General features: G+C 36.5%; 22 protein-coding genes, 2 long non-coding RNA genes and 2 other non-coding genes across 34 annotated transcripts; 11 read left to right on the top strand and 15 right to left on the bottom strand.

Annotated features, from left to right (window-relative positions):
- The first annotated feature begins 4,667 nt into the window (after positions 1-4,667).
- On the top strand, positions 4,668-5,828 carry LOC149588711 (uncharacterized protein F54H12.2-like). Its single transcript, XM_089862088.1, has one exon. The coding sequence runs from the start codon at positions 4,668-4,670 to the stop codon at positions 5,826-5,828; it is 1,161 nt and encodes a 386-aa protein (XP_089718214.1).
- Positions 5,829-6,803: 975 nt separating this feature from the next.
- LOC149588710 (uncharacterized) lies at positions 6,804-7,904 on the bottom strand. Its single transcript, XM_089862161.1, has 3 exons — positions 7,766-7,904; positions 7,198-7,710; positions 6,804-7,130 (listed from the first exon to the last, which is right to left on the bottom strand). Exons 1-3 carry the CDS (start codon positions 7,851-7,853, stop codon positions 6,808-6,810), a joined length of 924 nt encoding a protein of 307 aa, XP_089718287.1. The 5' UTR covers positions 7,854-7,904; the 3' UTR covers positions 6,804-6,807.
- LOC149588709 (uncharacterized) lies at positions 7,875-10,537 on the bottom strand. The gene is made up of 5 exons (XM_089862160.1): positions 9,849-10,537; positions 9,651-9,792; positions 8,636-8,951; positions 8,139-8,548; positions 7,875-8,083 (listed from the first exon to the last, which is right to left on the bottom strand). The coding sequence occupies exons 1-5, from the start codon at positions 10,518-10,520 to the stop codon at positions 7,875-7,877; spliced, it is 1,749 nt and encodes a 582-aa protein (XP_089718286.1). The 5' UTR covers positions 10,521-10,537.
- Positions 10,538-13,417: 2,880 nt separating this feature from the next.
- On the bottom strand, positions 13,418-14,160 carry LOC149588708 (uncharacterized). Its single transcript, XM_089862087.1, has 2 exons — positions 14,057-14,160; positions 13,418-13,961 (listed from the first exon to the last, which is right to left on the bottom strand). Exons 1-2 carry the CDS (start codon positions 14,158-14,160, stop codon positions 13,418-13,420), a joined length of 648 nt encoding a protein of 215 aa, XP_089718213.1.
- A 22,355-nt stretch (positions 14,161-36,515) lies between these two features.
- LOC149588707 (multidrug resistance-associated protein 1-like) lies at positions 36,516-43,736 on the bottom strand. The gene is made up of 11 exons (XM_089862085.1): positions 43,692-43,736; positions 43,457-43,633; positions 43,239-43,352; positions 43,035-43,172; positions 42,831-42,968; positions 39,355-39,413; positions 38,943-39,245; positions 38,706-38,770; positions 37,909-38,198; positions 37,592-37,846; positions 36,516-36,548 (listed from the first exon to the last, which is right to left on the bottom strand). The coding sequence occupies exons 1-11, from the start codon at positions 43,734-43,736 to the stop codon at positions 36,516-36,518; spliced, it is 1,617 nt and encodes a 538-aa protein (XP_089718211.1).
- Positions 43,737-60,607: 16,871 nt separating this feature from the next.
- Positions 60,608-61,310, top strand: LOC149588706 (uncharacterized). The gene is made up of 3 exons (XR_016379891.1): positions 60,608-60,837; positions 60,909-61,026; positions 61,086-61,310. It is a non-coding gene; the product is annotated as an uncharacterized LOC149588706 (long non-coding RNA).
- A 5,046-nt stretch (positions 61,311-66,356) lies between these two features.
- LOC149588705 (uncharacterized) lies at positions 66,357-70,774 on the bottom strand. 2 transcript variants are annotated; one of them, XM_089862159.1, is made up of 3 exons: positions 70,400-70,774; positions 69,357-70,303; positions 66,357-69,217 (listed from the first exon to the last, which is right to left on the bottom strand). In XM_089862159.1, the coding sequence occupies exons 2-3, from the start codon at positions 70,158-70,160 to the stop codon at positions 67,112-67,114; spliced, it is 2,910 nt and encodes a 969-aa protein (XP_089718285.1). In that variant the 5' UTR covers positions 70,161-70,303; positions 70,400-70,774; the 3' UTR covers positions 66,357-67,111. The 2 variants fall into 2 exon arrangements, with proteins under 2 accessions (XP_089718285.1, XP_089718284.1); XM_089862158.1 differs by having other exon boundaries at positions 69,357-70,774.
- A 4,410-nt stretch (positions 70,775-75,184) lies between these two features.
- On the top strand, positions 75,185-80,227 carry LOC149588704 (uncharacterized). Its single transcript, XR_016379893.1, has 3 exons — positions 75,185-79,677; positions 79,774-79,867; positions 79,962-80,227. It is a non-coding gene; the product is annotated as an uncharacterized LOC149588704 (long non-coding RNA).
- A 17,325-nt stretch (positions 80,228-97,552) lies between these two features.
- Positions 97,553-101,576, bottom strand: LOC149588703 (uncharacterized). 3 transcript variants are annotated; one of them, XM_089862333.1, is made up of 5 exons: positions 101,198-101,576; positions 100,708-101,101; positions 100,471-100,634; positions 100,272-100,337; positions 97,553-99,912 (listed from the first exon to the last, which is right to left on the bottom strand). In XM_089862333.1, the coding sequence occupies exons 2-5, from the start codon at positions 100,982-100,984 to the stop codon at positions 97,717-97,719; spliced, it is 2,703 nt and encodes a 900-aa protein (XP_089718459.1). In that variant the 5' UTR covers positions 100,985-101,101; positions 101,198-101,576; the 3' UTR covers positions 97,553-97,716. The 3 variants fall into 3 exon arrangements, with proteins under 3 accessions (XP_089718459.1, XP_089718460.1, XP_089718461.1); XM_089862334.1 differs by having other exon boundaries at positions 101,231-101,576; XM_089862335.1 differs by having other exon boundaries at positions 98,062-98,248; positions 98,317-99,912; positions 100,708-101,576.
- Positions 101,577-101,623: 47 nt separating this feature from the next.
- On the top strand, positions 101,624-103,584 carry LOC149588702 (uncharacterized). Of its 3 annotated transcripts, XM_089862337.1 has the most exons (8): positions 101,624-101,769; positions 101,851-102,066; positions 102,222-102,343; positions 102,400-102,604; positions 102,690-102,871; positions 102,937-102,976; positions 103,058-103,159; positions 103,429-103,584. In XM_089862337.1, the coding sequence occupies exons 2-8, from the start codon at positions 101,862-101,864 to the stop codon at positions 103,527-103,529; spliced, it is 957 nt and encodes a 318-aa protein (XP_089718463.1). In that variant the 5' UTR covers positions 101,624-101,769; positions 101,851-101,861; the 3' UTR covers positions 103,530-103,584. The 3 variants fall into 3 exon arrangements, 2 of the variants coding, with proteins under 2 accessions (XP_089718463.1, XP_089718462.1); XR_016379892.1 differs by having other exon boundaries at positions 101,627-101,769; positions 102,937-103,359; XM_089862336.1 differs by having other exon boundaries at positions 101,627-101,769; positions 102,937-103,159.
- Positions 103,585-107,339: 3,755 nt separating this feature from the next.
- On the bottom strand, positions 107,340-113,652 carry LOC149588701 (uncharacterized). Its single transcript, XM_089862083.1, has 5 exons — positions 113,598-113,652; positions 113,441-113,514; positions 108,912-111,523; positions 108,615-108,869; positions 107,340-108,572 (listed from the first exon to the last, which is right to left on the bottom strand). The coding sequence occupies exons 2-5, from the start codon at positions 113,445-113,447 to the stop codon at positions 107,454-107,456; spliced, it is 3,993 nt and encodes a 1,330-aa protein (XP_089718209.1). The 5' UTR covers positions 113,448-113,514; positions 113,598-113,652; the 3' UTR covers positions 107,340-107,453.
- A 4,347-nt stretch (positions 113,653-117,999) lies between these two features.
- LOC149588700 (acetylcholinesterase-like) lies at positions 118,000-121,585 on the bottom strand. The gene is made up of 2 exons (XM_089862325.1): positions 120,811-121,585; positions 118,000-118,616 (listed from the first exon to the last, which is right to left on the bottom strand). The coding sequence occupies exons 1-2, from the start codon at positions 121,524-121,526 to the stop codon at positions 118,073-118,075; spliced, it is 1,260 nt and encodes a 419-aa protein (XP_089718451.1). The 5' UTR covers positions 121,527-121,585; the 3' UTR covers positions 118,000-118,072.
- Positions 121,526-122,813, bottom strand: LOC149588699 (cholinesterase-like). Its single transcript, XM_089862082.1, has 3 exons — positions 122,723-122,813; positions 121,598-122,200; positions 121,526-121,533 (listed from the first exon to the last, which is right to left on the bottom strand). Exons 1-3 carry the CDS (start codon positions 122,811-122,813, stop codon positions 121,526-121,528), a joined length of 702 nt encoding a protein of 233 aa, XP_089718208.1.
- A 2,124-nt stretch (positions 122,814-124,937) lies between these two features.
- LOC149588698 (uncharacterized) lies at positions 124,938-128,191 on the bottom strand. The gene is made up of 6 exons (XM_089862081.1): positions 128,187-128,191; positions 128,079-128,086; positions 127,386-128,017; positions 126,316-127,285; positions 126,169-126,240; positions 124,938-126,094 (listed from the first exon to the last, which is right to left on the bottom strand). Exons 1-6 carry the CDS (start codon positions 128,189-128,191, stop codon positions 125,985-125,987), a joined length of 1,797 nt encoding a protein of 598 aa, XP_089718207.1. The 3' UTR covers positions 124,938-125,984.
- An 86-nt stretch (positions 128,192-128,277) lies between these two features.
- On the bottom strand, positions 128,278-133,026 carry LOC149588697 (uncharacterized). The gene is made up of 5 exons (XM_089862055.1): positions 131,457-133,026; positions 131,259-131,379; positions 129,513-129,594; positions 129,312-129,437; positions 128,278-129,239 (listed from the first exon to the last, which is right to left on the bottom strand). The coding sequence occupies exons 1-5, from the start codon at positions 131,467-131,469 to the stop codon at positions 128,418-128,420; spliced, it is 1,164 nt and encodes a 387-aa protein (XP_089718181.1). The 5' UTR covers positions 131,470-133,026; the 3' UTR covers positions 128,278-128,417.
- An 11,491-nt stretch (positions 133,027-144,517) lies between these two features.
- Positions 144,518-157,737, top strand: LOC149588696 (uncharacterized). Its single transcript, XM_089862080.1, has 3 exons — positions 144,518-149,767; positions 151,767-151,889; positions 157,615-157,737. Exons 1-3 carry the CDS (start codon positions 144,518-144,520, stop codon positions 157,735-157,737), a joined length of 5,496 nt encoding a protein of 1,831 aa, XP_089718206.1.
- An 8,803-nt stretch (positions 157,738-166,540) lies between these two features.
- LOC149588695 (paired box protein Pax-1-like) lies at positions 166,541-186,168 on the top strand. 2 transcript variants are annotated; one of them, XM_089862028.1, is made up of 5 exons: positions 166,541-166,734; positions 166,806-167,208; positions 168,566-168,794; positions 181,835-182,082; positions 183,430-186,168. In XM_089862028.1, exons 3-5 carry the CDS (start codon positions 168,791-168,793, stop codon positions 184,093-184,095), a joined length of 918 nt encoding a protein of 305 aa, XP_089718154.1. In that variant the 5' UTR covers positions 166,541-166,734; positions 166,806-167,208; positions 168,566-168,790; the 3' UTR covers positions 184,096-186,168. The 2 variants fall into 2 exon arrangements, with proteins under 2 accessions (XP_089718154.1, XP_089718153.1); XM_089862027.1 differs by having other exon boundaries at positions 166,541-167,208.
- A 21,935-nt stretch (positions 186,169-208,103) lies between these two features.
- On the top strand, positions 208,104-213,515 carry LOC149588694 (uncharacterized). The gene is made up of 3 exons (XM_089862079.1): positions 208,104-209,889; positions 212,260-212,496; positions 213,298-213,515. Exons 1-3 carry the CDS (start codon positions 208,332-208,334, stop codon positions 213,513-213,515), a joined length of 2,013 nt encoding a protein of 670 aa, XP_089718205.1. The 5' UTR covers positions 208,104-208,331.
- A 1,520-nt stretch (positions 213,516-215,035) lies between these two features.
- Positions 215,036-217,425, bottom strand: LOC149588693 (von Willebrand factor-like). Its single transcript, XM_089862078.1, has 4 exons — positions 217,386-217,425; positions 216,408-216,443; positions 216,175-216,345; positions 215,036-215,382 (listed from the first exon to the last, which is right to left on the bottom strand). Exons 1-4 carry the CDS (start codon positions 217,423-217,425, stop codon positions 215,036-215,038), a joined length of 594 nt encoding a protein of 197 aa, XP_089718204.1.
- Positions 217,426-225,074: 7,649 nt separating this feature from the next.
- LOC149588692 (serine protease inhibitor swm-1-like) lies at positions 225,075-228,083 on the bottom strand. The gene is made up of 4 exons (XM_089862077.1): positions 227,809-228,083; positions 227,146-227,184; positions 226,913-227,083; positions 225,075-225,439 (listed from the first exon to the last, which is right to left on the bottom strand). The coding sequence occupies exons 1-4, from the start codon at positions 227,849-227,851 to the stop codon at positions 225,075-225,077; spliced, it is 618 nt and encodes a 205-aa protein (XP_089718203.1). The 5' UTR covers positions 227,852-228,083.
- Positions 228,084-230,060: 1,977 nt separating this feature from the next.
- On the bottom strand, positions 230,061-231,431 carry LOC149588691 (von Willebrand factor-like). The gene is made up of 5 exons (XM_089862186.1): positions 231,261-231,431; positions 231,136-231,174; positions 230,655-230,822; positions 230,421-230,579; positions 230,061-230,349 (listed from the first exon to the last, which is right to left on the bottom strand). The coding sequence occupies exons 1-5, from the start codon at positions 231,295-231,297 to the stop codon at positions 230,150-230,152; spliced, it is 603 nt and encodes a 200-aa protein (XP_089718312.1). The 5' UTR covers positions 231,298-231,431; the 3' UTR covers positions 230,061-230,149.
- A 6,177-nt stretch (positions 231,432-237,608) lies between these two features.
- Positions 237,609-240,640, top strand: LOC149588690 (uncharacterized). Of its 2 annotated transcripts, XM_089862165.1 has the most exons (3): positions 237,609-237,741; positions 237,798-238,501; positions 238,590-240,640. In XM_089862165.1, the coding sequence occupies exon 3, from the start codon at positions 239,102-239,104 to the stop codon at positions 240,149-240,151; it is 1,050 nt and encodes a 349-aa protein (XP_089718291.1). In that variant the 5' UTR covers positions 237,609-237,741; positions 237,798-238,501; positions 238,590-239,101; the 3' UTR covers positions 240,152-240,640. The 2 variants fall into 2 exon arrangements, with proteins under 2 accessions (XP_089718291.1, XP_089718292.1); XM_089862166.1 differs by having other exon boundaries at positions 237,798-240,640.
- Positions 240,641-241,970: 1,330 nt separating this feature from the next.
- TRNAV-UAC (transfer RNA valine (anticodon UAC)) lies at positions 241,971-242,043 on the top strand. Its single transcript has one exon. It is a non-coding gene; the product is annotated as a tRNA-Val (tRNA).
- Positions 242,044-246,124: 4,081 nt separating this feature from the next.
- LOC149588688 (DNA-binding protein SMUBP-2-like) lies at positions 246,125-262,396 on the top strand. 2 transcript variants are annotated; one of them, XM_089862327.1, is made up of 7 exons: positions 246,202-246,313; positions 246,378-246,574; positions 248,292-248,574; positions 251,683-252,019; positions 253,713-254,104; positions 255,101-255,347; positions 260,061-262,396. In XM_089862327.1, the coding sequence occupies exons 2-7, from the start codon at positions 246,441-246,443 to the stop codon at positions 262,307-262,309; spliced, it is 3,642 nt and encodes a 1,213-aa protein (XP_089718453.1). In that variant the 5' UTR covers positions 246,202-246,313; positions 246,378-246,440; the 3' UTR covers positions 262,310-262,396. The 2 variants fall into 2 exon arrangements, with proteins under 2 accessions (XP_089718452.1, XP_089718453.1); XM_089862326.1 differs by having other exon boundaries at positions 246,125-246,574.
- A 5,983-nt stretch (positions 262,397-268,379) lies between these two features.
- On the bottom strand, positions 268,380-270,583 carry LOC149588687 (uncharacterized). Its single transcript, XM_089862328.1, has 2 exons — positions 270,424-270,583; positions 268,380-269,619 (listed from the first exon to the last, which is right to left on the bottom strand). Exons 1-2 carry the CDS (start codon positions 270,576-270,578, stop codon positions 269,394-269,396), a joined length of 381 nt encoding a protein of 126 aa, XP_089718454.1. The 5' UTR covers positions 270,579-270,583; the 3' UTR covers positions 268,380-269,393.
- A 9,098-nt stretch (positions 270,584-279,681) lies between these two features.
- On the top strand, positions 279,682-279,754 carry TRNAV-CAC (transfer RNA valine (anticodon CAC)). The gene has a single exon. It is a non-coding gene; the product is annotated as a tRNA-Val (tRNA).
- The last annotated feature ends 7,711 nt before the right edge of the window (positions 279,755-287,465 follow it).

Genomic DNA, 287,465 nt, shown 5'->3' with positions numbered 1-287,465 from the left:
ATGTAGTATTGATCACCCCTCCCAAACCCAACACGATTGTTTGAATGGATGGGAAATGCGTGTTTCGTTGAACTTTGACACCGCGATAAGTAATCTTGATTATGTTGAAATTTATAAGATATTTACCCTAAGCACTTTTTTAAGTGACGAATTTTGTAAGTCTATGATTGGTCAAATCATATGTAATGCCAAAGAATATTTATAAATAAAAAACAACTTGATCCTTAAAAGTGATTCATTCCTTAAAATGGACTTCAGCTTACAACACCCATTTAATGGTCTCATAGCCGGGGCGACACAATCGGGAAAATCATACTTTGTAGCTAACCTTATAAAGTATAAAGATATATGTATATCACCCTCTCCAGATAGGGTAATATGGTGTTACACTGAATATCAACCGAAATTATTTAATTCGGTATTAGATCACACGCCTTCTGTAGAATTTCACGAAGGTATATTAAATGTGAATATATTAGACCCCAATATCAAGAATTTTGTTATACTTGATGATTTACTTTGTGAAATATCTAATAACAAGGATGTAACTAATTTGTTCATACGGGGCTCGCACCATAAAAACACATCTGTTTTTATTTTGATGCAAAATTTATATTACCCCGGGAAGGAAATTAGAACATTAAATTTAAACGCCCACTACTTGATAATATTCAAATCTCCTCGAGATAAATCGGCTATATTTCATTTAGCCAAACAGATTTGTCCCACTAATAGTAAATACGTCATTGACGCGTTCCATCAGGCAATTGCTAGAGATTTTGGGTATTTATGGGTGGATTTAAAGCCAACGACGTCAGATGATCATAGACTACGGACGGGACTCATACCGGGCGAAGAAGCCGCAGTCTATATTCCAAAATGAAAAGAGTGCATACGCATCAACATTTCTTAAAGTATCTGACTACTTGTAATGCGTGTCAGAGAAAATACGCTATCAAACACGCTAGTAATGACTCTATCAAGGCTATAGTGGAATGTTGTATAAATGTCCTACGCGGTAACGTGAAGTTATCAGATGACCAGAAGAAACGATTGAAGAAGCACTGTCTGATGTTACGGAAGTTATCTAAACAAAGCACTGTAGCAAAACGAAAAAAGATCCTTATTCACAAAGGTGGCTTTTTACCTCTTCTGTTTGCCCCCCTCTTATCACTTGTTAGCACTGCTGCTGGTGCGGCTATAAGCAGAGCAATTAAAAATGGCTAGAAAGATGATTTTGGTACCTGAAGAGGTTTACCGTCGATTAAACTCGCAACCCAAAGTTGAACAAAGTGAAAATTTGGATACGAAGACTGTTTTGGTAGACAACAAATTGAACCAGACGCAAAAAGTTAACATGTACAATCATTTACTAACGAGTGCAATTAACAAAAGAAAGAAGAAGAAACCTGTTAAACAACTGAAAAAGAAAGATTGGTATTCTGAAATAGCCATGACAATACCGGATTCACACCTCAAACCAGCCATTGCATTATACAAGTGGATTGATATCAACTCCAAGATTAATTGGTCTCCTAACGGGGAACTTATATACAGGGGACAACCAATCGTCGGGTCGAATATTATGGATATTTTACACGAATCCGTTAAAGGTTATAAAAGTAAACCGAAACACACTGTCGTTGGAATAAATCAGTTTTACGAAATGTTAATAAAAGAAAATGTACCAAAAACTATAGTTAGAAACAAATTCCCCTTTGGAAACTCTACGAGTGTTGTACCAAATACCTATCTCAATGTATCTAAAAGCGATTTACCGAAAATTGATTATTATCCCCCAACCCCGGATTCCCTCCATGGTAATGGTCTCCGCACTTGGATAAACTTGAAATAAAAAGAATATATATCAATATCACGTTTCATTTCTTTCACAAATTACTTACACGTTATCATGGAAGGATGTAACGATCCTTCTCCCACAGGGCTTCTAGCCTCCCTGTCCGTTTCATTTTTAAATAACCCCAAAGTTATTACGGCGCTTTTGATATTATTTCTTATTATAATTATCGAGTTATCTGATTTCGCTTATTGGTATACTCAAAAAACCTTAAACTGCACGACTAATGGATAGACTAGAAGAAATATACTTCAATGAGAAAGATCCGGGGAGCTTCGGAGGTGTACAAGGACTATATAGGGCTGCGAGAGAAAAGGGGATTAACGTTTCCTTAAATGATGTTATTGAGTTCCTACAACGTCAAGATACGTATACACTGCACAAACCCGCGAGGCACAACTTCAGAAGGAACAAGACTATTGTGTACGGTATAGATGGCAACTTGATCTGGCAGACATGCAAAACATCAAGCGTCATAATGACGGATATAGATTTCTACTGTGCTGTATTGACGTATTCAGTAAATTTGCTTTCGCCGTCGCTATTAAAGACAAGAAAGGACCTACGATGGTTGCGGCGTTTAGATCCGTTTTAGAGTCTGGTAGAAAACCCAAGATTGTTCAGTCGGATCATGGGAATGAATTTCTAAATAAAGAATTGCTAAGTGAATTGAAACGTTTGGATATCAAGTTTTTCGCCACACACTCGGAAGTGAAGTGTAGTATCGTTGAACGATTTAATCGAACCTTGAAGGAGCGAATGTACCGCTATTTTACGCAAAACGACACCCATAAATATATTGACGTTTTACCAGACTTATTGGAATCGTATAATAACAACTACCACAAATCAATTAAATGCAAACCCACTGAAGTGACAGAGGAAAATTCGAAACAAATCTGGTTAAATTTGTACGGAAAAGTAAACTTTTCGCCGCCAGTTTCATACCCCTTTGAAATTGATGATTTAGTTAGAATAAGCAAAAATAAAAGAACGTTTGAAAAAGGGTATTTGGCCAATTATACCGAAGAACTATTCAAAGTAACAGAACGGATCCCGAGAGATCCTCCCGTATATAAACTGAAGGATTTGAACTCCGAGCTCATTTCTGGTGTGTTCTACAAAGAGGAAATACAGAAAGTTGGCAAGGACCTAGAAAACTGTAAATTTAAAATTGAAAAAGTATTACGAAAACGTAAAAAACCCGACGGTACTAGGGAACTCCTCGTACGGTGGAGAGGGTACAGTTCCGAATTTGATTCCTGGGTGCAAGAAATCGACGTAAAATGAGTTTCTACATCACACTACCCTCTGATTCGTCAACGCAATATTTCAAAAGAAATACTATAAGCAAGTTCAGAACGTATCTACCAGAATCTATAACACTAGAGGGATCTCACGAGGTTGCTCTGGCTGAAATAAGCTATCCCAGAACATGGAATAATGTAAAAAAGGAGTGCATAGTTCGCATTTGGGATAAATCATTCGAAGGTGTTTCGGATGCAATGGATGAATTACCAGAGGAAGGTTCCGGCTTTGGTGAAAGCGGAGAAACAATTAAAGAAGTGAATGAAAACCGGAATATATCTATAATTATACCTCCCGGATATTACGGTTCCGTAGAGGAATTACTCGAAATATTGTCAGCCGACGATGCTGATGCTACTGAAAAAATAAAATCTAGGGTTGAGTTCTCATACAACAAACCAAATCGACGGGTGATGGTTCAGTTAAAAGGGACGAACCAACTTTATATTCCAAGCGAAATTGCCATTATATTAGGGTTCACTAGGAAACCGAGGAAGGACTTTACCGTGGTCACTTCCATGACTGCCCCATTCAGTTGCGATATGGATGCTGGAATGCACTCCTTATTCGTATACTCTGATATAATTCAGTCTCGATCAGTAGGGGACTCTGACGTCCCTCTCTTAAGAATTATAAGTATCAACGGGAAGGATGGAGACACGGTGGAAAAAGAGTTTGCTAAACCTCATTATATACCCATAGCGAAAAACAAATTCCAGACAATTGAAATAAACATTATGAGTGAAATGGGTGAACCGGTTAAGTTCGAACGTGGGAAAGTTCACGTCACTCTACATTTCAGACCCAGAAGAACTTGGCACTCGTTATAAGAACTACGTTGAATTCAATCTCCGCCCCATTTATGACGTGATTGTCAAAGTGTAAGGATGTCTCCATATAATACGGGTCACGTATCTGTTAAGGATTATGAGGACTATTATCTAAATCAAATTGGACATGGATCCATCCCAGTATATAGAGGTTTGGCCGTGCAACGTGGTTATGGCCTGGGGTCAATTATCTCCTCGGCGTTCAGATCAGCCATGACATTACTTAAAAGGGGTGCCACGTTCCTAGGTCGAAAGTTTTTGAACACTGGCGCGAAAATTGCGACGGATTATACAAGCGGTGTACCCATTAAACAATCACTGAGAACTAGGGGTAAAGAAGCGGGTAAAGAAACATTGAGAAGGGCGGCCGAAGAAGTGACCAATCTAACTGGAAACGGACGTAAAAGGAAACGCAAAGTGTCACCCATCATCAGTTCTGTTCGAACTAAGAAGAAGAGAAGGTCGTCACCTTTACACACGGATATATTTTCATAATGTCGCTCGCACACCCAAACTCTATGAACAGCGTCAGCTCGGAACTAAATGTTTTTCACGTACCCTATACCCAAACTGGGATAATAGGAAGTCAATGGGTGTAGTATAACTCTACCTCCAACGTAGATGAAAATCAGGCTATTATATTTCACGTCACCGGGAACTCCGAGTCATACATGGACTTGAAAAACACGCTCGTGCATTTACAGGTAAAAGTGGTTAAAGCGGATGGGTCTCTACCTAAAGCCGCCGTGTACGATGCGAATGGTGTTATAACTACTCAGGCGGATAAAGTTGGGCCCGAAAACCTCTTTCTCTCCAGTCTTTTTAGTGAACTACACGTAGCATTGAACGATAGATCAGTTACATCATGTCCTCAACAATACGCACACAGGAGCATGATTCAAACGCTATTGACATTCGGTGGTCCAGCGAAAAAGAGTTTTTTGATCGGGGCACTATTCTACAAAGATACGGCTGGACATTTTGACGACTTTCTCGAAAATGAAGGGTTTGAGAAACGGAGTAAATTCGCCCAAAATGGGGTTATAGACTTGATTGGTGTCGTACACGCCGATATCTGTCAACAAAATCGCTTCATCCCCAATCTGGTCGATGTGAATTTTAAATTTATCAAAAGTCCCAACGAATTCTGCTTGCATGCGGATGGAATTAAAGCCAAAGTTATATTTACCCACGCTTCGTTATTCATAAGAAGAGTTAAACTAACCCCCGAGATTATGATATCACACGCCAAAACCCTGGAATTGGCTACGATGAAATACCCCATAACACGTACGGAATGTAATACGTTTTCCATATCTCAAGGAAGTAAGATAGCAGTCAAAGACAATTTATTTAGCGGCCAACAACCGAATAAAGTTGTAATCGGATTTGTAGACCAGAACGCGTTTTTGGGCGATTATAAAATGTCGCCTTTTAATTTTAAAAATGAAGCGGTGAGTCAGATCACCTTATCCGTTGATGGGGTTAGCGTACCCCATAAACCCTTAAACCCCAACTTTAAGGATAACCTATATATGAGATCGTACGCCAATCTCTTTCTTCAAACCGGACAATGGAATATCGACGAGGGTAATTTCATTGACCGTGACGAGTTCCCCAATGGTAATGCTCTTTTTGTATTCGACTTGACCCCCGACCTGAATGGTAGTTCGACTGAAAGTTTCAACTTTATAAAGAACGGTAGTGTCCGATTGGAGTTAATATTTGCCGAAGCGCTATCGTCTACAATTAGCGTAGTTTACTATTCCGAATTCCAATCTTTGATTGAAATTGACAAAAACCGAGCCGTTTTATTCGATCAAAGCTCATAATAGACTCTCGACAACTTGAGAGAATATTAAGGCGTGACCCATACGCTAAACATCTGTTTAGGGGTATTTTTGCGGCGGATAAACTACCACTAACTGTTAAAACATTTCCATCGCTATTTATTGTGAACACTGATACGTCTAAAGGGGGAGGAGAGCATTGGACCGTTATATACATTTCGAGGAAAAAGAATACCGAATTCTTTGAAAGCTATGGAAATCCTCCCGATTTATTTAAATTTAACGATTTTGTAGAGCGAAACAGCCTAACTGTTACGTTTAATTCGCGCCAACTGCAGGGTGAATTAAGTCAAACCTGTGGCGGATATTGCGTTTACTTTTCATTGTATAGATGTAGGGGAGTTAAAATGTTTGATATAATAAAACGATTTTCTAAAAATAAAAATGTTAACGATCGTATGATTTCTGAATATATGTATAAGAATTACTCAGAATATATGTATAAGAATTACTCAATAAATTTGTCATAATTTTTCATTTTATTTTGTATTTTTATGCCCGTGGGCTAGTGTGGTAATACCATCATTTAAAATATGACGCTTATCGTCACAGGGATTGAGGCAGAGTTTATTCTGCCTCACAGTTTTTAAGATGTGCTTGTCGCTGACTATTCGGACCATCTGCGCGGTGGTCAGCTCGCGGTTGAAGAGACACTCGCGGTAGTGCGCGTGCCGGACGCGTTTCTTCACGACGCGCTTGCACACGCCCTTGCACGTCTTCTTTTCTCCCTTGGCCGACAGGATACTATACATTTTTGGCCTCAGCCCACAAAACTCCTCAATCGGAGTACCGTCCAGCTCATCTTTAAATTTGCCCAGCCTTTTCTTGTTCGCGTCACTGTGGAGAGGATGGTCACGTGGGTATCCCGAAAAGTCATACATATCCGCTTTAGCGGCGAAGTCTTCATACAGATCCCGTGTCTCAATGTGGTAGGTGAGGCTATCTGTAATTATACATCGGGTTAGTATATGGACAAGTATAATATAATCTCATAAAACATACCGGTATCGGTAAAGAGGAGTTTAGCCCTGTCACCATACTCCTTTTGAATTACGTCGTAGTGGAACTGGTACATAAGAAGTTTCGAAAGGTCCAAGATGGCAAACCCCGTGTATATTGGTCGGTTTAGGACCAGCTTCTTCTTGGTAGAGTGGATTCCAACAAGATTGTTGTTGAAAATTGTAAATTTTTCAAAGGCGGGGGAACTGGCTTTTTTAACCGCCTTCTCGGGGGTGGTGACTAGCTTGAAATCCTGACGATTTCGTAGGTTTTCCATGGTTTTGCCTGGAAAAGAGAGAGAGGAAATATTATAAGAGAGCTTAATATAATAGTGATTAATTTTACTACTCACCGAATACGGCGTTATTCATCAGTTTAAAGAGGTCCTTTTCAAAATCGTCGGTGGCCTTAGTTCTCTTCTCCGTGTTGAAGTCTATGTACGACTTTAACCAAGCCCCTTGCTCGAATTTCATTATTCGGTGAATTTTGGTGATTTTCAGTCCTTTCGATGTGTAATACTTTAGGTTCCGATAGTGCACAACATATCGCTCCTTTTTGAAGAAGTTGGGGACGAGTTTGGGTAATGACTCCTTGATGGGGATTTTAAGTGAAGTCATCTGCTCTTTTGAGTATTCGGAGAGGAATTCCGGTTTTATCCTCATTGATTCCGGGGCTAGCGGATAGCAATTGTGGGTAGTATGGAGGTTCTCGGGGTACTCCAAATCGACCTCGACTATAAATCCTTCCGGTGCGGTGTCGTGACAGTCTAAAATTTCCCGTTCAGAGTCCCGGTTGGGTTCAATCCACCGAAATTTCCTCATTGGCAAAGCGTCACACATCACAGTCCCGTAAAGGTTGTTACAATCTATTGTTAAAATTCATTAGTATAACACTAAATCACGTTAACTTGAAATACATACCGAGATAACAGATATAGCTATCCGATTTTGAGTCGTCGTATCCTTCTAGATACTTGTTGTTAGCCTTTGCAAAGCGATGGCTGATCATTGACACCCCACCCCGAATGCCCTATTCGATGAAAAGGTGCATGTCTTCGTCCAGCAATAAGTCCAAGCACACCTTGGTCATACGTAAGGCGGCATTCCAAGCAAAACCGGGTAGGGTATAGGCATGGGCTGGGTCGAGACGATAATACGTCATACACATCCGACGGAAATTTTGAAACACGTCAGCCAGAAGGAGCGTGTCTGATAACACGTACAAGTCGTGATACCCGCCTATTGGAGAAAATATGTAATTTCGTCTAATATATTTAATTAGATATATACATACCTAAATTTTGGATGTTGAATGATTTCCACACATTCTGGGCATGCGTATAATCTTCCGGGCTTAGCGGTTCATCGGTTAAATCATTGTGGAAGCAGTTGATTGGTGGTAACTGAACCTCTCTAAACCGCTCCTCCGAATCCATGTATGAATAGGGGTATACGCCCTTTCGTAGAAGTAATTTCACTTCCTCGGGTTCAAAAACTGAACTCAATAGAGGGAATTTTTGGGGTCCCCCTTTAGCTAAGTTTGAAACCAATGTTTCAAGTGACGCCGGAAGAAAACGGATGCTATCAATGAAGCGTAGATTTCCCAGCGAGGAAGAAATATACGTCTCGCTATTTGATGCAATACAATCTATTTTTGTATTTTTTATCGTCGCTATATGTTGCATAATGAGATGAGCATCATATCTGTGGATTAGAAATCAAATGGTTGGGTAAAATAATAATAATAAAAATAATATATAATATATAATATATAATAATAATGTATATTACCTGCTTAAATTGTGCATCACGACTGGGATGAATTTCGGCGCTTTTAATTTCAGATTACAACTCTGACACGCGCTTCCCCTATACGCTCCGGTGTAATGATCATGATCGCGTGTTTTGATTGATGTTTCCAGGAATACCTCTTCACACACGTAACAGCGACTCGCGGATTGGAACGAGGCCTCCTCTTCCACTGTTAGCTCCATTGGGATATTTTCCTTCAAATTTTCGGCTATTGTTTTTGACTCGTCCATGAGCATTTTCAAAAACTTCATCCCCCCGTCACGCCCTCTATACGTTTCATGTTTAACTAGTCTTCCTAAATAGAGTATTTAGTTAGATCTAGGAGGATATAGGTAGAGGGAGTCTTCGACTGCCCGTTCTTAGAGCTCAGGTTTCGGCCTCTCCGATGGGAGATTCGTGCAGGCGCACCTAGTTACATTGGTTACGCGCATCACGTGACCACGCAAATCCGATTCAAAAAAATTGCGGGTTTTTCATGCTAGCTTAGGCCTTTGAAGCAACGCCGCCTATATTACGTGTTCACTGCACATGTAGAGATATTTTTTAATTTTATCGGGCGTTAATTAGACCCTCCCACAGGCTTTAATCCACCTTAAACACTTATCTAGTAGAGTTTTTGGTGTTGGGAAAGAGTAAAAAACCGTTACCTTTACTCCAGTTTTATCTAAGAACCATAATTTACCATTAATAAAAAATAAAATAATGATAAATGTTCCGTTAAAGCACTAAAAAAATACAGCGCCTTTAACAAAAATTAAAACAAAGGAACAAACGACGCCCGATGACCTAGCGATGACGATGAGCGCGGAACTAATTGCGCGGCGAAGAATCTCCCAGAGGCCCAGAACGAGTGAAAAGGGGGGGAAACTAGGGGAAACCACGGCCGATAATCTGTAAGCGCATTTCAATGGGAAAACGGGCAGTCGAAGACTCCCTCTACCTATATCCTCCTAGGTTAGATGACTATCATATTGTTTCACAGATTTGAAATTACCAGTTGGACCAATAATGGTGTAGGAGAACCCACAAGCTATATGAAGCGCCAAAGTTGTGGTTGATGATAGCGAGGTTTCGGGAAGACACGTAGCCACCTTTGTCAACAACGATTCGAAATCCGCGACAATGGTGTATGGCACCTATAAGAGAAGCTGTTATAGAGTTTTGTCAAACTATTATTTTGTTAATAAATTACCATTTGATTCCACCCGTAATTCTTGAATTTCAGAATAGGCTCATCGTGTGGCATTATAACTCGCTGCGGGTCGTGTACGTTACATTCCCGAACGTGGTTGTTGTGGGTAGCCTCGGTGGCACTTCTTTTTAAACAATACCGACAGTAAAACGATTCATGACCGTGCTTGGTGAAACCACTAAACAGTCGACTTAGGTGACGAATTAATACAAAATGTTTTGACTGTCCATTGGATACCAATAGCAAGTCAACCTCCCTAGACTGTTGCACTTTATTTTCGCTTACATAACGCGGAAAATATCCTTTTTCATATGCGAAAATATTAATTGATAAATTGTTTTTCTCCTCGAATCGTTTCAATTTAAATGCGTCTAGTTCGAAGGGGAATTTAATACCACATAAATCGAGTTCATTCTCGTACGGTCTATAATGTGATATGCGGTTTGCGTTGATTAAAGCCGGGTGTAGTTTCGCTAAAACAGACCACAGAAAGCACTTATTATCCCGGGGGTCTTCTGGGTTAACGTTCACTGTAGCCCGTTTATTCGCAATCACACGCGGCAATTCGAAGTATGTACCTCCAACGAGGGGTAAATATTGGATGATATCATTTTGTAAATATATAATTCGATCCAACACCCAGCCGCTCCCCATAGCTTCGAAAGTGCTCATACTTTCGGCGATCTTATCTCGACTCGAGTTAATCTGCCCCGGAATAACATCCGGTGTCATCGTTACATGCATAAATCCTCGGAAGAATGGTAGAGTTTCTGCCTCAGTGGCAGTATTAGCCAACTCCCGAGTGTACCGCGCTTGTGCCACCAAGTACCATTTAATCCCCTTTTTCACGCTTAGTTTGTTTCTGAGGTAAGTTTCTAGTTTTTCCCGGTGTTTGTTTATGAACAAAACGGGGTCCGTCACACCTTCTGGGGCGGTAATTCTGGCCGAGAAAATCGCGTTATCGAGCGCGTTAATTTCCTCAATGTCCGGTTGTTGACTCCCCGGTTGTTCTACCGCGTTTTGTTCGGCCTCCCAATTCTCCATAAATTCATTTAATCCGACGTCATCTTGCGAGAGCAAAACATCTTCATCTACGCCCTCCCTACCTCCCCCATCTTGATTGTGTCTATCCTCCCACATCTTTATAAACTCATCAAGCCCTTCGATATCTTGGGTAGATAACGTCTCATCTGGCATTGGCGCATTTTCTACATATAAATTAGGAATTAATTCCTACACCAATTCAAATGTCGAGTTTTACGACTAGCGCAACTAAACCCCTGGTGTGTGCCTACACCCTGTACATCAATTTGCGGCGGGTAAGACGCTTTACAGGGGAAATCAATAAAACAAATATTTACCATTTTCAACTCTGATTCTTTTTCTTTTCTCTGGGATTGGTGTCGCTTTTCTCTTAACGGGCGAATTAGGCGGGGTGACGCGGTGAGATGGCCCGGGTTGAGGAGACGCTGGACGTGTAATATTTTCCACGACTTTATTTACGGCGGCTCCAACGTGGTTCATTTGCCGTTGATGGCGGGTTAAATTATCTTTCCGCGCATAACTCTTATTACAAACTGGACACGCAAAAGAAATATTACCATGTTTGGTCCGCATATGACGACTGAGGTTCGGCTGGTTGGTGAAGACATCGGCGCAAGTAGAGCAGGAGTACATCTTGAAATCGAATGTGACATAGCACCCATTTTCATTCCCTTTTATACAATTTTTAGGCCTACGTATATATTGTTTCACCCTTTCCCGCGATTCTCATTGGATAAAAATATTGTCAGCCTTAAACAGTGTCTTTTTCCTTGGATTTTCCGGGGTTTCCCCATCAACGTACCGAAATCCAATTGCGTCTGATTTAAGATGGTGTAATATGGAAGACCCAAAAAGAACCTTCTAGAAACAATGGAATGTTCTGGAATCGGAAAGAATATTCTAGATGGTCCGAGGTGATCGACACTTCATTGTACATCCGAATTCGACTTATATTGTAGATAGTGTAAAGTCAACAATGACGCTTTGATGTGAAGACTCCCTCGAGTCTAAGAAATTTACTCCCAAACGGTATCTTAAACTATAGTAGTAGGTACATTCGTACACGAGGGGTTTGTCGAGACGTCAAGTTGACATGTTAGGTTAAGACGCACGTGTTTTCGACTTCTAGATGGTTCGAAACGAGGGGTTGGATACATCTTATTTTATACACTATATCTTTTGAGTTATCAGTATATTTCGAACTGGTAACCGACCACCCAGCATCGGGCTTGATTTCTTCGCGGTTTTTGGGTTTTTTGGGGGAATCCCGATTGAAGCCAGTGATTCATGTGTGTTTTTAATCCTACAATTCATACTAGCTGTTTGAAGTTCTATTGTGATTTTTGAAAATCCGAGGAAGGGTTAGAGGATTTCATACTACATGATGGACCAGGGACATGGGCCATTTTCAATATTCTACTCACAACGATTTTTTCTGTCCTTGTTACAAGTCGAGTCTCATTATTTTTTTAAAAAAAAAAACTTTTAAATTAATTTAAAAATGGTTCTGGGTCACGTACCTATGGGGGACATGTCTTGGGTCTACGCACCAGAAACTCCTCCACTAATAATTGAGGAGATGGAGGAAGAATTTATGTTAGATGAGGGAGCTGATGAGGTGTTAAACTTCATCGTTGAAAACGATGATGATGCTGAGGTTGACTCCGTAAACACTTTCCCAATCATCCATCCCGGGGATATGTAAGTGCATATATTTTTTTTTATTATTATTATTATTTCTATTATTGTTGTTTAGTATCAATACTTAAGATTGTTTTAATGTGATTAGCGCTGATCTCGGCGATTTTGATGATTTTGATGGAGAAATAGTGTTAAATATAAACTGTGACGGATACCGGTAAATACATCCATATTTATACACCCCACCATTTGTAGCGCTAATTGATTTCGTTTAGCATCATGGATACCGTACGAGTTTTATTACTCCCCAGCATGGCCACCCCCTCTATCCAGACCCTCTTGGTCACCCTAGAGGACTTAATTGCGGGATATATACGCCCAAGGTGTGTATTGGAGATATAGATAATATATTGATTAATTATTAATTATTAATTATTACTAGTATTTCATTTATTTATTAATATATTTTTCTACCCCTCCGATTAGTCCGACAAGGGATGCCAATGGGGTTTACCCCACCCCGGACGGGGGATCACCATCCCCTAACTGCGATGGATATGGGTATGACACACTATCAAATATTTAATTCTAATTACATTAATTACAATATACATATATTCGCTAAAACAATTTTTTTCTCTTATTTACTATTATCAGCGTTCAAAACGCCATATTCACCTTAATGATGAGGAGGCGGGATGCCCGCAATAATGGGGGTGAGGACCACATGCTCGCCACCCAGCTCGACAGGGCGGTGATTGAGCATGTTGGGATAGCGGTCAATCGCAGTATACATGATAATTACGCAGTGTCATACCAAATTTAAAAAAAACTATGAATAAATAAAAGTAAATTAATTAAACGTTACACTTTGAATTTCATTTTTATTCGTCTCCTAAATTTGTATTTACAATTTCTTTGTGGTTATAAATCCACTCGGAAAATAATATACATTTAGATAATGCACATAAATACTTCTTATTATTTCGGACAGTTTTATGATTAAGCATACATGTAATCATCGGTCCATCATCATCGATTTCGTTAGCTTTTGGGCATCCAACTCCATTCAAGTCTATAACTTCTCGATTAATAATGTTCAGCAAAAATAAACACTTTTCCTCTCCTTTACAGAATACACGGTCGTAACCCTGAACGGCAGATATGAGGCACTCGCGGAGCTTTTCGTAGGGGGTTACCCCATAATCCCATTCCAGACCATGTAGGTTGTTTAGAATCCACCTGTTCTGACGCACAGTGTCGTATGTAAGTTCTTTTTCGCTATACGGGGGCGCGAAAGACCATGAGCCAACCCTCGGTGTTTTCTCCACGGTAGTAACGGCCACCTCCTTGGCTACTTGTTCCCGTTCAACTCCAACAATTCGCCCGGTAAGAAAATCAAAGTCAACGACCGCGGATTTCTTAAGCCTTGGCGAGGGTAAAAAAAAATCTCCCATTAACACTGATATTTACGGTTCAAACTTTAACTTTAAAAACACCAAGTCCACAAAAACTATACTTACATTGTACTTGTTGGATGGTCCTTCCTTCCTCGTCGAGCTTGAGTGAGATTGTGATGGTGGTTTAACTCAGGGCCCTGGCTATTTATACTATTTAATATGATCATCATCCTAGCTTTGACTGTACATTATTGATGTTTACGCCGTGGGTTTTTTCGGAAAGAATATTCTCGAACAATCTACAACTTTGACTGTACATTTTACGTCATGGCCTCAAACAACGTTAACCTGGGTTTTATGGGGTTCATTTTAATTTTTCTAGAATGATCTAGAATAATCGGTAGAGCTGGGTTTTTACGGGGATTCTTTATTTTCCCCCAACGTCATCTGGAGTTTCATACCCCCTTAACCATTTGATTAATACCGGGGAAATTAATGGTTCAAATTTTAATCTAATTAACATATTAAAATACTGTTTATTTCTTAAATCATAATTCACCCTATCTTCATACTCCAATGTATGTACTTCTACATCCGAGAATCGAACACGCTTCATTGACCTGTCAATCAAAAAAACACCCCTTGCAGGTGCGGGGACGAGAGGGGTGAGTCAATCAAAAAACGCCCACTTGCAGGTCTGAGAGAGGGGTGAGTCAATCAAAAAAAAAAAGGCATACGTTTTCTCACCCGCCATCTTGCAATCCTCAATCCTCAATCCTCAATCCTCAATCCTCATATCCTCAATCCTCATATCCTCCCTGCCTTCCACTGTACCTGTGCTGGGATCGGCATTTATGTACTACTGATGGGGGTGTGAATTTTGGAACTGTCAAGGTCATTAATTTTTATATGACTCTTCATAAACCTATTGAAAAAAAACTATTTAAAGGGAGGGTGATGTAGAAAATTAAGTGATTTTTCATCGATTCTTCTACTAATTACAAGACCAGTCAGCATAGCTAAACATTCAGGAAATACTTCCGAATGACTTTAAAATTCAAATTAGGTTCAGATTTAAAGGATAATTTTAAATACGGACGTCCGACCAATCGCGTAACCCCCTGCCTTTTTATAATTAGTAGAAGAATCGTTTAAAAAACCACTTGATTTACTACTTCACCCTCCCTTTAACAACCGTGGCCGTTTCTTTTTTTAATTTTTAATAAAGCAAACAATCTACCCTTTAGAGATCCAGCGTTCATGGGCTGAAGAAGTCACGCCCCGCTCACGTAAAGAAAGACTTCCTAGAGAGGAGCTCGAGATTTCTAACTGTGTTAGGAAAGGGGGAAAAATTTAACCCTCTATCCATGGAGCTAGAAGGAGTTTTTATCCCAGCAGAGACGTACGCTATACCAGCCATTGTAATTGTTCACTTCCTAGGCTAATTTAATGGACTTCTGCTGGTAATCAATTTAAAAAATTTACTTATTTCGGCTTTTCGACCACAATTTCATTCCCCGAAAACATTTTATCATTACATTAATTACTTTTGGGAGATAACGTGTCAAAATAACCTATAAAACAATAAAAAAAACTGTAATAGCGGTCTGTTTAGCCATGACAACAACCTTTTAAAAGTTACAAGCACTATATAACCCTTTCGAGACTAACAGGACCTGAGCAAACTATAGCTTATCTGCTACTACTACGACCAGGGAGAATTGATATAACTGGAGTTGAAATTTCATCATGTGCGACCTGCGGCCCTGAAACTCTCCCATAGTCCCAGTGTGTGTAGAACATAATTTTTTCGCTGTTATCTGCCAAAATCAATCATATTTTATGCCGCCTCCTCACTTGAATTTTTCATGATATATTAAGGTTTGAACGAACAAAATTCTAGATTACTATTATCACTACCATGTCCCTCTGCTAACTTGAAGCAAACTTTCCTCTCTTTTAGCTGCTCATTACCGGTGCCATTCCCATGACTTTCTGTTCGTTATAACTACTATCATGAGTTTATTTATTTCAAACCAAGATATAAAAAAATGGATTCTTTTCCTTTTGTGCTACTTAGAATTTACAAATGTATATAATGTTGTGCCGTGCCATATCAAATAGTCTCTAACCATTGTTAGAAACTAGAGAGAGAAATTGGGAAGTAGAACTGATCATGCCCTGAACTATGAGAAAGAACAATACGACGGTTGACTAAGGTACACTTGATATTACATCATTTTGCAAAACCGCGAGTAAAAATCTTACTGTCCCTATTGAATTTGGCGCCATTGGTTTTAGAATAATTAACATGTTCCACTGCGAAGCGTGCCGGTCACGAATGGGGAAGTAACGTCTTTGGGAACCTTTTAAAACGAAAAATCATACACGTACTCTCCCAAAAGTAATTAATGTAATGATAAAATGTTTTCGGGGAATGAAATTGTGGTCGAAAAGCCGAGATAAGTAAATTTTTTAAATTGATTACCAGTAAAATAATTTATTTCAACGGAAAACGGTAAGGTACGTTGTTTTTTCTTAAGCATGCATTTAAGTTTCAATTAAAAAGAAAAACTAATATCTGATCCTTCAGACAAGTGATAACCTCAGTCTTATCGATACTTTTTAGGTCTTGATTCTAATCAGGACATTTTTGATTAATATATTGTGTATTAAGTGTTTAATTTAGCATTTTAACATTGGAAATAAATAGTTTTTTTTCAAATAATTATACACTCTAAAAGCTTGAATCCTTTTTAATATATTAGAATACATTGTAACACACCTCTCGTTAAAATTTCAGGACATTTAGAGCTGTAGACCCGAAGATATATTCAGTCTTAGCACCGAACCCATCAGTTTGATTTTGAAAATAATTTTTATAAAAAAAACTATCCACTCTAGAAGCTTGAATCTTTTTTAGAATAATAAAACTCGTTGAACCACACGTCTCATAAAAATTTCAGGTCATTTCGATCAATAGAAGAGAGGATCTGGCCAAAAAACTGACCTCCTCCCATAGAACTTAATGTTAATTTTTCGGCGAGTTCGAATTTCCCGCCAAGAATCCTGAAGTTGCACTTTTTGGCCTTTTGAACGGGCTTCTGTAGCGCGAGCAGCTTGCGTCGTGACGCGCGTGATCGAGTGGGCTATGGTTTGCTTGGCCCGCTGATTTAAAATTTCTTTCGCGCCAAAATCATTCCTCTGGTTTAGTTCACAAATTCGCCGCTGCGTTTCGCATATACCGTTTTCTCTTCAGTGCTAGGAGACAATCATAGAGATACAGTGTATTTCTATATCTATGGAGACAATAGCCGCGTTTACACGAGACACTTTGAAACCGTTTTAAACCGTTATGGAATGTACAAAACAATTACGAGAAAATGCAAATATTATTTTTTAAAAGTGTTAGGCCTTTCCAGAACGGTTGAAAACGGTTCCAAAGTGTCTCGTGTAAACGCGGCTATTAATGCTGATGCACGGCGATGTTATATGGTCCAGTACTTCTAGGGAGCTGTAATATGATCCACTTCTGATATAGTGTAAACGTAACTTTTAGCTTCGTTAGATAATATGGATGATAATACTTCATCTTTCCATAAGTGTTGAAACGATTGGGTCTATGAGATAAGATACCGTAGATTGTAACCAGAATTGACCTTGTTCCGTGTACTCTTATAGGAAGTCTTAACGGCTCAGTGTGAGCCGAAAGTTAAATACACATTTAAGTGATAGATATTAGGTCCTCATTAGAATTATTGAGGATACGCAGGAAATTATTAAACGCTTTAACCTTTACAAATGACCTCGCCAATTTGAACTATGTATTTCCGGTTTTTTTCATTGGCTGGTGGACCTGTGATTGGAAGGTAAATTCGTCTCGACTCGGAGAGGTTTATTTTGGTTTCCCAACTTGTATCAATTTTTCATCTAATTTAAAGGTATTTTATACTATACGTCAGGTAAGATTATATTGCACAAAGGTTAGAAATTTTCCAAGTTGATAAGACATTTCAAGATTAAAATAGTGCGGTTAAAATCATCCAGTTAGTTCCGCACAAAGAATATTTGGTTAAACTGGTTAAAATTAGTTTAATTGGATTAAAAAATTGTGTAGTTATAGATCGTTTAGTCGAAATCGTGCAAAGATAGTTAGAAATTACTATAAAGTACATTTAGTCTTATTTGAACGCTTGATTTTCAACGTTCTGGAGGTATTTCGTGCCAAGGCTTAGCCAGTTTTTTCCTATATCAAAAGAATGTTTTACTTCAAATTTTTAAACATTGTCTAGGATCTTAACCAGTAGAATTTTGATTCCATTATGACGGATGAAGAATTTGGATTTAATTGCGCCATGTGACGTGAGTAGTTTCAATTCTATCAGGTTCATTCTTACATTTTACTTTTAGTTTTGTTTCCAATGAATTTGCATAATTTTTGTAGTGTAAAATTATTACTAAAGCTCGTTCTGCTAAGTATTCGAGTTTTTGGTAAAAACTAAATTTCTCCGATGGCAGGTAGGATATTTTATTATATGCACAGATAATATTACCATGGTCCTTCAAGCTAGATGGTCTTATTGCAAAAGTGTTAGCCACAATGGTGGGAGTTGAAAGTTTTCTTTACTAAGAATTCAAGTAGATATCTAGAATTGCTGAAAATGTTAATTATAATAATATTATAAATTTTACTGTTTGTGTTTGTTTTTAATCATTTCATTTAATGTTTTACTTTGTAATCCTCGGAAACCTCATTTTAACTAGAAATTGTCTTTAGTGTTGGTACCCTGGAAATCGCAAAGGACCTTAGTCCAGTGGCGCCGCCAGGGGGTAGGCTGGGTAGGCTACAGCCTACCCGTAAATTTCAGAGGGGCCCCAAAATTAGGTTCCCATAGTGCCATAATATTAAAATACTATTATTACAATATTTTCATCTAGGGCTACAAGGCAACTCACTTTAGACAAAGTTTCACAAGGATGATGAATCTTTTGGCATCTGATTTTTACAATATTCTACAAAATGGGAAATGGGTTAACACTTTCGTGTTAAAAGTTTTTGACTAGCCAGAAAAGTTATCTCGATTTTTTATTTTTAGCCACATCGTATGATGTACTTCTAGTTTGACCTGTCCTGTTGTCATTCTCGTAGTAGTAGTAGTGTAAAATTTCTGGTTCGTCATTGAAAGGACAGTGAATGAAAGAGGATTGTGGTGAGGTGATATTTTTAGCTCTTTTTTACATGTATGGGGATTGTAATAGTACGTACGTTTAAGAATGTCACTTAATTGTACAAGAGAGGTTAATGATTGTGAATTGTGTTTTACGTTTTCTCGATATATCTAAAGCGAAAGAAACGATTATTGGATTGCCTTGATATAATGGAAGGTGTTAAACTCTCCCTTTAAAATTTCTGTCACCCGTCGACAATATGGATTTCACGCATTCAATTCCGCTCCTCTATTCAAGGATATCGAGGTTAAATTTAAATGCAAAAGCAAGTATATACTGATGGTATATTTTTTGAATGGTCTTAAGGCGGTGTTTATCACGATCTTAGAATTTACGTGTATTTCTCCAGAAAGCGATAATAATTTTAAAAGCAAAAGGAAGTATATAGTAAAAATATGGTATATTACAATTTGAACATAAGTAAATTTATGAACGAAAGGATTACGGCCCAGGTAATTATTTTTTGGATCAGGGAAACGAGGGGCTAATCACTCAGATTTTCTGTACTTCAATTTAGGTTTAGGTATGCGTTACTGGTAATTGTTTAAGCACTTTAAAGGCTGCGCATTGTGGGGCTAAACACTCAAGTTTTCTGTTTGTGTCGCGCTATTAAAATTATAAAAGAAGGTAAATTATTGATGTACAGATTACGGGCAATCATTTTAGCACAGTTAGGGATATCGCATCGAGAAAACAATCAGTCTGATTTTCTTTACTTAAATTAAGGGTTTAATTATGCGTTACGATTAATCATTTTTGCACTGTTAAAGGGGTAATTAATCAAGTTTCCTATTTGTGTTGCACTATTATAATTATAACAGAAGTAAATGAATTGAAGTTAGGATTACTAGTAATCATTATATCACACTTAAAGTTAGCGCATCGAGGGGCTATTCACTCAAATTTTCTATTCGTTACGATGTGGCTAAAATTATGAGCCCGGACCTAGGGTCATCTTGCTTATTTCGCGCTCTTTACCTAATCTTCTTCTCTCCCGTTCCTTCTGGTCCCATAAAACTTCGAGCTCCTTTTTCCTCACCACATCGACAGTGCACAGTGACCTCATAGGGGGCTTAACTGAAAATCCCCCTCTCCCTCCGACTCCGTGTTTTTATTATTTTCGCAAACTATAGTTTATATAATAATATGTCTATCGTCTGATAATACTGAACTTTAATATATTAAACTTCTCTATATGAATAATTTGAATAAAATACTTGTTAATTTAATATTATCGACGCTGTGCAACTAATTTTTTCTCTTGAAATTTATAAGGGACCCCCAAATCTACCTAAGCCTACCTGTAAAAAATCCTGGCGGCGCCACTGGACCTTACTTCGCTAAACATGCATCTAGGACCGAATCAGTATGGAAGCTTTTTTCTAGAGGTGGTCATGTCACTTTAGGCATGTTTTATCACTCATTAATAAAAAATACCAATTTGCCTAAAATTGCTTCTATCATAAGTGAATCATATTACAGCTCGCTATAAGTACTGGACGTAGGTTATGCTTTTGTAAACAGCGTTTTCTTCCAAGACATCCAAGCCCGCCATCTATAGCTCAGTTTTACAAGTATAGTTTTCCCATTAACCCGGATCTTGAGTTAGGTTAACCTACGGAAGTTCCGGTTGATGATAATGGCTGTAAATCGGTCCAACTATCCCCGCTAAAAACCTTAAATCGGGGGAAGCTTAGCCCAGTGCTGTACTAGGGATACATTAACAATATTCTAGGATAATGAAGGCTATTTTGATAATTTGAATTCATATTAATTTCCTTTTCAAAACAAGCGTTTAAAAAATACCTATAGACCGCCAATTATTTTTTAAAATCGGAAAAATAAAGTGGACTTCTACCATTATATTCACAACCCAACACTTTCTATGGAACAACTTGTTTCCTTCCGCGCTCTTCTCTCTCAAACCCTTCCTCATTGGCTACCCGCCTACCACTTACTTCCGTTTGCTTGGCCCGCTTATGTAAAATTTCTTTCGCGCCAAAATCATTCCTCTGGTTTAGTTCACAAATTCGCCGCTGCGTTTCGCATATACCGTTTTCTCTTCAGTGCTAGGAGACAACGCTGATGCACGGCGATGTTATATCGTCCAGTACTTTTAGGGAGCTGTACTATGATCCACTTCTGCTTCTATTTAAAAAAACTATTTCTTCACAAAGTTTTACTGTTTTATCAAAAATTGCGCTATTAAATCCCTTGGCGGCCTAACTATTACGCAGAACCATGAACGAAAATTAAGGGTCTTCCGTGTGGAGCAGCATTATGCTTGGTTTTCACTGGGCGTTTTTCGTTGCGAAAAACGCTTGGAAATCGCCCAATGAAAACCCAGTCTTAAGCATCGTAAATAGATAAGGTTTGGTACAGTTGTTTTGAAAAAGTGAGAGAAGCACAACCATTTTGCCTTGCACGAGAGCTTCTTATGCAGATTTCCTCTGCTATGACCATCTAGATTAGAATACCATGATAATATATTAAAACGATAGGATATTAAACCCGGTTTTCAAATACACTTCGGATTTAGACGCGGGAGTTCCCATATCACCATACTGTGACAAACTAACGTTTGACTCTGGCTTAGAATTAAGGAACAAAGATTTTCTTAATACCCTCAAATCTTTAACGAGAAAAGAGACAAGGACTAAAGAAAAACAGCTGGACAGCGTAACCGCTTTCCTGGATCCTTACATTCTCGCGCAATTCGCTAACAGCGCTTACAAAGACGAATTTCCTCATGAAAAAGAGGAGAGTGAAACTGAAGATGAATACGGGAAACGTTTGCAACTACTTCAAGGTTGGAAACTTCTTACAACGGCAAGAAACAAGGCGTTCTTGGGAACCATTTGGGGATATTTCGGCGCTGCATTTTTACATCCAGTGCGCCGCAGAATAGTCATAGCCCATAGGGGAACCGATATCAAAAATTTCGACGCGCTAAGAGCCGATATAATGGGAATCGTTGCGAATAAGTATGTCAAACAGATGAACGCCGCTTGCACATTTACGCACAAAGTTTATGAATCCGTCCGTCTAGTCGAAAAAGAATGCAACGTCAAATTTCAAATTTATTTCACTGGACATTCATTGGGTGGATGGTTAGCCCAAGTCACGACATTTTCCCTCAAGCACCTGAAGTTGGGAGGAAATGTTTTCTTCAAAATTTCCAACCAAGATGATTTCGAGGCGACTTACCACGCACACACTGTGATTTTTGATAGCCCAGGTTGCAGAAACATGTTGTTACAAATGCAAAAAGATTTCGACGTGCGATGTTCCGGAAGAACGAGCGACGTGAATAGCCTGGACATAACAACCTATCTCTCATCACCGAATTTCGTCAACTGTTCCAATTTGCATGTTGGAAAATTGTACCGAATTTTTCCAGAAATTGACAGCGAAAATTATGTATTGTACACATTGAATTCTCATGGTCTTGAAGGAATTTTGAAAGTATTGGAAAATCCATCATCACTCGATATTACGGAAGTTGTCGATTGGCCCGAAATTCAAGTCGATTTGTGGACATCTTTAAAATTATGGAAAATTGCCAAGTCCCTTTTGGGGAAAGAATATTTCAGTTTTTTCCAATGGGCCAAAAAAATCAATAAGTACGATCCAAAACCAGAAGATATGACGATATATTTAAGAAATACCGATGCAACAGATTCGGAAAATCAAAAACTGATAACAGTTCGTTACCAAACAAAACCTTTCCGAAATAACGAATGCCAAACCAGCGTTTTCACTGATCTGGAATTCAAGTTTTTGCAGCGTTTCCAGCAATTGAAAATAATCCCGAACAGAATTTTGGACGAGAATCAAATTTCAGCTGAATTTCAAAAGAAAATAATTCGTAAATTGCAAACATTGCAACTTCAAGATGATATCGTTACCTGCGATGCCGATTCGGATATTCGTCAACTTGCGCCGTACGTTAAATGCTTGCTTACACTTTACCCTGATTTAAATAAGCAAGCCGAAGAAGCCTTAACCGATTTTGAAGTTAGGAAACAAATTTACCAAGACATAACCCGAAAATACCGAGACCAAGTCAAGAATTTAACGACATTAATGGATAAAGATTCTGAAGTTTCCTGGAATGATTTGACGGAATTTTTCCAAAGTGAATCTAACCAAGTGTGTCAAATTCAGGCTGAGTACGGAACCGATATCGCTATGGCGAAGGCCCTGACAACGATTCCAAATTCGCAAAGAGATTGTTTAATTTTAGCTTTGGAATTGCAAAGTATATTATTAACAACGGAAATATATTTCAATTTGATGGAATTTTTAAAACATGAAAAATTGGAAGAAACCATAATATTAATCGAATGCGCTGGAGAATTGCGCTCGAATCCCGAACACCCGAAATTTCTACGACGTTTGCGAGACGAAATTAGACTAAAATCTAAAGTTAAATTAGTTTTAATAACGGATGGAAATAGGCACGATTTAAATACAGATCGCGTGATAAAACATGATGGAATCACGTGGCGCGAGTTGACCAATGAAGCTCAAGAATGTCTATTCAAGAAAAACGTTATCGAGTTGCAAGGGAAAGAAAAATTGAATTTAGAACATTTTTTTCAACAAGACGACGTAAGTCAACTTGAAGTTCTGGATCCAACAACTATAGTTAAATTGATGAAAAATGAAGTCATCACTGTCGGAAAAGAGTTGGAGAGTTTGGGTGACGTCATGGATTATTACGTTTCACGAAGCTTCGTAATAAAAACTTTTATTAATGAAAAAATATTAGTAAACGTATCCTCTGAAGACTTATTAGCTGTGAGCGATCCAAATAAACCAAACACTGTTCATATAACGAACGAGGATGATTTCCGACGTTTATGGCAAGAAAATCCAACTAAAAACATTCATTGGCTAAAGTATGACGCAAATTCTAAATTATTTTGGTACAAGTCACGTGGTAAACTGGATTATTTACGTCAAAACGTTGAGAAACATGACTGTTATCAAGTTTCTGAAGAAACCTTATTAGATGAATTTAACCAAACATTGATCATTTCCGACACTCCCGGCATGGGAAAATCCACCGTGCTTTCCGTATTGGGCCAAAAAATCAAATCTAAATATCCTGCTTATTGGGTAATTAGAGTCAACTTAAACGCGTGCACAAAGGCTTTGGAATTGGCACAAATTAACAAAGTGTCCATCGAAAGTCCGAAAGAGTTGTCGAACTTTATGCTTAAATATATCTTGGCTTGCAGCGAAAACACCAGTTTGAAAACTCCATTCGAAGAAAAGTGTTTTGAATACTCGTTAACCAATTGCGGAGGATTGGTGCTAGTTTTCGATGGATTTGACGAAATTAGCCCTAGTTACGAATACACTGTTTTAAAAATGTTAGCGGCGTTGACAACAACACGTGTTGAGAAAATCATAATATCAACTAGACCATATACCAAAGAACAGTTGGAAAATTGTTCGGGCAGTTGGGCCTGTGAAATGGTGCCATTTTCCAAACAAGATCAAGAAAACTTCATAGTTAATTTTCTGCAGAAAGAAATTAATGCCTTGAAAATTTCAATTCCAGAAACGAACGGAGGTTTGAAGGAATATGCCGTAAAATCAATCGAAGCTTTATCCAAATCCATAAACGATAACGAAAGGCAACTTATGGGCGTACCATTGCAATGCAGATTGTTAGCTTCATATATGCTCCGTAGAATTTCAAAGGGGCAATACGAAATTATTAGCAAGGTTTCTTTACTGGATTTTTATGAGGATTTCGTCGAAGGTAAAATAGAAATTTACTTTCGCGAAAAATGGTGCCTTCAGGACGATAACATCAACGCAATCCTTGGGAAAAAATTTATCAAAAATGAAATACTTAAACAGCACAGGCAATACGCTCTCGAACTTTTATTGTCAAAAAGCGTAATGGAAGAATTAAATTACCCTGAACAAGAGGACGAAGAAGGAGAATTTGAGATTTTACCTTTAAAGGTGGGAGTAGTTAATAAAGTCGGAGAAAATGTGACGTTCATACATCGAACCTTCGCCGAATACTTCTTACTAGACTACCTATTACATCTTGCTAAAAATCATAAAGGAAATAGAGAGAAATTGTCAATTTTGACTCGAGAAATTATGTTAAAAGAAGAGTTTGCGGTAGTTCGAACTTTCCTCGATGTGCTCATTCGAAACTCCAATGAAACTGAGAAGATTTTACAAAGTTACGTCGAATTCTTAGCTACGAACTATCCCGAAAATCAGTCAGCGTGCTACAACACTTCGAAAGAAACCGTGTTACACGTATTAATCCGCGAAAAGAAACTTCATTTTCTCAGCGACTTGATCGACATTTTATCGAAATTCGAACCAAGTCAAGCCGAATATAATAAAAGATTGTTACCATCTTTAGTTCAGTATCGAGAAAGACTTAACGAAGAAGTTGGTCGATGGTCTTCGGACGGCTCCGCTGGATTATTTTCGCCGTTGTACTTGGCTTGCCGGTTTGGGTATACTGAAATCGTCGAAAAGCTACTCATAGCCGGAAGTGACGTCAATGCATTAGAGTCTGACAAGTGGAGTCCATTGTACGCAGCATGCAACTTCAGTCCAACGGAGATTGATGAGTATATACTTTTAAATGGTGCCGAAGTTGAAACAAGTGAGTTTTATTATTTTATTTATTTCTGCTTTTGCATAGATGCATTGGCAAAACGGACCGGTAAAAAAGAGCTTAAGAAATTACCGAAAAAAAAACCGTAAAAAGTACAAAACTGTGTATCGCTCTTGTAATTTTGCATTTTTATTTACTATAGTAAATATCATAAGAATTTCTAAAAATTAAACCAATTATAAATAAAATTTGAAAATAAAGGTAATTTTCTACTCTCTAAACTTATAAGCTCTCATGCGTTTTCGTGCCAATGCGATATCTGTCAATTCCCTAAACTGTGATATAGAGTAATGTCAGTTCTACGTATGCAAACGTCATACCCATCTATCTCTTAGCTCAGTGTCATCCCCCTACCAGGCGCGTACAGTATCCGCTCTTACAAAAGCGCACCTAGAGGGAGGGATACACCGTCTACTCCCCTCTCTACCGACACTACTCTATATAGTGAACCCAATGTCTAATATCTAATTTTAATTATCGAAATTCATAGTGCGGATATTCTGTCCCATTGAAAAGTATTAAGACTAAATTAAGTTTTCTACTCTTTGCTTACACAAATTGTTAATTTCCTGATGCATAAAGACAAAAATACTAAAATAGACACAGGGAATCTTTATGGTAGCGTCATGAAGCTTAAAAAAGAATCAAAAACGCCAAGCATCGTGAGCCCTTACCATTCTTACGCACTTTTAACGGGAAGAGAAAGATTCTCAATTTCAGCTTTATTTTCCCTGGGAAGCAGAAGAAATTCCCGAAATGTTTTGTAATCATAATTTTTATGCAGGTTGCACTTCAATGCAAACAGCCTGGACAAACCAAACCGCTGAAATAGTACAACTTTTAATCGATGCCGGTGCAGATGTTAACTGCTGTGGATCGAGGGAAGATAGAACGCCGTTACACCTGGTCTCCGAGAATGGCCACCTTAAAGTCGCAACTATTTTAATTGAAAATGGAGGTCTCGTCAATGCCTTAGACGAAAAGAACTTTACTCCATTGCATATCGCGTGCAAAAGAAACAATTTGGAGATCGTTAGATTCTTATTGGATAACGGTGCCGATTATGAAACCATCACCGGAAATGATCCTCCATCAAGTCATACTGAAACGCCAATGCACCTTGCCGCTGGTATGGGCCACATTCAAATAGTGAAATTGTTACTAGAACGCGGCGCTAATTACAAGCCGAAGGATAAAAATGACTGTACGCCAATGCACCTCGCCGCTGATCAGGGCCACGTGGAAGTCGTGAAATTGTTACTAGAACGCGACGCTAATTACGAGTTAAAGGATAAGAATGATCGAATGCCAATGCACCTCGCCGCTGAGAATGGACATGTTGAAGTCGTGAAATTGTTACTAGAACGCGGCGCTAACTACGAGTTAAAGGATAAAAATGACTGTACGCCAATGCACCTCGCCGCTGATCAGGGCCACGTTGAAGTCGTGAAATTGTTACTAGAACGCGGCGCTAATTACGAGTTAAAGGATGAATTTACGCCAATGCACCTCGCCGCTCATCAGGGCCACGTTGAAGTCGTGAAATTGTTACTAGAAAGCGGTGCTAATTACGACTTAAAGGATAAGGATGATCAAACGCCAATGCACTTCGCCGCTTTGAATGGAAAAATTGAAGTCGTGAAATTGTTACTAGAACGCGGCGCTAATTACGATTCAAAGGATAAAATTGACTGTACGCCAATGCTCCTCGCCGCTGATCTGGGCCACATTGAAGTCGTGAAATTGTTACTAGAACGCGGAGCTAATTATGAGTTAAATGATAACTATGATCAAACCCCAATGCACCTCGCCGCTCATCTGGGCCACGTGGAAGTCGTGAAAATGTTACAAGAACGCGGCGCTAATTACGATTTAAAGGATAACGATGATCAAACCCCAATGCACCTCGCCGCTGATCAGGGCCACGTTGAAGTCGTGAAATTGTTACTAGAACGCGGCGCTAATTGCGAGCCGAAGGATAAAAATGACTGTACGCCAATGCACCTCGCCGCTGATCAGGGCCACGTTGAAGTCGTGAAATTATTACTAGAACGCTGCGCTAATAACGAGTTAAAGGATAACGATGATCAAACCCCTATGCACCTCGCCGCTGATCAGGGCCACGTTGAAGTCGTGGAATTGTTAATAGAACGCGGCGCTAATTACGAGTTAAAGGATAACGATGATCAAACCCCTATGCACCTCGCCGCTGATCAGGGCCACGTTGAAGTCGTGGAATTGTTAATAGAACGCGGCGCTAATTACGATTTAAAGGATAGCGATGATCAAACCCCAATGCACCTCGCCGCTGATCAGGGCCACGTTGAAGTCGTGGAATTGTTACTAGAAGGCGGCGCTAATAACGAGTTAAAGGATAACTATGATCAAACCCCAATGCACCTCGCCGCTCATCAGGGCCACGTTGAAGTCGTGAAATTGTTACTAGAACGCGGCGCTAATTGCGAGCCGAAGGATAAAAATGACTGTACGCCAATGCACCTCGCCGCTGATCAGGGCCACGTTGAAGTCGTGAAATTATTACTAGAACGCTGCGCTAATTACGAGTTAAAGGATAACTATGATCAAACCCCAATGCACCTCGCCGCTCATCAGGGCCACGTTGAAGTCGTGAAATTGTTACAAGAACGCGGCGCTAATTACGAGTCGAAGGATGAAAAAAACTGTACGCCAATGCAACTCGCCGCTGATCAGGGCCACGTTGAAGTGGTGAAATTGTTACTAGAACGCGGAGCTAATTATGAGTTAAAGGATAACGATTATCACACCCCAATGCACCTCGCCGCTCATCAGGGCCACGTGGAAGTCGTGAAATTGTTACTAGAACACGGCGCTAATTACGATTTAAAGGATTACTATGATCAAACCCCAATGCAACTCGCCGCTGATCAGGGCCACGTTGAAGTGGTGAAATTGTTACTAGAACGCGGAGCTAATTATGAGTTGAAGGATAACGATTATCACACCCCAATGCACCTCGCCGCTCATCAGGGCCACGTGGAAGTCGTGAAATTGTTACTAGAACACGGCGCTAATTACGATTTAAAGGATTACTATGATCAAACCCCAATGCAACTCGCCGCTGATCAGGGCCACGTTGAAGTGGTGAAATTGTTACTAGAACGCGGAGCTAATTATGAGTTGAAGGATAACGATGATCAAACCCCAATGCACCTCGCCGCTGATGAGGGCCACGTGGAAGTCGTGAAATTGTTACTAGATCGCGGCGCTAATTACGATGTAAAGGATAACAATGATCAAACCCCAATGCACCTCGCCGCTCATAAGGGCCACGTTGAAGTCGTGAAATTGTTACTAGAACTCTGCGCTAATTACGAGTTAAAGGATAACTATGATCAAACCCCAATGCACCTCGCCGCTGATCAGGGCCACGTTGAAGTCGTGGAATTGTTACTAGAAAGCGGCGCTAATTACGAGTTGAAGGATAACGTTGATCAAACCCCAATGCACCTCGCCGCTGATGAGGGCCACGTAGAAGTCGTGAAATTGTTACTAGATCGCGGCGCTAATTACGATGTAAAGGATTACTATGATCAAACCCCAATGCACCTTGCCGCTCATCAGGGCCACGTTGAAGTCGTAAAATTGTTACTAGAACGCGGCGCTAATTACGATTCAAAGGATAAAAATTACTGTACGCCAATGCACCTCGCCGCTGATCAGGGTCACGTTGAAGTGGTGAAATTTTTACTGGAACACGGCGCTAATCACGAGTTAAGGAATATAGATGGTGAAACAGCAATGTTTCTTGCAGCTAAAAAAGGCCACGTTGATATCATTAAAATTTTACAAGAACAAATCGCTACCCATTTTAAGAAATTTGCATCTAAGGTGTTGATGGTTGACTAAAATAGAGTAATAAGAGTCAAAAGTTCAAACCAATTGTAATAACAAAGTTAATTATTTTGAAGCATTGCAAAAATTCTTTCCCTTCCAAATTTGAAGTGATTCTCTCGTGTTTACTCTAAAATAATTATCAACTAATTTATAGATTGCGGGTTTTTAATTTTAACTATACAGCCATTAATGTGTTGAAAACTAGCTTTGGTGCATATCCGATTATTAAAAAACGGCTTGGTTTGGACCAAGGCCGAAAAAACAAACGATATGTGTGAGGTTTATCATTTGACTGAAGTTTCAGATATTGCAATTGTTTTAGTTATTTTTATCCATTTAATCCATAATCAATATTAAATTCAATCAACTGATTTTACTGTTAATCGATCCATTCCCTCTAAATTAATTGAAAAAATTACATATCTACGCTTTTTCAAGAACAATTACATTTTCCGAAAACATTTTATCATGAAATTAATTATTTTGAAGGGAGTACGTGTTGAGGTGTCAATATTGAATATCTGAAATATTCTACTGACTTTCTAAAAAGAGCAGGTGAACTTTGACATTAATCGAAAGGAAAATGTAAATATTTAATAGTGGATGCCAAACAAGGGTGTTGCACGAATTTATACATATATACGAATTTATATATATATATCGAAATGCTACATTTCTATTGTCGCCTCTATGAAGAAAAGATTGCACTGCAATTTCCCGCTCCGTGCTTTAGAAGCTCTTGGTCATAATTCATTCTTCATTTGAAACGTCACCACCCCTTTCTACATTGTTGGCGCTTCTTGTACACCGGTTACGTATAACGTGTAATCATTTTAGTACGCATAAAGATCATTTCGGAAAACACACAAGGGCGAGGTCACCATTGGGGTATTCTCCCTCACACCAAGGGTCACCGCCAGACTGTGCCAAAGTTCACTACAGGCAAGAGGCTAGTCAACTCTCACTGCCTATAGCGGTGCTTCTAGGCAAGAGGGAGAGAGAAGACCTCAATGGTGGCATCACCCCTGTGTTTTAATTATCTGTATGTAATTTCCAAAATGGTCCACTCACTTACAAATGTACACCGATTACACTGAGTGATCGGTCCTTCAGGCGCTAGCGAGTGTCAAGCCACAACCGTAATCATTCATGTACACGAATGTTTTATAGTTTTAGGTTATTAATGTTGGCGGGCAAGAAACCACACAGGATAAACGATGTTTTGTCTTAAGAAGACGACATTAGTTTATAAATTAGTTTGAGCAAAATAAGTTATTTACGATAATTTTTTGAACATCAGTCTTCTCAGAAACTAACTACAGATTTAAACTTTTTTGTTGCAAACTTCAAAATTTGTCAAGCCAGCCTTAATTAAAACTATGTCCGTCAAGGTGCTTTCAAGTTAGTAATCATCGATACGAAATCCCTTCAAAATAATTAATTTCATGATAAAATGTTTTCGGAAAATGTAATTGTTCTTGAAAAAGCGTAGATATGTAATTTTTTCAATTAATTTAGAGGGAATGGATCGATTAACAGTAAAATCAGTTGATTGAATTTAATATTGATTATGGATTAAATGGATAAAAATAACTAAAACAATTGCAATATCTGAAACTTCAGTCAAATGATAAACCTCACACATATCGTTTGTTTTTTCGGCCTTGGTCCAAACCAAGACGTTTTTTAATAATATCTGTCACTTCAGTCTTAATGTAATTAAAATTTGAATAATTTCATTTTTGCTGTACCGTCATACATTTGGGGTTGATCTATTTCTAATTGCTTAAAGAAGTACTTAATTATCGTTAATTACATTTAACTTATATCCAATAACATTGATTTCGATAAGCATATAATGTTGTACTTTATTTATGAAAGAAGTTTAAAAACCACGGTATTTGAAATATGGATGAAAAATATTTGTTTCGTACACTGTATACACATGCAGTGTTGTCGAGATCAGACCAACAGCTTCCTTTATGTACAACCCACAATACTGCCAACGGGTGATGTCATACTAAATTATACAGGGTGTAAATAAATGTTTAGAATTCATGTTTTATTGTATGCAAGTGACGACGAGTGACAAGGTGCAAAAAGAATACTGGAGAATATGCCTGAATGCAACAAAATATTTTAAAGCACCGCTCTATACTAGCATGAGATTGGCTTCAAAACTTTCTACGACGCCAAAAACGCTATCCTCATTACAGGCTATACAGTCGCTTCTACGTTCACGATCTTGCACTACCGAAATCACGAAGGTGCTCGCACCCGAATGCTGTCGGTCTGGAGACCGTTCGGCATAAAGCACTGCCTTTAGTTGAACGTTACCGCGACCTTCACCCAAAATAAACGTGCTGTCCAATTTGTCCTGGTTAGAACAGGTTGGCATTTTGCTAGGAAACGAGACTAACTACTGTAATTCTACTACTTAGCTGCTACACTGAAAGACCCTGTATATCTAAAGAGACCGGAAGTTCCTCAAAGTTGAGTTTTCAAAGATTGCCAGCTTGAGCAGGTCATGGTGTGTATAATGGCGAAGGTCGCTTTAACGTTCGACACGTGACACCACGGTATGTTTGGTCCTCCAATGTCCTGACCCGATAGGTCCAAACAATTACCATCCTGGTTTTTCGGCTCAGTGTTGCGGTATTGCCGGTACCATTAGAAATACAAGGTCTGTAGTGTTACAATTGTAACAATACGCCTGTTAAAAAGGCACAAATACTGTAAAAACACCATTGTAATAATGGTTGGCCAATTTTTAAAAACTCCTAACCTTAAACTTTGGACAAAATGAGGAAAGAATAAAGGTTTCTTTGGGAATAACTTTGAAGAAGGGCCGAGTTGTCTGTGGAACCGAGAAAAAAGGCCGTAGTGAAAAGTTACATTTTGACACATTCCTTACCCTAAAATTTTGTATTTGGAGCCTATTAATGCATTATAGTGATAACGTAATTAATTTTAGTGTTAAATAGGAAAACATTTAGGCTGAAAGAACAACTCGCGCGCGTAGTTTAATCTTACTTTCTTATTTCAGTTAAGGGTTATCTATAGTTACCTAAAAAACCTGTTGTTTTCGATTAATTTCACGTTAAATATGGTTATTAAGTTGAAATTAACGGCTTATCTTCTTTTATTAGTGTTATTGCAGTTTATTATACGAGTTTGAATAAGAAATTCTCCTAAACTGCAAACTTTAGAGGAGTGACTGTTTGACTCTTGCGGAACAATGACTATTTTGCCCCAAAACTTTTAAATATCGCGCCTTTTCAATGGCTCTTTTTTAAAAACGGGAAAAATGCTTTTAAATGACAATTTAATTAATCGTAAGAATTAAACAGGAAAATGGAGGCTGGGTGAAAGATAAGTGTAGTTTCAATTTTAATTTGTTAGTTTAATTATAAGGTATCCATGAATTTACCCAAAACATTCGTGTTTTGGGTTAATTTCACATTAATTATACTTGATTAAGTTTAATTTAACGGCTCATCTTGTTTATCTAGTGTGGATTTAGTTTTTAATACCAGTTTCAATAAAATATTAACTTTAATTGCAATTACCCTAATATTTTAATGTATGCGCTTTTGATGTATTTTAACGATCATTATTATGATCATTAATTTGAAAGTGAAATAGGAAACTACTGTGGCTGTACGAAAAACTTGGGATGTTTTAATCTTAATTTCAGCGTGGTTCGTGAGAGTGGATTAAGCTTAAAATTTAATTGAATTTTTACCCCAATTGCAATGTTTAGTGCAGTTTAATATTTTTTCCACATATTCATTTTTTAACCCAAAACTTTTGAATTTCGCGGCAATCAATGTACTTAAAGATAGTTTAAATTAACTTAAGTGTGAAATAATGGCTTGGGTAGTTTTAATCAAAATTAAAGAGTTTATTTAAAAGTTATTTGAGCCTTTATCCAAAAAATGTATATTTTGTTTAATTTCACGTTAATTATATTAAATTGAGTTAAAATTAACGTAGGACTTGTTTTGACAGTGTACATTTAGGTTATAAAATGAGTTTATATGTATACTTCACCTTAATTGCAAATTTTAGTGGAGTTTTCGATTCTCATTTTACGCTAAAGTTTTGAATTTCGCGCCTATTAAGGTACTTTGGAGATAATTTAAATTAGCTTAGGTGTGAAAGAGAAAACATGGGGCTTTATCAACGGCTTGGGTAGATACAATCTTAATCAAGAACATCATTTAAGAGTTATGTGAGTTTTCATCCAAAAAATGTATATTTTGGTTTAATTTCACCTTAATTACAGTTAATTACGTTGAAATTAACTTGTCGTCAGTGCTCATTAAGCTTATAAAATGATTTTTAATAAATAATTCACCGTAACTCTAATGTTTAGAGGAGTTTTTGATTATTTCCAACACATTGCGTTCAATTTTTATCATATCCTGTGCTAGGTTTGTGGTAACATAAAGATTATCTATACAATATGTTTTGCGTGATGTTATTCTATAGTTTACCTTTAATGTCAGAAATAAAATCAAATACTTATACAATTCATAGCAATTTAAACCAACAAACAAACGGTAATGTGGACTGTGGAAATAGCAAACAACGTAACCCTCCGTTTCCAACGTGGTTACATTGAGAGAATCTGTGATGTGTAATATTATTTGGGAAGTAAATGAAGGTAAACAACAACATTTTGGAAAAGGCGTAAGATTTTTTGGGAAGTAAATGGAGATAAACACAAAATTTTGGAAAAGGTGTAATATTATTTGGGAAGTAAATGAAGGTAAGCAACAACATTTTGGAAAAGGCGTAATATTATTTGGGAAGTAAATGAAGATTAACACAAAATTTTGGAAAAGGTGTAATATTATTTGGGAAGTAAATGAAGATAAACAACATTTTGGAAAAGGTGCAATATTATTTGGGAAGTAGATGAAGATAAATAACAACATTTTGGAAAAGGCATAATATTGTTTAAGCAGTAAATGATGATAAACAGCAATATTTTGGAAAAGGCGTAACAAGTAAAATCCTACCGAATGGACTGAATACCAAAACCTAACCTAACCTAACCTAACCCTACCTTTAATAACTTTGAAATATGTGGTATTTTCACGATTTGTTTTTTTTTGATTTTTGGTTGTGTTTTGTAGGTTTTTTAGGTTTTATTTTTTTCTTTTGGTTTTATAGTTTTTTGGCTTTTTATATTTTTTTTGGGTTTTTTTGGCTTTTTATATTTTTTGGGCTTTTTTTGGCTTTTTATATTTTTTTAGGGTTTTTTTGGCTTTTTATGGCTTTTTATATTTTTTTGGGCTTTTTTTGGCTTTTTATAATTTTTTTGGGTTTTTTTGGCTTTTATTTTTTTTTGTTTATTTTTTACTTTTATGGGGACGGAAGGTTGTGACGGTGTTTTCAAAATTCAAATCTCTTTAGAGTTCCTTTAAAATTATTTACTCCCCTTCGCCAAAAGCATTCTCATCATTCACATCAGCCACTAAGGCTCCATCTTCAACTCTAATGAACAGCTCCTCCAAAGCCATTTCAGGAACACCAATTTCTACTAGCCCTAAACCTTCGCGACCAGGCCCGGGGTAAACTTTGGAGATGTCTTTCAAAATTGTTTTAAAAATTTCCCCAATGGGAAGCCAGTGGCACGCTTGATCTTTGCAAAACATTGTTAAATAGCAATATTCCGATAAATATTGCGCCAAAAACTTCTCATTTTTGATGGATTTAATGTTTTCCTTAGACCATCTGTTGTTTATCTCTGCCGTGTTAATGTGGGCATCGGCGTCGTGTCTATTAACAAACTCAATGGAGTGATTAACTTTTAGGTGCTCCTTAAATGGCAGAAATTTCTCGCAATTAAGATACGACGCCATACAATCAGAGACGATAATAGAGTTGTCAGCTATGTAACGCCTCATCTGGGACCATAGGACAACCCGCGATTTGTTTTTCACTTGAAAAATTAGTTTTTGCTTAGTTTCCCGACAAACCATCGTGAAAATCACGATGGTTTCTCCGGGTAACTGTCTCCCACGATTGTATTTGCGACGAGTTTTAAAAGTCTCGTCCACCTCCACGTGAAAACCCTCCCCGCCAAGCTTATTTTCGTGGTTTTCAAAATGCTGCGAAACAATTACTTCGCATACTTCACGAAGCATGCTGTAATAATCCACAGCTGTATTTGGACTACAGTCCGTAGCTCTTACCGCGCATGTTACGGGAAGACGGTTTGCCCAACAAATTCTGACCATTAAACCAAGTATTGTCTAAAATTGACAAGCTTCCGTTACACCCAATACGTTTCCTCTTTGATTTACTCTGTTTAGGGTCAGAAACGAAGGCATATGATGAACAGCGAAGTCTTAAACCCCACGGCCTAGAGTTATCAACCACAACACCCATGGATTGTCCGCAAGATGGACAAGAAACATTTTCAGGGCATTCGTTAACTAACCCAGTTACTAAAGCAAACGTTTTCCCCATCCACTCATTTTCTTCATCGAAAAACGAACCCCAATTTTTGAGTTTGATTTTATTAAAAATAGTCAGCACAGATTGATTCCACAATTCCTTTCCAAAACGATCCCTGGCTTTGACCTTTTCTTCATTCATTTTGTTATTGAAATATATAAGATATTTCCCGATGACACAAACCAAAGCGAGCTCTTAAAAGTCTGAATAAAGAATGACTAACCTTCTGGCCTAAACGCGTTTGAAAGCGCGCGCTATGGTCTACGTATGCGCAGTGTGCTCTGTTGCCTAAACACGTTTGAAAGCGCGCGCTATGGTCTACGCATGGGTAGTGTGTACAACTCAATAGATGCAGGCCGCCCGACCAACGTAAGACTAATTATTAAGAAAAAAAATTTAATTATTATTAATATTTTTTTTTTTTTTTTGAGACATATTTTCCGGAAGTCCCCGAGGTCTGATATATACTGTAAAAATAGTTTCCACTTGATACTCGGCGTTTTACGTCAGTTATGGCTGATTGGGTAACCCACAAACTATAATCTTACCATCCACTGTTGGTAGTTCATAAAATGATAACGTAACATCACAGTATAACTGATTCAATAGGATCAAAATTGTTTTAACGAATAATCTGGTCCTCTACATTACTTTTCTAGACGAAAATTCGACCTGATAACGACCTATTTCTTATTAAGGGTGCTACAGTTAATTAGAAAATACATATAAAGGTGCTCAAGCTCGGACGAAATACCAAAGACATTTGTTAGAGTCTACTGCTAAGAAATTAGGAAAATCAGCAAGAAAGCCAACATTTACAATTAGTCAACGCACAAACCTAGGACCTTCTAGTTGTCAACGAGAACGAAATGAAGAAAATAGGTTTAAGCGCGCTATAAGGTTAGGCTGACATCTGACCCAAAAGTAATTTTTTGACGTACTATCATTATTAGTTAAATTACAAAAATTAGAATTCATTAATTAAAAATCGAAACAAGTAAGTTTCCCATTTAATAAATGCTTGTTAATTTAGAAGTATTCCGAAATCTAACTTCGCTATACTTTTTCCGTATTTCCTATGACAATTTCCTTAAAAAAACGAAATTTTTTTAATGCTTTTTCTATGGGACGCTAACCCTAAAAGGTGTGACTTTTTCTTTAACATTACGGAAGGGTGTCATGTCATATCTACAAGGGCCTACCGGCCCTGTAGAATATTAGGAGTTAGTTTATTCGAGTGGTCGTAAAAAGCTCTGTAATATCTTGAGGCATTCTCTCCTTCGGGCTACATTTTCGCGAATGTGAACTTTTTGAAAAGGCTTATTATAAATCGCCTTTAACCTTTCGTTGCCGCGTTCTACTGTTATTAAATTACGCGTATAATTACGATTACGGTCTCTCGTTTGGATAACATTTACCTGCAATTCTTTGTATTTTTTTGTGCTGAGATAGTTCAGTGGAAGAAGAATGACAGTAGGTACGATGCCAGCAAAGCCTGAATATCCCAGTTCTTGATACATGAAGGAGAAACACAGTACTAATTGTACCGGGACCGACCACAAGAGTCCCAGTTGCGGCGACAGCATTTGAAATCTGTTCGTGTCGACGTACATCGTGTTCAGTATTTCGCCCATTGTCAAGTCACGCCTATCGCTGCTCGTCAAACGAAATGTCTGTTTCGACAAAACTCATTAATGAACTCCCCTTCCGCTATCACCATAACGCTCTAACTTACTTTTTTGTACAAAATGTGCATGGTGGCGGATTTGAGTCTCAGTCCTAGTTTGGTGTGAAAAATGGCGCCCCCTTCTTGCAACAAAGATTGCGCGAGACCGGACAGACCGTAATGGCAAGCGTAAAAAATCCCCTTCCATAAAGGATCTTGACTCGTCGAGTAATCAATAATGGAACTGAAAACGTCAGTAAGCGGGTTAACTCGGTTCCTAAATTTACTTAATTCATTGCCAATCTCAACCTCTGTTAGAAACAGTTTTAAGGAACATTCCGGGAGATTAAAACATTGGGCTTAACCAGGGATAGATGTAATTTTAGAAGTAGGAATGGAGAACTTCAGTCCGACTCATAGCCCAGTAAAGAGCCCCTCCCTCCAACACGTAAAGAAAAGTTTAAATTGGCTCACTTAAACTAAGTTTTGATGACGTTGCTGACGGGGACGGAGAAAAATACGTAATTCCACTTTACCTCTTACGCTATGACCCGCCTCTTTTTCCATACGCCCCCGTCCCAGGGAAGGAGTCCTGGACTTTGACGCGCTTCTAGATTACTCTGTTCTCCATTCCTGCTTCCATAATTACATTTATCCCTGCCTTAATACAGCTGACCCATAGAAAAAAACACGGGTTTTATTGGGTTTTACCCACCATAAAAACCCACTTAATAAAACCCATCAAGTGCTATGATCTTCAATTTTGATCAATTTGAATGCTAGATTAATTTCATTTTAAGGATATTTGTTGTTTCAACTTTTAGTAAGCAGTTACTTTTGAATGACAATTTCTACCATGCACGCACCTGCTACAGATAAAAAACCCTCACAGAAAAATCCCGTAAAGCCAGGTGGGCTGGTTTTTTTAACCCTGGAATAAAGAACCAATTGACAGCGACGAAAGATCTTATAAGGTTCCACACTTTAAGTGAAAACCATGTACATCTCGTTCGTTTTGTTTGAATTTAATCTTATATTCTTGATTTACCATAAATATTCACTGACGACGTTTTTTATATGGCTGAGAAAGTCAAATTGTTTACCCCGTTAAAAGGGCAGGACCGATAGACACTACGTCGGATAGGAATTGTAAAACCACTCCAAGAATCAAGCAAGGCCCGACTGTCCTCAACAATGGCCAAGTGATTGGCAAGCTTTGATATTTGGTTCCGTTTCGTTCTTCAGAATATCTTTTCATTTCCATTTCATTGCCGTCACTTTTGGTCTTAGCTTCGTGTTTCCAGTGTTTTTCAAAAAGGCGTGATACAGTCATCGCTCGCTCCGAGTCATTCAAATCGAAGACATTCGATGGCTCCAGGTTTTTCTTCCAACCTTTCCACAGGGCGCTACAATTCGTTTAAATTTTAAAATATAAACGTGAAAGTTGGAAAGTGCGCCGCGCTGTACTTGTTCAAGTAAGGGCAATATACAGTATAAGAACGGGAAGAGATTTACCTGGTAAGCCATGAATGAACCACGCCTGAGCAAAACGATGCTTCGTCTTCCCTTGATTTCTTAATGTTTAAAAATAATCATCTGTTTGTTAAGGGATTGTAATAGAAGAATTCATTTTATACAGGGTGTTTCTGATAAGTTTGCCATAAATTATAGGGTTTGTTCATTGGGTTAGACCATAAACATATCAAACCACCCGTACGCATGAATTCACAATACGACCACGGGTAATCACCATTGTGCAATAGCACCAGAGAGAGATTTGAGGTCTTACGCCACCTCGAGGGTAATCGAAGCAATTCTCTCCTTCCCAGCATCCCCCTACTACCTTTTATATCGGCAATCTAAGCAGTCGTCTGCTTCTATACTACGATCACCGCCGCCAAGTATTTCAGTTGTTAATTTAAGTTTATTAAGCGTAAATTATCTTGAATTTTTGATCAAAATAGAAAGACTAATAGAGATAAGTTTACACAATACATATGGTTTCAGATCAATATTAGAATAACCAAAGATAAAAGAGTAGGTCACCGCAAGTTTTGTATTCGCCACTTTAACGGTTAAAAGAATTCAGTGTACTCTCCCATCCGAATAAATAGATAAATAAAATTAAAATAAACATTAACTTTGCAAGCCTCCCCCTCCCCGATCCTTAAGCTTTGTCCACATTGAACTCGCGTTCGCGTGTTCGCGCCTTCGTCTATTCGCATCTTCGCAACAGATCACGAAAAACATTTGCACTTCAAAAATTGCACGCAAAAATTGTGCTTTTCCCATTTTGAGAGCCAATAAAGTTTGAGCAATCATTGCGCCATCTGCCCTTCGCCATCGACGTTGTCCAAAGAGAAAAACGAAACTAATCGCCCAGGTCTTCCTCTCGTCTGTGATTGGTGCTTTTCTCGCGAAGGCGCGAAATTCTTGGCCTAGTCGCAAGAAATTTGCATCTTCGCGAGGTGAGGACGCAAAGTAGCGAAAACCCAATGTGGACAGTATCGCGATCTTGCAAACAAGCAAGCGAAGATGCGAACTCGCAAAATGTGTCAGTCTGGACATGCCTTTAGCGAAGACGCGAACATCAAAATCACGGTTTAAAATGTTTGTTATGATTACAAGTATAAATGTAGGTAGAGCATAGTTAGAATAAGATATATACTAATCCTTGTATCTATGTCCAAGCTTCCGGTAGCATCCCTTGCGCGATTTGAAAAATGTTTCCCCTTTGTGCCATCAGGAAGACCCGTGTCGCGAGTTTTACCTAGACAATGCCTGTGGCTCAATTCCCTCCGATTCACGCTTACGGGTGGTTTGATATGCTTATGGTTAGACTGAGTGGAAACTGGAAAGTGTCCAAGAACCTTTCGGAGGTACGGCCCTCTAAACCAAGGAAATTGGCACACAAGGAGAGTAAGAAATATCAGCCTGCCCACCTTGTTTAGACAATTTCAATACCCTCTCATCTTTGAACAATTCAAATCGGCTTACCGCGAAACACATTGTTTTTATCAAGCACGTTTATCAAAACATGACAGCGCCATCCGTGAGCCTCTAGCGGAACTAATTTCAACTTTTACTCGCTTATTTGCAATCAGACCCATCGTTATGATTTTTATATCATCTATTTATTAGATTAAAAAGGACTAGAGTTTTTATTATTTAACTCGCGTATTTTATTTAACACGTTTAAAAACTTTCTTGACAGCTTGTTACGCAGATTATAGCAGCAGACGGTAATAAAAAAGCTCTTAGGGTGGCGCCACCCGTATTTGATAAAATGGTGTATCGCGAAACGTCGATCTCGAGATCTCACGTTGTGACTCGAGGTTTCATATATATATCTTCTATCTCATTGTCTTTGCACTGCCATCTAGTATTAGAGAAGGCAGTGGTCTTTGAACGTTAATGGGCCTTTATCTAGCAGACCTGTACTTTTAAAAGGTAGAAGTGCGCCTAGTCTTGCGTAGTTTAAAGAGTTTGCAGTTAATGTTTCTTTATTCGCAGCAAGTTAACATCATTATTTAGACGTATTGTTGAAAATGTCCACCTTTGGCATTAATAGATACATGTGCCTGTCTTTCGAATGAACCTTGGATTAAAAGGTGCCCGGCGTGTTTCGGATTGTTCTAAAGCCTTAAGTTATTAATAAAAACTGTCTTTGTAAACAAAAATACGCGAAAGTGTTAAAGATAATTGTAGAAAATTAATTGCTTGAAGTACAGATATTAAAATTTTCTCTTTTGTAGACGTGACTATAAAAAATCAATTTTAACCTTTCCGAGTGACGTATGTCACGGAGAGGTTCTAATTTCGACGTGTCCGTCTGTCTGTCAGTCTGTTGTTACATTCCAGGAGACCGCGTTTGCAGTTTGCAAATCGGAGCAATCGTGTTCTCAATTTCCGGACCGCGTTCGCAGTTCCCGGAAATCTGGAAAATTGTATTCCACATAATCTGGCCATTATTCTAGTACCTATCTAACAGCACCAACTTATGGGCTTTGTCTTTCCCATACAGACCCCTGTCTGTTCTGACTAGCATCTAAACTCCACCATATACTGATTTTTATCCATCCCACATGGACACCAGTCTGTACATACTGGCTTCTAAACACCACCATCTTCTGGTCTTTATCCATCCATAATAAACGTTTTAATTTTTTTCTCTCAAAAATTTAGAGTTGGGATGAGTATTCGGCTCTCTTAGAATTTTTCTTTGCAAGTCGTCCACATAACAAACTTCGCTCTGATTGTTTACCCGAACGAAAAGTACTTTGAACTGTCTACTTTTACAATACCAGCTTAAAGGAACTGTAAGGAAGGCATCGGCGGGTATTTGAAATACGTCAGAGGCACATGACCGAGGAGAGGCGTGGTTCAAAGAAGCTTAGTTCGTTTAATTTCCAAAACCACCACTTATTGGAATTGGCGCTGCAATCTCGCAAAAAAACAAGGGCTGGATGTCCAGTTCCACTCCACGAGGAGTCTTTGTATCTTGGCATCACGTGATGTCTGTGACGTATTTCAAATAATTTTTACCCACCCGCCTATGCCTTCTTTACAGTTCCTTTAAAATGCACAGAACTTTCTAACTTTACAAGTAAACTTATGCTTGATAATGGCTCGTAACATAGGTTGGAGGCTATTGAAATCGATCAAACAAGATGGGTAAGCTGATATGCCACACTCCCCTTGTGTACTAATTTCCTTGATTTAGGCGCCAATGTTTGGGAGAGCGTACCTCCGAAACTAAATTTTTAAGGTCTCATGTTCTTTGAAACTTTTCACTCAGTCTGACCCAAAGATCATATTTATGTCAAACTTAACCCAAACACCCTGCACTGCACATCTTCCTTCATTACGTGCGTGAGTTGGAAACGGATTGAGTATCTTTACTTAACTCGTTTCTTGACATACTCTTTAATCGCACAACAAACAAAGAAATATGAAGGCAAGATTCCGTTTGTAAAAATGTGGAGCATTACCATTTTGACCTCCACTGGGTACATATGTTTTCCGTATTGGGGAGAAGTGTCACCCAGTGTGTGTAATACGAGGGTAACTACTACTAAAGGGTAAATTACCGACTGAATTACCAACCCAAAATAGTCATCTTTATCGTTCTGAAATATTTCACGTTTTAATTTTGCCTTAATATTATTATAAAATGGAGAGAAAAATTCGCTTACTTGAAAATAGTATTTCATGATGGTGGATCTCAGTGTGATGGTTTGCGTTAGTGTTATTAGGAACCAAAACATAGTCAGGATTCCCGACAACACCGTGTCACCCCCGCTGCCGTAAATTACCAGGAATAACGCCAAGACCTGCAACACGCGAGTTCTATTTATTTCCTTGAATCGTTAGATATGGAGTTATTAAAAATGCCTTACGTAAGTTCCAAATTCAAGAACGACCGCTAAATTGTCAACGACTTGAAAATCGCCAGAGTATATTTGTTTACCAAATTTTAAGACGCTAATTGCGGCCAGTAACAAAACCAAGAGCTGAAAACACAAAAAAAACTAGTACCTACTCTTTAGGAACGTGCTCATCCTGGACAGTGCAACTGTTGCGGTACATCGATGATAACTGGTCAACTAAAACTTACACTTTTCATAATGCAAAGATGAGAACGACGGACGCTTCGTCGCTCGGACTTGGCGATCAACGCGAATTCCATCGGGAGGAACAACCAGAGAATCGCGCATGGCACCCAGACCAGGATGGTCTTTTGAAAACACGGAGTCAAGTCCGGATTTTCGGTGTACCATGTCAAATTGGCGTCCTGTTAAAAATAATTACATAGTTCACTATTAAATGCATATAATAATCTCTTAACATACCCAAAATGGAGATTCGCAAAAGTCATCCAAAATGGTGAAACCCATTCTTAGATGATTAACACTAAAATTTATTTAACAGGCCAGTCGCTGTGATGTTTTCCGGCAACGAACTAATCCTTTCAAAGTTTTAAACCACCGCATTTACGTTCAGACCTTGATCGAGTCTCACTCGCATAACACATGTGGTTTTCAGAACAAATTCGTCTACATCGGAGCGGATTAACAGCATTCGTCAAAATTGTTCTTTTATGAACTATACATTTTGTTGTTAATATTCGCGTGAAGATATAATAATCTTTGGATAGCTGATTAATTTATTTAATAATTTATCCTAGGCCTAGTAAAGATAATCGAATGGTTATATGAATAGAAGAATTCATTTCAATTTGACGTAAGATACAATAAGTCTTAATCTCAAATTACAAAAAAGAAAACCATGTCAAGGCTGTAAACCAATCCTTAGGCTTCGAGGAAAGTCAAAGAATTTACAATAGAACTTATTTCTTGCCCTGGTGATCCTTTGGGGCCCCCATATTTACGTTAATCCATCGGGGGCCCTTGACACGTGCCTACTGTGGATAATGGCTAATTCCTACAACATTAGGCCTCAAAATTTAATGGTTCATATTTAGAAATCATTCCATCAAGATTATTTCAATTCAGCGGTAAGTTTTCAAAAGACTTCCTTTTCGAAGCGGTTGATGATGTTATCAACTTTTTCGAATGTACTTGACAACGTTTAGAGACTGTACAGTCCTCTGTATCGAGACCTTGGTAAACGCGAGTGTTTCGCATCAAAAATAAAACTCAAGGCTTCTCGCTTTCAACGCTTTCATCTCACCTTTTCCCAAGCGTTAGTTTTTAGGGTATGGAATAAAGATAACAATTCATTTATGTTAGGTAAATGTAATATCTTTCTTCAGAATACACCCAATCTGAGATATTTTCAAAGATATATTGTGGAAGATAGAAGTTCAATTTTGATAAAGGGAAAATAGAAAAGTCACTTATTCTAGAGGGCCGGTAGGCCCTTCTAGATAAGAACCCACACCCTCCAGTAATTCTAGAGGGCCGGTAGGCCCTTCTAGATAAGAACCCACACCCTCCAGTAATGTTAAAGAAATAATTCACAAATTTTAGGCTTAGCGTCCCATAGAAAAAGCATGGGATTTTTGGTGGTCCACTCCATCGAATAACTCAGAAACTACTGCGAAGTTAAGGTTCGGAACACTATTGAATTATCAAGCAACTATTGAATGTTGAACTTCTGAAGTTTGATTAAGAACAATTAAGTCTAACTATTTTACTTTAATTAATTTATAAATCATGGTAAAACCGTTACACATATTACACTGTTTGGATAGCATTTTGTTCAGCCTCCATCGCGTTTGTGGCGCATAGGATAACGCATCTGCCTATGGAGCAGAAGATTGCAGGTTCGAGTCCTGGCAAGCTCGGCGTTCATTTTTACAGATCTTTTTTTCAACATAAATGAAATAATCCTATAAATACAATGTTTGGATAATTTTTTTGTTACGAAGTACGGGCTTGTGGCGTAATGGATAACGCGTTTGCATTCGAGGCTAAACATTGCAGGTTCGAGTCTTGGAAACCTCGTTGTCTATTTTTGATGAAGAATCTTAGTATATATAAGGGAAAATTCTTAAATAACAAGTTTTCAACGAAATGTGCGTGTGCTGGCGCGTGGTTTAGAAATAACTTTTTTTAAAACTATACAAAAAGGTCAACTAAGCTTAATTGAGTCACCAACCGCCTTTTTATATGAAATAAGTTACCACCCGCCTTTCTATGGTGTATTAATTTACCACTCCCCTGCCAAATGATTTAAAATTTTAATCTTTCCCATAAAATAATGAGAGGCCCTTGGAGTGAGCCAATATGCTCACGAACATCTTACTGGAACATCGAATTAATGACGTTTGACAAGCATATTATTATTTTTATAATAGATTAATACAAATTAATAAGGCTGAAGGAAAAGATATTATATAAAAAAGACTTGGTTTGCCCAAGCCTTAAAAACAAAACAATAAGAGTTTTTCCAGTTGTCTGAAGCGCGGATATTATTTTTTTTTTCTATTGAATTTTAAAGACAATCCGTATTTTACTACTCTTTAGAATTTAATTCAATCACCTGATTTTACTGCTAATGGATTAGTTTCCTATAAATTAATTGAAATAAAAAATTACTTATCTCAGATTTTTCAACAACAATTCCATTTTCCTGAAACATTTTATCATGCATTTATATTTTGAGGGATATCGTGTAAATTTAATCAAATTGACTCTTTTTTTTTAATTTCCGAGAATTTTCCTTTCAAAAGCTTTAAACACATCAAGTTTTTATAATGTTGTCAACTAAATAGCAACTCAACCAACACTTCTAAAATCTTCCCCACAATCACTGATATACACAGTTCAATAATTGTGACTGTGCTTTAAGAAGAAACGAACCCCTTTATCAAATATAAGAAAGGTGATAACAGCCCCCTTTTGTATTCGAAAAGACCGCATATAATACATTATGAATGAGAGTATTAATTGGAAATTAAAGTACGTTCTCCATTGAAAAGAAAAAATTTCATGATAAAATGTTTCAGGAAAATGGAATTGTTCTTGAAAAATCTGAGATAAGTAATTTTTTATTTCAATTAATTTATAGGAAACTAATCCATTAGCAGTAAAATCAGGTGATTGAATTAAATTCTAAAGAGTAGTAAAATACGGATTGTCTTTAAAATTCAATAGAAAAAAAAATAATATCCGCGCTTCAGACAACTGGAAAAACTCTTATCGTTTTGCTTTTAAGTCTTGGGCAAACCAAGTCTTTTTTATATAATAATTGACTGTGTCTGTTGAAAATTTGCGCATTTATTATTATCAGTCGCCTCCGCTTCTTGAGACATTTTCCTTTAGATATTGACTGCCGAAATGTCGACTTGGTTTGAAATAAGAATAGCTTTATCCTGTAAAATAACCCCCTATGGTTACCTTCTTGTAATATACTTCTTTGTTACGTGGGTGGCATACTGAAATATTGTTTCGTAATTCTAAGAAAGAGGAAACAACATTATCTTGTTTACATATAAAGTTTTCACTAAAGAGGGCTTTTGACGATCCCACAGCGCTGCCAGGCCGTTGGTGACTGAAAATATTGCGGAGTGAAAGGCTAGCGGTTCAGTTTGAACCAGTACTTGAGTAACTTGACTCACAGAGGGCTTGACAACATTGCACTAAAGTTTAAACTGAGATAGGGGGAGGAATTTTCCATAGCGCCAACAGTGAAAACTATCTATTGTGTAGCAACTGTGTTGGTAAAGGGCTACATTAATGCCACATTTGAAATAATAATATTTGCCTTGGTGTATTTATGCATAAGTTTAATTGATTACCTTTCTAACATTTTCAAATGCGAATATTTTAATTTCACTCTAGGATTAACATGAGCTTAATTACATAATTCCACCTTGGAGTGTTATAACTCTATGTTCTCTCCCATTCTTTTTTGTCCATATTACTTTTTTGCCTTAGAAAGGGTAATGCATGCGTGGCAAATAAAAATCCTTAAGGAAGAGGTCTGGTGATATAACATAATACCTTAAAGAGAGGGTGAAGTAGAAAATCAAGTGATTTTTTATCGATTCTTCTACTAATTATAAGACCAGTCTGCACAGTGAAACATTCTGGTAACACTTCCGAATGATTTTAAAATTCAAATTAGGTTCAGATTTAAGAATAATTTTAAAGAAGGACCTCCGACCAATCGCGTAACGCCTTGCCTTTATGTTAACAAAATTCTCGTGGCACGCTCCATGTCTCGCGCCACAATTTTATCAAATCTCGTGATAAATTTCATTCGACACTAAACGTGCCACGAGAATTTTGTTGATAAAAAGGCAGGGCGTTACGCGATTGGTCGGAGGGGCTTATTTCAAATTATCCATAAAATCTGAACCTAATTTGAATTTTAAAATCATTAGGAAGTATTTCATGAATGTTTCACTATGCACTGTAGTCTTGTAATTAGTAGAACAATTGATAAAAATCACTTGATTTTCTACTTCACCCTCCCTTTAAAGGGAAATATATACTTAACTAGCTGTTACCCGCGGCGTCGCTCGCGTGTAATAAGAACTTCCATCAAAATGATATTTACTGATGATATTTTACTGATGATTAATATTTTTGTAGTACCCTATAGCAAAGGCACTCGGTGTTACCCGTCAGCCCGTCGGGACACTTTTTATTTCTTTCACTCGGACATTATTCCATACGGAGGAGTTTTTACGTTTTTGGCCGCCATTTAAAAAGATAGCAAGCCAAAAGACATAACCCGCCGATAGGTTAAAGGAAACCAGTGTACTAAATGTTTACGAAATCGGTTGAAAAGCGCGGACTTAGTTGCATAGAGAAGATTATTTACATTTCTGGGCGCCATTTTTTAAGATGGCGGTGGATGGGAAAAATCTTTCTTAGTACGCGCCTACTACATATGAGTAACGTTCCTGCAAATTTTCAGCCTTCTATGGGCAAGCAGTTTGGTCTGGGCGTAGATTATCAGTCAGTCTGTCAGTCTATCAGTCAGTCTGTCAGTCAATCAGTCAGTCAGTCAATCAGTCAGTCAGGGCTTTGATTTTTATAGATATAGATTACTCTTAAAAACGAGGAGTACTGTGCCGCCATTGGTTTAGGGGCGTCTGCTAACCCGACCCTCTTACCCTACGGATTTGATTGAATTCTCACAGGCTGAGAGAATAAAGGGTATGGTATTGGTAAGATGTCGGCGCAGTAGTCCTAGTTTTAAAGACTAATTAAATGCAAATTATTTGGAATTTCTTTTAATATTTTTCCTTTTATATTTATAATGTTACGTTAGCTGAACTTTTCCTTTAACATAATTAATATATATATATATATATATATAATATTGAATATTTTCACCGCACCTACTTCGCATTCTGAAACTAACGCGAAGGGGAGTTTCCAAATGACGCTACGCGAAAAAACATCGAGCGTACGTTACAGTGTCCAATCTTGAAGGAGAGAGGAATGGAGTGGAAACCCACTTACCTATAGCGTTGCCTGTGTACCCCCACCTACGGCACCGTAGTCCTCCCAGCATCCTCAGCGGTTAGGTAGGGTCATACCGGACGACATTGTAAAGGACGCTCCCTCTATCCATGAACGCTGGATCTCTAAAGGGACTGGTAAACGGAATAGATTTTTCTCTATAGCACGTTTGCTTTGTAAAAAAATAAATAAAAACAAAAAACGGTTACGGCCAAGGTCGTTTAAATTTCTTTTCAATAGGTTTATTCAGAATCACAAAAGACCGAATGGCCTTGAGTGTTCCCAACTTCATTACCCCCGTCCCTTCCCCCGACGCGATGCTAGGGAGGACTCGGTTTGTACAGTGGAAGGCGGGCGTTTTCCGGTCCCTTTAGAGATCCAGCGTTCATGCTCTATCTTAAAAATAGAAGCTAGTTCTCGTACAAATAAAGTGACGCGACGCGGCAGCACTTGGCAATCGCCTACCGAAGGGTAGGGGCGTACGCGAGGTACACTGGGAGAGATTAATAATAATTGTTTCTCATAAATCAATTTCATGGATGACAGTGTCTATAGCACATATCATTCCGATTTCGGAACAATAGTGAAGGGAATCTCGAATATAGTGGAAGGGACTTCAATATCTTGCAGTTTCTGTCCCAAGTTCTGCATTTCAAGTATTTTACACGGATTTGGTTGTACATTTATCTTATTGGACTGCTCTGAGATCGCTCGCGATTTGCTCTATTTCGCCATCAAATCCGACAAATTGAGATTGGTCTGAATTTGGCCTTGAAGAAAAGTACACGGCATTTATATTTACCGAGCGATCCCTAATACCAGAAGTATTTTGATTAGCAGACGCCGCCGAACCAATGGCGGTTGGCGCAGTAGTCCTCGTTTTTTAAAACAAATTAAATGCTATTATTTTGTAATAAGAGATAAATTTTATATTTAGAAAAAGTCCGTTCTTTTAAAGGTTAAATGTTACGTTACCAGGCCTTTGCCTTTAACCATAGAACCAGTTTTGAACATTTGACAAGCTATAACGTTTGTTGTTTTAGTATGTGGCTCTTGTCTACCCAAAAAAATAATTTAGATCCTTACATAAATAACACAAGTAATCAACTCTTAATGTACTTGGCATTTCCACTAAAGAAATTTTACATTTCGTACGCTTCAAATATTTCAAAAATGAAGTTAATGTTCCGAAATGTTTTACAAAATGACTTCCTGCGTTAACTTAATGCTTGTGGTTTTAACTTTAAAGCTTTTCAAATATACTAAATGACTTTCGTCTGCAGGGCCGGATTAAAGGGGGGGGCCGAGGGGGCACTGGCCCCCTGGCGCAAGGCTTCTTGGGGGCGCATTGAGTTGAACTATTCCCCCTTGGCGACATTTGCTGTTCCGTTTTTTCCCAGTTAAGGGGGCGCAAACTATCTCGGCCCCCGGGTTCACAATAGCTTAATCCGGCCCTGTTCGTCTGGTGGAAAGTTGACCCGAATTGGAAAAATAGATCATTTAAGGAAATGGAAACGAGCGACCTGAAACCAACATAAATTTATAACACTCAAAACTGTCTTTATCATAAATGTGACGTCATTGTCACTGGGAGAGGTAAAAAAGGCATTAATTATCTCTCCATTCAAAACCATGTGACACTTTCACTTTTCAGTGTCAGAAAAGTAAAAACAGAACGATATCATTTGCTGCTAAAAGTCTGTGGCTCAATATATTGATTGAAAATATACAGAAATTAAAAATAAGTGTGACGCTTGTGTTTTTTTTTCTCACAATTTTCTATATCGTTGTGGGTAATTATAGTTTCGGAAAACTCGCCAGACCGGCCAATGTTTTGTTTAATTGCGAGAAATTTCGCAAGCTGTGTTTTGAAAATGCGTGACAACATTCTCATTTATACATAAGAAACGAAGCTCACGTTCTATAGACCATTCCATTAATTAGTTGCAAAGAAACCAACACATGGGGGGGGGGTCGCCCTCTTAAGTTGTTTGCCAGCACCATCGAGTTCACTACGCATGGAGTTTGGCTAACCGACTCGAACTGATGCTTTTAATGGCGCTTCTTGCCGCCAAGGAAATAACCCAAGAATGTGACCTCCGCCACCCCTGTGGTGTTTGCATCTCTTCAGGAATTAATGGAATTGTCAATAAGGCGAGTTACAGAAACCTCCTAAAGCATGTTCTTGGTTTCACAACGGACTCTGCCTAAATGTTTTGCATGAACGATTTCAATCTCGAATTTGTTGAAGCAGTGACTCCTTTGAGACAATTCCTAATACCATAAGTTTATAAGATATATTCCATAAATATGACACTACCTATAGAAGTTCGCAATGCTAGAGACTTACAGCTCGAGCTAGTTCGAGAACGACGGAAGCGAGAATTGACTACACTCGGTTAATTTTGAAGGACTTCCATCTAGCTCCATCTTTTCGACGGAGATCCCAGCCAACGGAAGTTTTGGAACGAAAACCAAGGAGCATAGATACCACTACGATACACTGTAAGGTTGTATGTCCATAAACAGGCTAATCCTTTCTATGCGCAACGACAGAATCTTGTTGTTCGCGATTTTTACCACTAGCTCTATGGCCAGTTTCATACTTCCCCCCCGAAGGGGGGTTATTATGAACTCCTGATATTTTATACCTTTGAATATGTTCCGCCACGCTAACTCTACGCCTTGTCCGTAGAGAGACTTAAAGCGAGTCTCGCCTGTGGTTTAGTTTAGACAAATACTCCCATAATCTGACACTCTAAGCTTAGCAAAGGCTAGTTTTAGCTCCGCCCTCGACGTTAACGAGATCTGATTGGCTTCTGCCTATGGAAACGGTAAAATTTGTTAGGGTTGTCAGTTGTCACACGAGCCGACATTTGCTTTTAAATAAGGTTTCGACGGAGAATTTATTTTTCTACCTTTGACCGAAAATTTTATTTGTATATTTGTAACATGAACGTTGGCGTGGCTCGCAAAGCCGTAACTATACTTTTTAGAGTCGCTCTTATAAATTAATCAATAATAAGTAAATAAATAATTAGACGGTGTAACGGTTGTATGAAACCTTTCCAAAAAGTACCGTTAGTCTTTACTATTGTAAAGGATTTCGTAAAGCTAGAATGTGTGAGAACAAGACTTTTACAGTAACCGCCATTGACGTAAGGACTTAAAAGTTTTAAGTATCTTCAAATGTGAATGAGAGGGAAAGTATGACGATGGCCATAGAGCCTGTGTTAAAAAACGGGGACATCAAAGTTTCGCCAATAGCAGAAATTAATAATACACGAAGTTCACTTCAATAATGGTTAGTACCGTGGACATCATCTATGAGGAGAAAACCCGAAAAAAAAACTTTGCAAGAGTGAAGAGGCGTGAATTTTTTCCCCCTCCCGACGCGCGCTAGTCGCGAAGAGAAAAAGTTTTCCTCTCGAGAGAGAACCTGGGAGTAAGTAACGTTAACGGGAGTATTAAATTGAATAAGCGCGTTCTTTCGCTTCGTGGCTAAAATCGTCTGTCTCTGGCGCTGACTCGGGAACTCATCGCGGTGTCCGCGCGCATGCGTCAAATTTAAAAACGGACTTTGAACGAAGGGGAAGCCTCGGTCGTGTTTGAATTTTTTCCGCGATGGTTAACTATAAGAAGTGTTGTTTTATTAATTGTACAAGTAACTCAAAGTATTTAAATATAGTTTTCAAACCATTTCCCAAACCAAAGACAAAGCTAGCAATTTGTAAAAAATGGATAGAAGCTTCTGGAAATGTTCTATTAACCCCCGAGAAAACAAATTCAAGACATTATGTTTGCTCGAAGCATTTTTTGGATGGTCCTGATCCATTACCAGAATGTTTTTTTGATGACTCTTTCAATGTAAGTTTCAACTTTGAATAAACTAAATGTACATTAATTAAGTCCCATAATAGGAAGTAGAAGAAATTATACCAGACAATTTCCCATTGGATTTGTCAGTTCCCAAAAAAACGGCAGATACGCAAAGTATACCAATACCACCTATGAAAAGCCTTCCAGCCCCAAAAAGTATAAAACCTCAACTATATTTAGCCAAAAACTTTTCTTCATCAGGTAGAAAAACATTAAATTTATTGCTTTTCAGTTTTGGTTTAATAATTTGACCCCTTTATTTAGATTTTAATGAAGATTTTTTCGAAACCTACGAAAACATTTTGATTGAACAAAGCTGTCAAGACATGAAGGATGTTGACATTGAAGGAGAGGGTGTAAAGGCGTTTATAAAAAATCTTATCGAAGAACCACATTCCTTAAAGCTGGACAACAAAACAATCACTAGACTGGCATTTTTAAATTCAAAACATATTATCGACAAGGCTTCATTCTTGGTACATTCGAGATACCTTAGAGAAAACCCAGATCTTATTAGAGATGTACTCGAAATATTTGTAAAGGTGAACAATTTTAAAGAACTTGACCAAAAAATCCAAGAACAAATCGTTTATAATTGGCTAAGAAGATTTATGCTGAGGGTTTTGGGCAAATGGGTGGATCTAAAGCCTAATTTCTCCGACTCATCAAAGGAAATTTTGGATTATCCTGCACTATCTCAAGCCGAGATTAATAAGAAGGAAGACCAAGTGATTCATCACATTGGAGGTTACGTAATGAAAAAGATTTTGCGCTTGCACCAAGAGCCAGTGATTCTTCCACTTTTTGAAAAATGCGTTTTGAAAACTTATTCTAAAGATCCAGTCAAGACTTATGCTGAGTGGTCAGCGTTTTTAAGTAGGGGGGGATTAATTATTCTGACTGAACTCGGATTTAAATTTTTTAAATTGCTTGATGAAATTATAAAATCTTTTTACAATAATGATCAAAACCACCAAAAATATTTAGTTCAATTTAAGTCAAAAGAAGGAGACATAAAGTCCCGTAAAAATATTATTCTAGATAGGTTAAACGAATCTGATGTATCAAAACAGTGGAATGAACTCTGGGGCGAAGAAAATTTGAATATTAGAGAAAGAGCCAAAACAGTAGTTTACGATACGTACATCAACTGCAGAGGCTCTGCTTTAAGGAAGTACACAAAAATAAAACTTGAAGAAGCGCAACGCATTTATTTGGCCAAAAGAAAGAGTCTACGAAGAACACTAAAAGAAAATGCTGCCTGTACATGCAAATTGAAATGCTCGTGCTTGAATAAGTAGCCCAAAAATTTATACCTAATTATACCTAGTCATTGTCGAAGTGAAAGAAAACGCCTCAAACTCTACATGTTCCTTTCCATTAATTACTTCATTAACGTTACTCGTTTGTGAAAAAAACTGAACATTAAGCTGTGATTAAACAATTCTATTATTTTTAGCCTTATGTAAAAAAAAATTCAATAGAAAACAGCTAAACTTAAGCTGTGATTAAACTATTTTTTTATTTTGTGCCTTACGTAAAAAAACTTACAAACTAAAGATGCGATTTAAAATTTTGTTATTTTGTCCTTATGTAAAAGAGAACATAAGCTGTGATTAAACAATTTTGAGCCTTATGTAAAAACAATTTACAAACTAAAGCTGTGATTAAATAATTTTGTGCCTTATGTAAAAACTTACAGACTAAACTTAAGATGTGATTAAACAATTTTATTATTTTGTTCATTATGGAAAAAAACTTACAAGCTAAACTTAAGCTGTGATTAAACAATTTAGTTATTTTGAGCCTTTTGTAGTATTTCCTCTTTTAGATGCATTAATTAGTGGAGGCATAATTTTGAACTTTTTTTCATTAAACCCCACAGTTAATAGATCTGGGTTTTCACTGCAGCCAGCTGAGCGACGGTGCTTTCCAAAATGACGTTCCAAAGGATCTTGATTAAACTTTTCTGTTAAAACGAATTTTGCTCCCTTTTGCAGAAGAAATTTCGTTGCCCCGATTACTGAATGTACTGAAAAGTTATTAATTTTACGATTTGTTTAGTTCAAACTCGGTGGCGTACGAACAGGAGAGGGGGATAAAAGGGTACATTGTTCAACAAGGGCGCCAAAATCAATATTGAAAATGTACCCCCTCAATTTAATTAGCTTCTATTATTATTAATTACCCGTTAAATGGATTCCTTCCAAGGTTTCCCTACTGAGCAGCATTTTGTTTTTACCATCTGCCGGGATATTGAGACCATCTACTTCATTTTTCCATTCCTTTAGATATCCTAAAAATGTTTCCTCAAGCCACTTGAAACGCCAGTCATCCATTGATTTAAACGGTTCCATATCAGGATTTCTTTTTTTCTTCCCCTGGGCAGTATTTCTGGTGTTCATTATATCAAAGAAACTATTAAACTTCCGTATAAAGTCTACAGTTTCCGAAGCTTCGTCTCCAACCAAAGATTCGATTCCTGCGGCAACTGTCGCGCTTAAAATCTGGGAGGCAAGTTTCACTCGCATGGCGTTAAAAGGCCCTAGAGTTATATGATCTAATGTTAGTTTTGGACATAACCTTAGGTGGGAAGAGCTATCTTTCTTGAACATCTCTTGAACATGATCCCACAAAAGATGTTTTCCATTCTTTCTAAGGAGTCTAGACTTGGTAAAGCCACTGTGAAATAGATTATTGCGCGTAGTTTTAATAAGATGTGGGGGATCAGATATGAAAAATATGTATCTAGGATCATTTTGAGGAGCATATAGATTCTTTGCTTTGTGATACACTACATTATTATCTGCATGTTCTGGCACAGTGCACATCTTGATGTACTTCTGATTAATTGCGGATTTATCACAAGTTACAGTTAGAACTTTGAAACCGTTACTCTCAAGCCTTTCTATAGCTTCATCCATTATACAGTACAGTTCTTCCGACTTCATTTCATGGCACGGGAAATACGCTAAGATATGCTTGAAGTTAGTCGTCAAACCGCGAACCATAATTGTCATAACGTGACTCGCAATTGTAGGGTCAGATGCTTGTGGTCCAGTTTTTTGCAGTTCTAATGACTTCAAATTGTCTCCTGAAACGTTTAGATGTGTATACCCCACAATTTCGCCAGTGGCTGCTCGATAAATAATATCCTCCTTAATTTTCATCTCATCTACTATGAGAGCAAAGTAGCGCTGATGTTCTTCAACAGAATCTAAGTCAATTTTTTGCTTCATTTCTTCAATAGCTTCAGAAGTAAATCCACTTTTGGATGATAAAACTGAGGTGTAAGAGTACAAAGTCGATGGTCCCGGTAATGGTATGACTTCTCGAATGGCTTCGTAAGCACAGTTTGATTTGGCTCTAATATACGAGCACCATTTAATAATAGGTTCGGGCCATTTGGCGGGTCTAGATTTCTTATTTTTAAGAAGATCCATTTGCTGCCTCATTAGAATTCTTAAGAAATTGTCTTTGGTGGAAAATGGATCATCATCAAAAATGTTGCTAAAAACATCCTCTCCATTTGGCCTACCCTTGCGTTTAAGAAGGGTTTCTACTTTTTTACGCAGCTGCCTGATCTGTCTTCTATAGCTTTTTATTTCTTTGTTTTTCTGTTGAATAACTTGATGCAGTTGCTTTCTCGACTTACAATGATGATTTTCCTTTTTCTTTTTGAGTACAACTCCCCCATCATATCTCTTCAGCCTCCGATTCAGATTATACATTAATATTGTGCACTTAGAGCATCTTTCTAATTTTTCCTTGCTTTTAAAAAGGCCTTGGCATGCATTTGAGTGTATTACGTTTGTGAATCTACTAACATGACCAGATTTTAAAACTTCATTAAACACTCTATATTTTGGGTCCGGTAATCCTGGGCATACTTTTAAAGAATCTAAATGCCTTAAGAGATTAAGTAAATCTTCCAAAGTGCTCAGGGTTTCAGGTATCTTGTTGGAAAGGCTGCTGTGTTCGTCATTAAGAAGAACTCCATAAACTCTTATTTGCACTTGGAGTCTTTCATCAATTTCAATAGTTAAAAATCCATAATCTTCAACTCTTAACGTGCTATATACAAACAGGGAATTGGAGCTACAACTCCTTGTTGCTGACCAATTTAATTGTGGCTCTAATTTTGCAATTTGAAACAGCCAAAACCGAGAAAATAGTTCTTCTAAAGTGGCAAATCTGGATTTTAGCATGCTGGCAACACTTGATAATTCAGGTTGTTGGTAATTTGGAAACAAAATTTCGTGTGGTTCGCAAATAATCATCGGTTCTTCAGAATTATTACGATCAATTTCATGAATAACCAGGTCATCTTTAGGAAGAGCACTTGTAGTATTAATATTTAAATTAGCCGATGGTAAAATAGCTTTGTCCTTGTGTCTATCTTCTATAACGTTATTTCCCAAATGGTTTCCTAACAGTAAGCCTTCACTTAATCCAGGATCTTCTAATTCCACCACTGTCTCCTTAATTAATGTTTTGAGGTTTTGTGTGCCTTTGTTTGCCTCACAATCATATTTCTGTTCTTTTGGATCCTAAATTATAATTTTATTAAAATAAAAAAATTTCATATCATATAACAGAAAAACTTACAACCGTATTATCAATTGGATGGTTGCAATCCTCACTTATAACCACCTCATTTCTAGCAATACCACTTGTAGTAATAACATTATCCAAATTAGACGATGATAAAATTTCATCTTGTTGGTTTTCCATGGAACTGTTTTCCAGATGACTTTCTATACATTCACCCAAACCAGAATCTTGCAATTCAAGCTTTTCCTCACGAAATAAGATAGTGCTGTTTTGGGAACATTCATTTGAATAGCTGTCAGATTTCGCTTCTCTTGGATCCTACATTACATATTTAAAATAGAGAAGCAAATAGTTTTTCGTATTATTCAAAAATTGGCTTGTTACTTACAATCATATATTTAATTGGATCATATGCCATTGGATCGGGATAATCCACACTAGGACCAGACCCTCCAACGAAATGTTCAGAACAAACGTAACGACATTTAGTAATTCTGTCCAGTGTAAGAAAATTAGGTCTTCCACAAGCTGATATCCATCTTTTACATTTTTCTAACTGGGTTTTTGGTTTAGGAAACGCGTGAAAGGTTATTCCTTTCATATATTTTTTATGCGATGACCTTGAGTCATTCCGACAACCATTATAACAACAATTTGGCATTTTTACTAAGCCTCGGTTTCCTCCCAACAGTTGAACAGAGTAGAGTAGCAGACCACTGAGCAGACGATGGAAACGAAACCTGGCAGTAGAAAACGACGTCACTCGCGCCTGCGCGTTAGCTAAAATTGAGGAACGGAGATAAAAATTCCTACCCCCCCTTTCTTTCCGATTTGCCACTGTATGACGGTTTTTTTAGCATTAGATCAAGACTCCCCCCTTACTTACTCCCAGAGAGAACTGTGATAAATGGCCACTGCCAAGATAATCTGACGTTTCCTAGAAACGGCGGGATTCAACTGTATTTCGCGCAAGTGAGAAGCCGCTGCATAAGATACAACCATGATACGATTGTAAGAAAACCGGTTTTACGCACATTTTTCTCACTACGCGACGCTAGTGTTTTTATTTTCACCTCTCTGCCTCGCTGTTCGGGAGGAACGGTACCGTTTCTAGCCTGTAAAAATACTTCATAGATGATGGCCGGCGCGAGGTAGGGAGAAGTGAACTTCGTGTATTATTAATTTCTGCCAATAGCTATTTAGTTTACTACTGACTGATGGACTTGCAAACTCGCGACTGAAAGTAGTTCAGACATTTATGCTCCTTGGTTTAACCATAGCCCACTCGATCACGCGCATCACGACGCAAGCTGGTGCTAAAACACCGAGATTTGTTTTAAACGTATCTAGTTTTATGCGCTCTTCTATTGCTTCGATAACCTTACTTTAATCCATATTATACCTTCAAATACCTTTTAAAACACCTACTCTGTCCTGACTACAAAAACAAATCGAGGAAGTTCTAGCATACACAATAGCAGACGACGGTAACCTCGTAACCGCGAATTAACGCAAGACCTATTTTAAGGGAGTGAACAGGCCCAGTATAGCTACGCCAATAAAACGGTCAACTACGGCGAAACTCTGATGACTCGCGACCTTTGGCCATTTTCATACTTTTCCTCTCATCCACTTTTGGTATCTTACAAGTGTATTTGTTTCTGATCACTTGTTTTAAATACATTTTATGGCAATAGCACATTTCCTGGCGATTTCGGTCGAACCATGACGGGAATCCCGAATATCGTGGAAGGGACTTCAAAATCCTGGAATATTTGTCCAAACTTCTGTCTTTCAAGTATTATACCAAAAGTTAATAGATTTAAACAAAAAGTATACTTTATTGAAGTTTCCTCGTGCCGTGTAACATGAGAACCCCTTTCACCCCCTTTGCGTATGATTACCTTCACGATCCTAGCACAGGGATCATGAGTGAATTGGCTCAATATAGTAACCGATGCTAGCTCTACTACCAAGAATTATTGTTACCAAAACCTATTTTCTATTAAACCTCTGACCAGTTAAAAGGCTCTTCTCCGATTGGTTTGTTCGTGCAGAGTTTGAGAGTAAGATCATTTGCTACTCATTCTAAATGGCGTCTACAACCAAAGGCTAGGGACGGTGAAAGAAGTATTCTTTTAGGTTATATCTATGAAGTTTTGATTATACCAGAAGGGGATATAGTAGAAGGATGACACTCTGTATCCTCTTAATGCTTTAGTCATCTAACGTCATTCTTCCCAGGCTCACCATTTTTGTTTGCTTTCCCGCTCAACAACCTTCAGATGGGCATCGCACCGTAAGTTCAATTTTATAATTGTTTGGCAATAAATCCCCAGCAATCAACCCACTAACCTCGTCTTGGGGTGGGTCAAAAATCCGCAAACGCATTTTGCCAAATAGTTAAGCGCTAATAGAGAAATGATGAGGGAACTATTTATCGCGTATCTGATTTGGTTTAGTAACCTTGCTCCAAATGTTCCGATGTTGGGAAGAATGACGTTACACTTACACCGCTTTTTGGTACACTTCTCTCGAAGAGAAGTATTATATACTTCTGATTATAACTATACCTGTTCAAAAATGTTTTACTTTACTTTTGAGTTTCTATTTTACCGCTACCTCCGTGTTTAATATTTTGACTACCGTATAGAGGCAAGAATTACGATTGAAACAGAACAGTATATGTTTTTGTCAATGTAGATATCAAATTGTAACTCCGTCTGATGGCCAATGGGGATTGTGCAATCTAAGGGCCAATCATTGCACTGGAGTTGTGGGAATGGTTGCGCGAAAGGTACGCTTCCTTAAATTTTGCTGTAACACTATTACGGACCTTGCAATAGCACTAGATTACGTAAGCGTCAATATTGACCTGAAACAGCCAAGCTTTCCAACGGTAAACTGTTTCATAGCGGCTATCCACCCTCTATGGGTCGATGAAAAGGCATTCAACTGGAAAAAAGTCAAGGCTTACTGTTTACATTATTATTGATATTTATCTTTTCATGTTCCCTCAATATTAGTACTAGAAGGAGATAATTGAAGAAGGATGACACGCTTTATCATCGTAATACTTCAGTTATGTAACGTGATTATTCCCATTGTTTGCTCTCCCGCTCATTAAACTTCAGATGGGCATCGCACCGTGCTAGGGTCAATTCTATAACTGTTTGGTATTTACTAAATCGTCAACAATCGACCCACAAACCTTGATGGTCTTGACGTGGGACAAAAATCCTTCCACAAGAGCATGCGCCTTGGCAAATTGTTAAGCGCTGATACAGTATTATGATGAGGGAACTATTTATCGCGTTTGTGATTCGGTTTAGTAACCTTGCTCCAAATGTTTAAGCTGATGTTGGGAAGATTCATCTTACAATTACCCCTCTTAGTGGTACACTTCTCTCTGGTTCATTGGTTGCCTTTTTGGTAATTTTTGTAATTAAATTATTAGGAAGCGGATATAGGCATTTCAACAATAACAATAACCACAAATCGAAGACCTTTCATTGATTTTTCATATCCATATTTCCAAGATGTAGTCACTTTCGTTACCAGAGCACCCAGCGTTAACAGAGTGACCAATGCCTCGTTTCTCATTGAACCTTTGCAAATTAAAGTATTACAACATTGAATTTTTAACACAAATAGATCAAATCTTAGGATAAAATAAATTTCCTTTCGTTGCAGGCGTGGATATTAGTTTTTTGTTCGTTAATCGCTATAATTTTGCTCGTCAAATCCGCAACTTGGTCCTTTAAGCAAAATCACGTGTTATGGAATATAGTGAAAATTACGTTACGTCAAGGTGAGAATATCAACACGTTCTTATTCAACAAGAATATTGACCATTCTTTCTCAAAACAGGGATTGAAATTACGAGAACTCATTTTAAATCCACGAGTATGGTAGTTTTCTCGATAGCAATTGCGGTTTTTGGAACGATGGAAACGCTTTATTGTTGTTACTTGACTTCGGCTACGAGTTTGGCTCCGGTCACTTTGCCAATTGACACCTTCGAACAAATGGCTCGGTTAATCGAATCACAAGGCTACGTTGTCAGTTCGGTGGAAGGAATGTCTTTCCAGAATACATTAACGGTGAATTACACGTGGTTATTTTAATTGTATTTAAATCAGCTTTAATTAGCTAGGAGTCGGTTTAAAGCTGCTAGAAAACTAGAAATAAATCTCGCTCTTATAGCTTTGCATGGTGTTAATGAAAAAACACCAGCAACAATCTTAACCACCATTTAAATTTAGACTTCTGACATCGGCTATTTCAACTTATTCGCGAATTCGTCTAAAAAGGCCGGTTTCAAATTACCCGTAACGGAAAAGGAGGGCTTGAAACGGGTTTTACGAAAACCTTACGCGTTTATAATGACGAAATGCATGATCGAATCTACCATCTTGGACATTGGATTACCACTGGAAGCCTTTCACTTTGCTACTGAGAATTTGTACATTGATCAAATCGCCATCGCTTTACATAAATCGTTTCCTTGCAAAGATAAAATCGATAAATGGTGTGATATCCTTATTACTGTTTGCTTTATTTGCCTTTTACTTGAACCATAAGGTCATTAGATATGTCAAATAAATTTCTCACTGGTTACTGAGAGCTTGTTACGAAGTGGACGAGGTAGGTCGTAGATTCGAGGAAAAGCGACGCCTGGTCAGGCGCTGTCAAAGGCTTAGTATAGACTAAATATGAAGATGGACTGCAAAATTAACCTTGTGTATTCTCGCTTCCGTCGTTCTCGAACTAGCTCTCAGTAAGGATTTAGAATTGCGAACTTGTATAGGTAGTGTCATACTTATGGAACACATAGCCTATGCATTAACTAACCTTCTTTCAGGTTAAATATTTTATCGTGTTCTGGATTGATACAAAAATGGGAGTTCGACGATTTACGATTTTTGTCGACGAACAAAAATGAAACGGAAATCCAAGGGAGTGACGAAACAAATTACATCAAACTGGACGATCTCAAATTAGTATTTTACATTTTAGCAGTGGGATGGATCTGCGCAATCGCCTTACTTGTCCTACAGATTGTAACTTGCCTGGTACTTAAGATTTTACAGCCAAAAATCTCTGATGAAGTGAACGCAAAGCGTTCAATAACTGAACAGTTTGATCTTAAAATGTAAGCCGCTTTCTGGGCAAACGCGAATGACTTTGCTATTTTATGACCACCAATGGACAAATGGCTTCGGTTTTATAACAACGAGGCATAATTTCTTTCAAATTAAGAAATAAATTTTAATTTTGGCACAAATTGTGGCAATAGATTAACATATGTTATTATTATTAGTGAGTAGAGGGGCTCGCGCCCTAGCACCGATGCCAAAGGCATATTGTGCTCCCTCGTATTCAGGCCTTGAATAGACCCGTGGCCACAGTGTAGCGAAGAATTCGCTCCACCGTAATAGAGGAAACCCGCGAGGGTTCCAAAGTGTGTGAATCAAAATATTCTAGTCTAAGCGAGGCGAAGCAGTCACACTCGCAGAGTACGTGAGCGGATGTTTCTTCCTTCTCCTGACACGACCTGCAGAGAGGGTCGTCGACAAAACCCATCAGATGGAGGTGCCTATTAAGCCGACAGTGTCCGGTCAGAAGACCGGTAGCCAGCCTAATATCCCATCTGCTGAGCGCAATTAGGTCTCTAGCACGAGACCTGCAGGGACCATTGACTAACAGTTTTGTCTGTCTCTGGCCCTCCATGTTATGCCAGAGCTGGTTTTGTATGACAGTCATCCTGTCATGCAGACACCGTTTGACATGCCTGTAGGGGATGGGGACGGCCGGCTCCGGCCCCAAGAGCTTGGCCTCCGCACCCCTTTTCGCAAATCTATTGGCTTGCTCATTGCCATAATATCCGCTATGCCCTGGCACCCAGTACAACAGAACCCTGTTGCAGGACGCCAGTTGCGCTAGCAGACCAAGGCTAACAAATGTTAGATATAAAGTACATTTTAATACTCTTCGTGTCTTCTTCTACAAGTGCTTACTGATAAAACCATTTAGGGTTACAACAAACCTGTCTCGTGTACTACTCTCCATCGAAATAATAATACATAGTAACATATGACACTTTCACTTTTTAGTGTCGTAAATGTAAAAAATAGAACAATATTCTTTGTTGCTTAACGTCAGAGGCTCAATATATTGATTGTGGATAACTGAAATGAAAAATAACTATGACGCTTGTGGTTTTTTTTTTTCTTCACAATTTCTAGGCCTAATTTCTAAATCGTTCGGGACAATTATAGTTTTGGAAAATTCGCCAGGCATAGCAATGTTTTGGATAATTGCGAGAAATTTCTCAAGCATGACAGTTTTCTCATTTATACGCTAGAAGCCAAGCTCGCGTTTAGTAGATCGCCCTCTTAAGTTGTTTCCCTGTCGTCAAGAAGCAGCGCCATCAGACGGAGACCAAGTTCACTACACGTGGAGGGAGGCTAACTGACTCGCGCTGATGCCTCTAGAGAGTACAGATACCCCTTGGGGGTCCTACTAGTTTGCACACCTGGCGCCTACAAACTGATTATGCAAACCTTGCACACTTTTCAAAAATTCTACTAGTTTGCACACCTGGCACCAGCAAACTGATTTTGCAAACCTTGCACAACTTTCAAAACTCCTTCTAGTTTGCACACCTGGCGCCTGCAAACTGATTACGCAAACCTTGCACACCTTTCAACCCCACCCCCCATACTACTTTGCACAACTTTATAAGCAAACCTATTAAGCAAACCTTGCACACCATCCTCCTTCTCCCTACTAGTTTGCACACCTGGTGTATGCAAACTAACTACGCAATCCTTGCACACCTTTAAAGAACACACCCCCCTTACCCCATACTACTTTGCACAACTTATAAGCAAACTAATTAAGCAAACCTTGCACACCATCCTCATTCTCACTACCTGTTTGCACACCTGTCACATTGCAAACCTTGCACACCGTTCAAGAACACGCCACCCTACCCCATATTGCTTTGCATAACTTTATATGCAAAACTTGCGCACGTTTCGAGAAGTCGTTACCCTACCCTACCCCATACTACTTTTCACAACTATATATGAAAACCTTGCACACCTTAATATTTTTCCGTAAACCCTGCTCAAAATAGCACATATACTTTTAAAAAGCTCCCCTTTTAATTTTGAAACCACTATCTAACCATTTTTCTTAAATTTTAAAAGGTTTGCACAGGTTTTTCGTCTTGCACACCATTACGGTTTTCCGCAAACCCTGCTCAAAATAGCACATATACTTTTAAAAAGCTCCCCTTTTAATTTTGAAACCACTATCTAACCATTTTTCTTAAATTTTAAAAGGTTTGCACAGGTTTTTCGTCTTGCACACCATTACGGTTTTCCGCAAACCCTGCTCAAAATAGCACATATACTTTTAAAAAGCTCCCCTTTTAATTTTGAAACCACTATCTAACCATTTTTCTTAAATTTTAAAAGGTTTGCACAGGTTTTTCGTCTTGCACACCATTACGGTTTTCCGCAAACCCTGCTCAAAATAGCACATATACTTTTAAAAAGCTCCCCTTTTAATTTTGAAACCACTATCTAACCATTTTTCTTAAATTTTAAAAGGTTTGCACAGGTTTTTCGTCTTGCACACCATTACGGTTTTCCGCAAACCCTGCTCAAAATAGCACATATACTTTTAAAAAGCTCCCCTTTTAATTTTGAAACCACTATCTAACCATTTTTCTTAAATTTTAAAAGGTTTGCACAGGTTTTTCGTCTTGCACACCATTACGGTTTTCCGCAAACCCTGCTCAAAATAGCACATATACTTTTAAAAAGCTCCCCTTTTAATTTTGAAACCACTATCTAACCATTTTTCTTAAATTTTAAAAGGTTTGCACAGGTTTTTCGTCTTGCACACCTTTATGATTTTCCGCAAACCCTGCTCAAAATAGCACATATCGAGTAAAAAGCTTCACTTTTAAATTTAAAACTAGTATCTAACCATTTTTCTTATTTTAAAAGGTCTGCACAGGTTTTTTGGTCTTGCACCCCTTATGGTTTTCCGCAAACCCTGCTCAAAATAGCACATATCGAATAAACAGCTCACGTTATATTTTTTAAAAACTACTATCTAAGCATTTATTACAGTTTATCATGGTTTCACAGGTTTTTCGTCTTGCAGACGTTTCTCGTTTGCAACTTTACCTCATAGTACAACATATAGAATAGAAACATATTCATGTATTTTTAAACCTACCAACATTTTTACTTAAGTTTTATCATGGCTTGCACAAATTACAACATATAGAATATAAAGCTTCCTTAAGGGCAAAGTGCATGGAGAAAGGGGCTGTTTAAATCCGATCTGGCGCCTACTGAATTTGAAATTTGCAGCCTGACTTCTTTTTATCCTAAATTTTGGACCTTTCTTCATAACCTGATATTGTTTTCGTTTAATTCGGTTAATTGTGTAGTTAATTATTGATTAATTGGCAAAGCATGTTTTTTGTTATGTTTTTCCTGTGTAGCTCCTAGAGAAACGTCGTCAGGTCTAAAATTTTTTTTGCATTACAAATACTAAAACTATATATAGTACCTAAAATAATTTTCAAATTAATTACTCCAAAACTTAATTAATTATCTAATAAAAACCATAAAACTTCTAATTGAAAATGTGGTTTTTGTATTTCCTGTCCAGCACAGGAAGTTTCCCGTTTAAGCCTTCAATCTTGGTTTTTCCTAATAGTAAATACCTTTCTTTGGTACCTAAATATAATTTCAAAAAACTCAAATCGGAAGATAATTTGATATTAATTAAAAACTAAATATCAAGTTTTCCTATGTATCTCATCGAAAAATATAATTAGACATAAAGTTATTTTTTAGGTTGGTAGAGCATAATTAGACCGAGAACCTAAAATAAAATTGGAAGTCGTAAGTCTCAAACATAATTAGTTATATAAATAAAACCGCTTTGGGCCGCTAAAAGTGTGAAACCAATAGATGGCAGCTTAGACGCTTTTTTTTATAAAACTTGGAAAAATAGGGTGAAGATCCCTACAAAAACTACTATGGAGGGGTCTGGTTAAGGGGGGGGCTGTCTTAAATACCCTTGTGCCCTGGTCATACGAGGGCGAGCAAGCATATTTACAAAGGAAAGTTATTTTTGGCCTGGGGGGCCAAAGGAAGGACGAAAATTAGTTCAAGGGTGTGAGTATACTGCAGTGTAACTATGGAAAATGAAACAGAAGAGTGAAAGTTGGAGTATAGATGATAAACTATTGAAAGGGCGACTTAGTACCTATTGAGTCAATTCCGTTGGACACTGACGCGAAGAAGACTGCTTCAATAAAAAAAGACATTTGAGAGAAAAATACCCTAAAAAAGGTAAACTAAGTTCTCGTATTGAGTCTAGCTATTTCACGGAATGTGTTACAAGTAACTGTTCAACCCCCCTTTCCCTCCTAACTCACATTGGAACCCGTCCATTTGAAGAGACAAACCAAAATGAAACTCGGAAGATCCCTATTTTTGAACTGTACTCTGAATCTGTTTGAATTTTCTGCATGGGCTATTCTATAGATCTCTAAGATCTACAAAATAAATAGATAAATAGAGGAGTTTATTCCTGAACGTCCTGTAAATCAAATCGATTCAGGCTATAGTATGCCTACAATTTTCTCTTATAGTACTTTTATTTCACCTAGGGATTGTTATGTAAGAATAGCCTGAGTTAGAACGTGTGTTATTCGTTTTGTTTGTTTTTCAATACATTTTGAGATTACCTTCAATTCAAAAAGTGGGTAGCCCTTAAAAGGGCTGTTGTTTGATCAGTTTTATACATCGTGATCAGGATCAAAAATTATTGAGACAATTACTCAATTAGTATTTCGTCTACTTTTGACGAGCTCTTCTACCTAAACGAAATTCTGGTTGTGCGATATCTGGTTGGTTATATTTTGTAGTAGGGCTCGAACCCTTATCCGAGTTGGTACGAGACCGCTTCCGTTGTTCGAAAACTTCTTCGCGTTTCCTCTTTTTCTCAGCTTTTACTTCATCTTGCTGCTTCTTTTCCTCAATCGCGTGTGTAATATAAGATGGTTCGCGTATTTCCATATTACGAGGCACACGTGGGTCGATGATTTCTGGAAGCAAACAATGGAAGTAAAACCGTTCCAGGAACGGAAGCATGTTTTCTCTCCAAAACCTTGTGTCCCTATGTATTCGTTGCCACTCAATGCCCTTGGGGCTCCATACTATGAAGTCGCAAAATTTTTTTTCGGCGATATTGAGCTGCCCTTGTACTTGGTAATAGTACTTGTGCGTAGTTTTGAGGAAGATGCTGTTATTTTTTTGTGTGCAGTAAAAATTTTTTACGCGTTCCGTTGCTTCTAAAGGAGTCATACTTTCTATACTCTTCGGGCATTTCACTTCTATCAAGCCATCTTCGTCAATTAGACCGTCAGGAGAAGCGGCGAGATAAAAGTGTTCCAGGCTAACAAAGATACCGCATTTTGTAACTGTGGTTCCTGCCATCCTTTGGTAATCCGCGATTGCGACCTCTTCATTTGTTTTGCCGTATTGCATCGCCGGAGTATTCACGGGAGGGATATAGAGCAGTCGCTTGACCAATGTCTTGCATCCCGTGGTTTTCTTGCGTTTGCAAATTTCGCCAAAGTTGGAAGCGGTCAGGCGATTTCTTCTCTCTCGCATCCATCGGTCATTCGATGCTTGGCCGCGAGTCTCGCTTTCAACCTCCATTTGAATTTCGTGGTTGACTGTAAGATTTTGGATAGTCTCCGATTTTCGCGATTCGTACTCTTCCAAATTCATGTCCGGTTGTTGGCAACTGGATCCGTAGTCCGCTTGACCAGCCTCTAAATCTCGGGAAATGTCATTTTTGGGTTTATACCTTTTTTCCCCGTTTTTGGCCTTCTCAACAAATTTCCTATAGCTTGCCGATTCCTTTTGTTTCTTAGCGATGTGCTTCTTCAGAAACTTATTTGGACTTATTGTTGTAATCTTTTTCCAGGTTCGGTGGTACCACGATCTACCCAAATGCTGGCAAAGACCCGCTGCGTAACACCTTCGCTGAAAAGAAGCTTTTTTGCCACGATTTATTTGCTTTCCGCCAGTGAATTTAGCTACTAGAGACATGTAATTTTCCGCCGCGTTACTTGTGTCATTTTTTATCAAGCGATGAGCTTTCGCGGCTAAATTATTTATGGCGGACATAATTTTGAAGAACAAATCTCTGGGAATGGTATGAGATTTGTCAATTCCCTGGATTCTTTTGCAAAAATACGTTCTGCAATGCGCATGATTTCCAAAAACGTGTTTTGGAATGTTCTTTAAATCTGTGACTAAATCCTGCACAGTGCCTTTGTTTTTAGCGGCGTGATATATCGCACCTTTGGCCCCTTTGGTCATTTGCCTTATTCTGCCCGGATTCAAAACTCTTTTATATTCAGCAGATGTCGCAGAATGCTTGTATAACTGTTTAGTTAGATTTTTCACCGCGTGATTGGTACATTCGATTTTGGAAACTTGCGGTCCGTAGGAAACGCTTTCCAAAATCTTCTTGTATACGGAGGAATCACCGTCACCAATAAACTCCCGGTATTGGATCCCGTGCATAGTTTCACTATGTTTGAAACCGTCTACAAGAATGGCAGCTTCCATACTCGCGGACGGCCCATTCCAGTTCTTCAAGCACTTGTGGACTTTTGGAACCTGATCCCTCCTCTCATAAAAATCGCACATGGCGCAATATTTATTTCTCACTCCGATGAAGAGAATTTTCTTCGATCTTTTCCCTATGATAATAGCCACCCCCGAGTTTGCCGAATACCGGTGACCATGACTCCTGTGGGACCAGCCACCATCAATTATAACCGTTATAAACGGAACGCCCTGGTGAACATCCCCAGCCTCTTCCGCCAATCGTTTTTCTTCTTTTCCTGCAGATATCATCTCTTCGTATAAGATGCTTTCCCACTTCTAAAATAAGTAGAAATTAAACTTAGTTTAAAATTGGTAATTAAATTTACACGAAATTTATTTCACTTTAAAGGGCAACTAGAGTCGTTTCCCTAACCACCTTCCCCCCCCCCCCCACTCTAATTTTGGAATTTCTTACCTCTCCAAGTTTTTCTTCCGATTTGCTAAATGTTCTCTTGGACATAACAGGAACTCCGATGACAGAAAAAAGTTCATCTAAATTGGCGTGACCACCTCCGATGCTCACTGTACCCCATACTGCTGCATCGTTAATAGTTAAATTTTTCCTGGAATCTTGCAAATTTAGAGGAACGGGGTCGGTAGTGATGACCTGAGTTTGGTGACAATAAGGGCATTCGAAAGTATACGTCGAATAAAAACCTTGAATTTTTTCGTGGCTAAATTTAAATGAACCGCTCGTATTTTTTGGGCACTTATGACGCTCCAAACTTCGTACTTGATTGATAAAATGCCTAATGTCAACCACCCTTCTTCCTTCGAGCTTTTGGGCATTCGAGTCTTGGCTCGGATGTGGAGGTCCATATTCTACTACCAAATTGGGTAGATTTTCATCAACCGAGAATCCAGCCTCTATTATAGAAAAATCCACATTGTCGAGTGGTGGTGGTATTCTTGATGCATTATCTCTTTTATCCTCCGCAGAGATATTAGCGCTAATTTTTGGGGACGAATGTTTACTTGGAGGGCTAGAAGTTGGTAGGCTTTCTCGAAAAGACAAGAAACCGGAGTCTGATTGCCCAAAATCTTCAACTGATATAGCCACATCCGAATCTTCTAGACGCGACTCATTTATTGACGAGATATTGCGGTCTTCACTCGATGCTATATTTAGAGATGTATCTACCGCTTTCACCTGAACTTTTCGATACCTTTTTTTACGAGAGCGCACTTTAGACGGATGTGGTTTGGAATTCCTACCCATTTTCAAATCAAATCGAAGCGATTTAAATATTCAAAATTATCAAGAAAACTAAGGATAATTGCACGTCCGATATGTAGGTCAGAGACAGAAACTCTAAATACTGGCTTCCAAAAAAAGCTTTCAAAGCTTCCAAAAATAAAATTCTGGGTAGGGGGGTGAGAAAAACACATAAAAAAGCTAGGACAGTGAGAAAGTCGGGGTCGGACATTATTTCAAACTTTATTCAAAACCCATACTACCGTTTTTAGTGGTTTCTCAGCTCTTTTGGTATAATTTCTGATTTCAGGAAACTTTTCAACCACTCGGTCGCTCCGTTGTTTACACGCGCGAAACGCCCCTCATTTCGTATTGTATTGGTTTTTGAAAAGGGCTCGAATCTTCCCTAAGTTCAATTACTATTTTGAAATTTTTAGACCGCCTTGGGCGCCGCGTGTAGCTGGAGCTTTCATACCTCTTTACTTTCATCGGCAAAGATAAGAAATCTAGTTCTTTTGTCAACGGGCCCGACTCTAAGACTCCCCTTTCTTATGTCAGTTAAAAAAGGCTATAAAATGGAAAGCATATGGACCCACTTTAACACCCATTTCGGACGACAAGTTACCATGTCGCCTACTTTAAAATGGGCAACTTTAATTTGACTCATTCTTGTCTCAACTAATATTCAGTATATACAAGGCTTCACCACTTATAAAGCCATTCGCATTGAATAGCGTTAGATCCTAGTATAGAGAAAGTTTACTTCTGGCATTGGGATCGTTTGTAGTAGGAAAGCTTCTATATTTCCCCTATAGCTCCTGCTGCAAAGGGGGCTCGAAAGGTCTCAACCCCCGTTTACTACAGCGCCATCGTTTGAAAAAGATTCGAACTTTACCTTGGTCGTCTTGGCCCTTAAAACAACCATCTTACGACTATACTAAAGTTTTAATATGGTTTGCACTGCTCTTTCGTCTTGCACACCTTTTAATAAGAGCCGAATAAGAGCTTTTACCATTTTGCAGTTACTTCGACGTACTTTACACAACCTTCTCGTCTTGCATATGTTTTAATATGCCGGGAGAATTCTCTTAGTCAAACCTGCAATCGTGTATAAACTTTCAATTTTGATTAATATAATTGTCCAATACATTTTACGACGAACTTCAACTTTATGGGTTAAATTCCGTATGGTGTAAAACTGGATTCGAAACAATGTATGAAGGAACTTATCAAACTGATCAACATCAAAATTTTGAAAAGGTTGGATCTAATAAAATGGTCTATCGCACTAATAAATAGGAAATAGCCTATGCCTATTTCTGTATTTGAAAGTATGTTCCAGTGCTTAAGAAGAGCGAGAATATTTTTTTAACTAATTTAGTTCGCCGTGTTTTCTCTCTTGGTGGCACTTTTAGTACCGTAAAATAAAAAATAAGTTCAGCCTCGTGACCCTGTCGACTGCTAAATATTAGGTCAAGGCATAGACGTAGAGCGGTGAAGCCGAGGTCACGGATAATAAAAAACTGTTTTAAAAAATTTCCAAAGACGTTTATTAAACAATCATGTCAGAGAAGTAAAGGATAAAAAGTTAAGGTTCAAAAATTAAAGGTTTCCAAGGAGTTAAAAAATTCCTCTTACAGTATATTAAAACCGTGAATTAGCAAGAAGTTTTTTTACTAAAAAACCACAATGTTAAAATCTCATAATTAATTTTGTTGTCCATACAATCGAACCAATAGATTAATAAAAAATATCCCTTAAAACAATAACGTTAATTTAAGGGTGAAATCCTTCTCTTTCTTAAAATTTTTATACTTGTCCCTAAAATATCAACGATAATTTATGGAAGACCAGGGTCGCAACGGTAATAAAAGCGCCACCTAGTACACATATATGGTAAAGATCTTTCCTCTATATGAAGCCGGATATTTCCCCACATAAAAATCGACACGCACGGGCCTAGATCATCTCGGAGGCTCCGTTCTAACCTTTTCAAAATTTTGATGTGGATTAGTTTAATAAGTTCTTTCATACATTATTTCAAATCCAGTTTTACACCATACGGAATTAAACAAATAACGTTGAAGTTCATCGTAAAATGTATTATTGGACAATTTTTTTAATCAAAATTGAAAGTTGCTACACGATTACAGATTTGACTACGAAACTTCTCACGGAATATTAAAGACGAGAAGGTTGTGTAAAGTACGTTGAAGTAATTGCAAAAAGGTAAAAGCTCTTATTCGGCAAGATTTGCATTAAATAGAAATAGATATTTGTGAGCTGTCTTAAAACTTTTGAAAAAATGGTAGAAGAATAGTTTAAACAATTAAATTGGAATTTTTACCCTCCAATGTTATTTTTGGACCAGAGTTTTCAGAAAAACTGAAAGGTGTGCAAGAAAAAGAGCAGTGCAAAAAATATTAAAACTTTCGTATAGTCGTAAGAAGGTAGTTTTAATGCTACAATGGAAGCTATATATTCTATATGTTGTAATTTGAGCAGGCTTTGACGAAAAACATGTGCAAACCATGTTAAAACTTAAGTAAAAATGTTGGTATGTTTAAAAATACATGAATATGTTTTTATTCAATATGTTGTATTTGAAGAAAAACGTCTGCAAGACGAAAAACCTGTGAAACCATTATAAACTATAATGAATGGTTAGATAGTAGTTTTTTAAAAAAATAACGTGAGCTGTTTATTCGATATGTGCTATTTTGAGCAGGGTTTGCGGAAAACCGTAAAGGTGTGCAAGACGAAAAACCTGTGCAAATCTTTTGAAATTTAAGAAAAATGGTTAGATAGTGGTTTTAAAATTAAAAGGGGACCTTTTTAAAAGTATATGTCCTATTTTGAGCAGGGTTTGCGGAAAACCATAAAGGTGTACAAGACGAAAAGTATGTGCAAACCTTTTAAAATTTAAGAAAAATGGTTAGATAGTGGTTTTAAAATTAAAAGGGTAGCTTTTTACTCGATGTGTGCTATATTGAGCAGGGTTTGCGGAAAAATATTAAGGTGTGCAAGATTTGCATATAAAGTTCTGAAAAGTAGTATGGGGTAGGGTAGGGTAGGGTAACTTCTTCTCGAAACGTGCGCAAGTTTTGCATATAAAATTATGCAAAGCAATATGGGGTAGGGTGGCGTGTTCTTGAACGGTGTGCAAGGTTTGCAATGTACCAGGTGTGCAAACAAGTAGTGAGGATGAGGATGGTGTGCAAGGTTTGCTTATAAAGGTGTGCCAAGTAGTATGTGTTGAGGGGGTGTGTTCTTTAAAGGTGTGCAAGGTTTGCGTAATTAGTTTGCATACGCCAGGTGTGCAAACTAGTAGGGTTAATGAGGGTGGTGTACAAGGGTTTGCTTAATTGGTTTGCTTATAAAGTTGTGCAAAGTAGTATGGGGTGTTGTTGAAAGGTGTGCAGGTTTGCGTAATCAGTTTGCAGGCGTCAGGTGTGCAAACTAGTAGGAGTATTGAAAGGTGTGCAAGGTTTGCAAAATCAGTTTGCTGGTGCCAGGTGTGCAAACTAGTAGGACCCCTTCTTGGCGAGAGATGGTAACCTCCCCCCGTCCGTGTGGTGTTTCCCTCTTCTGGAATTATTGGAATGGGCCATAAGGCGAGTCACAAAAACCTCCTAAAACCTGTTCTTTGTTTCTCAGCGGGTTTGCATGAAAAATTTCAAACTCTAATTCACCGAAGCAGTGACTTTTCAACGATTCGTAATACATAACATCTCGACTTTGAAGTGTCATAACTCTGCAGGTTTTATATGAGACTCGGAGAATTGACTCGAGTATGTGATAGGCCTAGTTGAAGCCGTCATTAAGTCAGGTGCGTTTCATCATTTGACAAGTTTTCCTTCAGAAAGAGTAATATCTAATAACAAAAGTGGATGAGGGGAAAGTATGAAAATGGCCAAAAGTCGCGAGGCATCAGAGTTTCGCCGTAATTAGCCGTTGAATCGGCGTAGCTATATTAGGCCAGGAATGTATGGAGGGGCTGGAATGGCTAAGGGGGCTCTCGTTGTACCCTTGATGGTGGAAACATAAGGCGAGTCCTATTTGTTTTTTGAGAAGTGTAGCTCCTCCCCCTTCGTCTGTTTAGCTGTCTACCGAAGGCGAAAAATGTCATGACTCGTTAAAAAAGTCATGGCAGAAGTGACCTTTTAGATTTTTTAAAGTTAAAAGCGCTGATTCGCCGCCGTTCGCGTTCATATTCGATTCTCTCGGCCTAGGCAGAGGACCTAGGGTAGAGGGTGGAGAATTATAGCAAACAAGTTTTTTTTTGGCAGCCAATGAATGAATGAATGAAAATAATTTAAGTGGTAAATACGATTTTTACGTCAGGCTATGACGTCACTAGCGTAAATTAAGCCACGCCAGTTGTTTCCAAGATCATTTCACGCCGATTAGGATTTGACCTTAGCCATTCCAACCCCTCCATACATTCCTGATTAGGCTAAAAGCTCGATCCATAAAATGCGGCAAAAGTGATTTCCCCCCCCTGTTTCAGGCAAGGTGGGAATCTATGACAAAACTGAGTCACAGGGCTGCCATAGATTTAGCGTATTTTCCTAGAAAATATTTCCCAACTGAATCTCCAAATTTCCCGGTTTAAAAGTGGGTGGTGCCTACTAGGGATTGAGAAATTTTCAACGGTCTAGTCCGAGGCTTTGTAACTCAAATTGACAGTCTCAGACTGAAAATCTATGTAACATTTTAATATTAATAATTAACTACCAACGTCAGCATGTATTACCCGTCTTTCTGTTATTAGATTTATTATTCATTTTCAAAAATAAGCTCTTTCTAATAGCGTTTTTCTTTGTGTCCTCGCGGAGCGCTCCCATGGAGGAATAAAAATAGGAGATCCTATTCTTCAAAAACAGTCTTTAACGAAGCTGGAAACTACTACTACCATTTTTATTGCTCCTTGGGAGCGCTCAGCGAGGACACGGTTGAAATAAAAAATTACTTATCTCAGATTTTTCAACAAGAATTCCATTTTCGTAAAATTTTATCATGAAAAATCTGAGATAAGTAATTTTTTATTTCAATTAATTTATAGGAAATAAATCCATTACCAGTAAAATCAGGAGAGTGAATTAAATTATAAAGAGTAGTAAAATACGGATTGTCTTTAAAATTAAAAATATAATATCCGCGCTTCAGCAGGGATGTTTGATATATCGTCGACACGATATATCAAACATCCCTGGCTTCAGTCAACTGGAAAAAACTCTTATCGTTTTGTTTTTTAGGCTTGGGCAAACCAAGTCCTTTTTATATAATTATGTCAGTTGTGACGTTAGAGAATAGGCTTAGCGTTGGGAGACGTTTGACATTGATCGACCTCAAACATAACAATTTTTGACATACTACGACCTTTAGGTTGAAATTAAAAATTTCGACTTATTTATAATCTCGTACTACTTCTTCAACAATTTTTAATGTAATTTTCATATTAGAATTAAGTGGAACGAAGCTTTTCCTCTACAGTAAATGCTTTCAACGCTATCGACTAGCAGCGTTCAACGGAAATTGGACATCTGCCATAAATAAAAGGATATTGGCGCAAAAATTCGAATAGCTTCATTTTTTCGGAAAAATATAATTGAACGCCCCATTTTTCCTAGTTTGCGAAAACGAAATTAACTTGGTACACGCAAGGTTTATTGGGATACGGTTATAATTAAAGACAGAAATATATTACCTTACACGAAGTTCACTTCAATAATGGTTAGTACCGTGGACATCATCTATGAAGAGAAAACCCGGAAAAAAAAAACTTTGCAAGAGTGAAGAGGCGTGAATTTTTCCCCCTCCCGACGCGCGCTAGTCGCGAAGAGAAAAATTTTTCCTCTCGAGAGAGAACTGTGATAAATGGCCACTGCCAAGATAATCTGACGTTTCCTAGAAACGGCGGGATTCAACTGTATTTCGCGCAAGTGAGAAGCCGCTGCATAAGATACAACCATGATACGATTGTAAGAAAACCGGTTTTACGCACATTTTTCTCACTACGCGACGCTAGTGTTTTTATTTTCACCTCTCTGCCTCGCTGTTCGGGAGGAACGGTACCGTTTCTAGCCTGTAAAAATACTTCATAGATGATGGCCGGCGCGAGGTGGGAGAAGTGAACTTCGTGTAAGGTAATATATTTCTGTTAAAGAGTATTTGAAATGCTATATAAGAGTCTGCCCGCCGCTATTATACGCGATACGTTCCATAATTCTACCTAACGTTCATTCTAACCAGATACTACTCTACTTGAATCTAAGTATTTTGGAGCATAAATTAATCTCTTCACTAAGGTCTGGTGTTAGTTTTCGTCCGCAATCGAAAGGTACCCTGGTCACTGGTCTAATTTTTATAAGATACTAGCTGTTACCCGCGGGCGTCGCTCGCGTGTAATAAGAACTTCCATCAAAATGATATAAAGAGTGGGTAGATTTTACTGATGACTAATATTTCTGTAGCACCCTAGGAGCGAAGGCACTCGGCGTTGCCCGTCAGCCCGTCGGTATATTTTTTATTACTTTTCACGCGGACATTATTCCATAAAGAAGGTTTTTAGGTTTCTGGCCGCCATTTAAAAAGATGGCAACAAATAGAACCCAAAAGACCATTCAGCCCGTCTATAGGTTAAGGGATACCAGTGTACTAAATATTTGCGAAATCGGTTGAAACGCACGGACTTTGTTGCATAGAGAAGATTTTTTACATTTCTGGGCACCATTTATTAAGATGGCAACGGATTAGAAAAAATCTTGCTTAGTACGCGACTACTACTTATGAGTAACGTTCCTGCAAATTTTCAACCCTCTCGGGTAAGCAGTTTGGGCTGGGCGTTGATTATCAGTCTGTCTGTCAGTCTTTTGATTTATATAGATATAGATAGCCCATTATGTAATTCATAAAGAATACCATCTGCACTTGTGTTGGACAACATGGGTATATGGATGATGTCGTAAATTACATTTTCTTTTCTATCTAGCGGTTTCAGTATTATTATTTTCAAATTTCTTTAGAAGCCGCGTGAAATATTTTAAAGGAATTTCATAAAATTTCTGATAATTGCTTGCAGTTTAAATTTTAGGTTATTACATGTCTTTAATTAGCTTGCGTTACCAGTCTATAACAAGTAGGCTTAGAAAGGCTTTAGAAGCTAACAAGTTGGGAAACCAAAATAAACCTCTCCGAGTCGAGACGAATTTACTCTCCAAACACAGGTCCACCATGGACGAAAAAATACTGAAGGACGGATGGCAGAGGCAAAAATTTTAAAAATACTTGTTAATTCGCCTTCTAGCGGCAGATAGTAACAAACCAGATAGTGGGGGAATCAACGTTCTAACGAGGAAAGCAGCTAAAGTCTTATTTTCTCTAGATGGCGCTAGCGTTATCCGGGATTTGACTCCGCATTTTCATAACCCCTCCATTTTGGGGCTGAAAAGGGGGAAGTAAGCTTTACATTGGTTGTTTAGTCGCTTAGTAACGGGGCAGTAATGGGCTGCCATTGGTTCTTCAGTATTATTTCGTCCATGGGTCCACCAGCCAAAGAGAAAAACCGGAAATACGTAGCTTAAATTGGCGAGATATTGCGAAAGGTTTAATCGTTTAACATTTCCCTGTTTATTCTCATAATTCTAATGAGCACCTAATATCTATCACTTAAGTGTGTATTTAACTTTCGGCTCACTCCGAACCGTTAACACCTCTTGTAAGAGGACACGAAACAAGGTCAATTCTGGCTTAAATCTAGGGTATCTTATTTTATAGACCCAATCGCTTTAACAATTATAGAGAGACGAAGTATTAAAAGCCATATTATGTGGTGAAATTATAAGTTGCGTTTACACTATATATAAATGTAGTAAAGCTGAAATAAAAAGTAAACAAAAAATTTGAAATGTTAATATCAAAAGATGTTCTTGGAATATTGAGATGAAACAGAGCTTTATAGCTACACAACTACTTAAAGAATCGTAATGCCGAAAAATATTTAAAATATTTCCATTTAATATTCTGCAAAAAGGAAATGTTATCGTTTTGTAAGATTATCATCCTACTCGCTTTATATTAACTTTGATATGCGTGTAGTGTTTGATTCGGATGCAATCTTCATTACTCGTTCTATATAAACTCTCACTTGTGTCATTACATAGAAATTAGTTTATCTTAAATAATTAATTAAATATAAATGATATTAATTATTTTAATCGCCAGTAAATAACTTTAAAAATAGTTAAATCGTTTAAAATAAAGTTGTTCCTATTATCTTTCGAAACTTTGCTAATATTGATGTTTAAAGTGAAGGGTACCCCTCTTGCCCGCTTTCTTCAAATTTTGGGGTATATATACGATTCGTTTCCATTATAATAATAGGTAAAAACGCATTCGCGTGAACCGGTGGTGGAAGCCCTGCCATTGGGAGGCTAGACGTTTCTCGTAACCCTAGCCGATCGCCGCGTATATCTTAAAACCAAACGATAAAAACGCATTCGCGTGAACCGATGGTGGAAGCCCTGCCATTGGGAGGCTAGACGTTTCTCGTAACCCTAGCCGATCGCCGCGTATATCTTAAAACCAAACGATAAAAACGCATTCGCGTGAACCGATGGTGGAAGCCCTGCCATTGGGAGGCTAGACGTTTCTCGTAACCTTAGCCGATCGCCGCGTATATCTTGAAACCAAACGATGACGAAGGAACAATTGTCCAAATTTCCGTGAACTGTCAATGCAGTCCGGAAATTGGGAACACGTTTGCTCCGATACGCAAACTGCGAACGCGGTCACGTGGGGTGTGACAGACAGACACACACACACACACACGTCCAGTGTAATACCTCTCCGTGACGTCATCGTCACTCGGAGAGGTAAAAATCGGCTAGAATACGTACAGTACAATAGAGAATTCCATTAATTCCAGAAGTGAAGCAAACGTCACAATGGCGGGGGAGATCACGTTCTTGAGTTATTCCCCTCGCTCTGGACATTTTATTAAAATATCATAACGTTTTAGAAAATTATTAGGTTTCTGGATACTTGATAAGTTTTTTCTTCAAATTTAATGTTCAATTTCATGTGAACGTATTAGCACATTTTTGTCCCTACCAGTAATACTTGTAGAATATTTAATTTAGTGACGTTTAGCATCTTTCCAAAGAAATTTCCAAGACAAGACGTTGCAAACTTCATTAATTTCACCAAAAAGATGGTTATTTACAGTTATACAAAGATGTCCTTCCTTCAGACTCTCGTGCGTTCATCTTTGCTTCTTATCATCGTGATGTTTTCCATCTTTAGTCTGGTTCATAATCTTGAATCTGAAGGTAATTATCATTAAATATGTTAGGGGGAAATTACGAGACTCGTTGCTGGCCACAGTTTATTCCGCTTTGCAGCCTCATTCTGAGTGTTATGGGTCAGCTTCGGGGGTAGTTGTAGCTTGAATAGAAGCGGGTCAATTTGTAACAATAACTCCATTTGAACATGTTTTCTTCTTGTTTTGCCTATAAAGCATCACGGCATGAAATAGCCAGTAAGTGTTCTTTAATTGTTTCTATTACTTATTAGTTTCAGGTTTAAAACGCGTTTTTCTGTTTAATTTTCAAACATAACATTGCGTTCTGAACAGAGAGTAAGTGTTCCATTTCGATTAATTGTGAATTGAAAACTTACAACATGTTTTGCGATTATTCGTCTTAAATCTTTGACGCCACGAATAGATGGTAAGTTTCTAGTCTAATCGTCTAATCCAATTATTATTTAATTCCAATTTGAAATTTTGCAACTAATTTTACCAAAAAAATGCGCCATGAATAGAAGGTAATTTGGCGACATTATTGCGATTATAGAATATAAGAACAATAATAACACTGATTTTGTTTATATCATTTACACTCCGTGTTACAGGCCGTAAGTTTCTCTCCTTATTTCACTTTAATTTAACAATATTAATTTTAATAATAATTAAATCGTTTATTTACCCTTTTCATTTACATAATTTGTGTTTGAAAATAAAAATTTTCACTGAAAACCTTTTGGGCTACGTATAGATAGTAAGATCACTCTCTTAATTGGTCTAATGATTATCTGAACTTTTATGACACGTTTTTCTTTATTTCTGTTCTTTTATAGACAGTAAGTTTGTCTGCTTTGCTCAATTTACGATTTCAAGTTGAAAGACATTTGTTTTTCCTGCACATTTTCCTGAAAACCCGTGCTGTGAATAGTCAGTGAGTAGTCTTTGCTTATTTCGAGTGGTTAATTTTTAATCGTATGCCTAATAATTTAAATATAAATAATTTTTCTTTTAATTTTTAAACGTTCTGCTTTCTATAGAGAGTAAGATTTTCCAGTATATTTGTTTATTAAGGGAGCCATACCTTAAAGTAGAAGGAAAGAACACATTCTCTTATTCGGAGCGCACCATAGTTCACTCCCCCACACCCGCGTTGCGATTAAGCGGGTTTAGGAGAACTAGCGTGATATCTCTTGGTTTAAGTGACGGCGAAAACTTCTTGATGAATAGGTGGAATGGTTCCTTCCTTCTATTTTTATGTATGGCTCCCTGATAGATTCATGGAGGAAAATATTAAAATGAAACGGTGTCCGCGTTCTTGCCATCCAGTTCTTGAGGCAATAAGGGCTATCCATGGGCTATTAAGGTAAAATTTCGAGAACGATAAAATGTTCGTTTGGTTGCGTGGTCAAGTTTTTTCATTCCCCAAACGTTCCGGCCCTTCCAATCCGCCCTTTGTCGAAAGTTGTCAATAACAGCAGGGTAGACCCGAGTCAACTTCTTTTTTTCATCCATGGATCATTTTATTAATTCGACCTAGTCTTAGCGTATGATTAAATTAATATTTTGTTTTTGAACGTCCTGCAAGCATAGGAGGAGGTAGGTTTGTTTATTTATAAATTCCATGATTAGTATGATAACATTTATTTTTTTTATGTACAAACATTGTTTTTCGGATAGGCAGTAAGATGTCTTACTTTATTGCATTTATATATTTTATTCAAATATGTGACTGGTTTGAAAATATTTTCCTTTTTATTTTACTAAAAAAATAATTCGCATAGCCGGTAAGATTTTTCTGCTTACTGCAAATAGTTTATAAATATGTTACTAGTTTGACAAATGTTTTTAAACATTTTTTTCGCATAGTTGGTAAGATTTCTGTTTATTGTAAATATGTTTTTTCAAATATGTGACTAATTCGAAAACATTTTTCTTTTTATTTTTTTAACATTGTTTTTCGCATAGTCGGTGAGTTTTCTCTGTCTATTGCAAATATTTAATTTTTAATTACGTGACTAGTTTTAGAACATTTTGTTTTAATTTTATTTTTGAACGGTTTTCGCACAGATCGTAAGATTTCTCTGTAATAGCAAAAACGGATGTTGTAAGAAGAACGTTGAACATAGCAAATTTCTTACCCTTCCTCGACAACTTTGAATGTTTTGATTTGAGTGGCTTATAATTTTAAAACTGGCGCTCGCCATCTATCGGCCTCATTCTCTTATATTTTGGGCTTTACGTATAGATACTGTATGAGGCAAACAAATCATAATAATGTTATGATTCTGCTAAAATAATAATTTTAGTACAAAGAAAGAAAAACCAGTTACTTAAAGAAACTACTATTTAAAGAAATATCAATTAAATATATTCATAACTTTTAAACCTTCATAGCATTAAATCGGGAGTTATATCGCATATTGCATTGTTGTCCGCTTTGCTTTTTTACCACTGGCGCAATTTCGTAAAAAAATTATTTAACCAGGAAAATAGAGATAAAGATGACATTTTTGACCACTAGAAGTCGCTGTATTCAAAGTTTGTGGGTGGAGTCAAAATGTAAGCAAACGAAGTTTCACAATGAAGTATGCGAGGATGGTACCAGAGGCTAAAGCTATGATCCTACGTTCTTAGTACATAAATCCGTTTTTGGTTATATTGCAAACATTTATTTTTCCCTAAGCGAAAAGACTTGTTTTAAAACATTTTTCGTTTTATTTTATTTTTAAACATTGTGTTTTGCATAGAATGTAAGATTTTACTTTTCATTTCGATTATTTAATTATAATACTTTTTTGACGATTTGTTTCTTATTTTTTTTACATTGTGGTATGCTCAGTGGGTAAGACTTCAGAGCTTGTCAATTGTTTATTTATTAATTCTATTCCTAATTTGATAACAATTATTCTCTTTTATTTTTAAACATTGTGTTATGTCTGTACAGGCAGTAAGATTTCTCTGTTTAATGCAAATATTTTCTTTTATAATTAAGTGTATGGTTTAAAAATATTTTTATTTTCTTTTTAAACATTGTTTTACTGTCTTCTAGGAAGTAAGATTTCTCCAATCAATTCGTATTTTTTTTATTCACTAAATATATTCTTATTTTTTGAACATTATCGTTTTATTTCATTATTTTACATTGTGCAATGCGTAGACCGTAAGATTTCTCTGTTTATTTAGCTTTTTTATTAATTCTTTTCCTTATTTGAGAACATGCTTTCTGTTTTATTTTGAACGCTGTGTTTGCATAGTCGGTAAGATTTATTTGTTTATTTAAATTACTTATTATTTTCAATGCCTACTAGGTAAAATTAATATTATTATTATTATTACATTGTGTTTTGCGCAGGAAGTAAGATTTTTCGGTTTATTTCGAGTTTTCATTTTTATTAATTCTATGCCTAGTTAGATAATATTTTCCGTTTTATTTAATATTTAATTCTTTTCCCATAGAAGGTAAGATTTTTCTGTTTATGTCGATTATTTTCATTAATTCAATGCCTAGTTTGATAACATTTTCCGTTTTATCTTAAAACATTTTGTTATGCATAGTCGGTAAGATTTTTTTGTTTATTTCGATTTTTTTTTATTAATTCTATGCCTAGTTTGATAACTATTTCCGTTTTATTTTGTCATCCATCATTTTGTTTTGTCTTACATAGTGGGTAAGATTTTCTCGTTTTTTTTCGATTAATTATATCAATTCTATGCCTGGTTTGATAAAATTTTCCGTTTCATTTTATCTTTCAACATTGTGTTTTGCATAGACGGTATGTTTTTCTGTTTATTTCGAGTTTTTATTTATTAATTCTATGCCTAGTTTTATAACATTTTCCGTTTTATTTTATCTTTGAACGTTTTCTTTTGCGTAGGAGGTAAGATTTTTCTCTTTATTAAGAGTTTTTATTTATTAATTCTATGCCTAGTTTGTGAACATTTTCCTTTTTATTTTATTTTTAAACATTGTGTTTTGCATAGAATGTAAGATTTTACTTTTCATTTCGATTATTTAATTATAATACTTTTTTGACGATTTGTTTCTTATTTTTTTTACATTGTGGTATGCTCAGTGGGTAAGACTTCAGAGCTTGTCAATTGTTTATTTATTAATTCTATTCCTAATTTGATAACAATTATTCTCTTTTATTTTTAAACATTGTGTTATGTCTGTACAGGCAGTAAGATTTCTCTAATCATTTCGTTTTTTTATTCACTAAATATGTATATTCTTATTTTTTGAACATGATCGTTTTATTTCATTATTTAACATTGTGCAATGCGTAGACCGTAAGATTTCTCTGTTTATTTAGCTTTTTTTATTAATTCTTTTCCTTATTTGAGAACATGCTTTCTGTTTTATTTTGAACGCTGTGTTTGCATAGTCGGTAAGATTTATTTGTTTATTTAAATTACTTATTATTTTCAATGCCTACTAGGTAAAATTAATATTATTATTATTATTACATTGTGTTTTGCGCAGAAAGTAAGATTTTTCGGTTTATTTCGAGTTTTCATTTTTATTAATTCTATGCCTAGTTAGATAATATTTTCCGTTTTATTTAATATTTAATTCTTTTCCCATAGAAGGTAAGATTTTTCTGTTTATGTCGATTATTTTCATTAATTCAATGCCTAGTTTGATAACATTTTCCGTTTTATCTTAAAACATTTTGTTATGCATAGTCGGTAAGATTTTTTTGTTTATTTCGATTTTTTTTATTAATTCTATGCCTAGTTTGATAACTATTTCCGTTTTATTTTGTCATCCATCATTTTGTTTTGTCTTACATAGTGGGTAAGATTTTCCCGTTTTTTTTCGATTAATTATATCAATTCTATGCCTGGTTTGATAACATTTTCCGTTTCATTTTATCTTTTAACATTGTGTTGTGCATAGACGGTATGTTTTTCTGTTTATTTCGAGTTTTTATTTATTAATTCTATGCCTAGTTTTATAACACTTTCCGTTTTATTTTATATTTGAACGTTTTCTTTTGCGTAGGAGCTAAGATTTTTCTCTTTATTAAGAGTTTTTATTTATTAATTCTATACCTAGTTTGTGAACATTTTCCTTTTTATTTTATCTTTAAACATTTTGTCCTGCATAGTCTGTAAGATTTTTTGGTTTATTTCGATTTTTTTTTATTAATTCTATGCCTAGTTTGTGAACATTTTCCTTTTTATTTTATCTTTAAACATTTTGTTCTGCATAGCCCGTAAGATTTTTCTGTTTATGTCGATTATTTTCATTAATTCAATGCCTAGTTTGATAACATTTTCCGTTTTATCTTAAAACATTTTGTTATGCATAGTCAGTAAGATTTTTTGTTTATTTCGATTTTTTTTTATTAATTCTATGCCTAGTTTGATAACTATTTCCGTTTTATTTTGTCATCCATCATTTTGTTTTGTCTTACATAGTGGGTAAGATTTTCCCGGTTTTTTTTTCGATTAATTATATCAATTCTATGCCTGGTTTGATAACATTTTCCGTTTCATTTTATCTTTCAACATTGTGTTTTGCATAGAAGGTATGTTTTTCTGTTTATTTCGAGTTTTTATTTATTAATTCTATGCCTAGTTTTATAACATTTTCCGTTTTATTTTATCTTTGAACGTTTTCTTTTGCGTAGGAGGTAAGATTTTTCTCTTTATTAAGAGTTTTTATTTATTAATTCTATGCCTAGTTTGTGAACATTTTCCTTTTTATTTTATCTTTAAACATTTTGTTCTGCATAGGCTGTAAGATTTTTCTGTTTATTTCGAGTTTTAATTTTTTAATTCTATGCCTAGTTTGATAACATTATCCGTTTTATCTTAAAACATGTTTTGCATAGTCTGTAAGATTTTTTGGTTTATTTCGATTTTTTTTATTAATTCTATGCCTAGTTTGTGAACATTTTCCTTTTTATTTTATCTTTAAACATTTTGTTCTGCATAGCCCGTAAGATTTTTCTGTTTATTTCGAGTTTTTATTTTTTAATTCTATACCTAGTTTGATAACATTATCCGTTTTATCTTAAAACATGTTTTGCATAGTCTGTAAGATTTTTTGGTTTATTTCGATTTTTTTTATTAATTCTATGCCTAGTTTGATAACTATTTCCGTTTTATTTTATCATTCAACATTTTGTTTTGTCTTACATAGCGGGTAAGATTTCCCCGTTTTTTTCGATTAATTATATCAATTCTATGCCTGGTTTGATAACATTTTCCGTTTCATTTTATCTTTTAACATTGTGTTTTGCATAGTCGGTATGATTTTTCTGTTTATTTCGAGTTTTTATTTATTAATTCTATGCCTAGTTTTATAACATTTTCCGTTTTATTTTATCTTTGAACGTTTTCTTTTGCGTAGGAAGTAAGATTTTTCTCTTTATTAAGAGTTTTTATTTATTAATTCTATGCCTAGATTGTGAACATTTTCCTTTTTATTTTATCTTTATTTTGTTTTGCGTAGGACGTAAGATTTTTCTGTTTATTTCGAGTTTATATTTTTAATTATATGCCTTGTTTGATAACCTTTTCATTTTACCCTTAAACATTGTGTATTGCATAGAATGTAAGATTTTTCTGTTCATTTCGACTATTTTTAATTAACTACATGCCTTTTATGAAAACGACTATTTTCTTTTATTTATAAACATTGTGTTTTCCATAGTTTGTAAGATTTTTTTGTTCATTTCGACTATTTTTAATTAGCTACATTCCTTTTATGAAAACGATTTTCATTTGTTTTTAAACATTGTGTTACGCATAGTCGGTATGATTTTTCTGTTTATTTCGAGTTTTAATTTATTAATTCTATGCCTGGTTTGATAACCTTTTCCTTTTCATTTTACCTTTAAACATTTTGTTATGCATAGTCAGTAAGATTTTTCTGTTTATTTCGATTTTTAATTTATTAATTCTATGCCTGGGTTGATAATTCTCTTTTTCATTTTACCTTTAAACATTTTGTTTTGCATAGCCCGTAAGATTTTTTTTTTTTCATTTCGATTTTTTTTAATTAATTACGTAACTATTATGAAAATGACTTTTTATTATTTTTAAACATTTTGCTTTGCATAGTGCGTAAGCTTTCTTTTTTTATCGCAATTATTATTCATTTATTCAATCCTACTAGGTTGAATTGTTCTTTTTAAATTTTTTTAAACATTGTGATTTTCATAGCAGGTAAGATTTTTCTGTTTGTTTCGACTTTTTAATTTTATTAATTCTATGCCTAGTTTGATAACAGTTTCCGTTTCATTTTATCTTTCAACATTGTGTTTTTCATAGACGGTATGTTTTTCTGTTTGTTTCGAATGTTTATTTATTAATTATATGCCTAGTTTGATAACAGTTTCCGTTTCATTTTATCTTTCAACTTTGTGTTTTTCATAGGACGTAAGATTTTTCTGTTTGTTTCGAATGTTTATTTATTAATTATATGCTTAGTTTGATAACAGTGTCCGTTTTTTATCTTTCAACATTGTGTTTCTCATAGGAAGTAAGATTTTTCTGTTTATTTCGAATTTTTTTTATGCATTCTATGACTAGTTTGATAACATTTTCTGTTTATTTTTTCTTTAAACATTGCGTTTTGCGTAGCATGTAAGATTTTTCTGTTTATTTAGATTTTTTATTTTTTTAAATTCTATGCTTAGTTTGATAACAGTTTCCGTTTTTTATCTTTCAACATTGTGTTATGCATAGTCCGTAAGATTTTTCTGATTGTTTCGAATGTTTATTTATTCATTCTATGCCAGTTTGATAACAGTTTCCGTTTTTTATCTTTCAACATTGTGTTTTTCATAGAACGTAAGATTTTTCTGTTTACTTCCTTTATTTATGTTTATTCATTATATGACTTTTGTGATAACATTTTGCTTTTCTTATCTCTCAAAATTGTGTTATGCTTAGTGGGTAAGATTTGTCTTTTTCTCTCGATTGTTTATTGCTTAATTGCATTTAGTTCAAAGAAAATATGCTTTGCTTTTCCAATCAAATTTTGCGTTACGATTAGGTACTGAATATATCCGTAAAACCTTTGATAAGCAATTAGTTTACGACAGAGTGATTTCAAATACAGCCATACTTTCTTAAAATTTGTTCAATATTTTTCCTGTGGATCCCCTACAAGGGGACTTTCCTCCTGAACGTCGGGTTAAGCTTGGCAAAGGCTAGTGGGTGGGATTTATACATGCACGTATAAATCCCGCCCACAAATGCTTCTAGCTTCGCCAAGGCAAAACTAGAGTTCGAAAGGAAAGTCAAACTTGTAGGGGATCCACTGGAGCCGCGCTATGCTTTAATCACGCGTTCCTCTTTTGAAAACATTTCATTAATTTAAGAATAGATTTAACAATTTATAGTTAGGTTTTATAATTTCGGTATTTCAAATTGGTGTCCTATTTCATTATACCTCTGTTCTCATACAATTTCATGTTTGTTCAATTTAAAATACTTTTTATATAGGTGAAAATCGAGATTAGTTGGTATTCAACCAAGAGGAGTCAACGCTGCACCTGGGACATGGCACATATTCACGATTTCAGCAAGATATCTTATATAATCGACACAATGCACTTTCTGATAATTTTAAATTATTACACTGTTACGCAATTAAAATTATGATTAACCCGAACTGTATATTTATTTTGTTCAAGTGTTTGATGGATTTTTCAATTATTATACGAATAGGAATTTTACAGTAACCAGCATGAACCTCCTTGATTCTTTAATAAAAGAGAAGAGATAAATTAAAAATCCTTTAATTACAGTTTGATAATATCAGAAATTAATAATACACGAAGTTCACTTCTCCCTACCTCGCGCCGGCCATCATCTATGAAGTATTTTTACAGGCTAGAAACGGTACCGTTCCTCCCGAACAGCGAGGCAGAGAGGTGAAAATAAAAACACTAGCGTCGCGTAGTGAGAAAAATGTGCGTAAAACCGGTTTTCTTACAATCGTATCATGGTTGTATCTTATGCAGCGGCTTCTCACTTGCGCGAAATACAGTTGAATCCCGCCGTTTCTAGGAAACGTCAGATTATCTTGGCAGTGGCCATTTATCACAGTTCTCTCTCGAGAGGAAAACTTTTCTCTTCGCGACTAGCGCGCGTCGGGAGGGGGAAAAAATTCACGCCTCTTCACTCTTGTAAAGTTTTTTTTTCGGGTTTTCTCCTCATAGATGATGTCCACGGTACTAACCATTATTGAAGTGAACTTCGTGTATTATTAATTTCTGATAATATCACTCTAAACATTAATTTCTATTAAACCTTTCTACCAAAGACATTTAAATTGTTTTGACGTCGACTTATTCAGTATTTCTGATCAAAATTTATTTTTATTATAAGCCAATAATACAGTCTTAATTATCTTTGTTCATTAGGAAGGGCATCGGCTGTCGAGTTATTAGGATTGAAGCTCCAAATACTTGATTATAGACTTTGATCCAACCATTATCCAATTCCGTACTTGGTTTCTCCGGCTCAAGAATCAAAATTTAAGTAAGGTCAATACATAATACTGTACCAGCATGATAATAATAATAATAATACTATTTCTTATAAACTAGCCTTTGTGGAGTTCAGAAGGAATAGTTAAAAGGTATTGGCCTAATTCAAGTATTATAATAAGATTTTAATCTTTATCAATTTCATATATCTTGCCAAGGTTCAAAAATAAACTGAGCTGTTAATCATAAATGGTTGCCTTAAAAGTTCAAATATGACCATGAGTTAATAATATGTTAGCTCCCTATAAGTTACTCAGGCAATTCATTTTTATTCTCCAGCGTTTTCTCCCGCGCCGCCGGCTTCCCAATTATATGCGACGCTCTGCGGCCGCCACGTGAACGAAAATCTTATTTACTCTTCTTTCCGGTTTTTCCCGGAAGCGCGTGTAGTGGAAGCTAGCCAATGATATCGGAGCTATTTAAGCAGCCGAATATTTCGCTCAGTAGCCTCGGTTAAGAAAACAGTTAAGAGATCAGTGGATTGGATTTAGCTCAGTTGTATAATTTTCTGGTTTCAAGTCACAATACCAACTCTTATCTTTAGCATTCTTTATCAATATCGGCAAATTGCATTGAGTTGCTGAATTTTTTGTCTCAGTAATGACACAAACGCCATGATTTAACGTTAAATTGTTTAAACATAAACATTCCCTTGGTGAAAAAGCGGCCGACGACTCGAGGTCGAGGAGTACGAGCGGGATTTTGTTTTTCGACAAGAGAGAGCGCAACATTCGGATTTTTTCCCGCGCGGGCGAAATGAGAAGAAATCGCTGGATACATTACGCCTATGGAGCCTGAGTAACTTATAGGGAGCTAACATATTATTAACTCATGATATGACCGAGTTTGGTTGAACTCCATCATGATATGACAAGAAATTTGGATAATCTTGTGAGTTCTGTTTTTTTTTTTTGTGTGTGTATTGAAAAGCGCTTGATTGAAACCTTTAACCATCTTGACCCCTAAAATACATGAATGAATGAAAGAAGATAGTGTCGTTATTGCACGGTTTTTCGCGGAGAACCTTATAGCATTTTTATAAGAAAATGATGTTCATTTGTTGTATGAAGTGAATTATGGCCAGAAATATTAGTTTGAAAATGGGACCGTATTGAAGGTTGAAAAGTCATTGAACGTCCCGTTTTCCCGAACTCACAAACAACTCTGATGTTAAAAGGACAGTAACCTCGCTCGCTTTGTACGGGCGAGGCTTTATTGTAGTTTTTTTTTCATTTAGCCTGATAGCAGTTATTAATCAGTCCTAACAATGGACTCTGATTAAATTTAAATCCTAATTGTCATCCTGATTTAGAATTGTTTGGACAGATTATTGGCCTGTGTTTTAATTATTCATAGTTTTCTTTTTATTATTAATTTTGGAGTCATATTAGTTAACATGTTTAATGGGCTTTCTTAAATTCTTATGAATTTGTGTTGTAGACGGTGACTTGTAATTTGCAAATTTGTCAGTTGTGACGTCAGAGAATAGGCTTAACATCGGAAGACGTTTGACATTGATCGAACTCAAAGATCGTACTAATTCGTCTTAGAAAACTACTAGTTTATCTGGTAACCTTTGACCCTTTAAATACTACAATCTTTATAGTGGAACTTTTGACCTATTAATTATCCCTTACTACTTCTCCGAAATTTTTTAACATTTGTTAAATTTTAGGTTTCATGACTTTGACCGCGGCTAGAATCATTGAAATCGTGCATTGTACTGTCAAAGACATTCCAAGTTTAGCCCAAAAAGATTACCTCATAATAATGATTTAAAGATAAAGGATGCGCCCATTGTGGGCACAAATTTTGGGTTGTAAATAGAACTTTGCATGTTTCCTTATCAGAGAAAGTCTGATTTCATTATTTTAAAAGTTGTTTTTCTTACGCCGGGGTCAAGATTCAGTTGTTTGTGATGTTGAAGAACTGGTAATTTACTTGTACTTAAGACCTAGTGTACCAAAGAATATTTCTAATTTGGATAATTTACTATTTTTTCTCACTCATTGACGCGGGATTTATATTTAGACAAGTAATTGTGTTGGTTAAATGAGTTTCCCCAGTTTGCGAAAGTAAAGAATCAGCGAGCTCAGTTCATACCACGTTTTCAGTAGGAATATTCCATACCTAGCCCTAGGTATAATTCAATGGGATTTAATATATGAAATAAATGGAACGAAGCTTTGTCTCTACTGAAAATGGTTACGCTATCGAATGAGCGAGCTTACCGGATGTCCTACATCTGGAAAATTTTGCTTGTAGTACGTGTGTCATATTAATTAGAACACCACGCTTTTCAGCCTCATTTCTATAGTAGACTGTTATAAAAAACAGTATTTGAAAAGAGACTGCCTGCTACTATTATACGCAAAACGTTCCTTCATTCCACATTAGTACTATCAGAGTGTAAGTATTATCTTTTCACTAAGGTCTGGTGTTAGTTTTCGTCTCCGGTCGAAAGGTACCCTGGTCACTAGTCTGACTTTAATATTAAAACACTGCGTCATGTAATCCAATCTGCACTTTTTTGTTGGCCGTCTTGCTATTTATGGACGACGTCTTAAATTACCTTTTCTTTCTGGTGGTGTTAATAAAGGGCCACACTTCCTTTTCTCAATTTCTTAGAGGTCGTAGGATATATTTTGTAACGAATTTCATGAACAGGGAATTTTTTCCATTAAATGTCTGATGATTGTTTGCAATTTAAATGTTGGGTTGTTACGTATCTTTTTAAATACCCTCCAATGGGTGAGATAATTTAATAAACCTATAAATCGGCAGTGCCTATAGGTGTAGTTTCAACTCGGTTTTACCGAAGAGTAGGAGCTTCCATAGGGAATATTGCCCTCTATGTCATACTCTACCTCGCTTTGGTAGCGTCAGAGAGCATTTTATTGAAGGGATGAAGCATTAAATTGACAGATCAGATGCTCCCATTTCGTCTACCTTTTCGTGCAATTTTCAAATTAGGTTTAGTTTGTTAATACTTTAAAAAAAATGACTTTGAACATGTTTTCTTTTTGTTTTGAATAAAAAGCATCACGACATGAAACAACAAGTAAGTATTCTTTGATTGTTTCTATAACTTATTAGTTTAAGCTTGAAAACACGTTTTTCTGTTTAATTTTCAAACATAACATTGCGTTCTGAACAGAGAGTAAGTTTGCTTTTTCGATTATGCAAGAATTGAGAACTTACAACTTGTTTTGTGATTATTCGACTTTAATCTTTGGCGCTACAAATAGATGGTAAGTTCCTCATCTAATCGTCTAATCTAATTATTATTTAATTCCAATTTGAAATTGCGCAATTAATTTTACCAACAAAATGCGCCATGAATTAATAGAAGGTAATTTGGCGACATTGCGATTATACTGTAGAATATAAGAACTATAATAACACTGATTTTGTTTACATCATTTACAATCCGTGTTACAGGCCGTAAGTTTCTCTCAATATTGCTTTAATTTAACAATATTAATTTTAATAATAATTAAATCGTTTAATTTACCCTTCTTATTTCAATAATTGGTGTTTGAAAATTCAAATTTTAAAAACTTTCTTTTTCTGGTGTTTTTTTCACTGAAAACCTTTTGGGCTACGTATAGATAGTAAGATTACTCTTTTAATTGGTTTAATGATTATCTGAACTTTTATGACACGTTTTTCTTTATTTCTGTTCTTTTATAGATTGTAAGTCTGTCTGCTTTGCTCAATTTACGATTTCAAGTTGAAAAACATTTTCTTTCTGTACATGATTTGCCTGAAAACCCTGATTATGAATAGTCAGTAAGTATTCCTTGCTTTTACCGAATGCCTATTTATTAATCGTATGCCTAATAATTTAAATATAAATAATTTTTCTTTTAATTTTTAAACGTTCTGCTTTCTATAGAGAGTAAGATTTTCCAGTATATTTGTATATTAAGGGAGCCATATACCTTAAAGTAGAAGGAAAGAATACATTCTCTTATTCGGGGCGCACCATAGTTCACTCCCCCACACCCGCGTTGCGATTAAGCGGGTTTTGGAGAACTAGCGAGATATCGCTTGGTTTAAGTAACGGGCCAAACTTCTTGATAAATGGGTGGAATGGTTCCTTCCTTCTATTTTTATATAAGGCTCCCTGATACATTCATGGAGGAAAACTATTAAGATGCAACGGTGTCCGCGTTCTTGCCATCCAGTTTGAGGCAATAAGGGCTATTATGGTAAAATTTCGAGACCGCTAAAAGGTTCGCTTGGTTGCGTGGTCAAGTTTTTTCATTCCTCAAACGTTCCGGCCCTTCCAATCCTCCCTTTGTCGAAGGCTTTCAATAATAGCAGAAGTCCATTAAAATTAGCCTAGGAAGTAACCAAAAGCGGGGTTAGGGACTCTCCTCTCTTGTGTAGTAATACTGAAGAAGGGCGACACATTCGCCACCTAGCGATAATTTAAAAGCTAGCTAGCTAATTGGGCCAAGTCATCTTGCGACTTATTGCCACTTATCTAATTTTTCTCAGATCTCCGGTTTAGGTGCGACTCGTACGTCAAAATTTGCCCTATTGAGAGAGAAAAAACTATTGGCTGAAAATGAACAATGTATCTCTAAAGGGACCGGAAAACGCCCCCTTCCACTGTAAAACCGAGCCCTCTTTAGCATAGAATCAAGAGAAGTAATGGGGGGGTGAATTTTGGAAAAGTCAAGCTCATTCAGTTTTTATGACTCTTCATAAACCTATTGGAAGAAAAAACTATTTAACGACCGTGGCCGTTCCCTTTTTCATTTTTAAGCTTTTTGCCTATAGCAAAAAAGCTTTATACGGAGACCCCTGGAAGCAGGCAGGCAGGCTGGCTGTTTCGCTTTCGCGTTCATTTTCGTAAACTTAAATTACGCGGCAGTGCTCGCCGGAATTTGATTCTCCACCGCACTAGCAACATCTGTACTAAATTCGATCAAATGCGGTCTCTCGGAGGTAGCGGGTATTGAACTGAGATCGCCGGTGTGGGATGCGGAGACTCAACGTCTGCGCCACTACGATTGTTGTTTAGCTATCGATATTTTTGCTATACTTTTCCACGCCTTTGCTTATTGGTAGCGGGAATGGAACTGACGTTGCCGGTGTGAATATCCCTTATTTCTGGTTTTTTTAAAGACAATATCACACTGCAAAAAGCGTTAAAATGCCTTGGGGCATATCTTGTTTTATAAAGCAAACAATCTACCCTTTAGAGATCCAACGTTCATGGGCTGAAGAAGTTACGCCCCGCTTACGTCAAGAAAGACTTCTTAGATAGGAGCTCGAGATTTCTAACAGTGTTAAGAAAGGGGGAAAAATTTAACACCTTATCCATGGAGTTAGAAGGAGTTCTTACCCCAGCAGAGACGTACGCTATACCAGCTGTTGTAATTGTTAACTTCCTTGACTAATTTAATGGACTTCTGATAATAGCAGGGTAGACCAGAGTCATATTTTTTTCATCCGTGGTTCATTTTATTAATTCGGCCTAGTCTTAGCGTATGATTAAATTAATATTTTGTTTTTGAACGTCCTGCAAGCATAGGAGGAGGTAGGTTTGTTTATTTATTTATAAATTCCATGATTAGTTTGATTAAAATTAAGAGTATTCCGAGAAGTAACTTCGCTCTAGTTTTTCAGTTAGAGGTGGTGAAATATCACGAAAAACCCCATGTTAATCTCCATAGGAAAATTGGTAAAAGCAGAAGAAAGCATGTGAATTTAGCTTTAACGTTACAAAAGAGTATCAAGTCATATCTACAAGGGCCTACCGGCCCTGTAGAATTACATTTAATTCATTTTCTAACGGAATAAAATTAATTTACGGACATTTTTATAATTGATAACAAGTTTAATTTTAAAGGACGTAGCGCATAAAGAATAAGTAATGTCAAAAGGAGATGATCTAAAAGGACATAGCTTTCCAGCCTAGGAATGAGGGCATTGTGAGTCAGGTTATCTCTAACGAACGTCTGGTGAGTTACTCAGCCAAAAGAGAGACGGATATCTTTTAAGACGATCGGAGTTCACGTTATGGCGGAGCAAGTTACGAATAACGAATCGGGTGTAAATGTATTAATTTAGAAATGGATAAAAGGCTCTCAAAACAAACTCAAGAGTATTTCCGCGCCAGAAAAATATAATAACGCAAACACCGTGCACTTGGATGAACCCTCCATGCTTGAACTTGCTCGGATAAAAAAATTAACCCCGCCTGTTTTACTTCACTCTCCACCGCTGTGGAACGCTGCTTCAAAAGCTCGTTCTCGGTCGTGGCCGATATTTTAGAAATTTTATCTCTCCATTCACCCGAGCTCCGTTGGGAACTTTAAAAAGCTTAAACCAGAGGCTACGGCAAAAAATCTTACATGGCAACTTGGTGTAAGATTATTCTACTTGTGATAGCAGCAACCCAGCCTTTACACATAGTGCCCTTTCCGTATGAAAATGAATCTCTCATTCTAGCTACCTTGCCCATATTCCCCATCCTCCTACGCTAACCCCAAAGACCGGAGTAAAGAGAAAATATTTTAATCTGTTACGATACTGAAGAGCCTAAAGAGGATCTTTTCTTAACTATAGGTCAGACAAACTTGTTTTACGTCCATCCGAAGTCTCGGAAAATTGCCTTTAACCAGAAGAAAATAGGGGAAGTGGGTAGCTTGGGCAACTTCGCGAGGCGTCCCGTTTACGGATTTTTCGCGCCATTTCCCTCCCCGTGGGGGTGAAGAGAGATAGAATTTTTACGCGCATTAACACACGAGTGATGTGATTCTGTGGACAGTACGGTCCTACGCCTTCCAACTGACTAGAGGCAGACTACAACAGTTAGTTCCACAGTTCGCTACATGGTGGCGTTCGCAATGAAATCTGGTACTATTTTATGCTTCGCGCCGATTGGCCAGATTCAAATTTTAAGGGTTGTGGGGGAATCGACCATTGTAAGTGAGAATCACAGGACGACTTGTATGGCTCAAGGCTACGGCTACCCACTTCCCCTATTTTCTTCTGCTTTAACTCATGCCATAGCGCTAATGTATTTCCTTTCGCAATTCTTTCACAATACGAGCTCTAACGTGGTAGCGGATCTTGCCTTAATCGCTTTATATCCACGCTTGTTTTTCGTGAACCCGGGGTTAACTCACAAACACATACAATCCATCAGCGCAAGAACTAGGTGTGATTATATAACCACACCTAGCTAAAAAGCAAGAATGAGTTAGAAAGAAGCTGAAGATGAAGAGCCAAAGATCCGTCATATGACGAGATAATTTACTATATTTCAAAAATTAGTTAAATTCAATTTAACTATTTCCCAGAATTATATTGGACACTTATACCTTTAAAAAATCAAAAACCCCTTAGTAACAAACCCTCATATTCCTCCTATTCATTATTTCTATATTTTTAGTTTCAAATTTGTTCCAGGATTCTTTCGAAGTTTTCAATATTTTAAGCCTAATGATTGTCTTTAGTCTTATTTGGGACCAGTGAACGTGTTGCTTGACCTTCGCCGCGGACGAACCACATTTATTTGTTGAAGGATTTCGTTACGTAAGGTTTCTGTAATATAAAGTCTTTCTCCCAAATAGATTAGTTCCCCACTTTGATGCATCTCGTTTTACATGGGCCATCAGAAAGACTTGATTATTGCATTTTTTAGGCCTAACCAAATTACTGTCATAAAAATTTTAAAACTAAATCTCACCTTATTCAACAGTGGGCGACAGTGAAACTGGTGCTTGTGACGTAGTACTGACACGAATTCCACTAGCGCCCTCTCCTTTGGAGCGTAGTTCCGTTAGGTTGGGCTCCCGATCTTGAATCAAAACGCCTCATAAGGAATTTTGCAAACAGATGATGTGAGCCTTGGAAATGGCGAAGAAGTCTTATCCAAAGGCGATTAACTTACCGAATGGCACTTGTTTGATACACCTTGATCAGTGTAAGGGTTCCTCCCTGAAATGATACTACGGTGGGCCCAATACATGCTGTAAAATCAGTAATTAACAATTACCAAACACTAGATGATAAACTCAAGAAATCCTTAGTCCAAAGTCACTATATAGCCCCCAGAATATACGCTCTACCTAAAATACATAAAACCCTCCTTAAATTTAGACCCAGTATAGGTTCGTCGACCCACCGGATCGCGAAGTACACCAGGCTAAAAAACTGTATTTTTTATGCCGAGAACATCCGCACACCTTAAAAAACTCGAAAAACCTGACGGACGAAATTTAGAAGTTCCCATTAGATTCTAACGACTTATTAGTGTCCTTAGACGTCGTAAGCATGTTTACAAAAGGACCTGTTGACGGAGCCATAGCTGAACTCAGACAACGCTTATTGCGAGCACATGGCAACCCTACCCTTACAAAAACATTCTAAAAGAACTCTAAGAAGTCCTATAGAGCTCTAAAGAGTTCCTATGGTGCTCTAAAGCATATAGATTGTGCTATAGAAAAACCTTTAGAATTTATTTTTTAAAATTCTAAGAAGCACTCTAAACAATGTTTTTCAAAACAATTCTATTAAATCTGTTTAAAATGCTGAAAAATATTCTTTAAAATGCTGAAAAATATTCTTTAAAATGCTGAAAAATATTCTTTATTTTTCACAATCTTAAGAATCAAAATTTATTTTTCTCAAGAGCTTTAACGAATAAATTTTAAATATTTATTTTCACCAATAGTATTTGAGTTATAAAGATAATTTAAAAAACTGAAATAGCTATATTAAAGAAATTTTACATCAATTAATCACATTCATAAAAGTTGGGCATTTCGATTACATAAATATAACCAGCAAATTTTGGAGTGTTTGTGCCAAGGACCAAAACTTTTTCTTTTATATCCGATACTGGGTAAGCCAATATTTTGTTGGTAAATTTGCATTTAGAAGAAATTTGATTATTCATTTGCGACTGGTGATATATTCTTAACTCTTTCACAATTGCAAAAAAATTGAAACTACAGGAACAATTAATTGAAAGACAGTTGCAGATGCCATCCTTTAACCTGTATAAACCTTGAACTATACCAAAGGACCCATTCTTTAACTTTATTCCGCAGTTGCATCTTTTGGCTACTTCGTGAGAACAAATTGTGCGACCAAAAGTCGTTATTTTTGTAAATTCCCGTGCAGTTTTCAAATTTGAAATGTTTCCGTTTCCCAAATATGGTTGAAAAGCTAATTTAACAGCGCTAGTTATCACACACTCTCTTGGTAAACCGTGAGCGAAACTTAAATCATTCACTATACAAATTCGTTTCAGCAATGGGTACCCTCTAAGCAAATCAAAGAAGTAATCTTGAATGTCTGATGCAGAAGTTGAAAAAGCTTTGTCAGATATTACCGAGATATGACTTAAAATGGCAAATTTTTCAGCTATTTGATGGGGCACTTTCTGTGTTCCATTAAAGAGTTTCATAAGCTTGCCATTCATGTTTTCAAACTGAAAACATGATACAGCCCATAAAGGTCCCCAATTAGTTGCAGTTTCGTGCAAGTGAAGAAGCAAATGGACATTGAAGGTCATAGTATCGTTTCCGTACAATCCAGAATATTGTTGAACAAATATTCTCAGATAGTTGGCAGCTTCTAGAATCATTTCAGGTGAAACTTTGGCTGATAGCAAAATTTTCACACTGAGCACTAAATTTATCCAATGTTTAAAATATATGTCAGGGAGGTAATTCTTTAAAATTACAGGTGAGTAAAAAAGGAGCCACGAACGCCATTCATTAGCGTGCCACTGTTTTCGATCTTTTATTGTTCTCGGTGTTCTTGTAATCTCGTCGATGGGCTTTAGCGAGAGAAATATGCTATCTATCTCATCAATTTTCCTTCCAAGGTAATATTCACGTTGATAGCTAGACGAGTCAAACCACATACATGACGTTGCTTTCACCACACCTTGACAGACAGAATGCATATAATCTACTACGAATCCATTAACTACGTTAAAATAATTAAGGAGCATTAATATAGAAAATCCTTTGACTCCGTTAACTGGTTTTTTAATTTGTATCGCTGTTTTTGCATTTCTTTTCATCTGTGCCTCGTCCCTTTTCTCAAATTCTCCTGCTTCGTATATTCTTGTATGACCGTCACCTCTCAAAACCATTTCGCCTTGGTTTAAACACCAATTACACCCGTAGGCTCCATTAAACTGATTTAAATTTTGCAAGGTACAACGAGCCACTGAATCACACGTCAAAGGCCCTGGGAATACTTTTATTAGTTTCTCCTTATTTGCACCTGCACGTTTATACTTGAAACCCTCGGATGACAGCTTATTTATTTGGTCTACAAATGGTTTTAAAAAAGTGTTCATGTCTGGTTTACCATTTCCAAACCACAAAGCAGCCAGCTGAACATCTTTTTGGCCGGAATATTCCAATTCATTGAGAACGTACAGTAATGGCCAAATATTGAAGTTAGATGAGTGAAATACAGGTACCCCGTCGGTATTCCATGTGATTGAAAGGTCATTCTTTCCCAAGCCCAATTTTTTGTAACAATATCCCTCTTGCAATGGATGCAAATTGGTTCTTGGCTTAAATTTCTCTTTGGTAGCCTCATGTTTTTGTAAAATTGTTTGAATTTGATTTTCAATATCAAATACGAGGAAATAATTTCCATTTTCCAAAGCTCTTTCATAAGATACCAAACACTGGCAAAACTGGCAACATTTTGACGTTTTTCCAATGTACGCACAACATTTAGCACAGTACATGTGAAATGTGAATAACGACTTTGAATGATCAAAATTTTTATAGAAGCGATATAAAGTTTGTGGTAATTCAGTATCGCTAGGCATATGAAAACTCAAAAGCTTTAGTAACGAAGCCGTTGCTTCTTTGCTTTCTTGGAAACGTATAATATGCGCCATAGTCAGCAACAGACTTTGTCTTAATGTGATAGATGAACCAGCATAGAGCTCTTCATCCTAAAAGAATAACATAAGAAAAGTATATTTCAAGCATAATAATAGATTTTTGTGTAATGGCCATAAAAAGCTTGCGTGCGTATAAGCATCCTTAATTGAATGCTTGCTTTTTAATCCTAACCAAAAGACCTCAAAGTACGGCTAAATTTGAGATAATTCTCAAAATTCACCCTCTGCACTACAGCTTTTTATCTCGGGATATAGCTTATATAATTTGACTTAATCTATCGTTACAAATAATTATATAAGATAAAAAACTTGAGCCTAGAGGAAATTTACTAATATTTGTAAACAAATTAATAATAGCATATAGATTAAGTCACATAATACAGCTGAAAGATATGTGGTTCTGCTTTTACTAGAGTGTCTTCATGATCTTGTTTCTCATCAACCCCTTCGGAGCCTGATTCGGAAATTCTATCACCCTATAAATAGGAAAATTACATTTTTTAACTGAACTTAGCGTTCACATGTCAGGTGTATATTTATTAAAAAACAAATTCAGTAAATAACTAACTCCTATTTCAGTCACCTATTTTTATACCATGACAGACTTACATCATTAGATTCGGTGGGATCTGAATTTCGAACATCGCAATAATTTGTTTCGGGCCCAATGTCATTAAACTGTGGTTGACCATCGAATGGAATGGAATGATCCGACGTTTTTTCAGACCCAGATTCACAATCATAAATACTGGAGTTTGTCGATCTAATAATATCTATAAATTTTAAAATTATAGTTTTAATTAAATAATAACCTAGGGTAAACAATATTTCCTTCTTGTTTTATACCTTGGGTAGAATCCACCAAACTGTCTGAAGATATTGTTGAGCTCGCGCGCAAGGTCATATGTTTGAGATGGTTATTTACTCCGATGGTAGATGTTGAGGGCTTGTTTAATACATCGAGAGGTTCATGATTCTGAACATTGGGATCAGGTTCAAAAACTAAATTCTTGCTTCTCTTGTTTTTAGCATTTCGAATTCTATATTCAGTCTTTCTTGGAATTCGGAAAACTCCAGTAAAATACGGCTGTTTCCAAAGACTTGACTTCGCAACTTTTCCCATTTCGTCTAGTGCCAAAAACCTCAACTGGACATTAAAATCTTGTATAGTCCTTAAACAGCTGATCCTTTCCGAGAAAGTTCCCGATGATATCTTCAATAATTTACACTCCAAGGCTTACTAATTCCAACAGGCAACAGCAGAAAATGTTTATTCAAGGCTTACTAATTCCAACAGCAGAAAATGTTTATTAAACATTTATGACCCTTATCTTACTTTATCATAAACTATCAAAAGTTTCGTTAATACCGGTTAATACCAATTAATTTTGAAAAATTAACTCTATTTGTTAAAATTAATAATATTTTGCTGGCAGGAAATATAAGGACCGCGGAATACTTTACAATTAAGGTTTATACGCAAGGAGGATTCATACCATTTGCACAAGGAGACCAGGCAATTTGGAGTGTAAAATAGCAGACGATTTTACACTCTAAGTCGCTTGGTCTCCTTGTGTTAATGGTAGGAATCCTCCATGCCTGTAAACATCTATATTCTATATGCTATATATCCTGTTCCAGTCAGCTAGTATGCGCGCGCCGTTTTACCCCCCAAAAAATTTCGTATTTCCTTCTTAACGGATCACGTGACGTCTGGCTCCTCGGCTCATGAACGCTGGATCTCTATATATCTGGCTGTGCCGTATTATTAACTTTTCCCGCTTTTTCTCTTGTACGGGAATCCCGAAACTACGTGTCCGACGCATATTGAACTTTAGAATTTATGCTATTTCGAAGTTGAATTTAAGTGCTTAACTACAAGAATTTCTTATTGCAAAATTTATTTAGGTAAGTTACGTACAAATGTTCACTAATTATTTATTAGAAATTCAAATTGCCTACGTTTGCACTTATGATTTTGTCTTTTAGATTAACACACAATGGCCAAGGCTAAAACTGTTTACTTTGTTGTAAAATGGAAAGACGATGATATGTGGGATGTTTTAAATGTAGAAGATATGTTAAAACATAATCGCATAATGAAAAGAAATGTCTTGGAAAACCCTGATAAATTTATTGGGCAGGAGTTGGATATTAATTGGAGTGATGGAAAACCTTTAGCTACGGGACTTTTGCTAGCCCATGGTAGGCCATTGGATTTTTAATGATAAATAAATCAGTTTCTTTACTGTTATCAAAACCCGGAAATTTTGTAAACAAATATCCTTATCGAGTATCGCCCTTTAATCCTAGAAGTCTAAAAATGAACCCTCATCAGGTCTTTAATTCTTTTTAATTAGGTAAGTTTTCCGATATGGAAGCTAAAAGGACTGAAATTGCTAACAGCAATTTGAGGAGGCTTAGTGATGACCGACCATCAATTAGTATTTCGACTGAAACAGCTGGCATTAGCAAGAATGAGGTAACAAATTTGGCCTGAATTTTAAGCATAAAACTAACAATTATTCTTGATTATAGAGGAAGAGAGTTAAAGAAGATCAACAAACATTATTGATGCAACAAGTATTGAACACTAGCTCCTCAGAGTTAAATTCTGACTCTTTAACTAAACCATTAAGCCCAATGCCTTGCAAATGTAATAAATATCAAACTTTGAAAAAAAAATACAAATTGTTGAAAAGGGAAAATTCAAGTAATTTGGAAAAAGTTGAAAGAATGAAAGGTTTGAATAATTACTATCGATCATTTAAAGAGTTCTTTTAATTTTTGGCTTATTAACTTATAAATATATCATTTATTTTATGTAGAGGGGAAAACACTGCTCTCCGAATTAAGAACATTAGTCGAATCTGCCAGGGAAATTATCTCAAGTAACGAGAATACTTTTCAATCATCAGTTACGGCTGGCAATGTATCTGCTTTGGATGATACCATCTCCACAAGTTCATCTCCTACATCTCGACCAAAAAATTCAGATGATGCTCAAAATGTAAGAAATCTTTAGCGTCTGATTGATATTATGATAGATGTCAACAAAAAAAAATATTGTTTCAGGTTATGGTTTCAATTGGAAACCTTGTAAACGTTAGTAAAGGTATATTATCCATGATGTTAAGAACTTCTACTGGGCCAACAGTTCTAGCCAGATCCCTCCTTATGCACTTATTTACAACAGAGGACTTGATAGGGAAGTCACTAACTGGGCGGCAAAGTAACGCCCATAAAGGGAAAGCACCAAAGCCAGGTCTGGATAAAATCAAATTAGAAGCAATTATTGGTAAGTTTAAAGGCTGTTGGTTCTAATCTAAAATTAATGAAAATACAAAAATTTGTATATAACTTTAAAACTTTGAACGGAATCTCGAGAGCAATGGCCATATGGTATATATGTGTTAATCTCCTGATTCTCTTCCTCTGTTGTGATTATTTCAGTCTGTAGTTTTTATTTACAATTAGCCTGATCTCACTCTCTTTGTGGTGACTATTTCCGTCTAAAGTTTTTTATTTACATTGAGCCTGATCAGGATCACCCTAAATATTTTTTAGGATATACAATGAAAAGATATCCCACTGCGACGAAAAGAGAAATTATGGATTCATTGTCAAACAAAGTAAAGGAGATAAATACTAAATATATGGTTACTTGAAGATAAAATGTAGTTTTATTTCAAAATAAACGGGTACCTAGCATTTTTAAACATGTGATGGTTTTTTATATTAATTTAAAGATAAATGAAAATTTATTTCAAATTCAGGAAACTTTTTAAACACAACCTAGAAACGTTTTAAAATAAACCCAGAAACTTCTTAAAATAAACCTACAAACCTTTTAAACACAACCTAGAAACTTTTTAAACACAACCTAGAAACTTTTTAAACACAACCTAGAAACTTTTTAAACACAACCTAGAAACTTTTTAAACACAACCTAGAAACTTTTTAAACAAAACCTAGAAACTTTTTAAACAAAACCTAGAAACTTTTTAAACAAAACCTAGAAACTTTTTAAACAAAACCTAGAAACTTTTTAAACAAAACCTAGAAACTTTTTAAACAAAACCTAGAAACTTTTTAAACAAAACCTAGAATCCAATCTATAGAATCTAAAGGAATTTCTAAAAATAATCTAAAATAATTCTTTATAAAAATGACCCATTTGCTAAAGACATTCTATTGATGTGTTCGATAAAAATTCTAAAAAATACGCTATAGATATTTTATATAGCTACTCTAAATAAATGTCTATAGAATGTTTTTGTAAGGGTATGGAACTTGAAGATTTAATTGATTTAATAACGTTATGTACCAAAAAACCTTTCTTTAGATTTAACGATAAAATTTATGTCCAAAAATCAGGCTTGGGCATGGGGAGCCCCCTGTCCCCGCTGTGACATTTGTATGAATAAACTAGAATCTCTCGCTATTTACACCTCTCCTAGGTGGGGTGGCGTAGCGGTTAGCGCTTTCGCCTCGCAGCAAGAGGATCCCGGGTTCGATCCCGGACTGTGGCACCGGGTGAAAAATCTGGGAAGAAATCCTTCTGCGTAGAGTTTGCAAGTTCTCTCCCCGCTTGTTAAAGAAGTTTTCCTCCGTGGTCTAACCCGGTTTCTCCTTTCCATCAAAACTTGCAGAGGTTAACGGTAATAGTTAGTATAGGGCGATGTCGGCTAGCTGTGGCATAGGGGCTAGCCACCACCCCTCTGTAAAAGGCGTTAGATAAGTGGCAATAAGTCGCAAGATGACTTGGCCCAATTAGCTAGCTAGCTTTATTTACACCTCTCCTTTTCCTATTACCTTCTGGAAACGATACGTTGATGACATCATAGCCAAATGGTGACGGTCACACACGAAAGCCAATTTACCTATTTTTCTCAAATTCCTTAACTCAATAGATCAGGATATACAGTTTACACTAGAAATAGAATCTAATAATTGCCTTCCATTGCCAGAAGCACTTATAGATAAATCTAACAATGTAGTTAATACTTCTGTTTCACTCCCTCCTCGCTGGACTTCCTGTCATCCCACTAATCAGAAACTCACAGTGTTCTACACTTATATGACAAGAGCAGTTAATGTTTGCTCCAATTCGACGACTCCAAACCACGAGGTCAACTTTATTAAAGCTGTAGCGGAAAACAGGGGGTTCCCTGGTTCTAGCCGGAATAAAGGTTTCGATAGAATCCTCAATAGGAATAAAATTTTCCTTAACACTAAAATGCAACCCGACCCCAAGACAAGTAATTATGTAGTGCTACCATATATTGGCCCCTTATTCAACGTATTGGCAATCGTTTTAGTGACAATAACTATAGACCCATTTTCAAACCTGTCAACATAATCCAGATAACTCTTGGCTCCCTTAAGAACAAAATAAGCCACTTGGACAAACATGGAGTATATGAAATTCCGTGTTCATGTGGCAAATCATACATTGGACAATCCAAACGTTAGGTAACCTCCGTTTTCGTTTCAATGAACATAAATATTACAAGTTCTATTCATCAGCGCTAGCCGAATATATAAGCAAGAAAAATTACCTTTCTGTTCTGTTTGAAAACGCCAAATCTATGGCGATAGTAGATAATTATTTTAAGCTTATTTTAAGAGAATCCCTACAAATAATTAAAAAACAGAAACAAAAAACTAGCTTGAATAGAGATAGTGGCCCAGCTAGTTACCTCGGTGAAGTTTGGCACAGAAGCAAATCGGACGGGTTTACAATCGACAGGGGGGAGGGAACGGAATCGAAAATGGATACAGGCGAAGAGACTGGAAACCAGACCTGAAGTTGCCTTCGAAGTGAGGCGAAACAAGTCGTCACGCGTTTTAATACGTTGATATTTTTATTGTGTAATTAAAGTGGTATTTAGATTTTTTAACTCTTAGCGTAGCATTGTTTAACCTAACCAAACTTAAATCAAAAACAGAAACAATCATATTTCGTTTACTTTTGTTCCCAGTGTCACCAGAAGGGAATAAGAGAGAAGGGACACACTTTATATCTCCTTAATGCTTTACACTCGTAACAACAGTCTTACTAACCTCAAATCAACTACCCTTCACTGATTGGCTATCTAACTTCTGGCTTAGCTGTGACGTCACATAAGAAGGTGACGTCTCGGTTGACTTACATTGAAGGAGATAAAAATGGCCGAATTTCATGTTGATAAACGAAATCCAGCTGTGCAATTAATTTAGATACACGGGAAATGAGAACATACCAAAATCAGATAATTTGAAGGTAATAAATAGATGAAAACTAATTATTCTGAATTAATATTAAAAAATAAAAATTAGTTTCAATAAAATACATACTTGAGGTTATAATTACACAAGAACGAAACATCGACAGCCCCAAGACAAATAGGCCGCCTGATACCGCGGAGAACTTAAAGAACTATATTTGCAGTAAATTGATTAAAAGCTGTGTACTTGCGCAAAGTTTTCGCGGTTTTCTTGAGGTTGGTCGGACTCTCGTTACCAAAGTAGGCTCTAATGTCTCCCTTCTCTCTTATTCCCTTCTGGAGTCACCTCAAACATTGATCATGCTCAAAAGGAAGAACATCATACAGGCTTTAATAAACAGGAGAACAGCACTATCGTTCGTATCACATCAATGTAATTAGTAAATATATCCCATTGATTCGAAAATAATTATTATATTTTCGGATCAACGGGATTATTACAAAATTTCATTGATTAAAAAACCGTTATTCCGCTAGCTTGGAAAATACTTGACGTATTTCGGTTGAATGGGAATTCGGTTCCATGCGAGGATAACGAAAATATTCATAAAATTTAAAAGAAAATAGGATATCAAATACACAAACATCTGTCATAACAGAAGTAGGACAAGGGACTGGAAGTAAAGAGCTCTAGCAATGGTAATAGATCCTGGCACTAGTGAACAAGTTTGAGGATTTTATGCCACTTCCATGGCGCCTACACTAGAGAGAAAAAAATTGGTCTAGTTCCAAAACAAATCCTACCCCCTTCCCCTCAACCTAAAGCCGCGGAACACAGACGCGGGTGCTTGAATCTAGTTCGGCCCTCTACCGCCCGTAGCGTCTCACGTTTTGGAGGGAAAATTCAGAAACCGCTACCAGAGGGCCAATCGTTGGCGTGTTATCAAGAATATTCACTTTCGCAAAGTGAAGATTTCGGTTACCTCGATACGTCTGGTCCCTTATCTTACTTCTGGTCATATGAAACGATAAATTGGAAAAAAATAAACTTAATTTTAACTCAATTTAAATTATTACTTTAGTCGTTTTGAAATATATTTCTCCGTTTATAAATCATACACGGGACAATCATAGCTTAATTTCCGATTTAGATTAACTAAAATAAAACCATATCGGATATGCACCAAAGCTAGTTTTCAACACATTAATGGCTGTTTAGTTAAAGTTTAAAAACCAGCAATCTATAAAATAGTTGGCAATTATTTAAGAGTAAACACGAGAGAATCACTTCAAATTTGGAAGGGAAAGAATTTTTGCAATTCTTCTAAATAATTAACTTTGTTAATACAATTGGTTTCAACTTTTGACTCTTATTATTCTATTTTAGTCAACCATCAACAACTTCGATGCAAATTTCTTAAAATGGGTAGCGATTTGTTCTTGTATAATTTTAACGATATCAACGTGGCCTTTTTTAGCTGCAAGAAACACTGGTGTTTCACCATCTATATTCCTTAAGTCGTGATTAGCGCCGTGTTCCAGTAACAATTTCACGACTTCAACGTGACCATTCTCAGCGGCGAGGTGCATTGGCGTACAGTCATTTTTATCCTTTGAATCGTAATTAACGCCGCGTTCTAGTAACAATTTCACGACTTCAACGTGGCCCTGATGAGCGACGAGGTGCATTGGGGTTTGATCATCGTTATCCTTTAACTCATAATTAGCTCCGCGTTGTAGTAACAATTTCACGACTTCCACGTGGCCCTGATCAGCGGCGAGGTGCATTGGGGTTTGATCATCGTTATCCTTTAACTCATAATTAGCTCCGCGTTGTAGTAACAATTTCCCGACTTCCACATGGCCCACATAAGCGGCGAGGTGCATTGGCGTACAGTCATTTTTATCCTTTGAATCGTAATTAGCGCCGCGTTCTAGTAACAATTTCACGATTTCAACGTGGCCCCCATAAGCGGCGAGGTGCATTGGGGTTTGATAATCGTAATCCTTTAACTCATAATTAGCTCCGCGTTGTAGTAACAATTTCACGACTTCCACGTGGCCCTGATCAGCGGCGAGGTGCATTGGGGTTTGATCATCGCTATCCTTTAACTCGTAATTAGCGTCGCGTTCTAGTAACAATTTCACGACTTCAACTTGGCCCTGATCAGCGGCGAGGTGCATTGGCGTACAGTTATTTTTATCCTTCGGCTCGCAATTAGCGCCATGTTCTAGTAACAATTTCACGACTTCAACATGTCCATTAAAAGCGGCAAAGTGCATGGATGTACTATCCTTTTTATCCTTAAACTCGTAATTAGCGCCACGTTCCAGTAACAATTTCACGACTTCAACATGTCCATTCTCAGCGGCGAGGTGCACTGGCGTACAGTCATTTTTATCCTTCGGCTCGCAGTTAGCGCCACCTTCTAGTAACATTTTCACGACTTCAACATGTCCATTCTCAGCGGCGAGGTGCATGGGGTTTTGATCATCGTTATCCTTTAACTCGTAATTAGCGTCGCGTTCTAGTAACAATTTCACGACTTCAACGTGGCCCTGATCAGCGGCGAGGTGCATTGGCGTACAGTCATTTTTATCCTTTGAATCGTAATTAGCGCCGCGTTCTAGTAACAATTTCACGACTTCAACGTGGCCCCCATAAGCGGCGGGGTGCATTGGGGTTTGATCATCGTTATCCTTAAACTCGTAATTAGCGCCGCGTTCTAGTAACAATTTCACGACTTCAACATGTCCATTCTCAGCGGCGAGGCGCATGGGGTTTTGATCATCGTTATCCTTTAACTCGTAATTAGCGCCGCGTTCTAGTAACAATTTCACGACTTCAACGTGGCCCTGATCAGCGGCGAGGTGCATTGGGGTTTGATCATCGTCATCCATTAACTCGTAATTAGCGTCGCGTTCTAGTAACAATTTCACGACTTCAACATGTCCATTAAAAGCGGCAAAGTGCATTGATGTACTATCCTTTTTATCCTTTGAATCGTAATTAGCGCCGCGTTCTAGTAACAATTTCACGACTTCAACATGTCCATTCTCAGCGGCGAGGTGCATTGGCGTACAGTCATTTTTATCCTTCGGCTTGCAATTAGCGCCACGTTCTAGTAACATTTTCACGACTTCAACATGTCCATTCTCAGCGGCGAGGTGCATTGGCGTACAGTCATTTTTATCCTTCGGCTCGCAATTAGCGCCACGTTCTAGTAACATTTTCACGACTTCAACATGTCCATTCTCAGCGGCGATGTGCATGGGGTTTTGATCATCGTTATCCTTTAACTTGTAATTAGCGTCGCGTTCTAGTAACAATTTCACGACTTCAACTTGGCCCTGATCAGCGGCGAGGTGCATTGGCGTACAGTTATTTTTATCCTTCGGCTCGCAATTAGCGCCATGTTCTAGTAACAATTTCACGACTTCAACATGTCCATTAAAAGCGGCAAAGTGCATTGATGAACTATCCTTTTTATCCTTAAGCTCGTAATTAGCGCCGCGTTCTAGTAACAATTTCACTACTTCAACATGTCCATTCTCAGCGGCGAGGTGCATTGGCGTACAATCATTTTTATCCTTCGGCTCGCAGTTAGCGCCACCTTCTAGTAACATTTTCACGACTTCTACATGTCCATTCTCAGCGGCGAGGTGCATGGGGTTTTGATCATCGTTATCCTTTAACTCGTAATTAGCGTGGCGTTCTAGTAACAATTTCACGACTTCAACGTGGCCCTGATCAGCGGCGAGGTGCATTGGCGTACAGTCATTTTTATCCTTTGAATCGTAATTAGCGCCGCGTTCAAGTAACAATTTCACGACTTCAACATGTCCATTCTCAGCGGCGAGGTGCATTGGCGTACAGTCATTTTTATCCTTCGGTTCGAAATTAGCGCCACGTTCTAGTAACATTTTCACGACTTCAACATGTCCATTCTTAGCGGCGAGGTGCATTGGCATTCGATCATTCTTATCCTTTAACTCGTAATTAGAGTCGCGTTCTAGTAACAATTTCACGGCTTCAACGTGGCCCTGATCAGCGGCGAGGTGCATTGGCGTACAGTCATTTTTATCCTTCGGCTCGCAATTAGCGCCACGTTCTAGTAACATTTTCACGACTTCAACATGTCCATTCTTAGCGGCGAGGTGCATTGGCATTCGATCATTCTTATTCTTTAACTCGTAATTAGAGTCGCGTTCTAGTAACAATTTCACGACTTCAACGTGGCCCTGATCAGCGGCGAGGTGCATTGGCGTACAGTCATTTTTATCCTTCGGCTCGCAATTAGCGCCGCGTTCTAGTAACATTTTCACGACTTCAATTTGTCCATTCAAAGCGGCGAGCTGCATTGGCGTTAGATCATTCTTATCCTTTAACTCGTAATTAGCACCGCTTTCTAGTAACAATTTCACGACTTCAATTTGTCCTTTCCAAGCGGCGAGGTGCATTGGCGTTAGATCATTCTTATCCTTTAACTCGTAATTAGCACCGCTTTCTAGTAACAATTTCACGACTTCAATTTGTCCATTCAAAGCGGCGAGGTGCACTGGTGTTTGATCGTCCTCATCCTTTAACTCGAAATTAGCACCGCTTTCTAGTAACAATTTCACGACTTCAACATGTCCATTCTCAGCGGCGAGGTGCATTGGCATTCGATCATTCTTATCCTTTAACTCGTAATTAGCGTCGCGTTCTAGTAACAATTTCACGACTTCAACGTGGCCCTGATCAGCGGCGAGGTGCATTGGCGTACAGTCATTTTTATCCTTCGGCTCGCAATTAGCGCAGCGTTCTAGTAACAATTTCACGACTTCAACGTGGCCCTGATCAGCGGCCAGGTGCATTGGCGTACAGTCATTTTTATCCTTCGGCTCGCAATTAGCGCCACGTTCTAGTAACATTTTCACGACTTCAACATGTCCATTCTCAGCGGCGAGGTGCATGGGGTTTTGATCATCGTTATCCTTTAACTCGTAATTAGCGTCGCGTTCTAGTAACAATTTCACGACTTCAACGTGGCCCTGATCAGCGGCGAGGTGCATTGGCGTACAGTCATTTTTATCCTTCGGCTCGCAATTAGCGCAGCGTTCTAGTAACAATTTCACGACTTCAACGTGGCCCTGATCAGCGGCCAGGTGCATTGGCGTACAGTCATTTTTATCCTTCGGCTCGCAATTAGCGCCACGTTCTAGTAACATTTTCACGACTTCAACATGTCCATTCTCAGCGGCGAGGTGCATGGGGTTTTGATCATCGTTATCCTTTAACTCGTAATTAGCGTCGCGTTCTAGTAACAATTTCACGACTTCAACGTGGCCCTGATCAGCGGCGAGGTGCATTGGCCTACAGTCATTTTTATCCTTCGGCTCTTTGTTCCTTAATTCTAAGCCAGAGTCAAACGTTAATTTGTCGCAGTATGGTGATATGGGAACTCCCGCGTCTAAATCCGAAGTGTATTTGAAAACCGGGTTTAATACTCTATCATTTTAATATATTACCATGGTCTTTTAATCTAGATGGACATAGCAGAGGAAATCTGCATAAGAAGCTCTCGTGCAAGGCAAAATGGTTGTGCTTCTCTCACTTTTTCAAAACAACTGTACCAAACCTTATCTATTTACGATGCTTAACACTGGGTTTTCATTGGGCGATTTCCAAGCGTTTTTCGCAACCAAAAACTCCCAGTGAAAACCAAGCATAATGCTGCTCCACGCGGAAGACCCTTAATTTTCGTTCATGGCTCTGCATAATAGCTAGGCCGCCAAGGGATTTAATAGCGCAATTTTTGATAAAACAGTGAGTGAAATTTTTTGATAGAATAGTCTTTGGTAAATAGAAGCAATTTTAGGCTAATTTGCATTTTAATTAATGAGTGATTATACATGGCTAAAGTGAAATGAACACCTCTACAGGCCCGTAGCCAGAAACGTTACGGCGAGGGGGCAGTATCTTTCTGTGAGGGGGCATGGCAAATGGATATTTTTTATAGAATAACATAAATATCAAAGTTGTCAAACAATATTTCCGCATGTATTTCATTATTCACACTCATTTAACATTTGAAAATCAAACTTTAAAAGAATAAATTGTAAATAAACAATTATAAATCTAAATTTCTAGTCAGATCTTTTTCGTAGGCTAGCAAAGTTAAGTTTCACTTTCTTTCATGTGTCATAGCTAGTCGTTAAAGTGAAAATCCGCGAGTAAGGCAGGAAAAGCTTGCCTCGCAACTTCGCAAGTCGCTGTTGAGGCTCCAAATGTTAGTCTGTATTACTCGACATTATAATATTTTGGTCCAAGATGACAAAACCAGCGATACATATCAAAAGTGAAGTTAAAACATACAAGTGAATCAGGGATATACACAGGTATAGACAATAAAGTCTAAAATATGTTAATATACATAATCAGGAATGTATGGAGGGGCTGGAATGGCTAAGGGGGCTCTCGTTGTACCCTTAATGGTGGAAACATAAGGCCAGTCCTTTTTTTGAGAAGTGTAGCCCCTCCCCCTACGTCTGTTTAGCTGTCTACCGAAGGCGAAAAATATCATGATGTGACTTTTTAGATTTTTTTAAAGTTAAGTGCGCAGATTCGCCGCCGTTCGCGTTCATATTCGATTCTCTCAGCCTAGGCTAGAGGGTGGAGAATTATAGCAAACAAGTTTTTTTGGCAGCCAATGAATGAATGAAAATAATTTTAGTGGTAAATACGATTTTTACGTCAGGCTATGACGTCACTAGTGTAAATTCAGCCACGCCAGTTGTTTCCAAGATCATTTCACGCCGATTAGGATTTGACCTTAGCCATTCCAACCCTTCCATACATTCCTGACATAATAAATAGTTTTAATATTTGTGTACCAAAATGAAAATATTCATTACAGGGGGCAAATTTAATGTAATAAGGAGGCATTGGAAAATTTTGAGGGGCATTTAGGAGCAAATCGAAGTCTTATGTGAGGGGGCATTGCCCCCTGGTGCCCCCTCCTCGTGGCTACGGGCCTGCACCTCTAGAAAAATTCCACATACTGACTCGGCCCTATATACATGTATTGCGAAGTAAGTCCCTTTACGATTACCAGGGTACCAACACTAAATACTATTTCTAGTTAAAATGAGGTTTCCGAGGATTACAAAGTGAAATATTAAACGAAATGTATTAAAAATAAACACAAACAGTAAAACTTATAATATGATTATAAATAATTAACCTATTCAGCAATTCTAGATATCTACTTAAATTCTTAGTGAAGAAAACTTTCAACTCCCACCGCTGTGGCTAACACTTTTGCAATACGACCATCTAGCTTGAAGGACCATGGTAATACTATCTGAGCTTTTTTAAAATATCCTACCTGCCATCGGAGAAATTTAGTTTCTACCAAAAACTCGAATTCTTAGCAGAGCGAGCTTCAGTAATAATTTTACACTACAAAAATTATGCAAATTCATTGGAAACAAAACTAAAAGTAAAATGTAAGAATGAATCTGAAAAGAATTGAAACTACTCACGTCACATGGGGCTTTTCAATCCAAATTCTTCATCCGTCACAATGGAATCAAAATTCTATTGGTTAAGATCCTAGAAAATGTTTAAAAATTTAAAGTAAAACATTCTTTTGATATAGGAAAAAACTGGCTAAGCCTTGGCACGAAATACCTTCAGAATCAAGCGTTCAAATAAGACTAAATGTACTTTATGGTAATTTCTAACTATCTTTGCACGATTTCGACTAAACGATCTATAACTACACAATTTTTAATCCAATTAAACTAATTTTAACTAGTTTAACCAAATATTCTTTGTGCGGAACTAACTGGATGATTTTAACCGCACTAGTTTAATCTTGAAATGTCTTATCTACTTGGAAAATTTCTAACCTTTGTGCAATATAATCTCACCTGACGTATAGTAAAAAATACCTTTAAAATAGCTGAAAAATTGATAAAAGTTGGATTAAACTACAATAGGCAGGGTAGATGTACAGCTTATCACTGTCAGATAAATGGCAAAGGCGTAACCCAAGTGAAAAGAGTTTTAATCAATTAATTGTTACTAAGGGAAGATAATAGTATTGCCTTGTGACTTGATGTGTTTTGAAACATAGCTGACGGAAATGTCGAGAATAGCAAAGAACAGCAAACTTGAGCGTCGTATTTTTTGTTGTTGTTACGTTCCTTTTATAACATAAATTGATAATCTACCATTAAGTTTCTATGTCTTAGTGGGATCTATCCCATTAGACTTAACCAGTCTCACTCTGGTAATAAATTAAACGAGACACCACCACCGTGAAGGCCTTCCCTTTTGTGTACTCCTTGTATGACACGCGAGAGGTTATCATAAAATCTCTCCATGATTGAAAATTCACGTTAAAACAAGGATTTATTCAATCACGAAAAACAAATCATAAAAAAACTCGGGGAATCGTTTAATTTATTATTTTTAAAAGTCGTTATTGACGTGATGGAGAGGAGGGGGGAAGCAAAACGAAAGTCTTGCCTTATCCGGCTGTCTTTAGAAAACGTTTTAACTTGTCTTTTGAGCTTAAAGGAGAGAGGGATGGAGTGGTAACCCCCATACCAAACCCCTCCCACAGCACCGAAGTCGTCTCAGCAACCTCGGCGGTTAGGTAGGGTCGTACAGTACGAAATCGTAAGGGTCGCCCCTCTGTCTTATAGATAGAAGCTAGTTCTGATACAAATACTATGTCGCTACGCGGCAGCACTCAACAATCGCCTACTAAAGGGTTGGGGCGTGCGCAAGATAAACTGGGAGAGGCTCTGTACCACAGATGACTTATCATCATTGCCAATCCCATGAAGTGCGTAACATGTGTCTGGGGAAGCTACACGATATTCTCTAGGCTCCTAGGAAAGAATCACCCTTTACGCGGAGGAACATAATTCGATAACGCGGCTCCTTCAGATCCTTCCGCCTTAAGAACCGATTTACCAGGTACATAAATTAGGGAACTACTATAAAGACTGAGTAGGGTGTCTAAAATATTCTTTAGTTAAAACTATTCACAATACCATTTCAAAGATTATTTGGGAGTAAGGGACGAAGATCTTATCAATCTGGGTAGCTTTTGCTTGGACTATAGATAGTTTTCACACATGGAGGATTCATACCTGGATAACCTGGATAAGTCAGTGATATTGAAAATAGAAGAAAAAGTCAGGGATTTAAAAGATTTTTCCTAAAATGACAGGGATATGTCAGGTATTTAGTTGGGTATATCAATCCATGCTTTGAGCAACGCTAAATATGGGTTAGGTGTGATAAAGGGGGCTCTGATAAACACTTTAAACTGGTCAGGGCTATTGGCATAATTTGATCAGGGATAAGGTCGAAAAGTCAGAGATTTTCGATATAAAAATTTCGTACGAACCCTGCTTAGTAGGAAAATACCGGCCCTTCCGTCTTTGCTAGGTAATGCCTTGTTCTATCAATGAATGAATAATAGTTTTCCAATAGCCACTTTGTTTCAATTATTATTTTTCTCCGAATTGTCACGCTTAAAATATGGAATGTTAAGATATTAATTCTTTATATACGTTATTACTATTCTTTATATACGTTATTACAATAAAAACATTAAATCTCTTGGATCTCTTCCTCTTATAATTAAAATTAAATTTATGAATTATGTTTGTTCAATTTAGCAACGTTTAATATTTCCAAATTCTCTCCATTAAAGTTTATTATCATTCTCCTAAGTAGCGGTGAAGAAACCACTTGAAGATGCCAATATATAAAAAGACGGACAGAGACAGTTACGAAAAAGAGAGACGTAGTTTGGGAGCGGAACGAATCGCGGCCCAGTACGAGCGAATAATGCGTAGGGTCAGAAATATATTACCTTACACGAAGTTCACTTCAATAATGGTTAGTACCGTGGACATCATCTATGAAGAGAAAACCCGAAAATATTTTTTGCAAGAATGAAGAGGCGTGAATTTTTTCCGCCTCCCGACGCGCGCTAGTCGCAAAGAGAAACATTTTTCCTCTCGAGAGAGAACTGTGATAAATGGCCACTGCCAAGATAATCTGACGTTTCCTAGAAACGGCGGAATTCAAGTGTATTTCGCGCAAGTGAGAAGCCGCTGCATAAGATACAACCATGATACGATTGTAAGAAAACCGGTTTTACGCACATTTTTCTCATTACGCGACGCTAGTGTTTTTATTGTCACCTCTCTGCCTCGCTGTTCGTGAGGAACGGTACCGTTTCTTGCCTCTAAAAATACTTCATAGATGATGGCTGGCGCGAGGTAGGGAGAAGTGAACCTCGTGTAAGGTAATATATTTCTGGTCGGGTCCGTAAACCCTGGGTGCCAGCAGAAGTCGAACCGCTGGATCAAAGTCGCGAAGTTTATATTTTTTGCTATTGCTTAAATAAAAGTGATCATTTAACATTTGAACCCTTGCGTACTTCAATCAAACCAACCTACCCTAGACTGATTCTTTATGCTAACCGTCAAGAGGGAATCGACAGATTATATAAGCAAACCTAGCTAAAAACAAGACATGACCTTGCAAAGACGCAAGTGCAGGTATTTTACAATTAAGGCATCATCGCTTGGTCTACCAATAATTTAAACCACTTTTCCCAACGTCGGAATTAAAAATAATCCATGTAAATCCTTTACGGTTGAGTAATAAACAATGTGTACGTTGTGTTTAAAACGTGGTGGAAAATATATTTTAAAATCTATATAATAACACAAATATTCACCTTTTTTAAAAGATTTGAACTAACATATAGCAACACCAATGACCTAAAACTAAGTATTTTAATTTCGCGCCAAATAGAAGATTTTCCTGCCATCTACGTGTTGCTGTTGGAAGTAAAACATCCAGTGGTTATCGCGCATGTCAATGGGCGGGGCTTTTCATTACCCCACTCGGTCTATATCCCACTCTAGAGTCGAGGTCCCATGCACGAAAATAGTAGTAGCCGTCGCCGATTTGTCTGGCATTAAAGAGGTTATCTACGGTTAGGGGGCTTATGATTGGTTAAGAGCTTTTTGGTTCGTCTGCTTAATTTTTACTACGGGAATGTCATGAAATCCATGACCAACGATCTAAGTGAAACACAAATGACTCGGTAACGTCGGAAACCTTTAGGGGCTTTAGGCCTATTTGGTGAAAATGTTTTGCTATTTTATCATGGCGACTTGACTAGTTTCGAAATTAGGTCCTCTTGCGAAGATGACTCATAATTAAAGTAATAAATAACTGCGATTTAAGACCAACTTACTGAATGATGAGCTGCTTGAAAATAGGTTATATTACAATTTTATGATAGACGACACTTACTTGCTCATTTGTAACTAATTTATTGTTCGTATGCCAAACTTGTCTCTTGCGTCTGAAATTGTGACCATTTCGATTCGCTTTCAATTTAATACCAGAAGTCCATCAAATTAGCCTAGGAAGTAACCAAAAGAAGGGTTTGGGACTCCCCTCTCTTATGTAGAAATACTGAAGAAGGGCGACACATTCGCCACCTCGCGATAATTTTTCTCAGATCTCCGGTTTAAGTGCGACTAGTACGCCAAAATTAGCCCTATGGAGAGAGAAAAAAATATGGCTGAAAATGAAGGCTGGATCTCTAAGGGGACCGGAAAACACCCCTTTCCAGTGTAAAACCGAGCCCTCTTTAGCATAGAATCAGGAGATGGGATTGGGGTGTGAATTTTGGAACAGTCAAGGTCATTCAGTTTTTTATGACTCTTCATAAACCTATTGAAAAAAACTATTTAACGACCCGAGCCGTTCCTTTTTTTATTTTTTCATAAAGCAAACAATATACCCTTTAGAGATCCATCGTTAATAATAATGGACTTCTGCTTCTACCGAAATGTCATTAAAGTATTTAATAACAAGCCTTTATTTTCTTTTAACACAAGTTTAACAATGAAGGTTTCTTCGCAATAGATATTTAATATTCTGAATGAGTCTTAAAGTAACTGTTTTTCTAGTTGCATATTTTTCCAGCAATTAGTGGAAAGTCGTAATTCCAAAAGTGGCAATGATCCTCTCGCAGGGCTCCATCAGCCTTTCGAGAGTATTGAAGATCAATCTCAATTCGTTCCTTCTTTTCAAATGTGTACACGGGCCACTCTTCAATCGTTTCGGTAACGTCTTCATTTTCGTCAAATGTTGGACTACCATCTTCCTCTTCCGTGGATCGAGTATGTCTGAATTGTATCAAGTTCTTTTCTAACTCAGAAACACTCGTAATTAAAATGTCTCCCGTATTTTTCACTCTGGAAACTCTATTCCAAGGCTCGATTGTTTCTAAAACGTTCATTATTGTGTCAAACTTCGTGTAAGATGAGACACCAACCCGGTGTCCTTTTTTTACAGCATCCATTGTTCGCTCGTTATTCCAAGAGTACATTTCCCATGAATGTTCCGGCTCTAATGTTTCTCTGCCCATCTCATGAGCTGTTGTCAAAAAGTTAACTTCGTCTGATTTCTTGAAGGTGTTTGTTTGGATACGGTTGAAGTTTGGATCTCTACAAAAAGTGTACATAAAAAATTCTAACAATTAACAAAGATCAAGATTAATATAATATACTAGCTGTTACCCGCGGCGTCGCTCGCGTGTAATAAGAACTTCTATCAAAAATTTATAAAGAAAGGGTAGATTTTACTGATGACTAATATTTATGTAGCACCCTATGAGCGAAGGCACTCGGCGTTGCCCGTCAGCCCGTCGGGACATTTTTTATTGCTTTTCACGCGCGGACATTATTCCATAAAGAAGGGTTTTTAAGTTTTTGGCCGCCATTTAAAAATATGGCAACAAATCGAGCCCGAAGGACCATTCAGCCCGTCTATAGGTTAAAGGAAACCAGTGTACTAAATATTTACAAAATCGGTTGAAAAGCGCGGACTTTGTTGCGTAGAGAAGATTTTTTACATTTCTGGGCGCCATTTTTTAAGATGGCGGCGGATTGGAAAAATCTTTCTTAGTACGCGCCTACTACGTATGAGTAACGTTCCTGCAAATTTTCAGCCTTCTAGGGCAAGCGGTTTGGGCTGGGCGTTGATTATCAGTCAGTCTGTCAGTCAGTCAGTCAGTCAGGACTTTGATTTATATAGATATAGATAGATAGATAGATTGCCCTCAATTATTTAGCTTTTTAAAACCTAATTTCTTTCATTAAATTGACCAATTCCACACAGAGGGCAATTTGCCGCCAGGGTTGACATTTTAAGTCACGGAAAAAATCTAGATTCCACATTGAGGTCACCTACTCGCACTTACTCAGGGTGTACAACAACACAATAAGATCGAAGGCTGCTCTTGCATTAATATAGTCCTAGTGACCAATAAGCAGCCTTCTAAAAGTTTCATCATCGACATTAATAATTTTATTAAATCGCAAACAGTGTTTAAGTAATTAGAATAATAAAGGATTGACAAATATATTATAGCTTTTCTAACGGGTGTACCTTGTATGAACAGTTCCCGAAATAGGAACCGCGATTCCATAAACTGCTGCTTTAGAAATTGCGGCTGCTGTTTTGGAACATAGCAGTTTATAGCTTGCGAGTTTTGAAAAATTCTTAACCCTACACTTTACCTTACCTATTAAGTAAAACAATACGATAAACTAACCTAACATTACCTGACCTAATACTATTCGGGTTGGAATGACAGATACCAAAATTGACCCTAATACTACTGGGGTTCAAATAACAACACCCAGCCGCATCTTAGACTTTTTTCATGCAAGTAACCAAGTTTAGACAGACTTAATAGACCTAAAAATAAAATAAACAAGCTGGCCATATACATACGTCCGTTAAGGGGCAGATTGAAAATGAAGCTAGCGCCATCTAGTGAACAGAAATACAAACTCAAAGGTGACATTGTTTCATTGGCCGAAAAAATTCGTCTGCTTTTTCACTCTAGTCTTAAGCCTAAGTTTAGTTTACAGTAACGGGTTTTTACGGGAGTAGGGACAAGGGTAACTGTTTGCTACCCGAGTGTTGTATTGTCCCTTTTTAGTTCCTTTCCTCTTCTAAAACGCTTCTTTTAAAAATTTAAGCCTGTTTCTTTTAATTTGTCATATAGAACCTAGACAACCGCTAACGTAGTAACGACAGTTTCTCCGCCATGATATCTGAGAAAATATGACACTAAAATTCTGCCTCTGCGCATTTCTAAGCGAACCAATAAGATCACCCCTCATTCGTGAGGGCCCGGTTTAGAAACTCGTATGGCCGTTGTAAATTTTGATTGAATTTATTTTTAGATGTATTAAAGGGGCTGGCCGGAGCTGTTGGGGTGAAGGGGGGTCAAACTGTTGGTTAGCATATTGCTTACCCGCCCACCGCGACGGTGGCGCCATTCTTTATGGCCAAAGAGCTGGGTGTTTTCCCGCTGAACTAAGGGCGGACTTCCCCCAACAGCGCCGGTTAGCCCCTTTAAGTTCAAATAACCAAACCTACACCGTCATAAACGACTATCGGTACGCCTTGTTTACGAGAACCCCTGTACAGGGAACTGCCGTAACTACGTTTTAGGGGAATCGCGGTCGGTAGGACCGCTATTATGGGATCCGCTCATAAGGGAACTGCTGATATGAATGCTTCCCACACTAGCATAATAAACAGCTATGGTAGCCTTAAAACATAAATGCCCTTAAAGCACATTTTAAAATTATTGGGATGAAACTTCGCCTTGTTAGTTAGTCTTACCCATGTTTTACAAAGTTTCCAAAGTATCGCATAAATCTGTTAGAAAGTTGTACTTCTTCATTGCCCTTCAAGAAGTTTATATTGCCGAGTAAAAATTGTAATTCGTCTGCATGATTTGCATCAATCCAGACTGGTGATTCGGATAATAGTGGTCTGTGTGTCCAGTAATAGATGTAAGTTCTAACCCCAGCTTTAGCTAAAATATCAGCCAGCTCATAGGCTGGACAAATGATAGAAGCATCAGTGTCAAGTCGGGTTGCGAAAATTTCTTCTTCAAAGTGCTGAATTTGGTTACAATGATCTTTGTAATAGTATCTGATCGAGCGTGAAATATCACCACTAATGTTACCAAACAATTCCTCAGCTACTTCATTGAACACATTAGTGGCGGACATATTTGCTTCATAAAGTTTCATTCTCACCTTAAAAGCACCATCGTCCGACACGAGCCCAATAATAACTTCCTTGTCTTTCATGCTTGGTAAAGTTAATGTCATTTCCAAGGTTAAATTTTCATCCAAAACAGGATACAGTTCATGCTTAATTGAGTTTTCGGCCAAAACTCGACTATCTATGCTTCGCAGACATTCCATGGTCGACTTGATGTTTTGCGACCTGTTTGCACAACCGACCTGGGTTGCAATTTTCAAGCTGTTATTTAGAGTCTTGGACGCGCAAGATATAATTCTATTTTTTGTTATAAATCCGCTCATCATTATAGCCCTTTTGTACAAATGTCTCGACTTCGGGTTTAGCAAATGATATTCCACAGACAATGATCCTGAACTGTGACCCACGATGGTGACTTCACTTGGGTCTCCGCCAAATTTGTCAATGTTTTTCTGAATCCATTTGAAAGCCATTTCTTGGTCCATCAATCCCATGTTGCCTGGGCATTCTTCATTCTCCAAATATAGCATACCAAATGCGCCAAGTCTATAGTTCATCAGAACTACAATAACGTTGTTCATAGCAGAAAGTTTCTCAAAGTTGTAATCGATATGTGGTCCGGTACGAAAAGCGCTACCGAAAACGTACGCCATAACAGCCAAATTTCTTTGATCTCCACTCGGAACCCAAATTGTCAAATATAGACAATCTTCAGATAATTCGGATTCGGTTAACGAGTAGTTATTATAAGAAAAGGGTACCTGCATGCAATAATGTTTCGGCTGCAATGCTAATAAGGTTCCATTCCAGGGTGTTACTTCGACGGGTGCTTTGAAACGCAATGTTCCTATTGGTGGTTGAGCGTAGGGAATCCCTTGAAATATTTTGACGTAGGTATTTTGCTCCGAGTCTTCCATTGAAATTGATACTTTGATATATTTCCCAACCACGTCGCCTAAATTAGTGCGAACAATCACGGTTTCATTTTCTAAGGAAAAAGCTACACAATTATCAAGTGAGAAGAAAATTAAGAACGTTAGAATTGAACGGTAAACGAGCATTATAGCAGTTGCACAATGAGCTGCAGTATTACCATACTCTAAAATGCTTCGGTGTTTAACGCATTATGCATCGATTGAAACGATGTAAAGGATATCATTTCCTTAAATTCCAGCTGGATTTTCATTTAACACGAAACAGGAAATGATTAATATTTAAACTTGGCGTGAAAATATTCGTTTACCAGGATATGCACTCATAAATATACAAAAATCATCATACAAATTTTACGGCAAAAGTTCTTTTTATAGACGGATTAAAATAGACGTAAATGAAATCATATCTTGCATAGTAACAGGTGAATTTTAAGATTTACACAAAGAGTTAAATGACAAATGTTTAAACAAAGTTTGTGAATTCGAAGAGAGGGTTAAGAAATGTTCCATAAATTTGACACTGGTTACCGAGAGCACGGGCCACTAAATTAAGAGGACATTTCAGCTCTAGCTTTGCCTATACGAACGGTTTGCCTCTTCAAAGAAACGGGCACCTATGTGAGTTAGGATCAAAAAAGGGGGTCGAACCGGAACGTGTAACACGTACCGCAACGCCATCTACCGTACAATAGACTAATTACATGAACTTTGACTCTGCCAGTCTGTCTTCTGCTACTATTATAATAGCTTTAGGCCTGTCTCGCTTTTTAATTTTGACGTTTACTTCTTAATTTAAATTTATTATTTATAATGGGCGTAAAGAATTGTGTATTCCCTAACTGCAACAGCGATAGTCGCTACAGCACTAAGCCTCATATGCAAGGAGTTTGGTTTATACCCTTTGCCAAATATAAAACTAAACAAATATATTGCATTCAATGGGTAAACTGGCTAGAAAAGTATAAGAACGGATTTACAGTAGATAACATTGGACCTAATACGTACCTTTCTTCTAAACATTTAAAGACGATTTTTTTAAAGTCAGCTATGGCTTAAAAAGACAGATGGTAAGCTTTACTCAATACTACTTAGTCTAAAAATACTGCTTTCCAGCCTCACTCGACTTGTTACCGAAATGACGTAGTTCCGCTTTTTTAAAAACTACCGCTAGAGGCGACACTAGTAAAAACCGTTTAGCTCTAGCGCCGCCCGATAGCTGAGCTGAAATGTCCTCTTAGTTTAGTGGCCCCAAAGAGAGTATAGGGGAGGAGTGGAAAGAGGGGAAAATCTTGTCACGCTTTTCTACCGCGCATCTTCAATGCGCAGTACCGAGGCATTTCCGTTTGAGACATTAAACGGTATCGTAGGTGGCGCGACTGAGCCGGAAACTCCCTCGTACCGCTAGTATAATTTAGGCGAGACATAACTATTTACGCTTGTGGAACGGGGGAGCTTCCACTCCTCCCTTATATTCTCTTTGGTGGCCCGTGCCGAGAGCTTGTCATGAAGTGACGTAGAACATAGATTAAAGCAAAAGTCCATTAATTTAGCCAAGGAAGTAAACAATTACAATAGCTGGTATAGCGTACGTCTCTGCTGGGGTAAGAACTCCTTCTAACTCAATGGATAGGGGGTTAAATTTTTCCCCCTTTAATAACACGGCTTGAAATCTCGAGCTCGATCCTCTCTAGGAAGTCTTTCTTGACGTGAGCGGGCGTGACTTCTTCAGCCCATGAACGCTGGATCTCTAAAGGGTAGATTGTTTGCTTTATGAAAAATAAAACAAGTTGGGAAACCAAAATAAAAACCTCTCCGAGTCGAGACGAGGGCTATCTACCACCAATTAAGAGGTTTATCTTAAATAATTAAATAAATATAATTGATATTAATTATTTTAATCGTCAATAAATTACCTTAATTCTAGTTAAGTCGTTTTAAGAATCGTTATTTCTAAAATCATTTTAAACATAGCTAACTTGAAAATTTACAGCGTGTGGCCATTTCTAAAATTCTCCGCTATCGAAAAAAGTTGGAAAATGTAGGACATTAAATAACTAATAGCATTAGTCCATTTAAGAGCCGCGGGAAAAATATAATCACGTGATCGGTCGACATTTATAAAAAGAGGGTGGCTCTTGTCATAGCTCCGAAAATGGCGCCAGGTTTCGCCGTTGATAATAGAGCGACCGTTGTAGTGGCAGCTAGGGATGGCAAAAATTCCGGAATTCCGGAACATATCCGGAATTTTCCTTATAATTCCGGTACGGAATTTTCCAAGTTGAAAACCGGAATTCCGTATCATACGGAATACCGGTTTGTACGGAATTCCGGATCATACAGCATACCGGTTTGTACGGAATTCCGGATCATACAGCATACCGGTTTGTACGGAATTCCGGGTCATACGGAAACCCGTTTTGAACGGAATTCCGGATCATACGGAATACCGGTTTGTACGGAATTCCGGATCATACGTAATGTCTTACTCAAGAATCAAGAGTAAGACACACCACTATTGTCTTCAACCTTCATCTCTTCAAATAATACAAATGGAAACCTTCCATAAACGGCGTCACACTCTTAAGGGGGAGGAGTTTCTGAATTTGAGACGGTTCGTGACAAGGGGGAGGTTGGCGACTCGTTATAGTTAATGTTAATAGCTCCGGTTTTGATATCAGTTTAGTTCCGGATTTGGTGTCGGTGTAATTTTGGTTTTGATTCCGAAATTGAAACCGGTTTGATTCCGGAATTGAAACCGTTTTGATTCCGGAATTGAAACCGTTTTGATTCCGGAATTGAAACCGTTTTGATACCGGAATTGAAACCGTTTTGATTCCGGAATTGAAACCGTTTTGATACCGGAATTGAAACCGTATTGATTCCGGAATCAATACGGTTTGGTTCCGGAATTGAAACCGGATTGATTCCGGGATTTTTCGGAGTGTAAAAAGAATCCGGAATTCCGGAAAATTCCGGATTTGACATCGTCAAATACCGGTTTCGGAATTTTCCGAAAACCGCCATCCCTAGTGGCAGCGTTACTACAATGTTTTAAAACCCTAAAAGGTTTTGAGTAATATTTGAATTTTCAGACATTATTTTACTTCGAAATTGCAAGTAGTTTTTCAGACGTTTTTAATTCGACTTTTTAAATAACGCGTACAAATATTCTTAAACGTTTAAAGGCTTCATTAAAATCATTCCAAAGAAAATGGCTACCAGTACTAGGCCTAGGCCTAAAAAGAAAATGACTCCCACCAAGACGATCAGAACCATGCTAACGTTTCAACCTTGTCCATCTTAAACATAAGATTGTTGGGCTCGAGAAATAAACACCACCATTTCGAATCTTTTCGTTCAGGGAACTGCTCATATGAGGTATACCCAAATGAGCCCGGAGTTTACCTAAGTATAATTAATTTTTATTTTAATAAATAAATAACGGTTACTATTATTAAATAACCGATTTGAAAAAAATTCCTAATAAGTATAAAAGTCATTATCTCGAGCAAGCTATATTTAAAAATGATGAAAACTACTCAAAAAAGGTAAAAAATGATTTAAAATTACGTCAAAAACGAATCTGTGTGTTTACTGGGGAATGAGAAGGACCGGCAGTCATATTAATTAGTTTCATACTATAAATTATTTAACGTCTTGTTTCCAACATGTTTCTTCGTCATAATTTTTATAAAAAATATAAAACATTTTAGGTAGGTTAATTTAAACTGTTCTTAAGGGTAACGTAATTTCCTAAAGTTGAGCTTCGAAAAATGGGTTCAGGGGAAAATTAAATTAAATTTCGTTTGGAATAATATTAAATAAAAAAAATTAAGTTTGTTTTTCTTTTTATTTTCTAGGTCTTCTACGAGCAGACACTACTCTTTTATCCTTAACTCCCGAACCTATGGACCAAAGTCGAGAGCCGGGAGGTGCGTTAGGATCCGCTGCAGGAAGAGCTGGTTGACCAGAAAAATATTTTGAAATATATTTGCCATTTTGCTAAATATATGGCAAATATTATAGAATATACCTCCGCCAGAAACGTAAGGTTGAGACAATGGTTGGGCTGACCCGAATGAAGGTTGTTCCGGAGCCGGTGTACCTGAAAAAGAGGAAAACCAACCTTTTGATAAACCGTTATGTATTATTATTTAATATTTTGTTAACTTTTACTGACCAAAGTTGAAATTTTTCGAAGTTAAGTTGAATTTAAAAGCACTAGCGGTTGGTTGGGTACCCCCAAAACCTTTTGTTGTTTGTAAAGTACTACCAAAAGTAGTTGATGAAGATTGGGTGCTTCCGAAAGCGTTTACCGAGGGCTGGGAACCTCCAAATAGATTCGCCAGAGGTTGGGAACTTCCAAATGCATTCATCGAAGGTTGTGTGGTTCCAAAAGCCCTTATTGTTGCTTGCGCACTTCCAAAAGCGCCTGTCGTTGGTTGCGCACTGAAAAAAAACGCCTGTCGTTGGTTGCGCACTTCCAAAAGCGCCAGTTGACGGCTGAGCACTTCCAAACGCCCATGTTGATGGCTGAGCACTTCCAAACGCCCATGTTGATGGCTGAGCACTACCAAAAGCGCCAGTTGTGGGCTGAGCAGTACCAAAAGCGCCAGTTGTGGGCTGAGCACTACCAAAAGCGCCAGTTGATGGCTGGGCACTACCAAAAGCGCCAGTTGTGGGTTGGGCACTGCCAAAAGCGCCAGTTGTGGGCTGGACACCGCCAAAAGCGCCAGTTGTGGGCTGGACACCGCCAAAAGCGCCAGCAGCTGATGGTTGGGCACTTCCAAAAGCATTATTAGCTGTAGATGTTGGGTTTCCAAACGCGCTTTGTTGATTAGTGGTACCAAATGAAAAGTTACTAATGGCATTCTTGTTAGCATCACTTCCTCCAAATAAATTAGGGCTGTTAATAGTCGAGGAACTTCCAAAATGAAGTTGAGTACTGGACCCAAAAGCATTGGTTTGAGAGGATGAACCAAATCCATTTGCAAACGATTGCGTGTTGTTTGACGATGGTGCAGTTGTTGGTTGTTGAGTTCCAAATGAAACACTGGGAGTCGCTGTTGAACCAAGTATGCCACCGCTAGTTTGAGCAACCGTAGCTTGTCCCAAAGTACTTGTAGCTTCCGCGTAAGACGGCAAAGGTCCTCCAGATCCAAATGTAAGGTTTATAACTAACGCGTTGTTATCTTGAGTAGTACTGAGAAAAGTACTTAGTTGAGAGGTGGTGGTGGCAGTTAAAGGCGCCGCGCCGTTATTTTTAGTCCCAAATGAAAATAAAATCGTTGAACTAATGTATGTTGATGACGTTGCTTGAGGAATTTCACTGGAGAATTGGAAGGGACTCAGGGCAGAACTACTCGCAGTTGTGTTTGGTTGAGAAGTAGGCGGGTTAGAAAACTCGAGCAAGGGGTTAACAATGTTTGTATTAGCGGGCTGACTCGATGGCAATTGAAAAGGTGAGGACCTTGTTTGTGAAAATTGAGGTTTAGAAACCTCATTTGATGTCAATTGGGATGTTGGAACGCCTATTCTTTTTGTTCGCAAAAATTGAGGTTTAGAAACCTCATTTGATGTCAATTGGGATGTTGTAACGCCTGTTCCTTTTGTTAGTAAAAATTGAGGTTTAGTAACCGCATTTGATGTCAATTGGGATGTTGGAACGCCTATTCTTTTTGATCGCAAAAATTGAGGTTTAGTAACCTCATTTGATGTCAATTGGGATGTTGTAACGCCTGTCCCTTTTGTTAGTAAAAATTGAGGTTTAGTAACCTCATTTGATGTCAATTGGGATGTTGTAACGCCTGTCCCTTTTGTTAGTAAAAATTTAGGTTTAGTAACCTCATTTGATGTCAATTGGGATGTTGTAACGCCTGTTCCTTTTGTTAGTAAAAATTGAGGTTTAGTAACCTCATTTGATGTCAATTGGGATGTTGTAACGCCTGTCCCTTTTGTTAGTAAAAATTTAGGTTTAGTAACCTCATTTGATGTCAATTGGGATGTTGTAACGCCTGTCCCTTTTGTTAGTAAAAATTTAGGTTTAGTAACCTCATTTGATGTCAATTGGGATGTTGTAACGCCTATTCTTTGAAATGAGTTTGATGGGTTTGTCGAAGAAAGAGTTGACGCGAAAGTGAATAATCCTTTATTAGAAGTTGCGATTGAATTTTCCACTGATTTTTCTCGGGGTTTTTCTGTATTTTGTGATCCAAACGAAAATTCCGGTTTTACGGAACTAGAACCAGTCGGATTAGAGGTAGTTATGGCAGCAGAAACAATTCAAGTTGATACACTGGGAGAGACGGGACTTATCTCTTTATCATTATCGAGTTGACTGGAAATTGTATCGGTAGTTGTTGAATTAACGGATTTGGCAAAGAACGCACCACCCAAAGGATAGGTGGTTTTTGGAGGGGAGTTTAAAAAAGTTAAGTTGGGTTGAGATGCTTCTGTAAACAAAGGCTTAGGCGCCGCCACGGTAGTCAAACTCGGACTCGAAGATGAAAATTTGAAGGCTTCTGTGAAGGATGTTGTAGATGTTGAGCTTTGAGTTGTTGTGGTAGAAACAATTTCTTTGCCAACATTTGCCTGTAAACAGTTCAAGAAAGCGCTTCCCTTATCGGTTTTTGATAAACCATTTGAATCTTTATGAGATTGCGTAACGCTAACGACTTCTTTTGACAAAGACTCACTAGAGGCTTTATTGGCTTCATCTTTAGCCAATAAACTTGCCTCGTTTTTGTTATTAGGCCTAACTCCTGTAGAAATAAAACTGCTATTTGATGAAACAGCCAGAGTTTCTACCACGGAAGTTGTAGGAACAACTAATAGCTTTCTAAATACAAATCCGGTTGTCAGACTTGGTTCTGGTTTATCATTATTAGAACCTGAACCACTTTCTTTCATTGAGTTTGATGTTGAACTAAAAGGACTTGACAATGAAGTAATTGGTTGAAACGTGGAGGAGGAATTATTGGATTCCTTGGATATCAAAGGGATGGTTTTTGTCAATGGTGTTCCTAAAAGTCGACTATCTTCCTCTATCCTTTTATGTTCCTCACAATCACTTAAAGTTGGAATATACTCGGGACTATTATAGACCTATAAATTAAAAACAATAATTTAACAAAAAATAATTACATACGTACAACTTTTAAATGTAAATTAAATTACATTATTTCCAGATTTTCCCGATTCAGCATAACAAGCCAAGCTTCTGTTATGACTCTGTCCCTCGTTTCGTGTAGGAGACACAACTTGTTGTTCTTTAGACTGGTTCCTTCTTTCTTCATCTGGTTCCTTTTAATTAAAAGTAGTTTTAACTATTTAATTAAGTAATTATAAATTTGCGTATTTAATTTAAAATATAATTACATCATTAATAGTCTTGTTTAATTCCACTTCATTAACTCGCGTCTCACTATCAGTCAAGTCAATTTCAATTACATCTCCATCTCTAAAATAAAAAACAATTAAACGTCATTAATTAAACGATTTAACTTATAATAATAATAATAATAATAATAATAATAATAATAATAATAATAATAATAATAATAATAATAATAATAGCTTTATTCGAAAGGATATCACCATTTAATTAAAAACCACCACTTAATTAAAAACAGATAATGATAATTGCATTACCCATCCTTGGTTTTAGAAATTTTATTTGTTTCAGCGGGTGAAAGCGGGGTCTCTAGATTGTCTATGAATATTCGAAATTTTTAAACCCTTCTTTTAAATTTTAGATACCTAAATTTTTTTGTAAAATATGAACCTTTCGGTCTTAATCGAAGATATTTCCCTTGAAGAGGAAACCCTGGTGACGTTTTCATTTCAGATGTGGTAATGGGTTCGGTTTGAATTTCCTTTGAGAGCGTGTTAGCACTCGCTTGGGACTCTCTGCTAACCAAATCCTTGTTTCTTTATGATTTCATGGCATAGAAATTTTAGTTAACGATATATTTATTATCATATACTGTTTTCAAGAGAAAGGGTTATGGTATTGTTTTGTGTTATTTTTAATGGTATATGTCTTTCACCCTTGGAAATTTCTCACACCGTCTATAATAGACTCATGGAGGTAGAGAGGGGTGTAGACTCCCTCTGGGCCAGGGCCGGATTAAAGGGGGGCAGGGGGCACTGGCCCCCGGGCGCTAGGCTTGTTGGAGGCGCATTGAATTAAACTATTCCCCCTTAGCGACATTTGTGCAAATAGGGATAATTTTTAAACTAGTCCTTGGGACCAGTGACCCCCCTAGTGTCCTAAATAATAAACTGGTCTCCGGAGTGGTCCCAGCCTTTGTTCTCCTATAGATTTGCAATTAATAAACTGGTCCCGAGGACCAGTAACCCCCACTTTTTGAATTAAAAAACTAGTCCAAGCAATTAATAAACTGGTTTTGGACCAGTGGACGTGTGCTATTTCTAAGTCTGGTCGGGGGTGAGGTCCAAGCCGATTGAGGTCGGACTGGAGGGTTTGTACATCTTCATGAGAGTAAATCTCATGAAAAAATTTTAGGTCATCCCCGAAGAGGCACAACTTAGAGGACAATTGAGAGGGGAGGTCATTTATGAAAATAAGGAACAGCAGAGGGCCAAGAACACTATTCTGTGGGACGCCACTAGTTACTGGTAGGAAAGTGCTAAGGGATTCGCCAACGCGGACTGACTGAGTGCGGGCAATTAAGTAGGACTTAATTCACTGGTAGATATTGTTATTTACACCCAATACCCTAAGTTTGGCCAACAAACGCTGATGGGGAACTGAGTCAAAGGCCTTAGCTATGTCTAGGTAGATGACGTCAACCCTATGTCCCTTATCAAAAACTGAAAGCCACGTAGAGAAAGCCGAAAGGAGGTTTGACTTAAGAAAACCATGTTGGAACTTACTTAGATGGGGGGTTACAAACTGCAATAGGGGCTTACGGATGCACTTTTCAAGGACCTTGCAAACCGTCAACTGATTACGTTACATTTTCTTATAAAATTTTTAAATATACACCTAGGTACCACTCCCTAACATCATAGTACAATTATTTTTCACATAATTAAAATTTTGAACTAAAAATATCGAGGTAGAGAATTGGCCAGTAACGAAGTATAAGAAAAACTCACCGTAATTGGTCAAGAAGGAATGATGCAAATTTATCATCCTGACTTCCCATGCCCATTCTATTCCTTTCGACTGTCCATCGTTCAAACACACTTGAAGAAAGTTTGATTCTATGCGTACTTTCTGATAAGCAAAACAGAAAGCGTTCAGTATGTCTAGCATACCACAAATTCAAAGAACACCAAACATTTAGTTATTACCTTTACTGGCCATTTTTAATAAATTATTTCGCGAACAAACACTGAAACACGGCGCGAATTCCACAGAAAAAAATCGCCCACACTATTGCTTTAAAATTCTATTACCGCCCCTGCCTTGATTACGACAGTTAATAAGCTATCACTTTTGGCGGCTACCTACACCTGCCGTATGTATAGAGATTAGATATGTAATTTTGAATTGAGATACAGCCAACAATATTAACTCATTCTTTACGTCTACGACTTATTTCATAGACTGATTACAAGTTGGGAAACCAAACTGCCAAAATAAACCTCTCCGAGCCGAGACGAATTTACTTCCTAAACACAGGTCCACCAGCCAATGAGAAAAACCGGAAATACATTGTTCAAATTGGCGAAATAGTGCCAAGGTCTTTAGCAAAGGCTTAAGCGTTTAACAATTTACTTTGAATCCTCAATAATTCTAATGAGGACCTAAAATGTACCACTGAAGGCTGTATTTAACTTTCGGCTCATCCTGAACCGTTAACACCTCCTATAAGAGGAGGCGAAAGAAGGTCATTTCTAGTATAAATCTGGGGTATCTAATTTCAAAGACCCAATCGTTTCAACATTTGAGGATTGATGAAGAATTAACATCCATATTATCTAATGACTATAAAAAATGCGTTTACACTATATATATAAGTAGTAAAGCTGAATTAAAAAGTAAACACCAAATTTGAAATGTTAATATCAAAAGATGTTCTTGGAATATTAAGATGAAACAGAGGTTTATAGCTACACAACTACTTAAAGAATCGTAATGCCGAAAAATATTTAAAATATTTCCATTTAATATTCTGCAAAAAGGAAATGTTATCGTTTTGTAAGAGATCTTATCATCGTACTCGCTTTGTATTAACTTTGATATGCGTGTAGTGTTTCGATTCGGATGCTATCTTCATTACTCGTTCTATATAAACTCTCACTTGTGTCATTACATAGAAATAAGTTTATCTTAAATAATTAATTAAATATAAATGATATTTATTATTTTAATCACCAGTAAATAACTTTAAAAATAGTTAAATCGTTTAAAATAAAGTTGTTCCTATTATCTTTCGAAACTTTGCTAATATTGACCTTTAAAAGTGAAGGATACCCCTCTTGCCCGCTTTCTTCAAATTTTGGGCTATATATACGATTCGTTGCCATTATAATAATAGATAACAAGTTGGGAAAACCAAAATATTACCTTAAGTATCCAATGAAAACGTTGACCTTTATCCCCTCATCCTTTCCCGCGCTTCCGCTTTTCATCCTTACTCTCAACATTATCTTCCTCCATTTTACATACAAAAATCAAATACTCACAAAAAGAAGCGGCAAAAACCTGCTGGCTCTTTACAACCACTTATTTTGACTTAATATCCAAGTTCCAAACACAAATATTTACTGGTAGATAAATTGACAACGTACAAGCAAAGAAAAATTCTCAAGAATGGCTCCCGCAAATTTAAAAGGTCTATTTTCAACTAGGTGGGCGTATCTGATTAGATTTAAAATATATATTTTTGAATTTTTTTTTTTTTTTTTTTTTTTGAGGTTTCAATGTAATTTGGGTCCATAGGTCCGCGACAAGGATGCTCTCTCAGAATAGGAAGATGGACTGCAGAATTAACCGAGTGTAGTACTTCAATTTTCGCTTGTCGTTCTCGAACTAGCTCGAGCTATAAGTCTCTAGCATTACGAAGTATAGGTAGAGACGCCATACTTAAGGACTATATTTTATAAATTTATGGTCGAACTATATGAGACCCAGCAAACCAAGGAGTAGTTTTACAAGAGTGCGCCACCACTCTTAGCTGTATGGCGAGAAATATTGAATCATGAATTGGTTACGTAAATGTTGCATAGATGGCGCGTACCTCTCTGTCGCAAGCTTGAAGACTATTCACTTGGAAGAATTTTTTAAAAGAAATTGTCATTTTTCGTTCCCGTGAAGGCATCATGTAAAACATTTTCCACGTCGTTCTCTTTATTAGGCATAATGTAATACATATAATTTTTATAACGGTTTTTTTGTTGTTAAATTCGTAACGTACTTTTGTCAAAAAACAAAGGTAAAATAAACATTTTTCGTGAAACGTCTTTTTTAGGGACAGAGCTGGAAATCAGATTCGTTTGAGCTTAATATCTCATTTTAAAGCCGTCTTGTATGCAGTAGCATAAGCTTATAAGATATATATTCCATAAGTATGACACTACCTATACAATTAAAAATGACGAATAGTCGAAGCTCAAAAGCCCTAAGGCTTAGGAAACGAGAATACTAAATATTTGGGAACAGGCTGAAACGTGCGAACGTTATTCCTGGCCACCATTCTTAAAGGGGCTAACCGGACCTTTCCCGGGTACTACTTTTTATTGGGGTTGGGACACTAATTTCCAAAAGTAGTAAATTGGTCTATGGTGGCGCCATCTTTTCAAATATCCAACGGATCTGTCGGAGTAGGGATATATAGCTTTGAGACATTTGCCCGACAGCAGCGCCAAAATAGAAACAGTGGCGATAAAAGGAAATGAAGGCAGACTTACATTGGGAAAGGTCCGGTTAGCCCCTTTAAAGGGACTGTAAAAAAGGCATCGGCGAGCGGGTAAAAATTATTTGAAATACGTTAGAGCACGTGACTAAGGATAGGCGTGGTTCGAAAAGGAACACTTAATGGAATTGGCGCTGCAATCTGGCAAAAATCAAGGACTAGGTGTCAAGTTCCACTGAATGTGGAATCTATGAAACTTGTTGTCACGTGGTGCCTGTGACGAAAATCAAATAATTTTTACCCGCACGCCAATGGCTTCTTCACAGTCCCTTTAAAGATGACCGCAGATTGGAAAAATCTATTTCGAGGCTCTTTCAGACGATCGAACTTTTAACTCAGCTTGATGGGTCAAATCGAGTTGAATCAACTAGTTGGATCGTGTGAATAGAAGCTGGATCACCAAAAAGGTTACCTGGGAAAAATTCGATGAGCGATCCAGTTCTTGCTGACTCAACGTTTTGATTTCATTTCTTCAACCAATCAAAATGAATTGGAAAAAAACTTTCTCGGGTTATTTCGTAAATGCCAAGGTAGGTGGCGCTTAAAAACTTCCATTTTTGGCGGTAAAGGTTTAGTCATATGAAAAGGAAGGATTTACTCAACTTTTCAATTAAAAGTTAGTCAAGTTGAGATAAGTTTTTGACTCATCTAGATTAGTCATTTAGTTTGATCGTCTGAAAGAGCCTTTCGTGCCTGCCTTTTTCTTAAGAGTAATGTCCCTGGCAAATTTCAGCCTAGGTAGACAGGGTTCGAAAAACCAGGGTTATATCCAAAAAAAAAAACCAGCCCACTGGTTTTTATTGGGTTTCTATCTTTAGTAGTTGCGTGTATTGTAGAAATTGTGATTCAAAAGTCACAGCTTAAAGGGCTCCACTGGCGGCTTGCGGGCGCGGTAGCTTTGGAAGAGGTAAAAGGCGGTCTGCCGTTTGCAAGTGTAGGGATAGAGACCGCGCAAGCCTCTGGTGGAGCCCTTTAATAAAAATAAAAAGTCTTAAAATAAAAAATATTATTTTGAAATTGAAACAACAAATGTTACACTATCTTTAAATATAAACTATTCTAGCATTAAAATTCATCAATGCTAAGTGGGTTTTTAAGGTGGGCAAAACCAGTGGTTCTTTTTGGCTGGGTTTTTTAACTCAAACCCTGTAAGTAGACCATTTTGGGCTTTGCGTTGATTATCAGTCAGATATAGATACATCGGTACACGGACTAAATACCCCCAAGACAAAAGACCCCCGGTCATAATCCCCCCATTTTTGACAACGTACAAACTACCCCCTCTCTCATGACAAAATCCCCGGTCATTTTCCCCCATCCGAGGAAAGAGTACAAAATCCCCCCACGCTCTAGACAAAATCCCCCCACGCTCTTGACATAATCCCCCCACGCCCTAGACAAAATCCCCCCACGCTCTAGACAAAATCCCCCCACGCCCTTGACATAATCCTTTGGTCACAATCCCCCCGACAGTGTATAATAAAAAGGTCGTAAAAAATACAATATCAAAATGATTTAAAACACTTGAGGCCTCGGCGATCTGGTGGCATATTGGATAAGGCGAAGAAAAACGGAGTTCCTTTACCCGAAGGTAAGTAAATATTATGAAAATTAAATTTGAGTTATTTCTAATTAACTCCTTGACTTTCATTCAGTTCTAGGGCAAAAATAGGTTTACGTAAATGTTATTAGCGTAAATATGGTGAAAATTTGCAAATACGAAACAATTTTTGCTTTGGAATTGTTTATTGGTGGTGCCAATGACATTCGAATTTACGTTCAGTTTGTCAATATTTTAATTTTAAACGGGTTGGGTTAGGTTAAGTTTGGTTGGATTAGGTTAGAGTTAGGTTAGTAATATTTTATAAATAACTTCAAAATGTTACGCCTTTTCCAAAATATTGTTGTTTTTTTTTCATTGACTTCCCAAAATAATAAGCCTTTTCCAAAATATTGTTGTTTACCTACATTGACTTTCCAAAATAATATGCCTTTTCCAAAATATTGTTGTTTATCTTCATTGACTTCCCAAAATAATATGAATTTTACAAAATATTGTTGTTTATCTTCATTGACTTCCCAAAATACCATGTCTTTTCCAAAAAATTACATTTTATATTTACTTAGGATATTACATTACTCTTTTTTTGCATAATATTGTTATACAATATATAATAGAGATTTCCCTCCCTTTAGGGGAATTTGTCCTGGGGCTGGGGGAAATTTGACCTGGGGCAGGGGGGATTTTGTCCTCGGCATCCATTCGGGGGGAAATTGTCCGTGGGATTTTGTAGCTTACGTGAGGGGATTATGTCCATTTCTTCTCTGATGGAGGATTATGACCGGGGGATTATGTCCAGGGGGGATTATGTCCTACATTCAGATACATCAAACCGTACAGATTCGTTGCTCATTCCACCATTTTAATTGCCTTTTTTCCATGCTTTTCAAAACTATATCGAAGCCAGTGTCCTCTACATGTGCGCAATAAAATCGATTCTTTTTACCGGTGAAATTTTTCCTCTCTAAATACTTCTGCCTCTTATACAGGGTTCGTACGTAACATAGATAAGTCGGGGATTTAAGGTTCTGTCTTAAAATGTCAGGTATATCGTTTGGTGTATCAGATCATGCTTCGAGCAATGCTAAATATGGGCCAGGTGTGATGATATGGTTATGAAAATGGTTAGAAATATTGGTAAAATTTCGTCAGGGATAAGCTGGAAAAGTCAGGGTTTTCAATATAAAAATTTCGTCTTTATATCTTTCATAAGTTTATAAGACATGTTCCATAAGTTTGACACTACCTATACTTCGTAATGCTAGAGACTTTACAGCTCGAGCGAGAATTGCAGACTATACACGTTTAGTTTTGCCTTGGATTAAATACAACTACGTATGGATATAGCACTCTAACCTTCGGTAAGGCAATCGCCTCTGACACATCAAAACGTATGAAAAATCCTAGGAGGGTAGAGGAAAAATGGAAATAATTTTGGTGTGACAAGCAGTGTCGTCATAAGTCACGTGCGTTAGAAGAATAAAATTGACGCGCGCCATTGGCAGTTGAGTTTGAACCATGATTAAAATTAAAAACACGTGCTCTCATTGGCTAATAGGGTATTAAAACGTGACGTTGGCTTGTCACACTAAATCTACAATTCCTCATTTTTCCCCCCTTTTGCCATTAGCCCGCCCTAGATGGCGCCCCGTTTAAGGGACAAACTGTAGTCACGTTTTCGGGGATAGTGCTATATCCATGCGTAGTTGTATTTAATCCAAGCTTTTGCAGCTCATCTAGGTCCTATTTAGTGTGTGTACTAAGCCTTTGACAGCGTCTCAGTAGGCGTCGCTTAACTAGAATCCAAGACGTCCCACCTACTACAATCACTTCATGACAAGCTGCAGTTTGTAACCAGTGACAAACTTATGGATGGAACATATCTTTAGAACTTACGATATTTATAAGCCTTTAATTAAAGATGAAGGAAGTTAAAAAGTTTTTGGCAAGGATTAAAATTTGAAGTCTCCACGCTTGTCTATCTTTCTCTCTGTAGCACGATTTGCTCGAGGACCTTTCGCCTTCCGTGACGGTTCCATGCGGGATCGGGCGAGCGAAGCGAGGCCGACTGAGGCGTACCGAGAAAAGCCTATCCGTTTGCCTCTTCTCCATGAAAATAATCCTTCCCTCTGAGACTGAGGATTTCACTTTTTATTGCTCCCGTAATTTTTCTGTACAAGAGTTCTTTGGAGTCTTCTTCGTGGGAGGCCATAGAGGTGTAAGAGCTAGCTAGAGAACCACCCAAATTTATATTTAGGATATACCCCAAACAGACGGGACAGGACAGGACAATTTGGGATTCTTGACACTTCCCTAACTTTAGCAAAGACAACTTTCTTGAGAAATTAAACCTTACGTCTTCATCCGCCTGGGCTTTCGTAAGACTATCACCTCTACTCAATTCTTGGGTCATTTCACGCGACACGCGAGCGGACTTTTATCGGTGTGTGGCCGATCGACTACGCGTGAGCGACGCCCGCGTTAACTTCAAGCACGTGTGATTTTTCGTCACGTGACTCACGGAACGTTGTACAGTACCATCAAACCAATGGACGTTTTCGATTTACTGCCAGTGCAAAATTGAATAAAGCGCGTGATAGCATTACTATTGCTACTTTTTCTTTCGAACTAATTTCTAAATGCAATGTTCCTTTTCGAGATAGAACGCGTGCAGCAATGTTTCAATAGAAAAAGTCTATTTGAATAAAGGTACCTTATGTAATAGACGATTTGCATTGAAGAGGCGTTCAAAATAGAATGAATATTCTTATTTCGTATTTTTATTTGTGTCATCATAAGGTCATAAGTTATGTTCCATAAGTTTGTCACTGGTTACTTAGAGCTTGTCATGAAGTGACGTAGGTCATAGATTCGAGGTAAAGCGACACCTGGTTAGGGAGGCGATGTGAAAGGCTTAGTACAGACTAAAGAGGAAGATGGACTGCAGAATTAACCGAGTGTAGTACTTCAATTCTCGGTTGTCGTTCTCGAACTAGCTCGAGCTGTAAGTCTCTATCATTACGAAGCATTGGAAGGTGTCATACTTATGGAAAATACCTTATAAACTTATGGTATAATGAATCGAGAGAGCTTTCAATCGAAATGGTCTATGGGAGCCTTTTTAAGGACCTCCCATGGTAATACATATCGAGGTCTAACAACGGTATAGACTGTTATGTTAGGAAGTATTTTTACGGTAAGAATATATCGTTCAATCTTCTTTTTCGCCCCTTTTTTAGCGTCCGTCACGCGAGGCAGTCCAACGCTGCTGATCCATCCATTTGCTGAACATGGGTGTTCTCCAATAATTTGAGTAATATAAAAATAGTCTAGGGAGCTGTAACCGACTGTTTTTAATTTTTTCAAAAATGTTTCGATTTTTATCAATAGAGTAAATAGACACGTAGATTTTTATGATTAAGTTGGAAATGAAATTAAAATATACTTCTTATAGTAAGAGAGTTAAAAACAAGTTGGGAAGCCAAAATGAACCTCTCCAAGTTGAGAAGCAATTAAGAGGTTTATCTTAAATAATATAATAAATATAATTTATATTAATTGGTTTAATCGTCATTAATTTGCCTTACTTCTAGTTAAGTCGTTATAAGAAACTTTATTCCGAAAATTATTTTAAACATAGCTATTGTTGACGTTTGAATTCAAGCGTTTGCCTCTTTAACAATTTTTGAAAATTTAGGGTATTAAGGCGATTGATTCACAATAAATGGTAAGATATGTGTGAACCTTTGGTGGAAGACCTGCCATTGGGAGGCTAGACAGTTCTCGTAACCCTAGCCGATCGCCGAGTACTACTTAATCCTAACGATGGGAGTAGAAGTCAAAAATTACTTTCAGCGAACACGTTTGCTCGATTTGCCAACTGCGCACGCAGTGACAGACAGACACAAAAAACATGTTCAGTGTAATACCTCTCCGTGACGTCATCGTCATTCGGAAACGTAAAAATTCATATCCCGATTCTTTTATGTTAATTAGGAATTCTAATTCATTGGATTTATTTTGTTTTATCAACGAACTCATATTTAAACACCAGATATTCCACGCAGTCATAGTTTTGCCTAACTTAATCGTCCAAGGTGCTTTATATTAGAAGAGAAAATCAATTTTGCATTTTGGTCATATCTGGGATAGATTTAATTTTAGAAGTAGGAATGGAGAACGGTTAGTATTTAGCCCAGTGTAGAGTCCATCCCTCCAACACGTAATGAAAAGTTTAAATTATCTTATTGGCTCACTTAAACTACGTTTTGATGGCGTTGCTGACGGGGACGGCGATAAACACGTAATTCTTTTTACCTCTATAGGATTTTATAGGATAGTTTTAAAAATATAGGATTTTATAGGACAGTTTTAAAAATATAGGATTTTATAGGACAGTTTTAAAAATATAGGATTTTATAGGACAGTTTTAAAAATATAGGATTTTATAGGACAGTTTTAAAAACATAGGATTTTATAGGACAGTTTTAAAAATATTGGACTTTATAGGAATTATAGGACCTCTGGGGGCCCTGCTAGTGAACTGCGACCGGAAATAAACATATGAAATGACGTCTAAAATTAAAATCACATAAAGTTGAAACGTAAAATTTGTTGGATTGGAGCCTCTCTTATAAAAACTGTCTTCTAGATAGGGATTCTATTTCTAGAATTAGCGGTTGAGAACTTGAGAGAAGGGAGACATATCACTCTCGCTCTTTGATATGAAGCCATCAGCCACCCAAAATGCCTTGGATTTTTTTTTTATAAATCCCTCCCTATCCTATATGGAGGTTGGCAATCTCGTGAAATCTTCCCCTACAGGTCTAGCACAGCCTGCCATTACCGGCGTCTGCTTTAGTTGTCTTATCGCGAGCGCGTTTCTTAAATCATTCAGAGACACAATATCGTATCTACGTTAGCTACATGTTTAGGCCTTTGCTTTTTTAGCCGGATATCAAGTGAAATAAAACACAGAAAATTACGGAAATTATGCAAATACCGTGTAATTTTGTGAGAATCAATAATACAGGGTTGCCATGCACGGGTCAGGAAAAACCTGGAAAAGTCAAGGAATTTGAAAACGGGCCGAAAAGGTCAGGTAAAAGTCAGGGAATTTTAAAAATTTTGGCAAAGTCAGGGAATTTTATTTTAGTGGTTAAAATTTCTGGGGATAAGTCTTTATTGTGAGCGTAATGATAGTTTCTCCTCATCATCTTTTAACACAGAAAACTCTAGAGCAATCCTTAAAAATGTCTAGAATGGTTATTGTAAAGTAAATGCCCTTAAAAAATTTCCTTAGACTGTTTTTTATATACATTGGAAAACTTAATGTAGAAAGTTTATTTAAGGTCAGGGAAAATCTCAGAGAAAGGTCAGGGAAAATCTCAGAGAATGGTCAGGGAAAATCTCAGAGAATGGTCAGGGAAAATCTCAGAGAAAGGTCAGGGAAAATCTCAGAGAAAGGTCAGGGAAAATCTCAGAGAAGGATCAGGGAAAACCTGTAAAAGTCACGAAATTTGGTTCTGAAAATTCCGTGGCAACCCTGTAATAGATAGTATACACATAAGAAGGATTCATACCATTTACACCAGAAGGCCAAGCTACCTGGAGGACAAAAGCAGAAGGGTTTCTGCCCTCCAGGTAGCTCCACCTCCAGTGTAATAGGTATGAAAACTCCATTTGTGTAAACTAATAATTTAAGCAAGTAGGCCTAGGCACATACTTATCTAAATGCATTATTAAATAAAACTATCTAAATTGAAGTGCCGTGCTACTGATAGTTGTAATTAGCGTGTGTTTATAAAATTATTGTCCATGAGTTTGACGCTGTCTATAATAAACATAAAGTGAGACGCTGCCAAAGACCTAGTAACTTCTAAACCTCGTGCATTGTCCGTAGTTTATGAACTACCTCTCAGTAAGATTGTAGCATTGGAGGATAGTATATGAAATGTCGCACTTCTGCATTGCCGTCAAAAGAGTTTGTGGACCCCTGGAAAATCTATGAATTCACGGGACGCCATCAAGACAGCCCTACATGCTGAAGGTACCACCGGGGAAGCTGAGCGAATTATCCCTCACCCCCTTCTCGCAAATGCTCTGCTTTTCTGGAATATATATTCTATAAACTTACAGTTGTAGAAAACATACTGTTTTCATAATCACGAAATTAACTCATACCATTTCATCAATGCATTTCCTTGATGGAGGGACCAAGTCTTCTCGATTCTACCTCTCAGCCCGTAGGGGTAAGGGGTTGAACTTAGCAGACGCCACAATGGAGCGCAGTAGTCCTCGTTTTAAGTCTAATCAGAACGAATTTATAATAGGGAGTAGAAACTGAGGAATATTATGTAGCTCAAAAATGTAACGTAAATTTTCTAAAATATATAGAAAGGAACGATAACTGAAAGTATGCATTATTCCGTTCTATGTTGCAATTTATAAATATTCTATTGTCAAATTACTTAATTCGTTCACTTTATACTGTGTAAACATCGATAATAAGTAGTATTGTCAAAATATTTACAGCAAATATCGCATCAAAACGTGTTAGATTCATATAAGAACAACTTCCTACAACTCTGGCTTAAACCGCCTAACCTCGTATAGATCGAGGCGTTCTGATGAGTTACAGCGATTGGTACTTTTGTGAGGGGTTTCACAAATATATAAAGGGTTTGAAAAAACCCGACCCATGGGGATTATGTTGGGTTTTTTTTACCTTTGATATTTAAGGCTCTTTAAGTTCCCCAACCATTTCATCCGTTCTAAATTAATCATTATTTGAAGAGTCCGAAAAAACCCGGGTTGTATTTTTAAAAAATCCAGCCCACCGGATTTATTCTGGTTTTTTTTTTTTAACAGTTGCGTGCATTGCAGAAATTGTCATTCAAAAGTCTCTGTTTAGTGAATAAAATCTTATTAAAATCATACTTTTTAAGATCTCATAGGGTTTTTATTAAGTGCGTTGTTTATGGTGGGTAAGACCCGTAGGTTTTTTGGGCTAGGTTTTTACCTCTCCGTGTGACGTAGTCCAGGAGAGGTTCTGTAACGGCCGTGTCTGTCTGTCTGTCTGTCTGTCTGTCTGTCTGTCCGTTGTTACACCCACGTGACCGCGTTCGCAGTTTGCGTATCGGAGCAAACGTGTTCGCCATTTCTGGACTGCTTTCACAGTCACGGAAATGGCTACTCTACTTTAGTTCTCACACCACCATCTTCTGGTCTTCGTTCATCCCACACGTTCACCAGTCTGTACTTACTGGCTTCTAATGACCACCATCTTTTGGTCTTTGTTCATCCCACACGTTCACCAGTCTGTACTTACTGGCTTCTAATGACCACCATCTTCTGGTCTTTGTTCTTCCCACATGGACACCAGTCTGTACACCTGGCTTCTAACACCACCATCTTCTGGTCTCTGTTTTTGTCCATCCCACATGGACACCAGTCTGTACACCTGGCTTCTACTCCATCGTGATCGTTTGGTTTAAGACATTCGCGGCGATCAGCTAGGGTTACGAGAAACGTCTAGCCGCTCCCTAGGGTAGGATCGGCTACCAAAGGTTTTCGCATTTGCGGTTGTTCTTGCTTTTAACTGTAGTTCGACACCCTTATATACTACCTATTTGAGTAAGGCGAAGCAACCGGCGTATGCTTCATTTCAAAAGCCAATATTAGTCAAGTCTCTCAAGAATGTTTAATTGTTCTTTTTAAAAACGATGTAACGTTGAATAAGGTGAATAACTAACGAAGAAAATATATTATAATAATTATATTTATTATATTTATTTTAGTATTTAAGGTAATCTTGTCTCTCAAAACAAAATTAATACGGAAAGGGTAAAACAGCAGTCTATGTGTTTGTCTGTGTGTGTCCGTCCGTTGTTACACCAAGGTTACACTAGTGCTTCGCGTTAGCAGTTCGCCTTGTGTTGACGTGGAAAGAAATTCTACAAAACCTTAATATTTGGTTTTCTCATAATGTATAATTTTATATGGAAATATTTTTCGTAATTTCTATGCCTTTAGTAGTTTTGTAGCTTTAAAGCTCTGTTTCATTTTGATATCCCAAGAATATTTTTTATAATTATTATTTGAAATGGATGTTTATATATTACTTAAGCTATGTGAAATCCTGTAGTTTCAATATAGGTTTTTTATACAACTTAATTAATGTATTTCTTGTGTAGTGATTAATGTATTTCTTTTGTATTTAATGTATTGTTTTGCAACTTAATGTATTTCTTGTATTTGATATAATTCTGTTGTGACTTGGTTTAAAACTTAATAATTTTGTTAAATTTGTAATTTTGTACGTAAAAAAGAAAGAAAAGCTTGATCGAGGTCCCTTTGTGAGGGGGAGAGATCGCTGGCGCCAAGATTCCGCGATAGGAGCCACCGCGTTCCTCCGGAATGCACACCTTGGCACTAGAGGTGAAGAAAAGGGGTAAAGCCTCAGCGATCTCTCCATGACCATATAAGGAAATTGTCGAAAGTCGTTGGGTTTAGGGGACCATTATTGGTCAGCACTAAACCACGCTTTTTGAATGAGAAAAAAAAAAAGAGAAGAGAGACTCTCGCAGTCACTAAATTTTCAGATCGCTCTTGGCTCCCTATGAGTTAAGACGACTCACGTAAAATAAAATAAAAAATAAAAAGTAACAAAAAAAAGGAGTACGTTTTACTTAGAAAAAAATAAGTTAACCCTAACATGAATTTTTCAGTCGGTTCATTTTAGAAGTGAAAGAAAATAAATAAAAATAATTAAGCTCTCCCAACAAAAACAAAAGAACTAAGCTATGCGGTCATTTCATGGTGCCGAAACCCGGGACTTAAATTGATTAATTAAATTAATTAATTAACGAACCGCGAAGTAAAAAAAAAATAAAAAAAATAAAAAAAAATAAAATTCTTAAAATAAAATAAACATGGCGACGCCGACCGGCATTAACGTACCACCTTCACCAGAAGAAGTTGCGCAAGCCATAAAAAATGCTTCAGACTTAAAGAAGCTGAAAGCGTTAAGAAAACCAGTAAGAAGTAATACCACATCAACAATCAACACCTTGGAGACGCTAATTCTAGACGACCCGCTAAACTCTGACGATATTGAAGACCATTTGGAAATTTTGGCGATTAAGGAAACGAGCCTGATGGATTTGGATTCGAAAATCCTGGATGTTATGCCCGATAACGACGCTGAACTGAAAGCAGAAGGAGCGTCTCAAGAAAAATATAAAGATGATATCGCTAACGTCAGGATTCGAGTGAAAAGAAAACTAAAAAGAGCTGGAATTAATTTGGAATCCCTACCAGTAACTGGCTCATCAGCAAATTCAACCGCTTCAGAGCCACAAGCTAACCTGAACATTGCGGCTCAACACGCGAGACTTCCACCTTTAATCATCAACAAGTTTGGAGGCGATGTCACTGAATTTAATGGCTTCTGGAGTCTGTTCGAAACAACAGTGGACTCTAATACATCGTTGTCTAAGGTACAAAAATTTACATACTTAAAATCATATTTAGAAAAAGAGGCCCTTCAGAAACTGTCTGGAATGAAACCATCAGATAAGAACTATGATGAGGCAGTTAAGATATTAAAACATAATTTTGGAAGAGACGAATTAGTCACTAATTCCCATATGCAAAAATTATTAACCTTAGAACCTGTACGTAGCTCTAGTGATTTAAATAGTCTTAAAAAAATGTATGATACATGCGAGACGCATATTCGTAGTTTAAGGTCTCTAGGACATGATACCGCTGTGAACGGTGCGTTTTTATGCCCAAAACTCTTGGGTTGTTTACCGAAAGATATAAGATTGCAATATACTAAAGAACGAGGTAGAGCGGGTGAATTTGATGTTGACGCCTTGATCGATTATTTACGCGTGGAAGTTGAGAGTAGAGTAACTTGTGAAATGCTCGGTGACAATAGCAGTCAACAAAGGGTTGAATCATCGTCGTATGATAAAACCATTAGATTCAATAATAAACCAAGGCCACCTAGGTTTGAAAATAATTTCAATAAACCAAAAAATCAAAACGGAAGCGCGTCGGTTTTCCACGCGTCTACCAGAATGCGAAACGTATTTTGCATTTTTTGCCGTGTTGACTCGCACGCGACGTCTTATTGCCCCCAATTCACCCTAGAAGAGAAAAAGAAAATGATTTCGGACGCAAATCGGTGCTGTATTTGTACGCGTTTCGGTCACGAGTCGAAAAACTGTCCCTCCCCGTATAATTCGTGTCGGCTTTGCGGGAAAAAACACAACGTTGCTATCTGCGATAGAAATGAAACCCATAAATCCAAGGGCCAAAAGAAACAAGAAAATAAACAGCAAGCGACAAAACAAGAAGATTCCGCCGAAACATTAAGCGTTGAAGCAAATTTAGTAACCTGTTCTAAGACCGTCCTATTACAAACGGCTCATGCTTTAGCAAAAAACCTCGAGCATGGAAATGAAGAAGAAGTTCGCTGCCTTTTGGATCCAGGAAGCCAAGCGTCCTTCGTAGAGGAAGAAATATCAAAACGGCTAAACTTACCTATAATTGGAGAATGCCCTATAGAACTCAATCTATTCTCGGAAAAAAGATCCAAAGATCAAGTGCGAAAACTAGTTAAATTATCGCTAAGAAATACAGAAAAAACAGGAGAATTGATTGAAATTATCGCCATCGAAGTTCCCTACATTTGCCAAGCAGTAACTATGGTAGGCTGCGAAAATATTAAAAAAGAAATGAGAAAAAGGGGCATGCAAATTGCCGATAAAACGTGTGACACTGCGCCTTTAAAATCAAGCGCAGGGGTCCTAATCGGAGGCGATGTGTATTGGGAATTCGTAACGGGACGCATTGAAAGATTCACGCCAAGGCTAGTAGCTGTTGAAACAACCCTGGGGTGGGTTATTCAAGGACCGGCGAAAATTGGCCAAGTTTCGGTCGGTACCTACGCGGTAAACGTCATGAACTTAAGTCTAGACGAAAATACAATATCAAAGACCTTACAATCCTTTTGGAACTTGGAAAGTATGGGAATAAAAGAAAAACAAGAAGCAGAGCCATCGGCTAGTGAAACACTAGACAAATTCAAAAGAGAAATTAAAATTGAAGACGGAAGATACAGTGTTACCTTCCCCTGGAACACGGACAAAAACAATTTACCAGATAATCACGCCGTAGCAACAAAAAGAATGGAAGGCTTGATTAGAAGATTTAACAGGAACCCAGAATTATATCAAGAATATAAGAGCATTATCGAAGATCAAATCAAGCAAGGAATTGCGGAAATAGTAGAAAAACCAGAAATAAAGCCCGTCGGAACCTATTACATACCACACCAAGCGGTGGTAAGGGAGTCCAGTACCACCACCAAAACAAGAGTGGTGTTTGACGCTTCTTCCAAAGAAAAAGGAGCGCCATCCCTCAATGATTGTATGGAATCAGGACCAAACCTCAACCCTGATCTTAACAAGATGATTCTAAAGTTTCGCGGGCATAAAGTAGCGGTGACAGCAGACATTGCTAAGGCTTTCCTCCAGGTGGCGTTACAGCCGCAAGAAAGAGATTCCGTCCGATTCCTCTGGACGGTGGAAAATGAAGAGGGGGAAATTCAAAGGAACAAATATCAGGTGGTCAGGATGGCGCGCGTGCCCTTCGGGGTAACGGCCAGCCCTTTCCTTCTCGCAGCGACCGTGAAATTTCACATTGAGCCGTACAAAAAGACGGAGCCTGATGTTTACACAATTTTAAACGAACAACTTTACGTTGACGATTTGGCTAGTGGCGAAGACAACACGGAAGCCGCGTATGAACTTTCCGTCAAAGCATCGACAATTTTAAAAGAAGCAAAAATGGAGCTACGAAAGTGGCAGACTAACGATGAAAAATTAAGATTAAAATGGGATGAAGAACCTGCTGATCCAGATGCAGGTTTGAAATTCGAAGGGGATAGGAATCCTACTCCACAGAAAATCTTGGGATTAAAATGGGATCCCGAAAATGACACTTTGTCTATTGACTTGGATAAACTAATAGTCATTGTGGAAGAAAATCAAAACACAAAGAGATTCGTACTCAGTGCTGTAGCTCAAGTATTTGACCCGGTGGGAATACTTTCACCATTCGTCATCAGGGCCAAATTCATATTTCAAGCTCTATGGGAGCGGGGACTGGGTTGGGACGATACCCTCCCAGATAATTTGAGTCACCAGTTTAAACAATGGTGCGAAGAAATGAAGGAATTAAAGGATTTAACCATTCCAAGATGCTATTATAGCGAGCAAGTACAAAACATCAATGAAAAGGAACTTCATTGTTTCAGCGACGCGAGCCAGAAAGCTTACAGCGCCGTCGTTTATCTACGATACGTAACATTATCGGGGAAGATAAAAGTGGTTTTCGTTACCTCCAAAACAAGAGTAGCGCCACTTAAGAAAATCACGCTCCCAAGGCTAGAACTTATGGGATGCCTACTAGGCGCCCGGCTGGTCACGAATGTGGAACAAACATTTAACGAAAACATAAAATTGGTTATGTGGACGGACTCTATGATTGCCCTGCATTGGGTGAAAGGACCATCCAAAAATTGGAAACCCTTTGTACAGAACCGTGTGGCAGAAATCCAGCAGCTAATTGATCCAAAAAACGTTAATCATTGCCCCGGAATCGAGAATCCGGCAGACATTCCATCTAGAGGGGCCAAACCCAAAGAAATGAAAGACAATCCGCTATGGTTTGGAGGACCAACTTGGTTAGCAAAAGATGAGTCTCACTGGCCATCTGCATGCGTAAGCGATGTAAAATTAGAAGAAATAGAAACAGAGAAAAGAAAGGTGGTTTTGACGATCAGTATTGACGAGAAAATAGGAATACAGTACGTAGTTGACCTTCAAAGATACAGTTCCATAAATAAAGCCTTCAGAATAGTAGCTTGGATAAACAGATTCAAAGAAAAAAGCTTGGGCAAAGACACAAAAGTTGGTCCTATTACCGCTGAGGAAATGTGGCAATCTGAAGCAAGATTTATCAAAGACATTCAAGAAAACGATTTTTCTCAAGAAATAAAGAATTTAAAAGAAAAAAAACCATTGCCGAAAAGTTCGGACATCGCTTCGCTCAAACCCTTTCTTAATGAAGATGGCGTTCTCTGCGTTGGTGGAAGATTAGAAGAAGGAAATTTGAGTTACGAAACAAAACATCCAATTATATTAAAGAAAAATCAAGAACTCTCAAAACTTCTCATGATGAGAAGCCACGAGGAAGTCATGCACTGTGGAATTCAAGCCACTGCAACCCAATCACGAGAACGTTACTGGATTATAGCTGGGAGACAATTAGCGCGAAACGTCGTCAAAAATTGCTACAAATGCAAACGAACCAACGCCAAAGCTGGTCAAGAAGAAACAGGATTACTCCCGAAAGATCGTATCGTCGAGTCAGAACCCTTCACTGTGGTCGGTATAGATTATGCCGGCCCGCTAATTGTCAAAATAGGAAAAGAAGAAGAAAAATGTTACATTTGTTTGTATACATGCGCGGTTACACGAGCTATCCACCTCGAACTCGTTCCCGCTTTAACCACTTATGAGTTCTTAATGTCACTGAGGAGAATGATTTCGCGACGCGGCTTACCCTCGGTTATATACTCCGACAACGCAAAAACGTTTAAAAGAGCAGATAAAGACTTGTGCAAAATTTGGGAAAGCATCCATTGTGATCAAGTTCGACAGTATTTTGGAAATAAAGGCATCATTTGGAAATTCATTATTGAAAAAACCCCTTGGGCAGGGGGCTTCTACGAAAGAATGGTGAAAACAACAAAAAGTATTTTAAGAAAAACACTAGGAAAGGCCTTGCTGACTTATCAGGAAATGGAAACTGTGGTCATCGAGACTGAGGCAGTCATAAATTCAAGGCCTATTAGTTACGTTTTCAATGATGCCAATGAGCCAGAACCATTGTCGCCATCCCACATGTTGATTGGGAAAAGAATAACACGCTTACCCGCTCAAAAAATAAAAGAAAGCCAATTACCAAAAACTCAATCGGAATTTACCAAGCGTTATCGGTATCGCTCCACGGTAATGGAGAGACTATGGAAAAGATGGCGGGATGAATACCTCCTAGAATTAAGAAACGCGCACCACATTAAACTTGCCAAACAAAATAGAAAGGTTAGTGTCGGTGACGTCATGATCATACATGAAGAGAAAGTTCCCAGACACTACTGGAAGTTAGGTGTTGTGACAGAAGTACATGACGGGCGCGACGGAAAAGTTAGGTCGTGTTCGGTTAGAATGCCAAATAACCATGTAATTAAGCGTCCCATTCAGTTGCTTTACGCTCTAGAAATTAATGCTAACTAAAAAAAAAATAATTTGGTAATACTAACGTATTACGCGGGGCAGTGTGAAATCCTGTAGTTTCAATATAGGTTTTTTATACAACTTAATTAATGTATTTCTTGTGTAGTGATTAATGTATTTCTTTTGTATTTAATGTATTGTTTTGCAACTTAATGTATTTCTTGTATTTGATATAATTCTGTTGTGACTTGGTTTAAAACTTAATAATTTTGTTAAATTTGTAATTTTGTACGTAAAAAAGAAAGAAAAGCTTGATCGAGGTCCCTTTGTGAGGGGGAGAGATCGCTGGCGCCAAGATTCCGCGATAGGAGCCACCGCGTTCCTCCGGAATGCACACCTTGGCACTAGAGGTGAAGAAAAGGGGTAAAGCCTCAGCGATCTCTCCATGACCATATAAGGAAATTGTCGAAAGTCGTTGGGTTTAGGGGACCATTATTGGTCAGCACTAAACCACGCTTTTTGAATGTGAAAAAAAAAAAGAGAAGAGAGACTCTCGCAGTCACTAAATTTTCAGATCGCTCTTGGCTCCCTATGAGTTAAGACGACTCACGTAAAATAAAATAAAAAATAAAAAGTAACAAAAAAAAGGAGTACGTTTTACTTAGAAAAAAATAAGTTAACCCTAACATGAATTTTTCAGTCGGTTCATTTTAGAAGTGAAAGAAAATAAATAAAAATAATTAAGCTCTCCCAACAAAAACAAAAGAACTAAGCTATGCGGTCATTTCAAGCTATACTACATCTGTTTATAGCATAATCCTTTCGTTATTAATAACCAGAAGAACGCTACTATGTCGGTCAAATGAACTTTTATTTGACAATAGGCCTAGTGAATCCAAAAGTAAACGCTTGGGTTTGGTTTTCGTTTCTGTAATGCAGAGACGTAAACGCTTGGGTTTGGTTTTCGTTTCTGTAATGCAGAGACATAAACGGTTCAGAGTGGGCCGAAAGTTAAATACACTTTTAAATAATCAGGCTTAGATTATATAATTGAATATAGCATCATGGTGAAAATCTAGGTCGCGTTCAGCAGAGCTCAGCGCTGTTAACAGTGTCATACAGAAGGGAATTTGTTTTTGAATTTTGACTCACGGTGCTCAGCGCTGAGCCAGCGCGGTCACCAAAGAAAATAGTCGGGTTTTTGGATAACGTGACGTAAAACGCGTAGTTCTCAGCTTGGTTACTGACACGGAGAGGTAATATTTTGGTTTTCCCAACTTGTTTAATTCGAACTCTGAATATGAATATCGATTTAACACATGTTCACTGTCCCTTTAACCTTTCTCGAAATTAAAAATCTCAGTTCTCGGAATTTAAAATTGCGAAATAGAAATCAAAGTGCGAGTGTCACACAGAGTAACCAACATTCTTGATTTTGGAATCGAGGCATTCTTGCCCCGAATTCGTAAGAAGGCGAGCGACTTTTTTTTCTACCAATTTGTCATGTACATACATATCTTTAGCTATACTCTCGAGTCGAGTCGTGTGTCAAATTTTTGCAAATCTTTCCGTCTATTTGGGGCCCGTTATTTTTCTATGTCAAAGAATAGAAATCGCTCTCTTGAGCCCAATTCTCAGTTTGTCTCCAGGATGAGAAAAAGAACTTAAGAAGGCGGGAAGAAAAGACTGACTTAGAAAAAGACAAATAAATAGAATATCGCCTCTTTCCCGAGTGGAATATAGTTCTTGTGAAGCTTAGTTTAGAACTAGAAAAATCCACGTGCTTCGCTACTGGCATTTAAAATAAACATAAATAGTTATTTGAAAGTTCTTAACCAATAAATGGGTGAATAAATATTTAAAACAGAATGAAGTTAATGGTTTTATCAAAGACGATCTAAAACCGATTGATGTAATTAGAAACGAGGACTATTACGTCGCCATTGGTTTAGTTTCGTCTGCTAAACCGAAGCACTTACCCTTACTTCTGGTCCAAAACCAGTTTATTAATTGCTTGGACTAGTTTTTAAATTCAAGAAGTGGTGATTACTGGTCCTCAGGACCAGTTTATTAATTACTTATATATAAGAGAACAAAGGTTCGGACCAGTCCGTAGAGCAGTTTATTTATTCGGACACTAGGGTGGGTCACTGGTCCCAAAGGGTAGTTTAAAAAACATTCTTATTTTCCAGACTGCTTACCTCTCTCAGTCCGTGTGGGTAAGAGGTTCGATTTAGCAGACGCCACAATGGCGGTAGGCGCAGTTTTCCTCGTTTCCAGACTGCATACCTCTCTCAGCCCGTATGGGTAAGAGGTTCGATTTAGCAGACGCCACAATGGCGGTAGGCGCAGTTGTCCTCGTTTCCAGACTGCTTACCTCTCTCAGCCCGTATGGGTAAGAGGTTCGATTTAGCAGACGCCACAATGGCGGTAGGCGCAATTGTCCTCGTTTCCAGACTGCTTACCTCTCTCAGCCCGTATGGGTAAGAGGTTCCATTTAGCAGACGCCACAATGGTGGTAGGTGCAGTTGTCCTCGTTTCCAGACTGCTTACCTCTCTCAGCCCGTATGGGTAAGAGGTTCGATTTAGCAGACGCCACAATGGTGGTAGGCGCAGTTGTCCTCGTTTCCAGACTGCTTACCTCTCTCAGCCCGTATGGGTAAGATCGAGGTTCGATTTAGCAGACGCCACAATGGCGGTAGGCGCAGTTGTCCTCGTTTCCAGACTGCTTACCTCTCTCAGCCCGTATGGGTAAGAGGTTCGGTTTAGCAGACGCAACAATGGCGGTAGGCGCAGTTGTCCTCGTTTCCAGACTGCATACCTCTCTCAGCCCGTATGGGTAAGAGGTTCGGTTTAGCAGACGCCACAATGGCGGTTGGCGCAGTTGTCCTCGTTTCCAGACTGCTTACCTCTCTTAGCCCGTTTGGGTAAGAGGTTCGATTTAGCAGACGCCACAATAGCGGTAGGCGCAGTTGTCCTCGTTTCCAAACTGCTTACCTCTCTCAGCCCGTATGCGTAAGAGGTTAGATTTAGCAGACGCCACAATGGCGGTAGGCGCAGTTGTCCTCGTTTCCAGACTGCTTACCTCTCTCAGTCCGTATGGGTAAGAGGTTCGATTTAGCAGACGCCACAATGGCGGTAGGCTGTTCATCTAAGGTATAGTGTTATGATACTTAACCTTTCCTTTAAAAAACCGGTGTTTAAATAAAAATTTTAACATTTATGGTTTTGAGTAGCGTAAATTTCGATTAGGAGAACTCGACTTTCTTTAGAAGTTACACTAAAGAATGCCTTTTTCTTTTGGTTCTGTACAAATTAAGCGTCTCAAACACTATAATATGTTTTCTCCCTACTTGCTAAAAAGAGCTTTTCAACGCAGTTTATTTCGTGCGTTTTCTTCTAGAATTTATCAGTTTAGAATAGAATTTTTTCCAACAGAATTTCTTTGTTCTTTTTCGATGTGGATAGTTAGGTATGGTGTTCTTAGTTGAGACATTAGATGAAACCCACAATACCGTAGAAAAACCAATCTTTCTATGTTACAAGCACTCTGATTTCCTTAAATAACTTGGTTCATGTTGGAAGACCGAAAAGATGCAATGGAAAATTTTTCGTTTGAAAATAAAAATTTGTGTATTCTCAGTTTCGTCGTTCAAAGGAATGTGTCAATAGATTTGTATGTTGTGTTGCATTAATTGGAAGGAGTGTAGGTAAATGTCATTGAAAACAAAGATTTTAGAGGGAAAGTTCATGTAACGTAACATTATATCTTAAAAGAACGGCCTTTTTCTTAATATAAAAAGGAAAAATATTAAAAACTAAATAAATGATATCTTATTACAAAGTAATTAGCATTTAATTGGTCTTAAAAACGAGGACTGCCGCGTCATCCGCCCATGGAAGAAGAAGGGTGTAATGGAATGGTGAGGTGAATAGACCTAAAAATAAAATAAACAAGCTGGCCATATATATACGCCCGTTAAGCGGCAGATTGACAATGAAGCAAGCGCCATCTAGTGAACAGAAATACAAACTCAAAGGTGAAATTTTTTCATTGGCTGAAAACATTCTGACACTAAAATTCTGCCTCTGCGCATTTCTAAGCGAACCAATAAGATCACCCCTCATTCGTGAAAGCCCGGTTTAGAAACTCGTATGGCCGTTGTAAGTTTTGAATGAATTTATTTTTAGGTGTATAGGCAGACGGCTACGCGAAATGTAGGGTCACTTGGGACATTTCTCCTCTCCCTATTGGCACTAGCTGTAACTCGATTACTGCTCTGCGCAATATTGGCGCGCAAGCAGAAAGAGGGGTACACTGTTTAGATCCGCTCTCTACCGCCACTACTACTGCGCAGAAGCTTTCAACATTGGTGATAAACTCGGGAAGGAGGGATGAAAAGGGGGAAGTTACGATTTTTCAACGCGCTCTCTTTAACACTATAGGACCCTTCCATGACCCTTCTTCTTCCATGATCCGCCATTGGTTTGGGGACGTCTGCTAAATCAAACATACCTTACCCTTACCTCTCTCTGCAGCCTGTGAGAATTCAAGCAATCCCGTTCGATTTAGCAGACGCTACTAAACCAATGGCTGCTGGCGCAGTAGTCCTAGTTTTTAAAATGCTGATTATTTTTCTGATAATAATTGGTCATTATTTCTTTTTAATATTTAATTCCTTTTATATTTAGAAAAAGGCCGAACTTTTAAGGTATAATTTTATACCTTAACGTTTCCTTTAAATGTAAAAATAAAATATTATCAATTGAATCGTGAAATCGATTCATATTTTGATTGTAAAAATTACCATATTCTCAGTTGGTACGTTGAAATAAATAAAGATTTCATAAAAACCGAGAGTATCCTATTAAAACCTTCTGGTATTCGATATTTATTACTCCCAAATTTTGATCGGTATTTTACTAGCAATATTCTGGAAATTACAGATAAATAGCAATGATAGCCCGTCGCAAAATTATACCATCCCTTTAGTTTAAGCCCGTTTACGTGTGCTGGAATAAAAACTGCGATGTTTTTCTTGAGAAATGTCATTAATTAAAATGTCACCTTTGTGTTTAGACAGGCGTTGATTTTTTTATATTTTCCATTAGTTGTCTTTTGGGACGATGCCATATTTATTTGGCTCTATTTTGGAAATGTTAATGTTTCTTAATAAGGCCCATATGGAGAACCCGAGTTTGTGCAAGCTTTTACGGATTTATAGATAGCCGAAATTTTATTTAAATTTTGTGTCGATAATGCAGATAAACGCCCTCAGCTATTCAAAGTTTTGGAAGAATAGTTTTTTTTCAACCACTCCAGGAAATTTTTATAAAACTTTGGTCGACTTTTTAATATTTGCTGGAAGTTTTCAGATATTTACAGATATGAAAAATTGTTAGAAAAATATCAGAATTTAGCTAATGGGTTAATAAAAATTTGCGTCATTTTCTGTAAAAAAATTGCTTTTTTGCCAAAATCGAGTTGGGTAAAGCTGAAAATTTGATAAAAAAAAATAGTAAAGTGTTCCAATAATTCTCCTAATGCCAAAAAATTAAAATTACAACCATAAGCTAATTAGAAATGTTCCACAAGTTTGTCACTGGTTACTGAGAGCTTGTCTTGAAGTGACGTAGGGGAAACGTCATAGATTCGTGTAAAGTGACGCCTGGTTAGGCGCTGTCAAAGGCTTAGTACTGCAGACTAAATGGAAGGTGGAAGTCCTGCAAAACCGTGTGTAGTCAAGTCTCGCGTCGTTCTCGAACTAGCTCGAGTGTCATACTTATCAATTGTTGTGAATCAACTGCCTTATATATAAATTTCAAAAAATTGTTAAAGAGGCATACGCTTGAATTCAAACGTCAACAATAGCTATGTTTAAAACAATTTTAGGAATAAAGTTTCTTAAAACGATTTAACTAGAATTAAAGTAAATTAATGGCTATTAAAATAATTAATATCTATTATATTTATTTAATTAAAGAAAAATTTCTTAATTGCGTCTCGACTCGGAGAGGTATATTTTGGTTTCCCAACTTGTTTCAAGTTATTATAAAATGAAATAAATTGCAATTAAACGTAGTCGTGTTGTAGGTACAGTTCGGTTACCCAAATATGTTCTAGTACGGAGATTTATTCGGCAGATAATCTATTTAAAAACAAGTTAAGAAGTCACAACACATCAAGCATAAAGGACCCCTAACGTGACCTGAAAGCGATAACCCCTAGAAGACCCCTAAACCCCTAAAAAACCAACCATCCCCTTCCCTATTTCCTTTCAAAGGTTCCGTAAACAACTTATAACCAAAGCCATTCAACTAAAAACATTAACTAAGCCTAAAATGAAATTCATCGCTTTAGACCTGCAGAATCGGTGCGGGAGTACGCTCCTCGTTAAAAATCTCTAAACCGTGATGGGAAATAGGCTATATTATTCAGAAGTCGGTGGGTTCTTTGAATAACTCGACACAGGCCGTGGAATGATCTTCCACGGATTCCATGGAACTGAAAAGACCGGCAACCCGACTTTGGCGAAAAGTCATCTAGCCCTCACTCAGTCCCCGTACACTCTTCCGTCATTTCATAAGATAATAATTTTTCCCTGTAAGTTAAAGTGACGCGTAAGGAAGTGGCCGAAAGGAACGATTTTTCTTCAAAGCATTCAAATCTACGGCAAATTTATCGTCACTCTGAAGTCACCAAGAATGAATTCAGGATACAATAAGAACATTGTCCCCTGGTACCGTGAAGTCATACTTCTTTCAAAAACTGTTACCATGGACTAAGCAATACTAAAGGACCGATGGCAGCCCGTAGAGCCCCATACTAAGCGACTAAACCACCAACGTTAAGCTTACTTCCCCCTTTTCAGCCCCAAAATGGTCGGGGGGTTATAAAAATACTGAGTCAAATGCCGGACAAAGCTAGCGCCATCTAGACAAAGTAAGACGTTAGCTGCTTCCCTCTTTAGAACGTTGATTCCCCCATATGCCCCCCCACTATCCGGTTTGCTACTATCTCCCGCTAGAAGGCGAATTAACAAGTATTTTTCAACTTTCTCCCTCTGCCATCCGTCCTTTAGTATTGCTTTGCCCATGCTGTTACCGACTTCGTTCTAGGTAACGCCTTAAAATCCGTTTTTAGCGCCATCGGTGGGTTATAAATCAACTAAAGTGGCTGGTATCGCATTCATCTTCACTGACCTTAAGCCTTGGCGTTATACGCCTAAGTTTGGGAAATCCGTTGTACTGAATTTGCCCCAGATATATCTGGCTCTCTAATAGAAAAAATCTACGTTCTTTATAACTTCATTATGGACCACTCTTCTTAAATATTAACGATTTTAACAGTTTTGTTCTTGACACCCACACCAACACTCCTAGACCTTGGAGACTCCATATTCCCAAAAATATAGGCCCCTCCCTCATACTATGAAAAGTATGACTTCGTGGCGCCAGCATTGCATCGTTTCAATGTTCTTATGGTATCCCGAATTCGTTCTTGAAGTCACTGACAAATCAGTTCAATTTGTCATGTAAAAACATTTCTAACAAAATCATAGAAGCCACTGACAAATCAGATATCATTTCATCAATCAAATCTCATAAATAATTCAAACTATTAAAATCACTGTCATTTCCGATAAATTAGTCGAATCACATAGAATATGAAATTTAATGATTAGTGAATCGTTTATGTCCCTCAATTTATTCAGAGCAATCACTGTCAAATCATGAAAATCATTTATATCACTGTCATTAAAATCAAAGTAATCATGAAAATCGAAGAAATGACAGTCGAATCATTAAAATCGAAGAAATCACTGTCGAATCATTAATATCAGAGCAATCACTTACAATTCATTAAAATTAGAACAATCACTATCTATTCATTAAAATCAGACCAGTCACCATCTATTCATTAAAATCAGACCAATCAATGTCAAATCAGTAAAATCAGAGCAATCACTGTCGAATCATTCAAATCAGAGCAATAACTATATATTCATAAAAATCATAGTAACCAATTTTAAGTCATTAAAATCAGAGCTAGGACTGCCGAATAATTTTAATCAGGGCAATCACTGTCAAATCATTTAAATCAGAGAAGTCACTGTTAAATCATTAAATCAAGAACCAAATTGTTCAATTGCTTCAAATACCGAGGATTCAACTCATTTTATTCAATGCCAAATTATCCTCATCAGTCAACTCTTGAAAATCATCGGATTCCATTAGATGAATTGATCGAATTTCAAATGATGATCACCATTTCCGAGCCATTTTTAAACGTCTTTATCCGATCTGTATAGAACATTATCCTCGCATCGAGATCACTTTTTTCTATTTTATGAGATACAGACCTATCCATCTACTGGCCACGTTACACAAATATTTCTACAAACGCTATTTAAACTTATAGGAAGTTATTATTTACTTAAGCTCGTATATAATAAGTCAATCGTCGCTCGGGTGGTTTTTCTTCCTTCTCTAGAACCGCACGGGTCAAATATACAAGTAGATCAGCGGACCCCCTCTACCCCAAAAAACGCCCGTTCAGGGTGATCGTATTTCCAAAATTTCCCGTCAGTCGTCCCGAAAAAAAAACCCAATTCATGTTTTCTCAATTCTTCAAATTAAATTTCAATAACCGTAAACTAATTTTCAATAAAAGGTACAGCTCACTCACGAATTCAAAATAGGCCTTATGTTTGTGATAAATTGCCAGCGCTTTAGATCAATAAAAGATAACCCATAAATAAATAAAACTCGCTAAGAACTAAAATATAATCATAAGTGGATCATATTACAGCTCCCTATAAGTACTGGACGTAGGTTATCCTTTTGTTAACAGCGTTTCCTTCCAAGACATCCAAGCCCGCCATCTATAGCTCAGTTTTACAAGTATTGTTTGCCCATTAACCCGGATCTGGAGTTTCGTTAGCCTACGGAAGTTCCGGTTGATGGTAGCCTAATGGCTGTCAGACCGCCGTCAGTGTCGTGGTTAGTGTGAAGCTTGTTACCACGTTATAATTTTGATTTAGAATGGCTTTTGTTTCTTTGCTAATAAGAAAAAACGTCTAGGACCAATGTAATTAATTACAATCGTCGCATGCCCAAATGAAAGACACATCTGATCACAATTCATATGTGATATTAAAATCACATAACCGTAAGCGACTAAAACGTTTTGTAAAACTGAAAAAAAAGTGACCTGCATCTATCGCGAACGGAAAACGTTAAAGCATTGAAAAAATTTGTCAGACTTTAAAAAGTAAAACAAATTTGTATGTCGACGCACATAACCGATGATTAGTAATAAATCAGTCCAACTATCCCCGCTAAAAACCTATAAATCGGTAGTGTATTTGGGATGCACTAAAAATGTTCTAGCATGATGAAGGCTATTTTGAACATTTGAATTCATATTAATTTCCTTTTCAACACAAGCGTTTAAAAATTGTGCGAAATACCTATAGACGCCAATTTTTTTTTAAAATCGGAAAAATAAAGTGGACTTCTACTATTATATTAACAACCCAACACTATGCATGGAACAACTTGTTTCCTTCCGCGTTCTTCTCTCTTAAACCTTTCCTCATTGGCTACCACTTACTTCCGTTTGCTTGCCCCCCTTTTTAAAAATTTCTTTCGCGCCAAAATCGTTCCTCTGGTTTAGTTCACAAATTCGCCGCTGCGTTTCGCATATACCCTCTTCCCTTCAGCGCTGGGAGACAATGCTGATGCACAGCGATGTTATATCGTCCAGTACTTCTAGGGAGCTGTAATATGATCTACTTCTGATATAATCGAATAAACTAATCAAATTTAATGGAAAAGTACAGGTTACATAATTAATTATACCTTAAAAGAACGGCCTTTTTCTAAATATAAAAGGAATTAATTATTAAAACATAAATAAATGATCTCTTATTACAATATGATAATTAGCATTTAATTAGTCTTAAAAATAATCAAGGACGACTGCGTCATCCGCCATTGTCTTTGCGGCGTCTGCTAAAACGAAACGTGAGGAATACTGTGCCGCCGTTCTTACCCCTAACCCTACCTCTAATAATTCAACCAATTCCCTAGTGTAGAGCTCGGCATTTTCGATCAATTATCCACAAATTGGTGGATAAACGATTATTTATAAACAAATTTGTGGATTACAATACGATTTAACATGTAAGTTCTGTGGATATGTTTCGAGTATGGATAAAGATAAAATAACGTGGATAATTGATAGATAATGCCGAGCTCTACCCTAGTGGTTCGATAGCAGACGACACTAAACCAATGGCGGCGGCGGCGCAGTAGTCCTTGTTTTTAAGACTAATTAAATTCCAATTAATTAGTAGTAAGAGATCATTTATTTCTTTTTAATATTTTTCAATTTATATTTGGAAAACGGACGTTCATTTAAGATATAATGTTACGTTACCTGAACTTTTCCTTTAAAAAGGATTCTGAGAATTTTATTTGACAAACAAACTAGAGGTATGGGTTTCGAAGTAGGTCATAAAATTGTCAGACTTCAACAGAGAGAGAAAAAAAGGCGCATTAATAAACAATAGGGGTGGCCATTTCCGGCGGACCAATATTTTTCATCTTTTGTTTATAAGACAGGCGTGAAATATGCCATATTTACATCAGCACCTCTCCTTAAAGCAAAATAATCAAACGGGGAATACGCATGCAATTCCTGTTGATGTCGTTTCTACGAGAGCTTTTGAAAGATATAGCTAAAAACGAACAAACCTATACTAGGTTATGTAAAATCCTACCTTTGAGGGGTAAATATTCTGGTATAATCGGCTTTTGTGTGTTAATTAATTTAGGTCAAAAGTAATTGCTAATTATCGTAGAATTGAACATTGGAAGGAGTAGAATTTAAGACTTAAAAAACTGCAGGTTTTCTATGGGATCGAAGATCTAACCCTTCCATGCAATGTTCGACTCTAGAATTATCAGTCTTGAAAACCTAGAGATTACCGTAATTTTTAATAATAGTAATTTACCTGGTACGTTACCGATTAAAATTTATGGTATTTTAATTATATTTTCACTGGCTTATTACCGGTAAATTACCATTCTAAAATTACGGTCAGATATAAATCGGTAATTTACGCGGTATTTGGTAAATTACCGGTAATTTACTGACGGTAAACTTGACTTTAATGGCGACATAGTTACATTAGGGGTTGAAAATCGGTCAAATAGTCATATACCACACGTTACACGTCCCATTTCTGACCAATGCCTCGTCTAGAAATTTTAAACATATAAATATTGTAGTTAATGGACTTCCATGCATTGAAACATCGGCTGCTAAAAGTGCCAACTATCTTTGAAAGGACCAACGCTTGACGTCCTTGCACCGAATCAAGTCAATTCAACAGGTAATATCACTTAAGTTTGACATCTTAGTTTCTCATTTTCTCGTGCTCGATTTCAAAGAAGAAATCCTCGGAAGGACACACTTCAGGAGCTAGTTGTAGTCAGTGTAAGTATAGAATAACACATGTTTCTGAGTAAAGTTCATTAACTTCGACGGAGCTGTAAGATTGTTTGGTCATACTAAGAGAACGTCACCGAAACTAAGAATTGTTTTACTCCATGTACAAAATAATGGAGTTAACCATGTCCCAGAAGAGCAGTTTCCAAAATACCAACCGCAATTTCATAAAAACAGCGGCATTGTTCTAGTGGTCGGCGTTTGGACAAGATAATCTACAGAATTTTGGTTAATCAGTTATTCATGGATAATAATCAGATAATTATTCGTGATTACATTGTATTAATCATAGACTTCCCGTGGATAATTTCAAATTATGAATAAAGATAAAACAAACAGAAATTATCCTATCCAAATGCCGACCACTACGTGTTCAAAACTGCTGTTTTAGAAATAGCAGTTTATAACTTGAGTTTTGATCAATTGTTAACCCTACAGTTTACCTTACCTAAGTAGAATTTGACATTGTACGCTAACTTAACCTATCCTAACCTAAACTGACCCTAATACTACTGGGGTTCAAATAACGTAAACAAACCTACACCTAAACGACCATCGTTTTTCACTTCTCGGTTAATTTGTACTGTTCATTTGGGACTGCTGTAACGGTACGCCGCATTTACAATTAGAACCGCTGTATTGGGAACTGCTGTTGATTTTTGATCAATTATTAACCCTACAGTTTACCTTATCTATTAAGTAGAATTTGACATTGTACGCTAACTTAACCTATCCTAACCTAAACTGACCCTAATACTACTGGGGTTCAAATAACGTAAACAAACCTACACCTAAACGACCATCGTTTCTCACTTCTCGGTTGTACTGTTCATTTGGGACTGCTGTAACGGTACGCCGCATTTACAATTAGAACCGCTGTATTGGGAACTGCTGTTGATTTTTGATCAATTATTAACCCTACAGTTTACCTTATCTATTAAGTAGAATTTGACATTGTACGCTAACTTAACCTATCCTAACCTCAGCTGACCCTAATACTATAGTACTGGGGTTCAAATAACGTAAACAAACCTACACCTAAACGACCATCGTTTCTCACTTCTCGGTTGTACTGTTCATTTGGGAACTGCTGTAACGGTACGCCGCATTTACAATTAGAACCGCTGTATTGGGAACTGCTGTAACGGGTAAACTGTGTTTTCGGGAAACGTCGGTTATAAGTAACGCTATAATGGGTTCCATCAAATGTGGATGAGAGGGAAAGTATGACAATGGCCATAGAGCCTGTGTTAAAAAACGAGGACATCAAATTTTCGCCAATAACTATTTAGTCTACTAGTGACTGATGGACTTGCAAACTCGCGACTGAAAGTAGTTCAGACATTTATACTCCTTGTTTTAACCATAGCCCACTCGATAACGCGCATCATGACGCAAGCTCCTCGCGCTATAGCTAAATTACCGAGATTTATTTTAAACGTATCTAGTTTTATGTGCTCTTCTATTGCTCCGATAACCTTACTAAATCCATATTATACCTTCAAATACCTTTAAAAACATTACCAGCTACTCTGTCCTGACTACAAACACAAATCGAGGAAGTTCTAGCATACACAATAGCAGACGACGGTAACCGCGTAACCGCGAATTAACACAAGACCTATTTTAAGGGAGTAAACAGGCCCAGTATAGCTACGCCATAAAACGATCAACTACGGCGAAACTCTGATGATTCGCGACTTTTGGCCATTTTCATACTTTTCCTCTCATCCACTTTTGGTTCCATTCATACGGGAACTGCTTATGTGAGGTCTTCTCAAAAATGCGCTTAAAAATATTCTTAGCTACTTGAATGAGTTCATGGTTGCCGTCCATATGTTAAAGAACTTTAAAGAGTGACTGTATCTCGTTGGGGTCAATGATAGAAATCAAGAGATCCTATCGTAGTAGCTTGAGTGTCGGCTCTTTCTCAAAGGACCAACGCTTCCCGGGAATCTTAACACGGAAAACCGCGGCCGGCATCCATTCCAACTCGCTACAAACCCGTCCTTCAACGGATCACCCCGAGAAACGAGAAACGGTGGTAGAATTCTACAATACTCGTTAAAAGCATAGCTATGGGGTTATGTTGATGACCTTTATCTGACCTTAGAGGCGCCAGAATGACCGCCGGCAGCACGGGTACAAGTGAGACTCTAGTTTTTTTCCCGCATTCTGTATATGGGGACTAAGGGTGTCGAATAGACCAGAGGGTCTTTCCCCGCGCGTGAGTTCAATCACACGCCATTGGGGGGTGCAACCCCTTCCAAGATCTTCTCCGGAAGTGTCAAGTTTCCGGGCTGGTTTCGATTTAATGGGTTCCCAAATTAACTTTAATTAAAGATTCTATTTCAATTTTAATAACCGGTGTTTAAATTATTTTATTTTAGTTTTGCGATTTCACGTTAGTTTTAAAATTTTGTTGAAAGGCAAGAAAGGCTATTTCTGTCATTACATTTCTTAAATTGTTTTAATGGATTTAATTTGTACACATTTATAAAAGGTTTCACTGATTCTTCAAATTTTGTTTGTTTTAATTAATGCCTAAAATATACTAATTATTACCGTGATATCAGGTATTTTATCCGATTAAACAGTAATTAATTTTTAGAATACATCACGTTTTTTCAACTGATTCAAAAATAATTCAAATTCAAGTAATTTTAATTCAGTGGCGACTCGAATATTTAACGTTCAAGTAATTTTCATTCAATTAGCACTTTATATATAGTTATTTTCTAGGTGATTTCAATTAAATTTTCCGTGCAATTCGTACAATATTTTCGGAGCGATTTGCCCAATATTTTCCGAGAAATTTTCCCAATATTTTCCGAGAAATTTTCCCAATATTTTCCGACAAATTTGCGCAATATTTTCTGAGCTTTTCGTACAAACTTTTCCGAGCTATTTGTACAAAAGTTTCCGAGCGATTCGTACAATACTTTCCGTGCGATTCGTACAATATTTTCTGAGCGATTTAGACAATATTTTCTGAGCGATTTGCACAATATTTTCCAAGCGATTTGCACAATATTTTCCAAGCGATTCGCACAATATTTTCCAAGCGATTTGTAGAAATTTTCCGAGTTATTTGTCTGTGCGATTCGTAAAATATTTTCCTAGCAATTTGTAAAACATTTCCACAGCGATTTCTTCATAATTTCCTCCAGAGATTTCACTAAAAAGGTTTAAGAAATTAAGAACAATTTTTGCAGTAAAATTCCAAGAAATCTCTACACAATTTCAAACGTTCCAAGTTTTCTTTAATTCTTCTCTAAACAATTAAAAAAAATTAAATTAAATAAACAATATTATCCAAGTGATCTGTACACTAATCCAGGCATCTTTTACACTAACGAATAGCGACTTAATATTCCGACATTATTATAAAATTTGATTCCTAAACATTCAAAACGATGAACAATTAAGATACGTCTCTCCTTGACAAATTTTAAAGAAAACACAGTTAAATATATCCATTTCACGTCAAATTTTCCGCATCTCATAGACTTTATATCAAAAACTCGATAAAAAATATGACGAACATTCAAATTTGATATGATATTCTTTTACGAAAGAAAAGAAAAAAACACAAAAAAAAAACCAACCCACATTTTAATTTTTCCAAGAAATCTAGACGTTCCCCATTTGAAAGGAAAACGGAGCTTTTGACTGACTGGTAAATGAACCAATCAAAACGATGGTGCGCCGTGCAGCTCTACACTGGAATAGCAGTGGGTGTTTCTTAATTTAGAAAAGAGGGAAAAGAGAGAGACTGGGAGAGACTGAGAGAGAGAGAGAGAGAGAGAGAGAGAGAGAGAGAGAGAGAGAGAGAGAGAGAGAGAGAGAGAGAGAGAGAGAGAGAGAGAGAGAGAGAGAGAGAGAGAGAGAGAGAGAGAGAGAGAGAGAGAGAGAGAAGAGGGAGATTGAGAGAGAAATGGAGATGAGAGAGGCGCTCCCGGCAAAGATTTGCCAAAAAGCACGTAGGGAAGATAAATTTCTGTAACTTTCGAGTCTTAAAAAACTTCTGAGTTATAAGACTGGCTATCAAGTGATGATGTTTAATCGAATTTCACTCCACTTGATTTTCCATCTTTTTCCCAACTTTTACTGATGTTTCCTATAATGTTTAAACGAAAAGACCAGATAACATAACATAATACAATAAGAGAATGACCTTAAAATATGAAAGGAAAAATATTAAATAAAATAAATGATTTCTTATTAAAAAACTAATTAGCATTTTATTATAGATTTAAAAACGAGGACTACTGCGTTTTCCGCCATTGAATTAGTGGCGTCTGCTAAATCGAACCACTCACCCTTAGAAACGGGATTGGTGGAATTCTCACATATCATTTTTAATATAGGTGTTAAAACCCTATAAAACACGTGGGTATTTTTTTTAACTCGAACCATGTAATTTAGACAAATTTTCAAAATTTCCTGAATTTTTTTGGTGTTATACACTAATTTTAAAAATTCTTCGGTCTTTCAGATCGGTTGATTTTTCATAAAAAAATTTATTATTGACAGATGATAGGTATCAGATTCAGGGTTCTAATAAAAAAATAAAAAAACCACGGTTTTATTGGGTTTTTCCCACCATAATAAACTAAAAAAAACCATCTTTCTTCAATTTTGATGAATTTATTTGAATGTTAGAATAATTTCATTTGAAACATAGTTTGAGATATTTGTTGTGTCAACTTCGAAAGTAATATTTCATAATATTTATGAAACATTTTAAGACCTTTTTTACTAAGCAGTTACTTTTGATTAACAATTTCTACCATGCACGCAACTGTTAAAGATAAAACCCCAATAAAACCCAGAAAACCCAATAAAAACAGGTAGGCTGGTTTTTTAAAAAAAAAAAACGTTTTTTTTAACCCTGATCAGATCTGACACTCAACATTGTACAAATACAACATGATCACTTGTCAAGACTAGAAACTTAGCTGTAGCGTAATTTTAGGGACCTTTAGATGGGAGTCAAATTGGGGTGGGTTAATCTTAACGGAACCCCCTGTTAGTTTTTTTTTTGTTTTTTTTGCTTTCTTGCTTCGTTCGTTAAGAAGCGCTGCTACGCTTTAATACGAAGCATAGTAAAAGGGGGTAGGACGATTCTGCGCCTTTTGCTTTCCTTGGGTCAATTACAAACCAACTGCCGTCAACTCCCATACACGAAAAACCAACTCCCTCCAACTTCTTACTTCCCCCCAAAGATGAACGCTCGGATTCGCCCCACTCAAGCTAACCCAAGCCAGGGACAGACAGAATTCAAAATCCTTTAGTTTTTGCAAAAGTCATATCGGTAATAGAGTTAACGGTACTGTACAAACTGAAGTTATTCTAAATAAATAATATCCGCGTCTTCGAATACAGGATACGTCGATCTACTTACCGTTCTGTGTCGAAGGACACACACACAGTAAGATGGTAAAACCATGCAGTTTCTGTGTTTCTGAACCGAAGGAACGTCCAGTCAAAGCGGGAATTTAATTTGTTAATTAAAAAGTCGGGAACTAGTGAATCAATTTTTGGGTAAATTATTTTCGTGAAGCGGAAAGTTCGATTATAGCAATATAACCGACATATATAAATTTTAAAATGTGAAATTGGAATTGGACTTAACGGTTAACTTCGTGGAACATAATTATTATATCTACTGAAGTCGATGCGTTGTAAAATTAAAGCTGACTACTATAAAGAGACCTGTGTAATTATGTCTGTTAATGCAAGGAGTGTCTAATTCATTAGCATTACAGAAGAAAAACTGGAAAAATTGGTAAATAATATTTGATCTTGTTGTGTACATAAAAAAGTAGTCTAAATAGTTTTTTATGTAACAACGTAAAATAAAGAATAGGCCAAAATTTGTGGATAGCGTAATATCTGAACCTTAGTGGATAGCGTAATATCTGAACCTTAGAGGATAGCGTAATATCTGAACCTTAGTGGATAGCGTAATATCAGAACCTCAGTGGATAGCATAGTACCTGAACCTCAGTGGATAGCTTAATATCTGAACCTCAGTGGATAGCGTAGTATCTGAGCCTTAGTGGATAGTGTAATATCTGAGTCTTAGTGGATAGCGTAATATCTGAGTCTTAGTGGATAGCGTAATATCTGAGTCTTAGTGGATAGCGTAATATCTGAGCCTTAGTGGATAGCGTAATATCTGAGCCTTAGTGGATAGCGTAATATCTGAGCCTTAGTGGATAGCGTATTATCTGAGCCTTAGTGGATAGCGTAATATCAGAACCTCAGTGGATAGCGTAATATCAGAACCTCAGTGGATAGCGTAATATCTGAACCTTAGTGGATAGCGTAATATCTGATCCTTAGTGGATAGCGTGGTATCTGAGCCTTAGTGGATAGCGTAATATCTGAACCTTAGTGGAAAACATAATATCTGAACCTTAGTGGTTAGCAAAATATCTGAACCTTGGTGGATAGCATATTCTTTTTAAAGTATTGAAGTCTAGACTACGAACGAATGGAAATACTATCACAAGACAATCCTTAAATGTCCAAAAAATTTACTTATCAAAAAGGATATCGAAAGCAGGCTTACAAACAAAGCTAACATATCGGTAAATAGCATCTGCGCCTTAGGCAATAGCATAAGTCTAACCTGACGATTAAACCAGTCTAACCAATTGCAACGGTTACATCGGAATTACAATATATGTGCATAAGTGAATTATAGGGCACGTCAAACCATTTCATGTACTTCAATTTTTTCAAAAAGTGAAACCTGCATGCTTATCCGTCGAGCGATACCTTTCGTTTATATAACCAGAAGGTAACCGAATCTCAAAGTAACTATCTGTGTCCTCCATGGATGGACAATTGTAATTGGTGCGAACCATGAATTAACGGCAAATTCAGGGAGCGGTTGAAAGACAGCCATAAATAACGAGGCTTAACTGGAACCGATACGCTAGATTATAATTAGTACTTTCCAAAAACTTGGCTTTCTAAACTGATTCACACTTGTGGGCTTAATAACCTCGATCTGTTTTCTCACTACACTCTCGAGTTTGGTAAAGTTCGCTTCGTAGACTCGGCTTTATCTAACACTGCGACATGTTAATGGGGAACTGTTATCCTAATCAACGATATTGTTTTATTGTTAACAGAATGGTGACAAGTTAAATTGCTAAACAAACGAACTGAACATGATCATCTTCGCCGAACCAAATTGGAATATATTCAATTTACGTCTATAGTGAACTTAGGGAAGAAATTGACTTATGTATTGGCTTAGCGAATGCGTAAAAGTACGCACAAGTGTGTGCTGAAGACGCTGGTGTCTTCAAGACTAACGCCGTCTCGATTGATTGAGTGACAAGTTGACTCAAGTCATGGGTAAGATTTAAGTCATTTTTATGATTCTTATATGTTAATAGATCAGGGTTCGAAAAAAACCCGGGTTTCATTGGGTTTTTAAGGTTTTTTACCTTTTTCCTGTTTTGCATTGTAGAAATTGTGATTCAAAAGTCACAAAAAAAGTCTTCAATGTTTAATAAAATATAAATATTAATAAATAATACTTTAAAAGTTGAAACAATAAAAATCTTAAATTATCTTTAAAATTATTAAATTATTCTACCACTCAAATTAATTAAATTAAGTCTTAGTGATGGGTTTTATTAAGTGGGGTTTTTTTTTGGTGGATTAAATCCAATAAAACTCGCGGGTTTTTTGGGCTGGGGTTTTTTTTTAATTCGAACCCTGCAATAAATTGATTTAAATGAATCATGTGTAATGAACCCCTAAAATATAGAGTGTTTCCTGCTCCTAGACATTCTCCAATGGAATTTTTCTCAAGATGAGAGTGAATCTGATCTATTCATAATTAGTGATTTTATTAACTCTGATAACTAATTAAGGTTTCAAGAATTTAAGTATTTTACATTTATATTTTTGAAGTTATATTTTGTAGGATATTTTCGGAATTCTTAATTTTATAATATATTTTCGAAGTTACACATTTTAGAGAATATTTTCGGAGTTTTTAATTATATAGGATATTTTTAGAATATTAAATTTTGTAGGATATTTTCAAAGTTACTCATTTTTAGGATAATTTCAAAGTTACCCATTTTATAGGATATTTTCGAAATTATACATTTTAATGATAATTTCAAAGTTACTCATTTTTTAGGATAATTTTAAAGTTACTCATTTTATAGGATATTTTCGAAATTATACATTTTATAGGATATTTTTAGGGTTTAAATTTTATATGACATTTTTAGAGTTTAAATTTTATACGATATTTTGAAAATTATACATTTTATAGGATATTTTCCAAATTTTACATTTTAATGATAATTTCGAAGTATTTTTTAGGATAATTTCGAAGTTACTAATTTTTAAGGATAATTTCAAAGTTACTAATTTTAAAGGATATTTTCGAAATTATACATTTTATAGGATATTTTCTAAATTATGCATTTTATAGGATAATTTCTAAGTTACAAATTTTATAGAATAATTTTGAAGTTACACATTTTATACAGGATTCGAGTAGCTATAAAACCCAACTTAAAAAGCCACTGGTTTTATTGGGTTTTACCCACCCTTAAAAACCCACTTAATAAAATCCATCACCAAAACCTTCAATTTTGATGAATTTAGATTTCTAAAATATTTCTTTTGAAGATAGGCCTAGTTTAAGTTATTTGTTTCAACTTCAAAGCAATATTCAATTATATTTATTATTTTTATGAAACGTTTTAATATTTATTACTAAGCAGTGACTTTTTAATGACAATTTCGATCATCCGCGCTACTGATAAATAAAAAAAAAACCCAATAAAACCCGGTGGGCTGGTCTTTTTCGAACCCTGATTATATAGTGTATTTTCGAGGTTACACATTTTATAGAATATTTTCGAGGTTACGCATTTTATAGGATATTTTAGAAACTAAACATTTTATTCAAAATCACACAGACCGATTATATTAATGGATTATCCGTTTTCGAAATAATATGGTTTTTGATTTCCAAAGTTCCCACAAAATTTATCTACTTTCAGCGGTTTTCCTTGTCTCAAAATTTCCTCTCCTCAAAGGGAGGGTGAAGTAGAAAATCAAGTGATTTTTTATCGATTCTTCTACTAATTGCAAGACCAGTCTGCATAATGAAACATTCAGGAAATACTTCCGAATGATTTTAAAATTCAAATTTAGTTCAGATTTTAAGGATAATTTTAAACAAGGACTTCCGTCCAATCGCCTAACGCCCTGCCTTTTTGTTAACAAAATTCTCGTGGCACGCTCCATGTCTCGCGCCACGATTATCACGTCGCGAGCAAATTTTTTCAAATCTCGTGATAAATTTCATTCAACATGGAACGTGCCACGAGAATTTTGTTCACAAAAAGGCAGGGCGTTACGCGATTGGTCGGAAGTCCTTGTTTTAAATTATCCTTAAAATCTGAACTTAATTTTAATTTTAAAATCATTCGGAAGTATTTCCTGAATGTTTCACTGTGCAGACTGGTCTTGAAATTGGTAGAAGAATCGATAAAAAATCACTTGATTTTCTACTTCACCCTCCCTTTAAAATTAATATTAAGCTATATGCCTCTCATACAGTACTGCCTAAGTATTTTAAACTCCAATGACAAAATCACCAAGTCTTGTTACGTTAAAAAATTCTTTTGTTTTTTGAATTACGTTCGTGTGCAATTTTTCAACTCAATCAAATAAATTAGCATTAAATAGTTGTGTCAGTAGTAACTGCTTGCCTAACTACACCGTTTCTCGATCATCAAGTTGAATAAGAAAAAATATTACATTTTAACAATAAGTAGGTATGCGAGTAATGTTGCCAGTCTATCAATCCATGCTGAAATGACTTAATTAGCTTAGAAGCTTTCTCTCTTTACTAAGCGGAGCGTAGGTAACATAACATTAAACCTTAAAAGAACGACCTTTTTCTAGATGTAAAAGGAAAAGTATTAAAAAAATAATCTCTTTAACTTATTAGAAAATAATTAGCATTTAATTAGTCTTAAAAACAAGGACTACTGTACCACCCGCCATTGGTTTAGTGGCGTCTGCTAAATCGAACCTCTTACCCCTTCGGGATTGATTGAATTCTCACAGGCTAAGAGAGGTAAGGGTAAGGTGGTTCTATTTAGCAGACGCCACTAAACCAATGGCGGATGGCGCAGTGCTCCTCGTTTTTAAGACTAATTAAATGCTAATTATTTTGTAATAAGAGATCATTAATATATACTCTCTTTTATATTTAGAAAAATACCGTTCTTTTAAAGTATAACGTTACGTTACCTGCCCTTTTCCTTTAATCTAGAAAATTATTATTTTTTTTATAAATTAGTCGAAATAAAAAAATTCTTTTTCTGGAAACATGTGTGAGGTCCCAAGAGTAAAACATTTTCGGTACTTCATCTATATCTAAGTGACCATTCAACTAAAAGAATTTTAAAGTCATCAAAATTACTCTAGCTGAAGCGTTAAATGCACTAGCACTCAAAATGTCGGCTAATATCTAAAAAAGGGACCTCCCAACATTTCGGCAACTTTTCACTAATATCACTGACGCGTTAAAATTTGACTAATTACCAGAACTTTGGTCTTAACAATTATTGTCGTGTGTGTGGCCTAGAACCCACTACTTAACTTAAAATCAAACCAATTCAAACTAAATTATATTGGAATTTTAATTTCTTTTACTCGAAAAAACAAAACACTTAAAAAACAAAATTGTTGGGTAGGCTAATTTATTCGAAACAAGTCAATTGTTGTTATGCGTAACATAAATTTATGGATAGTAGCTTAAGTAGAACTCGGCATTATCTATCAGTTATCCACGTTATTTTATCTTTATCCATATACTCGAAACATATCCACAGAACTTACATGTTAAATAGTATTATAATCCACAAATTTGTTTATAAATAATCGGTTATCCACCAATTTGTGGATAATTGATCGAAAATGCCGAGTTCTAAGCATAAGTTCATAAGATGTGTTCCATAAGTTTGTAACTGGACAACAATAGAGTAATTTCTTTCCCATATGCAGCTACGTCATAACCCTCTATCTCTTACCTTAGTGATATCCCCCCTCTCCTTCCCTTCCGGGGACAAATAGTATTCCCTAGTACAAAGTTGCCCCTAACGTAGGGGATACACAGTTCACTCCCCCTTTCAACCGAAATTACTCTATACTGAAGGACTGATGGCAGCCCATAGATCCCCATACTAAGCGACTAAACAACCAATGTTAAGCTTACTTCCCCCTTTTCAGCCCCCAAAATGGAGAGGGGGTTTTGAAAAATACCGTGTCAAATCCCGGAAAAAGCTAGCGCCATCTACACAAAATAGGACGTTAGCCGCTTCCCTCTTTAGAACGTTGATTCCCCCATATGCCCCTCCCCTATCCGGTTTGCTACTATCTGCCGCTAGAAGGCGAATTAACAAGTATTTTTCAACTTTTTCCCTCTGCCAACGGTCCTTCAGTATTGTTTTTTCCATGCTGAGAGCTTGTCAAGAAGTGACGTAATTGAAACGTCATAGATTCGAGGTAAAGCGACGCCTGGTGAGGCGCTGTCAAAGACTTAGTACAGACTAAATAGGAAGATGGACTGAAAAAACTAACCGAGTGTAGTTTATCAATTCTAGCTTGTCGTTCTCGAACAAGCTCGAACTGTAAGTCTCTAGCATTATGAAGTATAGGTAGTGTTATACTTATGAAAAATATTTTATAAACTTATGCAAAAAGAGTGTATATCGATACATGAGGAGTTACGGTAAGTTTTTGAACTCAGAAACGATAGGGGAAGGACAGCAAGATTTAAAACTTGTACTAATATTACTCCGCGAGTATACGTACAAATTTTACTGTACTGCATCATTATTGATATAACAAAATTGGAAAACATGGGGGTTTAAATTTCAAATAATTGGATGCACTGTGCACAAGCCATAGTTTTTTCCTTGTTCTGAGTTTCATTTTTAATAAAATGAAAATCGCGATTTTTCAATGAAAATTGAGCGGAAAGTATATTATAAAACTTAATGAACAGGGTTGTTGATTTTTTTTATTTTTTCAAAAAAAAAATCAAAAAAATCGATTTTTTTTATTTAAATCTGATTTTTTTTATTTTTATTGATTTATCCTTTATTTTTATTGATTTATCCTTTATTTTCATTGAACTACTAGTAATAGCGTTTTCCTTTGTGTCCTCTCGGAGCGCTCCCATGGAGGAATAAAACTAGGAGATCCTATTCTTCAAAAACAGTCTTTAACGAAGCTGGAAACTACTACTACCATTTTTATTGCTCCTTGGGAGCGCTCCGCGAGGACACAAAGGAAAACGCTATTAGTAAATTACCAACCTGAAAATCTTTCAGTAAAAATTAACCACAAACAAAATAATAGTGACATTTTAGCAGCTAGTAGATATTTTTTACAAAGTTATTCTTATTGTTACTATTCAAATGCTTGTACAAAAAGACTAGCTTGACCGCTATTTCATTTCCCAGCCTATTTCGAATCTTACTCCAGTTAAAATTGACCACGAGTGGCGAGACAAACTGGAGTTCTGGGAAAAACTTAAACTGAACTATGCCAAAACCATGATTGTTTTTAATTATAGGTCTTTTCTAGTTAAGTTTCTTAAAATATTTCTTGGAATCTTAGAAAACATCTTTTATAGAGAAAACTAAATATTTGATTTTAATCAAATGATTTTTTTTAAAAAAATCGCTTGATTTAGGTAAACCAAACAACCCTGATAATGAATGAATAGTATTTGTTCCTTTAAGTTTGAATAGTTTTACGTAACGTTTATAAAGAATATCAGACTAAGTATTAACATAAGCGAATAGTCCTCTTTAAGTATCCATCTGATGATTTGTGGTAGAACATCTCCGACTCTTTCTTTACATCAGCGCTTGCAAGAGGTCTGACGCCAAATATCAACGAGAGATTTTTCTTTCCCTGGTTGTGCCACTCGTGGTTAAGAGTAGTGTATATGGGGGTGGCCTGACGCTCTTGGGAGGAATTTTTAGTTAGGGTCTTTTATCAAGGGTTTTCACCTCGGTAGCTTCGACCTGTGCCTTTTACACGGATCAAGAGGTACTCTTCATCCCTTTATGTTACTTATGTTTTCATGTTTCGAAAGAAACATTGAAAAAGATGAACAAGTTTTTTACCGTTTTATCAGAAGGGAATAAGAGAGAAGGGAGACATTAGAGCCAGCTTTGGTAACGAGAGTCCGACCAACCTCAAGAAAACCGCGAAAACTTTGCGCAAGTACACAGCTTTTAACCAATTTACTGCAAATATAGTTCTTTTAGTTCGCCACGGTATCAGGCGGCCTATTTGTCTGCTAGATATTCATTCTCCAAAGGCTTAGGGCTGTCGATGTTTCGTTCTTGTGTAATTATAACCTCAAGTATGTATTTTATTGAAACTAATTTCTACTTTTTAATATTGATTCAGAATAATTAGTTTTCATCAATTTATTACTTTCAAATTATCTGATTTTGGTATGTTCTCAATTCCCGTGCATCTAAATTAATTGCACAGCTTGTTTCATTTATCAACATGAAATTCGGCCATTTTTATCTCCTTCAATGTAAAGTTGTAAACAAAACTACTTTTTATACGTCAACCGAGACGTCACCTTCTTATCTGACGTCACAGCTAAGACAGAAGTTAGATAGCCAATCAGTGAAGGGTAGTTGATTTGAGGTTAGTAAGACTGTTGTTACGAGTGTAAAGCATTATGGAGATATAAAGTGTGTCCCTTCTCACTTATTCCCTTCTGGTTTTATATATTGAGCGATCATGCTCTTGTACAGACTAAGAAAATTATTGAACGAAAACCTTGGTCACAATCAAGGAGAGGTTTTTTTAATTTTCGTGTTTCATACTAACAATACACTACTTCACGGCGGCAGTGTCTCGTATAATTTAATACCAGGTTGCGTCGAGACGGGTTATGGGCTGCAGGGGGCACAGTTAGATCCCATTCACACATAGAAACTTAATGGTAGATCATAACTTTATGGTATTGAAGAATCGGATATCACAAATTTGCGAAAGGACTAAATAACGTCTCTAATTGTGTTAGAGGTTTTTCGATGAAATAAATAATTATCTTAAAAAAATATAATGTCATGGAAGTAAATATCCTCTCGACTAGATAATAAATAGCCCTTCGTTTGATATACTTCTTAAGAAAGCATATACCTGGAAATTTAAGAAAATAGTAAAGTCTATAGTTTCCTAAACAATAAGCAACAAATCTCAACTCAATGCTAGAAATACTATTCCCTAACGAAGTAATTGGTGATAATTTATTTGTTATGATTCTACTTAATATCTTAGGTTCATAATAATAAGATATGTTCCATATAATGCGCTATAACTGTTTCAACAAGCTGTTTTCACGAGTTGAGGAAAACTATCTTTAAAATATATACCCATGAAATCAGGCTTGCAATCAGGCTATGTAAACTCCCTCTAAGAAGATCATCGACTATGACTAAATGAAAGGCAACATGACCCCCAATCGAACCTAATCCTATCTTAGCCTAACATAAACTTAACCTTAACCGTATCCAAACCTAACCTAGAAATGATCTATCACACAATAAATCCAATGGAAGCCAGGTTATCGTTCATAATCTTGATTATCTATACATATTATTGGTTATTAAAATTATGTTAAAATCATTTATATAACAAGGATAGATTTAATTTTAGAAGTAGGAATGGAGAACGGAGTAATGTGGGTGCGCGTCAAAGTCTCGGACCCCCTTCCACGGGAAGGAGGGGTATGAAATAAGAGGCGGGTTATAGCGACAGAGGTAAAAAGAATTACGTATTTTTCGCCGTCCCCGTCAGCAACGTCATCAAAACGTAGTTTAAGTGAGCCAATAAGATAAATTAAACTTTTCGTTACGTGTTGGAGGGAGGGGCTCTACACTGGGCTATGTGTAGGACTGAAGAAAATACTAACCGTTTCTCCATTCCTACTTCTAAAATTAAATCTATCCCTAATTTAACTTAGGAAACGTTATCCATTACTACTTTATATTTACAACGTCAAAGCATTAGCATAATAAAGGTGACACTTTCCCTTTTCTTAATTCAAATTTTCTTATGTTGATCATTACAGTATCACTTTACGAAATTATTGGTATTTCATGAAGTTTGAATTGAAATCTTTTCCATTATTATGTAAAAAAGGACTTGGTTTGCCCAAGCCTAAAAAACAAAACGATAAGAGTTTTTTCCAGTTGACTGAAGCGCGGATATTTTATTTTTCTATATAATTTTAAAGACAATCTGTATTTTACTACTCTTTAATTCAATCTCCTGATTTTACTGGTAATGGATTTATTTCCTATAAATTAATTGAATTAAAATATCTTATCTCAGATTTTTCAACAACTCCATTTTCGTAAATATTTTATCATGAAAAATCTGATATAAGTAATATTTTATTTCAATTAATTTATAGGAAATAAATCCATTACCAGTAAAATCAGGAGATTGAATTAAAGAGTAGTAAAATACAGATTGTCTTTAAAATTATATAGAACAAGTTGGGAAAACCAAAATATTACCTCTCCGAGGAGGACTACTTACAAACTTACTTACCCAGATATGGAAATGTTTCTTTTTTTAAGAACAAATACTAAAGTTAAAATTTATTTAAATATTAAAGCAGTATACAAAGCATAGCAAATATACTGTAAATCAGACGACATTTTACATCCAATAAGGATATACTTGTACACATTAAAATCATCCGATGGGGGAAAAACGGGAAATGAAGAGCTAAACCTTTGGAGGGATATTACCTTTACGTTTTTGTAAAGGCCGAATTTTCTACTCCTCAACTGTATACCCTCTATGTTCAAAGCCATATTCACAACAGGGTTGCCATGTAAACACTATCCTCTCGTTTCACCTCAACGATTTTCTTAGTTTGTCAACATGACTGTTAACGTTACATAACACCAAAGCTTATTTGTGGCTACACACACTGGAAGTAAATGCGCACCATAAATAGCATGAAAACACGAAGCTATAATCCGATTACGATCAGACCTTTCACTGGTCTGGGCTGCGTCCAGCAGAGCTCCCCAAAATGACAGCGGATTTTGGAAAACGGTTACCGGTGAGATCTGTCGTCATAGCTTTTTTCCGGTCATCGGTGTTTTAAAAATGACGCTAGCGCAATAAAGCGTGCAAGGTACCAAGGCTTAACAAAAATTGTAAGATAACATATTTAAAGAGATTGATAACAACGTCTTTTATAATTAAAATTAGAAAGTAACATGTCTCTTAAAATTCTCGCGTCATCAAATGGTTTCACGCCAATTAAATAGCTATAGTCCCATCAGAATCAGCAAGAGCTATTTGTATTAATTCCTCCATGTTTTTTCGCCAAGCTGAGAACTACGCGTTTTACGTCACGTTTTCCCAAAACCCGACTATTTTCTTTGAAGACCGCGCTGGCTCAGCGCTGAGCACCGTGACGTCAAATTCAAAAGCAAAATCCCGTCCTGTACGACACTGCTAACAGCGCTGAGCTCTGCTGAACGCGGCCCAGATATCCACCATGATTATAAAATCTAGGCCTAATTATTTAACAGTGTATTTAACTTTCGGTTCACTCTGAACCGTTAATGTCTCTGCATTACAGAAACGAAAACCAAACCCAAGCGTTTACTTTTTGGTTCACTAGGCCTATTGACAAATAAAAGTACATTTGACCAATATCGTTGCGTTCGTTTTGAAATCACTATAGAAAGGATTATGCTATAAACAGATGTAGTATAGCTTAAGTAATATATAAACATCCATTTCAAATAACAATATTAAAAAACATTCTTGGAATATCAAAATGAAACAGAGCTTTAAAGCTACAAAAGTACTAAATGCATCGTAATTACGAAAACGATTTCCACATATTCACTTTATATTATGAAAAAGTGAATATTAAGGTTCTGTAGGATTTCTTAACACATCAAAACAAAGCGAACTGCTAACTCGGCGCACTAGTGTGACAACGGACAGACACACACAGACAAAAAATAGACTGCTTTTTAACTCTTTCCGTTTTAATTTTGAGTTTAGAAACAAGATTATCTTAAATATTAAAATAAATATAATTAATATTAAATATTTTCTTCGTTAGTTGTTCGCCTTATTGAGCGTTACATCGCGTTTATAAAGAACAATTAGACATTCTTGAGAGACTTGACTAATATTGGCGTTTGAAATGAAGCATACGCCGGTTGCATTACCTTACTCAAATAGGTAGTATATAAGGGTGTCGAACTACAGCTAATAGCAAGAACAACCGCAATTGCGAAAACCTTTGGTGGCGATCCCACCTTAGGGAGGCTAGACGTTTCTCGTAACCCTAGCTGATCGCCGCGAATGTCTTAAACCCAACGATGACGATGGAGTAGAAGCCAGGTGTACAGACTGGTGTCCAAGTGGAATGGACGAAGACCAGAAGATGGTGGTGATTAGAAGCCAGTATGTACAGACTGGTGTCCGTGTGGGATGGACGAAGACCAAAAGATGGTGGTGATTAGAAGCCAGTATGTACAGACTGGTGTCCATGTGGGATGGACGAAGACCAAAAGATGGTGGTGATTAGAAGCCAGTAAGTACAGATTGGTCTCCATGCGGGATGGACGAAGACCAAAAGATGGTGGTGATTAGAAGCCAGTAAGTACAGATTGGTCTCCGTGTGGGATGGACAAAAACCAGAAGATGGTGGTGTGAGAACTCAAGTAGAGGAGCCATTTCCGTGACTGTGAAAGCAGTTCGGAAATGGCGAACACGTTTGCTCCGATTTGGAAACTGCGAACGCGGTCACGTGGGTGTAACAACAGACACACAGACACACAGACAGACACACACACACACACACACACACACACACGTCGAAATTAGAACCTCTCCGTGACATACGTCACTCGGAGAGGTAAAAATAAAATATCCGCGCTTCAGTCAACTGGAAAAAACTCTTATCGTTTTGTTTTTTAGGCTTGGGCAAACCAAGTCCTTTTTTACATAATATCTGTTCCTTCAGTCTTTATTTGTATTAATCTATTATAAAATAATATTTGCCTGAAATGCGAAATTTTTCACTTCTAGGACGAGGTTAAAAATGGTTCTACACTTCTACTAATTCTTATATGATACGGCTCACAATTCGTTTTAGAACCCAAGCTTTATAGTCAACTTCAAAACAAACCTGCCACGATTTTTAAACTATCAAAGCCGTATCTTTTACAGTCCACTTTACGATTGCAATTATCCATGACATTGCGTGCACTGCCCTTGTACGTTTACAGTGATTGGCACCGTGGACAGTTATTTTAATTAAATACCTAGGCCACAGGTCCAGTTTTAAAAATATCCTTATTTCCAACACTGATCTATCTATCCTTCCAGCTTTTACAATCACCCATTGCATAGACTCACTCAATAGTCTGCTTAAGCATGGATTTATAATAGAAGCTTACGCTTTCTGGATATTTCACTCACCTTAAAACGCGCACAACATTTATTCCTCGTCTGAAATAGTACCAGCCTGGCACGCGCATTTGTGACGTAGAATTTGAGGCAAATTCAGAGGGGGGTTTGAAGTTTTTCACGTGATCGAGTTCTAATTTTGAATAGCGCGCACGAAATTATTTTTAGAAAAGCGCGCGCGCACGCGCGCCGAAAGAAAAAAGTTGGCCTCAATTTCTACGTCATCAGCCCCCCCAGTCCCCACCCGTGCGAATTTTTGTGACATAAATGTGTTTAAAATCAAAATGCCTTACTGAAGACTACAGGGAAATATCCATGAAGCGTAAGCTTCTATTATAAATCCATGGCCTAAGTAAGGCAACTTAAGCCTTGGTCGAAACTAACATCTAAAATATAAATTAAAAAGGTATCTTAAGTATAGAATTTCAATCGAGACACATAATTAAAGGAAAATTAGACCCGCCAGAGAAGTTTTTAATAAATATAGTGTTATATTTATTGAAAAATATCAAGTTAAAGTTTTAAGGCGGTGAAATGGCAATTTAGCGTCGTCTACTGTAGAGTAACGAACAATTAGCGTCGTCTGCTGTAGAATAATCTTTTGAGGTACTTACATTTTTAATTAAATTAACATACTTAGACTTAATTAAATTTGATGAAACTTGAAAAAGGCACACCTTGAATAGTTACTTGTTAATTTAAAAGTATTCCGAAAGCTAACTTCCATGTAGATTTTAAATGATTCGATGTACAGGAGCACCAAAAACCCCATGTTATTCCTATGGGAAAATCGGCGAAAATCTGTGAATTTTCATTTAACATTACGGGAGGGTGTGGGATCTTATCTAGAAGGGCCTACCGGCCCTCTAGAATTAAACTGCAATCTACTAACTTAAGTTGATACCACGCACAAGGCTAGGCCCCCTTGCTATTCAACCAGCCCGAAGATTGGAGGAAATAGTTTTGAACTTGCTGGCATTTTAAACTGACACAGCGAAAACAGTTTTTACAAATTAATTAATATAAAATACTTAGACTTAATTGCCTTTGTTGAAACTTTTAAAAGGCACATCTTGATAAGTTACTTGTTAATTTGAAAGTATTTCGAAACGTAACTTCGCTACAGTTTTTAAAAGGAATGAGAAGCTTCGTTTGAAAAACCTCTGATTTATAAAACAAAGATAGAATTAATTTCTGGGAATTCAAAAATATCAAGCTTTTAATTCTCCGATTTCTGCTTATTAGGCAATATGCATTTGAAAATGCTTCATATGAAATGATTTGAAATCCACTTTTTAAGAAAGGCTAAAACGTTTCCCGTAGGCTGACGTCACAGATATATTTTTCACGCGAGATGGTGCCACTCTCTCCGCTATCAGACCCAGAGTTTAGACTGGCAAGAAGCTCGAGACGCGTATAGGATTCCCGCGCTTTTTTTTCTCACGTCTTAGTGATGTCATCAAACGGGTGAACAAGCTCGACAAGACAAAATTATTGATATATCGAAACTGAGCTTTCGTGATTTTCCAATGGATTTTAAAAATAGAAACTTTAGTTCAATTAAATTAAAAACTTGATATTTTGAAAGTATAGACTTGAAAGTGTAATATAATACCACTTTCGTGGTAAAATATGATATGAAATTGTAAATTCGCATTCCCTTTTAGTTATTTGATGTGCTGGATCATGAAAAACCTATGCTTTTCTATGGCAAATTTTGTGAAAACTGTGATTTGTTTTTTTATATTACGGGAGGGTGTAGGTTCTTATCCAGAAGGGCCTACCAGCTTTCTAGAATAATCTAACCTATATTTCATTTTAACCGCAATATTTTTCATTTTAAATTGTTTTAGATGGTGGTCAACCATACGGAGAAGTCAACCAATTAGGAGGTGTTTTCGTCAACGGGCGTCCTTTACCGAACACTATACGACTGCGTATTGTTGAGCTGGCCCAACTGGGCGTACGCCCATGCGATATAAGTAGACAATTGAGAGTGTCTCACGGATGTGTCTCCAAAATATTGGCTCGGTACCATGAAACGGGCTCAATTCTTCCCGGGGCCATTGGAGGTAGTAAACCCAGGGTCACAACTCCCAAGGTACGTTTCCAGGAAACTATCTACTTAAAAGCTCACATAACATAACATTATACCAAGAAGTGATATCTAGTTAATTAGGGAGAAGGTATAAATTCGCCACATTTCCAACTTTATCTCCAATCCAAACTTTGGTCCGGAGTTAATCTCCGCCTCTAAATTAAAACCAGCATCTCATGGGTTCTTGAAAACTCACCACAGCGCGACGCGAATGACGAGAAGAAATAGCCCGGTCTCCTTTTACGTCTCCCCTTGTATTTTGAAAGGGGGACTGGGACTATGGCGCACGAATACTTAGGCATCTTATACCTTCTCCCTAGTAAACTAGATATCGCTTCTTGATTATACCTTAAAAGAACGGCTTTTTTCTAAATATAAAAGGAAAACTATTAAATAAAATAATTAGCATTTGATTAGTCTTAAAAACAATCAAGGACTACTGCGCCATCCGCTATTGGTTTAGTTGCGTCTGCTAAATCGAACCACTTACCCCTACGGGATTGGTTGAATTTTCACAGACTGCATGAGAGAGTTAAGGATAAGATAGGGGATAAGAGGTTCGAATTAGCAAAATCTTCACAAAACAAGCCCGTTTAAGATTAATCATTTCTAAATATTTAATTACCCTAATTGTAAACTCAAACACATCTTAATTCCTCTTCCTTTTTCGACTGAAAAAACTTCTTTTTCAATATTGCAAAGTATAAATTTCTAACATACCTTCAAAACATACAATAACAGCCTTATCTTTTTCCAAAATGAACTGTTTTTCAATGAAAAATAAGTGCGATCAGAAGGGGATAATAGAAGAAACGTGACACTCTCTATCCTAGCTCTTAATATTTTAGTTACGTAACATGATTCCTCCCAGGCTCAGCCTTCTTGTATGCTCTCCAGCTCATGAAGCTTCAGGTGGGCATCGCACCGTGCGGTGAATTCCATATCTGATTGATACTAAAACCCCAGCGATCAACCTACAAACCTTGATTGTCTTGACGTGGAACTAAAACGCACAAGCGCATGCGCCTTGACAATTGTTAAGCGCTAATACAGTAATGATGAGGGAAATATTTATCGCGTATGTGATTCGGTTTAGTAACCTTGCTCCAAATGTAAAATGATGTTGGGAAGAATCATGTTACCATAACCCGGTTTATGGTTGTACACTTCTCTCGAAGAGAAGTATTATATACTTCTGGTTAGATTCATTATTACAACTTACTAATTTTTTTTAAAATGCCATTAACCTCAGTTATATCCTAAATAAGAAGTTTAAATAGAACATTATTCAATGGAACAATGGTTCCTTTCAAGACTACACACTAATAGTTTAAAATCCTACTCTTCTAGGTGGTCAACTACATTCGAGAACTAAAGCACAAGGACCCGGGTATCTTCGCTTGGGAAATTCGGGACCGTCTATTAGCGGACGGCGTCTGCGACAAATACAACGTCCCGTCGGTCAGCAGTATCAGCCGGATTCTCCGTAACAAAATCGGCCCACCAACCACGACCCCGCACTCGCACGTCTTTCCCGCTTTCGAATACGGAAACCCCGGGAAGGACCACCGATGTTACCCTCTATTCCCGTACTCGTGCGCCGCTACGGGAATCCCGGCTTCACCCGTCGTCTCTCCCCCGAACTCTACGGAATCTATCCCGGGATCGACACCGGGTTTCACGGTCGGAAAAGTACCAGGATGTTCAACGGTCCCTAGCGGCGGGTGTTTCCGTGGATGGCCTCCGGGTAATACGAATCAAACAATGCCGGGATCGGCAACGGCATTTTCCGTTGGGAAAGTACCGGGTACTTCGACGGTCGCTCCCGGCGGGTGTTTCCGGGGATGGCCGTCAAGTCATTCGGTAACCGATTTATTAGGAGTCGGGGTTCATCCCGGGGGACAACTAAGCCCATTGTCACCGATGATGACCCATGATACGGCCGCTCAGAATTATAATTATTATATGTATTTTCACCATCAAGCTCATCCGGTTTCGCAACCCCCTGTACTTTGACCTTTAAGAGAGTAACCTTTGAAAAAAGTGGCCTTAATAATTAATTACTCATGGTTTTCGAAAATGGTTTGCAATAAACTTTAGCCGTTAATGTTAACAAAAACCCGCTAACCATGATTTTTGACAAGAGCTATCGCCTTAGAATTTTAGCTCGCTTATGTAAATCCGCTAGATTTAAAACTTTGCAAATTTTTTTTTAAATTTTATATATAGGATAAAAAATATTGAACCTGTGATCTATTAATTTTGTTTTTAGAATTCTTTTTAGAATTAAATTAAAAGTATTAAATACATTTAATGATTTTTTATCGTAAAAAGTTAATTAAATTTGGATATTCGCGATTTTCATATTAAAATTAAGCGAAACAGCGGGGCCTCCCATGAAACTAGTTAGCTAAAATTGATTCATTGGAATTGTAGAGATTAGGATATTAGATTTCGAGATGGATAAATTATATAACCATTATAAACGAAAGGGCCGAATAACTAGGAACCATAAGTTTATAAGATATGTTCCATAAGTATAACAATACTTATACTTCGTAATGCTAAAGATTTACAGCTCGAGCTAGTTCGAGAACGACGGAAGCGAGAATAGCAGACTACACTCGGTGGTTAATTTTGCAGGACTTCCACCTTTCTATTTAGTCTGTACTAAGCCTTTGACAGCGCCTCACCATGGCGTCGCTTTACGAGAATCTATGACGTTTCACATACGACACTTCATGATAAGCTCTAGTTTGTAACCAGTGACAAACTTATGGTGAACATATCTTATAAAGTTATGTAGGAATGGGTAAAAAATTATGGGAATATTAAGAAAAGTCAAGAAGTGATATCTAGTTTATTAGGGAGAAGGTATAAGATGCCTTTGTATTCGCACGCCATAGTCCCAGTCCCCCTTTCAAAATACAAGGGGGGGGCGTAAAAGGAGGCCGGGCTATTTCGCCTCTCCTCAGTCGAAAAATACGTAATTTTCGTCATTCGCGTCGCTCTGACGTGAGTTTTCAAGAACCAATGAGATGCTGGTTGTAATTTAGAGGCGGGGATTAACTCCGGACCTACGTTTGGACTCGAGATAAAGCTGAAGATGTGGCGAATTTATACCTTCTCCCTAATAAACTAGATATCACTTCTTGGAAAAGTATAGAAAATTGCCGAAACAATAGATTTTGAACAAAGTTTCCGTAGATATATAATTTATACAGTATTTCAAATTACGAAGCAAAGAAGCCAATAACTAATGGCTCTAAATGACAAGACTAATTTTACATGATAATTTACCTAATTATGGGAATTTTAGTGGCCATGCAGTTTCACCAAATGATAGTAATTTCTCAGTGAGACTATACGCCGAAGAAATTGCGTAGTTATGGGATTTTATGGGACAAACTATGGGAGCCCTGTAGACATTACAATTTCTCAATAAACATTTATAATTAAGAAATTATAAATAGACAAAATGTTTGGTTAAAAAATGAAATCGTGTAAATAATATATTTAAAAATTAATTTTTGCAATTGTTTCCGCACGATCTCCCTTTGAATTGTTATTATCGGGAAAAGCGATAGCTATATTTATACGAGCCTGTAAAAAAGGTTATTGTAAAAACAATAAAACTGACTCGTAAGCAAAAACAGTGCCATTGATAACTGCGTAAGTTTATAAGATATGTTCCATAAGTATAACACTTCCCATACTTCGTAACGCTGGAGACTTACAGCTCGAGATAACTAGTTCGAGAACTACAAGCGAGAATTGCAGACTACACTCGGTGGTTAATTTTGCAGGACATCCATCTAGCTCTTATTTAGTCTGTACTAAGCCTCACCAGGCGTCGCTCTACCCTGAATCTAAGACCTACGTCACTCACTTCATGACAAGCTCCAGTTTCTAAGTTACCAGTGACAAACTTATGGGGAACATATCTTATGAACTTATGATAACTTTAAAAGTAACCCATTATTACTATGCGTTCAACGCTGCAGGAGTGTCAAGGCTTTAGGTAGCGAATAGACTTCTGTAATATTCGTTTCCTTCTCATTAAATTTGTTAATGAAGCGTGTCTTTTTATATGGCCCTTTCTCTCTGTTTGAGACAAATATCATTTCAGCCAATCAAATTTCAGAACGCGGTGCTGTTAATTCTTTCATTATTTTAGGCCTCTCTGCCCCACCGTTTCTTTAGGTTTTAATGGCCATTTTAAAAGTGCCCACCGCGCAGATGGACAAATATTGATTACAGTTTAATTTAATTTTTATCGAGTCAATCAGAAAAATAAGAATTTATTTAGAAACCTTGAAATTTTAAATATCTTGAGTAATTGTTATACAACCGCAATCGGTGAGTACCAAATTAAAGCATCTGAAAGCGTGAAACGAAATTCAAATGTGCATAGTAGCTTTTGTTTAATTTCACTCGTGAAAACTAATTTTCACAACCGTCACTTTCACTGTAAACCCAGTGACTCGAAAGGTTCCAACGATGACAAAGAATTTTAACTTGACTTATTTGTTTGATAGTTTGAAAACTTGTACAGTAATTTTATTTATCATCCCATTTGCACATCGATTCTATTTTTTATCTTCACTTCGCCAGCAATTAGAATAGAAATCCTAACTCCAACATTGACAGGTTTGACCATTAATAGTTCGCGTAGACCCCCTTTTTTGTTGGATCGTGGTCTTCAGTCTGCAGCACTTGAAAGGCAGAAAAGAAAATGCGCGCAATATAATTCGGTATTTCATTTAGAGCCATTGCGGATTTAATTTAATTTTAATAACATTAGCCACAATTGTTAAAACCCTCCGAATCTAAATCTAAATCTAAGACTTAAGTAACATTTTACATTCATAAAGCATTAATCCTTTCCATGCACATTAACTATAGTCCTTTCAATGCCCATTAACTATAGTCCTTTCAATGCCCATTAACTATAGTTCTTTCAATGCCCATTAACTATAGTCCTTTCAATTCCCATTAACTATAGTCCTTTCAATGCCCATTAACTATAGTCCTTTCAATGCCCATTAACTATAGTCCTTTCAATGCACATAAAGTATAGCCCTTTCAATGCAAATTAAGTATAGTCCTTTCAATACACTTTAAATATAGCCCTTTCAAATCACATTAGGTATAATATTTTCCTTGCACATTAGTATAGTCCCTTCAATGCACATTAAGTATAGTCCTTTCAATGCAAATTAAGTATAGTCTTTTCCATGCGAATTAATAGTATAGTTCTTTCAATGCACTTTAAATATAGTTCTTTAAATGCGCATTAAGAATCCTTTCCGAGCAAATTAAGTATAGTTCTTTCAATGCACATTAAGTATAGCCCTTTCAATGCAAATTAAGTATAGTCCTTTCAATGCACTTTAAATATAGTCCTTTCAATGAACTTTAAATATAGTCCTTTAAATGAACTTTAAATATAGTCCTTTAAATGCACATTAGATATAGTATTTTCCTTGCACATTAGTATAGTCCCTTCAATGCACATTAATATAGTCCCTTCAATGCACATTAAGTATAGTCCTTTCAATGCAAATTAAGTATAGTCTTTTCCATGCAAATTAAGTACAGTCTTTTACAGGCACTTTAAATATTGTCCTTTCAATGCACATTAAGAATAGTCCTTTCAATGCCCATTAAGTATAGTCCTTTCAATGCCCATTAAGTATAGTCCTTTCCATGAACATTAAGTATAGTCCTTTCCATGCACATTAAGTATAGTCCTTTCCATGCACATTAAGTATAGTCCTTTCAATAAGCATTAAGTATAGTCCTTTCAATGCACATTTATAAGTATGGTCATTTCCATGCACATTAATTATACTCCATTCCATGCACATTACGTATGGTTCTTCTACACACAATTGTTAGAGCTAACGAAATTTGAATGCCCATTGCATTCGTCGATAAAACACAACGGTCTTTTTTACTATAGTCACGTTTAAAACAGGGTTTTTTCCCAATGTCTAGTAGATTTTACGGGGGTTGTTTCAAAGGGTTAGAGGTTCTTCTTTAAAAGTTAGTGGAAATAGCATCCGACATGGCTACTGTTGGGGAATTCCACAAGCAGCAGCAATTATATTCCGAAGCAAGAACTCACGCGTCAAACGGAGCGAAGCGAGCGTACTTCAAAAAGGAGAAGCCGCGAATAAAGGACCGCCCCGTAATGTAAGGCACCACGAAAAAAAAAAGATTTACTCTCGCGGTATGTATGTATATATATCTCTAGGACTATGCTAGACTCAAGACAAACGAGAGCAAGAAAGGCAGGAATGAAAAAAAAATGTTATGCTAATTTTATTTTATAGCGACTTTTGCGGACCATCTGGGCCATCGCACAATTTTACTGTCTGTTTGCAAAAGTAAGATTTTTTTTTCCTATGAAAATTATGGTTTTCGGCCCTTGAATATGAATTTAGTCATTTCTTAACTTTAAAATAATATTTTTAATTGCCTTTCAAGCACCTGAAACGCTATATTTTTCATTGTTAATTTAAGGCTTTTCAAAACCCAACAATCAATAGGAATTTTCAAAATTTTCTAGCCGCGTTTGACTATATTTGATCATAACACTATATACTTTTCAGTGAGAATGGTTTTTTAAGGTTTTTGTCTTATTTATCTCCGAATTGTAAATGGCAGATCATGGTATTTTACCCCAAATAATCTATAATACTATGAGTTTTCCACAATATATCTTTCACTCAATATTTATTTCTCTCTCACTATCTACTTTCCTGCGAAATTCACAATCTCTCATACCTCAGTCTCTGCATTATCCAGTCTCCCTATTTCTCTTCCCCTCAGTCTCCGTATTATGCAGTCTTCCCTTTTCTCTTCCCGTCTACTGCGTTTTTGCGTCTCTCACATTCTCAGATAATATCCCTATAACTTCCTTTGTTTAACTATATATCTCCTCTGCATTTTCATAATCTCTATTTCTCTGCGTTTTTCACGAATCTCTCTCACCTTATTCACAGCATTTTCCAATCTCCGTATTTCTTACATTCTCAGTTATTATCCCTCTAATTTCCTTTGTTTAGCTATCTCCTCTGCATTTTCACAATCTCTTTTTCTTCGCGTTTTTCACAATCTCTCTCACCTTAGTCACAGAATTTTCCAGTTACCCTATTTCTCTTCCCTTTCTGCGTTTTACGTCTCTCACATTCTCAGGTATCATCTCTGTATTTTCCTTTGATTAGCTCCCTCATCTGTATTTTCACAATCTCAATTTCTCTGCGTTTTCACCATAGTCAGTGCATTTTTCAGTCTCCCTTTTTTCTCTTCCCCTCTACCTTTCTGCGTTTTACGTCTCTCACATTATCAGGTAGGCTCATTCCTCTGCCTTTCAACATCTCCATTTCTCCGCGTTTTTCACAATCTCTCGTTCTCTGCGTTTTTCACAATCTCTCGTTCTCTGCGTTTTTAACCTATTTTTACTGCGTTTGAACAACCGCTTTTTTACTGCGTTTTTAACCTCTTTTTTACTACGGTTTAATAACCTCTTTTTTACTGCGTTTTCAACAACCTCCTTTTTTACATCGTTTTTAACAACCTCTTTCTTCACTGCGTTATAACAACCTCTTTTTTACTGCGTTTTAAACAACCTCTTTTTTACTGCGTTTTAAACAACCTCTTTTTTTAATGCGTTTTTAACAACCTTTTTTTTAATGCGTTTTTAACAACCTCTTTTTTTAATGCGTTTTTAACAACCTATTTTTTTAATGCGTTTTTAACAACCTCTCGTCCTCTGCGTTTTTAACCTCTTTTATTTCTGCGCTTTTAACATCTCTCGTTCTCTGCGTTTTTAATCTATTTTTTACTGTGTTTTAAAAACCTCTTTTTACTGCGTTTTTAACAACCGCTTTTTTACTGCGTTTTTAACCTCTTTTTTCATCGTTTTTAACAACCTCTTTTTTTACATCGTTTTTAACAACCTCTTTCTTTAATGCGTTTTTAACCACCTCTCGTCCTCTGCGTTTTTAACCTCTTTTATTTCTGCGTTTTTAACAACCTCTCGTTCTATGCGTTTTTAACCTCTTTTTTACTGCGTTTTTAACAACCTCTCGTTCAATGCGTTTTAACCTCTTTTTTACAGCGTTTTTAACAACCTCTCTCGCCTTAGATTGTTAATTCTCTTTATTTTTTTATTTCTATCTTTCTCTCTCTCTTCATTTCTTTACATTTTTTAAATTCCCTCTTAGTCTCTCCGCTTCTTTCTCTCTCTCTCGCCATGGCGTGTGATATTCGCGATAGCAATCTCGTTTCGCTTATTTCAACATGAAGGGACATTTGTCCCCTAGAGAAAGAGACAGATACGGAGACGGAGATAGGGGGGTGTTTTCCGTCTCAACAAAAGTTTATCAGACACACGAAGTATGAACTACAAAACTTAAAATAATAGGCAATATTATTCTTGTACATTTTTATAGTTGAAAATTTCAAGATGAGATAAAAATGTACTGAAAAATATTTAGAGTGTCGAGCAAGCTTCTGTTGATCTTGGGGGAAGTTTGGAAAAGATGAGATATGATATCCCATGGGAAATGAATACGAAACAAATTAGGCTTAGGGGCACTTTTATAAAAAGCACATGAAATGTATACTAGTTTATGAGAATTTACGCTCGCGTTCTAAACGCCTGCCTCTAAGACTATATTATTCTAATTTTGCTCGAACTACAAACCTCAATCCAAATAAAAGTATTTGGTATTTATAGATTAGGCTTATCGTTAACATCTAAGCTTATCAAAGATTTTATTTTCAAAGTATAGGATGGAAACCAGGGTTAAATTAAAAACCTAGCGCAAAAAACCATGTGTTTTTCTGGATAATACCCACCATAAAAAACCCACATAATAAAACCCATCACAATGATCTTTAATTTTGATGAATTTGAACGATAAAATAGTTTCATTTTAAAGATAGTTTAAGATATTTGTTGGTTCAACTTCAAAAGTACTATTTAATAATATTTATTATTTTTTTTATGAAACATTTAAGACTTTGTGACTTCTGGATGACAATTTCTACGGTGCACGCAACTGCTTAAAGATAAAAAGCCAAATAAAACACTGAAAAACCCGATAAAACCCGGGTTTTTTTAACCCTGCTAGAAACCCGCGTTGGCAATCAGTCTTGATACTTTTCCTAACCCATCATTGTTATACTTTTAATGTGTTATATTACCACTTAAATTAAACTGAAAAGTGTTAGTTTTTCGCTATTTCTATGAAGCTGTTTCAGTTTTTCTCCTTTCCGATTTTTTCTCGGAGAGTTTTTAAACCGGTAGCGCTGTACTGAAACAACCCCAAGATCATTAACATCCTCGTATTAATAGAAGTTCCACCTCTAGGAGTTAGAACTTTTCGCGACAAGGAAGTCACTGATAAAAAATTATAGTGTGTACAACTGTACGCAACTTCCGGTACCGAAAATAAGGATCGTCTGCTAAATATATTTACTGTCACTCCGGAGACCGAGGCCGCGAGGGTTGGTGGTAATTAATTCAAGTACAATGATAGATATAATAGAAATAGCAAAATAATACATCGCTTAATTAGCTTGTAGCATAAGTTTATAAGATATGTTCCATAAGTATGACATTACCTATACTTCGTAATTTTAGAAACTTACTGAGAGCTAGTTCGAGAACGACGCCAGAATTGACTACACTCGGTTTTACAGTCCATCTTCTCATTTAGTCTGTACTAAGCCTTTGAAAACGATTCATCAGGCGTCGCTTTACGAGAATCAATGACTTTTCACCTACGTCACTTCATAATGCTTGAGACTTACAGGCTGTTCAAGCTAGTTCGAGAACGACAAGCGAGAATTGACTACACTCGGTTAATATTGCAGTAAATTTTCCTATTTAGTCTGTACTAAGCCCAAATTTGACAGCACCTGACCAGGAGTTGCTTTACCCTGAATCTATGACCTACCTCAGTCACTTCATGACAAGCTCTCATTAACCTGTGGCAAACTTATGGAACATATCTTATGTACTTATGCTTCCAGCAATCTGCATTATGATGGTTAACAAATAATGGTTAACGGTGTTTTGTAGATAAACTCGACTTATGTAATTTTCGGTGTAGATGAAGAATTAGACTTGTTTTGCAAAGTCACGTATCTAAAATAAGTGCTTTTTGCTTGTAGGGCAGACGTCTGTCCGATAAGAGATCAACGTCGCGGGTTTTTAATGAACACAGTTTATGTAACCCCGACTGAAGATTAGGTTCCACCGTTTTTGTCACTCGTCAACTAAAAGCGATAGCCCCTAACGTACAGATTTAGATAAAAGATAACTAAAAACAAAATACTGTATTATTATCGTTTTATGTTTCCGTTTAGGCCGAAATTAGAGAAGATTATATAAAACATTAAAGGAAAACTGTCGCATAAAGTTAGCATAGAAATGATTGTGCGGAAGAGATAACTGTTAAAACCTTTAAACTATACTTTAAAGGTCGATAAACCCTTTGTTGTACTAAGTCTAGTTATTACGATGTAATTAAAATTCACGGAGAGGTATTACACTGGACGTGTCTCTGTGTGTGTCTGTCACCTCTTTCGCAATTGGCAAATCGGAGTAAACGTGTTCGCAGAAAGCAATTTTTGGCCTCTACTCTTATTACTCCATTATCATCGTTGGGATTAAGATATACGCGGCGATCGGTTAGGGTTACGAGAAGTGTAATGGCAGGGCTTCCACCAAAGGTTCACGGAATTGTGGGTTATCTTATCATTCAATGTGAATCAATCGCCTTATATACCCTAAATTTCCAAAAATTGTTAAAGAGGCATACGCTAGAATTCAAACGTCAACAATAGCTATGATTAAAATGATTATAAGAATAAAGTTTCTTGAAACGATTTAACTAGAATTAAGCTAAATTAATGACGATTAAAATAATTAATTTCAATGATATTTATTTAATTATTTTTGAAAACCTCTTAATTGCGTCTCGACTCGGAGAGGTTTATTTTGGTTTCCAATATTTTGTATTAAGTCTCGTAATTAAGATGTAATTTAAATCAGGAAACAATTAATGACTAATGAATAATGAAAATTGTTAACGAATAATAATAACTGGAACTAAATTTACATCAATACCCTAGGTAGTATTCAAAGAAAGTATTCTACCGCTACTAAAAGCGCTTCACAAAACGGTAACAGAGCTTTTCATCTAGTACAGTTTAAAGCGGTATGTTAATGAGATGCATTCCACTACGCTAGTTCTATTTAAAAATTCTAAATCAGCTCTCCAAGTACATAGGCCTACATCTTGTGAGCAAATTAGGTTTAAACCCATTTTCGTAAAGAGCTCGCTGAGATAGGCACCGCGTCAAATCTATGTCACAAACAGTCACCGAAAATTCACAAGGCTACCAGGGCAGCGAAATCATGTAGATCGTTTGTTTGAAATTTATTACGAGGCTACCTCTGAGTTTTTTTTTTTTAAGAATATTGAAATTACACAGTATTATTTTAAAGGAAAAGTGTAAAAAACATAACATTATACCTTAAAAGAACATCCTTTTTCTAAATATGAAATAAAAAAATAAATGATCTCTTATTACAAAATAATTAGCATTTAATTAGTCTTATAAACAATCAAGGACTACTGCGCCACCCGCCATTGGTTATGATTTGTGAGATAGCGATAATTACACTTATTCGTATTCTAATTATTTGGATTTTGTCGCAAATATTGGACATCGTTCAACTGACACTGTACTCCCACAGCTATCTACTGGTGACAATCTCGACTCGAATTTTTGGTGCACGATAGGCCTAGAGAAAGGGAGTAGTGCATCATCTGGGTCCATTCTTTCAACATGGGGCTAATAGTCGCAAACGTTTTCGTCGAAAATTCGTAAAATAGAAAGAAGATCGCTTTGCAGGGAATTAGAAAAATTTGCCGACAAAGGCATCGGGAAGATTTTTCCCTCATTTTCTCGGTTCCAGTCGAGGGGTCAATTTTTTTCCATGCGATTCTATACTGAGAGAGAAAGATATTTTGGACCGTCAAGCCGGGCCAAAAAAGACAGGGTGGAAACCTTGGCTTTTTCGAGTCTCACAAAATCTCTCATCGAGCCGAGTATAGTACTCGCATAGCTCTATGCGGAGCCTCCGAGATACCTAGGCCCGTGCATATCGATTTTTATGTGGGGAAATATCCAGTTTAGTGGAGGAATTATTTTCACCCAATATGTGTACTAGATGGCACTCTTATTACACTTGCAAAGGGGGTCTTCCATAAATTGTCGCTGATATTTTAGGGGCCAATTATAAAAAAATTATGAAAGAGAAAGGGGTCACCCTTAAATAAACGTAATTGTTTTAGGGGATATTTATTTTTTATTGAATATTTTGGTTCGATTGTGTGAAAAACAAAATTAATTATGAGATTTTAACATTGTTGTTTTTCTTAAGTAAAACAAAACTTCTTGAAGTTGCTAATTCACAGTTTTATTATACCATAAGTGGAATTTTTTTATTCCTTCGTAACCTTTCATTTCTTTAACCTTAGCTTTTTTATCCTTTACTTCTTTGGCATGATTGTTTAATAAAGGTCTTCGGATATTTTCTAAAATATTTTATTACTATCCACGACCTCGGCTTCACCGCTCTATGTCTATGCCTTGCCCTAATATTTTAGCAGTCGACGGGGTCACGAGGCTGAACTTATTTTTATTTTACGTTACTAAAAGCGCCCCCAAGCGAGAAAATACGGCGAACTAAATTAGTTAAAAAATATTCTCGCTACGCGATAGGCACGGGCCTAGATATCTCGGAGGCTCTGCTCTATGTTTTACTCAATTCTCGAAAACACACCTCCATTAATGAATTTTATTCACTGTCTTTATGGATATTAATTTTATTACTCATTAATTTTGAAGGAATCAAATTCATCGAGCTGAGATAATGTTCTAGAATATACGTTTTTCAATTGTTATTAAGCCTTTGTAAATTGCATTAGTGTCTGAAATCGTTTAAAAATTTTAAAAGAAGCGACATAAGGTTATTAACCCTTTTAAAAATTTGCTAACTACTAAATATAATCCTTAAACATTTGAAACGAATTTCAGAAATTGTTCGAAACCTGTTAAATGAAAGTTGAGGTAACATAACATTATACCTTAAAAGAACGAACTTTTTTCTAAATATAAAAGGAATTAAATATTACAATTAAATAAATGATCTCTTATTACAAAATAATTAGTACATTTAATTAGTCTTAAAAATAATCAAGGACTACTGCGCCATCCGCCATTGATTTAGTGGCGTCTGCTAAATCGAACCTCTTACCCATAAAGAGATTGGTTGAATTCTCACAGGCTGAGAGAGGTAAGAGGTAAGAGGTTCGATTTAGCAGACGTCACTAAACCAATGGCGACGCAGTAGTCCTTGATTCTTAGGACTAATTAAATGCTAATTAATTTGTAATAAGAGATCATTTATTTTTCTTGTTAATATTTTTCCTTTTTTATTTAGAAAAAGGCCGTTCTTTTAAGGTATAATGTTAGGTTAACTAAACGTTTCTTTTAAGTTACAAAATCTGACAAAAATTCAAAAGAATAAAAAATACCGTAACCAAATAATATATTTAATTAACAAATAATGATGTCGGTAAAAAAATTGACCTTTGTGGCACATGTGGCCCACATGTAAAAGATCGCGACCATAATTTGGTCGTCCGCCCCCAAAGAAGTCGTCTGTCGGAATGTCCGCTTTTGAAGTTTGATATTTTCGACTCTGAGATAGAGCTCGCGCACGCTCTACGCAATAAAAGACGCTAAAGCTATTTTTCATAAAGATTTTTTGGGAGTTGGCCCACCCCTGCAAAGCGTACTCCCCTAATACAGGAGTATTAGAGTTTCAAAGGAACCAAAAAATGTTCCGCAGAATTTCGGGAAAATTAAAGATACGGATTCATCTTGATTTCAGAGACACGACTGTACTAGTGTAGATATGCTCATTTTATGTAATAACGATCTGTTATGGAGTGTGTTCTCGGATGGTAATATTTCGGAAACAAATTAAAATTTTGCTTAAAAATAAATAAAATTTTATTTAAATGTAAAAAAAATGTAAAAATATTTAATTAAATGTAAAAAAAATTTAATTAAATGTAAAAAAAATTAATTAAATGTAAAAAAAAATTAATTAAATGTAAAAAAAAATTAATTAAAAGTAAAAAATTTCTATTTAAATTTAAATTAAATTTCACAAAAATATACATAAAATTTTCCTTAAATATAACTAAAATTTTACAGGAATATAACTAAAATTTTGCGTAAATATAAATATAAATAAAATTTTACATAAAAATAAATATAATTTTACATAAAAATAAATATAATTTTACACAAGTATAAATATAATTTTACATAAAAATAAATATAATTTTACATAAAAATAAATATAATTTTACATAAAAATAAATATAATTTTACATAAAAATAAATATAATTTTACATAAGTACAAATATAATTTTACTTAAATATAAATATAATTTTACTTAAATATAAATATAATTTTACTTAAATATAAATATAATTTTACTTAAATATAAATATAATTTTACTTAAATATAAATATAATTTTACTTAAATATAAATAAAAATTTCCGTAAAACTTAACTTCAACTAGTTATATATTAATTTCAATATTAATAGTATAAGTCACTCAACTTACTTAATAGTTATATACACATGAATATTTCTGGATCCCTGATTTCTCGTGTCTTATTAAAAAGGGGTAAATTTTAATACTTCTCTGATATTTGCAAGCCGGAAGCTGCGTAGTTATTGGGTCTTTACCGCGGCTATGTATAGTTTCGTCCTTCTAGTGGAAAAAGAAACTGCAACTCGCGCAGGTTTTTGCTTCAAAAAATCCACCACTTGCAACGTCATTACGGTGTCGTTTATAATTAAAGATGAAGTGAAACATTACCTAAGACTAGAATATTAATACCTATTCATACTTCTGAAAACCAAAAAAAAATACATGTAAAATTGTTTTTAGTGATTGAAGAAATATCAATCCAAATTTTAATCATCACTTTGTACACACAGCTATTCTTTTTTCAAATATAATTCGCCATATAAGAGAAACTATGAGCCAGCTTTGAGAAATAATCTTTTGGTTTAGCAATAGAGAAACAAACGCGCAAATTGGTAGACTGAGCCCGATTCTAAAATTCGGATAGGTTACGAGATTCTGGCTCCATCTAGGGTTGGTTTTCCTCTTTCGATTTCAATTTTGCCTCTAATTGCGTGCCATTTTCGTGTATTTATCTACACGAAATTCATAATTGCAATGAATTGAAATTTATGTGATAGCCCAATTGTCATTAATCCAATGATATTTAATACATGCGCCTCCAGATAATACCATAAGTATATAAGATGTATTGCATAAGTAAGACACTTCATATACTTCTAAATGCTAGAGACTTACAGCTCGAGCTAGTTCGAGTAGAATTGACTACGCTCGTTTTTGCAGTCCATCTTCCAATTTAGTCTGTCCTAAGCGTTTGACCGCGCCTCACCAGGCGTCGCTTTACCTCGAACTACGACCTACCCATTGAGTTTAGAAAATTACGACTAGAGTGGCCTTTTCGCGTTTAACCTGTCTATTGGGGTACATGGGACACTTTTGAAAACATCGGGACGGACGGACAGCTACCAAGTTTATCACTCGATGGTGTCGCCATCTCGAAGCCAAGATAAGAAATGTATAAATACATGTATTCTTGAAATCAGTCAAATTTCCCGCCATTTCTTCTAGTTCCCTTGGTTGCACCGGGATGGCGCCACAAGCGGGTGATATAGTTAATTGGGTCTTATATCCTAGCGAATGAAAGGCCACTCCAGTGGTAATTCTCTCAACTCAATGGACCTACCTCACTCACTTCACGACCAGCTCCAGTTTGTAACCAGTGACGAACTTATGGAACATATCTTATGAACATAAGCTTTGGAAAGTGTATCGTAGCAATTCCTTTGAAGTTAGTCTCAGGAAGGGAAAGGAGGGAGATATAATAGATTGATGGGTTTGGGGAGAGAAGAGGGATTAGGTTTCTCGAGGGTTCTTTGCCTGTCCAAACTGTTTTCAAGGGAATTAGGTTAAAACTAAACTCCGACGACACCAAAATAAATTGCTACGACTTTTCCCGACAAGAATTTCTCTAAAATAATAAATCTATTCCAATAGTAAAAGCATTAATAACAAAATTATAAATTTGTTCTTAGTTAAAAGGCTGGGAAATTTTTGTTGTTCATTATTTAATAGGCCCTTTTTAAACGTCGGGGTAAACTAGAGTGTGCTGTTTGACCACTTTGTTCTACATCCGCATGTTGCTGGATATGACTAAAAATAAAAGGACTTTGGTGGACTGATAAATTTGGAGTTCTCTCTATAGTCTTTGGTCTACATACGAGATGTGCCGTTTTAAACCTATATTGATCAAAGGATGCTGCACCTCTACCCCTTTGAAAATTGTCTATCAAAGAGCCTTGTCCGGTAATTTTTTTAAAGTAAACTTTAATATTTTTCATAAAAAATTAATCTGTTTTCACACATATTGCATACAGAGAAACATAAGTTACGTTCCTTAAGTTTGTCATTGGTTAATGAGAGCTTGTCATGAAGTGACGTAAGTGAAACGTCATAGATTCTCTCAAAGCGACGCCTGGTGAGGCACTGTAAAAGGCTTAGAACAGACTAAATAGGAATTAAGATTGACTGCAAAATTAACCGAGTGTTGTAAATTTTCGCTTGTCGTTCTCGAAGTACCTCGAGTTGTGTCATACTTATGGATGATATCTTATAAACTTACGATATAACTAATAATAGAATTGCCCAGAAAAAAATCTCAGATGGAGCTTCCTGTCCTTAAATGCATGGAAATTACGAACTCTATTACCACCTCTAATGGCTATGCATGGATATATGAATTCGACAATAGCAGCTTCCTATTCTTACTAGGTTTTCGAAATATTTTGCGTTAATATTTGAAAAAATTAATCATGAAAATATTTAGACCACGATGGAGAGCTAAGCGCCATCTACGCGAAGAACCGGCAAGTAATAGACCCAGAGTTACAAATTGTCAGACAAAACCTTAAAAGTCCTTTCTTTATTAAAATCTTTATGACCTTTTACGAATCATTTTTGTTGATCGTTCCCAATTTTTTTACATGTATTATACTTGCAGAATTGTTTATTATTATACTTACTGCAAGAGCTAGCGTATACATTAAAATATTATATAGACCTTGTGTAAATTTTTGGTTTATAGGTGTGCTTCATAAATTAATAGTGAATTACCATGTGATTAGTGAATACGGTTCGTCGGACGTGTAGAAGAACACGCTTTTATAATTTAGAACAGGATAAGTTTATAAGATATGTACCAGGAGTAAGACACTACCTATACTTCGTAATACTAGAGAATTGACTACACGCGGTATTCCTATTTAGTCTGTACTAAGCCTTTGGCATCGCCTCACCAGGCGTTGCTTTACCTACGTCACTTTATGACAAACTCTCAGTAACCAGAGATAAACTTATGGAACATATCTTATCAACTTATGATACAACGGAGGCTGGCATATATTCGTTAAAACTTACTTTAAATTTTAAAATTTGTCGTTCTTTATCAATTTTAATGCCACGTAACAGCTGATGAAGGATACCCTTTTATATTTATAGATAATGTTAATTTTAATCCAATTATTTTAAATAAATGGTGAAATATATTGTAAAAAATGCCATTCAAAGAAAACTGCATATATTTCGAATTTATACACTTAAATGTGTATAAATTAAGCTGAAGTTACATTTTGACTGGTAGCAAAACATAAGTAGGAAGACGGATATGAGGTAAAATCACCAAAGAAGTGTTAAATTTATCACATGACCCCTCCCAAAAGTAAAACATGAACCTTGCAAGAATTGAATTGACATAAGAAAATCCAGTTATTTAGTTTTTTCTTTGAAACTATAAATACTAGAATTTTCTTTCAAATATCAGAATTTAAATTTCAATCTTAGCACCGCGTTAAGTTACGTCAAGGACTTGGAAGAAATTTTAGTTAAATAATGGTTTGTTTTAAAGTTTGTTGAGAAGATTACAATAACCACAAGTTATAATTAAGTATAATTAAAGCTGAGTGTTAATTGTCGTGCAACGAGTTTAAGTGTTTTGTTGATCGAATTTCACCACCTCTTTGATCATGAAAGCCATTAAATTTGGAATAACTATTCCCACTGTGCTTTTCTTGACCCACGTCTCTGTTTCGGATGCATTGAAAGAGGAACGAAAAAGGTCAGAAGGGGTTATGTTGGAAGGTCATCCAGGTCAAGATTTGCTCCTGGACTTAGCTGCCTCAATTCAACCCTCGAAAAGGCAAGTCGACTCTGTTCCTGAGCAACTGACAACTCTTCAGAAGGTAAAAGATAACGGGAAAAAAGGATCACTGGATGAACTCAAAGGTCATCAGGGGTCAAGACGGAGGTTAGCACCATTGGGAACCTCACAAGTACTTGTTGTTAACTGGTGGGGCGCGGCCATTTTGTTTCTTATTAAACTGTTAATGACACTGCACGCATTTTTGATGCCATAACAACCGTAAATGCACCATTTATAAGACATTCTAAAAATTCAAATGGTGATTTTTCTTTAAGGATTTAAAATTTTTTTTAATATAGTTGGCATGTGTATTGAATGTGATACCCGATTTTCACTTAGTGAATTTTGGCTGTTCAAATTCCAAGGAGAAAAAAAGGAAAAAATTATTTTCTGATAAGATTTGCGTTATTTGTCAAATGTAGAATTCGATTTTGTCGCTCGTTCTTTTTTTCGCAGTCAGTTACGCCTATTGTAATCTGTAGTCCCGCCACCTCGTGGTCAAAAAGGTATTTTTAAGATAAAAATGGGATAGTTCAGTGTGTGAATTAAAAACAAGTTGGGAAACCAAAATAAAACTCTGAGTCGAAACGCAATTAAGAGGTTTTTCTTAAATAATTAAACATAATTGATATTAATTATTTTAGTTGTCATTATTTTACCTTAATTCTAGTTTAATCGTTTTAATTCCTAAAATCATTTTAAACGTAGCTATTGTTGACCCTAGAATTCAAATCTATGCCTCTTTAACAATTTTTGGGAATTTAGGTTATATAAAGCGATTGATTCACAATAATTGATAAGAAAATTCGCATATGTCTGAACCTTTGGTGAAAGCCCTGCCATTGGGATGCTAGACAATTCTCGTAACCCTAGCCGATCGCCGCGTATATCTTAACCCTAACTATGGAGTCAAAAATTGCTTTCTGCGAACACGTTTGCTCCGATTTTGCGAACGCACAGACACAGACACACATAGACGTCCAGTGTAATACTTCTCCGTGACGTCATCGTCACTCGGAGAGGTAAAAGTCAGACTTTCCCTTGCAGTCATTTAAATCACATAGAGAAATTTATTTATTTTAAAATAATAATCAACTTGTATTTCGAAATTTGTCCAGCTAGCTGATACTGTACCTCCATACTGTTTTGGGGGCTTGGCCAGCCGCATTGTGAATTTCAATAATAGGATTCATGATAAAAATAAGAATAAAAATAAAATTAACCTACATTTTAATTATACCAACATAGTTAAATTTAGGACGTCTTCACTGATGTTTTTAAAGATACAGGGTGTTTTGGTCTTAATTGTTCTCTACCTAATTGTTTAAGAAAAGGTTTTTTTCTAACAGGCCTTGAGATAATTGGCATTAAATAAAATTTAAAACCATTGATTTACGAATAATAAATGTAAATTAATTATAATTAAAAATATTTTCATTTTCATTAAGAAAAATATTTCTAATTAACAATTCACTCTTGTACTACTAATGTAGTTTATGGAAAACAGAACATTTTATTTAAAATTCCACACTTACTTGTTTTAGAACTTTTAAAGGAAAAGGTGCAGGTAACATAACTGATTATACCTTAAAAGAACGCCCTTTTTCTAAATATAAAAGGAATTAAATATTAAAAAAAAATAAATGATCTCTTATTATATAAAATAATTAGCATTTTATTTGTCTTAGAAACGAAGATTACTGCGCCACCCGCCATTGGTTTAGTGACGTCTGCTAGCCTCAACCTCTTACCCCTTATCTCTCTCAGACTGTAAGAATTCAACCAATCCCGTAGGGGTAAGAGGCTCGATTTAGCAGACGCCACTAAACTAAAGGCGGGTGGCGCAGTAGTCCTTGATTATTTTTAAGACTAATTAAATGCTAATTATTTTGCAAAAAGAGATCATTTATTCTTTAAATAATTTTCCTTTTTTATTTAGAAAAAGGCCGCTCTTTTAAGGTATAATTTTATGTAACCTGAACTTTTCCTTTAATCACACGGTGAATTTTCGCGATCTGCATGCGGTAATTAACGCTGCCCTCCGAAACAAAAGCATGCATATTCTTCTCTTTCACAAACAAAGTAATATTCAATGTCAATTTTTGGGTGGCATTCTAGCCGCCTCAAAGGCTATATTCTTGTCTGGTATTTTGTGTATAGTTAGTCCCGACACCTAAAAGTTGATTTTATCGCCAGACGACATCCGAGTTTATCTTAAATCTCCTCCATACTCGCGTGCCAAGTCTAGAGTCTAGAATAATTGCTACGTTAAGTCTACTTTTGTACCTCCCACCTCCCGAGAAAATTCCAATGTGAAGTTACGCTCTTGTTGTGTTTGTGTGTCTGTCTGTCGTTCGCCGCGTTCTAAGTTTGGGAATGGGAGCAATGTGTTCGCAACAACTAGGTGGCGTTCACAGTTTTCACAAGTTTGGGAAAACATTGATATCGCCACGTGATATATCCCACAAACAACCAATATACTCTTTCAATTGGCCACTGTTCCACCATTAATTGCTCATTCCTTTATCCCTCAATCCACATAGAAACCAGTCTGCTCTAATATTGGGTTCTGCTTCACTGTCTATTATAGACTTTGGTAAAATGTACTATTATAGAAACCATGAAACTTCAAATCATGTTTTACAAGCTATTAGCTGTCACATCGTTACTAACAGTCACATAGACAAAGCTAAGCCATTCTTATATTATAATGTGATAACTTAAATAATAAGTGATAGATAAAGCTGAGGCGGACGAATACACAATATTGAATCTCATAACCAGAAAGTAGTCCTACTATTGATCAAGTGGGTTTGAAATTGAATATATTTTTAATCTAATTTTTATAGATGTATATTAAAATAAGTTCATAAGATATGTTCCATAAGTTTGTCACTGGTTACTGAGAGCTTGTCATGAAGTGAAGTAGGTGAAACTACATAGCGACGCCTGGCTTTGGTGTGGTCAAAGGCTAAGTACAGACTAAATAGGAAGATGAAATGCAAAATTAACCGAGTGTAGTCAATTCTAGCGTCGTTCTCGAACTAGCTCGAGTTGTAAGTCTCTAGCATTACGAAGCGTCATACTTATGGAACATACCTTATAAACTTATGATATTAAGAAGACTCTTTTAGGGGCTTGTAGGGTGATCGAAATTATCATACACAACTTTGAAAGCGAACCCTTCATTTTTTCTAGTCAAGTCCTAATCAGAGAGTGATATGTTACACACACTTAACACCTTGACAATGAAGTGTCAAAATGGGCGGAAAAGAAGTAAAAATTGTGTTTGGTGAAGCGATCTTACGCCCTTGAGACACTATGTAAACTTACACAATAATTTTTATATTACTTCCTGAAAGACGCAATCTTTCCGGCCACTAACCCTCTTATGCGCGGGTGGAAATCCTTCGACCAGGCAACATTAGATTTAAAAACCCTTATCTCTCATGTCACTGGACCTTTAAAGTCGTGCGCGAGCTCTAGCGTTCGCGTTCCACTTGATCTCTCGTGCGGCAAATGGCCATTTTTTATTTTCTTTTCTTATTAAATTCAAACAAACCAAAAAAAAAAAGGTTTTCTAGTGATGAAAAAGATGACGTCATTATGGCACAAACTTCTAACCTAGGTAATCTAGTTTCCGGTCACTGTCCAAACAGAGTCCATCATTTTGAAATTCAAACCTTCAAGAGAAACGTTAAAACATTTACGCAATTTAGTTTACAAGTTATTAAGTTACGGAAGAATTCTTTGGATTGAGTGTTTTCTAATTCGCATTAGTGTAATATTTAAAGTTAATTAGCCTGTGTTTATATTGTGCTTGGTGTGTTGCTTTACATGGTTTGTTTGTTTGTTTGTTCGTTTACATAATTTCAAATTATATTAAATAATAATCGATTGGGTTACTACCAAAAATGGTAAGTCATAAATTTTTTTATTTATCAATTTTTAAATTTTTGAGAATTTATTTATTTATTTATTTTTGGAAATTGTTCATAACTTGATCATGAAAGTGTGTTGTAAATATCGTGTTGGAAGGCTTTTTAAATGACATAATTTTCGTATAATATTTAAATTTTTCATTAGAGAGATCCTTTAAAATAATTTACTTGCATTTTACCCCTGATTAATTTATATTAAATTTGGTTCAAGTCGTTTATCTACAATATACATATTTGTGAAATATATCACTCACTTACTGGCTAATCACTACATCTACGATGCTATAACTACTTTGATCATAATATTGGAAAATGTTGGCCAGATTAGTTTCTAAAATATTCTGCTGCAGTAAACAATTTGCCAACTCTGTTGATTACCTTTTTTACACGGTTTAAAGTCTGGCAACTAATTCGCTTGACCATGGACAATTTATAAAGTGAAATATATAAAGGATTTATTTATATTTTTAGTAATTAAATATGTTTGAGACTATTATGAACTACAAATATACTCTGTTAGATTATAACTAGTATTCACTGAAAGATCACCCAGAATTATTTGCACTAAGTCAAGTACCTATATTTTTGGCTTTTAATTTTCTAATATGATCATTAATGTATAAGAATGGGGATTTGATTGCATGTAAATTATGGCTTTTATAATTGTACATACTGATAAGTATGTTTAAAATGCTCGTGTGTGTTCTTTGAGTCAGACCAGGGATAGATAGACTTTTTTAAGACGGAATGGGTAACAGGGTTATTCGGGTGCGCGTCCAAGTCCACGACCCCCTAACCCGTGACGGAGGGGTATGAAAGAAGAGGCGGGTCTTATTTTTGTTATGGCGTTGTATGTATATCCGGGTCAAATAAACGTCGTCTGCCCCTTCGTCTGCCAAGCTGGAATGGGCTCGGATTGTAATTTTTGAAAGAACATTGTTTAAAAATGGAAGTTACACAAGACATAGGGCTTGCAACTGAAAAAAAAACGGGGAAGACCCAAGAAAATTAAAAGTGAGTTAGAATTGAGTAAAGGTCTTCATAGATATTACAGCACGAACAGGTTTTAACCAAACACTAAGCTCACAAAACTCCTGACCATTCACTAAGCCTTGGTTAACTTCATCAAATTCGTTTACAAAATCATGAGGATAGTAGAAATGATTGGCTTAAGAAAGAATTAGCGAACACTTCACCCTTACAGATGTACTCCAAATCCAAAACACCGGCACCAAATTCACTAACTACCTTCTTAATTGCTATTAAAAACAATTCCCGAATTATTACCGGACCCTCGCATTTAGACGGCTCCATTTTGAACCCCTGTGAAGACGCTTATCTGTACAACCATAGCCCACTCGATCCGCGCTCTATAGCTATAGCGCGAGCAGCTTGCGTCGTGACGCGCGTGATCGAGTGGGTTATGGTACAACGCAAGAGGGGTCGTAGGCGACAGAGGTAAACAGGAATTACGTATTTTTGGCCCTCCTTGTCAGCAACATCACCAATACGTAGTTTTTGTGAGCCAATAAGATAATTTAATTTTTTGGTTACGTGTTGAAGGAAGGGACTATATACTCGTCTATTAGTCGGACTGAAGTAAAGGCCAAACGTTGTTCATTCCGTCTTAAAAAAATAAATCTATCCCTGGTCAGACTGAGGAAAAATTGTTAAAGAAGATGGGGTTTAAAACCTTTAGTATCGAAGGTACAGGCTCCCAAACATTCGCCCCTAAAACAAGGAACTTGGCAGACATGTAGAATAAGACATAACAGCCCGTCCATCTTGTTAAGACAATTTCAGTAGCCTCCAATGTAAGAGCGTAAATGAGCCCTTGTCTATCAGAAGTGTACAATGTACTTTTAAAGGTAGAACTGTGCCTAAGCTGGTAATGTAAAAGTCGTTCAAAGTGTATTAGTAGAGGAGTGGACGTCTCGAACAATACCTCTAAATAACCATGTTAACTTGGTACAAATAAAAGAAACATTAACTTTAAATTCTTGCGCTATAATACTTTGAACTCTTTTTACATAACCACCTTAGGCACACTTTTACCTTACCTTTAAACGTACACTTCTGCTAGATATAGGCCCATTAACGCTCTTAGATGGAGGCTATTGAAATTGTCTAAATAAGATGAACAAGCTGATATATCTTATTGAACATGTATGAAAATTTCCTTCTTTAAGTGGCCAATGTTTGGGGACCCGTACCCTCGTAACTAAATGTTTTAGACCCCATGTTCATTGACACTTGTCACCCAGTCTGACCCAAAGAACACGCTCTTTAATTTATGGCATACTTATCAGAAACACCATGTATACATTAAATTACATTACATTAATCATAAGTTCATAGGCTATGTTCCATAAGTTTGTCACTGGTTACTGAGAGCTTGTCATGAAGTGATTGAAGTAGGTCATTGATTTTCCTGATGAGGCGCTGTCAAAGGCTTAGTACAGACTAAATAGAAAGATGGTCTGCAAAACCTAGTGTAGTCAATTCTCGCTTCCGTCGTTCTCGAACTATCTCTAATTAAGCATCTAGCATTACGAAGTATAGGTTAAGTCATACTTATGGAACATAACTTATAAGCTTATGATTAATACAATTATCAGTCTAAAAGCACATAATAACTTATTTCATTGACTGACAACAATCTCCCTATCCTTGAAAATGTAATCATACTAGTCAATGCAAATATTTATTCATGCTAATTAATGTAACTTTAACCGCGAAAATTTGTTGCACACCTGACTTATTATTTAGTTGGCTGTAAGCTTCCTGAAATAGGATTGACAATTTCCGAAATTGTCAAACAGTAAAAAGTGACCTTAGAATTTAGGGAATCACCTATTAAAGGTAGTTATCTTTTTTACAACTTCAACTCTTCTCAATTAAAATGAATAAAGTGAAAATAATTTTCTCGATTTTTAACTAAAACTAGCTTCATTTTAGTTTCTAAAATATGTCATAAACCAGAAAATTCTAAAATAAAGTGTGTCTATGTGCCACTGTTTCGCATCATTGAATTCTGTTAAAAGTGATAAAAATTGAACTATATATCCGTTGAGTGTCTTGGCTAACCCGTGAAATTTCCACTTAAACCCGTTTTTTATTATGTTTATATATAGGTAAACCAAATGCCTCATAAACTATAAAAAGATTAAAAACTCTATAGTACTTTAAATAAACAAAACTGGGTCGTCTTTTATTTTAAGGCCAAACTCATTACCATTTTTTTCCCGAATATAAAAAGCTTTCCAACACTATTTTCCTTCTTTAAACAAAATGGGAATCTTCTTGAACGCGGTCGCAATGTTTTGGTTCAAAGTTTTCAATGTTAAACATTCATTTTGAAGGAGTTTTAAACTTTTTTCACTTTAAAAAGGAACAAAATGTGCTTCGTTCGAAAAACTTTCGTGTAAAATAACTATGAAGTGTAGCGCCGTAAGAATATCCCGCGGATGGATACAACTAAAGTAGTACCTGACCAAAGAGACATTGCATCAATTATAAAAAACGTTTCTTCAATAACAAATTCACGTATGAATTATCATCTACAATTCAATATTGCGAAGTAAAACTAAATCCTGTAAAGAAGAAATAGTAATTCCTGAAAACTAAAAATATTAAAAATATTTGGGGCACTTCAAGACCGTCAGCTCGAATTATCAGCTGTTATTAAACTAAAACGGATGGGTATTACACACTAAATCATCCCAGTGAAATTTCACCAGTAAGCAGTAAGCTACAGCGGATGGATACACCAAATTAAATAACGAAGAAAGTAGTTCCATGAACTAAAATTGAAACTACAATCAACGTTTTGTTGTCAAAACCTTCAACAAAATGAATCTCCTAATAAAGTTACCACGAGCCAGAACTGTCTATACGTTACTACAAGTCTTGCTTCTACTATCAAATAACATCTTATTGGAGGCTTTGCACTTTAATATGCATTGCTTAGAAAACTTTGAAAAACGGTCAAGTGGACGTGGTGTAGTTCAAGAACTGTCCCAGAAAACGCGTCTCGTGAGACATCGTCAAACGCGTCACGCTTTGATTCCTAAACCGTTTCGAGTTGCTGCAGCTGGACGCGTAAGCAGCCCTGATAATAGATTACTCAACAATTTCATGAGGGTTAAAGTCAAGTACTTTGATGGTAATGATTACGATATGGGACATGAAGAATATCAAGCCACACACCCATTTGGACAAGTACCCCAAGCTTTGCCAGATATCGATCGCTGGGATCCACCGCAGCCTCACAGAAAGCCAGAACTAATATTAGATAACCATAAACATAAATACGAACATGGATATCCTTACAAACCAAATTTGCAATCCTCACCGTCTCATTCTGAACATTCTGGAGAGTTACCGACTTACAATGAACAATGGGGATCAACTATGAATCAACATAAACCACAAAATTCTCATATCCGACCACAAAGGCCTACTCTAGATTCTGGCCTATCAGAACAATGGCCATCAACAGGTACAAGCCAATCGCAATGGCCTTCTCAGCATACACAGAGTCAGTCCGAAACATGGCCTTCTCACAATATCCAGAGTCAATCACAATGGCCTTCTTTAGACTTTAGCCAATCAGAACAATGGCCCTCTAAAAATCCTACCCAATCATCTTTAAGTTGGCAATCTTCTCACAAGAATCCAAGCACCTCAAAATGGCCGCCTACGAAAACCACTACAAATTCAAAACCTTCTCAAATATATTCTAAACCCTTCAAAGTGACGACACCGCTTAGTCATATGTCCAATGGAGGAAGTAGCCAAATAGAATCCGATACGATTTTGTCACGACCGGTAATGGTTTTTGATTCGTTGACGGGAGAACCGGTACAAAATGTCAAGGTTATTCACGGGAAGGTTGTCGTTGCTGAAAGAAAATTGCACACGGAGAATGCCCAAAAGACACAAACGCCAAGTAAGACGAATTCGAATTTTCAAAATACAATTGTTATTCCAATCGTGGTCAATCCTTCAACCGGTCAGGCTCAAGTTCAATCTCAAAAACCTATGAATCCAAACACATTTTTACAGACTTTGCCCAACGTTGGCGAAGAATCGGATAACGAGAACAGCACACCAAATATGGATTTGTTTACATTTACACCGTTTACTACGACCACGTCCACTGCACCGACAACCACAACCACAACCACAACTACAACAACAACAACAACGACCGAACCACCCACAACTACTACTACAACGACTACAACTACACCAACGAACACTTTCGTAGAAATTACGTTCAAACCAACTACAAACAGACCTACAACGTCAACTACGAGACGACCTACAACTACGAAGAAACCTATGAAAAAGCCACCGAAAAGGAAGAAACCGAAACCTAAACCTAAACCTACGAGGAGACCTTCAGGTTTTTTAAGTTTTTATGGAGATAGTTTTAATGATTTTACCCGAGTGAAAGATATTGTAAAATTATTTTGGAAATATCAATTTAACAAAGAATTGTTATAAAATTATAAGTTTAATTTCTTTAGATTTTTCTGGTCGTTTTGAACATTTTTTTTTTCAACATTAGATGAAGCGTTAGGCAAAATTTACCTGAATTTTTTATTTTACGTTACCTCACACATTTACTGGTCTTTTAATGAAAATCTGTGTGGTTTAGTTTAAACAAATGCCACTAGATGCCAGGCTCATAATCGAGAGGTGGAGTTGAATGGCCCTCTGAGTTTAGCAGAGGCTAGTTTTAGCTGCACCCTCATGGACGTGTTTTGACAGGCTCCTGCCTTGGCTAGGTAAAATTTGTGTGGAGAAGATCAGCCAGAATGTTAGGGGTTTCACAGGAGCCGATAGTTGCTTTAAGCCTACTTTTAGATGCTTAATTTTTTGAGGAAAATTTTCAATACAGTGAATTTACTACCAAATTCCCTTACCTGTTTCGAAACTGTTACAACAATTTATTTTCACCTGAATATCTTACATTAATTTTCACATTGTCCGAACTTTTCTTCACTTTATTTACATATTGATATTTCACAGAAATTTTCCTGATTTTCACCTGGTCCTTTTGACTTTTTTGTGATATTATTAAACTCTTCTGATTAAGGCATATTTCACAATAAAATATTTTCATATTTATTTCAATACATGCCGAAAAGTAGGTTATTTTAAAATAGGCCAAAACCTGAAAAATTTTAAAATGGGTTAATAAATTTAAATTACAGATTTTTTTTAAAAAAACAGGCTGATTAAAACACCTAGAAATTTTATCCACAGAATCTATGAAAATAAATAAAGATTTATAAAAATAATTAAGGATTATTGAAAATAATTCAGGATTCACGAAAGTAATTCAGGATTTACGAAAATAATTCAGGGTTTACGAAAATAATTCAGGATTTACGAAAATGATTCAGGGTTTACGAAAATAGTTTAAGATTTATGAATATATTTCAGAATTTATATAAACATTTTAGGGTTTCAGGATTTATAAAAACAATTCGAGATTTCAGGATTTATATAAACAATTCAAGATTTTAGGATTTATAGAAACAATTCAAGATTTCAGGATTTATAAAAAAATTTTGATTTCAGGATTTTTAAAAATAATTTAGGATTAAGGGACTTTATAAAAATCAGTATTGATAAAAATAATTTAGGGTTTATAAAAGTAATTTAAGATTTAGAAAAACAATTCATGATTTTTAATAAAATTATGTTTCATCATCAAATGAGACAAGACTGAGGTTTTAAAAAGCATTAAAATGTTAAACCAGGACTTGAGAAATGGGAATCGTTTGAGTTTAAATGTACGCTCACTTTAAAGGGAACGAGAAGCTTCGTTTGAAAAATCTCGGATTTATATAACAAAAGATTGAATTAATTTCTGTGAATTCAAAAATATCAAGCTTTTAATTCTCCGATTTCTGGTTATTTGGCAATATGCATTTGAAAATGCTTCATATGATATTATTTGAAATTCATTTTTTATGAAAGGCTAAAACGTTTCCAGTAGTTTGACGTCACAGATATATTTTTTCACGTGATATGGTGCCACTCTCTCTGCTATCAGACCCAGAGTTCAGACTGGCGACAAGCTTGAGACGCGTATAGGATTGCCGCGCTTTTTCCCCCTCACGTCATAGTGATGTCATCAAACGGGCGAACATGCTCGACAAGACAAAATTGTTGATACATCGAAACTGAGTTTTAGTGATTTTTCAATGGATTTTAAAAATAGAAACTTTGGTTCAATTATATTAAAAACTTGATATTTTGAAGGTAGAGACTTGAAAGTGTAACATAATACCACTTTCGTGCTAAAATATGATATGAAATTGTAAATTCGCATTCCCTTTAAGATACATATTATTTTCATAAACGCTAAATATTTTTTGTAAATCCCGAACTATTTTCTAAAACCTTCAATGAAGGCTAAATTATATTTTGTTATATGTGTCATAAAAATCAACTAATTTTTAAAACTAAAAAGTTTTTCTTTATTTATTGAAAATTTCCAACTTACATTTAAATTTTAAAATAATTTTAAATAATCCGAGACTCGGGTAAAATGGGTGTTTGTACATTAAACATGCATGATTTGAAATTAATTTTTATTGCGAGCAAAAATTATCTTAATTTTACACATTAATTAAAATAAGTAATTTTTGCTTCTATTTTCAATTTAATATTACAATCGAAATGAACTTATTTGAATTATATCTTTTCAATTGTTTCATTTATGTTTAATTAATTTAAATATTTTACACAATTTTTGAAGGTGGCAGTATCTCACTGTCTTTAGCCAGCCTTTCGGTGACACCAGCCAATGATCCAGGGATCGAGTACGTGACGTCAGCGCCTGTTTCCACCAATGGCATCAATTCTTTGCAAATATCACCATTGGGTTATTCTAGCATTACGGGGATGACAGTTGTAATGAAGACTTTAGTCGGCGCCATGTTAGTTTTCTTACCGAGTGCCCTAGTGGCAGCGGGTATCATTACTTCAAGAAGAGGTATGAGCTTTCGAGTTCTTCGTGCAAAATTTTATGAATTTCACAAAAAAAAACATTTTCTTTCAAAGAAAATCAACGCTGGGTAGCTTAGCTAATGTTATACAGGGTGTTTTTGTAAAGTCCATCAATAATGAAGGAGTGTGTTTATTAGGCCCAACTGAGTGGAAAGTATCATAGAACATGGGGTGTACAACATTTGGTTACGGAGATATGCCCCCCCCAAACATTGGCCCCTAGAACAAGGAAATATCCAACAATGTAGAGTACGACTTTAAGCCAGCCGAGTAACCAGCTTGTTTAGAACTATCAGACAATTTCAATAGCCTTCAATCTAAGAACGTTTTGTACTTTTACTCAGCAGAAGAGCATAAAGTGTGTAGAAGTATGCCTACGACGGTAATGTCAAGCCAATCCCAAGTTTCGTGGCGTTTGAAGATCTCGCAGCACGCACTACATTCGAACAATTTTTGGATACCTGTCAAGCCTTTAACAAAACAGGCTGCGCTCCTGTACACTAATTAATTAGCTAAACAACATGAAACTTGGGATAGGCTTGACATTGCCGTCGTAGGCTCTTTTCTGCACATTTCATACCCTTCAGCTGAGCAAAGTTACAAAACATTTTTAGATTGGAGGCAATTAAAATAGTCTAATAGTTCTAAACTAGCTGGTTACTCGGATTAAAGTCGTACTCTACATTGTTGGATATTTCCCTGTATATATTCTGAGTCAACCAGATGTGATTTTTCAAATAAGAATAAAAAGGTTCAATTTATAAAATAATTAATGTTTGAATTCCAGTTCTTCCATTGGCAAAAAGTGACGAGTCTATTTTCTCAAACGACACAAGAATCAGATGCGAGTACAACTGCCTGGTACAACTTGTTTCGGATCTAACCGGAAGTGAACCCGAATTCATTAAGAAATTTAACAATAGCACTGAGATGACAGATCTGACAAATTCAATATTGGACTTATTTAAAAACGAAAAAGATCAAAATTATAAGAAAAATCGATAAGCTATATCAATTTGTGATTATTATTTATTTTAATTAATTAATTTATATTATAATTATAGTAATTATATTTTCGGGAAATAATGTTAATAATAATTATTATAAATAATTATTAAAGATTATAATTTATTTTTAAAAATATTTGGTTTTAACATATTTTGTCCGGAACGCAATTGCCATCAATTCTACTAAAACCCGAATTGCAGGTGCAAAAATAATTTCAAATAAAGCAATTTATTTGACCCTTCTGGCAATAATCGTCGCAAACGCAACTGTATGTTAAGTATGCCAGGCATTCAACTTCAGGAATACATCTTCCACTTTTGTCTCTTTTATAATTTGGCTTGCATGTGCACCCTATACAGCCACTTAAAATGTCGTCTTCAGGGCAATATGTAAAGAACGCATTTTTGTGTGAATTTGTTTAATTTGCTTGGGGTATTTTGTCCTCGACGTTTCTTTTGTAGAAATTGTGCGGGGATTTTGGACCATGTGAGAGAATATTATGTCATCTTTTTCACTGGGGGATTATGACCAGGGTAATTTTCTGAAATCATACCTTTTCTTCTATAGTCATTGAACTCGGAGTCGGACTTCTATTTTATTTATGTCTTGTGATTAATAACTTTATTCATGCTTGCTATTAGGTTTTAAGTGCGCCTTTCTATGGATTTCCTGATGATGTTGACATTTAAAGATAAATAAATTATTGAGATAGATCAGACCACATTTTTTAACTGATCTGGAATTTTGCCCAAATGTACAAACCTCTTAACATGGTTGTTTCAAAAGGAACTTAATTTAATTAAAGCGATTTTAGGCTATAAAATATTTATTACCTTTTATATTGAAACATTTTTATTTTCGAATAGAATATATATGTTTTAAGGTCAGGAAGTTCCAAAAATGGTACTATAGGATCGAAAATGTTGTATGACATTGTGCACTAAAGGCCTCCCCAATACTGCAAAATGGTGTGTACTGGGGCTGAAGGCTCTTTCAGACGATCCAACTTTTTGACTCAGCTCGATGGGTCAAAAAGTTGTATCAACTTGCCCAACTTTTGAAGGGAAAAGTGAAATAAATCCTTCCTATTCATACGACTAAACTTTTACCGCCAAATGGCTCTTCTTAAGCGCCACCTACCTTGGCACTTAGGAAATAACCCGCGAAAAAGGCTTTTTTTGTAATTCATTTTGATTGGCTGGAGAAATGAACTTAAAAAGTTGAGTCAGCAAAAATTGGATCACGATCCAACTAGTTGATTCAACTCGAGTTGACCCATCAAGCTGAGTGAAAAAGTTGGATCGTCTGAAAGAGCCTTTAATTGCCTTAGACTTGTTGATTCAAAATTTCAATCAAATTTATCGACGTTGTTACCACACATAAACTGTCATAAATTAAAAAGTACAATTAACAGTAACTGTTAATTCAATCTGATTGTGATGAGACAGTGAAAAAAAACATTTTCTTATAGGGTTATGTTAAACAGTTTATTTGTTATCGAGTTAAAAAATATCATCTTATTCATATGCAATTGGTGTTTCGGGGGGACATTGTTTGTCCGGAACGCAATTGTCATCAATTCTACTAAAACCCGAATTGCAGCCGCAACGATAATTGCAAGTAAAGCAATCAATTTGATTCTTCTGGCAAGAATCGTCGCAAACGCAACGGTATGCTGAGTTTGCCGGGCATTCGACTATGCATTCCTCTTCTGGAATACATTTTCCAGTTTTGTCTCTTTTAAAATTTGGCTTGCATGTGCAACCTGTACTGCAAACTGCAGTGCATGCATCAGGTCCCACTCCTGGACAGTTGTTGGTGCATAAACTTGTACAATCACTGAGAATCTCGTTTTCAGGGCAACCTGTAAAGAAATGAATGAGGTTTTCCTGAAACTGAAGCAGTATTTCAATTTCGCGTCAAGAATTACGTTATGGTTATACAGGGTGTTCCTGAAATGCCTATCAAAAATTAAGGGGATGTTCTATGGACGGTTTTGTGTCTAAAATGTTCTATGACATTTTGCCGTCCGAGCCACCGTTTTCGAGTTATGATTAGACATGTGTTTTAGGCATGACCCCTTAATTAAATTAGAAATTATTGCCTCAATAAGTTTCTTAATTAAATTTAAGGGGCCATCTGTAAAATACTCTGGACAATCTTAACTTCAAAACAGTGACCCGGACGGTAAATGTCACAGAACATTTTCGGCTCAAAATCGTCCATAGAAACCCCCCCCCCTTAATTTTTGATAGGCATTTCAGAAACACCATGAAAAAATTTAATATTAGAATAATTTCAGATCTATTTTGAGTTCTATGTATTTTGTGACGTCATTATGTAATTTCTTTAAAAAAAACGGCAATTTTCTTAATTGTGGGTCAATTTGGATGTAATTGGTGGAATTTTTAAGCTCTTAAATCTATAAATACATTTTACCAAGAGAAAATAGAAGTGAGAATAATACTTCGGTCAAATTTTAAATTTAGCCCAACTTTCTACCTCCTTTGAGGGTCGTCCGGTTTTTACCCCCCTTAAACTTCAAGTAAGTAGCCAGTCAGGACTCTCAGGAGGCTAGAGGTTATACATGTATATTGTGTTTTTGGAAGGTATATCGGCTCAAGGGATTTTGGGAGAGGGAGTCCGCGCAACATACCAGGGCATTCTGTTATAGGAACGCAAGTTTGATTTGGGGCTCTTTTATAATTGTCCACGCAGTAGCAGCCTTCTCTGCAGTCATCAGTACAGGCTTGCGGCGGGAAAGTAGGGCACTGATCTGAACAGTTATTTGGGCATGAATTGAATACGGTGTTGGGTTCTGTACAAGCTGAAAAGTCAAAGTCATAATGAGATTAAAATGGTTTAGTTTAATCAGTGCTAAATACTTACCAACTGCAGCGGCTTGAGTTCCCAATACACAAATGGCTAAAAAAGAATACGTGTTAAATTTTACACAAGATTTTTCTACTGAACTTGAAAGGCTGTAAAACGCTCAAAGGAAACCGGTTTTTTAATTTGATTTTTGAGGATGGCAAACCAATTAAGTTATTTAATTTCATGATTTTGCTGTTTTTATAACTAAGGAAAGTAATTATAGCTATGTGCACATGAAACGAAACTCTGACTAGCTTTTATGAAGTAAAATAAAAAGGTAACTGTAGCAAAAGTATATAAATATAAAAACGAAAAGTGAACTTCATTAACAGTTCCCTGCCTTTGGCTGTAGGCGACATGTAAACTGAGATGCAATCTACCCTCAGAAACCCTCAACCACCAACAGAAACTGACCAATCAGGGAAGAGCTTCTTGGCATCATAGGTTTTTAGAAAGTAGTACATGATGCTGGCTATCCAATCGTTCATTTTTGGTACTAGAGCTAGCATCTGTTACTTTATGAGCCTATTCACGGCTTGTTCCCTGTGCCACCCACGGTCGTTAGGTAATCATACGCTGAAGGGGTCGACACTATACATGGGATAAAGGAGAGCTTCTTATATTACAGAACGCCAGCAAGTTTCTACGAAGTTTACTTTTTGTTTTTATATCAATATACTTTTGGGACGGTCCTCTATAATTCACCGCCCATGATGTAGTTATGGTTCATTCGAAAGCTGTATAAGTTAGTGTTTTGTAAAATGGGGATAAATGGTCAAGGATTTAAAATGTTTCGTAAACATTCACGAATTTCTTTTGCGTTGAACAATTCTAAATATGGGCGTGACCAGATCTAGTTGGATCTTGTAACCAGGGATAACGTGGAACATGGGATTTTCAATAAGAAAAAGGTATTCAAGGAATTTGAATTTTATAATTGCGGTGCGTTAATTTTTTATGAATTCCAACACTAATTATTCAAATAATACTTACAAAGTACAACGATAACAATTGCGTAAAGTTTATAATTCATGATTATGGAAAATAGATATAATTCAAACGATTGAATCCACGGATTGAACTGTTATATAGTCACCTTCCGACCCTCGTACTATTGCAAATGATTTTGAAAGGTATACGTATGTCAAAATGAAAGAGGCTTTTCAGTGCCAGCTGGCAAAAGAAATTGATGTCGTAAATTCACAGCAAAACTCGCAACGCACCTACGGGTTTACCCAAAAGTAATAAAACCAATAAGTACAACAGATGCTGTAATATTTTTTCTCGCTTAAAAGACGTTTCGAATGATGTGTCAAACTTAAATTTGTTATTGTTACTTATGCTTTATTTTAAACTGGGTTATTCCAAAGTTCATTGAAGTATTCGTAGTTGTGATTGAGAAATAGGTTTTTCCACTGTTTTACTGATGTTATCAAAAGTAAATAGAAATTATAACAGAAAATCTGAAAGTAAAGATAACGCTTGTGGCTTGTGACTCACATCACTTCTCGCTAACGAAAAACCTATTTACTGCCCACAGGGCATATTATCGCAAAATTGTGGTATTAATACCGGGAATCCAAAAGGTAATATTAATCATTGCGCCCCATATCTTCCATGTTAATTTCTCTGCGGGCTTTGAGGGCGGGGCTTCAGTGCTCTCCGTCATGCGTCATAATTCCGACGTCTTTTTAACTGTGATTTCATTTTTTGGTCGTCCGCTTATATTCCTAGCGCATAGGCAATGAAATCGCGAGTCCAAGTAACTGTGACGTAGCAACGTGAGGTGAGGAGAGGATGCAATATTCAATGCACAGCGATATAAATTATTCGTGACGCAAAATTTATCATAGTCTAGCGTCTTTCTCAAAGCCTCCTAGATACGTTTAGAAAATGGTTACACAATGATTCATATTAGCTAAATCAGAAGTTACTAAGATATTTTCCATAAGTATGCTTCCTAATGCTAGAGACTCACAGCTCAAGCTAGTTCGAGAACGACGAGCGGGAATTGACTACACTCAGTTAATTTTGCATGACTTCCATCTTCCTATTCAGTCTGTACTAACCCTTGCCAAAATCGCGGTTCGAATTTCAAGACTTATTTAAGTACCGTAATAAGTCCCCACTAGGTACACCGGCAGTCCAAAAACGAGACTTATTTGAGTTTGGATTTCTAAATTTACAAGACTTGTAGCAGTACCCCTCGAGTCTCTTAATTGGACATTCCATTAAGTCTCTTTTTTGGACACTATAGTAAGATTCTTTCGAATCTCTATTTTGGATACTATTGTAAGTTTCCATCGGGTGTTCATATTTTGATACTAGAGTAGTACTCCCTCGAGTCTCTTTTTGGACACTTTAGTAAGATTCCCTCGAGTCCCTTATTTGGACATTATAGTAAGACTTCCAGGAGTGTCGTATTTGAATGCTAATGTAAGATTTCCTGCAGTCTTTTTTTTTTGGACACTAATGTAAGATTTCATAGAGTCTTTCATTTGGACACTAATGTAAGATTTCATAGAGTCTTTCATTTGGACACTATAGCAAGATTCCCTCTAGTCTCTACTTCGGACACTGTAGTAAGACTCCCTGGAGTGTCGTATTTGGATGCTATTGTAAGATTTCCTCGCATCTCTTATTTGTATACTATTATAAGATTCCCTGGAGTCTCTTGCTTGTATACTATTGTAAGATTCCCTCGAGTCTCTTCCTTGTATACTATTATAAAATTCCCTGGAGTCTCTTGCTTGTATACTATTGCAAGATTCCCTGGAGTCTCTTACTTGTATACTATTGTAAGATTCCCTGGAGTCTCTTACTTGTATACTATTGTAAGATTCCCTGGAGTCTCTTACTTGTATACTATTGTAAGATTCCCTCGAGTCTCTTACTTGTATACTATTGCAAGATTCCCTCGATTTTCTGTTGTTTAATTGCAAATTGCAAAAAAAACAAGGAAAAAACTATGCTGGTACACTCTAAGAATATGGGGTGTGCCTTAACACCTTTAAAAGTAGTTTATATGGGTCCAAATTTGACACCGCTACAGGTGTTCTTTTACACCCCTAAAAGGGTTTAATAACACTTATTTGAGCAATTGGTGTCAAAGATAAGATTAAAATTGTGCAATAGAGGTGTAGTTTAACACCTTTTTAACTCTTATATCGAACTAAAAGTTAATTTTTTACTCTCATATGAGTGTTTGATTTATTCGCGAATAGCGCTATATTCATAGCAAGGTTCCACCTTGAGAGAACTTAAGAGGACAGTTCTAACATGCAGAGATAACCCTTTAGACAAGGGTAGTTCTCTCATGCAATGTGAAACTGCACAAAATCCAGCGTGAAACTGCATGATATGTTGGTCATTTTCACCGACTTAATAACTTCTGAAATGGCAGAAAGTTTTAAATTAGTAAAAATGCATCGGGTGTTAAATTGGTTTTGGAGGCTATAATATCCCAGCAGTAGATACAGACGAACTCGTTAAATTTAACAATCTCTTTTCACGAAGAGTTTTTCGAACACCAGAAACGCGTTTGACCGAATCTACTCTAAAATATTTAAAAAAAACCATTTTCTACTCTAATTTTACTCAAAATAAAGATAAGACATGTCACAAAAGCATGTGCCCCACATGTTGGCCTCTCAAGCTGGCGTCTATAGTCCATAACGGTGGAACGAATTCTACGCTACACCGTGGCCACAGGTCTCTTCAAGGCCTGAATATGTGGGTGCACAATATGCCTCTGACATTGGTGCAAGGATGTGAGCCCCCCTCTCCCCAATTGTAACAATAATAATAATAGTCGCCCTACTGTGAGGCCAGTACCTAACCTAGTCTCGTTTTTTTAGTGTCACACAATACTTTTAAGAGTACCGCGTAACACTTTCAAGAGTGCAATAGCGTTGCTAGGGCTTGAAATTTGGGGGGCTTAATCTTATTATTCGTATATTAAAGATATACAAACTTTTATGATAAAGAGTACGGAACCGAGTTATTGACTATGAGACAATTGTAGATGAAAGAATTTCACTCGTTTTTTTTAAGTTTAGTTTTCGTTTGCTTTTAGTCCCCACTACTGTTTGATATTGAAATTCATCTCTACAAAGATGAACCTTAACGAACTTTTCATTATCATTTATATACACTTTATTGTTAAAGAATTTTAGGGGGCTACAAGCAATTTTTTGGTATAGTTTACGGATTATTTTGAGGGGGCTAACTTTTAAATTTGGGGGCGCTATAGCCCCCATAAAAGGCCTAGCGACGCCACTACGAGAGTGTCGCATAACACTTTTAAGAGTGTCGCATAACGCTTTTAAGAGTGTCACCTAACACGTTTAGCAGTGCTTTATGAATGTACAATACCGTTGGATTAAGAATTTCCTTGTTAATTTTATTTAATGGATAAAAATATATTCTTTCATGAATATCATCTTTAAAAAAAACGTTTAAAAATTAAGGTTTTCAATAATTTTTTACTGTTCGGATTGACTTTAATATTAAAACATTAATGAAAATGAAAGACCTTTTATAAAAAAACCCGCAGTATACTATAATTTTACATGTTTAATTTCAAAACGGTGTTTTAATGGTGTTATTTTACACCGAATTTACACTTTAAATTGGCCCCTAAAAACTCAACGTAATAAAACTCTCTTTTGGGTGTTTTTACGGTGTTTACACCATTTTAACACTTTTTTAACACTTCCATTTCTTAGAGTGTAGAAAGAATCTCTTTCCAATCTCAAAAAATAAGCCTTATTTGGTGAGATTAAAATGTGTCTTATAGGAGTCCTACAATAAGTCGCAGATTTGTGTTCTCAATCACGTCTAGATAGAATCGCTTTCCAATCTCAAAAACTAAGCCTTATTTGGTGAGATTAAAATGTGTCTTATAGGAGTCCTATAATAAGTCGCAGATTTGTTTTCTCAATCAAGTCTAGAAAGAATCGTTTTCCAATCTCAAAAACTAAGCCTTATTTGGTGAGATTAAAATGTGTCTTATAGGAGTCCTATAATAAGTCGCAGATTTGTGTTCTCAATGAAGTCTAGAAAGGATCGCTTTCCAATCTCAAAAACTAAGCCTTATTTGGTGAGATTAAAATGTGTCTTATAGGAGTCCTATAATAAGTCGCAGATTTGTGTTCTCAATGAAGTCTAGAAAGGATCGCTTACCAATCTCAAAAACTAAGCCTTATTTGGTGAGATTAAAATGTGTCTTATAGGAGTCCTATAATAAGTGGCAGATTTGTGTTCTCAATCAAGTCTAGAAAGAATCGCTTTCCAATCTCAAAAACTAAGCCTTATTTGGTGAGATTAAAATGTGTCTTATAGGAGTCCTATAATAAGTGGCAGATTTGTGTTCTCAATCAAGTCTAGAAAGAATCGCTTTCCAATCTCAAAAACTAAGCCTTATTTGGTGAGATTAAAATGTGTCTTATAGGAGTCCTATAATAAGTCGCAGATTTGTGTTCTCAATGAAGTCTAGAAAGGATCGCTTACCAATCTCAAAAACTAAGCCTTATTTGGTGAGATTAAAATGTGTCTTATAGGAGTCCTATAATAAGTGGCAGATTTGTGTTCTCAATCAAGTCTAGAAAGAATCGCTTTCCAATCTCAAAAACTAAGCCTTATTTGGTGAGATTAAAATGTGTCTTATAGGAGTCCTATAATAAGTCGCAGATTTGTGTTCTCAATCAAGTCTAGAAAGAATCGTTTTCCAATCTCAAAAACTAAGCCTTATTTGGTGAGATTAAAATGTGTCTTATAGGAGTCCTATAATAAGTGGCAGATTTGTGTTCTCAATCAAGTCTAGAAAGAATCGTTTTCCAATCTCAAAAACTAAGCCTTATTTGGTGAGATTAAAATGTGTCTTATAGGAGTCCTATAATAAGTCGCAGATTTGTGTTCTCAATCAAGTCTAGAAAGAATCGTTTTCCAATCTCAAAAACTAAGCCTTATTTGGTGAGATTAAAATGTGTCTTATAGGAGTCCTATAATAAGTGGCAGATTTGTGTTCTCAATCAAGTCTAGAAAGAATCGCTTTCCAATCTCAAAAACTAAGCCTTATTTGGTGAGATTAAAATGTGTCTTATAGGAGTCCTATAATAAGTCGCAGATTTGTGTTCTCAATCAAGTCTAGAAAGAATCGCTTTCCAATCTCAAAAACTAAGCCTTATTTGGTGAGATTAAAATGTGTCTTATAGGAGTCCTATAATAAGTCGCAGATTTGTGTTCTCAATCAAGTCTAGAAAGAATCGTTTTCCAATCTCAAAAACTAAGCCTTATTTGGTGAGATTAAAATGTGTCTTATAGGAGTCCTATAATAAGTGGCAGATTTGTGTTCTCAATCAAGTCTAGAAAGAATCGTTTTCCAATCTCAAAAACTAAGCCTTATTTGGTGAGATTAAAATGTGTCTTATAGGAGTCCTATAATAAGTGGCAGATTTGTGTTCTCAATCAAGTCTAGAAAGAATCGCTTTCCAATCTCAAAAACTAAGCCTTATTTGGTGAGATTAAAATGTGTCTTATAGGAGTCCTATAATAAGTGGCAGATTTGTGTTCTCAATCAAGTCTAGAAAGAATCGCTTTCCAATCTCAAAAACTAAGCCTTATTTGGTGAGATTAAAATGTGTCTTATAGGAGTCCTATAATAAGTCGCAGATTTGTGTTCTCAATCAAGTCTAGAAAGAATCGCTTTCCAATCTCAAAAACTAAGCCTTATTTGGTGAGATTAAAATGTGTCTTATAGGAGTCCTATAATAAGTCGCAGATTTGTGTTCTCAATCAAGTCTAGAAAGAATCGTTTTCCAATCTCAAAAACTAAGCCTTATTTGGTGAGATTAAAATGTGTCTTATAGGAGTCCTATAATAAGTGGCAGATTTGTGTTCTCAATCAAGTCTAGAAAGAATCGCTTTCCAATCTCAAAAACTAAGCCTTATTTGGTGAGATTAAAATGTGTCTTATAGGAGTCCTATAATAAGTCGCAGATTTGTGTTCTCAATCAAGTCTAGAAAGAATCGCTTTCCAATCTCAAAAACTAAGCCTTATTTGGTGAGATTAAAATGTGTCTTATAGGAGTCCTATAATAAGTCGCAGATTTGTGTTCTCAATCAAGTCTAGAAAGAATCGCTTTCCAATCTCAAAAACTAAGCCTAATTTGGTGAGATTAAAATGTGTCTTATAGGAGTCCTATAATAAGTCGCAGATTTGTGTTCTCAATCAAGTCTAGAAAGAATCTCTTTCCAATCTCAAAAAATAAGCCTTATTTGGTGAGATTAAAATGTGTCTTATAGGAGTCCTATAATAAGTCGCAGATTTGTGTTCTCAATGAAGTCTAGAAAGGATCGCTTACCAATCTCAAAAACTAAGCCTTATTTGGTGAGATTAAAATGTGTCTTATAGGAGTCCTATAATAAGTGGCAGATTTGTGTTCTCAATCAAGTCTAGAAAGAATCGCTTTCCAATCTCAAAAACTAAGCCTTATTTGGTGAGATTAAAATGTGTCTTATAGGAGTCCTATAATAAGTCGCAGATTTGTGTTCTCAATCAAGTCTAGAAAGAATCGCTTTCCAATCTCAAAAACTAAGCCTTATTTGGTGAGATTAAAATGTGTCTTATAGGAGTCCTATAATAAGTCGCAGATTTGTGTTCTCAATCAAGTCTAGAAAGAATCTCTTTCCAATGTCAAAAAATAAGCCTTATTTGGTGAGATTAAAATGTGTCTTATAGGAGTCCTATAATAAGTCGCAGATTTGTGTTCTCAATGAAGTCTAGAAAGGATCGCTTACCAATCTCAAAAACTAAGCCTTATTTGGTGAGATTAAAATGTGTCTTATAGGAGTCCTATAATAAGTGGCAGATTTGTGTTCTCAATCAAGTCTAGAAAGAATCGCTTTCCAATCTCAAAAACTAAGCCTAATTTGGTGAGATTAAAATGTGTCTTATGGGAGTCCTATAATAAGTCTCAGATTTGTGTTCTCAATCAAGTCTAGAAGCAATCCTTTTACAGTCTCTAAAACTGAGCCCTTTTATGTAAGACTAAATTTAGTCTCAAAGGAGTCCAATATGAAACCATTATATTTTTTAACAATTTTTGAGACAAGTTTGGTACCCAAATATCCTTGATCCTTATTTTAGACTTACTTTATACTAAAATAAGACTCTCATTTTGGTAAGGGAAGCCTTTGAAAGCGCCTCTCCAGGTGTCGCTAACTAACTATGACGTTTCACATACGTCACTTCATGACAAGCTCTCAGTAACCTGTGACAAACTTATGGAACATATCCTGCTGGTATCAGAAGTCCATAAGTGTGATGGACTCCTACTGGCATTAATACTAGCTCAAACACGTTGGGAAACCGACTTAGATTTACCAGGTCTGCACTACGAAATCTTTGATCTCTAAGCACCAATACCAAATTATGAGTGCATTTTGTCACCAGTGGTTCTTCTAGTATATTTCTATAATATTTAAGACCGTTGATCAAAAATATGAAACGGGCTACCAAAGGATCACATTTTAAGGTTGTGTGTCAAATCTAATGGCCCTTCAAAATTTATTAAAAAGTACATAAAAATTATGCATCAAATTTTATTAATAGGCCATATATTTTAAAGTACAGTTAATTCACTGGAAACATGAGAGCAATGGTACAAAAACCACTTCATTTTATTGGTTATCTTTTACTGATGTTGCTGTAATTCGTCTTCCAGGGCAGTGTCTATCTGGACGACAAACACCGTTGATTCTGCTATAACCGTTATTGCACGCGCAACGATAATTGCAAGTAATGCATCTTATGCGATCCTTCATGCAAGAATCGTTGCAAACGCAACCGTAAGTCGAGTATCTCGGACATTTGACAACGCACTGCTCTTCGGGAATACATTTCCCAGTTTTCCTATCTCTTTTATATCTTGGCTTGCAAGTGCAACCTTGTATGCAAACTGCAGCGCAGGACTCTGGCTCTGATGCCGGACAGTCGCTATTGCATGCACTGGCACAGTCACTGTAAACCTCGTTTTCACCGCAGCCTGTAAAGAAATGTGTTGTTTTGTTCTTTTCTCAATTGTATTTTTGTGTCAAAATTCTGATGTTGCACATAGAACTACAACCCGATGACATCACACGCTTAAGTGTAAATTTGATAGCACCAAATAAAAATAAACCCAGTCGAATAGGACGACAGCTATTTACCCGCTTAAGAGGTTTTTCTTTAATAAATGTAATTGATATTAATTATTTTAATCGTCAGTAATTTACATTAATTCTAGTTAAGTCGTTTTAAGAAACGATAATCCTAAAATCACTTTAATCATAGCTATTTGAATTCTAGCAACTTTTGAAAATTTAAATATGCCAACTGCGAACGCGGTGACAGACATACAGACACACACACACACACCCCGAACGTCCAGTGTAATACCTCTCCCTGACGTCATCGTCACCCTGAGAGGTAAGAGTTTACTAATTGTAAATTTAAAATTTCATGACGTAAGCATTATTTTAAACCGATAATCAATTTCTTTAATAATTTGTAACTACTAATATATGGGAAAACTTTGACGTAAGTTGTCTCATTTTGAAGCTTTTGCACAGTTCTAATGAAATCTGTAATCAACTTTACATTCTAAAACAATTTTTCTCTGGGACACACGAGCCATTGATTCGTTTAAAGCCCTGTTTGCAGTAACAACCGTAGGGAGATGTCTTGCAAAGAACCAAACTTTCGTCACATCCATCTGTACATCTTTGTGTAAATTCTTCGTTATCAGGACACTGAACTAAATAAACAAGTTGGGAAATCAAAATAGACCCTTCCGAGTCGAGACAAGGGCTATCTACCCACTTAAGAGGCTTGATATTAATTATTTTAATCGTCATTAATTTACTTTAATTCTAGTTAAATTGTTTTAAGAAACTTTATTCCTAAAATCATTTTAAACATAGCTATAGTTGACGTTTGAATTCTTTCTAGTGTATGCCTCTTTAACAATTTTTGGAAATTTAGGATATATAAGGCGATTTATTCATAATAAATGATAAGAAAACCCGCAATTGCTTGAACCTTTGGTGGAAGCCCTGCCATTGGGAGGCTAGACGTTTCTCGTAAGCCTAGCCGATCACCACGTGCATCTTAACCCTAACGATGACAACGGAGTAGAAGCCAATATTGCTTTCTCTGAATTGCGAACACGGCCTGGATATTGCGAACACGTTTGCTCCGATTTGCCAACTGCGATCGCGGTGACAGACAATCCACACACACCCACATGCACACACGCTGCCACGCACCCCGACACGTCCAGTGTAATACCTATCCGTGACGTCATCGTCACTCGGAGAGGCAAAAAGATACGTATTTTAAAGGATAATTATCTTGGGTACGAAAGGCGAATTTTTTCGTGAGACGTGTTCGTTACTGAATGGATGATATCATAATGATTTATCTACCCTTTCCCTTAACCGTAAAATTATAAAGTATAAAACCGAATTGCTCAACATACTAGGACACTCTCCTATTGGTACGCAAGTCTGATTTGGAGCCCTTTTGTAACCGTCCTTGCAGTAGCAACCTTCCCTGCAGTCAAAGGTACAGGCTTGTGGCGGGGAAGTAGGACACTGATCTGAACAGTTATTTGGGCACGTGCTGAACACGGTATTGGGTTCTGTACAAGCTGAAAAGTCAAAGTCACAATTAGGCTAAAATAACTTATTTTAAGCAGTACTAAATACGTACCAATTTCAGCGGCTTGAGCTATCCACGATACACAGAAGGCTAAAGAAAAGAATTAAAATTTATGTTATAGATTCACAGAAATATCGAAATTAGGGTTATAAAAATTTAATTAAAGGAAAAGGCCAGATAACATAACATTATGCCTTAAAAGAACGGCCTTCTTCTAAATATAAAAGGAAAAATATTAAAAAAATACCACTTATTACAAAATAATTAACATTTAATTAGTCTTAAAAACAATCAAGGACTACTGCGCCACCCGCCATTGGTTTAGTGGCGTCTGAGAAATCTAAATTCTTACTCCTTACCTCTCTCAGCCTGTGAGAATTCAACCAATCCCTTTAGGGGTAAGTATTTTGATTTAACAGACGCCTCTAAAGCAATGGCGGATGGCGCAGTAGCCCTTGATTATTTTTAAGACAAATTAAATGCTAATTATTTTGTAATAAGAGATATTTATATTATTCAATATTTTTCCTTTTATGTATAGAAAAAGGCCGTTCTTTTAAGGCATAATTTTTTGTCAGCTGTACTTTTTAGCCTTATGTAATTGATCCTTAAACAGGTTTAAGACATTTAAGGGAAAGAGAATTTTGTGCAAAATATCAAGAATACGTCATATAATGAATGTGCTTAGAAAAATATTTAAGTTATTATAAATACCAATAAGAATAAGAAAAAGAACAGCACAAATACTGGACTTCATGGTGATCAGAATCGCTTTCTAACTAACTGTTTAAAACCGAGGAAGGGTATCCTACGATTGTGCACTGTTTGAAAGGTATACGTGTTTGAAAATGAACGCGTGCTAGCTAGGCCTCTCACTCTCAGTACCAGCTGGCAAAAAGGAAATTATGACTAAATATAATAGCGAAATTCGCGTTACACCTAGCGGTTTCCCCATAAGTATTATTACAGAAAGTATAACAGATGTGCAATTATAGTAATGGCGCATAGAGAAAATTTCCATTGAAGTGTCATACTTAAATTTGTTATTGTAACTTATGCCTTTTGCTTTGTTTAAACGGGATTTTCCAAAGTCCATTGAAGTAAACGTGGGCGTCTAAACGCCAGGACTACAATTACAGCTTGAAGAGGAATAAGTTTTTCCATTATTTTATAGATATTATCAGAGGTGAGATGAGACTAGAAGTGCTGAGCTATTCAAATTCTTCACTCGGCGAAAGTGAATATTCTTGATAACACTCCAACGGTTGGCCCTCTGGTAGCGGTTTCTGAATTTTCCCTACAAAACGTGAGACGCTCGTGGCGATAGACTGTCGAACTAGATTCAAGCACCCGCGTCCGTGTTCCGCGGCTTTAGGTTTAGGGGAAGGGGGTAGGAAATGTTTTTGGAACTCGACCAATTTTTTTCTCTCTAGTGTAGGCGCGATGGAAGCGGCATAAAATCCTCAAATTTGTTCACTAGTGCCAGGATCTACTATCAATGCTAGAGCCCTTCACTTCTAGTCTCATCTCACTTCTGATATTATCAAAAGCAAATGGAATCATGGTTTCGTCGTGCACGTAGAATTTACCAAAAACATTTCGTGACTTGTTTTTTACCTTGTTAAAAGAAACCACAGTTGTGATCCTTTATTCAGCCCCAACATTTTAGATTCTTCTGAGAGTCCACTTTATTGATTAAATCTACTTGTAACTCTGAACCTTGGAACATCAACTATGATTTTTAAAAACCTCGTTATATTTGCAATATCTAAAGTTCTATATAGTTTCTAAGTTCCCAATTGTAAGTCGGTCCGTATCGGACTAACATTGTAACACTTACTGAAAGACTTTCGGACTTTTTCAGTAGAGTTTGAAAATAATTAAGCTCTCCCAATTTCAGGGTCTAAACTTTCGCACTAAACAGGTGTTGCCAGCTGTTGATTATAAAATCAGTTGCGGTTTCCCTTTAATTTCCTAATAATGAAGTTGGTGGAAATTCCCAGAGTAAAAATATTACTTGCCATTGTGCAACTTACTCTTTTAAATATTTTTTAATATTTGTTTCCGTCATTTCAAGGAATGTAATCAGTTTTTGGAGTATTTTCAAGACTGTGGCAATGAGAAAAATAACATAATATACCAACTTGCTGGTCATCTCTTTGGGGAAAAACTACTTTTTAACCTAGGTGGTTTTAAATCGTGGTGTTTTCACGAAACTGTGAAAATAAGTTTAATAGATAGTGTTGTACTAAAGGAGCCAGAGAAATTTTCTCGCCAGTTTCTGAACTTTAACTGCGCTTCATAGTTGCCAGTAATTTCTCAGGGAGTCAGAGCTTATCAGGTTTTGAACTGAATGGCCTGAACAGAACAGAACTATAAGCTTATCAATCTGTTGTAGATAGATTGTTGAATCGCACTCACAAATGATCGTCTACACTTGACTGCATGGTAACTATTGTAACAATGGCGTTTAGAAATGAGAGGTGGTGGGAAATTGAGGAGGGCACGAATTAGCACTATATTTCATTCTTACGATGGTTAATATTATGATTAGTTCATAAGATTTGTTCCATTAGTTTGTCATTGGTTACTGAGAGCTTGTCATGAAGTGACGTAGGTCATAGATTCGCGTAAAGCGACGATTTAGGAAGCCCTCTCGAAGGCTTAGTAATGCAGACTAAATAGTAAGATGGAAGTCCTGCAAAATTAACCGAGTGTAGTCTGGAATTCTCGCTTGTCGTTCTCGAACTAGCTCGAGTTGTAAGTCTCTAGCATTACCAAGTATAGGTAGTGTCATACTCATGGAATATATCTTATAAACTTTTGATATTATGTGTTAATCCACCTTCTTTTATCAGTTCTATTATGTGCACTAATGTGCAAAACTACATGGCTGTGGGATAATAAATTGCAACTACGTCATGTGATCTAATATGAATTTTAATTTATACATTTATATCAGTCAGTTTTAAGTGTGAAAGGTTTCTTAAAATTTTATTAATGTTTCTAATTCAAACTCAATATACATAAAAACAAATCAGATCTTATGTTTTCCTTATGTTGTTTTTGGAGTCTTCGGACATTGTTCCATGGGAATGCATTTACCAAATATTCCGGGATGGCGTTTAAAATTTGGTTTGCAAGTGCAACCTCTATTGAAAAGATTTGCGCAATCTTCGGCGGAGATATTTACCGGTGGGCAAGTTTCTAAGCAAGGATTTTTGCTCTCACTGTAGACTTCGTTTTCGGTGCAATCTAATCGAAGTAGTAAACAATGTTATTCTAATACACAAGCAACGACACCGGTAGTATAATTATTTACATACTATAACAGTTTGCTATAGAAACGCATCGCCCATCGATGCGTCTCAAACCAGGTTTGCAATAACAAGACCAGGTGTAAGAATCGTGCGAACATCTTATTCTGTCCGCAATGCATGAATCCGTACATTTCTGTGTAAATACTTGATCTTCTGGACATGTGACTGCTCACGAGTAAACATAATGCGATCAAGTTTGTAAAATCGGAAAAACATTGTTGAACGCGCTCTGAACCGTACCTGGGCAGTTTTCTGTTGGTATGCAAGTACCGTTACTGGCTCTGCTGTAATCAGACTTGCAAAAACATCCTTGGACACATTCCTTGGTACAATCTTTACGAGGGTACTTGGGGCATTGATCAACACACTCATTCGAGCATTTTAACTCAGTGTTTGGTTCATCACAGACTACAATCACAATATTCATTGTTACTTATAATTTTAACCTCAAACCTAAGACCATTAAACATAGATGGACTGTTAAAACCCATGTTATTCTAATGGCATCGCCTGTCGTCACCCCTAGCAGTAGGGTCCCGAAAATTTCGACTCATGGATCTTGTTACGGCTATGGTTTGAGTCGAAAAAGTTCCAATGTTGATCGTGGCGTGACGCTAGAGAGGCGCTGTCCTAAAAGAACCACGCGACATATCTCCATTCTAGTCCATTTGTGTTTAACGGTCTTAGCTCAAACTAAGTTGGTTTAATTATTTTAGCTTACCAGTTGGCGTAGAGGCCATGATTTGCAATACGCAAATACCTGTAGAAAACAAATTTGTAGCTTTATTACTGTAGTTTTTGCAACTCAACTTGAACTTGAGTGGAAAATTATGAAATTGGACTTACACTGTACGGCAAACACTACTAAAAGATTCGACTTCATCTCGAGTTAGGCACGTCAGTTAGGATAGCGAGCTCCAAGCTTTCTGTAGATAAATGACAGAATTCAACGTTATAATATGCTATTATTCTGTCAGGCGTTGTCAGCTGTTGGTTGTGAAAGAGGTTTTGTGGTTTTTTATGCTAGGATTTTCCGCATAATAAAGTTGTTGGAAATTCCCAGAATATAAAGCTTTCAAACCAATGTGCAATTCTTTTATATGTGTTAAAATAATCTTTAATTTTTCAAAATAAAAATGTTAACAAGTTGTTTGCCTAATATCATGAAACGTTTTGGTTTCTTGGGTAGCATGGAAAAATATTTTAACAAGTTGGGAAACCAAATTAAACCTCTCCGAGTCGAGATGCAATTAAAGAGTTTTTCTTAAATAAATAAATAAATATAATTGATATTAAATATTTTAATCGTCATTAAATTACCTTAATTCTAGTTAAACTATTCCTAAAACCAAAAGTGGATGAGAGGAAAAGTATGAAAATGGCCAAAAGTCGCGACTCGCGAGTCAACAGAGTTTCGCCGTAGTTGACCGTTTTATTGGCGTAGCTATACTGGGCCTGTTCACTCCCTTAAAATAGGTCTTGTGTTAATTCGCGGTTACGCGGTTACCGTCGTCTGCTATTTTGTATGCTAGAACTTCCTCGATTTGTGTTTGTAGTCAGAACAGAGTAGCTGGTAATGTCAGGAGCAGATGACAATGGAGTCTCGGACGCTAGCTTCCACAATATAGAGGGCAATGGGACCCGCGTACGTCACAGCTGTAGCGGTATCGTTTGCCATAGAGGCGCTATCAGACATTATAGCAGACGATGCTTTTGGTGGATTATATCTAGCACCAAGGTCTGCTGGGAATTTTTTTTGTAATAACGGACTAACGGTGGCTACTGAGGTTCGTCTTACCCGATCGCGACATAAATATACACAATATAATTACGTTATTCAAACAGCTGTAATCGTTGGTATTAAGATAAAAGATAAGACTACATTTTGTGACCTAAAAGGTAGGAAATAATTGACTGCTACAAGAGGTTGGAAACGAAATCACTGTCTCTTACATTTTGGGTTTTAAAAGATCGTGCGTGATTTCTTTTCCCAACCTCTTGTAGCTATCATTTAATTCAAGAATAAATTTAGAAAAATTTGGCACTGAAACACATCTTAGTTTTTTAATACGTTACTCACTGGGCTTTTCATTATCAATTTTAGTCTAAAAAAAGATTAAAAAGCCGTTTAAATCCATTTTTTAACTCTAATACTCGTTAAGCCTAGGCTAATTCTAACCAGACGATACGTATTTTTAAAGAGAGGCTCCCGACGCGATTTCCCAGATCTCCTTTCGAGACTTTGCAGCCACGTTATTGGTTGGAAAATAAAGCTCAAATTTCCTACGAGAGGTGGCACTGGCGTAATGATTTTGGTTAATAACCGTGACGTTCGCGGATCCCATTGCCCTCTACATTATGGAAGCTAGCGTCCGAGACTCCTTTGTCATCTGCTCCTGGTAATGTTTTAAAAGGTATTTGAAGGTATAATATGGATTTAAGTAAGGTTATCGAAGCAATAGAAGAGCACATAAAACTAGATACGTTTAAAACAAATCTCGGTAATTTAGCTATAGCGCGAGCAGCTTGCGTCGTGATGCGCGTGATCGAGTGGGCTATGGTTAAACCAAGGAGCATAAATGTCTGAACTACTTTCAGTCGCGAGTTCGCAAGTCCATCAGTCACTAGTAAACTAAATAGTTATTGGCGAAACTTTGATGTCCGCGTTTTTTAACACAGGCTCTATGGCCATTGTCATACTTTCCCTCTCATCCACATTTGCTAAAACCATTTCATACAATTTTTGGAAATTTAGGGTATACAAGGCGATTGATTCACAAAAAATGATAAAAAAACCCGCAATTGCGTGAACCTTTGATGGAAGTCCTGCCATTGGGATGCTAGACGTTTCTCGTAACCATAGCCGGTCGCCGCTTACTTCTTAATCCTAACAATGGGAATAGAAGGCAAAATTGCTTTCTGCACATTTGCTGCGTTTTGCCAACTGCGAACGCAGTGACAGACACACACATAGACACGTCCAGTGTAATACCTTTCCGTGACGTCATCGTTACTCGGATAGGTAATAGTGTACCTACCGCTTCTTTTGCAAATAAGTCACTCAAAGACTATGTTTTTGTTTGTTTTTCTGAGTCGATGTTATCACGAAACAAAATCTGTAATGTTTCTTAAAAAGCAATCTCTCTTCTTTCTCGGAGTTAGACGTGAAATCTCGTTCCGATCCAAATAGAGCAGATGCACGCTGCTAACTTTACAACGAGATAAAGACGGCAGATTAACACGAAGAGGGAGTCAGGCGAGATAAGAAATCCACGTCGCGGCATTTTTAATGAACACAATTTACGTCACCCCAAAAGTAACGTTATAAGTTCATAGGATATGTTCCATAAGTTTGTCACTGGTTACTGAGAGCTTGTCATGAAGTAACGTATGTCAAACGCCATAGATGCTTGTAAAGCGACGCCTGGTGAGGCAATATCAAAGGCTTAATACAGACTAAATTGGAAAATGTATGGCAAAACCGCGTGTAGTCAATTTTTGCGTCGTTCTCGAACTAGCTCCCAGTAAGTCTCTAGCATTACGAAGTATAAGTAGTGTAACACCAAATGTGGATGAGAGGGAAAGTATGACAATGGCCATAGGGCCTGTGTTAAAAAAAGCGGACATCAAAGTTTCGCCAATAACTATTTAGTTTACTAGTGACTGATGGACTTGAAAACTCGCGACTAAATGTAGTTCAGACATTTATGATCCTTGGTTTAACCATAGTCCACTCGATCATGCGCATCACGACGCAAGCTGCTCGCACTATAGCTAAATTACCGAGATTTGTTTTAAATGTATCTAGTTTTATGTGTTCTTCTATTGCTTCGATAACCTTACTTAAATCCATTTTATCCCTTCAAATACCTTTTATAACATTACCAGCCGCTCTGTCCTGACTACAAACACAGATCGAGGAAGTTCTAGCATACACAATAGCAGACGACTTTAACCGCGTAACCGCGAATTAACACAAGACCTATTTTAAGGGAGTGAACATTCCTAGTATAGCTACGCCAATAAAACGGTCAACTACGGCGAAACTCTGATGATTCGCGACTTTTGGCCATTTTCATACTTTTCCCCTCATCCACTTTTGGTAACACCCATGGAACATATAAACACATGGCAACGTATCTAAAATAAGAACGGCACTCAATGGAATTCGTTAATGAAGATATAATGCCCAGTAAAGTACGATTTCAGTTACCAGTTTGTTTTATGTCAAATGTTTCGTAGAAGCTACTCCTGATGAGACAAAGTCAATAAGTTAATAAATCAAAATGGCTATATGGGTTTAGAGTTGCCCATTCCATTTCCATTCAATAGGCCCATTCTATAACACGAGAACAAGCCTTTGTTAAACATGTAGCACTACGACAAGCATATTATACTTTTTTTTTCGTTATTTTATTGTCACCCCGAGCTATGTTAGTTTAAACATGTCAAAATATATTCAATGTAGCCTCAAATATATGATAAACCCATTAAATCAAATTCAAATATTTTTTAAAACCCATTAAACAAATGAAATGTTTGTTAAAAATTAAAAAAAAAATTAAATATTTGTTAAAACCATATTAGAACCCATTAGAACAAATTGAAATATTTGTTCAAACCCATTAAAGCAAATAGAAATATTTTTAAAAACTCATGAAAAAATTCAAATATTTGTTAAAACCCATTAGAGCAAGTTAAAATATTTGTTCAAACCCATTAAAACAAGCTAAAATATTTGTTGAAACCCATTGAAACAAATTAAATACTTTTAAAGCCCATTAAAGCAAGTTAAACTATTTGTTAAACATTAAAACAAGTTAAACTATTTGTTAAACATTAAAACAAATTAAAATATTTGTCTAAACCCCATTAAAACAAATTAAAATGTTTGTCTAAATCCCATTAGAAACGTCTTCAGTAGTTCTTAGAAGCTATTAAAAGTGTTTGTCAAAAACGTTTAAAAATAGCGGAAATATTTGTCAAATTTGTTACAACGAACCTGAAATATTTGTCGAAAATCGCTAAAAGTAACCTCAAATATTTGTAATTAAAGAGGTTGCTTCGTAATTACCTAAATAGTTGTTCGCTCCGTAAAACTCTTGTTCTGGTCGTCCTGCAATAGACAAAGTACTAAACGGGTTAAAAATTAGCATAACAGTTCTTTTGGGTTTTCTTAACGTGTTTAAAACGGAAAATACAGTCGATTCTTGTTTGATCTCATTATGCTCGATCCCTTTAAAGACGTGTTCTACCAAACCTAACCATATTTGGGCGTCGCCCGATATTATGCTAATAAGGTAATTTGACGAAAGAAAATGTGTTCATCCTCGTGTAACACGGATAAGAAATGTAATTGACAATAGAACTACTTGACCTCACCCATAAAACTAGACAGACCATGCACTTAAAGAGAGAATGACTAACATCTCAATAAATGATTATATAGTTTTTAATCTATTTTAAAATATTCACTTATTTCTAATAAGTTTTAAATTATTTACTTATTTGTAATAATTTTTAAATTATTCAGTTATTTCTAATAAATTTTAAACTATTCACTTATTTTTAATGTATTTTAAATTATTCACTTATTTTTAATAAATTTTAAACTATTCACTTATTTCTAATAAATTTTAAACTATTTTTTATTTTTAATAATTTTTAAACTATTCAATTATTTTTAAAAAATAAATTTTAAACTATTCATTTATTTCTAATAAATTTTATATTATTGATTTATTTCTAATCAATTTTATAGTATTTACTTATTTCAAATAAATTTTAAACTATTCCCTTATTTCAAATAATTTTTAAACTAATCACTTATTTCTAATAATTTTTAAACTATTCACTTTTTCCTAATCAATTTTAAACTATTGACTTATTCCTAATCAATTTTAAACTATTCACTTATTCCTAATCAATTTTAAACTATTCACTTATTCCTAATAAATTTTAAACTATACATAGTTTACAGGCGTAGAGGATTCCTAGCATTAACCCCAGGAGACCAAGCGACTTAGAGTGTAAAATCGTCTGCTATTTTACACTCTAAGTTGCCAGGTCTCCTTGTGCAAATGGTATGAATCCTCCATGCCTGTAAACTATGTATTCACTTCTTTCCAACCCAATTTAATTTATTCATAACTCTTTAATTAGATTTAAAATTATGCATTACTTTTCATTTTATTTTATTGTTAAAATATGGAGAACAAAAATACCAAAGTAGAAATTTATACCTTAAATAATTAGTTTAATTACAATTTGTTAGCCTCATTTCAAACCGTATGATTCTTTGGGAATGAGTTACTTATAGTTCATGTCAAAAAAGTTAAACTCCCAATTTTTCCAGACATGGGTTTACCGTTCTTATTCAAACCCATACATTTTCCCTTTACGCTTCTAGGCGGAACAAGCTCTTCATTATAGATAATCTAATTTTCAAGACCAAAGAAATATTTGTTAATTGTGTGACATCCATTATTTAGTACCGTTTTTATCGAAGTTTTTTTTCAATTGAAAGGGACTATTTTTACGTTTACATGGTTGTATTACTACGCGATTTCTATTTGACTATTGTTAAAATTTGGTGGCCGTGAAAGTAATTGTTAAATGTATTATTGTTATTGATGGCTTACATTCACATGGTTGTATTCCTACGCGTAGCTTTGGCATCAATGCCTTAAAATCCAAGGATTAAGATTATTGTATTGTCAATATTTATCGACCGTGAAGCTAACTGTTAAATAAGCTAGCATAGGTATATGAGATATTTCCATAAGTATGACACTTACTGAGTGCTAGTTAAAGATCGACGCAGGAATGGCGTACATGCATTTCCAAACCATCTTCCAATTTAGCTTGGACTGAGAGTGGGAAAAAAGGAAGTTTTTCTGGACTGTTGACCAGTGCCAACCCTCCCCTCTGCCTTGGAGTAAACAAACTGGTCCACGTCTTCTGCTAAAATTAAAGAAGTAAGAATTGAAGAGCAGATAGAAGCTGGAGGAGGGTCCCATTCCAAAGACTAGTAATTTGACATTCAGACATACACATCAAGAAATAGTCTAGCATAAATAAAAGTTTTGATAAACCCGTTTGTTAAGTGGTCCAACTTGAGCACTGACCCACCAACCTTCAGGTTTAATTCCTAAACGGGTCAAGTAATTTTCCCTGCTGCCACCACCATGTTTTCCAGGCTGCTTTGACCACACAGAAATCACTCCACGACTAACCACAGTCAAACTTATGAAAGATAACTTATGAAACTTATGTTATTATTGACTTTAATTTTCATTTTGGACTACTACGCCCAACATTAGTAACAGTGCGTTTTAATATTGAAAGCAATTTTCTGAAAGATAAAATGTTTGTTTGTTATAGATAATACAACTACAATATAATGTAATTTGTTGAAAAGATGTTTATTGGCGTTGCAAAGCTGGTTGACTTTTTCGGCTATTTCGACTATTTTGTGTTAAAGTGGGTCGAGAGAAACTTCATCGTGATTTGTATCTCGTAATTTTTGCGATCGTTCTTAGATATGTTTTGCGAATTTCACGAGAAAGTCCGGTTTAGTTTTGATTTTAAACGAAGCTTATAAATACGAGTGAGATTGACACATTCCCCTCTTTCGTTACAAGTTTCATTTTCAACCAAGCTGCGTGTTAAGTTTCTTCACTTAAATTGTAATTAAACGTTCCTTAAATGAGGTGCTAATTAGTTGAGATTAATTAAGCTAAGTGGTGGCGATATTAACTTAGCAATATCATTTGTAATTACTGAGTAGTTACAAAGACTACAAAGTGACTACTGTTGTTTAGGCTACTTCGGAAATAAACGCAGAGTTATTCTGGTTACAACGAATTGTGAACGATTTCGGCAATGTTACGATTTGATTACGTTCGTGATTATGATGTAAATATAAAGTCACCGCTGTAATTCTAGACGAGTAAAGCCATGGTTGTCAGCTGTGACGCTGCATGTTTTTGATAATTATGGTAATTACGCTATAACACCAGTGAACAGTAAATACGAAGTGACCACGTACGGTAGCAAGAGTAAAGGTATGATTTCACTACTGGCAGGTACGTCATTTAATTTTGTATATTTTTTGGTAATCCCGAACGAGTAAGGCAATTACTACATAAATATCTTACAATGCTATAATTATAGAGCGTCCTGGGCAATAAAAGTGAGCCAATAGTGTAACTTCGTTCTGACAATCTTCAATTTTAAAGTCTGATAGGCTTTGCAATTTCCATTACAAATCACGGAGCAATTGGGATAACTACGGAGTTACCATGGTAATACTTTTCAAAGCAGAAGATTAAACGTTCTCCAACATACTCGAAGAAACTCTAATATCAACAAAGTTAGCAAGTGAAGGCTATGATTGTGCCATCATTTTGAACCTATTTAAAGAGCGAGCAATCATATCAATTAAGCTATAATTACTGTTATTACTTCACTGACGCTAAGCAACGATTACCGGAGATTATGTCATCATTTTAATTTTGAAGTTTGAAAAACAATCCCTGAAGCATGCCACATTCTTCACGCAAATTGACTTAAGTACAATATGATTACTTAAATCTGTCTTAACCCAACCAGTTCTCGAACATATTTAACCCTAACGATAACCTATCCGAGCTGTAACCTCTAACAAACTCAAACTTAATTTCCAAATGTCGCGTCGCCCTAAAAATTCAAAATGTCGTTGGACAGCTACCACCACAATACTTATTCCCCTTCTGTGTCTTTGCCTCCTGGTTGAGGACACAGCGTGCGTGTTTCTGTTTGCCCAAGGATATGTCCTGGGTCGTTTAGTCGGACGTATCAAGGGTTCACTATCGACCACGACCAGGTTAGGTTCACCCTACTTGTTGGGGAGATACGTCATCCGGAAGGCGGTGGCTTTGAACATGATGAGGAGAGGAGTCTTGATTGGGATGGTGGGTAAACCGTTTATTGACGCAGCCGTCATGAAGAAGGGACTCGAGGCGCAGGCTGCACTGCTCATGATGAGAAGAAGGCCCTTGGCTTACTTGCTTAATCCGTTTTTGAGAAGGAGGGAATCCGAAGATAAGGATAAAAGCGTTGAATATATACATACCAAGGATGACTTGAAGAAAAGTACGTCATCCAAGACCTTTCTTCCCTTAAGTTCAGCCTTGAAACTACCGACAATTCATGTCTCCGTTGAGAACGCTACTCCAAAACCGCAAAACAATTACTTTGCCACACCGCCAACTCCAGTTCCGTACCGCCACAGTTCCGTGATGTCTCAAAGACAATCTCCGGGATACGTAAAACAAATAACCTACTACCCAAGTAACGCAATTAGTAATACAACACCGCCCCCTAGTGCTAACTTAAAGAACCATAGGTTAGGAAATTCTGCTGGTGAAACTCAGTACGTTCAAACCAGTTACTATTCGAGTACTCAAGTACCGCCTTATAAGTATTCAAGTAATTATTATACGTCACCTGTTTCCTCCGGCCAATATTACACGTCTTCGCCTAAAGGGTCATATAATAATGTTCCGGCTCAAACTCAGTATTATACGAGTACACAAGTACCATCTTATAATTACTATACGTCACCAGTGACGTCATCGCCACAAGTATCCTATCAAAATCAGCCCTTTTTTAAGTTTCTGACGACATCTGCCCCAGGAAAGACACCGGATGGACCTATTTTTGCCGGTATTGAAATTAACTTCGGACGACGATAAAATACGTGTCAAGTTGTCAACGACTTTCTCTTCTGGTTTCATGACTAAAAACAAACTCTAAAATATGCTCGTTTTGTGGTAAGACCATTAAACACAGATGGGCTGGAATTATAAGGTAAAACCCCTGTTCTTCTGACGGCATCGCCTGTCGTCGCCCCAAGGGGGAGAGTCCTGAAACTTTTCCATAGATCATGTTATGGTTATGGTTTGAGTCGAAAAAGTTTCGATGTTGGTCGAGGGGTGGCATTAGAGAGGCGCTGCCCTAGAAGGACCACAAGCGGTATCTCCTTTCCAGCTTTCCAGTCGATCTATGTTTAATGGTCTTAGGTGGTATATGTAAGTTAACAATAACTCCGTGCATTTGGTGTGAAGACCTTTTACTTCTAAAAGGCAGTGATCCTAAAATTACAACGTAAAAGTAAATTCCGTGGTTTTTGTGTCAAGGTCATTTTTTCACGGAAGGGAATGTTTCTTTAAAAGCAATAGCCTTCTTCAAAAAATTGTACGCACCCAAAAACATGTCCGTTGTGGACGCATTTTGTGTCAAAATCAATATGATCAAACATAAGTTCATAAGAATGTTCCATAACTAGAACACTTCTTATACTTCGTGATGCTAGAGACTTACTGAGAGCTAATTCGAGAATGGCGCGAGAATTGACTATACTCTGTTTTGCAGTCCATCTTCCTATATAGTCTGTACTAAGCCTTTGACGGCGCCTCACCAAGCGTCACTTTACGAGAATCTATGACCCACGTCACTTCATGACAAGTTCTCAGAAACTTATGAAACATATCTTATGAACTTATGGTTCAAACTAATTATTGTTATTTCTTATATTAACTGCGTCACTGCAAGGATATTAAATAGTTTATTTTACAAAGTCAACACAGTTTTCATTTCAAAATAAATAATAGATAAAATCATAAGAAATTAGAATTTAGTTAAATCTAGCGAAACAAATCTATACGTGCTTTTTTATGTATATAAAGTTTTGTAAGTAATATTTTGATGACTCAAATTCACGAAAAATGAGCTCCGTTTGTAGATTTATAAAAGATATGTGTTATATGTATGTTAAAAGTTATAGTTTTCAAAATTAATTTGGAAAGAAAATTTAAAACTTCTGACCCTTAATATGGATTTTCAAGGTTTATCTTTTTAATAAACAAATAAACACTATACGGAGTGCCAATAATAGGCCTAAGGATGAGCCAGATGTAATAAAATTTTGTGTTAATTACGATATTTGACGTATGACATTTCTTGTCAAAAATGTTCAAAATTGTTAATTAAACATATTGTCTAGTGCTATTATATTCCACAATAGTTTAAGAAGTTTTATCTTATTTTTTGCCTTAAAACGCTGTTAAAAGTTACTTATTTTATAGTAAAGAAGATCTGTTATTAAAAAAATACAGTCTAAAAATAAATACTTATTTAGTAATCTTTTATCATGGCTTTATAATAATAATAATAATAATTCTACAGAGCCGGTAGGCCCTTGTAGATATGACTTGATACTCTTCTTTAACGTTAAAGCAAAATTAACATGCTTTTTCCAATTTTCCTATGGAGATTAACATGGGGTTTTTCGTGATATTTAACCACCTCTAACTGAAAAACTACAGCGAAGTTACTTTTCGGAATACTCTTAATTTAACAATTAAGTATTCAGGGTGTGCGATCGGCTAGTTTAATCAGAAAAAATTAAGTCTAAGTATGTTAATTTTAGTTAATTACAGAAGTACTTGTTTCGACCATCGTGATTGGACATAATAATAATGCTAGAGCTCTTCGAAAACTCAGATTAACCAAGTATCTATGGTGTAGTGGTTATCACGTCCGCTTTACACTCGGAAGGTCCCAGGTTCGAGCCCTGGTAGATACATGACTTGACTATCGTTATTGGACACAATAATAAGCTAGATCTCTTCGAAAACTCAGAATAACCAAGTATTCATTGTGTAGTGGTTATCACGTCCGCTTTACACGCGGAAGGTCCCGGGTTCGAGCCCTGGTAGATACATGTTTTGACCATCGTGATTCGACATAATAATAAGCTAGATCTCTTCGGAATCTCAGTATTACCTGGTATGTGTAGTGTAGTGGTTATCTCGTCCACCTAGGTACATTTTTTGACCATCGTAATTGGACATAATAATAAGCGGTAAAGAAAACATAATTACTCAAAATTTAATTACATTAAGACTGAAGCGACAGATATTATATAAAAACGTCTTGGTTTGGACCAAGGCCGAAAAAACAAACGATATGTGTGAGGTTTATCAATTGACTGAAGTTCAGATATTGAAATTTTTTCTAGTTATTTTTATACACTCAATCCTTAATCAATATTTAATTCAATCAACTGATTTTACTGTTAATCGACCTAGTCCCTCTAAATTAATTGAAAAAATTACATATCTACGCTTTTTCAAGAACAATTACATTTTCCGAAAACATTTTATCATGAAATTAATTATTTTGAAGGGATTTCGTGTCGATGCTCACTAACTTGTGAGCATCTTGACCCACATAGTTTTAATTGTTGCTGGCTTGACAAATTTTCAAGTTTGCACCAAAAGAAGTTTAAATCTGTTTTAAGTTGTTGATAAGACTGTCGTTTAGAGTGAATGTCGTCTACTTAAGACAAAGCAACAAAGTTTATCCTGTGTGGTAAAGGGTAAAGATCACATGAACAGAAATACTTCTCAGACTTGTTATATTCATTTCCCGCGGAAATAATATGGTTAAACACATCATTCATTACTAGTTATGCCAAGAAGGTCACATTTAACTCCGACACCCCCTCCCTTCCTCTATTTTCCCAATATATGGCATTTTATAATCACCAGTGGTTTCAGTGTATGGGTCATCTGAGCTGTCGCAACACGCTCAGCCAATATTACCATAGACTGAGTTATGACCAAGAAATTCTTAAGTACGGAAAAGGAAGTTCCAGTGCAACTTTACCATCAAAGAGGCGACAATAGAAATGTAGCATTTCGATATACGAAATTAAATGTATGAATTCGCGCAACACCCTTGTTTGGCATCCACGATCAAATATTTACATTTTCCATTCGAGTTATGCCAAAGTTCGCTTGCTTTTTTTAGACATCCAGTAGAACATTTCAAATATTCAATACTGTATCCTCAAGATGATAAATTAATTTCATGATAAAATGTTTTCGGAAAATGTAATTGTTCTTGAAAAAGCGTAGATATGTAATTTTTTCAATTAATTTAGAGGGACTAGGTCGATTAACAGTAAAATCAGTTGATTGAATTAAATATTGATTAAGGATTGAGTGTATAAAAATAACTAGAAAAAATTTCAATATCTGAAACTTCAGTCAATTGATAAACCTCACACATATCGTTTGTTTTTTCGGCCTTGGTCCAAACCAAGACGTTTTTATTACCTCTCCGTGTGACGTAGTCCAGGAGAGGTTCTGTAACGGCCGTGTCTGTGTGTGTGTCTGTCTGTGTGTGTGTCTGTCTGTGTGTCTGTCTGTCTGTCCGTTGTTACACCCACGTGACCGCGTTCGCAGTTTGCGTATCGGAGCAAACGTGTTCGCCATTTCCGAACTGCTTTCACAGTCACGGAAATGGCTCCTCTACTTGAGTTCTCACACCACCATCTTCTGGTCTTTGTCCATCCCACACGGACACCAGTCTGTTCTTACTGGCTTCTAATCACCACCATCTTCTGCTCTTTGTCAATCCCACATTGACACCAGTCTGCACTTACACTGGCTTCTAACACCACCATCCACTGGTCTTCCGTCTATTCCACATAGACACCAATCTGTATCATTGGCTTCTACTCCATTATCATCGTTTGGTTTTAGGATATACGCGGCGATCAGCTAGGGTTACGAGAAACGTCTAGCCTCCCTAAGGTGGGATCGCCACCAAAGGTTTTCGCAATTGCGCTTTTTCCTTACTATTATAATGGAAACGAATCGTATATATACCCCAAATTTGAAAAAAGCGGGCAAGAGGGGTACCCTTAACTTTAAACGTCAATATTAGCAAAGTTTGAGAAGATAATAGGTATAACTTTATTTTAAACGATTTAACTATTATTAATGTTAATTATTGAAGATTAAAATAATTAAAAATAATTATATTTATTTAAATATTAAAGATAAACCTCTGGTGCAAAGAGAGAGATTATCATTGCCTCCTATATCTACCAAGGCCCGTGCATGCGATATATTTCCTTCATTGCCTCTTATATCTATCAAGGCCCGTGCATTGTGATATATTTCATTCATTGCCTCCTATATCTATCAAGGCCCGTGCATTGCGATATATTTTTCAAAACAACAACAAAAATGGGAAACCCCAACTCAGAAACATAATAACGTTTTCATTGGATACTTTAAGTTTATATAATCTTCTTGACACGGAGAGGTAATATTTTGGTTTTCCCAACTTGTATAATAATAATCTTGTCTTTGTCTAGGCTTTGTTGAATTTTACTGAACTTTGACATCCTTTCAAATCGATGAGCACGTGATCGAGTGGGCTATGAGTCAGCAGGCTTGGAACTAGTCCTCCGGACCAGTGACCCCTGATGTCTTAAATATGAAACTGGTCCCGGGACCAGTTACCCGTCACCTATTTATTTTTCTACTGGTCCCAGGACTTGTGGTCGTTCTCTCTTCTAAAAAAATCTCTCTCGGCTTAGGGTTGTATACACAACTAGACTCCTAGAGTCGAAATTTATGTTAAAATGAAAATAATTAAAGAGGTCCCCATATCAATTTTCAATAAAAGTAGGAATTAATAAACTAGTCATTGGGACCAGTGACCCTCGCGTTTTGAATAAAAAAAGTGGTCCAAGCTATTAATAAGCTGGATTTTGACCTGTAAACCTGCCTTATTTCCTAGCCAGATGAGTCTATGACTCTTGAGCAGGGCCGGAAATAAGAAAAATTTCTTATAGGACATGTGTCCAGTGACCGCCTGTTTGACTTGAAAATTTATAGGACATTGTCCACTGGAGTGTGCAAAAATAGTGTTGCATCTCTATAGTAAAGCTATTAAAACTTGGGAAAATTTATTGGTCAAACTGTCCAGTGACCCCATTATTTTTTAAAAAGTTATGGGACATTTTAAAATTTTATTCGACAATGTCCAGTGTCCTGTGCTTATTTCCCGCCCTGCTCTAGAGTCTAGACCTTTCGCGTCGTCTGCTTCATTATTATTAATCTTGTTTTACAGACATATTATTTTAACCATCGTAGGTGACTAGGTGATTTGACAATTTACTTTATTCATAATTAAGGGGTACGTTCAGTAACGAAAATCTCAAAGAAATCGCTGTTTTCTTGATGTTTGGTTGATAGGCTCGAGACGTCACAGTGACGTAAAAGGTTGTTGAACGGAAAAGTCACATTTTGAAGTTAGCGCTGTTTTCGAAAATGGGGTTGGGGAAATGTCTTACTGGCCCTCAAAACGTTACGAAGCGCAAATGGTTCTTGTCCACTATTAATGAACTCGCAAATAATGAAATTGTTTAACAAAATTATGTCCATTTGAATGGTAGAAGTAGTTTTGTAAAGAAAACGAATACAATTACTGTTGGAATAGCATTATTGGAATGTAATTTTTAAATCCCGCGCCTACAACAGTCAAGCGCTACGTCACGCCATCAAAAAAACCATATCGATTAGTTGGTTTTTCTGATGAGCAAGCGCTGAGCATCATGACGTCAAAACCGGAAACGCGAAAAAGCGTACAGTAGTGAAAATCTGGCATCGCTTAGTAAGCGCTGCCAATGGCGCTGCCATCAAAGAGGGTTACTGAACGTACCCAAGATCATAGAGATACAGTCATCCAACTTTGTTTCTATTCTTGACTTACACTCCCGTAAATCTTCAGTAATCAGTACTCCTAGCTTTTTTTTTAGAAATGTACTATTTCGTGTCGTCTGCTTTGTGTTATGCAAAGCAAAATGTGGTGTTGTAAAATTAAGGTTCACCATTTTCATTAACAAGTAATTGGATTATTTAATACTGTGGCAATTAATTAAATAATAATTATTATTTACTCAAAATGGAGCCGTTAATTATATCAGAATTCGTAACTAAACAACTTGAACTAATAAATCTAGAAAAAGACGCGGAAATAGAGGAGCAAAAAACGTATTTAGAAACACTTTCGTTATCAACATTGCAAAGCAAAGGCTTATGTTTGTCGAAACTCAAGGTGGCTTCGTATAAAACTGGGTTGTACGGTCGTTGTGTGGTTAAATTTGAGCCGAAATGGGCGATGGGAAATGCAGGGGTCATAATATTACCAGCCAACAAGTTCAGTAGCGGAGACATCGCTGGCATTTGGGCTGGAGGAAAAGATGGAGGCTCGAGGGAAGTTTTAGCTTCCGGTGTTGTTACAGCTTGTTCAAGGTAGGTGATATCTCAATTTTTATAGAAATATGGGTAGGTATTGACCGAGGGGTCCGTCATTGCCAAAAAATCCCGTACGCTCGGGGAAAAAATCCAAAAACAAATCCAAAATTCCAGTGAAAATACAAAAAGGATTTTGTATTTTTTGAAAAATCCGAAGATCTTTCAAAAGTTTCAACATATATAAAATTATGTAAAAAATCCAAAAATCCACCGAAAATCCAGAAAAAAAAATCCAAAAATACCAAAAATTTTTTAGAAAAACAAAATAACATGTTAAATCCGGGAGTGTGTTCGAATTTTTTTAAAATCCACAAAAAAATCCAAAATTTTGTGAAAATCCACAAAAAATCCAAAATGTTCAAATTCACAAATCCAGGAAGACGATAAAAATTACAGTTAAAAATACAAAATCCTAAAACAAATACGAAATCCCAAAACAAATTTCGAAATCCCGAAAAAATACAAAATCCCCGAAAAAATACAAAATCCCCGAAAAAATACAAAATCCCCGAAAAAATACAAAATCCCCGAAAAAATACAAAATCCCCGAAAAAATACAAAATCCCCGAAAAAATACAAAATCCCCGAAAAAATACAAAATCCCCGAAAAAATACAAAATCCCCGAAAAAATACAAAATCCCCGAAAAAATACAAAATCCCCGAAAAAATACAAAATCCCCGAAAAAATACAAAATCCCCGAAAAAATACAAAATCCCCGAAAAAATACAAAATCCCCGAAAAAATACAAAATCCTAAAAAAATACGAAATCCCAAAACAAATTACAAAATCCCGAAAAAATACAAAATCCCCGAAAAAATACAAAATCCTAAAAAAAATACGAAATCCCAAAACAAATTACGAAATCCCGAAAAAATACAAAATCCCCGAAAAAATACAAAATCCCCGAAAAAATACAAAATCACCGTAAAAATACAAAATCCCCGAAAAAATACAAAATCCCGAAAAAAAAATACAAAATCTTCGAAAAAATACAAAATCCCCGAATAAATACAAAATCCCCGAAAAAATACAAAATCCTAAAAAAAATACAAAATCCCCGAAAAAATACAAAATCCCGAAAAAAAAAATACAAAATCCCCGAAAAAATACAAAATCCCGAAAAAAAAATACAAAATCCCCGAAAAAATACAAAATCCCCGAAAAAATACAAAATCCTAAAAAAAATACAAAATCCCCGAAAAAATACAAAATCCCGAAAAAATACAAAATCCCCGAAAAAATACAAAATCCCCGAAAAAATACAAAATCCTAAAAAAAATACAAAATCCCCGAAAAAATACAAAATCCCGAAAAAAAATACAAAATCCCCGAAAAAATACAAAATCCCGAAAAAAAAAATACAAAATCCCCGAAAAAAAAATACAAAATCCCGAAAAAAAAATACAAAATCCCCGAAAAAATACAAAATCCTAAAAAAAATACAAAATCCCGAAAAAAAATACAAAATCTCTGACAAAAAATACGAAATTCCATGAAAAAATTCAAAAATACAAGGGTTTTTTTGAAAATCCTACTGGATTTTGGATTTTTATAAAAAAAATTGACAAATCCATATAAAAAAAAAATACGTAAAAATCCATAAAAATCCGAGGGATTTAAAAATCCCGTACGTTTTTTTTTCGAATGACGGACCCCTCGGTATTGACGCTGTTAACTCCCAACTATTATTTATTAATTTATTCCTCTACAGCACATCAATTCACATTGCGTTCGAGCAAGCGTTCGAACTTTTGAATTTGTCGTCCGATTCAGGGACATATTCTTTGGTGAAACTGTCAAATGATGTCACATATCGTCGTATGAAGAAAGCCCTAGAATCGTTATCAAGATATGAGGAAAAAGGCGGACCAGCGTCTCATATGATTGACGTTTTGTTTGGGATTGCAAATCCGACGGAAATAAATTATAATTTTGATGAAAAATTCAAACCAACGAACTCTGCTTTGAATCAACCTCAAAAAGACGCCATTAAGGTGTGCAGTTAAAACAAGTTTTTTTTTTTAATTAGAAAATGAACTAAGAAAACAAGTTGTTGCATCGAAATTCAAATTTGATAGCTAGCTATCACAATAACACTGGGGTGGCGTAGCGGTTAGCGCTTTCGCCTCGCAGCAAGAGGATCCCGGGTGGGATCCCGGACTGTGGCACCGGGTGAAAATCTGGGAAGAAATCCTTCCGCGTAGAGTTTGCAAGTTCTCTCCCCGCTTGTTAAAAGGAGTTTTCCTCCGCGGTCTAACCCGGTTTCTCCTTTCCACCAAAACTTGCTGAGGTTAACGGTAATAGTTAGTAGAGGGCGCTGTCGGTTAGTTGTGGGGGCATAGGGGCTAGCCCCCTGCACCCCTCTATGCATTGTAAAGGGACCCACCTGTAAACGAGCCACAGGCTTAGTGTGGAAATCCCTTCTTAGACAAAAGCTTAGATTATTATTATTATTATTATTGTTATCATCATAGTTAAACGGAATTGATTTTACTTTCAGATGTTTTTAACATTGACTAAGAGGAAATTGAGAATATGTTACAGGGTTGGCAAGTTTTTGCCAGGGGTCGAAAAAACCGCGGTTTTAACATGGATGAAGGATGCGCGTGAGGAAATTTGTTTTCACTCTACAGGATAGGCAACTCCCTATCTCGAGCGACAGAATGTTCTGCATACACTCTGTTACAACGTCGGTTGTCAGCACGCGCAAAGCTAGGTCTCTATGCAACGTAGCTTTGTACGTGCTGTCAAGAGACGAGAAACTTCAGGATCTTCAGGATTTAAAATATCCGCCAGTTTTTTTAGCTCGAGTGCACGGATCTCTAGGCCTTAGTTTCAAATACAATACGTGTGAAATTGCCTACAGCCTACTACACGCATTTGAAACTAAGGCCTAGAGGTCCGTGCACTCGAGCTGAAAAACTCGCGGATATTTTAAGTCCAGAAAATCCTGAAGTTTTTCGTATCTTGACAGCACGTACAAAGCTACGTTACATAGAGAAATAGCTTTGCGCGTGCTGACAACCGACGTTGTAACAGAGCATATACAGAATATTCTGTCGTCCGAGATAGGGAGTTGCCGATCCTGTAGAGTGAAAACAAATTTCCTCACGCGCATCCTTCATCCATGGTTTTAACCTGGTAAAAACCGGGTGGCAAAAACTAATTTTTCCGCGGTTTAAACCAGGTTAAAACCGGTTTAAATTTAAAAATTAAAAATACTATTGTTATTTCTCTAACATAACAATAACAAACATCACGAAAATGCACTTAAAACTCGCTAGTTTACCACTTTGTAACCATGAATTTAGTTTTTGCCGGTTTTTTTTCCGTTTTTGCCGGTTTTTACTGGTTTTTTCCACGTGTCCCGGCAAAAACTAGTTTTTTCCGGGTTTTTTCCATGTGTCCCGGCAAAAACTCCACTCCCTTAAATCCCTATCACTACTTTTACAGCCAAGAACGGAACATGTTCTACCCCAACTTGCCATTTTTATTTTTCAAAACCTACTAATTACCAATGAGAATTAAAAAAGTTGTTCAAATCACCGGATTCACCGCGACAAAGGATGGTTTTGAACTTCCTGCTTTTGTACGCTAGATGGCTTTAAACACCGACGTTTAAAGAGACAAAAATAAAGAAATTTTACGCTTTACTTCGATGCTAGATGGCGGTAGCAAAAACTACTAAGACGCAATCGCCAGGCTGGGAAATAGCAGTGCACTTCCTCTGGTCCAAAACCAGTTTATTAATTGCTTGGACTAGTTTTTTAATTCAAAAAGTGGGGGTTACTGGTCCTCGGGACCAGTTTATTAATTGCAAATCTATTGGATAACAAAGGCTGGGACCAGTTCGGAGACCAGTTAATTATTTCGGGGACTAGAGGGGTCACTGGTCCCAAAGACTAGTTTAAAAAATATCCTTATTTCCCAGCCTGGCAATCGCAGCCACCTTGTTATTTGCCTGGTAAACGACGAATTCTTATGACAATTATAGGGTTTGTGTGAGGATTTTAAGATTTCTATGACAATGATAAAATTTTTGTGAGAATTATGGAATTTTTGTGAGGATTATAAGATTTTGGTTAGTATAATGGAATTTTTGTGAGGATTATAGGATTTATGCGAGGATTGTAGAATTTTTATGACAATTGTAAGGCTTGTGTGGATTATTTGATTTTTATGACAATGATAGGGTTTTTGTGAGGATTTTTAGATTTTGGTTAGTATTATGGGGTTTTTGTGAGGAATAGAGGATTTTTGTGAGGAATATAGGATATTTATGTCAATTATAGGATTTTTATGTCAATTATAGGATTTTTGTGTCAATTATAGGATATTTGTGTCAATTATAGGATTTTTATGTCAATTATAGGATTTTTATGTCAATTATAGGATTTTTATGTCAATTATAGGATTTTTATGACAATTATAGGATTTTTGTGTCAGTTATAAGGTTTTTGTGAGGATTATAGGATTTTTATGACAATTAAAGGGTTTTTGTGAGGATTATAGGATTTTTATGACAATTAAAGGGTTTTTGTGAGGATTACAGGATTTTTATGTCAATTACAGGATTTTTATGTCAATTATAGGATTTTTGTGTCAATTATAGGATTTTTGTGTCAATTATAGGATTTTTGTGTCAATTATAAGGTTTTTGTGAGGATTTTGGGATTTTTGTGAGGAATACAGGATTTTGGTTTGTATTATGGGATTTTTGTGAGGAATATAGGATTTTGGTTTGTATTATGGGATTTTTGTGAGGAATATAGGATTTTTATGTCAATTATAGGATTTTTGTGAGGATTATAGGATTTTTATGTCAATTATAGGATTTTTATGTCAATTATAGGATTTTTGTGTCAATTATAGGATTTTTGTGTCAATTATCAGGTTTTTTATGACAATTAAAGGTTTTTTTTCAGCACTAGGCTATTTTGATGAGGAACATAGGATGCATTAGGTCTGATTGGTTCCTGCCTTTGGCAAGATAAAATTCGTGTCCTGAAGATTAGCCAGAATGCTAGGAGTGATAATGGAGCCGCCTGTTGCTTTAAATGCTCATATAATACTGACATGATATTAAAATCCTTATTTTCAAGTTGGCATTGAATCAGAAAGAAGTGTCAATCATCCACGGTCCCCCGGGAACGGGAAAAACGACTACTGTGGTTGAAATCATCCTTCAATTGGCGCGTCAAGGCTGCAAAATGCTGGTTTGCGCTCCATCCAACATGGCCGTTGATAATTTGCTGGAACGTTTGTCAAGATGGAAGGGATTGAAATTGATACGATTGGGACACCCTGCCAGAGTCATGCAGACGACGCAGAAGTACTCTTTGGATTATATTCTCTCGACCTGTGACGGAAGTCAAGTCATTTTGGAACTCAGACAGGAAATTGATCAACTTTCAATGAAAAACAAAAGAACGAATCAAGGTAAGTCTTACAATAGGGTTCTAAATCGGTAAAATACCATGGTAAGTTACCAGAGTAAGTTATTTTCTTTTTCTGGGGTAAGTTACGAAAATGGTAATTAAGTTGGTAATTAATCACCGAATTCTTATTTCTTTCGCCTGGAAAATGGTTTAAGACTAAAAGCCCCATATTTTAAATCGTGTTACACTTAAGAATTTTGCTCTACCTGCGCATGCGTAATTATTTGAAAAAGGAATCGAAAAATACTGTAAAAAGTTGTATTTATAATTTACTAGCTGTTACCCGCGGCGTCGCTCGCGTATAATAAGAACTTCCATCAAAATGATATAAAGAATGGGCAGATTTGACCAGTTTTGGAGCGAAGGCACTCGGTGTTGCCCGTCAGCCCGTCGGAACATTTTTTTATTACTTTTCACGCGGACATTATTCCATAAAGAAGGGTTTTTAAGTTTTTGGCCGCCATTTTAAAAGATGGCAACAAATCGAACCCGAAAGACTATTCAGCCCGTCTATAGGTTAAAGGAAACCAGTGTACTAAATATTTGCGAAATTGGTTGAAACGCGCGGACGTTGTTGCATAGAAAAGATTTTTTACATTTCTGGGCGCCATTTTTTAAGATGGCGGCGGATTGGGGGGAAATCTTTCTTGGTACGCGCCTACTACTTATGAATAACGTTCCTGCAAATTTTCAGCCTTCTAGGGCAAGCGGTTTGGGCTGGGCGTTGATTATCAGTCAGTCGTCAGTCAGTCAGTCAATCAGGACTTTGATTTATATAGATATAGATTTCAAGTTTCTTAATTGTTAAAATGTCAGGCATAGGTCAGGGATTTCATTTAGTGTATCAAACAATCATTGCTTCGAGCAATGCTAAATATGGTCCAGGTGAAATTATGAAGTGGGCTCTGATAAACAAGTACTTAAAATGGTCAGGGATTTTGTCACAATTAGGTCAGGGATAAGCTGGAAAAGTCAGGGATATTGGCACAATTAGGTCAGGGATAAGCTGGAAAAGTCAGGGATTTTCAATATAAAAGTTTAGTTCGAACCCTGAACAAACAAACAAACAAACCATTTTCAAAAACATGGATAAGAAGTCCTAATTAACAAGAAGTGATATCTAGTTTATTAGGGAGAATGTATAAATTCGCCAGCTTTCTAGCTCTTTATCTCCAGTCCAAACGTAGTCTGTCCGGAGTTAATCCCCGCCGCCTCTAAATTACAACCAGCATCTCATTGGTTCTTGAAAACTCACGTCAGCGCGACGCGAATGACGAAAATTACAGTCATATTTTCCGACTGAGGACAGGCAAAATAGCCCAGCCTCCTTTTACGTATTTTCCGACTGAGAAGAGGCGAAATAGAGTGCTGTCAGAAGCTCCGGTGTGACGTCACCCATGCTGTTTTCCCATAAAGAAAAAACGGTAACTGTCATGGCCGCCGATTGCTAAAGGCAGACTCGTGACGTTTAACCTTGGATCTGACGTCACAACTGACAGCACTCTATAGCCCAGCCTCCTTTTACGTCCCCCCCCCTTGTATCTTGAAAGGGGGTCTGGGACTATGGCGCGCGAATACTTGGGCATCTTACACCTTCTCCCTAATAAACTAGATATCACTTCTTGGTAGGGTACGATGTTTGCTGCTATTATGGCCCGATATATTCTCAGGATTTGACCCTTTATATTTGACAGGCTCTAAATCTGATAGAACAACAAAATCATACGTTTCCCGCGACGAACGCAAACGTCTATCAAAAGAACTAAAAGAACGTGAAAGAAACGTCCTTAGTGACGTTTTAAAGAACGCTGATGTCATTCTATCAACTCTGATTGGGGCCTCGGACGAGGGACCCTTGAAACATTTACCCACGGACCATTTTGACCTGGTCATTATTGACGAGTGTTCGCAAGCCTTAGAGGCCGCCTGTTGGATACCACTCTTAAAAGGAAGAAGGTGTCTGCTAGCCGGAGATCACATGCAACTGCCACCCACTATATTCTCAAAGGAAGCCGCCCAAAATGGCCTGGAAGTCAGTTTGATGGAACGATTAGTTAAAATGGATGAAATCAGGCAAAGGAACAATGTAAGTTGAGACTTTTAATTACCTTAGAGATAATTAATAGAGTGGTACTGAGAGGGAGGAGCTATGGGGACGTGACGTCAATATTGGTATTAAACTAAATTGTATGGCCTAATCTAACGACTTCCATAGTTCCTATTGTGGTCGCCAAAACCGAAGTAAGAGATAGGAGGGTGTGACGTCACGAGTAATTTCGTAGTAGCAGACTATTAAGGGAATAAGTTATTCTTAATGATTTAGGATCTTAAAATAGATGTTGTAAATTCAACAATTCGGCCAAATCTATGAATTATATAATTTTGAACTTCTTGAAGGTTTCATTAGTTTATAGACGCTTTTCATAAGATATGTTCATTCCATAAGTTTGTCACTGGTTACAAACTGGAGCTTGTCATGAAGTGACGTAGGTCATAGATTCTCGTAAAGCGGCGCCTGGTGAGGCGCTGCCGAAGGCTTAGTACAGACTAAATAGTAAGATGTACTGCAAAACTAACCGAGTGTAGTTAATCAATTCTCGCTTGTCGTTCTCGAACTAGCTCGAGCTGTAAGTCTCTAGCGTTACAAAGTATAGGTAGTACTTATGGAAGGAACATATCTTGTAAACTTATGGGTTACGACGTATTAATATCCGGTTTGTGTATAACGTAATGCAATGATTCCTATTTGCTAAATCATAAGTATATGATATTTTCCACAACTATTACCCCACCTATGCTTCGTAATTCTAGAGACTTACAGCTCGAGCTAACGCGAGAACGACAAGCGAGAATTGCAGACTACACTCGGTTTTGCAGGACCTTCATTAGCCCGTACTAAGCCTTTGACAGCGCCTCACCTGGGCGTCGCTTTACCTCGTATCTATGACCTACCTCACTCACTTCATGACAAGCTCCAGTGACAAAGTTATGGGACATCTTATGAACATATGATAATACTCTTAGTTCTTTCAGAAGTACTCGATAAGCCTTATTATATGCATTATCGCGTATAACATTGCAGGTCTCGCACACACCATCTGTAGTGAAATTATTGGAGATTCAATATCGAATGCATTATGACATCATGAAGATCTCATCATCAACATTATACGATGACAAGTTGGTCGCGGATGAGTCAGTGGCTTCTCATTTACTGAATGATTTGCCCAACATTCAAGATAACGAGTTCACGTCAGTGCCATTGTTTCTGATTGATACCGCTGGTTGTCATATGAACGAGTTAGAAGTAGACGAAGAAGATTCCAAAGGTATGATTTCGATATATATATCACACTTCCCAGAACCCTTGAAACAAATCTCACTATAGTTTTACGTTTAAATGAGACTAATTTCTGAAATACTCATAAAAGTGTAACTTCAAAACCCCTAATCTTATAATGTGCCAAACATTTAGTAGTGCTTATGAATAAGCCTAAAATGTCAGTTTTTATGTATCTAAAATGTCAGAGTTTATTATCTGCCTAAAATGTCAGGGAGTTTATGATGTGCCAAACAATTCATAGAGTTTATAATGTCCCTGATATCTCAGAGAGTTTATAAAACGATACTAAAATCTCGTAGTTTATAATGTCCCTGATATCTCAGAGAGTTTATAAAACGATACTAAAATCTCATAGTTTATAATGTCCCTGATATCCCAGAGAGTTTATAAAACGATACTAAAATCTCGTAGTTTATAATGTCCCTGATATCTCAGAGAGTTTATAAAACGATACTAAAATCTCTTAGTTTATTATGTCCCTGATATCTCAGAGAGTTTATAAAACGATACTAAAATCTCTTAGTTTATTATGTCCCTGATATCTCAGAGAGTTTATAAAACGATACTAAAATCTCTTAGTTTATTATGTCCCTGATATCTCAGAGAGTTTATAAAACGATACTAAAATCTCTTAGTTTATTATGTCCCTGATATCTCAGAGAGTTTATAAAACGATACTAAAATCTCTTAGTTTATTATGTCCCTGATATCTCAGAGAGTTTATAAAACGATACTAAAATCTCATAGTTTATAATGTCCCTGATATCTCAGAGAGTTTATAAAACGATACTAAAATCTCATAGTTTATAATGTCCCTGATATCCCAGAGAGTTTATAAAACGATACTAAAATCTCGTAGTTTATAATGTCCCTGATATCTCAGAGAGTTTATAAAACGATACTAAAATCTCTTAGTTTATTATGTCCCTGATATCTCAGAGAGTTTATAAAACGATACTAAAATCTCTTAGTTTATTATGTCCCTGATATCTCAGAGAGTTTATAAAACGATACTAAAATCTCTTAGTTTATTATGTCCCTGATATCTCAGAGAGTTTATAAAACGATACTAAAATCTCATAGTTTATAATGTCCCTGATATCTCAGAGAGTTTATAAAACGATACTAAAATCTCATAGTTTATAATGTCCCTGATATCCCAGAGAGTTTATAAAACGATACTAAAATCTCGTAGTTTATAATGTCCCTGATATCTCAGAGAGTTTATAAAACGATACTAAAATCTCTTAGTTTATTATGTCCCTGATATCTCAGAGAGTTTATAAAACGATACTAAAATCTCTTAGTTTATTATGTCCCTGATATCTCAGAGAGTTTATAAAACGATACTAAAATCTCTTAGTTTATTATGTCCCTGATATCTCAGAGAGTTTATAAAACGATACTAAAATCTCATAGTTTATAATGTCCCTGATATCTCAGAGAGTTTATAAAACGATACTAAAATCTCTTAGTTTATTATGTCCCTGATATCTCAGAGAGTTTATAAAACGATACTAAAATCTCTTAGTTTATTATGTCCCTGATATCTCAGAGAGTTTATAAAACGATACTAAAATCTCTTAGTTTATTATGTCCCTGATATCTCAGAGAGTTTATAAAACGATACTAAAATCTCATAGTTTATAATGTCCCTGATATCTCAGAGAGTTAATAAAACGATACTAAAATCTCATAGTTTATAATGTCCCTGATATCCCAGAGAGTTTATAAAACGATACTAAAATCTCGTAGTTTATAATGTCCCTGATATCTCAGAGAGTTTATAAAACGATACTAAAATCTCTTAGTTTATTATGTCCCTGATATCTCAGAGAGTTTATAAAACGATACTAAAATCTCTTAGTTTATTATGTCCCTGATATCTCAGAGAGTTTATAAAACGATACTAAAATCTCTTAGTTTATTATGTCCCTGATATCTCAGAGAGTTTATAAAACGATACTAAAATCTCATAGTTTATAATGTCCCTGATATCTCAGAGAGTTTATAAAACGATACTAAAATCTCTTAGTTTATTATGTCCCTGATATCTCAGAGAGTTTATAAAACGATACTAAAATCTCTTAGTTTATTATGTCCCTGATATCTCAGAGAGTTTATAAAACGATACTAAAATCTCATAGTTTATAATGTCCCTGATATCTCAGAGAGTTTATAAAACGATACTAAAATCTCATAGTTTATAATGTCCCTGATATCCCAGAGAGTTTATAAAACGATACTAAAATCTCGTAGTTTATAATGTCCCTGATATCTCAGAGAGTTTATAAAACGATACTAAAATCTCTTAGTTTATTATGTCCCTGATATCTCAGAGAGTTTATAAAACGATACTAAAATCTCTTAGTTTATTATGTCCCTGATATCTCAGAGAGTTTATAAAACGATACTAAAATCTCTTAGTTTATTATGTCCCTGATATCTCAGAGAGTTTATAAAACGATACTAAAATCTCATAGTTTATAATGTCCCTGATATCTCAGAGAGTTTATAAAACGATACTAAAATCTCATAGTTTATAATGTCCCTGATATCCCAGAGAGTTTATAAAACGATACTAAAATCTCGTAGTTTATAATGTCCCTGATATCTCAGAGAGTTTATAAAACGATACTAAAATCTCTTAGTTTATTATGTCCCTGATATCTCAGAGAGTTTATAAAACGATACTAAAATCTCTTAGTTTATTATGTCCCTGATATCTCAGAGAGTTTATAAAACGATACTAAAATCTCTTAGTTTATTATGTCCCTGATATCTCAGAGAGTTTATAAAACGATACTAAAATCTCTTAGTTTATTATGTCCCTGATATCTCAGAGAGTTTATAAAACGATACTAAAATCTCTTAGTTTATTATGTCCCTGATATCTCAGAGAGTTTGTAAAACGATACTAAAATCTCTTAGTTTATTATGTCCCTGATATCTCAGAGAGTTTATAAAACGATACTAAAATCTCATAGTTTATAATGTCCCTGATATCTCAGAGAGTTTATGAAACGATACTAAAATCTCATAGTTTATAATGTCCCTGATATCTCAGAGAGTTTATGAAACGATACTAAAATCTCATAGTTTATAATGTCCCTGATATCTCAGAGAGTTTATGAAACGATACTAAAATCTCATAGTTTATAATGTCCCTGATATCTCAGAGAGTTTATGAAACGATACTAAAATCTCATAGTTTATAATGTCCCTGATATCTCAGAGAGTTTATGAAACGATACTAAAATCTCATAGTTTATAATGTCCCTGATATCTCAGAGAGTTTATAAAACGATACTAAAATCTCATAGTTTATAATGTCCCTGATATCTCAGAGAGTTTATAAAACGATACTAAAATCTCTTAGTTTATAATGTCCCTGATATCTCAGAGAGTTTATAAAACGATACTAAAATCTCTTAGTTTATAATGTCCCTGATATCTCAGAGAGTTTATAAAACGATACTAAAATCTCATAGTTTATAATGTCCCTGATATCTCAGAGAGTTTATAAAACGATACTAAAATCTCTTAGTTTATAATGTCCCTGATATCTCAGAGAGTTTATAAAACGATACTAAAATCTCTTAGTTTATAATGTCCCTGATATCTCAGAGAGTTTATAAAACGATACTAAAATCTCATAGTTTATAATGTCCCTGATATCTCAGAGAGTTTATGAAACGATACTAAAATCTCATAGTTTATAATGTCCCTGATATCTCAGAGAGTTTATGAAACGATACTAAAATCTCATAGTTTATAATGTCCCTGATATCTCAGAGAGTTTATGAAACGATACTAAAATCTCATAGTTTATAATGTCCCTGATATCTCAGAGAGTTTATGAAACGATACTAAAATCTCATAGTTTATAATGTCCCTGATATCTCAGAGAGTTTATGAAACGATACTAAAATCTCATAGTTTATAATGTCCCTGATATCTCAGAGAGTTTATAAAACGATACTAAAATCTCATAGTTTATAATGTCCCTGATATCTCAGAGAGTTTATAAAACGATACTAAAATCTCATAGTTTATAATGTCCCTGATATCTCAGAGAGTTTATAAAACGATACTAAAATCTCATAGTTTATAATGTCCCTGATATCCCAGAGAGTTTATAAAACGATTCTAAAATCTCTGAGAGTTTATAAAACGAGCCTAAAATCTCGGAGAGTTTATAAAACGAGCCTAAAATCTCATAGAGTTTATTATAAAACGATCCTAAAATCTCATAGAGTTTATAGAACGATCCTAAAATCTCATGGAGTTTATAAAACGATCCTAAAATCTCATGGAGTTTATAAAACGATCCTAAAATCTCATGGAGTTTATAAAACGATCCTAAAATCTCATGGAGTTTATAAAACGATCCTAAAATCTCATAGAGTTTATAAAACGATCCTAAAATCTCATAGTTTATAAAACGATCCTAAAATCTCATAGAGTTTATAAAACGATCCTTAAATCTCATAGAGTTTATAAAACGATCCAAAAATCTCATAGAGTTTATAAAACGATCCTAAAATCTCATAGAGTTTATAAAACGATCCTAAAATCTCAGAGTTTATTAAACGATCCTAAAATCTCGGAGATTTCTAAAATGTTCAGGGAAAAATCGTGTAATTTCAAATGATGGTGTGAAAACTTCCACGTGTTGATTATCAATTTAAACTTTCAGGTAACGAAGGGGAAGCTGATTTAGTATCGATTCACGTGGATAATTTGATAAATAGCGGTATTGACCCTGAAGATATCGCTATAATCGCGCCCTACAATTTACAGGTGGAACTAATCCGAATTAGATTGCTTCATAAATACCCCAGGCTTGAAATAAAATCGGTAGACGGGTTCCAGGGCCGCGAAAAAGAAGTCGTTATCTTAAGCCTTGTACGGTCGAACGATAGAGGAGAAGTCGGGTTTCTGTCGGAAGATCGCCGGATCAATGTGGCCATTACACGAGCTAAACGTCACTTGGCTGTCATATGTGATTCAATTACCGTTTCGCGACACCCTTTTCTTAAAAACCTTGTCGATTATTTGAATGTACACGGGGAAGTTCGATCCGCTAATGAATTTCGAAATGCACTTGATTCCCTTGAAAATGAAGTTTCTAGGCCCGATAGATTAAAGAACAAAGATAAGAAACCTGCCTCGAAAAATAAGCCTAACAAAGGTGCATTGGTTAAGACGGTAGATGATTCTAGGCCTAATTCTGGCAATTGCCTTAAAAAATCGAGTAAAAAGTTATCATCCGAAGAACAAGTTAAATTCGATGAACAACGGAGATCCGAGTATGAAAAAACTATTTCAGAATTCGTTATCGACAAGACCCAATCAAAATTAGAATTTCCGTCGCGTTTATCGTCATTTGATCGTATGTTAGTGCATGAAATCGCGGAAAAATTCAAATTAATTCACGTCAGCGAAGGAGATGCTGAGAATCGACAAATCATCGTTTATAAGAATAAGGTGGTAATTAAACCCCAAAAATATGAAGGGAGTTCAAAAGATTTTATGTCCGTTGAGGAACCTGCAATTTCTTCACAAGGTTCTTCGCAAAACCTAATTGAAATTAATGCTAATGAAACTGTTGAAAAGTCGATTAAAACCTGTGACAAAGAAGTGATTAAAATCTCTGCGGAAAATGGTGCAGAATTATTGAATAAAATCTCTGCGGAAAATGATGCAGAATTATTGAATAAAATCCCTGCGGAAAATGCTGCAGAATTATTGAATAAAATCTCTGCGGAAAATGCTGCAGAATTATTGAATAAAATCCCTGCGGAGAATGATGCAGAATTATTGAATAAAATCCCCGCGGAAAATGCTGCAGAATTATTGAATAAAATCTCTGCGGAAAATGCTGCAGAATTATTGAATAAAATCTCTGCGGAAAATGCTGCAGAATTATTGAATAAAATCTCCGCGGAAAATGTTGCAGAATTATTGAATAAAATCCCAGCGGAAAATGCTGCAGAATTATTGAATAAAGTCTCCGCGGAAAATGATGCAGAATTATTGAATAAAATCTCTGCGGAAAATGATGCAGAATTATTGAATAAAATCTCTGCGGAAAATAGTGCAGAATTATTGAATAAAATCTCTGCGGAAAATGATGCAGAATTATTGATTAAAATCCCTGCGGAAAATGCTGCAGAATTATTGAATAAAATCTCTTCGGAAAATGATGCAGAATTATTGAATAAAATCTCCGCGGAAAATGGAGCAGAATTATTGAATAAAATCTCTGCGGAAAATGCTGCAGAATTATTGAATAAAATCCCTGCGGAAAATGCTGCAGAATTATTTAATAAAATCTCTGCGGAAAATGATGCAGAATTATTGAATAAACCCACAGTGGCGAAATCAATTGAAAGTGGAATTGATGGATCTTTCGAAAAACAACAAAGCCAAAAATCCGCTTCTTTTGCAACAACGAAACCCAGAGCTGAACCCACTAAGATCAACCTTGATAAATGTTGTCCAAACTGTTCAAAAATCGTTCCTGAAAACAATTACACACTTCACATTAACCACTGTCAAAAATTAGGCAAGAAAGTGGCGAAGAACAAAACCCAAAATATTTTGAACGATAATAAAATTTCCGAAGAAATGATTTTGGAAAATATTGCAAAATCCAAAGATGTCTGCGCTTTTTCAAAATGCAAGACAAGCGTGAAATTACTAGGGCAAATATGCAATTTTTGCAAAGAGCAATTTTGCCTATCGCATCATATGGCTGAAATACACGGCTGTGGAAATGAAGCTAAAGCGCAAGCGAGAAGCAACATAAGGAAAGAAATTGCAAGTTGCCATAAAGAAAGTACCAAGAAATTGGACGCGGTTAAAAGAATTCATGTTCAAAGGAAGTTGGATAAGAAATTAGAGGAAATGGCTGCGCAAAGAAAAGGCGGAAAGAAAAAATAATGTATTTGATTGATATTATAATAAAATATGCTGTTAATTATATTTAAGTATTTCAGTTAAATAATAAAGATATATTGAGAAAATTAATACGTTGGGTAATTAGTATTCTTTAAATTTTCAAAATTCGTGAAATAGACGTGCACCTAAGACCATTAAACACATGGACTGCAAAAATTATAAGGTAAAACCCCCGTTCTTCTAAAGGCATCGCCTGTCGTCGCCCGTAGTGGGAGAGTCCCGAAACTTAATTCGACTCATTAGCCTTATCTTATGGCTATGCTTTGAGTCGAAGAGGTTTCAACATTGGTCATGGCGTGGCGCTAGAGAAGCGCTGCCCTAAAAGAACCACGTGCCCTGTCTCCAGTCCATGTGTGTTTAATTGTCTTAGCGTACACTAGAAGTCAAGCTTCAACAATAGCGATGTTTAAAATGATTTTAGAAATAACTTTTCTACAAAAAAATAGTTAAAAAATTAGATTGAATTTAAATCTGGGTGCACGGCAGTGCACCCGCCAAGTTGTCGTGCACTACCAGCAATCCTTTACCCGAAACATTTCAGCCTCATTTTGACCCCCTCTTAACTCGGTACTGGGGAATAGTACACCACTCATATTTGCACCTCAAGGGCACAGTGTTAATCCTAGGAAGTCCTCCAACTTCCAGCTTTCTAACTCATTTGGTTTCTGTGATAATCCTATGTGAAAATGACACATTATGAGACTGACTGACTGACTGACTGACTGACACATCATCAAAACCTCTAGGGCATTTCCGGTTGTGCTAGAATGATGAAATTTGGCATACTTGTACCACTAAGCATACAAGCAAAGGGAAAAGTCCCAAAAGCGGGAGTTTCCCCCTTTTAGCCCCTGAAATGGGGGTTTAAAATTAGAGTCATCATCTAAACCTCTAGGGCATTTCCGGTGGTGCTAGAATGATGAAATTTGGCATACTTGTACCACTTAGCATACAAGCAAAGGGAAAAGTCCCAAATGCGGGAGTTTCCCCCTTTTAGCCCCTGAAATGGGGGTTTAAAATTAGAGTCATCATCTAAACCTCTAGGGCATTTCCGGTGGTGCTAGAATGATGAAATTTGGCATACTTGTACCACTAAGCATACAAGCAAAGGGAAAAGTCCCAAAAGCGGGAGTTTTCCCCTTTTAGCCCCTGAAATGGGGGAGTTTTCCCCTTTTAGCCCCTGAAATGGGGGAGTTTTCCCCTTTTAGCCCCTGAAATGGGGGAGTTTTCCCCTTTTAGCCCCTGAAATGGGGGTTTAGAATTAGAGTCATCATCTAAACCTCTAGGGCACTTCCGGTGTTGCGGGAATGATAAAATTTGGCATACAAGTAGGACTTAGAATACAAAGAAAGGAAAAAGTCCCAAAAGCGGGAATTTTCCCCTGTTAGTCCCTGAAATGGGGGTTTTATAATTTATATCCCCTCGTAATAGGACATTATAATTTAATTTTTTCGTCTTTTAATATTAATATTTTTTACTAATATGATTCTTTCGTATTATTGCAAAATTTATGTTTTTTACATAATGTTTTAGTAATTAAATTTTTTACTCATTTCCTTTTCATTTCGTCTGAAATGGTTCTAAGCGTGTTTTGATTCATTTAGTTTTTCTTAAATCTATTCTGTTGATTAAAAGTGTTACTTGCCACAATATTGTGTTCTTCGAATAGAAATACGGTTAACAATTATCACAGCCTGAGAAAAAAAAAGAAAGTTGAATGCAAAAAAGTTGAAAAAGGCAAAGCCAAGTAAAACTCTTGGAAAGAACAAATAAAAATCTAAAAGTACAAATTTTTATTTCACTTCATAATCCTACTTCTATAAATCTACAAGAACATGCACGTACAAAAAGGAGTGAAATCTCACCAAAAACATCTCTGTAAAAATATGCCAAGTTGTTTGGCCGTAAAAAGAAGTGAGATCTAAAATACGGCCAAGTTATTATCTCCAGGTGAACCAACATTTTATTCGACTTAAGTTAAAACTTCTCAAGAATATTTTTCTGACTTGGCCATTAGCATTCCAAACTTGCATCCTTCTTCTTTGCACCCGTGAAGGTTAATAACGGAAATTACAAGTTTAACCACAAAGGCTTATCAAGAATATTTAACCAATTTGATTTAATATTTTAATTTCGATCCATATCTGGAATTAAACGAATCCTTGATATGCAAATGGCCAAGTCAGAAAAACATACTTGAGAAGTTTTAAGTCGAATAAAATGTTGGTTCACCTGGAGATAATAACTTGGCCGTATTTTAGATCTCACTTCTTTTTACGGTCAAACAACTTGGCATATTTTTACAGAGATGTTTTTGGTGAGATCGATTTAACTAGAATTATAATTAAAGAAAAATAAGGCAATCACACGAAAACAAAAATTACCTGTCCAGTTCCACTCCATGTAGATTCTTTGTTTCTTGGCGTGTTTCAAATTATTTTTACCCACCGCCAATGTCTCTTTACGAAACTTTAAGCTGACCGAACACGTATCAATGTTTGCCAAAATTGACGGTTTTTTCGCTGATATTAGTTGATATCAACTAATTAAAGGATCAATATTGATAGTCGACATGAACTTCGATTGATGAGACAACTAGCCAATTAAGAAATGTCTAATCACTTGCCTAGATGCTGAGGGAGCAATATGGCGAACTCTTTTTGCGTAGTTTTGTTCGATATTTGCCTAAAACATGGGGAAAAATAAAGAAGATAAAACCGGGAATGAGTGGAAGAAGGAGCACGAGAAGATAATTGTAGAATTTTATAGAGGTAAGCACCTATGTTCATAAATATTGTGTAGATAGGAAATATAGCGCGTGTTGGATGCAAGCAAGCCCTGGCTATTAGATAGTAACATAAAAAGGACTGTTCTCATGTTTTTGTTTGCCTCGCGTTAGATCTTGTGCTCTATAAAATATTATAAGCTATACTTTTTTCATTGCATATGCATTAATATTTAGATTACAGGTCACTTTGGGATCGAAAGTCTGAAGGTCATTTTAATAGTTTTAAAACAGACTACTTTAAGAAACTTAGTTCCATTGCTAGGGCTAGATGCCAAGGGTCAGCCGTATACAGATACCACAAATGATTAAACTAGTATGCATGACATATAAAGATGAATATTATCGTATGGTCATCTCAACAAGCAGCTTCAATATTGATGAGATTGAGGACAGCGTGTTCACGCTTGATATCAACGTCAACTACCGATGTTATTGACATTGGCCAAAATGGTTGATACGTGTTCGGTCAGCTTTAGACCTGACTCAACGTTTTGACCCATCTAATTGAGTCGAAATTTGTTTCGTTTGAGAAGGCCTTTAGAGGTATAATTGGGGTATAAGGAAAATTTTCGGAAATTATAAATGAAAGTTTCAATTTGATTAAATTTACACGATATCCCTCAAATAATAAATGCATGATAAAATGTTTCAGGAAAATGGAATTGTTGTGGAAAAATCTGAGATAAGTAATTTTTTATTTCAATTAATTTATAGGAAATAAATCCATTAGCAGTAAAATCAGGAGATTGAATTAAATTCTAAAGAGTAGTAAAATACGGATTGTCTTTAAAATTCAGTAGAAAAAAAATTAATATCCGGTCTTTAGTCAACTGGAAAAACTCTTATCGTTTTGTTTTTAAGGCTTGGGCAAGCCAAGTCTTTTTTATATAATACATTAAGGAATACAAAAAAAAAAAAAAATCAAATGAGTTGCAAATCCATACCAAAATTAAGGTTCAAATTACAAGCTCGAAATAAAAATCAATTAAAACTTATATGTTGTTTGTACATATATTTTGACGTATATACAATTTGTGTATATAGAGTGCTGTCAGAAGCGCCGGTGTGACGTCACCCATGCTGTTTTCCCATAAAGAAAAAACGGTAACTGTCATGGCCGCCCATTGCTAAAGGCTGACTCGTGACGTTTAACCTTGGATCTGACGTCAAAACTGACAGCACTCTATTTTCCTATATTTATACGAATATGCAAGTTGTGAATATATTTATTCATACATGTAAGTTGTGGTTATATTATACTTATTTCTAAGTTATGGATATATTTATACGTATACATATAAAAGTTACGGATACGTATAAGCAAATGTGGATGAGAGGGAAAGTATGACAAACGCGGACATCAAAGTTTCGCCAATAACTATTAGTCTACTAGTGACTGATGGACTTGCAAACTCGCGACTGAAAGTAGTTCAGACATTTATGCTCCTTGGTTTAACCATAGCCCACTCAATCACGCGCATCACGGCGCAAGCTGCTCGCGCTATAGCTAAATTACCGAAATTTGTTTTAAACGTATCTAGTTTTATGTGCTCTTCTATTGATTCGATAACCTTACTTAAATCCATATTATACCTTCAAATACCTTTTAAAACATTACCAGTTACTCTGTCCTGACTACAAACACAAATCGAGGAAGTTCTAGCATACAAAATAGCAGACGATGGTAACCGCGTAACCGCGAAATAACACAAGACCTATTTTAAGGGAGTGAACAGGCCCAGTATTGCTACGCCAATAAAACGGTCAACTACGGCGAAACTCTGATGACTCGCGACTTTTAGCCATTTTCATACTTTTCCTCTCATCCACTTTTGGTATAAGTAAGTTGTGAATATATTTATACTTATATTTAAGTTGTGAATATATATACATGAATATGTAAGTTGTGGAGATTTTTACACGTTTATATGTAATTTCGGAACATATTTAGACGTATATTTTGTGCAAATTTTCCTATATTTATACGAAAGTTGTGTATTCATTTATACGAATATGTAAGTTGCGGATATATTTATACGAATACGTAAGTTGCGGATATGAATATAAAAGTTGTGAATATATTTACACATGTGCAGCGCATTTGGATTTTTAGATATATTATTTATGGATAATTTGTCTAAAAGAAAAGTCTATAATTTTTGTTCACTGATTATAAAATAGTTCTCGAGTAAAGTTCAAGCAAATTTAAATCACTGTTTCGGTGTTGAACCAAGAGTTATAATGTGGATTTGAATTTGTGCCAGGGTTGTTTGATTTAAATCAGTTTGATTTAAATCACTGATTTAAATCGTGATTTAAATCAAGAGATTTTTTCAAAAAAATCATTTGATTAAAATCAAGAATATATTTTTATTTTTAAAAAATGTTTTCTAAGATTCCAAGAAGTAGTTTAAGAAACCCGAGAAGAAACTTAACTAGAAAAGACCTAAAATTACAAATAACCATGGTTTTGGTATATTTCAATGTAAGTTTTTCCCAGAACTCCAGTTTGTCTTGCTGAAAAGGCTAGGAAATGAAATAGCGGTCAAGCTAGTCTTTTTATACAAGCATTTGAATTGTAATAATATCCAATAGCTGCTTAAATGTCATGATTATTTTGCTTTTGGTTAATTTTGACTCAAAAGTTTTCATGTTGGTAATTTACTATCTATTAGTTCAATAAAAATCAAAAAAATCATATAAATCAATTAAAATCAAAAAAATCCGATTTAAATCAAAAAAATCGATTTTTTTGATTTTTTTGAAGAAATCAAAAAAATCAACAACCCTGATTTGTGCATTATAAGTATAATACTATTGGAATTAGAGCTCGGCATTTTATATCCATTATCCACAAATTAGTAGATAACCGATTATTTATAAAAAAGTTGTGGATATAATACGATTTAACATGCAAGTTCTGTGGATTTTTGGAATTAAATCTTACGTTCATTAAATTTAGTTAGTTTCTAACTTATGTGCATTAACATTGATTATTTACTGCCCTAAGTGCATTAACATTGATTATTTACTGCCCTAAGTGCATTAACATTGATTATTTACTGCCCTAAGTGCATTAACATTGATTATTTACTGCCTTAAGTGCATTAACATTAATTATTTACTGACTTAAGAGCATTAACATTGATTATTTACTGACTTAAACTAGATTCCCACTTGACCGAAAAAACACAGCCGACGGTAGAAAATTTAACTTACGCCGGCGTCCGGCGGTAGACCATTCACACTACAACTGAATTTTCAGTTTGACGGTAGATATTTTTGGGTCACGTGACAGATTTGAGTGCTTTCCACAACATCTATTTCACACTCTGAATTGGTATCTTTGTCCCCTTGTCGCTTAGATCGTACAAGAAGGGATATTTTCTAACCTCAGTAAAGTCTTCCTTATTAACATCTTATCTCTTTTTACTTCCGTTAGTTTAATTTCTCTTTCTTGGTGGTATGTTTCCGATAAGCCTTGGTCAACCACAAAAAATGGCGGCTAGCTATCGATCTCGCGTGTGGGTGCGCTCTTGAAATTTATGACGTTGTCAGTGGGGTAATTTCATTGGCTGAGACGTCGGCGTAACGCCGCAGACGACCGAAAAAATAGAACACAACTTACGCCCGACAGAACGGAAATTCCGTCAGGCTCGGCGTAAAGATTTTTCGGTCGAAAACCTTTCTGCCGGGTTTCCGTCGTGTTTTCGGTCAAGTGGGGATCTAGCTTACACATCATCCATTTTCTAACTAAAGCACATTAACTTTATTTATTTTCTGATATACATGCATTAACATTAATTATTTCCATTTCTATCATACCTTTAACTTGGTACATTAAAGCTTATGTTCTGTATAGGGTCACTTTACTGTTTCCAGAAGTATATAACACTTATCCTCGAAAGAAGTGTTCCACAAAGCGGGGTAATTGTGACTTGTGTAACGTCATTCTTCCCAACATCGGAGCATTTGGAGCAAGGTTACTAAACCGAATCACATACGCGATAAATCATTACTCTATTAGCGCTTAACTATTTGACAAAGACAAGCTTCTGGATTTTCGTCTCACGTCAAGACGGGGTTTGTGGGTTGATATCTGAGGATTTAGTACCAAACAGTTATTGAATTCACCCTAGCACGGTGCGATGTCCATCTGAAGTTTCATGAGCGGGAAAGCAAACAAATATGCGTGAGCCTGGGAAGAATGACCTTACATAACCATGAGTATTAAGAGGATACAGAGTGTCATCCTTCTTCTATTATACCCTTCTGCTGTTACAATTTTCCTGCGATACAATTTTCGACACAATCGTGCACGAAACACAAGATAGATAAAACGTATCCTGTAGCTAAGATGAGAAGTGGAAATGAAATATTTTTCAAGTTTAGAGGCTTTAAAGGCTCCGTATTCGTTAAAGTGGGCTTGAAACATTTTTCATCTTTAAAGTCTTGCAATTCCTTACGCTGCTCGACTACGTAACCTTCAAACATGTACAGACACCTGCAAGGATATGTAGAATTTAGATGTAGTTTGGTCGAGTATAAAATATGTAATAACAGGGATATTAGATGTTCTAAGAGGGATTCGAAGAGAGAGGGAAATTGTGGAAGCGTCATCGGCGTGTCATGCGCAGTAAGGCCAAATCAAGGATGATGGAGGGAGGATGCGAAATCTGAGAGAGATAGGCGCCAGTCTGGGAAATAAGGATAATTTTTAAACTATCCTTGGGACCAGTGACCCCAACCCTAGTGTCCTAAATAATAAACTGGTCCCCACCTTTGCTCTCCTATAGATTTGCAATTAACAAACTGGTCTCGAGGACCTGTAACCCCCACTTTTTGAATTAAAAAAACTAGTCCAAGCAATTAATAAACTGGTTTTGGACCAGAAGAAGTGTGCTATTTCCCAGACTGATAGGCGCGCTAACTGTATAACGGCTTAGGTCCGGTGGGACGCTAAAAATGGGGGAAGAATTACTCGGAATACAACTTCAATTTGTCCTTGAAAGTGGAAAAATAAGACGGTGCGCGTTTTAGACTCTCGTTAATACAACCGTCTGCCGCAGGCGCGTCGAAATGTACGTGAAAAGGCTCTAGCTGCTCATGCCCCTTAAAGCATCTAATATCAATGATAACAGAAGTCCATTAAATTCGCCTAGGCTAATTTAGTGGACTTCTGATGATAATAATATACACAAAAAAAGACTCGCTTAAGCTTGAAAAATGAAATTTTCCGCAATTCTTTTTAAGTTACTCTATTTCAAACACTTTACCATTAAATGATGCAAATGTCGAGACAACTTACGTTCTGTGAAAAATATCCTTCACATGGGGATCAGTTGCCTTACCGACGATCATTGTTAGCGGAGAAATGGCAAAATGCGACTTGGAACGATAAACAAAGTCCTTAAAGTTATCGCATTCATCTAACAAATTTATAAATGCTGCCACAATAGCCATATCCACGCCTGTGCCCGCTTTCACTTTATCCAAAACAGAATAGACGTAGTCAATGTGATTGGTCAACTTCATCTCTTCTAATATGTTAAACAACCTGGCTTTGACGCTCTTTTCTCGAAATAGACTCGATTGCTTGAAAGGAGACAAATGGAATTCGAACTGATTCGTCTCTATGTGATATGACCATAAGTTCATAAGATATGTTCCATAAGTTTATCACTGGTTACTGAGAGCTTGTCGTGAAGTGACGTAGGTCATAGAATCTCGTAAAGTGACGCCTGGTGAGGCGCCGTCAAAGACTTAGTACAGACTAAATAGGAAGATGGACTGCAAAACCGAGTGTATGCAATTCTCGCTTCGTTCTTGAACCAGCTCTCAGTAAGTCTCTAGCATTACAAAGTATAGGAAGTTTCACATTTAAGGAACATATCTTATGATATGGCTAGTGGCACAAAATCATTAATTAATGTCATACGATATTTCATGTTAAACACGAATATCTAACTTCTAATTCTTTTAATTTTCAATCGGTTTCCTTGTAAAATTCTGGAGTGAAGAGAGTGTGGCGTTTTCATACCTATTATCAGAAATATATTACTTTACACGAAGTTCACTTCTCCCTACCTCGCGCCGACCATCATCTATGAAGTATTTTTACAGGCTAGAAACGGTACCGTTCCTCCCGAACAGCGAGGCAGAGAGGTGAAAATAAAAACACTAGCGTCGCGTAGTGAGAAAAATGTGCTTTTCTTACAATCTTATCATGGTTGTATCTTATGCAGCGGCTTCTCACTTGCGCGAAATACAGTTGAATTCCGCCGTTTCTAGGAAACGTCAGATTATCTTGGCAGTGGCCATTTATCACAGTTCTCTCTCGAGAGAAAAATTTTTTCTCTTCGCGACTAGCGCGCGTCGGGAGGGGGAAAAATTCACGCCTCTTCACTCTTGCAAAGTTTTTTTTTCGGGTTTTTTCTTCATAGATGATGTCCACGGTACTAACCATTATTGAAGTGAACTTCGTGTAAGGTAATATATTTCTGCTATTATTTTTGATATGTTAATCTAAATGAAGGTAAAATAACACTACACCTTGAAAAAATGGCCTTTTGCTAAGTAAAAAATAATTAGCGATCTCTTATTACATAATAATTAGCATTTAATTAGTCTTAAAAACGAGGACTACCGCGCCAACCGCTATTGGTTTAGTGGCGTCTGCTAAACCAAATCCCTTACCCCTACGGGATTGGTTGAATTCTCACAGCGTGTAAGAGGTTCGATTTAGCAGACGCCACTAAACCAATGGCGGATGGCCCAATAGTCCTTGTTTTTAAGATCAATTAAATACAAATTATTTTGTAATAAGAGATGATTTATTTTATTTAATATTGTTTCTTTTATATTTGGAAAAAAGCCGTTTTTTAAGGTGTGAGGTTATGCTACCGGAAGTCCGGAACTATTCTGTCATGGTTTAGTTAATTTGCTTAAAATGTCAAACCTGTGAATAAATCAATAGACGTGTTGTTCCATAGTAAAATTCAATGGAACGATGGTTAACGATGTCGTGCAACGTTTCAAAATACACCGGTTTCTCTGGTAAAGTCAGTTGGGCCAAAATTGCTCCAGAGAATAAGTTGATCAAAACCAAAAATGGCATATCGAAAAAGAACATCAAAAAGCCAATTTTGTACTTCACACTTTCTAGAGTTAAAGCTTTAAAAGAAATAAATGTCCACACATTAATACATATCCACTTTGTCACCTTGAACTAATTGTAACTGTTATGCTGTTACACAATTTGAGACTACAATAGCACTTGAAGTTCTTTTTAATATAGGACTTTCATTTCAATTCTAGATTGTCCTGTACCATGCGTTAGAAATTCAAATCTAACTTACTTTTTCCAATAGTTTTTGCCAAGAAGTAAAATATACCTCGAACGTAATATTGCCAGGATGGAAACTTCCTTTTAATTGATATTATGAGAAGTGGCGAGAGCATGTACGAAAAGCTTATAAACATCCAAATCTAAATTTAAAGACAATAGTTTCAAGAATTTAAATTTATCCATAAAATTTTAAGGTTTTTAGGAACCATGATAGCTAGGATTAATAATTTATCTTATTTTTTGAATAAAAATGACTTTTCAAAGCCAACGTTTAATAAGTGGCTTAAAACTAAAATACAATAACCTTACAAGTTGTTTCAAATTGAAAATTTTATTTTATTTATTTTTAATTTTTGCACACGACATCTAGATGGCGTTTGCAAAAATGTTAGTCCATACAGGAAATTTGACGAGAGAAAAGCCACTCTGTAATAGTCTTTCTGAGGCGTACGATGGGATGCGTACTACGCCGTATATCGTGGAAATACACTCGGGATTACTTTTTACAGTTTTTATTTCAATATTAGATCGGATTGTAGGCGTATCTCCCGAAGTTACGGCATTTAAACTCCAAAGAGGTAATACCGGGAGAATACACCAGTGCCTTATCCCTCGGACGGCGTGCGCTTCTCGTTGAAGAGGGGAAAGCCACTCTGTAATAAAGTCTTTCTGAGGGTATACGATGGGAAGCGTATTACGCCAGTGCCTGATCCCTCGTTCGAGGCTCACGTCGTGCGGGTTTCTCGCTACGTTGCCTACGTTAATCAAGGGCTGTGCGCGGTGCCGATTTTTATTTTTTTTTGGCAATATGAAATGTTCATTTCCTCCCGCTTTTTTCGCGCGCGTTTCGGTCCAACTATCAATGAAATGTCGCCGTAAAATAGGGAGAAAATAAAAAGTCTCGTTTCTTAAAAGTCGCCCCCTTCGAAGCCACCGCGCACAGACCTTGATTAACGTAGGCAACGCTCGCTTTCACGGCGAATCGGCGATTCGAATGAAGCCTTTGCTTAACTGAATTTCCTACTTAGATTTAAATATGAATTTTTCAAGGTAAGTATAATTTTTGTGGTCTAAGTGAAACCAATTTGGTTCGTATTATATTATTTTACTAATAGCTCCTTAGAAGATTGCGTCAATTGTTTACTACTAGAGGAATTTTAGCTGCGCGAGCTTTCGCCTTTCGGATTTGACGGCCCGGGGAAATCTTCCTTATTTATCTAATCTCTTTTTACTTCCATTAGTTTCATTTTTCTTTCTTGGTGGTATGTTTCCGATAAGCCTTGGTCAACTACAAAAAAATGGCGGCTATCAATCGATCTAGCGTATGCGTGCGCTCTTGAAATTTATGACGTAGCCAGTATAATAATTTCATTGGCTGAGACACCGGCGTAACGCCGAACACGACCGAAAAAATAGAACACAACATACGCCCGGCCGAACGGTAATTCCGCCGGGCTCGGCGTAAAGATTTTTCGGTCGAGCCCCTTTCTGCCGGCTTTTCGTCGTGTTTTCCGTCGAGTGGGAATCTAGCTTTAGGCATCTGCCGCAACTTATACCTTCTCCCTAATAAACTAGATATCACCTCTTGATGCTAGTATTTTGCAGTACTTTATGTCGTGGAGGTTAGTTCGCTTACGTTGCCTGGAAAAATATCTAATAGTGTGGTCATTTGTCTACGGACAAATATTGGTTTTCCAGAAAATAGGTAAGCAAAGGTTTGTGTTATAGCGTGTGAGAATTCCACCATGTTTCGGCCCTCTCTCTCCTCATATGCGGCACGTCCGAACAACGCCAAAGAAACATGAGATTTCTAAATTTTAAAAGAAATTATTTCAAATTTAAGATAAGCTTCAAACATTTTCTTGAAATAATGTTCCTACATACGTTTTTCGCGATGGTCTCAAACTCTTTATCATATTCATCTAACAGGTTTATCTCAATATTTGAACTGTAAAAAATAATTATATTTACAATAACATGCCGAGGTATTTACTAACTGGTCTGAAATCGCGAGTTTTTGAGCTTGAGCTAATAAATAGAGAGGTTATCTTTAGTATCTTGGATTTTGAGCAAAAAAATTAATCTTCTGTAAATCGGAGTCTCCGGAATCTATCTAGGCCCGTGCGTGTAGAGTTTTATGTGGAGAAATATCCAGTTTCATAGAGAAAATATTTTCAACCTGTATGTGTACTAGATGGCGCTTTTATTACCGTTATCAAAATTTATCGTTAATATTTTAGGTTCCAATCATAAATATTTTAGGATAGAGAATGGTTTCACACTTAAATCAACGTAAATGTTTCAGGGGATATTAATTTTTTTATTGAATCTTTTGGTTAGATTGGATGTACAACAAAATCAATTATGAGATTTTTAAATTGTTGCTTTTTTTGTAAACCAAAACTTCTTGAAGTTGCTAATTCTCAGTTTTATTATACCAGGGATAGATAGACCTTTTTAAGACGGAATGGGTAACAGGGTTATTCGGGTGCGCGTCCAAGTCCACGACCCCCTTACCCGTGACGGAGGGGTATGAAAGAAGAGGCGGGTCTTATTTTTGTTATGGCGTTGTATGTATATCCGGGTCAAATAAACGTCGTCTGCCCCTTCGTCTGCCAAGTTGGAATGGGCTCGGATTGTAATTTTTGAAATAACATTGTTTAAAAATGGAAGTTACGCAAGACATAGGGCTTGCAACTGAAAAAAAACGAGGAAGATCCAAGAAAATTAAAATCGAGTTAGAATTGAGTAAAAGTCTTCATAGATATTACAGTACGAACAGGTTTTAACCAAACACTAAGCTCACAAAACTCCTGACCATTCACTAAGCCTTGGTTAACTTCATCAAATTCGTTTACAAAATCATGAGGATAGTAGAAATGATTGGCTTAAGAAAGAATTAGCGAACACTTTTCACCCTTACAGATGTACTCCAAATCCAAAACACCGGCACCAAATTCACTAACTACCTTCTTAATTGCTATTAAAAACAATTCCCGAATAATTACTGGACCCTCGCATTTAGACGGCTCCATTTTGAACCCCTCTGAAGACGCTTATCTGTACAACCATAGCCCACTCGATCCGCGCTCTATAGCTATAGCGCGAGCAGCTTGCGTCGTGACGCGCGTGATCGAGTGGGCTATGATACAACGCAAGAGGGGTCGTAGTCATGGCGACAGAGGTAAACAGGAATTACGTATTTTTGGCCCTCCTTGTCAGCTACGTCACCAGTACGTAGTTTTCGTGAGCCAATAAGATAGTTTAATTTTTTTGGTTACGTGTTGAAGGAAGGGACTATATACTCGTCCATGAGTCGGACTGAAGTAAAGGCCAAACGTTGTTTATTCCGTCTTAAAAAAGTCTATCTATCCCTGATTATACCATAAGAGGAATTCTTTTAAACCTTCATAATCTATCAGTTTTTAGCCACATCGTAGTATACGATAGGCTCTTAGTTTGACCCGAGCCGTCCGTCCGTAGTAGTAGTAGTAGTAGTGGCCGGGGTTGTCGCTTCGTTATCGTCAGATTTTAGCTTAAAAGGAACTTTATATTACCACAACCCACCCATAGGGGTTACTGGGCTCGGTTAGAGATTTAATTTTAATTAAAATTTTTTCAAGTCCGACCCGGGAATCGAACCCGGATCGCTGGCGCAACAGGCAGACATTCTACCAACTAAACCATAGAGACTTGAAAGAATCCTAGAGTTTTTTTATTATTTATTCTTATCTCTAAAATGTCGGGGTGAAGTGGGGTGGGGTACCTCTTAATCTGTGGGGTCGGAAACTTTTGAATTTTTATCTATGGGGTCGGATACTTGTGAATTTAAATGTTTGGGGTTTTTATATTTATTTCCTTTTATTTATGTGCTAATTAAATAGATGTTTGGCGGTTAATTTTAATCTTTGGGGTCGGATACTTCTGAACTTGTATCTTTGGGGTCGGATACTTCTGAACTTGCATCTTTGGGGTCGGATACTTCTGAACTTGCATCTTTGGGGTCGGATACTTCTGAACTTGCATCTTTGGGGTCGGATACTTCTGAACTTGCATCTTTGGGGTCGGATACTTCTGAACTTGCATCTTTGGGGTCGGATACTTCTGAACTTGCATCTTTGGGGTCGGATACTTCTGAACTTGCATCTTTGGGGTCGGATACTTCTGAACTTGCATCTTTGGGGTCGGATACTTCTGAACTTGCATCTTTGGGGTCGGATACTTCCGAACTTGCATCTTTGGGGTCGGATACTTCCGAACTTGCATCTTTGGGGTCGGATACTTCCGAACTTGCATCTTTGGGGTCGGATACTTCCGAACTTGCATCTTTGGGGTCGGATACTTCCGAACTTGCATCTTTGGGGTCGGATACTTCCGAACTTGCATCTTTGGGGTCGGATACTTCTGAACTTGCATCTTTGGGGTCGGATACTTCTGAACTTGCATCTTTGGGGTCGGATACTTCTGAACTTGCATCTTTGGGGTCGGATACTTCTGAACTTGCATCTTTGGGGTCGGATACTTCTGAACTTGCATCTTTGGGGTCGGATACTTCTGAACTTGCATCTTTGGGGTCGGATACTTCTGAACTTGTATCTTTGGGGTCGGATACTTCTGAACTTGTATCTTTGGGGTCGGATACTTCTGAACTTGTATCTTTGGGGTCGGATACTTCTGAACTTGTATCTTTGGGGTCGGATACTGCTGAACTTGTATCTTTGGGGTCGGATGCTTCTGAACTTGTATCTTTGGGGTCGGATGCTTCTGAACTTGTATCTTTGGGGTCGGATGCTTCTGAACTTGTATCTTTGGGGTCGGATGCTTCTGAACTTGTATCTTTGGGGTCGGATGCTTCTGAACTTGTATCTTTGGGGTCGAATACTTCTGAACTTGTATCTTTGGGGAAGTCCAATCCTAGACAGGAGGCCAACCTCTGTTCTTCATATTCTGGTATAGAAATACCTTGTACTATGAGTATATTCATGCATACTAATGAATATCTTTTTTACGCTTGCGTACTAACTACAGTGTTTCACAAGTAAAACGTTCTTGATTGCTGGAGCCTTACAAACGATGGGGCTCTAATCTGGCCGGGGCCGTCTTGTTTAACCTTCTTTCTGTTTTTTATCGGTTACTACTTCGGCATAATTGTTTAAAAACGTTCTTCGGAAATTCTCTAAAACGTTTGCTTACTATCCTCGACCTCAGCTTCACTGGTCTAAGTCTAAGCCTTGCCCTGATATTGTAGCATTCGACGGGGTCACGAGGCTGAACATATTTCTATTTTACGATACTAAAAGCGCCACCAAGCGTGAAAACACGGCGAACTAAATTGGTTAAAAACAATTATGGACCTTCAGAAATTGGAAACCCCTATTTTGAAGTGTCATTTAGTTTTTGGATGGTCCCTTTAATTGTCACAATCAAATTTTGACGTTATATAAAATAGACCATTTCGTTTTGTATCACGAGAGCGAGCAGAGACGGCAATGTATCAACACTCTTAAACGTCCCGATACTGAGGGTTGCCTATACCTCCTTTTTTTACGTCGAAAAGGTCTATTTTCAACCGCTAAATTTTTGTATGTACCGATTTGTCGAATTTATAATTTATATTTATATTTCAAGCCGTCACAAACGATTAGTAGATAAGTTATTACCTAAAATGTAAACTATTTTTTCAATCGAACAACACTCTAAGAAATTGGAGTGTGATTTAACACCTTTATAAGTAGTTTATATGGGTCCAAATTTGACACCGTTACAGGTGTTCATTTACACCCCTGAAATGGTTTAATAACACTTATTTGAGCAATTGGTGGCAAAGATAAGTATAAAATTGTGCAACAGAGGTGCAGTTTAACACCTTTTTAACTCTTATATCGCACTGAAAGTGAATTTTTACTCTCATATTAGTGTTGTGCAACTCCTTAAAGGGTGCGGCATAGCACCTTTCAGAGTGTCGCTTCACACCTTTAAGAGTGTAGCTTCACACCTTTAAGAGTGTCGCGTAACACCTTTAAGAGTGGGAGATTATTTGGTAGGATAGTAGTAGAAATTCTAGTACTTTTCCTAGACTTAAGAGCAAAACCGATGACGTAAAAAACACTATAGTAGCTACATTTTGACCACTCATGAGGTATAACTCAAATATCGAGTATGGTTTTCCTGTTTAATTAAACTTTGATTATCCGCCATTCCGCAGTATTATCAGCAATCATTGCTATATTCATAGCAGGGTTCCATCTTGAGAGAACTTCATCACCTATGGGGAGGAAAGTTCTCACATGCAGAACTATACCTCTTTAAGCGAGGGTTGTTGCGTATAAAGTCATTTTTACGGGTTGATAAACTTCTGAAAAAGGCAGAAAGTTTTCAATTCGTACAAATGCATAGGGTATTAAATTAGTTTTGGAGGCTATAATATTCAAGCAGTAGATATAGACGTTCTTGTTAAATTTAATAATGTCTTTTCACTAAGAGTTTTTCGAGCACCAGAAACGCGTTTGATCTAATTTGCACTACAGATTTTACAAAAAAAAATCCATATAGTACTCTAATTTTTCTCAAAATAATGATAAAACATGTCACAAAAGCAAGTGCCCCACTTTGCATTCTCAAGCTGGCCCAACTGTGAGGCCAATATCTAACCTAATCTCGTTTCTTAAGAGTATCGCTTAATACCTGTAAGAGTGTCGACTAACACGTTTAGCATAGTTTTATGAAGGTACAACACCGCCAGATTACCAATTTCTTTGTTAATTTTATTTAAAGGATAAAACTGTTTTCTTTCATGAATATCATCTTAAAAAAAAGCTTTAACAAGTACGTTTATCAATAATTTTTTACTGTTTGTATTGACTTTAATATTAAAACATTAATGGAAAATTCTACAGGGCCGGTAGGCCCTTGTAGATATGACTTGATACCGTTTTGTAACGTTAAAGTAATATTCACCCGCTTTTGCTAATTTCCTATGGAGATTAACATGGGTTTTTCGTGATCTTTCCCCACCGATAACTTAAAAACTACAGCGAAGATACTTTTCGGAATTATCTTAAATTAACAATTAAGTATTCAGGGTGTGCTATCGGCCAGCTTGATCAAAACATTTAAGTCTAAGTATGTTAATTTTACTTAATTGCAGAAGTACGGCTTTGACCATCGTGATTGGACATAATAATTAGCTAGATCTCTTGGAAAACTCAGTGTCACTACGTATCTGTAGTGAGGTGGTTATCACGTCCGCTTCACACGCGGAAGGTCCCAGGTTCGAGCCCTGGTAGATACATGTATTGATCATCGTGATTAGACATAAGAATTAGCTAGATCTCTTGGAAAACTCAGTGCTACCACGTGTCTATGGTGCAGTGGTTATCACGTCCGCTTCACACGCGGGAAGTCCCAGGTTCGAGCCCAGGTAGATACATGTTTTAACCATCTTGATTGGACATAATAATTAGTTAGATCTCTTGGAAAACATAGACTTACCACATGTCTGTGGTGTAGTGGTTATGATATATATATTTAACAATTATTTCACTTCACTTGGTTTAATAAGGTGACATAGGTAGCGTACTTTTTCCCTACTTTTAAAACCATTAAACTAAGTAATATTAGAAGTTCAATAGATTGTCTAAAAAAGATGTTAAAAGCCACTGTAAATGGTGCATAAATGCTTAACATTTCCTTAATACTTGCAAATAATATTAGTAAATGGCGTGAATTGATCATAGAAATGGGGTTAAAGTACACCCTAAATGATGTCTTTTATGGCATTGGAAAAAACAGCATATATGGTGTTTGAATGCACCATTATATTTTAGAGTGCAAATGTATGACGGTAAAGCAAACATAATTATTCAAAATTTAATTACATTAAGACTGAAGTGACAGATATTATATAAAAACGTCTTGGTTTGGACCAAGGCCGAAAAAACAAACGATATGTGTGAGGTTTATCAATTGACTGAAGTTCAGATATTGAAATTTTTTTCTAGTTCTTTTTATCCACTCAATCCTTAATCAATATTTAATTCAATCAACTGATTTTACTGTTAATCGATCTAGTCCCTCTAAATTAATTTTAAAAATTACATATCTACGCTTTTTCAAGAACAATTAATTTCATGATAAAATGTTTTCGAAAATGTAATTGTTCTTGAAAAAGCGTAGATATGTAATTTTTTCAATTAATTTAGAGGGACTAGATCGATTAACAGTAAAATCAGTTGATTGAATTAAATATTGATTAAGGATTGAGTGGATAAAAAGAACTAGAAAAATTTCAATATCTGAACTTCAGTCAATTGATAAACCTCACTTATATCGTTTGTTTTTTCGGCCTTGGTCCAAACCAAGACGTTTTTATGTAATAAATGAAAGACCTTATTTAAGAAACCAGCAGTATTATAATTTTTCATGTTTAATTTCGAACGGTGCTTTAATAGTGTTATTTTACACCGAATTTACACTTTAAATTGGCCTCTAAAAACTCAAGGTAATAAAACACTCTTTTGGGTGTTTTTACGGTGTTTACACCGTTTTAACACCATTTTAACACTTCCATTTCTTAGAGTGAATCAATCTTCATTTTCGGTTTTAGTGAACCTTTTGAATGTGTAATGTGTAGCCCAAGATTTCATTCAACTTTGTTTCAACGGTTTATGACGCGTTAATTTATAAGGGTCTTTCCACAAGGACGCTCATTAAATATGAATCTTACCCAAAAAAGGTTCTAAACTTGCTGAGGACGATTTGGAATATAAATCCATAGAAACCACTAATTTCTTGAGTCACTTCGTCATATTGCGCAAAATGATCCTAAAACAGTATTTTCCCTCACAATTAGTAAATATAATTAATTTATTATTTAGAATTACCAAGGACTTACCGGATAAAAACATATTTTCAAAGTACTATTATATAAGCCGTTCATTTGAAAGATTATCTATACGTCGACTTAGTTTCGTCCTTAAGGTTTGCTTCTAAATAACGGACTGTCTAAATCTCCAACGCACTACTCCGAAAATGGATTTTAATTGTATACGGTAGCAAATGTAATTAAGGTTTTCTCTAACGTAATCTAAAATTCAATGAAATATTAATTCGTTTAGTTCGTGGAAAAGTGTGTCATTTCTTGAATGAAGTGCACAAAGATAAGCGCTTAAAGTTGATATAAATATAACATCTTACAGGTGGTCGATAAGCGACTAAGTATAGCAAGGTTTCATGTTTATTTAACCCTCTACGCTATACCAGAAGTCCATTAAATTAGCCAAGGAAGTAAACAATTACAATAGTTGCTTAATAAAACAAGTTGGGAAAGCCAAAATATTACCTCTCCGAGTGGAGATGACTTTCACTACCCCTTAAACAACCTTAATATATGCATCTATCGCTTTTTTTAATTCTTTGCAAGTGCAGGAATTCAATTTTAAAATAGTCAATTGTTCAAGCCTTTTCAATATCTCTCAATTGCTGTGGAAACTATACTCTCTCGCTATACCTCAACCGAATTCTTAGTCTACCAGTATGATTTGTAACATTTGTCCATATCAAAGCTGAATCATACCTCGCCACACAAAAAGCAAATGTCCCCAAAACATGGAAGCCACAACCCAATCACACATAAGCTAGGCTCGTACTTGTTCATCGCTTTCGATGATTTCACTAATATTAGCATTATCATTTTGTACATTATTGGGTTCCTCATTAATAGATATGCCTACGCTTACAGTACTTTCAATAGAACTTTTATTTAATGCATCATCTTTCGCAAAATCATGGCCAACTGGCCTCGCGGTAGGACCAACATTGGGTGTGCTAGAACCTGTTCCCGAAACAGCCTTTTTTTCAGCTGCTAACTCTCTTCTCCTTTCATTTTCTCGTTTCCTAAATTCAGGATCTGACCTTTTTGCCCTCATTCTTTCCCTTGCTTTACGTTTCCTGATTTCCTCTTTTCTTAAATTATTATCTTCCTCCATTTACTTATTAATCAGTTAAATACTCACAAAGGTTGGCAAAATCAATCTCCTTAAATAGTCACAAAGGTTGGCAAAATCAATCTCCTTAAATACTCACACAGGTTGGCAAAATCAATCTCCTTCAGTAATACGTAAGGCTTAATTATATTATTTGCCGAACAAAATTAATCGAGCAAATTTAACACTTAACTTCTTCCTTCGAAATTCTATCAAAGAATGAATCAACTGTTTAAAAAAGGGTTTTTTTCGCGAATAGGGCGCTATCATACCAACAGCAATTCCGTCATATTTAAAAAATATACTTTGCCAACACTTTTTTCAAATAAAGAATGATAAAAGTGCGTAAAAAAAGTCTTTCACAAATAGGCCTAGGGGGCGTATAAACTAAACAGCAACAACGCTCTACAGCTACACTAATCTTACACAAACAAGGAGTACTATAAACCCATCTACTGGAAGCGGTATTTTTATTCAAACGTAAAACAATTTCGCTTAAGCTTAACATCTCTAGACATCGGTAAAAATGTCTCTAACACTCCTAGGTAACTGTACGCACAGGATTTTACGACATTATAACTCAAATTCATCTGATTATGTTTTAACAAGGTTAAATCTAACTGGGAGTAAGATGAAAGGAGTAGAAGCTTATCTGTCTTAGGAAATATGAAATTTTATCTTAACAGTTCGTTAAATCATAAGTTTATAACGAAAAAACGCGGCAGGGGAAAACGAGCAGACAACAGCGATTTTTGGGGGTAGAAGGTCTAGAGCGCCATCTGTCGTCCGTGCCAAAGTTGAACTTCCACTCGAAACGCAATGAGAAAGTGGATAAAATAATGCCATCAGCTATTTAACTGCGTCGATATATTTAACGACTTGACCCATGACATGCCCATAACACTGGCTTCTATGAATCCTATTTATTCTTGGATGCTAGGAAACTTGGTAGACGTAACAGTCTGTACCAAGTACCCAAGAATCCTTCAATAAACGCCTGACAACATTGTGGTACGCATGGTACAACTAAAAAATAGGATGTGTATCTATCTTTCCAGTCACTCCAAGTCGTTAAGCCCTCATTACAGAGGATTTGAAACACTATCGTAATTCCAAGTGTCTCGAATCTCTACGTTCCTGTCCATTATGAACAGTGCTGAGAGAATGATACATCAGAAAGAGCCATTCAAATCGAATTGCCGAAAATATTATCCATATTTTCATTTCATATAACAGAGAAAACAAATTATTATGGTTCTGAGAGGAGCTTCCCATTTTGGTTGTTGTTCTCAAAAATATATCGCAATGCACGGGCCTAGATAGATATAAGAGACAATGTACGAAATATAACGCAATGCACGGGCCTTGATAGATATAGGAGGCAATGATTTAACGACTTCGGTACTTGGGTTTATCTTTAATATTTAAATGAATATAATTATTTTTAATTATTTTAATCGCCAGTAAATAACTTTAAAAATAGTTAAATCGTTTAAAATAAAGTTGTTCATAATATCTTTCGAAATTTTGCTAATATTGACGTTTAAAGTGATGGGTACCCTTCTTGCCCGCTTTCTTCAAATTTTGGGGTATATATACGATCCGTTTCCATTATAATAATAGATAAAAACGCATTCGCGTGAACCTTTGGTGGAAGCCCTGCCATTGGGAGGCTAGACGTTTCTCGTAACCCTAGCTGATCGCCGCGTATATCTTAAAACCAAATAATAGATAAAAACGCATTCGCGTGAACCGATGGTGGAAGCCCTGCCATTGGGAGGCTAGACGTTTCTCGTAACCCTAGCCGCTCGCCGCGTATATCTTGAAACCAAACGATGACGGTGGAAAAGAAGCCAGAACGTACTGACCGGCGTCCATGTGGAATGGACAAAAGACCTGAAGATGGTGATGCATAGAAGCTGGTGTCAATGTGGAATTGACGAAGAACAGAAGATGGTGGTGCATAGAAGCTGGAGTCAAGCTGAAATTGACGAAGAACAGAAGATGCTGGTGCTTAGAAGCTGGTGTCAAGGTGGAATTGACGAAGAACAGAAGTTGGTGGTGCTTGGAAGCAAGCACGTACAGACTAGTGTCCATGTGGGATGGACAAAGACTAGCAGATTGTGGTCCTTAGAAGCCAGTTAGTAAAGACTGGTGTTGGTAGATGAATGGCCAAATTTCCGTGAACCGCGAACGCGTTCCGGAAATCGGGTATTTGTTTGCTCCGATTTGTAAACTGCGAACGCGGTCACGTGGGGTCTGACAGACAGACAGACACACACACACACAGACAGACAGACACGGCCGGTGTAATACCTCTCACGTGACATACGTCACTCGGAGAGGTAAAAATAAAAGGCCACGGTCGTTAAATATTTTTTTTTTCAATAGGTTTATGGAGAGTCATAAAAAACTGAATGACCTTGAATGTGCCAAAATTTACAGCCCCCATCCCTTCTCCTGATATTATGCTAAAGAGGGCTCGGTTTTACAGTGGAAAGGGCGTTTTCCGGTCTCTTTAGAGATACAGCCTTCATTTTCAGCCAATAGTTTTTTCTCTCTCGATAGGGCAAATTTTGGCGTACTAGTCGCAACCTGAACCGGAGATTTGAGAAAAGTTATCGCGAGGTGGCAAATGTGTCGCCCTTCTTCAGTATTGCTACACAAGAGAGGGGAGTCCCAAACCCCGCTTTTGGTTACTTCCTAGGCTAATATAATGGACTTCTGGCTATACTTTTGCAACAAACATGTCAGTGGAAACGTCAGAGATTCTCGCAAAGCCTGGTGAAGCACTGTCAATGGCTTAGTATGTCAGACTAAATGGGAAGATGGACTGCAAAATTAACCGAGTGTAGTCAACTCTCGCTTGTCGTTCTCGGACTAGCTCTCAGTAAGTCTCTAGCGTTACGAAGTATACCTAGTGTCATATGGAACGCATCTTATAAACTGTTTTGTTTCTAGTACAAGGATTTGTCATTGGGAATCACAACCATTATATCTAAAAATTACTTTAGTGAAGTTCGAGTTATGGCCTTTTGGTATAACTGATAATGTTGCAATACAGTATTAACTGAAAATGAGAACTTTAATGACTCTATTATACATAAAGTGTTTTCGAATCACGAATGATTTGAGTTAAATAAGTTATTTAAATATTAATGGATATAGAAAAGTTCTGCAGATAGGAGATTAAATTTGTCCTTATCTTAAAACGCCTATTAATGAATATAGAAACGTTTTGCAGATAAGGGATTAAATCTGTCCTTAATTAAAAATGCATAATAAGTTTAAGTCCAAACTATTTCGCAATTTTCCCAACGTCTTTCAAAATTAAGCGGATATGAACGTGCCCTACCTATAACCAAAAGTGTATAGATATAAAACAAAAAGTACACTATATTAACAACAATTCACTGCCTTTGACTGTTTTGTTGACGATATGAAAACTAAGAAGCAAACTACCCTCCTCTCAACCACCTACATGAACTAACCAATAAGGGAAGAGCTTCTTGACCTCATAGGTTTATAGAAAGTAGTACATGATGCTGGGAATACGAACCTTAGTTTTTGGTGCTACTACTTTATGAGCCTATTCACGGCTTGTTCCCTGTGCAACGGTCGGGAAGGTAATCATGCGTAGAGTGGGTCGACACTATTCTTGGATCAAAGAGGGCTTCTCATATCACTGGGCGGGAGCGAGTTTCAACGAAGTGTACTTTTTAATTTCCATATACTTTTGCTATAACTATTTCGAAATAAAAGTCCTCACGTGTTGGGAACAACTCGTTCGCGTGTCCACGAAAGATTTTATTAATGGGATTTTGCTCTGTTAAATTTAATAATGTTGGACGTAATAGTTAATAGGTTTTTGCAAAAGTTATATTTATTCCACAAATCTTATATGGGAACAAATTAGAATAAAGTCAATTTCGTAAATCTGTGCTAGCGTTTCATTTAGATTTTTACAAAATTTGCTAGAACTAAGTGCAAGAGTACGTTAGATAGGATTGGTTCGTCGACTGAAATTAAAGATGTAAATACAATAATTACCTCTAATTTAATTAATGAATTAATAATATCGAAAATAAGAAATGATATTTTACCATTACAAAAAATTAGGCAATTCATCGGTATTCAACAAATTCAGAACGATATATGGTCGCGTACAACTATTTTAGAAAGAAATATTTAATCCCCAAAATTCTAACTCTATTAGAATTATTAGGTGAAAGCTCCGATATCAACTTATAAAAAGTCATCATAAAAATTCACTTGCAAATTTACAGATCTCATACCGTGGAAAAATACTTAAACTTAATTGATCTTAATGAAACTAACAAGTTGGGAAAACCAAAATATTACCTCTCCGAGTCTAGAGGAGGACTACTTACAAACTTATTTACCCAGATATGGAAATGTTTCTTTTTTATGAAGAAATACTGAAGTTAAAATTTATGAAATATTAAAGCAGTATACAAAGCATAGCAAATATACTGTAAATCAGACGACATTTTACATCCAATAAGCATATAGTTGTACACATTAAAATCATCCGATGAGGGAAAAACGGGAAAGGAAGAGATAAAACTTTGGAGGGATATTACCTTTACGTTTTTGTAAAGGCCCAATTTTCTACTCCTCAACTGTATACCCTCTATGTTCAAAGCCATATTCACAACAGGGTTGCCATGTAAACACTATCCTCTCGTTTCACCTCAACGATATTCTCAGTTTGTCAACATGACTGTTAACGTTACATAACACCAAAGCTAAATTGTGGCTACACACACTGAAGGTAAATGCGCACCATAAAAATCATGAAAACACGAAGCTATAATCCGATTACGATCAGACCTTTCACTGGTCTGGGCTGCGTCCAGCAGAGCTCCCCAAAATGACAGCGGATTTTGGAAACGTTTAGCGGTGAGATCTGTCGTCATAGTTTTTCTCCGGTCATCGGTGTTTTAAAAATGAAGCTAGCGCAATAAAGCGTGCAAGGTACAAAGGCTTAACAAAAAT

This window comes from Phalangium opilio, unplaced genomic scaffold (genome assembly GCF_054372755.1).
Source record: "Phalangium opilio isolate 3A_F unplaced genomic scaffold, DU_Popi_V2 ptg000537l_1, whole genome shotgun sequence".
NCBI lineage: Eukaryota > Metazoa > Arthropoda > Arachnida > Opiliones > Phalangiidae > Phalangium > Phalangium opilio.
The sequence above is the reverse complement of the archived record's forward strand: the minus strand, read 5'-3'. Positions and strand labels throughout refer to the sequence as shown.

What these genes read in the sequence shown, in the direction of transcription:
- LOC149588711 (XM_089862088.1), top strand. Translation starts at nt 4,668, where the DNA reads ATGGACTTGAAAAACACGCTCGTGCATTTACAGGTAAAAGTGGTTAAA.
- LOC149588710 (XM_089862161.1), bottom strand. Translation starts at nt 7,853, where the DNA reads ATGATCAGCCATCGCTTTGCAAAGGCTAACAACAAGTATCTAGAAGGA. An exon ending in TAGCTATATCTGTTATCTCG is followed by an intron (nt 7,711 to 7,765) that starts GTATGTATTTCA and finishes TTTTAACAATAG; the next exon opens with ATTGTAACAACCTTTACGGG. An exon ending in GATGAATAACGCCGTATTCG is followed by an intron (nt 7,131 to 7,197) that starts GTGAGTAGTAAA and finishes TCTCTTTTCCAG; the next exon opens with GCAAAACCATGGAAAACCTA.
- LOC149588709 (XM_089862160.1), bottom strand. Translation starts at nt 10,520, where the DNA reads ATGAGCACTTTCGAAGCTATGGGGAGCGGCTGGGTGTTGGATCGAATT. An exon ending in ATTACGGGTGGAATCAAATG is followed by an intron (nt 9,793 to 9,848) that starts GTAATTTATTAA and finishes CTTCTCTTATAG; the next exon opens with GTGCCATACACCATTGTCGC. An exon ending in ATTCAACATCCAAAATTTAG is followed by an intron (nt 8,084 to 8,138) that starts GTATGTATATAT and finishes TTTCTCCAATAG; the next exon opens with GCGGGTATCACGACTTGTAC.
- LOC149588708 (XM_089862087.1), bottom strand. Translation starts at nt 14,160, where the DNA reads ATGATCATATTAAATAGTATAAATAGCCAGGGCCCTGAGTTAAACCAC. An exon ending in GACCATCCAACAAGTACAAT is followed by an intron (nt 13,962 to 14,056) that starts GTAAGTATAGTT and finishes ACCCTCGCCAAG; the next exon opens with GCTTAAGAAATCCGCGGTCG.
- LOC149588707 (XM_089862085.1), bottom strand. Translation starts at nt 43,736, where the DNA reads ATGGGTTTCACCATTTTGGATGACTTTTGCGAATCTCCATTTTGG. An exon ending in TCATGAAATACTATTTTCAA is followed by an intron (nt 42,969 to 43,034) that starts GTAAGCGAATTT and finishes GAAATATTTCAG; the next exon opens with AACGATAAAGATGACTATTT. An exon ending in GGTCCTGCCCTTTTAACGGG is followed by an intron (nt 38,771 to 38,942) that starts GTAAACAATTTG and finishes TCTTTATTCCAG; the next exon opens with GGTTAAAAAAACCAGCCCAC.
- LOC149588705 (XM_089862158.1), bottom strand. Translation starts at nt 70,160, where the DNA reads ATGGGTAGGAATTCCAAACCACATCCGTCTAAAGTGCGCTCTCGTAAA. An exon ending in CGGAAGAAAAACTTGGAGAG is followed by an intron (nt 69,218 to 69,356) that starts GTAAGAAATTCC and finishes TACTTATTTTAG; the next exon opens with AAGTGGGAAAGCATCTTATA.
- LOC149588703 (XM_089862333.1), bottom strand. Translation starts at nt 100,984, where the DNA reads ATGGGAAAAGTTGCGAAGTCAAGTCTTTGGAAACAGCCGTATTTTACT. An exon ending in TTTGGTGGATTCTACCCAAG is followed by an intron (nt 100,635 to 100,707) that starts GTATAAAACAAG and finishes TAAAATTTATAG; the next exon opens with ATATTATTAGATCGACAAAC. An exon ending in ATCCCACCGAATCTAATGAT is followed by an intron (nt 100,338 to 100,470) that starts GTAAGTCTGTCA and finishes TCCTATTTATAG; the next exon opens with GGTGATAGAATTTCCGAATC.
- LOC149588702 (XM_089862336.1), top strand. Translation starts at nt 101,862, where the DNA reads ATGGCCAAGGCTAAAACTGTTTACTTTGTTGTAAAATGGAAAGACGAT. An exon ending in CTGGCATTAGCAAGAATGAG is followed by an intron (nt 102,344 to 102,399) that starts GTAACAAATTTG and finishes TCTTGATTATAG; the next exon opens with AGGAAGAGAGTTAAAGAAGA. An exon ending in AAAAGTTGAAAGAATGAAAG is followed by an intron (nt 102,605 to 102,689) that starts GTTTGAATAATT and finishes TATTTTATGTAG; the next exon opens with AGGGGAAAACACTGCTCTCC.
- LOC149588701 (XM_089862083.1), bottom strand. An exon ending in ATCAGGGCCACGTTGAAGTC is followed by an intron (nt 108,870 to 108,911) that starts GTGAAATTGTTA and finishes TACGAGTTAAAG; the next exon opens with GATAACGATGATCAAAACCC. An exon ending in ATCAGGGCCACGTTGAAGTC is followed by an intron (nt 108,573 to 108,614) that starts GTGAAATTGTTA and finishes TACGAGTTAAAG; the next exon opens with GATAACGATGATCAAAACCC.
- LOC149588700 (XM_089862325.1), bottom strand. Translation starts at nt 121,526, where the DNA reads ATGATGAGCGGATTTATAACAAAAAATAGAATTATATCTTGCGCGTCC. An exon ending in GGAAACTTTGTAAAACATGG is followed by an intron (nt 118,617 to 120,810) that starts GTAAGACTAACT and finishes CACTTTTTGTAG; the next exon opens with AGATCCAAACTTCAACCGTA.
- LOC149588699 (XM_089862082.1), bottom strand. Translation starts at nt 122,813, where the DNA reads ATGGCGTTGCGGTACGTGTTACACGTTCCGGTTCGACCCCCTTTTTTG. An exon ending in TTTCTTTGAAGAGGCAAACC is followed by an intron (nt 122,201 to 122,722) that starts GTTCGTATAGGC and finishes ATAATTGTGTAG; the next exon opens with CTTTTTCCTTAGAAAATGAA.
- LOC149588698 (XM_089862081.1), bottom strand. An exon ending in GGACTAAAAATAACGGCGCG is followed by an intron (nt 127,286 to 127,385) that starts GCGCCTTTAACT and finishes TTGGATCTGGAG; the next exon opens with GACCTTTGCCGTCTTACGCG. An exon ending in ACCTTACGTTTCTGGCGGAG is followed by an intron (nt 126,095 to 126,168) that starts GTATATTCTATA and finishes CTGGTCAACCAG; the next exon opens with CTCTTCCTGCAGCGGATCCT.
- LOC149588697 (XM_089862055.1), bottom strand. An exon ending in TAAACAAGACTATTAATGAT is followed by an intron (nt 129,438 to 129,512) that starts GTAATTATATTT and finishes TTTAATTAAAAG; the next exon opens with GAACCAGATGAAGAAAGAAG. An exon ending in CGGGAAAATCTGGAAATAAT is followed by an intron (nt 129,240 to 129,311) that starts GTAATTTAATTT and finishes TTTAATTTATAG; the next exon opens with GTCTATAATAGTCCCGAGTA.
- LOC149588696 (XM_089862080.1), top strand. Translation starts at nt 144,518, where the DNA reads ATGGCGACGCCGACCGGCATTAACGTACCACCTTCACCAGAAGAAGTT. An exon ending in TTGCCAAACAAAATAGAAAG is followed by an intron (nt 149,768 to 151,766) that starts GTTAGTGTCGGT and finishes TATTTAAAACAG; the next exon opens with AATGAAGTTAATGGTTTTAT. An exon ending in AGCACTTACCCTTACTTCTG is followed by an intron (nt 151,890 to 157,614) that starts GTCCAAAACCAG and finishes CAATTTATTCAG; the next exon opens with AGCAATCACTGTCAAATCAT.
- LOC149588695 (XM_089862028.1), top strand. An exon ending in CCAGGGTCACAACTCCCAAG is followed by an intron (nt 182,083 to 183,429) that starts GTACGTTTCCAG and finishes CTACTCTTCTAG; the next exon opens with GTGGTCAACTACATTCGAGA.
- LOC149588694 (XM_089862079.1), top strand. Translation starts at nt 208,332, where the DNA reads ATGAATCTCCTAATAAAGTTACCACGAGCCAGAACTGTCTATACGTTA. An exon ending in ACCTACGAGGAGACCTTCAG is followed by an intron (nt 209,890 to 212,259) that starts GTTTTTTAAGTT and finishes CAATTTTTGAAG; the next exon opens with GTGGCAGTATCTCACTGTCT. An exon ending in TATCATTACTTCAAGAAGAG is followed by an intron (nt 212,497 to 213,297) that starts GTATGAGCTTTC and finishes TTTGAATTCCAG; the next exon opens with TTCTTCCATTGGCAAAAAGT.
- LOC149588693 (XM_089862078.1), bottom strand. Translation starts at nt 217,425, where the DNA reads ATGAATTATAAACTTTACGCAATTGTTATCGTTGTACTTT. An exon ending in AACTCAAGCCGCTGCAGTTG is followed by an intron (nt 216,346 to 216,407) that starts GTAAGTATTTAG and finishes TTGACTTTTCAG; the next exon opens with CTTGTACAGAACCCAACACC. An exon ending in TCCTATAACAGAATGCCCTG is followed by an intron (nt 215,383 to 216,174) that starts GTATGTTGCGCG and finishes ATTTCTTTACAG; the next exon opens with GTTGCCCTGAAAACGAGATT.
- LOC149588692 (XM_089862077.1), bottom strand. Translation starts at nt 227,851, where the DNA reads ATGAAGTCCAGTATTTGTGCTGTTCTTTTTCTTATTCTTATTG. An exon ending in TCTTTTTCTTATTCTTATTG is followed by an intron (nt 227,185 to 227,808) that starts GTATTTATAATA and finishes TCTTTTCTTTAG; the next exon opens with CCTTCTGTGTATCGTGGATA. An exon ending in ACCAATAGGAGAGTGTCCTA is followed by an intron (nt 225,440 to 226,912) that starts GTATGTTGAGCA and finishes ATTTCTTTACAG; the next exon opens with GCTGCGGTGAAAACGAGGTT.
- LOC149588691 (XM_089862186.1), bottom strand. Translation starts at nt 231,297, where the DNA reads ATGAAGTCGAATCTTTTAGTAGTGTTTGCCGTACAGT. An exon ending in CATGGCCTCTACGCCAACTG is followed by an intron (nt 230,823 to 231,135) that starts GTAAGCTAAAAT and finishes TTGTGATTGTAG; the next exon opens with TCTGTGATGAACCAAACACT. An exon ending in ACCAACAGAAAACTGCCCAG is followed by an intron (nt 230,580 to 230,654) that starts GTACGGTTCAGA and finishes ACTCGTGAGCAG; the next exon opens with TCACATGTCCAGAAGATCAA.
- LOC149588690 (XM_089862165.1), top strand. Translation starts at nt 239,102, where the DNA reads ATGTCGCGTCGCCCTAAAAATTCAAAATGTCGTTGGACAGCTACCACC.
- LOC149588688 (XM_089862326.1), top strand. Translation starts at nt 246,225, where the DNA reads ATGGAGCCGTTAATTATATCAGAATTCGTAACTAAACAACTTGAACTA. An exon ending in CTCAAAAAGACGCCATTAAG is followed by an intron (nt 248,575 to 251,682) that starts GTGTGCAGTTAA and finishes CTTATTTTCAAG; the next exon opens with TTGGCATTGAATCAGAAAGA. An exon ending in AGACGAAGAAGATTCCAAAG is followed by an intron (nt 255,348 to 260,060) that starts GTATGATTTCGA and finishes TTAAACTTTCAG; the next exon opens with GTAACGAAGGGGAAGCTGAT.
- LOC149588687 (XM_089862328.1), bottom strand. Translation starts at nt 270,578, where the DNA reads ATGGCTATTGTGGCAGCATTTATAAATTTGTTAGATGAATGCGATAAC. An exon ending in AAGGATATTTTTCACAGAAC is followed by an intron (nt 269,620 to 270,423) that starts GTAAGTTGTCTC and finishes ATATCCTTGCAG; the next exon opens with GTGTCTGTACATGTTTGAAG.